Genomic DNA, 288,358 nt, shown 5'->3' with positions numbered 1-288,358 from the left:
TTTATATCAGAAACGTTACGAAATGAAGATGTAGTCGTTACATTTACGTATATTACCAGATATATCTATAGGGTGTCTCACAACTCGTGTAGGTCCCTGAAATGGGGGGTAGCTGACGTGATTCTAAGCAAGATTTCCTTTTGTAAAAATCGGGTTTGAAGCGTCGTTTTTGAGTTATTAACGAAAAACACGGACCAATCAGAGCGTCGGGATTACGCGCGCCGAGAAACGGGCGCGAAAGCTTCGAGTCGGTCGCCGGAGCGCGAGCGCGATCAACTGGGTTTCCCTCGAAACTATCCTAACGTCTAGTATGAAGTCTTTACATCGAAACTCAGTTAAATAACAAATAGAATAATTAAAAGTAATGTTCATTTATTCATTTCTCATGAAGCAGGATCGGAATTAGTTATGTGTAATTGACATAAAGTATGCAAATGGAATTTATTGAATACTGCAATTCGTTAACGACAAGGAATGTGACATTAAATATCGAAATTTTGTTGTTTTATTTCCGATAGTAATATTGGCAAACGAATTTACGCATTTTAATAGGAAATACTTATTCTGTTTGTGATAAAAAAGAGTTTCAACGTGAGATCTAACAAATGTATTAACGTCTCTACTAATTTACAGGAAATTTATTAAAATAAGACTCACCCATTCTTTGAAAATAATCCTGTTTGTTAATAATCCGGGAGTGAAAGTGATGGGGTAATTGCCATAAAGGAAGTTCGAATAATTCATCTTATTACGTAAGAGTATGTTTTTACATTCTGATTCGTAATATTTATCTTTTTGCACCATTTTGGCTGAACTTTTAACTTGTTCGGTAGATTTATGTAACATATAATTCTTATTATACTTACAAGTGGTTTAATTTTTTCATGCATATAAAAGATTTTTCAAGGTTTCTAGGTTATTTAAATGAAAATGAAATAATTATGAAGTAGTAATTTTTTTCTGCATTGATTGACCCTCTGAAAAATTCTGTTTTATTTTAGACAAAGAATTTTGTTTTATATACAAATTCTATTTTATATTTTATATAACTTGGAATTTCTTTGAAATTGTTGGTCTTTTTATTTACACTAATTTTTGTTACATATGCTACTACTTTTTTTTTATACATAGAATGATTAAAAAAATTGACTCATATAAAAAAGTAATGTATTTGCAATAAGAAAATAGATCTTGAAATTTTTGAGGATTCTTAACGTACATAAACTGCTTCATTGCTTTCACGTTTAACTGTCACTGCTATATTATAACTTCCGTATCGTCTAACTTTTACTTTTATTTTTTAAAATATTGGAATTAATTGTGGTGCTAAAATCTGATTATTTAGTGAACACTGTTTTCCTTCTGTTTATTTAAAATACTAGATAATACGAAATGACTAATACTTTAATTTGTTTCATTATTACATTCACGTGTCACAAAATATATTAATTGTCAGTTGCAATATTTAATGCCATGTTATTAAATATGTAAACGTGCTGGTTACATAATTATAGGTGCACCCTATACATTCATCTATATTAGCGACAAGGGCTGTCCCTACTTCGGATACAAGCCGCGATCCGTGTCGCGAGAGTTAATACTTACAAGGGACATCATTGTCGGAGAGTAAAATCGAAACCGCCGGGAAAACAACATCGAAACGCTCGGAGGAAAGGAACGCGATGTCCTTGCCTCAGTAACAGAAAAAGACAGTCGCTACGGGTCTACGGTCGCGATCGGTCGAGCAATCTCGCCGTGTACCGGGTGATAAAAGTTTCTATATTTTTTCTCGCGACGACGATAATCCGCGGTTCGCGTTACTACTATTCGCGGGGCCCTGCCGGCAACAAACACACAATAGACATCGTTTACGACGACGTCTGGACGTCTCCCCGAGCTGGAGACTCCAACGGAACCTGGTTTCCGCACGATCGCGATTCAAAATCGCCAAAGGGAACTGTTTCCCAAAAAACCCGGTGTCACGCGATGAACTGATCGCTGACGGGCGCCCAACCTTTGTGTACACATTATATCATCAAACGCGACACACTCACACATGCCTCAATCATACGACTTCAAGTATGTATTTTCAAATTCAAGGGTTTTTTATGCCTTCGGGCTTTTTCCCTTCATCAATTAACATCAAGGGTTTTTTATGCCTTCGGGCTTTTTCCCTTGCTCGATAATTCGAATAAACAATCAGTTCAACTCATCATAATCCAGAGTTTTTATTTAATCAACCGCATCCTTACTCTATCGTCCAGTCCATTGAAATTTAATAACGTAGTGATTCCTTCACTAATCGAATAGAATTGGAATTCTTCAAGTTGAAGAGTTTCGACCGTACAATCATCCAATTGATACACGCCGATTTTAATGAAATTTTTATGTTATAGGACTCGAAAAAATATTTGACACGTATTTCTTTTATCGGCGAATATTCACTTTGAAGTGGTGAAAATAACCCTTAAAGTTGGGGTTGGAAAAGCTATTTTCCTAAATATCTCGGGAACTATTAAGTTCAGACAAAGAATACAAAAAGAAAACTTTCCTGTTTGCGAAGGCCAATAAAATGGCCTAAGTGTATTATTTTGCAAATTTTTTTAATAAAACGTTAAACTATTTTGATCAAATTTTGCATATGCAAACTATGGATCCAAAGAAAAGGTAAGGATAAATTGGAATTTTGAATTTCTCTCATGCAAAAAATACTATGGTTCGAGTTATGCGTGACCATTTAGTATTTTGCTACATTAGGGGGCGGTGTCCCCTGGCCGCTTCGCGGTCCAACCTTCCGAGGCGCTTCGCGCCTATTTCGTGTGAATACGCTTCTAAAGTGACATCACAGTATAAGAAAGCACAGTAGGCTTACTCCGTGTCGGCACCTTTGATTTCATGACCAAAAGATCGCCATGTTGCTGGTTGTGCGCGGGCTCTAAGTTGAAAGACACAAACAGAAAGAAAGAATTTTACTAAATATTTTAAAAGAAAATAAGACTTTAGAGTAATAACTCACTTGATGGGAAGAAAGTTAGAGCTATTGTAATTATATGGTACATAAATTATTGTGTATATTTACAAATAATTAACACCTTTGTGTTTATTTTGTTGTACATATGTATTAATTTATTTCTAATTAAAATACAATTTCATCAAAATCATTGTATAAGAATACAATTATTATCTCTATATAATAATAAAGCCTAGAAGTTGTCTGGCTGCAGCGAACGTGGTGAAATCCCCTTCCTGACTTTTGTTTACCTTTTGTTTTATTAGATTCTTCTGCTTCACCACAACAACAATAACAATATTAACAAACAACTACATAATAATACTTACACCACCACACACATTTTTATATTCTTCCAAATCCAATATTATTGTTTAATAATTATTATCATCATCACCATCGCTCGCTACCTACCAGACCACCAAACTACACTACTGCTAAAGTAAGCAAGCACACACACTTACCAACAACAAACAAGAACAGAGAGTTGGCGGCAAATATTTTTATTTAAATTACATTGATAAATGATAAAGGAGTAATAGATGATTTTCAAAAATTTAAACCTAATCGTTGTTGACTTCAGTCAACGACTGATTGGCCTACTACATAGTATACAATAATTAATAAATACGTTATAAACGACGTTAGAAAAATATAATCTGATAATCATAATATTGACAAATGTAAGGTAAAGAGCGGCTTTTACCAACTGAACGACTCGTTTTGGAAAATAACTAAATCTAAAGATTGTGGGATTCGTGTGGTGTGCGGTTAAGGAGTGAAATCCACAGGTCAATATCTTTCAACAATAAGGTTTATTCAATAAAATAACGAAGATGATGAATTTAACAAATAACAAGTAACAAATAACAAAATATGAAAAGTATATTGGTTTGATCAAAAGAAACTAAATAGACTTTGATATAATATTGATAATAGAAATAATAAAACTTGGTAAATTAAACAATATGTAATAGATAATTGTGAATCTAACTAAATCTGATTCTCACTAGTTAATACTTTATATTATTTCGTACCTAAGTCTGATTTCGGATAAAGCTAACTTCGCTTTTATATAATTACTGAATTTGATATTCTATATTATTTAATTCTTGTTTCGAACACTATCGCAATGACAAAGTTTATATTGATTAATACGTTTGTAATTTATATAATGAATATTCTTTACGGAATTATTAATATTAGCGCGTGATAGTCTACCGCAGCGAGAAACACGACCTAAGTGTGATTCTCTAAGTGTACCTAAATACGCTTTCGCAAAGTTAGACAGATTAACGATTTTATCTATTATCTAACGCGGTGTAGTCGACTACGGAAATTACGCTGATGACAGAACAATATTCTTTTACTAATTCAAGTTCAAAATTTGTTTCAATCTAAATGAATTATTTCCTCGGAACAGTTACTCTTTTAATCTGGCTCGACAACTAATTGTCCATGACCCTTTTTGTCAAAACGAACACTGACAGCCAAAACCAGATCGCTTAATTGGGGAGCCTGTTGTTCACTGGCTACTAGAACGACCCAACGATACAGGAAAAGGGTGAACAGTATAAGTCTGACAGGGTAGCAAATCAATTGATTCTAATATAAAATCGTAATTGCTGAACTGCCACCCAAAAGACACGGGCTTCAGAGACCAAGCCGCTCAAATGGGGAGCCTGCGTTAGCTGGCTACGAAACTACCCAAAGCGAACTCCGAGAATCTGACGGCGCGTTAGCAATCCGACGAAAAATCAAATTTGAGTAGCTGAGAGCTATCGTTTCGATATCTTAGCCTTTCTTGGCGCTAAGTATAGCACTCTCCTAAAGGAGTTTCAGATACGAGACCGTTTGAATGGGGAGCCTGTTGTTCACTGGCTACTAGAACGACCCACGACCAAGTATCCAAATGGCGTATACCCGCTTTACCAGTCAAGTATTAAGAATCGTTTCGGCTCTTGACAGCGAAAACTGTTCCGGTTATACTTATCTGAAGACTTCTAGCTCGATCGACTTCGAAAACTGTTCTGCGATTTAGGCGAGTTTCGCTCGGCCTTTTATACTCGCCAGCCTGGCAAATTCTTGGAAAACCCCCATAACGTCGAAATATATAATTATCGTATAAATTCGCAATTAGGCAGTAATTATGAAAACGAACGATTTAATTACATTATCAATATCGCAATCTACATAATAGTTTATATTCCTGATATAAAAATAGTGATTTAATAGTGTTTTAACGAAAATCGAATTTTCTATCCTCCTCTATGTACTACGCACGACTTCTATACGGATCGGAGCTAAATGTATAAGCATACGATGCTTCTAGAACATTCCATTGAACAATATTATAATTTACAATATATACTGCAATAAACTAACATCTGACTCTATTTCCGGATAACATAATATTAGTACGCTTGATATGTATTGACTGATTTGTTTAACTAATGGTTTTTAATAACTAATAACGTCCTAATTGTAAAATATGTTTCTATCCTTCTCTAGAATAACGCGAGAATACCAGGAAATTCGGGGCAAGCATCGCGGCACGTAGGCATATAGCATTGCGGAATTTTCCATATAGACTCGATTTGTCTAATGTCGCGGTCGGTAAGGGAGAAATACAATCGATAATTGAAGAAATGACACTGCAATAAAAGTTTGAAAATTCTTCCGGGATGTTACAAATGTGTATCCATCCTTGATCCATCAGTCATAATGTGATCTAGATGCTGAATTCTTCTTTTTCTTTCTTAATTTCAGTTGATTGATGTATACCTAAAAATATTTAGGAATATTAATTAATTAATATAATGAATAAATAATAAATTCATGCACTCTCCCTTAAAAGCTATAATAAATACAAGATAAGTAACATAATAAACTAACCTTTCTACATCTTTCGGGAATCTAAACAAAGTTTCTTTTATTCCACGTTTTTCACTCGTTATACTTTAATAGCCTTTTATACAACACCATTTTGCTTCACACTTTATATATATATTTATTTATTTATTTAAAAAAGTAGGTGACAAAAATAACGAGCATATGTGCTATTACCAGTTATTCACAACCGCCATGTTGCTGGTTGTGCGATTCGGTCATGCGCGAGTGACAAATATTAGGCCACTTTTGGGCAGAGTGAGCCTACTGTGCTTTCTTATACTGTGGTGACATGGTGAATGGACCTTGGACTGTGGAGTAGAGAGGGTAGCGATCCGCGTTACCTTGTGATTTTATACTACAGAGAAGATAGAGAAGATAGAAGAAGAGAAGATAGAGTAAGATTATTTTGAAGTCTGAATAACTGTGAAGATATAAAGAAATATATCTGTTAGTGTTTATTATTGTATCAATCGTTTCCAACTTTCTTTAACGAGCAAACAGACCAGTTTGCTATTCAGTATATGGAGGCCAGAATTCCTCCGAATAATCCGTAGTCATGTTAACATAACTTTCATTTATACGTACGCGCCCTACCTGAGCATTAGATCTGTCAAAATACGACAAAAATATAATTATAACGTTTACAGAATTGGCGCCCAACGTGGGGCTTACCAAAAGTATATAAATAATGTTTACAAAATTGGCGCCCAACATGGGGCTCACACAAAGTATATAAATAACTGTGGGATTGAAATGAACCAAGACATGTTTAAAATAATTTTAATTTAATATAAATCTATAATATTGGCTCTTTCTCACTAATTTACAACACTTGCTCTGCTCTCGCTAACTTATTCGCTTTCTTTTCTCGCTAACTCAGAATTCTCACAATAGACTGTTCTGTCCTCATTTAGCCTTCGTAAATATACCAATTACTCACTCACATTCTCACATACACAGATTTTGGGGTTATCGTTCTTAATATTTCACTCGTACTCTCTTTTACTCGTTCTCTCGATTATTTACCTGTCGTTTATATCTTCGGTGATCGACAGCTAATTGGCGGCTTTAACAAGAGCTAGTATTTGTTTTTCTTATTCCGTTTCTTGATATGCTCCTAACTGTCGTATCGTTCGAATCCTAACGGCTTGACTTTCTACAAAACGTTTACACATATATGTAACATATATTGTAGTATAAGCGATGTACTAGGAAAGAATATAAGGCAAATATTGTAAAATATAATGCAATATAAGTTTCAACAGTGGTACATGTATATTAACCCTTAACAGAGCAGAAGTATTTCAAGTTTATTTTTTGTCAGGTCCGAGCTGTTTTTCATTGAAAGAGAAACTGTGTATTAAGCATTTTTATATCAAATATAGAAAAGAAAATATTTATTTTTTTCTAATAAAATAACACATACTAACTTCAACTGTACAGAATACTTGCAATAAATGAAAATATCATGTCCCATCAATGGTAGCATTGGTCTGTTAGCTTTCAGTTTGTTTACGAAAAATGTCTTTTTAGGAGTATAAATTTGATAGTATGATTTCAAGTAACATGCGTAGCTAAGCCAATAGTCAAAACAATCGAGACCCTAGCAAAATCAACAACAACAAACGTAGCTTAAAATGTAATCAGTTATCATATGCTATGTAAAAGGAGAAGGAATTCATTTCACTTAAATATTAATTATTATTTATGTATCGCATGAAACTTTTCCAATTACTCCGAAAAGCGAACTCAGGTGGAATGTAAATTAATAGTCTGAATATAATGTTTTCATTTATTTATTTAACAAGTCTAACCGAAGACCAAGTAATCTTTACAAATTGCAAAGATGAAATGAACTTACCACTCGTAATAACAGAAGTGAACTCTAAATATTGCAAACCAAAGTGCTCACTCTAACTTGTAGAATCAAAGTAACTACTTACTAAAAGTAGTACAAACACAAATGAAGGTTCCGAGGTCCTCCCTCTTTTTATATGTATTATAAATTCTCCTGAGACGTCTTCTAGCAACCACGCCAATTTCGGCTTGTCTACGACCGAACTGCCGTGTCGCGTGCCCAATACTGACGGCTCGTTGGCAACTTGTCGGTATCCGCCATCAGAAGGAGCGGTCCGCACTTTTGTATGTGTTTCTGGAAAATATAAAGAGACGTCGCCGAAGGATGTGGCTTTTTCTTATTCGCCGAAATATGTATACACTAAGGTTCGCCGACGTACAGCGGCCGCATAGATAGTTATTAATTTCCATTTTACTAGGAATCACAATCGTGTACATTTCATAGAAAATTAATTATTTACCATTTTCGAATGTTAGCGATCCCGTAGACAGCCTACCGGCCGCGGGACGCGTTAGCTCACCTCTGCCCGGATTCTTGTTCTCCCGAACAGTGGGGTTCTCGGTGCTATAGTAAGCCTCACTACTCCTGGACAGATTTTATAGCCCCGGTGTTACGGTGACATTTTTCATGTCGAAATGTTCATGGTGCTCGACGAATACGGCTATAGGTTTCCCGTTGCACGTAGAAGCTTCTAGGCGAACTTATACACTATTGCTTCTGATCAGTTGCCCCCGAAAACACCGTTAATTACACCCGATCGACTGTATGTTTTTTGATTACTACTTCATGATCTGAGTTTTCTTCATAAAGTCAATTCTATCCGTAACAAATTATTTCATCTAACGCAGTATCTTTAATTGAGTATTCAAAATAACTTCATTGAAGTTATTGATAGGCAATTTTCACTTTCCATGACTCTCTGGCAACTTCTTTTCTTGAACACAAACATGGTAATAATGTCGTAAAAGTTGTAATAAAATTAATTTATCATTTAGAAGGGATTATTTAAATTAAAAAGAGATTATTTAATTTTCCATTCCAAACTTTTAACAGTTTTTATGTTTCAATAACCTTTTTCACGTGATAAATTAATTTCACAGATGAAAATTATTTGAAAGTAAAAAATGGTGTACATACTCAAAAGATGTCTCGACTAAAAATGAAAATATTTTGAGGATAATGCAAATTAACGTTCATAGTTTTTCATGCAACTGAAAGACTAGATAACATAAAAATTAATTTTAATTTGTTTATATTTTTAACATATTAGTCGACTAAGTATATCGCTCCCTGCAAAAAATTGCTAATTTCTTTATATAAAGAAGAGGTCATTTAAAAAATATTTGAATTCTAATATGCTATTTTGTAATTGTTTGCACGAGTTTAAAAATAATTGTTTTTGTTATACGTTATGTAACTGTTATTGTGACAGTAACTGATTACTTGCAAACAAAATACGTAAAAATGTTCGTGCAGAATCTAACGAAACGTACGTAGTTCAATTTTGTGAGTATTATCTAATACTTTTGTGAGTATTATCTATAAATAGTTCACTTTTATGAATATGAAAGTTAATGATAAACTCTTAAGTTAATGATTTTTAATATAAATAAGTTAATGATCTTTTACAGAGAATGATGAGCTACATCGATTAGTATATTAAGAGTTATGTGATTCCATTCAACAAAATAAACTTGTCCTTCATATGATCTTCACGTATACACTTATAAATAACTTATAAACATCTGATTATGTCTCATTTGAAAATATTTAATTTGTTTGCGAATCATTTTGATATTATGAATAGATATATTCGAAGGGAGACATTGGAGATATTCGAAGGGATTTATCTTACTTTCGGTGAAAGTAGGTCAGTAGATACATTATAGGTCCAGGCTAAATTTCTAAGTTTGTATATGAATGTTAAAAGATAAACTAAGGATAGGTAATTAAATTAGATAGCTATTTTGAGAATTAATATCACCTTTACTGTTACTTCATAGCTACATAAATCCCAGCATACGTAAATGTCTGGTTAAAAAAAAAAAGAACAACTGACAACTTATAAATATCTTTTCAATAAACTGTTTCCGTATATAAAGAATGAGTATAATATCATGCAGAAATGACATACATACGTAACATATTCAGTAACGACAACTTAATATTACACAACAGATAAAAAAATTAAAAGAAAGTAAAAACTATAAAAATTCTTCTAACTTGAAGGAACTTTCTCGATTTTGGGTTGTCTTACTACTTACATGTATTTAAAATATTTTTATTTAAAATTGTGTATTTTACTTATGTTTTTTTTACTTGGTTTCATTACAAAATTATAAAATTCTATACGTTTTGATTTGCAGTTGAGTTTCGTACAAATTTCTGTTTTTACATTACATATATACATATTCGATATATCTACTTATGGGTAAACATTAACATTTTCATCATTTTTGGGAAATATAATCAAAATTTGGCTGAATAATGTGTTCCTTATGGAAAAGAAAAGAAAAAATTACAGAGTATAGTGTTTGAGAAAATCAAGTTTGAAGATTTGCTGCACCCCTTTGTTATCATCCACTTCAAAAAAAGACACGACACAAATTTTCGCAGACAAAATGTTAGTTTTTCAGTCGCAAAATCATTAAAATTGTCCTCGTTATAAAATGGATAGATATGTGCGTCTACTCAAAATATATTTTTTCATAAATGTATTCCCATACATAAAAGTCCTATAAATTTAATCGCATAAATGAGTGTAAAATCTTTATACTATGGAGGCTAGGTGGATGTTTCTGAATGCGTTATCTAACAATCTGTTGTTATTATCTGTTAACCCGTTGATTAGAATATAAAGCAATACATTAAAAATCTTTTTACATCTCGATTAAGATATCATGGAACACAATTGCCGAAAATAACATTACCGTAACAGTGCAGAAATGCGGTGAATTTTCAAACTTCAATCTCTTGAAAACTAAGTCTAAAATTAAAACATTTTTTTTTATATATTTTCCGTATTTTTCCACAAGAAATGAAGCAGCATTCGGTATTACTCGTCATTATGTCGGAATTAAAAAGAATACGAGCCTATTATAATTATAATGACACAAAGACTTTCGATTAAATTACTTATTTGTTAAAACGGTTAAATAACTACTAATTAGATCGTGTGATAGGAGATCGTTTAAAGGGACAATTGATTTCGCTCAAACTTCATACAATTATAAAGCATTTCATATCCTATTAAAAATAATAATTTTGGAAAATCATAGCACACAAAAGAAAGAAATAATATATTACGAATAAATATATATATTATGAATAAAAATTAAGTAAACAAAATTTTCTGTTTTCCTCTTATTTCTTTAAAAATAATGAAACGAAGAAAAATTATTCTCTTTTTATTTCATAAAAATATAAGCAAATACAAACATTTTTTCATTTGGTTTCTTCTATTAAGGCTTTTAAATATTTTCTTCTTTGATTAGTTTGAGAAGTTGAAGGCGATAAATAAAATATAAAAAAACTTATATAAATTGCGGGAGTCTCGAATTAATGGCCCCAGATTTAATAGATCGGCCACTTTTCTATTCCGCTGTCGTATATTCTTGATAAACTTTCAGATAAATCACCCTTTTATTTTAGAAAATAATCCGTTAAATTTTGCAAAATTATTACTTTTAATATTATTTATAATTATATGCAATTTTAATGAAATGCTACCGTATTTTTTGAACCATCATGCTGTAAACTCTAATGTTATCTGCAAAAGTAAAAAAGTTCAATCAAAACAGTTTTTCCAGTTTAAACATTTAAATTCAACAATAAGGTATACTAGTATTGCCTCGAAACAAGCAACAGCTTCGAAATTAGCAAATTTTTATTCCCACATCTTTGATTGAAATCCGACGCCGAGTGAGAGATTGGTGCGTAAAACAGAAGTTATGGAAAGAGTCGTGGAAAGAGGACAGAACATGTACTATATTGTTTTCTCACTCTATTATATAGCGATGTAATAAAAAAAACACAATAGTCGAATAGCAGACCACCTTCGAAATAAGCAACTCGTCGGTCTCATGCGTGTTCCTTATTTCGAGGCAATATTGTACTTACAAGTATAGCTGAATACTGTTTAAGGAATTCATTGCATATTACCGTTTTCCAGCTTTTATAAACAATGTGCAATAACATTGTCCGCTTAAATTATAGTTAGATTATAAAATCTATGATAAAAATTCAAGTACAATGAGAACGATTTTCATAAAATTAAATAATGTGATTTACTTATTTCTCTACACGTGCTATAAACTTTGGCTCCTTTTCTCCATTTGATGCGGTAGAATTTGCAATTTTAAGACTGGCCTGTGAAAACAATTAAGACAAATTTATATTGAATTTTAATTGCAGTTGTTTATATGATGAGAATGTAAGTTTTGTACTTACCTTTTTATAAATGGTCATTTTCATGTCATATGAAACAACTGTTTCCGTGATGCAGATCTGTGTAGGAAATATTTGTATAATCATAATATTTTCGAATTAATTCACAAAGATGTAATGAAAATAGGAGCATTCTACTTATTCTTTTGGATACATCGTGAATATTTCTATTTATATGTTTTTCCGGGTTATATAGGTAACTTCGTTTCTTTTGTGAGAAATGAATGACTAAGACTGCAAATGTAAACCAAGCTTTATCCTGAACTAAAATAGGGTTTATGACTTTAAAACTCTTTAATCGGTTAAGTTCTATGGAACTTACTGTGTACAATTCCTGTCAGCATGAACATTTCTTTTTTATCTTCATACATATAGATCATCTCTTTAGAACATTTGCCAGTAGCAGATGTAAGCTATTCATATCTTGCAATTTGCTTGATTGCGACTCCCCATTTCGATCTCGTATCCCATCGTTTAACATTTGTGGAGTGCTGCTATTTTTTTCTCATACTCGGGAGTGAAAACTATTTCTTCTATCTCAGGTTGTTCCGCACAAGGACCGTAATCCTTATCACACATTTGTCTTTTACGCCGCCTGGAAGATATATAATATCTTCTATTCTCGCTTTTACGTCGTTCTTCAATCTTCCTGACAAGGACTGGCGGTTCCTTATTTATTGCTCTACACATTCGGCTCACTGCCTCTTTTGTATTGTACTGAACGACAGCAGCGTAAACCCTACCCTGATACGAGCCTTTTAATCCAAAGTTTATTCGTTTGCCACCAATGTATTTCGCGATGATGGCATTAAAGACTTCTGCTGCATTATTATTCATACAGTACAGCAAACTTTGAATATTCTTGAAAAGCGGCTGCATGGCTTCCTCTATACGTTTATAAATACCTGCTTCCTTCAGTTGCGGAACATAGTTTATTACGTTGGGAGCAGAGTACTGGTTGCAGAAATATGCCAATCTTTCACAGTCCTTGTGTTCTCCGAAAACGTGGCTAGGCACGTTAGTTAAATCTGCTTTTAGTCTTTCAAGTTTTTCAACCAGTGGCAGGTTTTCGTTATAGCGGTATTGTGCAGCTTTCCTTATACAAGCGCGCAGACGGAGAGCGTTTTTTTTTACGACAGCTCTTAATTTTTGGCACCCACCTGTAGTGCCGATATTAGCAATTTTCTTACCGAAATTGCGTAGCATGTGATTGATACATTCAATTTTTTGTACACGCACCGAGTACTGTTTATACGGATCACGGTCCAATATCTTTTTGTAGACACTGCTATCACCATCGGCAATTAATATTGAATATATCAGGCCGTGCATTTTTATGCTGCATTCAAATCCCTCCAAAATAGCAACGCTTTCCATTGCAGTTGAACTCTGAGTTGTACCCCAATTTTTGAAGCAACGATGCTCGCTAGGTTTTTCTTTTTTCTTAGCCGCTACCCGGCAAGTTATGCAGACTTTATTCTTTACGCCAACATATAACACTTTCTTTGTATAATATCCAACAATAACTCCTACACCGGAAGGAGAATTATAATAACCACCTTTGTATGATCTTTTCATCCAGCTACCATCAGCGACAACTGGAATCCATGGTATGCCAGAGTCTGGACATACATCACCTCTTGCTATAGCTAGTTCTCTCTCTTTTTTACCAGCAGCTTCCATTTCCCACTGTGCAGCCAGTTCGAAGGCCTCTATTATTTTTGTTCTGTGTTTGTCGTATGATTGTTTGGACATACACGACACATTCAGACAAGCCAACATCTCCATCAGTTGAACATATCCGCCGCCTAATACCATTGTCGCGGAAACAGCGCTCTCATTGATATCTATAACGTCATTATTCTGTTGAATGCATGGTATATGTATTATCTGATTGCACATTTCACATTTTACAGAATATGTTATTTTCAGTCCATTCCGGTAACGTCCAATTATTTTAAAATGTCGAATGCTGCATCCGATGTTGGAATGATCGTCGAGTGTTAATAATTGATTAAAAACATATTTAAAATCGACAAAATCTATTCCTTCCAAAATTGGTTGTTCCTGCGTTTGCGGTTTTGCTTTTTCTACTATCCAATTGCATTCGAGGTCAGTATCATCCGAAATAGTTTCCTGACTCGAAGGTATAGTCTCTTGGCTTAAAGACATAATTTCTTGATTTAAAGCCTCGTAATCATTATTTAGATTTGATGTTTCTTGCGTTTCATCCAATATATCTTTTTCATTCTCTTTCGGTATTATAGCGTATACTTGCATAGTTCCGTTGATGCTGCTCATTTCACGTTGTTCCTCTTCATTGAAGTCGATTAGTTCCATACTTCCTTTAATAATTTTAAGCTCCTCGAGCTTTCCTTTATAGTCTTCATATATTTTACATAGAGGAAAACAGTTTAGACTGCACTTGCGAGAGCCTTTATTATTGAGTGGAAGACTTTGGTAGCAGATAATTCTACAATCATCTGCTTTTGTTTCGTTGCATTCAGCATCTGTTTTTATTTCGTTGCATTCGGCATTTGTTTTTATTTCGTTGTGTTCACCATCTGCTTTTATTTCGCCAACTTTAGTTTGGTCAGTTTGTTGATTTGCTTCATTATTTTGATCGTCGTTTGACATAGAGGCCGCTTTTTGGTTTCTTAACTTACGTCTGAAAAAATGTTTGACTAATGAGAAACATATATGTCCACAATAATTGAAGAAATATCTTGCAAAAAAGAGGGACAAGTATAGCAGAAGAAAGTAAGATCCCTCAGCATAAAATCATTGACACCCTTGTTTTTTTATATGATCTATTTAGTGTGAACTAAACATATTGTGTGCGAGAGAATGTAAAATAAACTTAAAAATATATTAGATTTTTGATGTACCGAAATTGGCCAATTCATAAGCAACAATTTAATAAGTAATAGATTTCATTTTACCATCGGTGTGTATTTATGTATCATATTTACACTCACATTTTTTAATCTTCCGATAGTTTAGGATCTCATTCTAACCTTTTTTTTATAATCGACCAAAATGGGGAGTCGGGATACTAATAACTAGAAGAGAAAGGGATATCTGCTTACGAAATCTGTATCTTAGAATACTCAAATATTCAAAGTTTAGGCGGCCCTCGACCTTCGCATATAATAATTCGTTCTGGAAATCGTGCGTGAATGTTGAATGTTTAAAAGTACAGGGAAGTAAAAAGAACTTCAAAAATTGTATGTTAAATACTTATTTATCAATATACATATATAATGAAGTTCACGAAATGTGTTTAGGTGCTTTTAGGTATTCTTTTTTATAAGGTTGTCAAGAGATAGTTGAATACCACCCTCTTTTCTTTTCTTGATAAAAAGTTAAGTTATCACATTAAGTTATCACATTTTTCCTTGTTAGTCAAAATACACAAAAGCTTCATTCATATTCTTGATTGTCAAAATCTTGGCGATTTTGACAGTTTTTTCTTCCTCAATTTCATTCTGTATTTCATTTAACTCTTGTTGCTTAATTAAGCATTCACTTGACAGAGGTACTCAGTGCGAATCAATGAATTCATTAACATTTTTTTAACTTCGTTGTCAAAGTTTAAGTTTAATTCATTCATGAAGTTAATTATTTCATCTATGATGGTGCTAGGAATTTTTTTCAGAATTTATAAAATCATTAGAAGTAGCAAATTGTGCGAAAGTAGAATGAAAATCAAGAGCTATTTGTATCCAAATATTCAAAACATTTGAATTTTTTGAAGTATTCGAATTTTAAATTCGAATTACGTTGATATATGAATACATATTCAAATTTCCGAATTTAGTTTACAACTTTACTACATATTCTGTAGTTCATAGTTTTAAAACAATTATACAGAGAATATTTCTATTTTACAAGACATTTTTCGCGAAAGCAATTAATCGTAAAGTAATTAGAACGGAATCCGGATTTATAAGGAACCGTACAGATAATCTTTCTCATTGTCAGTATATTTTCTTTCCTTGTTACACAATATTGAAGCTTAAACATAGTAAGGAAAAAGATAAAGAAATGCAAAGAATGATTTTTTATATGAAAAATCAGAACTTTTAAAAATTTCTAATTTTGTTAATATAATAACAATTTGATAGTATATTACAGGGGTCGGCAACCTGCGGCTCTTTGGAGAGGGGGGGGCTTCGGATAACCGAAGATTCGCGAATTGTTCGAATGCCGAAAATCGAGAATATCATCGCGTGAATATAAGGGTGTGTCCGCGGTGCGAGCGTTAGAAGCTAATAGAGAATAACGAGAGACGAGCGAGTGTGCAACGACGATTACGATCACGATTACGGTTACGGTTACGATTACGATTTCGATTACGGTTTTACGGCTTACGGTTTTACGAATCACGATTTTTGGACTTTTTGTACTTTTGTTGCTTGTGCGTGCGTGTGTGTATATTTTTGTAAGTTTTCGTGTACTTTTTGTTCGCTGTTTTATCGTGCTCTTTAATAAAGGCCTAGTTCTTAAAAATACTAATCCTACGTATGCAAATATTATTTATTTTATTAAAAAAAAAAAACATTTGAAAATCATTCTGAATCGATTAACGAAGGTTAGGCACCGATTCTATCTCTCAGCCACTTGTACTCGCTTTTCACCGCACCCCTCCCCTGAGACACGCGTCGTCACTGTCGTCAGTCCGTCGGAAGCTCTTGAATGACGCCATCGTCGGATGTTTTTCTTATGAATAAATAGATTAGTTCTTTTTATCAAAAAACTTTATGTTAGAAAATAGAAATTAACGAACGGTCGACACAGGCCATCCGCTTTTGTTATTGCACTTCCTCTTCCTCAGGGAACTTCGCTGGGCCCAAGTGCCCTAAACAGCCACGCTGACGGGGGTGTCTTCAAGACAGGATCGTGTCAATGAAAACACTCTTGTATTGGCATTTGCCGTGAAAAGTCGCAGTAAAACATTGCAGTATTCTTTTAAATTGCGCCCACTAGTTTATTTGGTAAACCTCACCCGTTACCAATAACATTCCTGATTATCTTACATTTATTTATGCGAGTACTATTTATTGTTGGTAAGAAAAAATTTTGAGGCTCTTTAAAAACTTTGAAATTTTGTAAATTGTAATTTTTGACTCTTCCAACTCAAAAGGTTGCCGACTCCTGGTATATTACAATGATATAACATGGTATTCTATAAAATAGATAATATAGTAATGCGTGTTTCAAAACTAAATATTTATTTTTACGTATAAGGAGTAACTTGGGAGGAAGAAAAGTATATTGAATAGTGAAAAAGAAGTGGGCTTATAAATTAAAACATTCATGAGGGTTATGTACATAGAGGGTGTGGTTCACTCCGAGTTTAATGACTATCTGTTCAACTGTTTCGATGTAACTGATGTCTTGTAGGCAACGTGTGTAGTTTCGTCATAATGGAGTGCTCTAAACTACTGTTAGATAACGGACTAAATTCAATTTTCAAATGTCATCATAAAGAATATTGAATCTATACTTTTGTTGGTGTGCCATTTATCTCCTATGTATAGTAAAGGCTAATATCCGTCTTTGGTTTAGCTTTTTATCCTATACATTATAAATATTTATAAAGACGACAGTCTAACAATAAGTCTAAATCGAATTATTTAACTATTTTTTATTCTTCGAAGATGTAAATTAGAGTAGTCTCCGCTAAAATTCAACTGCTTAAGTGTTGGCTCTAATTTTATATGCTAGATATTTTTTAGAAAAGAGAACCGTTCCCAATTAAGGTGCTGAGGTAAGTGCCGAAAGGTCAAACTCAATCCTTACCTCCGCACTCCGTGGCCAGAACCTCAAGGAACAACGTCCCTATTCGACTAAGTAATGCAATAACAAACTATTTATCCTTTTCTACAATCTCAGAAATTAACAAAACACACAGTCCTGCGACATCTAACGACCATACGACTCCAAGTTAATAGCCATCGTCTATCGTCTCACTTGGACTCTCATAAACAACCTTTCGTTCAGACCTTACGTAGTCTATCCCTATCATAAATTGTTCAAAGGCAAAATAGCACAGGCTAATTGCCCTCGATGACTCTCCAAAATACGTTGACGCTAACATATAATTTATAAATTGGAGGTTGAATTTTGGTTTCTATCATCTCCTGTGTAATTGGATATGATGAGAACATGTATTGTACAATTGACGAACGACTTTCCTGAAATATCAACGTTGCCAAGTCTTTACATTTTATTATGGATGTTTTCGTACTTAAGTTCATGTGTAAGCCAATGTGGAAGCCTTATGATGTCTTTATTAAAATTTTATAATATTCATATCATGTTTTGTCAATCAGTATAATTATACTGATACTAGATTACTATAATTTAAATTATGTTTATGTTATCTCTGTTACATGTTAATGTATGTATCAGAATCTTTGTACTTTCGAGAACTTGTTATCAATTTCATGTTACGATTATCCACACTTTTTGTTTAGATAGTGATAGCAAATGAAATTTACTTATAAAACTCTACTAAATCGTCACTTTTAAGATATGAAAAGAAATTCATAAAAATGTTATTGACAATATTAATACTTAAATTTTTCAGATAATTAGTCGTAATGAAATAGGACTGATTTAAGGAAAATTCTTGTTGTAATTAGTTACATAAATAATTTCTTTAACAATTCATATTTTATTCAATCAAAAAAAAATTTTTTTATATCAATGATTTAGTTGTATTCTTATATAAAAGAATGTAAAAGAATAAAATAATATTAACACCTCTAACAGAGAGCGAACTAACAGTAAAATAAATTTATAATCTTGGCCCACAATTTGTGCTTATCGCAGAGTAATATCGTTTATTCAACAATCGATGCGACAGTTCGATACAGTGGGAGGAAATAAATCACAACGATAAAAAATATTACGGTCTAAGTTTTCCGCATCAAGAATAATGGGCAATTCTTTCTACGTTTCTTATTCTTCGAATTTGCCGTTCGGACCGTAGTCCCGCGGCTATTGGTTTCGGCTGGTAGAGTCAAACATGCGGCACTTACTGCAGTAATAAGATCGTTTTTATGATTTACTACTCAAATCCAAATGTTTTTGCTAACAATCAGTATATTTCTATATGTATATTATATCTTGAAAATTAATAAAGATCGGGTAAATACATGAAAAAAATATTGTTCCATTTAAAAAACGAAACTTCATCATTAATAATATTAAAGGAATTTGTTTCTGCCAAAACATAGAGCTCCTTTTATCCTGCAATTCCTATACATATAAACGCTCTTTCGTGTCACCACTAATTCAAGAAATATCGCGTTGTTACACTTAGCCGTGGATATCCTGTATGTTTGATGAAAAAGAAAATGGCAGAAAATAGTTCATTTTTTATAGCTTAGGTATAAAAAATATTCATAGGATATAATCCTATAAATTCTAAGAATTATACAAACACAATTATTTACTGGCAATATTATGAGAAAATTATAAAAAACAAGACAGTTGATGTATGACGTGAACATGGCAACAAAATAATAATTGCTAATTTCAAATGATCATAATTTTGTAATAAATAAATGAAATTTAAAAATTAGAATTTTATTTTGTAGAAAATAGTCGGCATTTATATGTATTATACATAAATAATGATTGACAAAAATATTTCTTAGTATTCCCTGGAAATAAATTACTTACTATAATTTATCTAATAAAACAAAATTCAATCAATCACAATAAAAGAGAATACATTATGTTATTTTTTTATTTGATAGTTTTGTACGAAATCAACACTTAAGAGTTAAATATGAGATTTAAGCTTACGTTTGATTTGACACACAGACATTTGCACGCGAAAGGCATTTAATAACAGTTTAATAAGACAATTCAATTTCCATTCGTTGGTTCCTTTTTTAGTATAGTCTTATTACTGACGGAATATAAGTGAAGATGTAATACTGCAATAAATTTTTTATCATACGAATTAAGAAATATATTATGAGTCTATTTTAAGTAGTCCAAAAAATAACTATTTTCGATGTGGGAGTAAAAAAAAGAGAATATCGATTTTTTTTTACACAGTCTAATGGGTATACAAGCCGAATTATTAAAACAACTTTTATTTGATATAGAATTTATAAAATGTGACAGTTTCGTAATACTTTTGTGCAGTAACTAGGAATGTAAATATGATTGTTTATTACAACATATAATCTAATGTAATTTTCAATCTGTGTAATTTTTTTAATAACAGCTTGTGAACTTAATACAGTAATTTTTAGAATGTCAATTTTTTTAACTCCATAAGCGTTCTACATGGTTTGTCCGGAAAGTAATGCAATTAGGTACGTAAGAAAAATGTATTCTTGTTATTGAGATAAATCTTTAAAATTCTTTAAAGTACACGCTTTGGTTTTCAATACACTTTTAATGGGAACTAAAATAATGCTTTCGTCACAGCGGTTTGAATCGCTTCTATGGTTCCAAAATGCATTCCTTTGAGGGCAGAATTGATCCTCGGGAACAGGAAAAAATCTGCTGGAGCAATGTCAGGACTGTAAGGAGGCTGTGGTAACGTTACCAAGCTGTGTTTGGCTAAAAATTCTTGGACGCGCAAATCGGTATGACTGGGAGCTTTGCCGTAGTGCAGCTACCATGTAGCGGAGATCTCTTTTTGATCTGTGATCATTTGAACACTCATTCGTTGATCACTAATCAGAAGTTAATAGTGTCCTAGTAAATGTTGCATTTTCGTCAATTCTGGTACTTGTCCGCCGTCCAGAGCGAAAGTCATCTTTCATGTTTTCCCGACTGTTCTTGAACAAATTCAACCACTTGGAAATTTGAAAATAAGAAAGAGCAGAATTCCAGTATGACTTCTTAATCATTTGGTTGGTTTTGGCGAGGCTTTTATTCACTTTAACACAGAATTTAATCGCATAACGTTATTCGATAGCTTCCTCCATTACGCGTCATGACACGGGCACTAATAATAGGCTTACGTTTATAACGATTCTGCGAATTCGCGAACATATAAAGATAAGAGTCCTCTCCACATATCCCAACAAGTTCGAACACGTTCGGACTAGGAAAAATGCCGAAAATAAACAAATTGCATTACTTTCAGACCATGTACATATTCGTAACTACACAATTAAAGACAAAAACTTTGTGTACTGATTCAAACACTTGAAGTGGATAAAGAAAGTGCAATATGGTTTATTTTTATGCTTATTTGAAGTTTTTACTTTCGAATGTTTTGTAAAACTATTATGCATTCATCTCTACACTCGAATACAATGCAAAATATTCCAATCTGTAAAGTTTTATATTTTCAAATTTTGTAAATTTTAAAATTTTTAAGATTTCCGAAATTTAAAATCTTCAACTTTTCAAATCTCTTAACTCCAAAATTACTAGATCCAAAAAATTTATTACATTCTCGAATCCTTGAATTTCCAAGGTTCTAGACCGTCAAATCCGTTGATTTCCATTATTCTAAATCTCCAAATCCCAAATTTCTACATTTCCACATCAATAAAGCACTAAAGTCAGTACTCCAAATTTGGATCATTTGCGAGGTTTATTTCTTCTTGCCATAGTTTTTTGAACAAAGATGAATTTTCTCCTAACTGTAGTGATTAACATCATTGAAAGTGTTTTTATAAGTTATAACGAATTAATATGTAGCCCATGTAATTCTACGTTTTGGCGAATAAGAACAGTGTAAATTGCTATAAGGTAGCTGTATATTTTCTAGTGGTAAGCAATTTTTGCTTCGTTATTTTACACTGAATTACTTCTTTTGTATCTTCCATTTAAATATTTTTGTAATATTGGTTAAGTTTTTAAAACCTTTTACATGATGGTTGGGGATGAAGAACGATCTACAGTGGAGGACAAAAATATTCGTACATTTAAAATATAGAAATGAAAAGAACAATATGAAATATAGAAAATAAAAGGAAAGATGTTATTAAGTATATTTAATCATACATAGCTGTATATTAAACATTATACTTACAGCAAGAAATGACTCAAAACCGAAGGCAATAACATCATGTAGTAACTTGAAATGATTTGAAATTCACGAAATTATAAGAAATCACTGAGACAAAAGTATTCCTGCACTTAATTATTGCTACAATTATTTTAGCAGGAACTTTATAAATTAATATTTTGTGTGATAATCCTTCCGGCAAATCACTTCACGTAATATATCGGGCGTTGATAATACCAAATTTTTAACATTACAGTCTTCTTCACTCGCTAACCTCATAGACGCTACGAATACTTTTCCTCGGCAATTTCTTACGGTCTTGTGAATTTTATGTTATTTCAAGTTATTACATGATGCCATTGCCTTCGATTTTAGGTCATTTGTTGCTGTAAGTGTAATGTTTAATATACAGCTATATATGTTTAAATATACTTGATAACATAGAAAATATTGTTCTTTCTATTTCTATATTTCAAGTGCACGAATACTTTTGTCCTCCACTGTACATTTGATGTCATTGCCGTAACAGGAACCTTCAACACAAAACCGAGTGTACCCGAAGCTGGCCACCGAATACATCCGATGTGCCGTTGTCAAACATTTACCTTCCCCTCTCATTTTTCGTGACTTGCGCAAAACAGTAACTATATTCTGTCTACATATGTGTACGATTCGAGATGAGAGAACTCTGACCGCTAGCAGTGAAATTATGTTGAACAAAATAATGGACACACTATGCCCATTACAACCCAGCTGAATTAATTATTTGCACTCAAAAAAGTGTTTTATATAGCCCCTTCAGTTTAATGTAACAACTTGAAATAAGAATGTTTAAATAAAATTTACAGTGTCATACATGTAATGTTCAAAGTGTTCCAGTTTTATACCGCCAAACGTCAATATAGTCTACACGTAATATGAGATAAAGATGTTATATTAACATAAAGATTTAACCCTTTTACGGATGTTAAATCACCATTTAGATTTAAATTGAAAATGAAGTACAAAAATAAATGGATAATGCGTAAACTAGCTTATACAGTGATTCTTTATCTTAATAAAATGATTTTAAGAAAAAAAATACACCGACTTCGAAATGCACTAAAAAGTATAAAATGATTTCTATTTCCTAATGAAGTAATTTCTATTTCATTCAATCATACAATTACGTCACAGATATGAATGAAACCTATTTACTCGTTAGGTAGTGTATTAAATACATTTCAACCTTTTCGGAGGCCGCGCAAAATTAAAAATACCTCAGTAAACGTTGCTGCCAATAACCAGTTGATTGTGATATGGCGTATTGGAAATTAATAAATCCTGAGTATGAATACGAACCATTATAGATATATCTAGTAATATACGTAAATGTAACGACTGCATCTTCATTTCGCAACGTTTCTGATATAAATGAAATTGAATCGACTTCGTTCGCATGTAGAAGCCATGGATCTAAGAACCTATAAACGGAGCCCATGAAGCGAGAATTACCAAATTTGCGGCAGATCGGCTCTATCTTTATAGAATATGCGGCGATCGAGTCTTTCTGACGCATACTCTATGAATCTAGATAGACCATAGTTACATTCTATACGCACTAACATCTACTTCGCGGTGTGCTGTCGATTTATATGTATAGAAAAAAAAATAGCTATACAAGCTTTGCGTATGTTCGGCTGTCCAAAGGTTGACATGTTCAAGAAAATCTTTTAATTATGCGCCGCCTACGAAAAGGTTGAAATGTATTTAATATACTACCTAACGAGTAAATGGGTTTCATTCATATCTGTTACGTAATTGTATGATTGAATGAAATAGAAATTACTTCATTAGGAAATAGAAATTATTTTATACTTTTTAGTGCATTTCGAAGTCGGTGCATTTTTTTTCTTAAAATTATTTTATGTACTTTACTATAACGTACCTTTAATTATCAGTTTTAAGTAATGCATTCAAAAGAAATATTGTTTTCATTTTTATTTATAGAATATATTAATAAAATTATGCGGACAAAATGAAAACTGCCTGTATACAACATCGAACAACAAAACAGCGCGTTGTGATTTCGCTTTGTTATAATTTTTTAATAAAGTATTTAAAGTCTTATGTTGATATAACTTTATTTTCTTAATTTGACAGACAGAATATGTTAATAAAATTGAACGATAAAAAAATAGGAGATGTATAAGCGCAGTGAGAAAGGCAATAAAAAATGTCTCCAAAATATCTTCGAATGTAAACGATTAAATAAAACATCTGACAAATATCACGTTCAATTTTTTTCAATTGTTTTTCTGCATTATAAAAAACATCGATAACAAAATTCAGTGAAAAAATGACGAGGTTCAATTTTTTCAAAATAAATTATATTTTTGTAGCCTATTTTATTAAGAAAGTATTATAGTCAGTTTTGTATTGTAACGAAGACGATTGTAACTTTAAGTTCTATGTCAAACTATTTTGAAGATGTTAATTTTACAATAACATACCGACTAGATAGAATTCGATGTTCAAAGTCGAATGTTTACATTGTAGAATCTTTACTTTCACTTCTTATAAATCATGCACTGTATAGTTGAAACTTCTGGTTCTGAAATCGTCTTAATGACAGCGCTTTTTCATTTTTTATGAAAAATGGTATAACATTTTATAAAATATTGCTCATGATTTGTAATAATAATTTAATAAGACTTGGTAGCTTCATTCTCAAGAAAATTCAGGCTCTACGAAATTCCAATAATATACAATTTTAATAAAGAATTTTTTAAATTAATAAAGCGTTTTCTTATTTTGTCTATGTTAGCATTTTAATATGAGATAATTATTTTTAAAGCGGTTTGGCGTGTAGAGATGATCGTGGAATAAATATCTAGGTTGAAATTGTATTTTGAAATATAAATAACTTCATTACAATACGAAGCTAACAAATAATTTCGGTGATATTCATATGGAAAAAAGAAAAAATATTACCTTTACCTTTACCTAATCATTACCTTTTTCATTAATTTCTCATTATGTCTTTTATGATGCATAAAACAATATAAAAAATTAGATGCAGTATTTTTTGTCATTTTATTTAAATCTACTAGACTGTTATGTACGAAATATTTTATTCCTGTATGTGTATTTTTTTCGCAACATATCGACCGTAGTATAAATCTATGGTAGAGATAAGGAACTTCTTTACGTATATTTGCCAAATCGTAATGTGCCAGATAGTTATCAAACTAACAGAAATTTAATTATCATAAAATATTACGAAAGTTGTTTAAAAAGTAACGTAGAAATTCATAAAGATGGATTTGTAATGTGTAATTGTTGTATAGAATTTAGTATCAAGGCGTTATTAACAATATATAATGTACATATCATTTGAAATTTAAAAAATGTAGAAAAATAAATATAGAAGCTGTTAAATATAATTGAATATACACATTAATTCTTTATCTCGATAAAAATTAATACATATTTCAAAAAACTTATTTTAACAAATGTTGTATTGAAAAATAAGAAACTGTAAACCGGTAACATGATCGGCTTGTTAGTTTTACTCCTAATCATTTACTAATTTACATTAGGTAATAAATACTTTATATGAAGAATAATACTAATAAAACTTTACATATCTATTGTTGAAAAACATTTACCATGAAACTAATTAGAACCTTTTGAAAGCAGAAAAAACTCGAAACTGTCATCAAAATCAGTTATACTCAAGGGTCATTATCAAAAAATGTCACATATAAAAATTTATCATTAATATTTTAACTAATTGTTTAATTTTGTCTGTAATACCATGAGTTAAAGGCGCATCTATACCTAGTAAATATCGCAAAACAAAATTCGTGTTAAACAGTGTAATCACTAATTCATTTGATTCTCCCTATTTTCGAAAACTACGATGTATGTATACAAAAATTGTTCATGGTCTTTTTGCTGTAGGAAGTTTTGGACTTTTGATTCCAGACTTTTCACTGTAAGAAAATATTAATCTAGTCAAGATGTAAATGGGAAAGTGATGGGTGTAACAAGAGGAATGAATCAATGTGTTGTAACGCGCGTAACACAGAATATTCACGTGGAAAGTGTTAACATATATCAAAAATATAAGTAATTCTGTATATTGTAAAATATTGTACTATAACTGTAACACGAATTAGCGTTTTCATGCAAATCTGTAGTATAAAATGTAATTTACAAGTTTCTCAATAATCTTCTTTTGGACAAACGTTTTGAATAATAAGCCTTTTTTTTTTGCTTCATACGTAAAAGCAAATTCTTTGCCTGTGCTCTGCTTCGCTCCTTCGCTTCCGTGTCCATGGCACGATTATGCAATCAACACTATAGAAATCTAGCACAGAACTAACGTATCGTATTTCTAGTATAAACTCAGTCAGAAGTTCACACGTTATGAATGTTTCACGTAGATATGTATAATTATGAAGTAAGCGAAAGCTTTACACTTCTTCCATGCAGTGCGCGAAACAAAAAACTGATCTATCCACGGCACCGCGGCACTTGTTCTGGATAAGAGAGGCAGTGGGAGGGAAAATGGAGGAGTTCGAAGACCGTCAGCGCATGCGTCCCATTCCTAAACGAAGTTCACTGATTTAGATTACGATATTATATATAGATTGTATATACATGAATCCGGAGGTAGCGAAATATGTGCAGGGAAGAATGATTTACTATCCTTAGCATATACTTTTGGTGTACCATTGATTTAGTTACATATTTTAATAAAATAATTTTTAGAAAAAAAATACGCCGACTTCGAAATGCACTAAAAAGTATAAAATAATTTCTATTTCCTAATGAAGTAATTTCTATTTCATTCAATCATACAATTACGTAACGGATATGAATGAAACCTATTTACTCGTTAGGTATTATATTAAATACATTTCAACCTTTTCGGAGGCGGCGCAAAATTAAATAACATATTCAAAATAATCTTTTAATATATATATAATATATATATATATACTGATCGAATTAAGTAACCTCCTCCTTTTTCGAAGTCGGTTAAAAAAATATTCCATTTACTAATAAGGAAACCTAGTACTTTCCAAGGCAAAATCCAATTATAAAAAATCATTTTATTTCTAATCGTACATAATACAGCTCTTCAAATGTAAACTTGGTCTGTTTGATTAAGCGCTCCGCGCCTAACCTAACAATGTTGAGCGAGCGAGTAAATTTCACGCTAAAGTAAAAATAGTCAACCGTGTCATCCGGTTGAATTGGTTGAGTGGTGCAAGAGAAAAGCGTGGACAAAAAAGTTGAAAAGTCAAATACATAAACGCAAGCAAATACAATTTTGCATTAAAGTCTACGAGGATATGGTTTTTCGGTAATTATTCTTCCGTGGCATGCGCGGGCGGCGCGTAGGAGGAATATACACGACAATGAGTATGCAAAATCGTTAATTACTCACTTTCTGAGCACAGTTTATGAACTTTTACTATTTAAAGAATGGTCAGCATTGCATTATTTACATGGTTCGATCATAAAAGTTCATAAATAATGTTCGGGTAATGAGTACTTAATTGTTTTGTGTCAGCATTGCGATACGTACATGAGCCGCCTATGTCAATTCTACTGCACATGCAAAGCGCAATATTTTGAAACTTTGACGACGTAGTATGGTTCCTGGGGCATTTAGAAACAAATTTCTATCAGGGTTTGATGCGTTTTGATACCTAATAAAGCCAGGAAATCAATTTTTGTCGAATTCGGTCGAAAATGTGGGGACTGAGGTTCGTGAAGGAGAGCCCGGTGTAGGAAATGACGCACAACGACTTTTCTTGCTATGTGCAAGTATTGCACTTTTTATTAATTCGCGCACGTATAGACTCTTTCGCTTTCGTATAAGAAGCGGAAGAACGACGTTCTTCTTTTTCGCGCCGCGTTCCTTATAAACTAGTCTTACCAACTACTATTTACAGTTTAACCTAAGAAATAAAAAGTAACTAAAAATAGGAACTGTCCAGAGGGCACATGTGTCGCTGTCGGTACAGTCGCCAAAAAAATGTGGCGACACCTACTTCCGGCGTAAAAGCGCAGCGGAGAGTGCATTTCCGCGCGTAGACACATTCTCTCGTGAAACGCTCAGGCGACGTGACGTGTTTTATAATTATTGAGTTTTACGTAAACCTTGCGATTTTCATAGAAGTGCGCGCAATATATATATACGAACTATTTAACCCGCACAGTTTTTGTTGTAATTAGTTGTTGTTAAATATAACTGTTAAATATAGTTATCCAGTTTGAATTCAGTGGACTTATTTACCCCTTTTCTCACGTCGGTAAAGTAGAGTTTCCTATTTACTGAAGCAGAACTCTACAAAAATGTGACGTACTTGCTCAGTGGGAGAGAATAAATTAGACTGTTTTATGATTATCCAGAGACTTTTTATTCGACACCTCTGTACACGACGCGTGCTCGTTTTATTCTATTGTTTTTTCCCCACTTTCGAGAAGGTTGGGGGCGCACCGTCTTTTACCAAGCTTACCAACTACTATATACAAAACTTACAAACTAGTGACTATAAGGAAAACTTAATCTAACTAAAACTAGATGGCACGACTATACATTTCTGGGCGACTCTGGTCGCAAAAAAAAACCGGCACAGGTGGCGCCATCTAGCGGCGAGCAGCGGAACTACGAATAACTAAAATTTCTATTTTCTCGAAAACTAGCGAATTTTAAGAACTTCTGAGGGTCAGAAATCAATCTGTGACCCCTCTAGAACCTATATGATGCCACAAGAACCTCCTAAATGCGCTAGAAAAGAAAATAGAAAAATAGTCCAAAACATGGACTTGTGGCGACTGTACCGACAGCGACACATGCGCCCTCTGGACAGTTCCTATTTTTAGTTACTTTTTACTTCTTAGGTTAAGTTGTAAATAGTAGTTGGTAAGACTAGTTTATAAGGAACGCGGCGCGAAAAAGAAGAACGTCGTTCTTCCACTTCTTGTACGAAAGCGAAAGAGTCTACACGTGCGCGAATTAATAAAAAGTGCAATACTTGCAAATAGCAAAAAAGGTCGTTGTGCGTCATTTCCTACACCGGGCTCTCCTTCACGAACCTCAGCCCCACAGACTAAGAAAATGGCGTCCATCTAGCGGTGAAAGTTGGAACTACAAAAATATAAAAATGCGATTTTCTCGAATATTAGCGAGCTTTGAGTACTTCCCAGGCTCTGAAAGTGTTATGTGATCGCATTAGAAGCAAAATAAAGCAATAAAAGTTTCCTGAAAGCTTTAATAAGGAAAATAAAAAAAATGTCATTTTATGGGGAAAATTTGTGGCGCTATCTAGCGGCGAAACCGCGAACTAAACTGAAAACCGTATGTCCGAACTCGCATTAAGGGGTCAAATAAAAATTGATTTTCTGGACTTAAAGAATAACGGTAACATAATTTCCGGTTTTACGAAACTACGCATTTCTAAATATATACCCTCTCGAATATTAATACCCTGTCGAATCTTTTCTCTAGCTTTAAATTACTACTTTAATAAAACATCACGCCGATATCTCCATATTTTCGGTGCATCTCGGTATAGTCGTATCGCGTGTGGAACACTATTGTGTTGTCTGGTTAGTATAAGTTCCTTGAAACTTACATATGGATTTGGGGTAACACTTGAATGGTTGTGTTGGATTACATGTTTAACAAAAACCAATCGCGTGATCGATGATTAATAAGCAAATTCATTCATAGTATAAATAGTTAATATGACCTCTATGACCATACATATAATTATTGTGCGTTATGTACACTAGGTCGTGCTATCGCTGTAATACACACTTTAATTAAGTGTATTGTTGAAAATAGCAAAAATAAATATACATGTGTAACATCCCCGGGGAAACCTTTTTTCTCCTACCGGCATCATCACGGCAATCTTCTATCCACCGATTAGAATACCCAATTATCGACAGTAGTTGCCAATTATCGACAGTACATTAGGTATCTATTACCATAACTATCACATTTGACAGTCGGTAATCAGTATATATATATAATATCGTTTATATTAATTATCTTATAATTTTGATTTAGAGTAGGTAATGGCTTCCATAAAAATAATTGAACATTAAGTTTGAATCATTAAAACAAGATAATGTATTATTTTATTTTAATTCTAATAAATAGTTTTGTATGAGAAATTTCCGTTACGCTATGATGTGCCTACGTGCCGCGATGCTCGCCCGAAATCCTTGAGATCAGCGCTAATCCTAGAAAAGGATAGAGATACTATTTCTATTTTCGGCATTTTTGGACATTAAATTAATTAATTAATTAGATCAATTTATATACGTAAAATCAACCAGTACTAAACTACTCATGGCCGGAACAAAAATTATTTTCTTAAACTAGAAAACTGTAAATCGAAATAGACTCGCCTCTGATAGAAAAGGACAGAAAATGTATTTTTCGCTAAAACACCATTAGAATATCACTTTAGTATCGAAACGATAGCCATTAATTGAAGAGCGACATTTAAAATATAACTAAACCGTTCGATTTTATAATTAATGTATAATAACGAATTTATATGAAAATTTAGATATTCTGACGTCACAGAAATTCCAGGAATTCGGAATTAAAAGGGCGAGCGAAACCCGTCCAAAATCAGAACAGTCTTCGAAGTCGAGCACGATACACGTCTCTGTGATAAGAACAATTAGGAACAGTTTTCGCTGTCAAGAGCCGCAACGAATCTTGATACTTGATTGGTCAAGCGGGTATATGCCATTTGGACACTTGGTCGTGGGTTGTTTCAGCAGCTAGCTAACGCAGGCTCCCCGTTCAAACGATCTCGTGTCTGAAACTCCGTCAGCAGAGAGCTATACTTAGCGCCAAGAAAGGCAAAGATATCGAAACGATTGCTCTCAGCTACTCATATTTCATTTTTCGTCGGATTGTTAACGAGCCTACAGATTCTCGGAGCTCGGTCTGGGTCGTTTCGTAGCTAGCTAACGCAGGCTCCCCATTTGAGCGGCTTGGTCTCTGAAGCCCGTGTTTTTTGGGTGGCAGTTCAGTAATCACAACTTTACGTTAGAATCAATTGATTTGCTACCCTATCAGACTTATACTTTTCATCTGACTCTGGATCGTTGGGTTGTTAAGCAGCTAGCTAACGCAGGCTCCCCAATTAAGCGATCTGGTTTTGGTTGTCAGTGTTCGTTTTGGCTAAAAGGGTCATGAACAATTAGTTGTCGAGCCAAATTAATATAAAATAATTTTGAGAAAAAAAATACACCGACTTCGAAATGCACTAAAAAGTATAAAATAATTTCTATTTCATTCAATCATACAATTACTTCACAGATATGAATGAAACCTATTTACTCGTTAGGTAGTGTATTAAATACATTTCAACCTTTTCGGAGGCGGCGCAAAATTAAAAATACCTCAGTAAACGTTGCTGCCAATAACCAGTTGATTGTGGTATGGCGTATTGGAAATTAATAAAGCCTGAGAAAGAATACGAACCATTATAGATATATCTGGTAATATACGTAAATGTGACGACTGCATCTTCATTTCGCAACGTTTCTGATATAAATGAAATTGAATCGACTTCGTTCGCATGTGGAAGCCAGGGATCTAAGAACCTATAAACGGAGCCCACGACGCGGGAATTACCAAATTTGCGGCAGATCGGCTCTATCTTTATAGAATATGCGGCGATCGAGTCTTTCCGTCGCATACTCTATGAATCTAGATAGACCATAGTTCCATTCTATACGCACTAACACCTACTTCGCGGCGTGCTGTCGAGTTATATATATAGAAAAAAAAATAGCTATACAAGCTTTGCCTATGTTCGGCTGTCCAAAGGTTGACATGTTCAAGAAAATCTTTGAATTTTGCGCCGCCTCCGAAAAGGTTGAAATGTATTTAATACACTACCTAACGAGTAAATAGGTTTCATTCATATGTGTGACGTAATTGTATGATTGAATGAAATAGAAATTATTTTATACTTTTTAGTGCATTTCGAAGTCGGTGTATTTTTTTTCTGAAAATTATTTTATTCGCTAATAACTCGAAAACTAAAGCTTCCCCTTAATTGCGGATAAGGAAAAAGTTGTTCAGAATCGTGCCCCTGATAACATATTAAAAGGACATTAAAATCGTCCAAAGTTGATTTCAAAACTTTTCAACAATTTTTCGCTAATATCTCGAAAACTGAACCTTTCCGCGAAATTTGTATATGAACAAAATTGTTCAGAATCATGTCCGTGACAAGATATTAAAAGCGCACTAAAATCGAGAAAACTTTATTTCAAAAGTTGCCGGTTTTTTTGCAATAACAATACTTTGCAATTCTAAAATGAAGAATTTTTTGATAATGGTACCAATGGGGAGTCAGAACCTATCAGATGCAAAAGGTTTCGTTCCGATCGGTCCATCCAGCTAGGCACAATCGGCGGGCACACATAGGAAAAAAAAAAAAAAAAAAAATATACTGATCGAATTGTGTAACCTCCTTTTTCGAAGTCGGTTAAAAAGAATACTGTTCTCACTTTAGCGTAATTTACGTAGTTGACTACACCGCGTTAGATAGTAGATAAAATCTGTCTAATTTTTGCGAAAGCGTATTTAGGTGCGTTTAGAGAATGTCACTTAGGTCGAATTCCTCGCAGCGGTAGACTATAAAGCGCTATCATTATTAATTTTGTAAAATTTCATTTATATAAATCTATAAACCGAATTACACTTAGGTAGGATTCATTATAAATTATAAGCGTGTTAATCAAGTAAAATCTTGCCATTGCGATAGCTTCGAACACGAGAATCGAATATATATAAAGTATATCAAATCTAGTTAATATTACGAAAGCGAAGTTAACTTTATCAGAGATCAGAATTAGATACGGTCCAATATAAAATACTGACCAGCGAGTCATATCATTAAATTCACAATTATCTATTACATATTGTTTAATTTGTCAAATTCTATTATTTCTATTATTATTATTATATCAAGATCTATTTAGTTCTTTATTCTAATTAATCATTTATAATCTATATACTTTCCTTTATTTGTTATTGTTATTTGTTAGTTTCATTTTTATCGTTTTATGGAATAAATCTAATTGTTGAAAGATTTTGACCTGTGGATTTCACTCCTTAACCGCACACCACACGAATCTCACAATCTCTACTTGCGAAATCGAGTCGTTTAGGGGTAAAAGCCACTCTTTACCTTTTAGCGCTTGTAACTATCTGAACTTAGGTTCCAGGGTTGTTACACATGTACAAGTATGTCGGTAATTTGTCAATAAATCGGTAATAAAGTTTGTGATACCGCTCGTTTTAACGAAATCTTCAAATGTCAAAATAAAATAATATCTAAAATATTCATTGTTCTCTGTTCTCTTAGTGATTACAATATTGTACTCGCATATTAAAAGATCTTGCATAATATTTAAAACTTCCTTCCTAGTTACTGTTTCATATTTTAAAAATAAATTTGTTCAGTGTTTCAATGGTATTAGTTGTGTTGAATTATATTATATAATTTTCAATTTAAAAATTTATACTCCCATTTCCATCATGTATTAACCGAATTTTGTAGCTTATATAGAGTATTTATGCAGTTAATAAATTATAAGCAAAGTATGTTCCAAAAGTATGATGTTTGCCTGTTGTTTCTGTTTCAGTAATTAAGTCAAAATATTTTTTAAATATTTTAAATTTGAAACTGCAAAAGACTAACGAAGTCATTTCTCAATTAGTCATGTCGATTTTTTTTTGCAGAAAATTACAATTATTCAAATGTTAGTTAGAAAGTCACATTCTTTACTTTTTTCATCTTGCCTGATTCTCTATGAAAATACGGCAAATAAAATTGTAATTTTAAAAGGCATATACATGTAATTGATTCTTTAATAAGTCAATTTGATACGCGTTTTAATGACTTCAAAATGTTCAGAAACCTTTGAAAAATGATATTTCTTTAAAAGCACGGATAGAAAAAGCAGCTGAGTTCTTAAAAATTTTAAGTAATTCGTGTTATCCATTACTTCGAAATTTTGGGCTTCGAATTTTTTCTATGTTTGGGTGCGCATACGTATGCGAATGCTCATTCTCTTAAATGAAAAATATAAAAACAGAGAAACGTTCATGTTTAAGCGATACATGATTATCTATCCTCGATGTGAACTAATTCTTCTGAATTGCCTGTGGATATATCATCCCTTGTAGAATCGTGCAAACGATCCAAAAGATCGAATGAAAATTCAAATATTTTCGATTTCGGCTTTCGTGCCAAGTCACATATTTTATTATCGTTTTCTTAGCGTTGAGTGGAATAAGCCTATATGTATAGGAGAAACCACTTAAAAAAAACACATAATTGTATTGTTGAACACATCAATAATAGTATTTCCTGGGTGATGCGGAAAGCTATGGACAAAATTGTAATTATTATAAATGTATTATTATTATTATATGTATATATGAAACATGTTTATACACGTGAACATAGTATTAATAATTATGATCTGTAAAAATAAAAATTATTAACAGTACAAAGAAATTTTTAATCACGGATGGATTTCGACAAATTTATCGTAGGACGCCCCTGACACACAACGTCACGCGTGTAATCGTCGGCTCGGCCGTCGAGTCTAGACCGGGAGTGGGGGTACAGTAGGCGGTTGCTCAGGAATTTCTCCGAAATGTGCAACAAATTCCGAGTACTGGAATGATTAAGCTATTTCTTCTAAAGTGTCGAGATATTATAGACCTTGCCTGTTATTACGTCTTGTTACTCATTGTGTCATGCATGATAACCTGAAGTATCTCAAGACGATAAAAAGAGCTCTCATGATAATAACCAAAAATCGCGATAAGTACATCAGACACATGGTATATAATAGTGAACGGCTACATCTCGGGAACAGTGTAGATCAGTGCGTGACAAACGATGGATCGCTGGAACGGAAAAGTAGCAATTGTAACTGGTGTTAGCTCCGGAATCGGAGAGAAAATTGCAGTGGGTTTAGTAAAACATAGCGTTAAAGTTGTTGGCCTCGCAAGGAGAGAGGATCGACTTCAGAAATTAAGCGTGAAACTCGGCAAAGATCATTTCTATGGCATTCAGTGTGATATGTGCAAAGAAGAGGATATTCTACAAGCGTTCAAATGGGTTGAAAAGGAACTTGGAGGCGCTAATATTCTTGTAAACAACGCTGCATTCCTTTCTCTAAACTTACTCATGGGTGAGATATCTGTTTAATATTCTGTAGAGTTCACATTGTTTTGACTTTTATACTTTTCGCTGCGGAAGTAAATACAGCTTCAGTTTTTATGACGTCTTACAACATTTTATTATAAGTTAGGAATGCAGTATAATAAATGGGAATGACAAATATTTGATCTCATTTTACTCAATTTTTAAACATATAATTTACTTATTTCTTGATGGAAAGAACGGCACTTCGTTATTATACCTCTAACAAAAAATGAATTAGCTCAAGTAGATTGGCCTTGTTCACAACAAATGTTATCACTGTATCTTTTCTGCTTAATAAAAATATAGAAATATGTTTGAAAATAAAAATACGTTGGTAAATATACTATTATTTGTTCAAAATAATAAGTTAGCAATAAGTTAGCGAGTTAATTTGTCATGACAGCTTAAGTGGTAAGACACCAGATTTGATACTGTCGAAGTTGTATTCTTATTTTTTCTGCTTAAAATTAGTAAAATGTACTTTACGAAAAAAAATGTATTATTCTGCAATATAAAGTCTACCTTAAAACAACAGTAAAATTTAAACACCAACATAAAATACGACGATCTACTTACAGTTCCAAATTATTGTATTATAGTTAGGGATTAAAGATACGCAGTATTCGTACTCATTTTTTTTTTGTATTTGTTTTGTGATACTACAAATAACATTTTGAATGATAAAATTGCTATACTGTATTTTATACAAATTATCAACGTATCACATATAGAACTCTTTGAGGACCGCTGATTAAATACCTCTCTAAACAAATCATGTATTTCAGTAAATCAGATTCGTTTGAACATACTATGTGTTTTGCTATACATAGCAATTGGTTGAGTCATTGTTATTTTGTGTATAGTAGTGTAACGTCCCTGCGACTAGACTCAGGTATTTACAGCGCTTATGAAGCAAAGAGCGGCTTTTGCCTATTAAGCGACTCGTTTTTATTATTAGTCTATTACTAATTCTAAACGAATGTGGGACCGTGGTGGCGTGTGGTTAAAGAGTGAAATCTACAGGTTAATACTTTTCATTAATTAGGTTTATTCAAGTAATGATGAGAAAGAGAGTTATAATTAACAATTTCTTTAGTAAATATAAAAATTGTATGTATGACTGAATTTTATAAACAAATTGGAGTATAATAGACTTGTTGTCGCAAATCGTAGAACGGTAGCTAACTACTTCAATTACGCGGTTTTTATAATGATATACGCAACGCAAAAATATAACGGAATTTATAATGGATCAAGATCCTAACAAAACTGACAGAACAATATTTGGTTAATTACAAAAACTTTAAAATTTGTATTAGACGTGGAACAGTTACTCCTTGTTTGACTCTAAACTAATTAGATTTATGGCCCTTTTTGTCAGAGCACAAATCGACACCCAAAACCTGCTCGCTTAATTGGGGAGCTTGCGTTAGCTAGCTGCTAGAATTACCCAACGATGCAAGAATCAAGTGACCGACGTGTGACCAACAGGGTTGCAAATAAAAATGACTCGACTTTTAATTATTTATTGAAGTTACTAAAACGCCACCTAAAAGACACGGATTACAGAGACCAAGCCGCTCAAATGGGGAGCCTGCGTTAGCCAGCTACGAAACGACCCAGACCGAGCTCCGAGAATCTGTAGGCTCGTTAACAATCCGACGAAAAATGAAATATGAGTAGCTGAGAGCAATCGTTTCGATATCTTAGCCTTTCTTGGCGCTAAGTATAGCTCTCTCCTGACGGAGTTTCAGACACGAGATCGTTTGAACGGGGAGCCTGCGTTAGCTAGCTGCTGAAACAACCCACGACCAAGTGTCCAAATGGCATATACCCGCTTGACCAATCAAGTATCAAGATTCGTTGCGGCTCTTGACAGCGAAAACTGTTCCTAATTGTTCTTATCACAGAGACGTGTATCGTGCTCGACTTCGAAGACTGTTCTGATTTTGGACGGGTTTCGCTCGCCCTTTTAATTCCGAATTCCTGGAATTTCTGTGACGTCAGAATATCTAAATTTTCATATAAATTCGTTATTATACATTAATTATAAAATCGAACGGTTTAGTTATATTTTAAATGTCGCTCTTCAATTAATGGCTATCGTTTCGATACTAAAGTGATATTCTAATGGTGTTTTAGCGAAAAATACATTTTCTGTCCTTTTCTATCAGAGGCGAGTCTATTTCGATTTACAGTTTTCTAGTTTAAGAAAATAATTTTTGTTCCGGCCATGAGTAGTTTAGTACTGGTTGATTTTACGTATATAAATTGATCTAATTAATTAATTAATTTAATGTCCAAAAATGCCGAAAATAGAAATAGTATCTCTATCCTTTTCTAGGATTAGCGCTGATCTCAAGGATTTCGGGCGAGCATCGCGGCACGTAGGCACATCATAGCGTAACGGAAATTTCTCATACAAAACTACTTATTAGAATTAAAATAAAATAATACATTATCTTGTTTTAATGATTCAAACTTAATGTTCAATTATTTTTATGGAAGCCATTACCTACTCTAAATCAAAATTATAAGATAATTAATATAAACGATATTATATATGTTAGATAAAAAGGTCTTTGTGATAATTAGCGATCTGTATTCTTCGAAAGTTCTGGGTTAAGTGCCTTGCTGTCCCTCAAGGTCCGCTTAACGAAGGATGCAATATCCTCCCCACTCTGTGTCCAGATCCTACTAGAATACCCTAATCTCTGTGCACGTGCCACGCAGCACCATGACGTCGGGTCATCGGCCACGAGACACGACACCTTCGGTGATCCTCAAAGAAGAAGGCATCGACCTCTAACCATAACATTCGCGACTCTTAGAATTCGTCGCGGTCCTTAGCTATCGGTTACCACCGATCCTTAGCTCGATGACGGACATGAGTTTATATTATCGTCATCCCAAGACCCCTAAGAACCGGGTCAAAATCCGGGATACGATGACCCTGACACGTGTGCCACATTTGCACACGGCTTGACGCTAACACGGCCAACCTGACATGCTTCGCGCTCTCGAGAAGCATCCATCAACAGTTGTACTTGATATAATTCAACCAGATTATCTTTCAACAATCTCACACAACTTTCAATCGTAATTACTCTCAATCTTATAACAATGCTTTCAAACATTTTAAAGCAATCTCAGACAGCTTACCAAAGCTCATCTCACAATCTAACGCCCACAAGTGCGTTCTTCTACAAACAGTATTCTCACATACTCATATAACAGCAGCAGCGCTCGCAAGCACTCTACAACAACAGACAACACTTAACAGTGTTTCCACATATTTCCAGGCACACAGCCTTATCAAACACACGATAAAACAATCTACAGTTTTATCGAAATCATAACGTCCTCTATTCCGCGCAATTCGTGTACCTTTCAAACGTCGTCCTTCGCAAGGCAACTTATCAAGTCCGTGGCCTTATTGTCACCCATGATAGAGGTCACCTTCGAACCCATAACGTTACTCTATTCCGTACACGACATTGTCGCCTTTCATACGTTATTTCCACGATGACTACACCCGCAAGTGCGTCACCTCCAGATGACACCCACAGTGTCATCCGGCAGCCACGGTATTCACAAACAGGCGAATACCGCGCAAACAGGCGGTACCATTCGCAAATGCGTACCCCAAACACAGACCATACCCGCAAGTATGCTGCAACAGCGATACAAAAGTATCATCACAAATCACTGACATACATCAGACAGACATTTTAACAACACACTTTATGGCAGCCAATCTCAGCCATAAAACCATACACAAGGATCAACATCCATACAAAATCATTACTTCTTTTCCTCATCCTTTCATAATTATTTAAATTATTACCGCTAACACGGTTCATCCATGTCGTCACTCACATTTTCGGAAACATCGTCACCTGGCCATTCACCCTTCCACAATCGTAAACGATCCTTAGGAACTATTTGTGATTTCTTACTTTTCCCAATAATTTCGTACCTATCATTCTCTAAAACTTTTTCAATCCTAAATGGACCTACAAATTTCATGTCTAATTTCGCCCTACGTGTGTCCGATGGACTTACAAACACAGTATCTCCTTCTTTATATTCTACATTATTCCGACGAGTTTTGGTAAAACGTTTGTTTTGCGACTCGGCATTCTTTGTTAATCGATCTGCCGCAAGAGCTCTATCAGCACCTAGATCAATTCTATCTTCCGTATCTGGTAGTTCTCTCTCAGCAGCCTCTGCAATACTTGTACCGCGCTCTAAGCCAAATAATAATCTCATAGGCGAAAATCCAGTCGCACTTTGAACGGTAGTATTCAAAGTAAGCTGAATCTTCGGTAACTTGCTCGGCCATTCTGCACTATTCGATGCTTCAACCGTTAAAAGATTCGTTACTGTAGAAACGTACCGTTCTACCTGCCCATTTGCGCGTGGAGCCCCAGTAGCAATTAAGTGTACTTCGATGCCATGTGTCTGAAATAGTTTTTGTAACGGCTTGTAGGTGAAATTTGTACCCCGGTCTAACACCACCCTCTTAGGTGTCCCAAACAAAGTTAAACGGTCCCGAAATACTAGTAGCATCTCAGGCCCACTCAAGGACTTTAAGGGGATCAATTGTATATATTTCGTGAACGCATCTACCAGTAGTAAAGTATATTTGTAACCTTCACGAGATTCTATAAATGGACCCACACAGTCTCCATGAACTGTATCAAACGGAATAGGTTTCTTAGGTATCGAGTGTAAAAATCCCTGTTTCGGCCCAGTATGCTTTTTAGCAACAGTACAAGTAATGCAGTGCTCAATGTATTTTTTAACAAAATTTCTCATTCGCGGAAACCAATATTTTTGGGATATCCGATCATACGTTTTGTCAAAACCAACATGACAATTTTCGTCATGATATAATCGTAATAATCCAATGCGACTACCTTTCGGCACGTAACTACGATACACTACACGACCGGTATCTCTAACTAACTTCCTACATAAAACATTTTGCCGAATAATGTAATCACTACAAATAGAATCCCCATTGTTAACACGTTCCATTATAATTCGAGTTTCCTCATCGTTACTCTGAGCGATGTCTAGCCATGAATCTTTACAAATTGTGTTTACGCGATAATCTTTAGGCGGATTTCGACTCAAGTAATCTACGTGTTCTACATATTTGCCTTTTCGGTATTCTATTTCAAAATCATAGTCTTGCAAAAATATCCACCATCTTGCAACACGCGGTAGTAAATCTTTCTTGGTACTTGTAGCTTTAATAGCATTGCAATCAGTCACAATTTTGAATTTGATGCCTAATAAATATACACGGAAGTGTTTCAACGCATTGACAATTGCAAGCGTTTCCAATTCATAGGAGTGGTAACGGGACTCCTCCGGTGTGGTGCGTCGGCTAAAATATGCTACGACTCTAGAATCTCCGTCTACTTTCTGAAAAAGGATAGCCCCGAAACCGATTGCACTTGCATCCGTATGCAATTCAGTTTCTCTTTCGGGATTAAAAATTACGAGCAACGGATTCGAACTAAGTTTCTCGAGAACATAAGATCGAGCTTTCTCTTGCTCCTCACCCCAATGCCACTGTTCATTTTTCCTCGTCAATTTGCTTATACAGGCTGTCCGTACAGCGAATTCAGGCACAAATTTCCTAAAATAACTGGCTAAGCCCATGAATTGCCTAACCTGTTTTACATTTGCTGGAATTGGCGATTCTAATAAGGCTCGAATCTTGTCTTTCCCTGGTCTAATACCTTCCGCAGAGACCTCTCTTCCTAAATACTCAATAGTCTTTTGGAAAAATTTACATTTGTCGATATTCAAAGAAAATCCTGCAGTATCTAATGCTTGCAGTACTGTTTCCAAATGCTCTAGTCCCTCCTCTATGGTCTGCGATGGAATAAGAATATCATCGATATATACTAAAGCTATTTTATTACGTAACTTTCCCAAAGCGGTGTTTATAGCCCTTTGAAAAACAGCCGGTGCATTAGCCAACCCGAAAGGCATTCTTAAAAATTCATAATGCCCATCCGGGGTCACAAAGGCCGTCTTTTCTATGGACTCTTCGGCAATAGAGATCTGGTAAAACCCGGAAGCCATGTCTAATATCGTGTAGTATTTTCCCCGACCCAAGCGGTCAAGTTGGTCTTCTATCAAAGGTAGAGGGTAACGGTCTTTAACAGTAATTCTATTTAGGGCGCGAAAATCAACGCACATCCGATACTTGCCATTCTTTTTCTTGACCAGAATTATCGGACTAGCAAACGGCGAAACACTTTCGCGTATTATACCATTTTCTAACAAATCATCGACAATTTCACGTACCTTCTCGCGTTCAGAAATAGATAAACAATAAGGGTGGTAATTTATTACCTTGTCCTCCTTCAGTTTAATTTTCATATCTCCAGTACTCACGCATCGCACTTTATTGCCTTTCGTGATCATGTGCTTGAACCGGTCCATCAGATTTTCCACTCCGCTCTGTGCTCCCTCATCGCCGACGTCACAAGTATGGCACTGTGGTGCTGAATCCTCTGGAATTCCCGTCGGAGCTGGTGTGCATCTTTGTAGTTTCGTCTCCCCATCAGAGCCCGTCAAAATTTGGACGCCCTGCACCACTACATTTTTCCCAATTATGACGTCATACGCCATAGCGTTTTCGGGAACCACCAAAAGATCGAGCTCAGCGGTCACCTCTTCAGTCTGTATTACAGCAGTTGTAATACCGACGGTGGACATAACAGAGTCACACAATCCCCTAACGGTCGTTACATGTGGGTCTATTCTGCAGTGTGCACGTTTTGCTACCTGCTCTTTTACTAGTGAGCAGGTCGCCCCGCTGTCTATAAGGCAACTTCGCACTAACATATCTCCCAAAATAATAGGAGTAAACTTATGATCAAGCGCGAAGCAGGTGTTCGCCTCAGGCTCTCCATGACGTTTGTTGGTTTTCTTTCTGTCATTGTCTTCTCGAGGTGTTCGCCGCTTCACCCAGCACTCAGACTCTTCGTGTCCTCTTTTAGTGCAAAATGTGCACGTGGGCACATTGAACCTTTTCGTGGGAATTTTCGACGAAGCCTCTGCTTTCCGTTTCCTTGGAGAATCATTTTGGAGGTGTCCGGTCTCGTTGCACAAAAAACATCGTCTTCGCGGGGTTTGCTCGCGACGATTAAATGTTGCACTTTTATTCTCACTGCCCTTTTCCTTTGCTGGCACCTTAACAAAGTTTGCAATGCCAGTCAATAGGTCCGCGGTGGTGGTATAGCGCGCATTCATTAATGACTGGCGCACGCTAGGATCAGTTATGTGTCCTATCACTAGGCTGATTAACTCGTGCGGTTTAAAAGCAATCTGTGTTTGCCCGTAATATTTTAACTTATTTCGGGCGTACTCTGAGTATGACACGGCAGCATCACTACTGTAATTCACTGCACGCGATAATCTTTCACACAGTCTATCTTTCGACACGAACACCGAACATAAGTCCTCCCGAAACGTTGTCCACGTCCTCGGGTTTCCCTCCCATCCTTTATACCACTTTTTGGCAGCACCCGTCAATGCATGGGTGGCCAAAGAAAGTCTTTGCGACACGGGAAGTCTTTCCGTGATTTTTTCCACAATATTACACCACTGATTCGCGTCTTCGCCAAGGTCAGACCCGCCGAATTCTGGTATGGCATCCGCGACTGCCCTATCATTTACCACGGGCGTAACTGTCGGAACTACACCGGACGCGACCGTTTCCATAAAACGTCGAAAAAGTTCGTCAAACGACGGCGTACTAGATGTGCTCGGTGCACCCTCCATTGTGAACGTGAGTTTTAATATAACTTGCACGAATCCCGCTTCTGATGTTAGATAAAAAGGTCTTTGTGATAATTAGCGATCTGTATTCTTCGAAAGTTCTGGGTTAAGTGCCTTGCTGTCCCTCAAGGTCCGCTTAACGAAGGATGCAATATCCTCCCCACTCTGTGACCAGATCCTACTAGAAACCCTAATCTCTGTGCACGTGCCACGCAGCACCATGACGTCGGGTCATCGGCCACGAGACACGACACCTTCGGTGATCCTCAAAGAAGAAGGCATCGACCTCTAACCATAACATTCGCGACTCTTAGAATTCGTCGCGGTCCTTAGCTATCGGTTACCACCGATCCTTAGCTCGATGACGGACATGAGTTTATATTATCGTCATCCCAAGACCCCTAAGAACCGGGTCAAAATCCGGGATACGATGACCCTGACACGTGTGCCACCTTTGCACACGGCTTGACGCTAACATATATATATATACTGATTACCGACTGTCAAATTTGATAGTTATGGTAATAGATACCTAATGTACTGTCGATAATTGGCAACTACTGTCGATAATTGGGTATTTTAATCGGTGGATAGAAGATTGCCGTGATGATGCCGGTAGGAGAAAAAAGGTTTCCTCGGGGACGTTACACAATTTAAATGCGCAGATCAAAAGAATTGGGGGTGTGCATGTGCATAATGTGGAAGTATAGCGCTCGAAAAAGAATAGTTTAAACCCGCATATTCACCAGAAATTTATTTGTAATAAATATTTTGTCATATCTCTGTAACACATTCATATGTAATTTCTTGTGATATACAGTTTTTCATTTTCTTATAAGTAGTTTGTAATAATCATTTCCGCAATACATATTCTTTAAATGTAGATTAATCATTTTGGTATATTCTTTTCTTTTTCAACTTTTCAATAGCTTATAAAATAATTTTAAGAAAAAAAATACGCCGACTTCGAAATGCACTAAAAAGTATAAAATAATTTCTATTTCCTAATGAAATAATTTCTTTTTCATTCAATCATACAATTACGTCACAAATATAAATGAAACCTATTTACTCGTTAGGTAGTATATTAAATACACTTCAACCTTTTCGGAGGCGGCGCAAAATTAAAAGATTTTCTTAAACATGTCAACGTTTGGACAGCCGAACATAGACAAAGCTTGTATAGCTATTTTTTTTCTATACATATAAATCGACAGCACACCGCGAAGTAGGTGTTAGTGCGTATAGAATTTAATTATGGTCTATCTAGATTCATAGAGTATGCGTCGGAAAGACTCGATCGCCGCATATTCTATAAAGATAGAGCCTATTTGCCGCAAATTTGGTAATTCCCGCCAACCAATTTCATTTATATCGGAAACGTTGCGAAATGAAGATGTAGTCGTTATATTTACGTATATTACCAGATATATCTATAATGGTTCGTATTCCTTCTCAGGATTTATTAATTTCCAATACGCCACACCACAATCAACTGGTTATTGGCAGCAACGTTTACTGAGGTATTTTTAATTATGCGCCGCCTCCGAAAAGGTTGAAATGTATTTAACACACTACCTAACGAGTAAATAGGTTTCATTAATATCTGTGACGTAATTGTATGATTGAATGAAATAGAAATTACTTCATTAGGAAATAGAAATTATTTTATACTTTTTAGTGCATTTCGAAGTCGGCGTATTTTTTTTCTTAAAATTATTTCATTTCACGCTTTTTAGTGGAATGGGGAGAATTGTATAGGATACTGTGAGACAGTTCTTCCGGGCTTTTTTTTTGTCTGCGTAAATGCCATGAACATAATTAAGTAAAAGACAACATGGATATTCGTTTTTCAATTTTTTTGACACAACTAATGCAAGCAAAGGAAAAGATTGTAACTTTCTTATTTCTTACTATTTTTTCATGAAACTTTTACTGTTGTATTTGTCTAGATATCCTGATTAAAATGACACCAAACATGATACAATTACGTTAACAATTGTGTGTGTAACGAGTGATTGAAGTTTTTAACATAAAAGAGGACGGGGAATGGAAAAGGAAGAGAAGCAGAAGGTTGACGCGATCGGCAAACATGAAACACTCGTGCATCTTCTGTCTTTTAAATTCAAAAATCAAAATTCTTTATTTTTGGGGTTTCATCAATGAAGTTTTGATTATCGTATTTGTCACGTTTTTCTGATTAAAATGGTACCAAACACGGTATAATTAAAATCATAATTACTTGTATAGCAAGCCTTTAGAAGGAATTCGCACCTCTACCCTAAATGTTACATCCCAAACTTTCATGGCTTGTTACATAAGTAATTACGATCGTAATCATATCGTGTTTGGTGTCATTTTAATCAGAAAAACGAGACAAATACGATGGTAAAAGTTCCATTGACAAAAAACTAAAAATAAAGAATTGTAATTTTTAAATTTAAAAGACAGAACACGCACGAGTCTTTCATGTTTGCCGAACGCTCGAAACTCTATCCCTCTTTGTCTTTTGTATGGCTGTCTCTTTCTACGTTCGGCACATTACAAAGAATGTAGGACCTCTACCGTAAATGTTACAATCGAAACCGGCAAAAGTAACATTTACGGGGTGAATACTGTATTAGTAACAATAGTTTTTCGCTAATAACTCGAAAATTAAAGCTTCCCCTTGTTGAAGCTAAAGCCTTGACCATGCTTTAACCGTTTTTAGAAAACCCTACATCCTTGGAAGTCATTGTCTAATTAGGGTCTGGGGGCCTGCAAGCACTCCAGGTACAGGCATGTACTGTCGTTGCAGTTTCTTTTTAGTTTGAGTTCTAACCGTGCGTCCGTCTTGTATATACCGAATTCTAACATAGGTTCTTTCATCCTATATTTTTCCACTGATAAATATAGCTATCAATCTGATTAACTGTACAAGTGTGTTTTATTTTACATAACCCCAGAACAGGTTATGGGCTCAGATTTTTCTTAAAAGTTATCAGTGAAATAGTTCGTTTTTTGAAAAGTGCAGTGAGTTGTGTAACAAACTTTCTTAAAAATGGAGTCGATGAGTTTAAAAATTGAAAAGCTCCGTGACAATGAAAATTGGCTGCAATGGCGTTTCGTCATTCGTACGTTACTAGAAGAAGATGACGATATGCTTGCAGTGTGTGAAGGAAAATTCGAGCGTCCTGCTGAAAATTCAGCAAACTATCAAGTCAACCTACAAAAGTTTTTAAAAGCTGATAAAACAGCTCGCAGGTTGATCGTGACGTCTGTCGAAAGGAAACCCCTGGATTTACTCCTGAGTTGCACAACCGCGCGCGAAATGTGGAGGAAACTTAATGCAGTATATGACATGAAGTCCGACGAAAATTTATCGATAGTGTAAAAACAGTTTTTTGATTTTAAATGAGACTCAGATGAAAGTGTGAGCCATAATTTAGCGAAAGTTGAGCAGCTGACGACCAAAATGAAGAACCTCGGTGGTGCACTTCCGGAATCCATGATATTGACACGTATATTGTCAATATTACCAAAAAAGTTTAATCACTTTCACAGTGCGTGGGATTCCGTGGAAGACAAGAAGAAAACTCTCGATAATTTAACGGCGCGTTTGATGAGTGAGGAAGTTAGAACTCAAGAACAGGATAGCTCTGAGGATATGGCTGTGGCGTTATTAATGAAACGAAGGTCGTCAAATACATCGTTTTCGAAGAATAATTTTCACAGCAAACCAAGTCAAGATGAGCGTCGGAAGAAAGTTTACACTGGGTGTTACACGTGTGGCAAAACAGACCACATACGGAAAGATTGTGTTGGTTGCCATGTGTGTGGTTTAAAAGGACATCTCAGCAGGAACTGTTACAAGAAGAGTGGGAATTTCCGCACGAGAAACAACGGTGGCGTCTATACTGTACAGCAGACAGCAACTTCAACCCAGAAGCAGGCTTTTGTAGGAAGCAGTAAAGAATTTATCAACAATGACGTCCGGCTGATTGATTCGGGAGCTACCGATCATATGACGCATCGACGGGACTTCTTCAGCGTTTTTGAAGAATTTGAAGAGCCGATTACAATTCGATTAGGCAATGGTGAGCTTACTCCTGCGTATGGAAAAGGTAACATAGAGATTGAAACGCATGTAGATGGAAAATGGATTTCGGGTGTTATGTATAACGTTTTATTTGTACCGAAATTAAGTCAGAATCTGTTTTCGATTATAACAATTGCAAGGAAAGGTATTGATCACGCGATTACCGATTATGGAGAGAAATGTGTTTTTTCACGCGACGGAATAGTTATAGCGACTGGCTCGATTTGGGGTGACCTATTTAAAGTAAATTTGCGCGTGGTAACACCGAAAGAATGTAATTTAGCGGTAAATGCAAATAGTTTACAGTTATGGCACGAGAGACTATGTCATCAGAATTTTAGACATGTGAAACAATTTTTGAAAAGTAGGGAAATTCAAGTAATAGATGATAGTGTTGTTTGCGAAGGGTGTGCCTATGGAAAACATCATAGGTCGAGTTTTCATGAAAGAAGCGATCGTGCTACGAAATGTTGCGAAATTATACATACTGACGTACGTGGGCCGATGGAGCATGAATCAATTAGTAGAAAACGATATTTTGTAATTTTCAAAGACGATTATTCCGGGTTTCGACAAATTTATTTTATGCGACAAAAGTCCGAAGTAATAGATAAAATACAAATATTTTGTAATGAGGTTGAGAATTTGTTCGGGGAAAACATAAAGGAAATTCATAGTGACGGCGGAAAGGAATTTAAAAATAGGGAAGTTGAGCGTTATTTATCTGGTAAGGGTATTAAACATAGTTTTAGTGTTCCGTACACACCCGAACAGAATGGTGTCGCAGAACGGGAAAACCGAATTATTGTTGAAGCCGCGCGGTCAATGTTATATTCGAAGTCCTTTTTACCTTTGTCCTTATGGGCTGAAGCGACGAATACAGCTGCGTACGTCATTAACAGGTCAGGACCGTCAAAACAGCCAGGTCAGACCCCTTATGGGCTATGGTACAATAAAGAGGCGAACATAGATAATTTTAAAATTTTCGGGACAGAATGTTTTGTTCATGTACCGTACGAAAAAAGGAAAAAGCTCGACAGAAAAGCTGTAAAAGGGTACTTAGTAGGATGCATTGAAAATTGTAAGGGGTATCGTGTTTATGTGCCGAGTTTACGAGATGTAGTTTTGAGTCGCGACGTATTATTTAAACCGGAAAGGCTAGCTGCTAATAACATTGAATTAGGTACAATTCAAAAAGGCGATAAAATTGAAGATAATGTAGTTATTGATGTAGGTACGGGTAGTTCTGAAAATACTGAAGTTAATCTTGAAATCAGTAATAGTAGAGATCAAATGCAACCTTTGCAATCTTCAGTCGACAATAGCAACGTAAAACAGCTCCGCGATAGACGAACGATTAAACGTACGGAATTTTACGGTTGTCCGATTACTTTTCATACCGAAAAATTACCTTCCGATTATAACGAAGCGATTAATTGTAATGAGAGAGATTTTTGGATTAATGCTATGGAGGAAGAGATGAATGCCTTACGCGAAAATCAAACATGGTTGTTAGTCGAAAAACTTGAAAATCGTAAAGTTATTAATAACCGCTGGGCTTATACAAAGAAAAAGAATCCTGATGATACAGAACGTTTTAAAGCGCGATTAGTCATAAAAGGGTGTTCGCAGGTACCAGGAGTTGATTATAAAGAAACATTTAGTCCGGTAGCCCGTTATGATACTGTAAGATTTTTGTTAAGTATCGCTGCGAATAATGGTTTGTTTTTGGGTCAGTTTAACATAAAGACCGCGTTTCTGTATGGAAATTTAGACGAGGATATATTGTCTAGTTGAGCATTCATGGCCTTTTGCCGCTCCGCCGCTCCTGAGCTTTCGCTTATATCGGCAGGTGTTCTAGTCTTAGACCCACCACCGCACAAGAGTCGGAGCCCAGTCCAATCTGCGGGTTCCAAAGACATCACCTGACTCCATTGCCTGCTGTCAGGAATTTTTCTCTAGGCCCCCGGCTTCCCTGAGACTGGCTTTGAGACACCAGCCTCCCGAGTCCTGTGGTCGGATTCCGGGACGCGACACGAAGCCGCCAACCGTTCACCTCGCCCAGGCCCGGCACGTCAGCCTGGCCAATAGACGAGGATATATACATGAAACAACCCGAAGGGTTCAGTGGCGGAACAGCGAATGTTTGTAAGTTGTTGAAAAGTTTGTATGGGTTGAAACAAGCTCCGCGATGCTGGACTGAACATTTTATTAGAAAATTTGGGTTTAGTAAAAGTTCAGCCGATTCTTGTTTTTATAGCTATGATGAAAATGATGGTAAAATGTTTCTAGCTGTTTATGTTGATGATGGGCTTATAGCAGCGTCAGACGAGGGTTTAATAGATACATTTTTTCTTGAATTAGGTAAGAATTTTAAAATAACGACCACAAAAGATGTTAGTAATTATCTTGGAATAGAAATTTTCAGACTGAGAAACGGTTCAATTTTTATTAGTCAAAGTAAATATATTGAGGGTATAATCGAAAAATTTAATTTCACAGATGCGAATTATGTATCAACACCAATAGAGGTCGGTTGGGATGCGAGCGATTTTATTAAAGATAGTTGTCATGGTGTACCGTACCGCGAAGTTGTGGATAGTTTAATGTTTTTACAGACAGTAAGCGGACCGGATATAAGTTTTGCAGTGAATATAGCATCGAGAGTTTTAGATAAACCAACTAAGGCGCATTGGTTACTCGTGAAACGGATAATTAGATATTTGAAAGGTACGATAGACATAGGTTTATTTTATAGTAAGAATGGTAATTTCGAGGTCTATAGTGATGTTGATTTTGGGGGGGACAAGGAAAGCCGAAAATCAACATCTGGTTTGACTTGTAATTTTGCGAATGCATCGATTGTGTGGCAAAGTAAGCGACAACAATGCGTATCGTTACCGACGACTGAGGCCGAATATGTAAGCGCAGCGTCAGCGGCAAAAGAAATTGTATGGTTGAAAAAATTGTTTAAGGACTGTAAAATGGGTGTTAACTGTGTGTTGCATGTAGATAATATGAGTGCTTTGAAATTGCTTAAGAATCCTGAATTTCATCAGAGAAGCAAGCATATAGACATTAAATATCATTTTGTTCGTGACCTATATGAAAGAGGCGAGATTGATGTTACATATATTGAAAGTAAGGAACAAGTTGCCGACATATTTACGAAAGCATTAGCAAAACCAAGGTTTATATATTTAAGTAAGAAATTAGGTCTCATAAATAAGAGAGAAATAACCGAGTAAATTTCTTGTTTTTTGTCTTGTTCTGGAAAATAAGGATGTAGAGTTTTAGGGGGAATGTTGAAGCTAAAGCCTTGACCATGCTTTAACCGTTTTTAGAAAACCCTACATCCTTGGAAGTCATTGTCTAATTAGGGTCTGGGGGCCTGCAAGCACTCCAGGTACAGACATGTACTGTCGTTGTAGTTTCTTTTTAGTTTTAGTTCTAACCATGCGTCCGTCTTGTATACACCGAATTCTAACATAGGTTTTTTCATCGTATATTTTTCCACTGATAAATATAGCTATCAATCTGATTAACTGTACAAGTGTGTTTTATTTTACATAACCCCAGAACACCCCTTCATTGCGGATAAGGAAAAAGTTGTCCAGAATTATGCACCTGACAACATATTAAAAGGACATTAAAATCGTCCAAAGTTGATTTCAAAACTTTTCAACAATTTTTCGCTAATATCTCGAAAACAAAAGCTTTCCGCAAAATTTGTATATGAACAAAATTGTTCAGAATCATGTCCGTGATAAGATATTAAAAGCGCACTAAAATCGAGGAAAGTTTATTTCAAAAGTTGCCGGTTGTTTTGCAATAACAACACTGCAATTAAAAAATGAAAAATTTTTTGATAATGGTACCAATGGGGAGTCAGAACCTACCAGATGCAAAAGGTTTCGTTCCGATCGGTCTATCCAGCTAAGCGTAACCGGCGTAATTTAAAAAAAAAAATATATATACTAATCGAATTGAGTAACCTCCTCCTTTTTCGAAGTCGGTTAAAAATCATACTCTTCTGTAGCATAAAATCATACCGTAACAGTGTCACACGTAACGCTGTCACGCTTGACGTTACCATCTCCACTCCAAAGTCCAAGGTCGACCCATTATGTCACTTTAAAAGCGTATTTATACGAAATAGGCACTTCCCGCTTTGGGAGGATTGGGTTGTAAAGCGAACAGGGGGCCCTAGTTGATAAAAATATCTCGAAAGACAATATTGAGAAAATTTATTACAAATATATTTAAAATTATTGGAGATTGACATGAGAGTAGATTTGCTCGATTTAAATTTCCTGCTCATTTGTACAACCAATTTAAAGAGACAGCGTTTTTGAGAGATCAAAGGTGTGGGCAGAGAATGTCGCTTCTGGTTTATTCTGTGGTAGGAAGTGAGTTTTCTTTGTCTAGTGTCGCCTCTTGTTACATCCCTACTCTTTGTCCAAGCAATCCTCGATTCTTTTTTGTTTTTCATATTCACACAAACCGAAAAAACATCTCAACCGTATCAACTTCACTAACTCAACGCTCTTATCAATCTCATTCATACAACACTCTTACCAATCCATCTTATTGTAAAAGCAACCTTACATTGGAAAGTATTTTGTTTGTTTGCTAGTGTACAAATAGTATACAAATTTTATCTGAACAGTCTCTTCCCTAAAAATGATTTAATCTCAATAAAGTTCAGTAGTTGAATCAACTATAAATATTGTGTTGTAGATACACCTACTGCGGAATATTATAAAACAATAGAGACGAACGTCATCGCACCTACGATTTGCGCCCGAGAATTTCTACAATCCATAAAAAAGAGAAACACGTGTGGCCACATAGTCAATATCAACAGGTAAATAATTAACGATAATATTTTTTATATTCGCTTTATAGTAACACATTTTATACGAACCTCTGAAATAAGGATGAACTAATTGGTCAATTCTATAATTTTTATAGTATTGCCGGTCATTTTGCTGAGGCTATACATGTACCGGTCGGAATGTATGCTGCTAGTAAATACGCTGTGACCGCTTTGTGTTCAGAACTTCGTCACGAAATCATTGCAGCTAATTTAAATGTCAAAGTTACCGTAAGTACTACTTGCTGTTAATAATTCAACATTCACACGATCCACAAGGATCGTAGAAGAGAAACAAACAAATGTACACGTTGCGCAGCTTCTGTCAAGTCATCATTTGAGTCAGAGTCATAACGAATGCATCATTCGATCTTTCGATTACATGTGACAATTGAAATGCGTACATCGTCATGAACGGTAATCAAACTTTGAGACATTACTGAATGTTTATATTTTTATAGAGTATTAGTCCCGGTTTGGTTCGAACAGAGATGGTACAAGATTTTATCGCAAATTTAGATGTGCGAACTTTGGAACCAGAAGATATCGCAGATTCTGCAATTTATGCGATAGGAACACCAGAAAGGGTAGAGGTAGGTGAAAGTACAATTTTATTAGTTACATATAGTTCAAAAAGGATATAACAGAATTTGTGAATATTTGCAAGATCAAAATTTTGTGTGATAATATTCTCTCCGGTTTTTCAAAACATTATAAACTGTTTTTTTTATTAAAAACGCGATTTGTGTAAAAAAATTGAAATTTTGCAGAGAACTTTCGTTATATTGACATCATTGCAAAGATTGTCACATATATTAGTGGCGTTTCGCCGTTACCATGCACGCTACCATCTTCAAAACCATTATAATATCAAACAACAGAATTTGTTCCCAACATGATTATCAACTCCATACATTTTATTCTTCTACTGTATCGTCGGTGGTATTATAATCAGAGTCTACTGTTTATTGCTTGCGTGGTCCAATAAACAATATTAATAATATTTATATAACTATTAATAATATTAGTATCGCTAAACATTCACAACTTTGAATTTGATAATAATTTTTACAACAATGGCTTTCTAGATAACATAATACTTATACCTTTAATGATCGTCGCAATGGTTTCAGATTCATGAAATTACGATTATACCGCATGGTACTCCGATAGTTGACTTAAACTCTTCCTTGCAAGTAAGTAATTTTTAAATAAATGTTATATTAAAATGCTTAGTACATGAATCAACGACTTAATTTTATTGATTTGTTTTTTTGCAGACTAAGCAGTAAGGAAGATGATGTCAAGTTGCTTGAATTTTTCTATATAAAGAATAACATCTTCCATTTTTAATTTTACATATAAGCAACTGAAAATGTTTGGATAAATAAAAAAATCATTATAGATTAATATTACTTCTACATGGTTGTTGCAAATTATTTACATGTGTAGAGTACACTGTAGAGTTTTTCTGTAGCTCTATGTGGTACCATATTCCCAAAGGGTATATCTAAATAAAGTTGTCAAATATGTCCTTGAACCAAATGAATCATACCATGCATCATTCAAATTACATCGTAGCGTAACATTGAATACTTTGTGTTCGAGGGTCAAAATAAATATACGTATAAATTATAACAAAATACAAAAGTTATTAATCAAAAGAATTATCAGCCACACATGCACTAAATTCGTAATAAACAATAAAAACAAATAAGCAGTAATAATAAACAATAATAAAATTTAACATAGTAAAATCATTAGCATTTAGAACATCCTTCAAGTTGCCAAGAGACTTTGTTACAAGTACAATATCATAAGCAATCCCAGCATTCTCAGTAAAACTGCACAAATTATCTATATTCAAATGTATTTGATACTTACCGTATTTAGTCATCGATAAAATAATTTTCAGAAAAAAAATACACCGACTTCGAAATGCACTAAAAAATATAAAATAAAATCGTTCGAAGTTGGTTTCAAAAGTTAACAACAATTTTCGCTAATATCTCGAAAACAAAAGCTTTCCGTCAATTATGCGAGAGGAAAAAGTTGTCCAGAACCACGCCCCTACCAAGATATTCGAAGGACATTAAAATCGTTCGAAGTTGATTTTAAAAGTTAATAACAATTTTTCGCTAATATCTCGAAAACAAAAGGTTTTCGTGAAATTTGTATATGACCAAAATTGTTCAGAATCATGTCCGTGATAAGATATTAAAAGCGCACTAAAATCAAGAAAAGTTTATTTCAAAAGTTGCCGGTTTTTTTGCAATAACAATACTTTGCAATGAAAAAATGAAAAATTTTTTGATAATGGTACCAATGGGGAGTCAGAGCCTACCCGATGCAAAAGGTTTTGTTCCGATCGGTCCACCCAGTTAGGCGTAATCGGCGAACATATGTAGAAAAAAAAAAATATACTGATCGAATTCAGTAACCTCCTCCTTTTTCGAAGTCGGTTAAAAATATTATATTACGATTTGATTTTTTTAAATAATTTGAGACGTATAAGCTTTAGTATTTACAGAACAACATTTTTTTCCGAAGATCTTGATAGACCTTGCTTAGCATTCTCTTCGGATCTTGATAGATCTGATAAAAAATGTTCATATAGAATAATTCCCAGGATTCATAAACAATCGACGTTGTTGAGTACCAAAGGGACGAAGACCGGTACACCCTTATCAAAAAGCTGGAGTTCAAGGATTTTGTAGAAATTTACTTACAAGGAAAGGCACGCAAGTGTCCCCCTCCGATTTTGATGAAACTTCGTAGGTTTGTTAAACAGGCAAAAATAAGGGACACGAATTTTTTTTTATCGGCTGTGACGCGGGTCTAAGGGGTGAAACGAGCCCTTAAAGTTTCGAGCCCTTTTGGCTATCTCGACAACCATACGAGATACATTAAAACTTCTAATAGAAAAGTTGTATGGTTTCTTGCGTATAATAACAGGATGTTAACAAATTTTGCAAAATACAATTTGTTTATAACAACAAAATTTTTCATAACCTTATTTTACAATTTATTCAAATTTGTATAATGACAAAAAGTGTAGAGAATTTTATTACAAATCCATTGATATATATATATACGATATTGCCTCCTACAATTCCTCAGATTTTTATCATAAAGGTTCGCGCGCGCGCCCGCATGATCCTAAACCGCATCATATCGGACGATATTACACTACCAGTCAACGTCATTTTTAAGCATAAATAAAAAACAATTATATTTGCGTTATACATAACTGTTAATTTTATTAAATTTATATTACAAAACATTTATTGTTAAAGTACATAAGTATTCTATGTACATATACAGGGTGTCCGCGCCAAAGTGTTACACCTTAATATCTCATGAACTATTGATGTCACGAAAAAGTGCTTATATGGAAATTGCAGGGTAAAAGAGGCCCTATGTTTTGGCAGAAGCAAAATTTTTTTATTGTTATTAATGTAAAAGATATGATGGTGAAGTTTCGTTTTTTTAAATGGAACTATAATTTTTTCTCGATCAGGCGATAGTGCTTTTCAAGACGAATTCATCAAGGTTTTATGTACTTACCCGATTTTTATTAGTTTTCGAGATATAACGCTTAGAAATTTACTGATTTTCAGCAGTGACATCTCGGTTTGACGAGTAAGTCATAAAAACGTTCTTATTGTTACGGTAAGTGCCGCTGGTTTGACTCTGCCTGCCGAAACAGATAGGCGGGGTGTATGGTCAAAATGGCAGGTCCGAAGAGTAAGAAACGTGAAAAGTATTGTCCATTACGGTTTAAGTTTTCCGTATCGAAGATGATATTAATTGTAATTTGGAAGGTTGGGACATTTATTTAAATGTTTCAGTACAAGGTAGGTATAAAGACAATTTAACAATATAACTGACTTGAAAAATAGAATACACAATGCATGCGTAAATATCCCGTGCGAAATTATGGAAAACGTCGAGAACGAATTTGTAAAACGTATACAAACTTGTATTTCAAATAGCGGAAAGCACGTGGAATAAATTTTTTGCATATTATTTTTTGTTAAATTGTCTTTATACCTACTTTGTACTGAAACATTTAAATAAATGTCCCAACCTTCCAAATTACAATTAATATCATCTTCGATACGGAAAACTTAAACCGTAATGGACAATACTTTTCACGTTTCTTACTCTTCGGACCTGCCATTTTGACCATACACCCCGCCTATCTGTTTCGGCAGGCAGAGTCAAACCAGCGGCACTTACCGTAACAATAAGAACGTTTTTATGACTTACTCGTCAAACCGAGATGTCACTGCTGAAAATCAGTAAATTTCTAAGCGTTATATCTCGAAAACTAATAAAAATCGGGTAAGTACATAAAACCTTGATGAATTCGTCTTGAAAAGCACTATCGCCTGATCGAGAAAAAATTATAGTTCCATTTAAAAAAACGAAACTTCACCATCATATCTTTTACATTAATAACAATAAAAAAATTTTGCTTCTGCCAAAACATAGGGCCTCTTTTACCCTGCAATTTCCATATAAGCACTTTTTCGTGACATCAATAGTTCATGAGATATTAAGGTGTAACACTTTGGCGCGGACACCCTGTATGTACAATTTTATAGGTAACGAATAGTTTGACTAAGTTAGGGAACATAATCGTGGCAATAATGGTATTCTTCGAAAAAATGTTTCAAACACAACGGTTTCCAACATTAAGTATATGTAATAATTGGTACGTCACGGCATATGTATATGGCATAGTTGTTCATTATGTGATGCATAGCAAAATTCTACTGTATTTGGAAAATGAGGTGGTTTTGACGATATGAATCCACTTTTATATCATAAAATGAAATTTTCAAATCGTGGTGAAGAAAACTGATTATGAACAAGTCATTGTAGTTTTAGAAAGCTATCTTGTGTGTGGAGATTAATGTCATATTGCAATATAACAATTATGTCCGAAAAGCGACAAACAAAATTTTTCCATACGCGAAATCCGTACACGTATAATAGTTGTAAATATTTTGTAGTTCCAGTTAGAATCATAAATAACATTATTTCTTTATTTGTCGGAATAGCTTCGTCAATCCTACGACAGCAATGCGCCCTCCAAGAATCTAATAATAGAGCTGTTTTGTTGTTTGTATTTGGAGAATAAACTTCTGTTAACCAAGTTTTAAAATTTTCTTTTGTAAGTTTTCCGGATGTCGATGCCATAACAAAAATATTCATCGCCTTGAACATGGTCTGCTGTAATCAAGGTTCAAATACTCCATGGTATAAAGTAGATACATATCGTCAAGACCTCATTTTCAAAATCCCGTATTTTGCTATGCATCACATAATGAACCACTATGCCACATATGTAGTGACGCAGCAATTATTTCATGTGCATGGTGCATCGAAAACCGTTTGAATCATTTCTAATAAAATTAACATATAGAATACCTCTGTACTTTAACGATAAATGTTAATTATAACGCAAGTGTAATTGTTTCTCATTTATGCTTATAAATAATGTTGACTGTCAGTGTAATATCGTTCGACTTCATCCAATTTAGTATAGTGTGGAGCGTCAGCGGACGCGCGCGCGAACCTTTATGATAAAAATCTGAAGAATTGTAGGAGGCAATATCGTATATATATATATCAATGGATTTGTAATAAAATTCTCTACACTTTTTGTCATTATACAAATTTGAATAAATTGTAAAATAAGGTTATGAAAAATTTTGTTGTTATAAACAAATTGTATTTTGCAAAATTTGTTAACATCCTGTTATTATACGCAAGAAACCATACAACTTTTCTATTAGAAGTTTTAATGTATCTCGTATGGTTGTCGAGATAGCCAAAATGGGTCGAAACTTTAAGGGCTCGTTTCACCCCTTAAACCCGCGTCTCAGTCGATAAAAAAAAATACGTGTCCCTTATTTTTGCCTACTTTACAAACCTACGAAATTTCATCAAAATCGGAGAGGGACACTTGCGTGCCTTTCCTTGTAAGTAAATTACACCGCAGTTGCAATATATACTATAGTCGCATAAAAGAAAAATATTATCACTCTTTTTCATTCTAATTACACCGCGAAACGCACGCGTCTACTCTCTTTGGTTTTAACAGACTTTAATGCTTCGAGACAAACCTCAGTCTTATAAGCGGGCTTAACCCTATCTATTGCTACTTTAACGTTCCTGCCATTCACTTGAATGGTGAAATGCTTACTACTTCGCTCGATTACTCTGTGCGGACCTGCGTAAGGCGGCTGCAACAGTTTTCTTACACCATCTTGCCTTAGGAACACATGCGTTGCTTTTTCTAAGTCTTTGAAAACGAATATTTTACCCGGCCCGTGCCTCATCGGCTCGACTGGCCTCATTCTGCTGATCTTTTCCTTCAATTGATGCACGAACTGGGATGCCTCCGTCTCAGCACCCCGAACCAAAAATTCCCCGGGTAAACGGATTGTTTCGCCATACACCAACTCTGCAACCGACGCCTTCAGGTCATCTTTAAACGCTGCTCTGATTCCCAGCAGAACCAATGGCAGTGTCTCAGCCCACTGGTCATTCTCCCAACACTTAATTGCGGCTTTTAGCTGCCGGTGAAATCTCTCTACCATCCCGTTGGCTTCCGGGTGGTATGCCACGGTTTTAAGGTGCTGGGCTCCTAATAGGCGTGTCAACGCGCTGAATAGGTACGATTCAAATTGTCTTCCTCTATCCGTGGTAATGCGCAGTGGAATTCCAAACCTCGCAATCCATCCCTCGAAAAAAGCCTGCGCTACCGCCTCCGCTGTAATATCCGCCAGCGGAATCACCTCCGGCCATCGTGTAAATCTGCCCACGCAAGTCAGGCAGTACGTGTAACCCTTTGAACGAGGTAAATGTCCCACCAAATCAATGTGGACATGCTCGAACCTCCTCGAAGGCGTTGGGAAACTTCCTACTTCCGGCTTGCAATGTCTTCCCACTTTCGCCTTTTGACATGCTATACACTGCTTCGCCCAGCTTTTCACATCCTTCTTGATATTGGGCCAAACGAACCTGTCCGTAATCAATTTTACCGTTGCCTTGTCACCCGGATGATTTAAGTTGTGTATCGCCATGAAAGCCTGTCTTCTGTACTTCTCTGGAAGAAACGGCCTCGCTTTTCCCGTCGATATATCGCAATACACTTCTACTCCTGCGTCAGGCAAAACTATTTTTCTAATAATGAGGATTCTCTCACCCTCTGCATTTCGTCATCCGTCACTTGGTCTTGGGCCAAAGTCTCGTAGTTAATGGTCGCCGTCACCTCCTCTATCCTTGACAGGGTATCGGCTACCGTATTATCCTTTCCTGCCACGTGCTGAATGTCCGTGGTAAACTGCGAAATGTAGGACAGATGTCTATACTGTAACGGCGTACACTTCTCCAGTTTCTGTCTGAAAGCGTAGATCAATGGTTTATGGTCCGTGAATAATGTAAAATTTCGACCTTCTAACATATGCTTGAAATATTTGACAGCCTGATAGGCTGCCAACAACTCCCTGTCATAAGCGCTGTACAACGTCTGCGCTTTGTTAAACTTTTTACTGAAAAAGGCCAATGGTTGCCATCTCCCATCTACACGCTGCTGGAGTGAAGCCCCTGCCGCTATATCCGATGTATCCACAAAAACGGCCATCTCCGCCTCCAGAGATGGGTACGCTAACAACGCTGCATCAGCTAGGGCCTCTTTAGACTGGTCAAAGGCTTGCTCTGATTCCCGAGTCCAAAAAACCGGCTGTTTTCCGCTTCCCAGGCCGTTTATCAAGTCTTCCAAAGGCGCCAGTACATCCGCGATCCTTGGCAGGAATCTTCTATAGAAATTTACCATTCCTAAATAGCGCCTTAATTCCGTAACCGTCCTCGGGCGTTGCACATTCCTAATAGCCGCTACTTTCTCTTCTGGCGGCTTAATTCCTTCCTGATCCACAGTGTATCCCAAGAATGTAACTCTCTTCTGGAAAAATTCGCTCTTGTCTAAATTAATTACAATGCCGTACTGCTGGAGCCGGGTGAAAAACTGCTCCAGATAGTATATCATCGATAAAAACAAAACAGAACTCCAAGCCCCTCACCACCTCGTCCATGAATCGTTGGAACGACTGCGCGGCATTTCTTAATCCAAAAGTCATGTATAAAAATTCGTACAAACCAAATGGGGTTATAATCGCTGTTTTTGGCACGTCCTGTTCCGCCACAGGAATCTGGTAATAAGCCTTTACCAGATCGACCTTCGAAAATATCTTCTTCCCTTGTAAATTCTGCGAAAAACTCTCTATATGCGGAACAGGGTACCTGTCGGGAACTGTCCTGCTGTTCAGGGCTCTATAGTCGCCGCAGGGTCTCCACTGTTTATCCTTTTTGGGCACGAGGTGGAGAGGAGATGCCCAACTGCTCCTTGATGGCCTTATTATTCCATGTTGCAGCATCGACTGGAACTCTCTCTTTGCAATAGCCAACCGATCCGGTGCCAATCTTTTTGCTTTGGCAGGCAGAGGAGGACCCGGTGTGGTCGTGATATGGTGAACCGTTGTGTGCCTCGGTAGATGGACATGCTGCGCTGGCCTAGTGACACTAACAAACCTCTGTAGCAATTCGGCAACTAGCGGGCTTACATTCGCATGAGAGATAGATTTGATTGAATCTGAGGTGTATTGCCAACCACCCTTTGCCGTTAGCTTGGTTTCCTGATCTACTAATCGTGCGCCCTTCAGATCTACCAGTAAGCCATAATGCGTGAGAAAATCTGCCCCAATAATGGGCTTGGCCACGTCAGCTACCACCATTTTCCATGGAAAGCTTCTTCTTAACCCGAAGTTTATATCCATCATCATATTGCCATATGTCTTAATCGGTGTACCATTTGCCGCGTACAAAATGTATTCGCCGCTTCTGCGACGTTCCCTACAGCGCTTTGCGGGGTACACGCTCACATCCGAGCCTGTGTCTATCATTTCGTATTTCGATCAGTTAAGAAAAGGCGGCACGATTTCTCTGTCGGCCCGACTGCCGCTACATTGGCCCGACCTTCTAGTTTTCCTGCCTCGGGGGTGCATATTTACACGGCGGTACGCATTTATGCGCGTTCTTGCCCCATTTGTAATGATACCAACAATCATCATACCTTTTCTTGTCGCTTTGGTATCGAACGCGGTTCCCGCTTGCGCTCCTGTCGCGGGAACTACCGCGCCATCTTTTTCGCCATGGGCCACGCGACCTGGTCGTCAACTGCTCCACCATCTTGGTTAGTTCTTCCACCTTCCGTTCAATGGCGGAAATTCCGGATGGCTTCTCCACCGCCGCCATGTTACTTTGAGGACCTTGTGGCGCCAATTCGTATACTTTATCCGCTAAAATCGTGGCGTCTTCTAATGGTGCTTTTTCCTGCGTTGGCAATATCGTCTGCACAGACTGCGGCAGTCTACCGGACCAAATGCTCCTTAATCATTTTTCAGGTACCGCTTCTCCTACCAGACTCTTGAGATGCCTTAGAAATTGGCTGGGAGTGCGATCCCCCAGTTCTTCTCTTTCCAGTAGCTGACGCAGCTTCCTGTCCTCTGATTGGGACAATCTTGCCACAAGTTGCCTTTTCAAGGTGTCGTATTTGTCCACTATCGGCGGGTTTTTTATAATGTCTGCTACTTCTCTGGCGTACCGACCCTCCAGATTGCCGACCACGTATGCGAACTTTGTCGCGTCCACAGTTATTCCGGCCACGAGGAATTGTCCCTCTAACTGAGCGAACCACATCTCGGGTTCTTCTACCCAGAAAGGAGGCACTTTCACGCTCACTGCCGCGACCGACGCGTTCCCGGAACCCTCGTGTGCCATTGTCTCAAACTTCGATAAGAAAAACGCTTCACCAATTGTGGGAGCGTTTAGAGTAAATACACGAGGTTCTATAACTCAACAACTATTTATTCAGGATTGGATATACATATAATGCGTACTCAGCGTATGGCTAATGACGAACGGCGTCGTTGTCTCCCGCGCTCAACTACTTCCTACACGCTACGCTAGGTAGCGTCGCTAGCGTGCTACTGTTGCGATTCTTCTTGTTGAATTTAGGGATTTTGTTGGCGAGGTTCAATTCTCAAGAAGCGCTTGGACGCTTGGTTTAATTCCGCGATTTAATCAAACAACAAAAAGGAAAAATAAATAAACTATTTGAAACTTTGAAATGAATTTGTTATAAGTATTGAGCTTCCTTCGCACAAATGCCGGATGCTTATAAAGAATAAGGATTAGGTTCGATTTTATTATACGTGAGAAAACATGCTTCCACTGCGTAAAAAAAATTTTATTCGAATACAAAAGAAAACTCCTTTGTTCGAGCGAGAGCTCTCCTTTTTTTTTTCATACAGGGTTGCCAACTGGCTAAGTTCGAACTTTTAGTTAAATTGTTTTCTCTCAATTTCAACAGAATTAAATAAACTAAACAACTAAATTAAACTTTTGAACTTCTTTGTCGCGAGATAGGTTAGGTGTGAAATGAATAAATATTGCTCGCAACAGTGTGTTTGCAAGAGGTAAGGTGTTTAATGTGAACTATGGAGACTATGTGTGATATTACAGAAATGCTATTGAATACAATGTTACGGAATCAGTATAGAATGTTCGATGATGCAGAATTGGAGGCTCGACCGTTTATATCTGTTTTGACGCCCTTCCGCAGTATATATAAACTTTTCGGAGAAGGCGTAACTCCTTACACAGTTGAGGGTGGAGTTATTTTTCTCGCAGAGTCCTCCCATTTTCGACGGGGGAAAGAGTATTGTAAATTAGAACTTGAGAGTCGAAAATGTCCTTCCGGACCGCGCTGACCATGTGGCCTAATGAACCGTAACGGGACATGGCTGGCAGCGTTTATGGTAGGGTAGTCTATTGAGCTACGCACGTCCAAAAAACATAAAATAATTTCGCCGACTTACAGACTTTAGGGTAGATTTAACTGCCTACACCTAAACATCTGTAAACGGTCAATGCTAATTTCTACCAACGCTGCGAACCATGTGCCGCTACATTCTTTAATGAACTTTAACAAAGATTAACTTTTAAACTAATTTAAATGAAACTGAATTAACAGAACGAATTTTAATATATTGCTCTACTAAGTGAAGAATACGTGCGTTACTTTCTAGCTCTGAGAATTGAATCTAATAGAATGACGAAATCAGATTTCCAATTAAAAATCAAGGATAATTATGAATTTGTTTTACAATTTGTTTCATTTCCTCCAATAAAATTAATATTTATAATTAAAGTGTCGTTAATTGGCTGCCTTATCATACTTCACTTATTAGATACGAGTATTTACAAGTAGTCTTTGATTTTAGCTTACAATTTATCAAATATACCCTGTGTTCATCTTCAACTGAACCTTTTACAATCTAAATTTTGCGCGTTTTAAAAGTTACATATTTTGTCGCTAGATGGAGCCGCTTTTACATTATGTGTGGCGACCCCACATTCAACCCGCAAGAAGCGAGTACGCTTCTCAGACTTCGCGTAATCTATGGTGTGCGACACTAGCGCCACACAGCGTTAGCGTCCTAGCGCGCGTATGCGTCTTTCAGTTGATTGTAAGAAAGCTAAAGAAAAAGACCGCTGTGATATTGTTGAAAATATATATATACCTCTTGTTAAAAGAAGCGTCTAATTAATTCCCCACGTAGAGTACCTACAATTGGTGACCCCGATAACAGAAAGTGCGTACCAAAAAAGAGAAAAAAATGCCAATAGAGCGTTCACCGCCGAAATTAGACGCAGACGTCGCGGTTATCGATTCTATCGGAAAGCGACGCACATAAAATGGCGTCCCACGCTTCGAGTTCGCACGTGGTCAGGGAATTAGCAGTGGAGGCGAATGAATTCCTCAACCTTAGAATGTCCACCTTCTGGACAGAAGCACCCAAATTGTGGTTTCGACAATTAGAAGGGGAATTTCAACTACATCGAATCCGTTCCGAGGATATTAAATATAGCGCAGTGCTGCGGCATTTGGACCAGCAGAGAATGAAGATGGTGGCGGATGTTATTGAACCCCCGCCCGAAAAAGATAAGTACAATACACTTAAAAACGCACTCATAAACAGATTTACAAATTTTATGGCTACAAAGACTACCACAGCGGGTGCAGGAGCTTCTGTCGGTGGTAGAGAGCGGTACGGAGTTGGGTAAACTAGCGGATTTGGCCGATAAGGCCGTAGAAAAAAGCGAGCCAATGTACGCGTCCGCGATTGAGCACCCATCGCAGAATTCATTTCAAACAGCAATAGATGCAATTCTGTCATTGGTTAAACAAACAGCTGAATTATCACTACAGACACAGAAATCAACACACGCTATGATAGAAGCGATGGCTAAGAACCAAGGTGTACAGCAAACCCATTTTCGACGAAAATTTAGAAGCAGGTCTAGGTCAAGGTCACAAGAAAGATCACACAACCTGTGTTACTACCATGAAAGATTTAGAGCCAAGTCATGGAAATGTCAACCGCCATGTGCATGGAAAGGCGAACTCTGTAGACAGCCGGAAAACTAAACCCCTCAACCTGCATAGCGGCTGCAGTGTCAGAGGAAGAGTGCAGAAGCTGCTTATTAGTTACAGATAAGAGAAGTGCTCTTCGCTTCCTGATCGATACTGGAGCAGATATTTCAGTTCTGCCCAAAACTCTCTCAGATAACCGTAGGGCATCCGATTTCAGATTATTTGTAGCCAACGGTACGGAAATAAACACATTTGGAACAAAAACACTCACGTTGGACCTGGGACTGAGGCGCCCCTTCAAATGGGAGTTCATTGTGGCACAGGTAAAAAACCCAATTTTAGGAGCCGATTTTTTGAAGCACTATTCACTGCTAGTGGACATTAGGAATAGGCGATTGCTGGACCACACAACAAATCTACAGGCTAATGCCGTGGTCACAAAAGAATCTGCTTCAGCCATATCCACAATTAATGCAGACAACCCCTACTAGGAATTATTGCGTGAGTATGTGGATATCACAAAACCACGCAGTTCCCAAGGATGCCCACATGATGTTCAGCACCACATCGAGGTTAAAGGTCCACCGGTTTCAGAGCCGCCCAGGAGATTACCCCCTGATAAATTAAAAGCGGCACGAAAAGAATTCGAACACATGATGCAGCAGGGGATATGCCGCCCGTCTAATAGTCCGTGGGCAAGCCCACTACATTTGGTCAAAAAAAAATCCGGAGAATGGCGCCCATGCGGCGATTATCGACGTCTCAACAAAGTAACCGTTCCAGATAAATACCCGATATCGCACATTCACGATTTCACATATAAGTTGCAGGGTTGCACCATATTTTCGAAATTAGATTTAACACGAGCGTACCATCAGATACCCATAGCGCCGCAAGATAGAAAAAAGACTGCTGTAATTACACCGTTTGGTCTCTTCGAATTTGACGTCATGACGTTCGGTTTGTGCAATGCAGCACAGACGTTTCAGAGATTTATGGATACCGTGCTGAGAGGATTAGATTTCGTACATTGTTACATAGACGATATTTTCATAGCATCAAGGGACGAAAAGCAGCATAAGGATCATTTAAGACAGGTATTCGACAGACTTCTTAAATACGGACTCCAAATCAATGTCGCAAAATGCGTTTTTGGAAAAAAAGAGATTGAATACCTCGGATACCATATTAGCAGTAAGGGAATTAAACCATTAACAGAACGCATAAAAGCCATACAGCAGTTTCCAAAACCAAAGACCATAGAAGATTTAAGACGATTTCTAGGACTTATAAATTTTTATAGACACTTTATTAAAGATGCAGCAAAAGTGCAGGCACCGCTATACGTTTACCTAGTAGGTGCTAAAAAAAGGGACAAACGTCTAGTTAAATGGACCGACGAAGCGGAAAGAGCTTTCGAGGCAAGTAAAGAACAAGTTGCAGAAGCAACATTGCTAGTTCACCCCATAGAAGGTGCTCCGTTGGCACTTAAGACCGATGCGTCCGACAACGCCATAGGAGCTACACTGGAACAGTGGAATGGAACAGAGTGGCAGCCACTCGGATTTTTCTCGAAGAAATTCTCGGAAAGTGAAAAAAACTATAGCACATATGACAGAGAGCTCACAGCCATATACAGAAGCATTCAATTTTTTAAAAATCAAATAGAAGGACAAGAATTATAAAAACAGATCACAAACCGTTGATCTACGCGTTTTGTCAAAAATCCAGCAAGGCGACTCCAAGACGCATCCGACAGCTAGATTATGTTAGTCAGTTCTCGACTAACATAATTCATATTGTAGGTCGTGACAACATAGTTCCAGATGCACTGTCTAGAATAGAGGAATTATCATCGCAGACAATAGTATCCACAGCAGAATTAGTACAAGAACAAATGAAAGACCAAGAATTACAAGATCTGCTACAAAGCGATTCAGTCACCCTCAACCTAAAGAAATTGAGAGTTGATAACACAGACAATGTAGTTTACTGTGATATATCTACAGCGGAAATTCGACCATACATACCACAATCGCTGCGGAAACGCATTTTTAATTCAGTGCATAATTTAGCACACCCAGGAAGTCGCCCAACAAAAAAACTGATCTGTGGGAAATTCGTTTGGCCAGGTATGAAAAAAGATATAGCACATTGGGTTCGTACATGTTTACAGTGCCAGAGAAATAAAATAAGCAGGCATATTAGAAACGCTCCGGAACACATTCCTATACCCGATCAGCGATTTCAACATGTACATATGGATTTAATTGGACCATTACCTCCATCGAAAGGTTACAGGTATTGCCTAACAATAATAGATAGATTTTCACGATGGCCAGAAGCAATACCCTTACGAGATGTCACAGCAGAAACAATAGTAACAGAATTTTATAATACATGGATTGCAAGATATGGATCCCCAACAACAGTTACTACAGATAGAGGTTCACAATTCGAATCTTATCAGTTCCAATCTCTCATGAAATTAGCTGGTTGTAAAAGAATACATACAACGGCATATCATCCGGCATCAAACGGAATTATAGAAAGATGGCACAGGTCTCTAAAAACAGCCATTGCATGTCATCAAGCCGACGATTGGACAGAGGTGCTACCAACAGTACTCCTTGGTTTACGCACTAGTTTTAAGCCCGACATACAAGCTTCGGCAGCGGAAATGCTATTTGGAAACCCGTTAAGGCTGCCAGGTGAATTTTTTGCAGACGAGGAACCGCCGGCAGATCCACAGTTATTTTTACAAAAATTCAGAGAGTATATCAGGCGAGTCAGACCAATTCCTACAGCGCATCACCACAAAAGAAAAACATTCATTTTTAAAGATCTGTATACGTGCACACACGTGTTTGTACGTGTCGACGCTGCGCAAAGACCTCTTGAACCTGTCTATGAAGGACCATACAAAATTTTAAAAAGAGTGACTGATAAGGTATTTACAGTAAATGTAAAAAATAATCCTGTTAACATTTCCACAGAAAGATTAAAACCAGCATTCATGGAGACGAATTCTGCGGACGAGCAAGCGCCTCAAAACATTCCATTACGCACCTATTCAAGACCTATTCCAAGGAATGTGGAATATTTGGAAGGGGGTGGTGTGGCGACCCCACATTCAACCCGCAAGAAGCGAGTACGCTTCTCAGACTTCGCGTAGTCTATGGTGTGCGACACTAGCGCCACACAGCGTTAGCGTCCCAGCGCGCGTATGCGTCTTTCAGTTGATTGTAAGAAAGCTAAAGAAAGAGACCTCTGTGATATTGTTGAAAATATATATATACCTCTTGTTAAAAGAAGCGTCTAATTAATTCCCCACGTAGAGTACCTACACATGTTTCGCTTCTTCTATGTTCATACAGAGTTAAGTTGGTAACAAATGCCAGCACACAACACTACCAACTCCCCTATAGGGAATTCGCGCTTGCACGCCACAAAGTATTTTCGAGAGTGTAACGCAAGCGTACTTGTTATCATCCTGAATATAGTCAGTGAAGTATGGCGACACGACCGTGAGAATATTTACAGAGCGCATCTGTACTTTGTTATATCGATGACCATAAATTAAGAGAGAAATTTAAACTATCTGAGTGTGCGATCATGTACTATAGACAAAGCTTATATTGTTAAAGCCACTCGACGTGGGTGTTTGTGCTAGGAAAAGTTTGGGAATCCAGAGAATAAACATAGCTTCATTCTGAATGTTTGTAGAGATTAATTTATTAGGGACCGTATCGAATTCGTTGTTTTTGACTAAGTCGCGTTCGGTTCTGGAAAGCTTCGAGATCTCCTACGAATGTCTTTTCATGCACTCGAAGAGGGTCGTAAATTTTCGCCCAGTACAAGGACTTTGTTTTCGCGTTTCTCTGGGTCCCACGCTTTCTCTAAGCACATGTTCAATGTTACGTTCCCGCGTCTTGGCGGAGCCTCCACCACCACGCGGCTGAGGGTGGACCACAGCCAGGAGAAGGGGCCCACATCGGACGGCGGAGAACTCCTCCACCATTGGACAAGGGATGATCCTGAGGGAGGATCCAGGATCCAGCGAGGAAGGGGCATCGATCCGCATCACCCGAAGATCTCCTCCGCCAAGCGCAGAACGATCAGACTAATTTTGTATTTCATACGCTCCAGTTCGCTCTTGTAAAAAGTACTTTGACAATTATCGGAATAAATAGTTGGAATTAGTCGTTTTCCATCTTAAATCTGTTTCGAATCATTTCTACACACCGCGAGCAGAGCCCTCAGCGCTCCACGGGTTAACTTACCCACATCCCAAAATCCCTAGACCGCGAACGGTAAACGCAACATTTTTGGTGACAGCGGTGGGATAGTTTCAAAAAGGGATAGTTTAAAAGAGACAGTTAGTAGAAGCGATAAACTTTAAAGGGTGTTAGTTGGAAGGTGATTGTGACAAACTTATCGTATATTTAAATAACTTAACCGGCTCGCGGGTGTATTTTAAATAAATTAACTGAACGCTTTATAAACTGTTTTATTGAACTTTGTGTAAAAGTGGACATAAATCAAGGAAGTGCAACTTCTCTCTCTTGGGTTTTGGCGCGGTTTCCCCAAGAACGAAGGGTGAATACCAGAGATAGGTGATTTCGGCTGCCGCGCAAGCCATCCACCGGAATCACACGCACATTGTCCACATCGCTATCGGGCCACTGAGAGGACTTTTCACGGAGCCAAGGCCACCTGGAAGCAGCGGATTGCAGTCGGACCAGAGTACCTTTTTCTGAGCTGAGGACCATCGAGTTGGAGTACCTGTGGACCGTCCCATAAACCGAGGTCATCCCTGTTCAACGGGTCATCGACGGAGCAGTACATCTGTGGAAGCAAGAACTACGTAAAGAACTCCGTGCGATTTTGGGCAGAATATTATTCAGTTGAAACAACAAACTGTAAGTTTAGATTGTAAGCAATCAGATTCAAGAGTTCTGGGCATAGTTGTAATTGTTAGATTTTTAAAATGCCGCCATTCCTAAAGAAATTAGTAAGAATCAAAAGAAGTCGTAGAAATAGACTGCGTGGTAGTAGTGTCGTTCTAGTAGAGGACGTTGTATCTGAAACATCTAGCATTGAATCTTCTACTTCGTTCGGAAGGGTTGAGACACGGGTACACGAATCCTCTGTAATTCCTGTCCAGCCTGCGATTCAGGGTTGGGGTGCGTCGGACGGTGCGACAATCCCTGCCAGTAGTACTATTAATAATAATGTTTTCATGACTCCGGCTGGGCCAACTCCTTCTAATTTGTCACATATTTCTTCGCAAATTGATGAGCACCGAGTAAGTAATCCGAATGTAGGTTTGTTGCAACCTACCTGAACTTAGCACCCGACTTTCAAAAATTTTATTTCTTCCAATTGCATCGTACTTAGCATCGTTTGTACCCGTTTGTACCACCTTTGTTTTCGTTTGTACCCCAAGGGGTGAAAAGTTACTAGGGGGTGAAAAATACCCCAGCACCCCACTTTAACATTTTTTAATTCTTTCAAAGCCATCATAAAAAGGGACGTCCGTAGAGGTTTGTACCACCCTCACTTTCGTTTGTACCCCAAGGGGTGCGTTTGTACCGCGTTTTGAAAGTACGTCCAAGGGGTAATTTCGCCATTTCTTGAGATATTCCAAATCTTCTTGCGGGTGCTGATTCCTAGTCGTTTGTACCCGTTTGTACCACCCTCACATTCGTTTGTACCTCAAAGGGTTCGTTTGTACCGCGTTTTGAAAAAAATCCCCTAGAGGTAACTTCGTCAATTTTGGGAATTTTTTAAATCTTCTTGGGGGTGCTGTTTCCTATTCGTCTCTAGAGATTTGTACCACCTTTACTTTCGTTTGTACCGCGTTTTGAAAAAAATTCCCCTAGAGGTAACTTCTTCAATTTTGCGAATTTTTCAAATCTTCTTGGGGGTGCTGTTTCGTCTTCGCCTGCAGAGGTTTGTACCACTTTTACTATCATATATTTATTTGTAATTTCGATTGTTGAACGTACATCGATGACTTTACTACAATATGATATTGCAAGTAAATATAACTCAAATTACATCCTGTTTGGTGTCATTTTCATCAAAGATACGAGGCAAATACGATGGTAAAAGTTCCATTGACGAAAAACCAAAAATAAAGAATTTTGAGTTTTGAATTTAATTGGCAGAACACGCGTGAGTCTTTTAATTTTTGCCGGATGCTTCAACCGTCTGCCTCTCTTTCTTTTCCATTCGCTTTTCGTTTTTATGTTAAAAATTTTATTCACTCGTTACACATACAATTGTTAACGTAATTATATCATGTTTGGTGTCATGTTAATCAGGAAAGCTAGATAAATATGACAGTAAAAATTTTATGAAAAATTAGTAAGAAATAAGAAAATTGCGATCTTTTCCTTTTCTTGCATTAGTATGTGTCACCGATATTTGATTCTCGTTGTTTCGGCGACTGAATGTGATTTATTCTTGACTGATTCCGAGGAGGATCCCACCAGTAGTGGGGATAAAATTTTTACTCTTACGTTAGAGATCTTTTTCACATTTACGGAGAGAATAGTGTACAGTATTAATTCGTAATAAGCAATTCGCTCGGGTCTGGCGAGTTGCTTGTTACGAATCACGTATACTATTGGGCTTGCCTTTGTTCCCAAGCGCGACGACGCGACGGTAGCGGTAAACTATAAAGTAATCGGTCGAGCAGAGATGTTATTCTTTAGACAAGGACAGAACATAACATTCTTTCCCTTTTTAATACAAGTAAGATTTTGTGAATGGAACATGTCTATGTATAATATACCGGATTCGTAACAAACAAATGGTCAGACCCGAGCAAGTGGCTTATTACGAATCAATGTAGAATTAGTTGAATGGACGACAGAATCGCTATGCATCAGAGTGAGAAAACAATATACAGTAAAGACTGGATAACTGCGACAAACGATGGACTGGATAACTGCAACGTTACTATCCCCACCACATAGGGGGATCCCCCTTGAATTTTGACACTTGACGAGCGAGCAGCGTATGTAATGTAATCCGAACCGGCGTATCGATGTGACAACACTAATGCAACAGTAAAACTTTTTTATTTTTTGGTTTTACTAAATATTACTTTTACCAATGTAATTGTGAAATTCTCCTGATCAAAATAAGACCAAACACGGCATAATTTGAACAACATGTTATAGAAAAATTTGATTTGCTCTCGTCAATGGTTCTGGGGTAAGTGCCAAGAGGTCAAACTTAGTCCTCTTACCAGAAGGCATCCTCGCCTTCCCCACTCCGTGGCCAGATCCTTGAGGAACAATGTCCTATTCATTCCGGCAACGCAACGTCGGGCTGCTTGCCTTTCCCAATTTTCCTCATTCAAACAAATAAGTCTGCAACATCCGATTGCCATGTGACTTCAAGTCACTGGCAATCGTCTGTCGCCCTAGCTGTCCGTTTACAACCATTCACTCGTCCAGACCTCGCACAGTTCATCCCGATCATAAATCGTACGAAAGCAAAATAGCGGCGGGCTAATTGCCTTTGACGACCCTCAAAAATACGTTGGCGCTAACACGGCCAACCTGACATGCTTCACGCTCTCGGGAAGCATCAATTCATAAGAACAGCCATATGTATCATAACATCAAACAAACATTTTGTTACCATATTCCCTCGGGATTGATAACGTCCTCTATTCCGCGCAATTCGTGTAGTTTTCAAACGTCGTCCTTCGAAGAATATTCTATCAAGTCCGTGGCCTTATTGTCACCCCTTAAAAATCTCTTTCGAAGTCTTAACGTTCTATTCCATACACGACATTGACGCCTTTCATACGTTATTCCCGGACACCAATAATCTTAATACCCTTCCGACGGCTCTGCGCTTTACGGAGTATACAACTGACTGCACATATTACACCTCCGACGACAATGCGCTTTACGGAGTATACAAATATCTTCCCATCATCAGTTATAAAAACACACTTGACCACAGGGCATACAGTTAAAATGCCACAAAACCACTCATTTATTCAAGTCTCCAATGATTTTATTATAAAAATGTACGGATAAGAACAAAAACTAAAATGTTTCGTTAAACAATTATTCTCAAAACTATCGAATATCGCTATTATAATATTGCATAAACCCAATAGCACACAAAAGATAAAAGAAAGAAAAATGTTCATTTGTATAGTAAAAAGATTAATCCACATGCAATACAATAGAAATTAATAAAACAATTAACAAACAGTGCTAAATATTCTAACGCTAACACGGTCCATCAGTAGATTCCGTATCGTCATCGCTTAACTGCGTATCATTCCATTCTCCTTCCCACATTCTAAGACGATCCTTGGGCACCGTTTGTGGTCTGCCGGACTTTCCTATGATTTCGAAACGATCGTTTGTTATAAGTTTTGAAATCGTAAAAGGTCCCGTATACTTAACATCTAATTTTGACCTTCTATTATCTGCTGGCTTTACAAAAACAGTGTCACCTTCCTTATAAAAAATACTATCTCTACGCGTTCTATTAAATCTGTTTTCTTGCAAGACCGCGTTTTCTTTTAACCTATTGGCAGCTACACCTCTGTCACGGACAATGTCTATCTCCTCATTTGTAGCCGGCAATGTTTCTTCGGCACGCATTGCATTACCTGGGCCTTGTTCTAGGCCAAATAGCAACCTACTGGGGGAAAATCCAGTCGATTTTTGTATAGTGGTATTAAGGGCCAGCATTAGCTTTGCTAGTTTGCTCGGCCATTCTGTTCCTTTTTTTGTTTCCGCGGTAAGAAGGTTTGTTACGGTCCCTACGTATCGCTCGGCTTGACCGTTAGCTCGAGGTGCGCCTGTAGCAATAAAATGTACCTGACTTCCGTGTTTTTCTATGAATTGTTTCAGAGGTTTGTATGTGAAATTAGTCGCTCTGTCTAAGACTATAATTCGCGGTGTCCCAAACAATGTAAGTCGTTCTCTAAAAACTTGTAGTGTTTCAGGGCCGCTTAAGGTTCTCAACGGTATCAACTGAATGTATTTTGTAAATGCATCAACTATTATTAGGATGTGCTGGAAACCTTCTTTAGACTGTTGAAATGGGCCGACACAGTCACAGTGTATTGTGTCGAACGGTATGGATTTTTTTGGAATTGAATGCAAATATCCCTGTCTCGGTCCTGTATGTCGTTTTGATACAACACAGGTAATGCAATGTTTAATGTACTTTCTTACAAACGCGTGCATTTTCGGAAACCAATATTTTTGCGATATACGATCGTATGTTTTGTCATACCCAACATGACAGTTCTCGTCATGATAGAGACGTAGCAAACCAAGCCTACTGCCTTTCGGAACGAAACTACGATATACTACACGTCCTGTGTCTCTTTTTATTTTCCTACAAAGGATCGTATCCCTTAATTCGAAGTCTGACGTTAAACTATGATTAGAAGCTAATTTCGCTATTATTTCTTTTGTTTCCTCGTCATTTCGCTGAGCCACTTCTAACCAACTACCTTCACAAATAAAATTGACGCGATAATCTTTCGGGGGGTTTCGGCTAAAATAATCCGCATATTCTATCTGTTTACCTTTACGATATTCTAACTCAAAATTAAAATCTTGTAAAAGGATCCACCATCGAGCTACCCTAGGTACTAAGTCCTTTTTGTTGTTGGTTGCCTTTATCGCATTACAATCGGTAACAATTTTAAATTTAATGCCAAGAAGATAGACGCGGAAATACTTTAATGCATTTACAATTGCCAATGTCTCGAGTTCATAAGAATGATAACGCGACTCTTCAGGGGTCGTACGTCTACTAAAATAAGACACCACCCTTAGATCTCCGCCTACTCTCTGAAATAAAACGGCACCGTAACCTAATGAACTAGCATCTGTGTGCAATTCGGTTTCTCGTTGCGGGTCGAAAATAATTAATAACGGCTTTGAAGTAAGTTGATTTAAAATATACTTCCGTGCCTCTTCTTGGTGTTCTCCCCAGTTCCAGGGTTCTCCTTGTTTTGTTAATCTCGTAATGCAAGCCGTACGAGCCGAAAATTCCGGAATAAACTTGCGAAAATAACTTGCAAGGCCCATAAACTGTCGTACCTGTTTTACATCAGCAGGTATAGGTGCTTCAAGTAACGCTTTCACTTTACTAGCGCCGGGTCTAATACCTTCGGCCGAAATTTCTCTACCTAAATATTCGATTTGAGTTTTAAAGAAAAAGCATTTCTTAATGTTTAAGGAAAACCCTGCTTTATCGAGTGCTATTAAAACCTGTTCCAGACGTTCAAGCCCTTCTCTTATAGTCTCTGACGGAATCAATATATCATCTAAATACACTAATGCAATATTATGTTTTAAATTTCCCAACGCGGTGTTAATCGCACGCTGAAATACGGCAGGCGCGTTGCATAACCCAAATGGCATGCGCAAAAATTCGTAATGCCCGTCAGGTGTCACGAACGCGGTTTTCTCTATTGAACACTCTGCTATCGGAATTTGATAAAATCCGGATGCCATGTCAAGAGTGGTAAAGAACTTTCCCTTGCCTAAACGATCTAACTGATCCTCAATCAGAGGTAAGGGATAACGATCTTTTACAGTGATTTTATTTAATGCCCGAAAATCTACGCACATCCGATCTTCCCCATTTTTCTTCTTTACTAGGATGATGGGACTCGCGTAAGGAGATGTACTTTCCCGGATAATATTATTTTTTTGTAGCTCAGAGATAATCGCACGCACCTTTTCGCGCTCCGTAATCGATAACCGATAAGGGTGATAACTTACCACACGATCCTCCTTTGTTACGATTTTCATGTCTCCCGTACTTACTCTCCGAACCTGACTCCCTACTGCCACCATATGTTTGTACCGGTCCAGTAAATTTGATAATTCCCTCCTTGTTTCGTCACTGACATTTTCGATGTTGAAGCAGACGGGGTCTTCGTTCGATGTTCCCTTTTCTCGACCGCTTGAAGTCCGTTGGAGGGTGGTCGATCCGTCCGTTTCGGTAACGATGCGAACACCACCGTTGGATAAAACATTTTTCCCTACGATGAGTCCGTACGGGATGGAGGAATCCGGAACAACAAATAGATCTAATTCTACCGACAGCCCTTCTGACCGAATAATTGCTGTGGTGCTGCCGATGGTAGTGGTAGATGAATCAGACAAGCCTTTAATCGTTGTGGCGAAAGGATCAATTTTACAATTTGCTCGTTTCGCCACCGTTTCTTTTACCAAGGAACACGTTGCTCCACTGTCAATAAGGCTCTCCCTTACAAGTGTGTCGCGTAACAGAATTGGGGTCAGTTTATGGTCTACAGAGAAACATACGTTCGTCTGTAGCTGACCCATATTTAAATTTGGTTTTTTGTGCTCGCTTTCGTCACGTCGCGCTCTTTTGGCCCAACAATTGTCTTCACTGTGACCCTGCTTAAGACAATAGGAGCAGGTAATACTCCTCGGTGGGCTGCGTTTTCTGCCCATCCGTGATCGTTTGGAACAGTAATTTGCTGTATGTCCCCATTCACCGCAATTGTAGCACTGCTTTTTAAAAGGAACCCGTCCCTTTTCTTCATGCATTTCCCGAATTGGTTCTTTATTACTTTTTACTTTCACGAATTGTGACACTCCCGACAATAGTTCCACCGTAGAAGTATACCGCGCGTTCAAAAGCGATTGCCGCACAGATGCATCAGTAATGTGTCCGATCACTAAACTAATAAGTTCATGTTGTTTAAACTCAATTTGAGTTTGTCCAAAATACTTTAATTTATTCCGCGCGTACTCAGAGTACGATTCAGCGGCATCACTCGTATAGGCTACAGCACGAGCCAACCGTTCACATAGTCTATCTTCACTGACAAACACGGAACACAGGTCTTCAGAAAATTTTTCCCATGATCTCGGATTACCTTCCCACGATTGGTACCACTTTTTCGCTGGTCCAGTTAATGCATGTGTCGCAAGGCTCAATCGTTGCGGAAGAGGTAACTTTTCCATGATGCGTTCCACTGTCTGGCACCATTTTTTCGCGTCCTCACCAAGGTCAGCACCCCCAAATTCCGGAATGGCATCAATTAATGCATTCGGCGCTACACCGGAAACACTCGGCATTGCATTCGACGTGAATGTTTCCATGAATTTACGGAAAAGAGTTTCGAATGAAGGAGTGCTGGATTCGCCAGATTCTGCCATTTTAATTGCACACAAGCGTTTTATAAAAACTGAACACACACAAAACACAACACGGTTGAATACCGAAAACTATATGGGGCGATTGGATTAACGTATCCCACTTCTGATGTTATAGAAAAATTTGATTTGCTCTCGTCAATGGTTCTGGGGTAAGTGCCAAGAGGTCAAACTTAGTCCTCTTACCAGAAGGCATCCTCGCCTTCCCCACTCCGTGGCCAGATCCTTGAGGAACAATGTCCTATTCATTCCGGCAACGCAACGTCGGGCTGCTTGCCTTTCCCAATTTTCCTCATTCAAACAAATAAGTCTGCAACATCCGATTGCCATGTGACTTCAAGTCACTGGCAATCGTCTGTCGCCCTAGCTGTCCGTTTACAACCATTCACTCGTCCAGACCTCGCACAGTTCATCCCGATCATAAATCGTACGAAAGCAAAATAGCGGCGGGCTAATTGCCTTTGACGACCCTCAAAAATACGTTGGCGCTAACAAACATTTGTTTATGTAGTAATATTGTTTGTTTTTTCGAGTGTATGGAGGCGCGATTTTGTATGGAACCAAAAGACTATTACTCGTCAGACTTCTCTAAAAATTTAATTTTAAACAGCCTCACTCGTTCGCTCTCTGTCCTTTCCTACGTTTAGCGGTCGACGCGAGCCAAATGTAAACAAGGAATCGACACCTCGACTCGATAACTGCAACGCTTGTTCCCGATTTTGTTGCAGTTATCAAGTCGAGGTGTCGATTCTTTGTTTACATTTGACTCGCGGCGACTGCTAAACGTAGGAAAGGACAGAGAGCGAACGAGAGAGGCTATTTAAAAGTTAAGAATCGACACCTCGACTCGATAACTGCAACAAAATCGGGAACAAGCGTTGCAGTTATCGAGTCGAGGTGTCGATTCTTTGTTTACATTTGGCTCGCGTCGATCGCTAAATGTAGGAAAGGACAGAGAGCGAACGTGAGAGGCTATTAAAAATTAAATTTTTAGTAAAGTCGGGTGAATAATGGTCTTTTGGTTCCATATAAAATCGCACCTCAATACACTCGAAAAAACAAACAATATTGCTACATAAACAAATGTTGTTCAAATTATGCCGTGTTTGGTCTTATTTTGATCAGGAGAATCTCACAATTACATTGGTAAAAGTAATATTTAGCAAAACCAAAAAATAAAAAAATTTTACTGTTGCATTAGTGTTGTCACATCGATACGTCTCTGCCGATTGTTTTCTTTCCTCGGACCTCTCTCTCTTTCAGTCTCTGTCCTTTTCTACGTTCGGCGCTCGGCTCGAGTCAAATGTAAACACAAAATCGACACCTCGACTCTATAACTGCAACGCTTGGGTCCCGATTTTGTTGCAGTTATCCAGTCTTTACTGTATATATTCTGTCCTCTTTCCACTAAACTGTTCGGTTGACCGTGAAAATTTATGACTTCTTCGGTTTCGCGGACCTCTCACTCTTTCTCGGATCTCTCACTCAGCAGCCGACTTTAAACAAACAAGAGGGGATAGAAATTTGCTTGTTACGAATCACAAAACTGTTGCTTGTTACGAATCAATACTGTATAATGATTAGAGGTCGATGCACTTTTTTTGAAAATCGTCAAAGTGCAGATCCATAAGATAATTATTGTAAAGTTAAGAAGGTTTGAAATATTGAACATTTTTTAAATAGTTTTTACTCGGGTGGTTTGCACGTTGAGCCCAAGGTTAACGTAGTTGTTATTTTCTGATTCCGAATGTAATTTAAGAAAACCGAGGCGATTCTCAGATTTATTACTGCTACGGTAATTTATAGAAGGCCGAGTGCCGAACGGTCAACCCTGTAACGGTTTGGGCCTGATGACCGTTGGCGGAGATATTGAGGAATTCCCAGTTTCAGAAAGTCACCCCCTTTTCCATTCTTCGTTTTCTTCCCACTTTTTCGTTGTACCGAGAGAATATATATTTTGCATTCTATTCAATGACATTTGTTTTGCAAGACTTCGCTTGTGAATAAAATATTGAACTTTATTATTTATTATTAAAAATTAGACACTGCCTCGCTCTCCACTTCACTACCTCCTATAGTTTTGAATGATTTAGTTTACAGAAAGTATTGTGCTTCGTAATCAATGACTTGTCATGGTGCTGCGTAGCGCGTGAAAAGCGGTTAGGATATTCTAGAAGGATCTGGTCACAGAGTGGGGAGAATAAAGAGACCGCATGGCGCCTAACCCAGAACCTTCACCGAATACCCATCGCTGATAATTAAAAAAATAGTATATCTAACATGCATACGTCCCGCTTTGGTCGTTGCATTTATACAAACTTTAAATTTTCTAACAGTATAGCAGATTGAAAAAACAGCCATATAAAATTGAATTAGACGAACAATAACAGGAATATTCTATACAGAAGATAAGTTATAAATTTTGTCCACAATGCCCACATATGCAAAGTACTGTGCAGCGCGTTGATGCGTCATAAACAAAAGGTACCACTCATCGCAATAAAGATGTTATTTCACTTTTTAACCGACTTCGAAAAAGGGGGAGGTTACTCAATTCGATTAGTATATTTTTTTTTTTGTTTAAGTTAATGTAGTCAATGAAGAAGTATACATAATGTAAACGAAACGTGATGTGATTAGAAACGTTTTAATATTTTTAATTCGTTGTTAAATTAATAATATAATTTACGCGTTAATTTAATTGCTATATTTTATTGATTTATATGAACGGAGCGATCATGACCATCGCGCTAGCCACCTCTTTAATCTTCTTTATACAGTAATTTAATTCTCAGTGTAATGTAGGTCGGAACCTAAACCTTACACTGTGTAAACAGCAGACATGAAAATCGAAATTCGACAGCTCTTCATTACCCGCCGCGGCTTGTCTTTGCCGGCGTTAACAAAAGCGAGCCGCCGCGCCACCGACTCGCCAAACTAACAGAAAAAGCCGGCGAGACATTTAAATGCTTGTCGATGTTTTAACAGACTTTCCAGAAGCAATACAGGAATTGATTCGGAAAGACGTCGGGGGAAAGGGACACATTGCGAAGTGAAAATTCATTCGCTGTTTTCAAGCCGGTCTGTGGGGAATTTGTATTCTTCGTTGCAAAGTCAAAAATCACTTACGGATCCTGAATCGACATGTTAGAGCAATCCGTTTTTTAATGAATGATAAATACTATCCAAATTATGCCATGTGTTACGATGGCAACTCGACAATGATCGTTGCCGGCGCGCGTTCACCAACGCGGATTTCTTCCTCGGAGGAATTTGTAGGGTTCCTCTTACCGATTAGGCTCGTCGGTGTTCGCGGCCGATGTTGTCAAAATTTCAAATGGCAACACCTTTTTTTGACGTGGGTCTCCGCACGATTGAGACCCAAGAAAACTCGATGATGCGGATTCGAGATATGGAAGATAAGTGACGATCCGTTGTCGTCCTGTCGTCCGCGAAACGTTCGGACGTCCGGAAAGCCACACTGATTGGTTTTCCGAAATTTGTTAATTTCCCAATCAGCGTGGTTGTTAGATTCTAAATCCCACCCTCTATTTCGGTCTTAGCCAGGTCGCTAAGAGAGGGTGGGGTGCAAGCGCGCGTGTGTGTGAGAAGACCCAAAGTCCTACGACACCGGGGTTTTTCCCTCCAGGTAGGCCCTCGAAGGCCAGGAAAACCGTTACATCGTTTGCTCGCGAAATTACCCTTCGGGAAGGACCGAGTTTATGACATGAGCTGAGCTGTCGAGAACAAAACGAAACTAAAAATTTGGAATCTATTATCTGAAAAAAGGTAAACGACTATTACTAGCAATCTAAAATATTCAAACTCAAAAACAGCTGTTCGTAGAGGCCCTATCATAAACTCCCTTTGGAAATCCTCACCTCATGTTCCGTTAGCGACGGAACACCATGTTTGGTCTCAATTTAATTGAAAAACCCTCACAAAAATGTTACACAAGTTAGCAGTCAAAAAATGTAAAAATTAAAAAATTCTATTTCTATATTACGAACATTTATTTATATCAGAAACATTTATAATTTTTCTATACATTAGAAAAAATTATATTGCTATATCAGATTGCGTCAAAGGCAAAGCGCTGAATACAGTGTTGCATTTGATTGACTCGAGCGAGACTAACATAGGCGCAGCAATAACGCAAGGCATAGGCGCAGAAAGAGATGTCTTGCGTACTGTGAGAGGGAAACAAGAGCAGCACTCTGAGACGAATTACTGTATGTAGTACACTATTTTCTCCATAGGTATGAAAATTTCGAGTCTGAAATTTCACAATTATAGAATAGGTATTGCATTTTTTATAGTGTACTGAACGTAGAAAAGATTAGCGATACAAAAAATGTGTGCAGCCTTCTAAATTAAAAAGTTATAATTCTATGTCTTCGGTTTTTCGTAAATGACACTTTTACTATCGTATTTGTTTCGTTTCTCTCATGAAATAATACCACACACGATATAATTACAATCATAATTACTTGAGTAGCGAGTCGTTAGGAGCAATTCATAACTCTGTCGTATACGCGAATTTAGTCTTAAGTATAAAAGTCCGATTCATAGTTTACTAGAGAAGTAATTATGATTAGAATTTATTGTGTTTGGTGCCATTTCAAACAAGAAAGTTCCATAAAATTCCTATAAAATTTATAAAAATAAAAGTTCTATAATAAAATAATAAGAAATAAAATTGCGATATTTTCCCTTGCTTGCATTATTATGTGTCTCACCGATACTCGATGTTCGTCGGCTTTGTAAACGATCGGATATAGCCTTTGACTGTTTACTAATTTTTACTCTTACGACAAAGATGTTTTTCACATTTACGAACACCATACTGTATATGTACAATGTCGCAGTTAACACTGTGGTATTTTTTGAACAGTGGGTATAGACGAACCCTTTGAGGTACAAACGAAAGTAAAGGTGGTACAAACCTCCACAGGTGAAGAGGAAACAGCACCCCCAACAAGATTTGAAAAATTCCCAAAATTGACGAAGTTACCTCTAGGGGATTTTTTTCAAAACGCGGTACAAACGAACCCTTTGAGGTACAAACGAAAGTAAAGGTGGTACAAACTTCTAGAGACGAATAGGAAACAGCACCCGCAAGAAGATTTGGAATATCTCAAAAAATGGCGAAGTTACCCCTTGGACGTACTTTCAAAACGCGGTACAAACGCACCCCTTGGGATACAAACGAAAGTGAGGGTGGTACAAACCTCTACGGACGTCCCTTTTTATGATGGCTTTGAAAGAATTAAAAAATGTTAAAGTGGGGTGCTGGGGTATTTTTCACCCCCTAGTAACTTTTCACCCCCTAGTAACTTTTCACCCCTTGGGGTACAAACGAAAACAAAGGTGGTATAAACGGGTACAAACGATGCTAAGTACGATGCAATTGGAAGAAATAAAATTTTTGAAAGTCGGGTGCCAGATTCAGGTAGGTTTTGTTGCAACCTTCTAATAATGTTGTTAAGGACTCGATTACACCTGAATTTTCAAGACCTATTTCTCGGATGGAATATGATATTATTAAGAGTTTTATCCCTCATTTTGATGGGAAACCGTCCCGAGTTAATGATTTTATTGCACAATGTAGGCGCGCAGATGCATTAGTTAAAACGGAGGACAAAACCCTTCTATTAGAAATAATTCGTAATCGTATGGAACACCGGGTTTATAGGAGTGTAGTGGGGGACAATATTTTAAAGACTGTAGAAGAATTAATTTCATTGATAAAATCTGCGTTTGCCCAAAGCTTTGATGTGAATAATATCCATAACGAATTAAAAGCAGTATATCGCCGCGAACATGAAACGACTGAGGAGTTCGGATTCCGGGTTAGTGATATTTTAGATCGCGGGGAGCAGGCAGCGAAAGAGGAGTTAAGTTCGGAAGAGCTTGGAGGGGTTAGGAAATTGCTTATGAAGAGCGCGGTAACCGGGTTTTTAAGGGGACTAAGAAATAATATTATCGCGAGTAGCATCTCCAAGGATGGAGTCAAGGAATTAAAGGTAGCTATAAGGTTAGCCTCTCAAGTTGAAGAACAATTAGATTTTCCTAAATCATCAGGGAATCTTAATGTTTTTGGGGACAATTCAAAAGTTTTAGTCACCACGGAAACGCGCAAATGTAAGTGTTTTAATTGCGGTAGGACGGGTCATATTAGCGCAGATTGTTGGTCGCGAGGGGGCCGTCGCTTTGTAAATCCGAATCGCGATACGACATTTAGATGTCGGAAGTGTGGTAAATCGGGTCATAGAGAGCAATCGTGTTACAGAAAGAACACTTACCACACACTGATAGAAAATCCACCGTCTGCACGTTCTTCGACTCTCGAAAACCGGGAAAATTCTTTAAACTCAAAAGGGGCCGCTGCAACGGGCGCGATAGCGAGGGAACCCCTGATTTCCCGCGCCGGATCCACCGCGTCTGCCGCGAAACCGATTTAGGTCGTAAAACGCAGTCTCCGGTAATTTCGTTAGTACACGAACACTTTCGGGATGGATCAGCTAGGTTCCTAGTGGATACAGGGTCTCAATTAAATTTGATTAAACAAAAGGAATTGAAATTTGATTTACCCGTTAACGTACTGTCCAGAGCACGAGAGAAAAGTAGCGGGACGGGAACGGGGCTAGAGGGACGAAAAGAGCATCGCAGTGGTCGGATTGTAACGTTGCCGCCTATTGTCACACGTATTTTCGGCAATAACACGCTATTTGTCGAGGCGCACACATACACTAATCGGTCGCGTGACGGGGAGAGTGGGTCAGATATATGTAGAACAAGAGAGACAGAACGAGCGATACGTTGAGCGGCATTCCATTGTCGTAGTGTCCAAAAGTTTTACGCATCGCGTAAGAGGAAAAAGGTAGAGTTTTTTAACATATAGTAGCAATATCTGTTTCTATACCTATGTAAAACCACACTATTACGGATGAACGGTGGAAGCTACGCGTGAGTCGAAAAGTGGGGATTAGGTGGTCCTAGCGGCCTACCCTCTTTGCCCCGTTACCGTCCCGCTACTTTTCTCTCGTGCTCTGAACAGTAGATAGGATTTATCATCTTACCGGTATTGGCTCGGGAACAGTTCAAACTTCAGGTGAAATCGTCGTTCTTTTATACAACATTCCAGTCCATTTCCAAGTAGTTAACGATGACTTTCCAATTAGTGAGGCCGGAATATTAGGAGTTTCATTTCTGGAGGGACAGCGAGCTACCCTCCGATTTAGGGAAAATTTTCCATGTCTTGTGGAGTTAGGCGGGGAGAGTTCGTGTGCTCCTGTCTTTTCTTCATTTGATTTGCCTCCGCGAAACAAGGTGTTAATTTCGGTCCCAACGAGGGGTAGTAATACGTCAGGTTACGTTAGGAGGATTGATGTTGGTCCTGGTGTATTCTTGGGGGAAGTCCTGGCAACCCAGCAAAATGGTTTTGTTAAATTGTTCGTCATTAACACTACAAGTGATTATATTACACTTACTGTACCCCAAATTGAGTTAGAAGAATTTATTTCTAAACCTCTCGCATTTCGTTTTTCAAAAACAGCGAATCCCACGGCGGATAAATCGACAGATGAGGCTCAGCGATCCAGTGAATTGCTGAAACATTTAAATCTCAGTCATCTGCAGGAGGAGGAAAAAACCAGTATTCTAGAAATTATTAACAAGTTGCCGTACCAATTTCATCTTCCGTCGGATAAGCTGAAAATGGCCAATGTCCCTCATCATATTATTATCACAACGGACAATACTCCTATAAATACAAAGCAGTATAGATTCCCACCGATTCATAAAGATGAAATAAATACTCAGGTAAATTCTCTTCTTAGGGATGGAATTATTCAGCCATCTGCATCCCCTTATAACTCACCCTTATGGATCGTTCCTAAAAAACCCGATTCCTCCGGCAAACCGCGCTGGAGGATGGTCATCGATTATCGGAAGCTAAATGAAAAAATTGTAGCGGATGCCTACCCCCTTCCGAATATCACCGATATACTGGATCAGTTAGGAGGAGCTAGGTACTTTAGCACGTTGGATTTGGCTTCTGGCTTTCATCAGATTCCTATGGATCCCGCATCTAAATCGAAAACGGCCTTTTCTACTCCCTATGGCCAATATGAATTTAATAGGATGCCATTCGGCTTGAAAAATGCTCCAGCCACCTTCCAAAGGGTTATGGATCTCGTGTTATCTGGATTACAAGGCATCGAAGTCTTAGTGTATATGGACGACATTGTAATTTATGCAGCCTCGCTCGAGGAGCATGCGCGAAAGTTGAAAACCTTTTTAGCACGATTACAGAGTGCTGGGTTGACCCTTCAACCTGAAAAGTGTCGATTTCTACAGAAGAAGATAGCGTATCTAGGGCATAAGATTTCTAGTGAGGGCGTAAAACCGGATCCAGGGAAAGTTCGGGCAGTGAAACAGTTTCCTATACCTAGGACTAGGAAGAACGTTAAACAATTTTTAGGACTAGTAGGGTACTATAGGCGATTTATTCCCAATATGGCCAAGATTGCCAAGCCTTTAACAAGACTTTTAAAAAAGGACATTCCATTTCATTGGTCTTCTGACGCACAAAGTTCCTTCGAAACTGTTAATATAGTACATCTGTATTCCTTTATTCCTTTGTTCCTTGTGTGATGGTGGGGGAACAGGATCGCGTGAGGACGAGAGCGAGCGATTCGCATTTCTCTCTGCTGGGTACATGCGTAAGGATTGCGCGTAAAAGTAATTGGGTTATCTTGAGTTTTGTGTTTAAATATATATTCTTGTCTATATATTGCATCCGCCTTTTTATTACCTTTTCATGGTAGCAGTCCGTGGTTCGCATTATTTTCGTTATTTTTGTGAGATAAAAAAAAAGGCCACGTGGTGTGGAAAAGTTCAAAGTGAAAAATCAAAGTGCTTGATTAACAACGAAAGAAAAATACAAGTAAGACTCGAAGATAAAATAAACGGACTTTTGAATAGACGGAAAAGTTTTGCAAAAAAAGTGTGAATAAGTGGTGATGTGCATAGATTACGAATTGAACTGAAAACACGTGGCGGGTGCATGGACAAAGAAGAGACGCCGGAAACAAAGGAAGAGATAATATTTGAAAAACAGGATTACGAACACGAAGGAAAGTTCGAGATTCTTGTAGACGAAATGGAAAAAAAAGAGATTTCAATACCGGTGTTCGATGGAGAGGATTATAGTATGTGGAAGAAAAGGATAACAATGTTTCTAAAGTTGAAAAAGTGTAATGTTGTAATAGAAAGAGAGAAGTCCCCAACAGAGACAAGTGCAGTATGGGATGAGAACGATCTGAAAGCAATAAATATTATTTATGGTGCAATATCTAATAAACAATTGGAATTTGTGTGTGATGAAACAACTGCTTTTGGGATTATAAGAAAATTAGACAGCATGTACCTGAAGGAGTCAACGGCGTTACAAATTGTGTGCAGGAACATACTGGAAAAAATGCGATTAAATAGTTATAGTGATTCAGAGACATTTTTCAGTGATTTCGAAAAAACAGTTAATGAGTTAAAAGGTGCCGGTGCTAAAATAAGTGAAAAAGAAAAATTAAACTATATGCTAAACACATTGCCAGAGTCATACAGTTACATTGGAGATTTGATTGATACATTAAACAAGGAAGATCAAACGGCAGACTACGTTAGAAATAAAATTAAGTTGGCTGAAATGAAGGGTCATAGTGGACAGAGTGAAAAAAGGACAAATGTGTTTGCGGCAAAGAAAAGTCAAAGAGAAAGCTGTTTCAGGTGTGGAAAATTTGGGCATTTTGCAAGACAGTGTCAAGATGGCGGCCAAGTAGGACGAACCGGTTCAACATGGCGAGGCTCAACACGTGGTCGCGGTCGAGGCAGGCTCGGTAGAGGCAGCTTCGGCAGAGGGCGCGGCAACTTCCGTGGCGCGCAGTAGGAAACAAGCACGAGAGACGAAAGCGGCTCAGGAGCGAGCGCATGGATAGCATCGGCACACGTGGCGCATAGTAGCGAAGCGAACAGGTTATGTAGTGGTGAAATTGAATGGTTGCTAGATAGTGGATGCACCGATCACATTATAAACAATGAACATTTTTTCAGAGACTATATAAAGCTCAAAGAACCTGTAAATATTTATTTAGGAGACAATAGGTCGATAAAGGCAACGAGCATTGGAACTGTAGTAAACTATTTTGATGCGTTTGGTAAGCAGAATGAAGTGGAAATGAAAAATGTATTTTACGCGAAAGATATGAATGCAAATTTGATTAGTTATGGGAAGTTAACTGATAAGAATACTATTATTTCGAAAGGAAACATAACAAAGATTATTAATGAGAATAACAGAGTTGTAGCGGTAGCATTTAAAGAGGGTGGAACGTTTAAAATGAAAGGTCAGCTTAAATGTGATACGATTTCTGTAAGTAGCGCTGAACGAAACAATAACATGAGTCAAAAAGAAAAGTGGCATAGAATTTTAGGTCACGTGAACTTTAGTTATTTGAATACCTTGAGTAGGCAACAGTTATTAATGGGCATTCCAAAAGAACTCGAATCAGAATTTATGAAATGTAAGACCTGTATAGAGAATAAGATGCATAACTTACCGTTTAATAATAATAGAACTAGAGCAAGAGATATTTTAGAGATTGTTCACACTGATGTATGTGGTAGTTTTAAAACAGCGGGTTTAAATGACGAAAGATATTTTGTCTCTTTCATTGATGATTATAGCAAAATAGCTAAGGTTTACTGCATAAAGTCCAAAGATGAGGTTTTTGACTGTTTTATTCAATTCATAAATGTAAGCGAAAATTTAACTGGAAAAAGAGTAAAAATTTTGAGATGTGATAATGGGAAAGAGTATGTAAATAGTCGTTTCTATGAATTTGCCAAAGAGAAGGGTATAATAATAAATAATTGTCCAGTGTATGTACATGAGCTGAATGGTACAGCAGAGCGATTTAACAGAACAATAATGGATATGGCACGTTGTTTGTTAGCGGAAGCGCAGGTGCATAAATGTTTTTGGCCTGAAATAGTATGCGCAGCAACATATTTGAGAAACCGTACTCTTGCAAATACAATTGAAAAGAAAACACCGTATGAAATATTTTTTAAAAAGAAACCAAATGTAGAACATTTACGTTTGTATGGCAGTAGAGTTTTTATTAGAAAACCAGAGCAAAAAAGACTTTCGAAATGGGATAAAAAGGCAGACATGGGAATTCTACTGGGTTATAGTGATGTAGGCTATAGAGTACTTGTGAATAGAAAAATAGTTGTTGCAAGACATGTAGACATAATAGAAAGGGATGTAAAGTGTACAAATCTAAATGAGTGATTATAATGATAGAAGTGTAGCTGGTACAGATGATGACCTATCGGATGACAGTTTTGAAAGCGCAGATGAAATGGAAGAAAACCAAGATGAAGCGAAAGTGACAAATATTGTAAAAGAAGAATGTAAACTTCCACGTAGGTCTGTACGAGATAAAAAAAGTCCCATTAGATATCCAAAAAATGAGAGTTATAACATTTGTGTAAGATACTGTAGAGTAGATACTCCTTGTACTTTTGAGGAGGCGCTAGGTGATAAAGATAGTAAACATTGGAAGAAAGCAATGAATAAAGAAATAGAATGCATAAATAAAAATAAAACATGGAAATTAGTTGAGAGAGAAGAAGGAAAAAAAGTCCTAGATGTAAAATGGGTCTATACAAGAAAGACTGACAATAGATATAAAGCTAGGCTAGTCGTGAAAGGTTTCCAACAAACAGATGTTATTGATGACATATACGCTCCAGTTGCAAAAAATCAGACGTTAAAAATTTTGTTTTCTTATTGTTGTCAAAATGATTTGCAAATAAAACAAATGGATGTAGAAACTGCTTTCTTGAATGGAAAGATTAACACGGAGGTATATGTCAATCAACCTAAAGGCTTTGAAGATGGTACAAAACGGGTGTATAAATTAATGAAAACATTATATGGTTTAAAGGAAAGTCCTAGAGACTGGTATGAGTGTTTCGATGAGTGCATGATTAAGTTAGGGTTTGAAAGAAGTAAAGTAGATCTTTGTTTATATAAAAAGGGAGTAGGGGACGAAATAATATATTTACTAATTTACGTTGATGACTTATTAATTTGCAGTAAAAGTGAAGGGAAAATACAAAGTGTTAAAAAACTCCTGTCAGATAGATTTAAAATGAAGGACCTAGGTAGAATAAGTGAATATCTTGGTATTGAGATAGAATATGATTACCACAAAAGTGAAATGAATCTAAGTCAAACAAAATATATTGAGGCGTTAGCAGAGAAATATAGAATACAAGACAGTAAACTATATAATACACCTATGGAAATAAATCTAAAGATTGAAAAGGCTGAATTATGTGAAGTAAACATTAAGTATAGAAATTTGATTGGTGCTTTGTTGTATATAAGTGCGAGTACGAGACCTGATGTAAGTTATAGCGTTAATTATTTGAGTAGATTTCAGAACTGTTATAGCGAGTCACATTTTAGATATGCGTTACGAATATTGAAATACCTGTATTTAACTAGAAATTTGAAGTTGCGTTATGGAAAGAATGAAAACTGTGAAATTTTGGACTGTTATGTAGATGCTGACTGGGTGGGAGATATTTTGGATAGAAAGTCTACGTCCGGATATGTTATAAAAATGTATGGAAATGTAATTGACTGGAAATCGAGGAAACAGAAATGCGTGACAAAAGCATCTACATATGCAGAATACGTAGCGCTATCAGAGGTCGTAAGCGAGTTAAAATATATTAAAGAGTTGATAAATATTTTCGGTATAAGTATAAAAGAACCGGTGAAGATTTATGAGGACAATTCAAGTGCGATAAATATAGCAAAGTTTGGAAATTATACAAAGAATTCAAAGCATATCGAAATTCATTATCATTTTGTGCATGAGTGTGTAAAAGATGGAATGATTGAGATAATTAAAATAGATTCTACCGATAATATTGCGGATGTGTTTACTAAGGCGATTTGTAAAGAAAAATTTGAAAAGTTTAGGAACTTGTTGAACATAAAGTAAATTTGACGAGAGTATGCAAAATAATTCCAATATTGTAAAAGTATGTTTATAGAATTAGAGTGCGAAATACAGATGTAAGGAGGCGTGTTAATATAGTACATCTGTATTCCTTTATTCCTTTGTTCCTTGTGTGATGGTGGGGGAACAGGATCGCGTGAGGACGAGAGCGAGCGATTCGCACTTCTCTCTGCTGGGTACATGCGTAAGGATTGCGCGTAAAAGTAATTGGGTTATCTTGAGTTTTGTGTTTAAATATATATTCTTGTCTATATATTGCATCCGCCTTTTTATTACCTTTTCAGAAACTCTGAGGGATATCATCTGCTCAGAGCCTTTGCTGCAATTTCCGAGCTTTTCGCAACCGTTTCTCGTCACTACCGACGCCTCTGATTTTGCCGTAGATGCCATTCTTAGTCAAGGACCAATTGGGAAAGATCTTCCAGTCGCGTATGCTTCGAGGGTTCTAAATGATGCAGAGATTAATTATTCAACTATAGAGAAGGAATTATTAGCAATTCTATTTGTGGTCGAACATTTTAGACCTTACTTGTATGGTCGGCAGTTTATGTTGATTACGGATCATAGACCTTTAGTGTGGTTACACAATGTTAAGAATCCTGCATCTAAAATAATGAGGTGGCGCATTAGATTAAATGAATATGATTACACTGTGGTTTACAAACCTGGAAGGGTTGATGCCAACGCGGACGCTCTCTCACGAAATCCGGTCAACGCTAATCCCAGTCCTAATCCTCAATCACAAACCGTAAGGTCTAGCACGGATTCTAATTCCGGTTCACGGGGTCTGGAAGGGGTGCTCATTTGCGCAGATGAGATACCAATTGCAGATTCTGAAACGGCCGGAATGGATGAAATGCTGTTTGTCGAAAATGAGTTACTTGTGGCTACTGCATTCCTAGCGCGCGGGAAGGCAGCAGCTGAGCAAAACGAGGTCACTAGTAGAGTGCAAAAGAATTTGAATTTGGAAACGTTGTCATCAGGAAGTTCATGTAAAACTAGTATAGGATTACCCACTGAAGAAACCTTCGGGCTTGAGGTGCAGCTTGTGCCATCGCAGGGGTATGATCCCCGTGGAAGTGAAATGTTGTTGTCACCTCGAACGGTAGATTCGGGTGAGTGTTGTGTTACCACCCCCACCTCGATCGGTAGAATCGGGTGGGTGAGTGATGAGGTCACAGCTGAGTATGCTGGGCCGGCCGTGAAATTCCACCCCAGAAGTTACATGCGGGTGCGGCGCGGTTTTGTGGATTTGGAAAGAACATGGAATTGCCCAGTGTGGCGTGGTTTTGAGGATATAAAGGCAGCGGTAACTTGCCCAGTGCGCCACAATTCGCGCTATGCCGAGTTGACTAGCGTGGATTTACGCGCTTCTCCCGAGCAAAGTCCAGCGTGCGTGGGTACGCGCTTACACGATGCTTGTTTTGTGGAGTCAGATGAGCTATTAAATTGCTCAGTGCGCCACGATTCGCGCTATGTCGGATTGTCTCGTGTGCATTTACGCACTTCTTCCGAGCAATGCCTAGCGTGCGTGGATACGTGCTTACACGTTACCTGTTTCAAGGAGTATGCTGTCTCACAAATAAGACCGGTAGAGTCGGGCAAGGTAGTTGCAATTGAGCGTGGGCAAGCTTGCACAGGGGATCCTAGGGGGGTAGTGACCTCGGTAGAAATCTCTGGAAAGAAACAAGGAGCAGTGGTAAATTCTAATAATGTAAATAGTAAGACTGATAGTCAAAGTAAAGTTTTGATCGGTAATGTGGATAATGAAATAGATAGACCTACGGTATCCAATTCCTCCTTACCTGCTATATTTAATGTAGAAGATAATCTTTTTATGCGTCAAGACAACCTTGTTCATTTTATTCCCTTAAGTTGTAATGATACTTCTCAGACCACTGTGGGATTACTAAGTCGAATTGGGTTTTCGTCGGATCAGATGCAGCAATATCACATTGAGCTTGGCGATGCCATGGTTTTCCCGCATGATAAATATTCTGTCTATCTATTGTTTTACAAAATCGAATCTCAGGATGAATTAGATTTTAGCCATGTCGAATCATCTTTAAAATCGTTAAAAACACTTCTCGACACTTTGGGTTCTAAAACCTTCAGTCTTTTAGTAGATTCAGATAGGTTTAATGCTTCTGAGCGGAATGATATCACGGGATTACTCAAGCAAATTTTCAATAACTCAGAATATGTAATTACTTTGTGTGCTGGTGAGGTTGAAGTCCCGCTAAGGTCAAGACGATCGCAGATTATCCAAGAATATCATGATTCGGTAGTAGGAGGCCATAGAGGAAGTTACAAATTGTATCAGCTTATTCGTGAACGTTTTTATTGGCCGGGCATGGCGAAGGAAATAGCAGAGTTCGTTCGATCCTGTCCAAGTTGCCAAAAGAATAAGAATTATTCCACAAAAATCAAACAGCCGATGTTAATTACGGATACTCCTCGAAAGGCTTTTGAAAAGGTTCAAATGGACATAGTTGGACCACTTCCTGTAATTAATAAAGGCAATCAGTATTTACTCACTATACAGGATAATCTTACAAAGTATTCTGATGCAATACCCATAGGAACTATAGACACGGTAACAGTTGCTCATGCACTTGCCGAGCAATTCATCAGTAGGTTCGGTTGCCCACGAGTAATTCACACTGACCAGGGGAGGAATTTTACCAGTCAAGTGATGAAGAATTTTTGTAGGATTTTCAAGATACAAAGAATAACTTCTACAGCTTTCCATCCACAGTCGCTAGGTTCTCTAGAAAGGGCACACCGAAGTTTCATTAATTACCTTAAGCATTATTGCACCGAAAGGAATTGGGATGATTGGATAAGATTTTGTATCTTCTCATATAATACCTCTGTACATGAGGCTACAGGCTTTACTCCTCATGAATTGGTTTTTGGCGTTAAGGCCAACATACCTTCTGAATTTGCCAAGGGGCAAGCACCTAGAACCTTTATACAGCATTTTGATGAACTCTTTACTAAAATTACCACCACACAGTCTACTGCAGCTTGTAATCTGGAAAAAGCAAAGCAAAGGAGCAAAAATTATTATGATAGAACGCTTAATCCGTGTAAATTTAATGTAGATGATGTTGTATATCTGCTTAAAGAGCCCAGAATTTCGAAATTTGATTGTGATTGGATAGGCCCTTATAGAATAAATAGAATGTTTAATGATTTAACAGCGGAATTGGAATTATGAAAAAATAAATTTAAAATAGTACATACCAATAAACTTAAGTTAGCGCATATTAGATTAGACGATCCTGTTGAGAGCGATTAGGAAGCGAGTAAATTTTTGTGTGCTGTATGTCATATTGTTATTAACTGTTAATTATTGGAATTTGTATCTCAAATTTATGGTGTTACTGTTATATATTTAGTTTGTGTGGTTATGTTTGTTGTCTGAACCATGTTACGGATTTTTGTGCAAGATTATTGTATTTATATGGAGTAAGAGCGTAAGATGAATTGTTATAAATACTCACTTTTGTTTGGCGCGTTGATCTGAGCGAAAAGCTGTTTTATGAAAACACCTTTTTAAATAAGAGGGGAGGTGTAACGCGAGCGTACTTGTTATCATCCTGAATATAGTCAGTGTAGTATGGCGACACGACCGTGAGAATATTTACAGAGCGCATCTGTACTTTGTTATATCGATGACCATAAATTAAGAGCGAAATTTAAACTATCTGAGCGTGCGATCATGTACAATAGACAAAGCTTATATTGTTAAAGCCACTCGACGTGGGTGTTCGTGCTAGGAAAAGTTTGGGAATCCAGAGAATAAACATAGCTTCATTCTGAATGTTTGTAGAGATTAATTTATTAGGGACCGTATCGAATTCGTTGTTTTTGACTAACAAGTAAACCTACCCAAGTGTCACTCTCCGATTTTCATGAAATTTGGATATGTTATAGTACATGGAAAATTAGGGGACACGTATTTTTTTTTAGCTGCGGTAAAACATATTTAGGGTATGAAACAATCCCCCAAAGTGTGAGGGTAAAATAGAAAAATTGCGATATTTTCGAGATCAGTGAAGCAATTTTGATGATTTTTGGTATGAAAGTATCTTTCGATAGAAGACAAAAATTGGCCTAGGTATGTTGGAAGGGGAGTGAAAATTAGGGGGTGAAATACCCTAAAGCGACCAATTTCTTGCTGTAAAAAAATCGGTTTTGATCTGATCGAAATAAAATCTATTAAAACTTCAAGAGGAAAGTTAATTAGGGAACACGTATTTTTTTTTTTTTTTGTTACATAAATATTTGGGACGTAAATAACTCCTAAATTACCGCGCTCGTTTGGCACTACGCATGAAACACCTTGCAAAACTGTATCTCTTAACTGTTCGATCTTTTTAATATATCGGTTTTTTACGTTACTGAATGGAAATCTGAAATTTGAACAATATAGCTTAAAAATGAAATTTTTTAAAATCTGATGACAGCATTCATTGTATGCAAAAAATGTCTATGGAAACATCGATCACATATTTTATTAATTCCTTTGTTCAAACAATTTTGTTATAAACAATATACAATATGTTCTTAACACGCTTGATTCACCTTACACACCTAACAATGAATGTCAGAAATTGTATTATATTTTGAAAATCGCATGTTACAGATACAGTCTATTTAAGTAGGTTTTCGAGTTTTCGTCCGCCATAATGGATCCGTTATATTGAATTTTGATTTCAGATTTCCATTCAGTAACGTAAAAAACCGATATATTAAAAAGATCGAACAGTTAAGAGATACAGTTTTGCAAGGTGTTTCATGCGTAGTGCCAAACGAGCGCGGTAATTTAGGAGTTATTTACGTCCCAAATATTTATGTAACAAAAAAAAAAAAAAATACGTGTTCCCTAATTAACTTTCCTCTTGAAGTTTTAATAGATTTTATTTCGATCAGATCAAAACTGATTTTTTTACAGCAAGAAATTGGTCGCTTTAGGGTATTTCACCCCCTAATTTTCACTCCCCTTCCAACATACCTAGGCCAATTTTTGTCTTCTATCGAAAGATACTTTCATACCAAAAATCATCAAAATTGCTTCACTGATCTCGAAAATATCGCAATTTTTCTATTTTACCCTCACACTTTGGGGGATTGTTTCATACCCTAAATATGTTTTACCGCAGCTAAAAAAAAATACGTGTCCCCTAATTTTCCATGTACTATAACATATCCAAATTTCATGAAAATCGGAGAGTGACACTTGGGTAGGTTTACTTGTAAGTCGCGTTCGGTTCTGGAAAGCTTCGAGTTCTCCTACGAATGTCTTTTCATGCACTCGAAGAGGGTCGTAAATTTTCGCCCAGTACAAGGACTTTGTTTTCGCGTTTCTCTGGGTCCCACGCTTTCTCTAAGCACATGTGCGATGTTACGTTCCCGCGTCTTGGCGGAGCCTCCACCACCACGCGGCTGAGGGTGGACCACAGCCAGGAGAAGGGGCCTACATCGGACGGGGGTGGACTCCTCCACCATTGGACAAGGGATGATCCTGAGGGAGGATCCAGGATCCAGCGAGGAAAGGGCATCGATCTGCATCACCCGAAGATCTCCTCCGCCAAGCGCAGAACGATCAGACTAATTTTGTATTTCATACGCTCCAGTTCGCTCTTATAAAAAGTACTTTGACAATTATCTGAATAAATAGTTGGACTTAGTCGTTTTCCATCTTAAATCTGTTTCGAATCATTTCTACACACCGCGAGCAGAGCGCTCAGCGCTCCACGGGTTAACTTACCCACATCCCAAAATCCCTAGACCGCGGACGGTAAACGCAACAAGATCAAAGGTGCAGACTCTATGGCACTCTGTGACGAAGGCATGTCCACTCTTGTTATATCTATAGTCACTGTCAGATTAGGTTTGCGGTGTTGTTTTCTTTAATTTCTGTGGATATTCGAACTGTTATATACATATACAATAAAAATAAAAGGTATTGCAATATATCTGCATCAATGTGTTCATTAATTTTAATTATGAGCATAAGAAATTATTGAATTATTTATATTCGGTTTCTAAAAAATATTTAACCTCTAAATGTAGTAATGTTTAATTGCGTTGTTCATTAAATACAGATATAAAGTAGAACCTATAGAAATATGCTTTAACCTCTCGCACTGGAAGAATGTGCTACGCCAATCGCTTGTTATCTACTTCTAAAATTGCAATGACATGCTAAGCACATCTACTGAATTTATTGTTTATAATAAGTAAGTAGACATTATAATGTCGAAATATTTGAGCGCACAATTAGTACATTTTCTAAGAAAAATTCCACCTATACTTCATAAAGAAAGGTCTTCGTAAACCTGCAAGATATGCGCGAAACAATGTAGTGAAATTATCTGGAAGTGTCTTGTTGCATTACATATTCGTCATTGTTTCGAAATATATCAATTATACTAATTAATTTCCAGTGTAAGAGGTTAATGTACTTTAAATAATAATTATTTATTGTTATGTCGTTTTCAGTATTTGAATAATTTAATATAACGTTGTAGTTTTATGATTCATATAGCACACAGTACAATCATAGTAAATTAAATACAAAATTATTTGTCTTACAAAAATGTGATAATAGTGTAGTAAATAATACAATAATAGCAGATTCCTCATCATATTTTCTTAATTTAATTAAATAATAATTAAATTAAATTAAATAATATTTAAATAATTAATAAAATTGCCTTAATTTAAAACAATGAATTAAAAGTCATACTTATCTGGATATTTTGTTTCAGATGGGTATAGCACGACATGCTCAATTTTGGTCCAGGACAATTCTGGTCCATGACAACAATATTGAGAAAGCAAGTCGAGTATTGAGTTACATATTGGGACAAGAAGGAATTTTTACACAGTATAGGCGTACTAGGTATTATGAAAAACCAACACAAACAAGACGAAGAGTTAACTATGAAAAGTGTAAAGCTATTTATAATGAAGATATGGAAAGAAAAATTAAGTTTATTTTGAGAAAGAACAGAGTAGATCCATATCCCGGTTGCTCATAATGTTATTTTTCAACATTCTCAATATTTACAAAATCTGTAAATAGCACTGTGTAGTTAATATTCATGTATTTTATATACTAATGTCAACTGGTGGAAGTAAATTGTGTTGTAATAATATTAATATTTCATTAATATGTATTTTTTAATATTTATTTCGTAATATTAATACTGATTTCTTAATATTTATATTTTAAACGAATGGAGATATAAATACGAAAATTGGTTATAATATAACATAATTTTTATACAGCTTCATAAAATGGGATTTTACATTATTTGTAAGAAGTTATGACAAATGGTTTAAGTGCAATGGTAAGTTGCTGGAATTTTATTTTTAAATACATCTATTGATTATGTAATTTGTAATTTAATATAGTAAGACATTAAAAGACTTCTGCTTATAAGGATAAAATAAGTATTATTTCTTGTTCAGATATATTAATTTTGGCTATTCTTAAACATCCCCCCCACGCCCGATCTTGATCAAACTTGACATATTAATCGGGGGATGGGTGTTGAATATGATGATGCAATACCAATCTGCGGAAACGCCCCCTAGCGAAGATATGAAAAATCGAAAGCTGCCATTGCCGGTCTCACGCAATGCCTATATAGTACTGTATCAATGCTGTCCCCATCACGATCGAATATTCCATACCTCGAGAATCTTCATCAGCCCTCAAATCTCTAACATCTAAGGGTGAATATCGGTTTCATGCTGTTCCTGGCTCGTAACGCCGTCACTTGCTTACACAATTGCTCCTCACTCGCTCACTCGCTTGCTCACTCACTTGCTCACTCACTCGCTCACTCACTTTCTCATAGCCTCATCATTCACCTACTAGCATTCATTCTGTTCACTTCATCATACAATGGTTAGGTTAGGTTAGGTTAGGTTAAGTTCTTCAATGTTAAATGATTTCATCAGTCTCTTTTTGCGATTCCTGGAAGATCATCTCGCTGATCGAGCTGCAAGGCCATTCCGAGCAAAAGAAACTACTTTTCTTGAAAAATCCCCCTCAACTCGGGGCCCAATGTGTCCTTTCCCCATCAAAAGACTAGTCCAAAGCATAGAAATGGTTTCTTCAATATCTTCGCTCTGACTACGTTTCCATCGAGGGTCCAAATCGGGTCAGAGTCGGGTTAGAGTCGGGTTGGGGTCAGCGCTTGTACGGTGGAAACGCCAAAGGTTTAGTTGAACTCTACCCTACAAAATTTTAGGGTAGCGTTCAGTTGAGGTTCGGTGGAAACGACAAGAGTCGAGTTCGTGTTGCCAACATAACAAATCCAAATTGCATTGTGTATCACGTGCTGTATTAATCGGTGTAGAAAAGGTTACTATTACTTTTTGTCGGTGATCTTGTAATCTGAGAAATAATTTTTGTATGTTATTTTGATATTCTAAAATTAATATTGCTCAGCTTTACATGTCAGAATATGGTAGTTGACTTTGTGCAGTTGGTAATATTCAACCCAACTCCAACCCCAACGTAACTCTGATCCCATGGAAACAGGCAAGGCAACTTAACTCTAACCCGACTCTAACCCGACTCTGACCCGATTCTGACCCGATTTGGACCCTCGATGGAAACGTAGTCTCTGGTGCGTTTCCGCAGATTGGTATTGCATCATCATATCCAATACTCCCCCCACTACTGATCTGTGAAGTTTCATCAAGATCGGGCGTGGGGGGGATGTTTAAGTCTTACCTTAATTTTACCAAGAAAACTTATATTTTCGAACTTCATGCATTAATAAATCAAGAATTAATACATCAATAATTTGCTCATTACTCTAAAAATAATCTATTTTCTGTGCTAAATGGAAATAAAGGTGTTTCCTAAATTTTTTATGCCACTGTTGTTTATTATATATTGACTTATAGATGCATAAAATAAGTAATAACTTTTTTATTTGCGTATATGTAAAATACAAAATTAACTTGTTAAAAATTTAATCTAGTATAAATTTGTCTTAATTGTGTATAACATATTTTTCATGCGTTAAAGCATAACTTTAACTAAAATTTCAATTGAGATTTTTTTTATTAAAGCTGTGGATGCGAAATTTATCTCATAATTGCACAATGGATTGTGAACTTAGGTAATAACTACACAAATACATTTTTAATTAATTTATATATTACTTTCATTAATAAAGATCAGTCCAAATTTTAACTTTGATTATATTCCAAATTAAAGGTGCATTCCACAAACGTTCATATATGGTTTGGTATGGTCGTTTTGTTACTTTAGCGAGCCATTCAAATATCAGCACTAAAAAGTGATGGTGGCAACCAAAGTAGTGTTTGTGTATAATGTGAGAAATTATAATTCTATTTATTTTAAGTTTGTATGATAAAAAATCATGTTGTATTCTGACAGTATTCTGACCCTTGCAGAAAAAAAAATCGATTTTAATTACTGTTGCAGATAATTAAATAACCTTTATGCAACGCGAATACGTATTTCGCTCGTGGCCGGATACTTATGAACAGTAGTGTATATGTATATGTCACCGATATTACGTTTTCTTTTTTCATATCGCCCGTTCTTCGTTCGAATTCGATAATGAGGTACATTCCACTGTCCTACTGGTATATGGTAATAATTGCACTTAATCACGAATTTTTCATCAGTCCTCATCTTTAGAATTATAGGAATTATTGTGTAATGTAGTCGTGCTAATTACAATGTACAATAGTCAAATAATTTCGTAACCGCCACTATGAAATTCTAATAGATTTTTACGAGCTAAATCCGAATCTGAAATCCGTATTTCTTGAAGTCGTACAATTAGGTTGAAAATTAATGCTAAAAAAATTACAAATTTTCAACTTTGGACATGTATTGTGCTTTTACCATAACAGCTCTTCAGTGGTTTATTACACAAGAAAAATCTGGGAACCTTCCCAAATAAAACGATATAAATTGTTATCATATTATAAACACTTAAAAGGCATCAAGTTACGCCAAGGCAGTAAGCAGGACAATCAATACGGGTGCGCCAACATTGAGTACCGCTGGCAGCGACGTGTTTTGCTAAATTGTTTCTCTTGTAAAATAAAACAAAACTGACAATAATTTCAGTTGTGATTTTGTAAATTTATTCGATGCTGTTTGTAGCAGAAATGTCTGCTGTATCACGTACGATTGATAGATTTTCGCCTAGACTTATAGTTTTTTAAATAAATTAAAAAATATCAGCAAAAATTGGTGCCTTTTTAGTGTCTTTCTTATTTTGATCATCATTTAAACATATTCAAATGTTTATAATGTTACAAAATTTATATTGTTTTATTTGGGAAAATTCACAAATTTTTCTCCTGTAATAAGCCACTGAATTTCAAAGTTGAAAATTTTCAATTTTCCTCAACGTTAATTTTCTCAAAAACTATACGACCTACGACGAATTTTATACTAGCAGTTATGGAAAAAAAAATAGTCCAAATTTGTTGTACAATGTTATTAAAGGAATTAGTGCAATTTATAAACATAATACTAGAAAAATAGCTACGTTTCTATATCCAAATATTCCACAAAAACGATTATGTCATAGATCTGATAGATAACTATTGGTTTTTCTACAATTTAAGTGAAAATGTATTATTGAGAACGCTGTGTGAATGCATAATTTCTATCCTAAACTGTAGGTCGTTAAATCGTACTGTTGGAGTCCAGGAGAATTTACAACACACTTTATTATAATAAAACTCGAACAACTTTATTAGGTTGACTAACGCGTAGATCGATGACTTTACTCTAATAAGATATCGCAAGTAAATAAAACTCAAATTACGTCGTGTTTGGTCTCATTTTTAATGAGCAAAATATTACAAATATGATGGAAAAAATTTCAAAAAAAAAATTGAAAATAAAAAAGTTTTATTCTTGCATTAGGAGTGTCCTTCTAGTAGGTCACTGTTTGTTTACGTTCGATCTCCTTCGCTCGCGATGTACAGTGGATATTCTATATAAGCAAATCTTTCGGGAATGAAGTTTTGCGTATATCGTACAGGTCCTACATTGATTGATGTCTTGCCGAACGTAGAAAAGGACAGAAGAGAAAAATATCACGGTCGCCGTTTGCGTATATCGTAAAGGTGCTACATTTCGAGCGAAGGAGACTGAACGTAAACAAACAGTGACCTACTAGAAGGACACTCCTAATACAAGAATAAAACTTTTTTATTTTTGACTTTTTCGTTACTAAACTTTTACCAATTAATTCTTGACATTTTTCCGATTAAAATGAGACCAAACACGACATACTTCGGGACATATTTACTTGTAATTTCAAGTGTTGCGCGTACATCGATGATTTTACTCTAATAAGATATTGCAAGTAAATATAACTCAAATTACGTCGTGTTTGGTCTCATTTTAATCTGGAAAACGTTGCGAATATGATGGAAAAAGTTATATAAAAAAATGGATGAAAAATAAAAAAATTAGCAATGGTCAAGTATTGCAAACAATCGAGCAGACTTTTGATCTTTGCCGACTGCCACGATCGCAGCGTCTCTTTCTTTTCGACTCGCTATCCTCCTCTGCGTTAGAAACTTTTATCGTCAATTAAACCAGTAAATAAAGTCCAAATTATACCGTGTTTGATCTCATTTTAATTGGAAAAATGTCAAGAATTAATTGGTAAAAGTTTGATAACGAAAAAGTCAAAAATAAAAAAGTTTTATATTTGCATTGGTATTGTCTCACGGATACACTAATACCCGGATCACGTTACATTTCCCGGCGAGCGAACCTCGGGCGTCTCGAGGGGTCTTCCCCCCAGTGGTGGGGATAACATTTTTGCTTATATCGGAAAGGGCATTTTTGCTTATATGGAATGAACACTGTAGTACCTTTACGATATTCGCAAACGGCGACCGTGTTATTTTTTTTAATCGACTTCGAAAAAGGAGGAGGTTACTCAATTCGATCAGTATATTTTTTTTTTTTATTATTACTATTTTTATTTTTATTTTCTATGTGTGCCCGCCGATTACGCCTAGCTGGTTGCACCGATCGGAACGAAACCTTTTGCATCTGGTAGGTTCTGACTCCCCATTAGTAGCATTATCAAAAAATTTTTCATTTTTTAATTGCAAAGAGTTGTTATTGCAAAAAAACCGGCAACTTTTGAAATAAACTTTTCTCGATTTTAGTGCGCTTTTAATATCTTATCACGGACATGATTCTGAACAATTTTGTTCATATAAAAATTTCGCGGAAAGCTTTAGTTTTCGAGATATTAGCGAAAAATTGTTGAAAAGTTTTGAAATCAACTTTGGACGATTTTAATGTCCTTTTAATATGTTATCAGGGGCACGATTCTGAACCATTTTTTCCTTATCCGCAATTAAAGGGAAGCTTTAGTTTTCGAGTTATTAGCGAAAACCTACTGTTACTAATATATTGAATTCTGCGTATGCTTCGTGTCTCTGATGGTGTATGAGTCAACATGCAGTCGCCGATTTTCTTCTGTTTCTACAAACACGTCTTGTCGGCCGAAAATCAATATACATGTATAACTATTGTTATTGCAAAATTCTATTCTTTGGTATTGTTATGTAAGAAATAACATAACACAGTATCCTATACAATTCTCCCCATTCCACTAAAAAACGTGAAATAAAATAATTTTAAGAAAAAAAATACGCCGACTTCGAAATGCACTAAAAAGTATAAAATAATTTCTATTTCCTAATGAAGTAATTTCTATTTCATTCAATCATACAATTACGTAACAGATATGAATGAAACCTATTTACTCGTTAGGTAGCATATTAAATGCATTTCAACCTTTTCGGAGGCGGCGCAAAATTAAAAATACCTCAGTATTTTCGCCTCCGAACCTTGATTACAGCAGACCATGTTCAAGGCAATGAATATTTTTGTTATGGCATCGACATCCGGAAAACTTACAAAAGAAAATTTTAAAACCTGGTTAACAGAAGTTTATTCTCCAAATACAAACAACAAAACAGCTCTATTATTAGATTCTTGGAGGGCGCATTGCTGTCGTAGGATTGACGAAGCTATTCCGATAAATAAAGAAATAATGTTATTTATGATTCTAACTGGAACTACAAAATATTTACAACTATTATACGTGTACGGATTTCGCGTATGGAAAAATTTTGTTTGTCGCTTTTCGGACATAGTTGTTATATTGCAATATGAAATTAATCTCCACACACGAGATAGCATTCTAAAACTACAATGACTTGTTCATAATCAGTTTTCTTCACCATGATTTGAAAATTTCATTTTATAATATAAAAGTGGATTCATATCGTCAAAACCACCTCATTTTCCAAATACAGTAGAATTTTGCTATGCATCACATAATGAACAACTATGCCATATACAGGTGCCGTGACGTACCAATTATTACATATACTTAATGTCGGAAACCGTTGTGTTTGAAACATTTTTTCGGAGAATACCATTATTGCCACGATTATGTTCCCTAACTTATTCGAACTATTCGTTACCTATAAAATTGGCATATACATAGAATACCTATGTACTTTAACAATAAATGTTTTGTAATACAAATTTAATAAAATTAACAGTTATGTATAACGCAAATATAATTGTTTCTCTCATTTATGCTTAAAAATGACGTTGACTGGTAGTGTAATATCGTCCGATATGATCCGGTTTAGTATCATGCGGGCGCGCGCGCGAACCTTTATGATAAAAATCTGAGGAATTGTAGGAGGCAATATCGTATATATATATACCAATGGATTTGTAATAAAATTCTCTACACTTTTTGTCATTATACAAATTTGAATAAATTGTAAAATAAGGTTATGAAAAATTTTTTTGTTATAAACAAATTGTATTTTGCAAAATTGGTTAACATCCTGTTATTATACGCAAGAAACCATACAACTTTTCTATTAGAAGTTTTAATGTATCTCGTATGGTTTTCGAGATAGCCAAAATGGGTCGAAACTTTAAGGGCTCGTTTCACCCCTTAAACCCGCGTCTCAGCCGATAAAAAAAAATACGTGTCCCTTATTTTTGCCTGCTTAACAAACCTACGAAGTTTCATCAAAATCGGTGGGGGACACTTGCGTGCCTTTCCTTGTAAGACCAATTCTTTAAATTTGAATGAAAGTTATCTTGCAGTCAAATTATTTTATATATCGTGCCACGAGTAGAGTGCTTTAAAATTCTTAAGTTTTTATTCCCGCCCGTCTCACACGCAACAGTACCTATGGGCAAAATAAGTGGTGTGGCAACTGTAGCGACAGCGACACACACGCCCTTTGGAACAGTTCCCTTACTAGTTACTTTTTATTTCTTAGGTTAAGCTGTATATAATTAGTTGGTAAGATTAGTTTGTAAAGAACACGCGCCAAAAAAGAACCACAACGCGCGTCACTGGGTGTAAGAAAGCGAAAGAGTCAACACGTGCGCGAATTAATAAAAAGTGCAATACTTGCAAATAGCAAGAATAAGTTGTTATGCGTCATTTACTACACCGGGCTCTCCTTCACCTCAGTCCCCACAGTGGAAACCACTCAGATGCCCTCTTTTTTAACAATAGAACAATAAATTGAACTGAACTGAACTACAAAGTAAACCAGAGGCGATACTCTCTGCCGGTACCTTTGATCTCTCGAAAACGCTGTTTTTTTAAATTGGTTATATAAACGAGCGGGAAATTTAAATCAAACAAATCTACTTTCATGTCAATCTCTAATAATTTGGAATATATTTGTAATATATATTCTGTATATTACTAATATTGACTTTTGAAGTATTTTTATCAATTTTACGACGTTGAAAAGTTGAAAAAGAATAGAATATACCAAAATGATTGCTCTACAAAATATATTTGAAGAATATGCATTACGAAAATGATTATTGCAATTAACTTATAAAAAAATTACAAAACTATATATCACAAGAAATTACAGATGAATGTGTTACCAAGATATTACAAAATATTTATTACAAATAAATTACTGATGAATATGCATGCTTAAATTATTCTTTTTCGAGCGCCATATTTTTACACTGTGCACATGCGCTCCCCTTATTCTTTCGATTTAAGCATTTAAATTGGTTGTGTCCTCTGTCTCTTAGTTTAGTTAGTTTTTTATTTTCTCCACAAAGGAAGAGGGCGCTTGAGCCCCGTAGGGGCTCAATTTGCCCATCCTCTATCTCTTTCTAGGAGGTAAGTTTCCTTGTTTAGTGTTGCCTCTTGATGTATTCCTACTCTTTGACTGAACTACAATCGTCATCTAGTTACTATATTCCCTCTTACTCGAAAGATGGCGTTTAAGCCCCATTGGCGCTCATTTATTCACACTATATTGTTTCATGGAATAGAATATATGTTTCTCCTCTTGGTAAACTATGTATATATTATATTAGATTGTTTTACTGATTTATACACTATGGTAAACGCATATCAATACATTATTTACAGTTTTGTATCAATGATTAATTAGTATTTTAGTTTTCTAGGAATCTAAAGGTACGTAATAATCTTTATAAAAATAATATACAATATTTTGTGACTGAAAATAAAAATATTTTAAATTTAATGGACAGAATAACAAGTTCTTTAGCGATGTAATATTCTCTGCAATTTAATGTGATATAATTTCATGATTTTATTATGTAATATTATTTTTAATTACTATATTTTGGAAATAAATATATGTATTTTTATAGTTTTATGTATAATATTAAAAGAATGATTTCGAAGTTTAACAATAATTAATATCCATTTAACTAAATCAAATATAAAAACAATACTTTGATCTAATATATTAGAGTGATTTTGATAAATATCTAAAATTTTGTTTAATTTTTTTGAAGCTGCAGACAGTGAAAATAATATGATCGTCTATTATGGATTACTGGAAGTATAAACTTTACTATGTATAGGTTAGACAACGATGGTCAATTATTTGTTTTTCATTGCAATTAATTGTGTATAAATTTTCAGTGTTACAACTTATTTACTTCTCACTATTCTGTATAAAAAATAAATTGTTTTGCATTTTTTATATATCTTTTTTTCATTGTTCCATTTGTATTACATCTTTGTGCTATATAAATGTAATAAAATATTCCTGAAAGCAATAATTGAATCATTTAATAGGCTTTCTGTTTATTTGAGTAATTTTTATTACATTGTCCAATGCAAATATGTTTAGGTTATTAGATATTACTTTTAAGAAAGAATTAAGTTAATTTAAATGAATCAGAATATTCACATAATTATTGTAAACCATACAATTATTTGTGTATATTGTCATTTATAAGTTAGAATTACAAATTACTTGTAGTATGTGTCAGACTTGTGTTCAGAATTTCCTAATTTTTTAACTGCAACTTAATTTTAGTTCTTAACATAAAATATAACATAAAAAATATAATAATGATAACTAAAAAGGACCTAAATTAATATTAAAATATATAAATATATAAAGGCTGCTGCATCTATAATTGTTTTTATCTGATTGGTAAAGAGAATTGCAACTATTAATGAAAGCAGTTGTTAAGTTTTTTATCTGTATTTAATTTTCACAATTATTATATAGCTTCTGAAGTATCAAACAAAATATTAACCAATATAAGTATATTTGATTTTTATCTTCAAAATTTTTTTCGAGTATTTTCTGTTTTATAAATGTAAAGTTAATGTAATTAAATAAATAATATCTTCACTGTGTTCATTTGTTATGAGTTCTAAAGATTTAGAGAAATAAGTATATTTTCTTTGATTTTTGGTTTGATTAACATGTATAATTGTTGTAAACAATTTTATGTATATCAAACTTTATATAGAAAGTATTTACAAAACACACATTTTCCAATTGAATCACTTACATACGTTCAGTTTATTATCATATTAAAGTCCATCTTGTGATGATTAAAGAATATTTATATCTATATTTATAAGTAATATATTTTATAGATATACAACATAACAGTAATAAACTATTATTTAACTATTTTTTATTATATATTAAAGGGGATTAAATATCCATAATCGACAGAAATAATGGAGCCTGACTACAGTGATGACCATAGTGGTTGGACAGATGAAATAACAAGAACAGCTGAAGATGGCGGAGGGGAAGATAGTTTTGACAATCCTCAAGAAATATTAAATGAGTGCTTGAACAAATTTAAGACACCAGATTATATTATGGAACCTGGTATTTTTACACAACTCAAAAGGTAATCTTTATAAATACATTTCCTTTTATTGATTAAATTAATATAATACTTTTATAATAATACCTACATGATTCTATTAAAATATGAATTTTTGGGAAGCTTTACTTTTTAACACTTAAATATATCGAACTGTGTTATATATTTATTACAGTAAAAGTTAATAGGTATAACTATATAAACAAAAAATGAAGAATTACTAATCAGATTAATTTGTATCCAAAATTCAGCTGTTATTCATAAACTTTTAAATCTTTTTATATGTCATTTTTAAGTTTGTAAATAACGAAGCTATATACTTTTCTAAAATAATATAATCTTAAATACTTTACATGATATGTTCTTACTGGTCAACTGGATATGTGCACATCTGTGCAGTTGTTGCATCTTTCGCTTTATCTATACATAAATCAACAAACTTATCTTTTATTTTAACAGTTACAAATTTGAAATTTATAATTTATGAGTATGCTATGAATTTTGAGTTATCTACAAACACTACCTTATTCGACTAGACCCTTTATGTTTTTATTCCATTCAATTAGCTTTTGTTGACAAAAAGGCTTGATACCTTTGTCACTGGATTTATGTTTGTAGCTTTCTGTCTATGTAATTATTAATAAAAAAATATTATTCATGGTACTGACAAGATCATTAATAAGTATAAAATGAAACTAGTGTACATTCTATGTTTTATAGTTTTGCTATGATTGTTTAAAAAACACAACAAATTATAATAACAGGAACATGACAAATCTAGTAAACTCCAGAACATTATATTTCAAAATCTTATTATTTAATGTGACATGCATATATGTACTTTTAACAAACAGTAATTTGTATGAAAATTTCCTAGAGTGATTAATGTATAGCTAGAACATAAATTCCGTTTTATTTTAGGAAAAATTCTAATAAAATTATTATATTTAAACTTTTTTTCCTGTATTATTAGTTGCAAAAGGAGTATCCTTTAAATGATACATTTTTAAATTAATTTTATGGTTAATTTTTTAGGCACTAAAATGAGTTAGAGTATCAGCATTTTATCTATCCATTTACTTATCCTGTCATTGGTTAAAATCATTCGTGGAGATATAAAAAATTGTATTCTATGGCATGTGATGATATCTGAATATTATCGCTGATTTGTTTCTAGGTTAACAGTATGTAAATTGATTAGAGAAAGTAAATCCAAATATTGTTGTAATTCTTGCCAATATAGTGATGTTCAGTTAAATTTTACAAAGTGAGATACTTTCAATACTTAAGTTATTAATAAAATGTTATTGTACAGATTGTAAGGAAAATGTTGATGAAGTATATGTAAAGTGAAATATTGGCATTTGTTAACTTTAAATGATCATATCATTGAAAGGAAAATATTTAATGCAAAAATTCCAACACTATTTTATAATTAAAACTCATATTGTCTCCAAAAAGGATTTTTCAAAAATCTTAATTTGCAGTAATAGAAAACAATAAATTAATTTGTACTTTATTCTATTATGATTCATATGACAAAATATAGCTGAATACAAAAAGTAATTATTATGTAAAATGTAACCATTAGTAGCATGGCATCAAAGTAAAATACATATATCTCTGAACTTCTCAAAGATTATTTTAACAAAAAGTCATTATTAAAAGGAGGCGATGAATCAATAATTAATATTTTTGTTAAATGGGTTTTACTTTGATCTAGTAGAAGGTGATATGGCTAATATTTGATTATCAATATAAAATTATTTCAATGATGTTTCAATATGTTAGTATAATCTCTTGTTATTGTGATTGTAAAGAATTTTTTCCCTACATGTAATTGACAGGAAGTTCTAAGTAGGTTCAAGAATATTCATAAAAAAATGTTTATATTGTTACTATGTATTTTGTTATAGATTGAATTTTATTGTTGTTTTCCCCTTTCCTCCCTAAGCTATTTATGTATTGTGCACATAATATTAGTTGTATTAATGTACTGAACACAAATATCACATTCGTTTTTAGCATAAATAACGGAATTAACATAATGAACAATTTCTTTCTCTCTTAATTTTCAAGATATTCATAAAGATTGTTACTGTTACCTCAAGCAAGAAAAAAGTTGTTCATAATCATATTTTTGACAATATATTAAAAAATTATTGAAATTACTATATGATGGTATATGAAATATTATATTATATATAAAATTAAATTTTCTCTAAAAATGTATAGTATATATTCTATATTCTATACTATTCTTTTTGGCTGCTATAATTGCTAATTAATAATTTTAACAATCTTTTTTTACCTAAAATATAAATATAAACTTCTGGTCACAAAATAATGTTGGAATTTTTTGAAGTTATAGTCATTTACAGTCAACAATTGTGAATTTCAATACTTTACACTACCATGCGTTAGTTTATCTGTATTTTTCACAATTTTCTCATGATATGCCATGTGTATAATTGTACTCTCACAGTTCTTCAGCATCTATAGAATAATAATTTGAGTTCCACAGCTATCTAAATTTTGGCGATTTCGTATTATTTTCTATTGCGACCTATCCCTATTTTTTTCTACCACTACTGTAGTTATATATCACGTACTGCCATACTCAGCGTAATCTTAATTCGGTAGACGAAAAATGAGTATAACTTTATTTAGAGTAAAGTAAATAGGCACATTTAAAAACGATGTTGCAAACGTAAAAAACAAACATCGCGACAGTAGCCGATCTATTTGGCAGTCTGAGAGAGAGGACCATCGGCCACTCTCGGACTAGCCTAGGGACTCCGGCAGGAGAGTTCGACAATGATACCTGGACATCTGTCTGGAGAAGGACTTAGCTGTTAGGAACTCCGGCGGGAGAGTACGGCGAAAATTTCTGAACGCCCGCCTGGAGGTAACGGTTTAAAACTCCAGTAGGAGAGTACGGCTAAACCTTCCTGGACACCTGTCGATTAAGAGAGGGCAGAGCATCTCCTGGACGCCCCGAGTAGAGTACAGGAGAGTGCGGGAGGATACCCCTGATCGCCCATTCGTTATGGAGAGTTCGGAGAAAATAGCTGGACGCCATTCGAACGGTAGAGAACAGAGTCACTCCTGGACGTCTGACTGACTAGAGCTATAGAGTAAAATTTGAAATAGTCAGGATGTTGCGTTGCGTAAAGAAAGAAAGAGAAAAAAATTATCCTGTTTCCTATACAATTTCCTTAACTGCGCAATAAATTCCTATTTTTCCAGAATACCTTATTTCCTGGGATTTCCTGACAATCTATCCTTACATCCATAAATAATGACTACAAAACTAAATTGTTTAATAACTTTTGCAAAAAGTAGAAGGCAAAATTATGAAAAACGTGATATTTTCAAAGTTGTCCAACCTAAGAATATATATTTTACAATCGTGAGGTACTTCTTAATCAGCAGATGCAATTCCTTTAATTGCATGTGCTCTAAATTATCACGAAGAGATTACACTTCACAGAAATACAATTTACGCGTTTAGATCTTCCGTGCGCCGAATACTGTCACTAGTACGAAGTCAGTCGCGAACCGAACGGAAGGTATAAAATGTACATACTTATAACTTCAAGGACAGTAATATTTTTTCCGCAAGCGAAATTAAAAATTCCAATTTATCCGTATTTTTTCTTTGGACACATAGTTTATGTATGTGAAATTTGATCAAAATGGTACAACGTTTTATTAAAAAAATTTGCAAAATAATGTTAATTTTTAACATATTTTTGAAATAAATATATTTGTCAAAACTCCACTTACGCCATATTATTGGCCTTCTAAAACAGAAAAATTTGCATTTTGAATTTTTTGTCTAGGCCTAATAGTTCCCGAGATATTTGCGAAAATAGTTTTTTCAACCCCAACTTTAAGAGTTATTTTCACCACTTCAGAGTGGATGTTTGCCGATAAAAAAAATACGTGTCAAATATTTTTTCGAGTTCTATAATATATAAAAATTTCATCAAAATCGACGAGTATTACCACCACGGTTATTAATTACATCTTGCAAACGTTCGCGCATATTAATGCATCGTCGTATCATGGCTTGGGGAACTTGGTTCCAAATTCGAAGAAGCGTATTTTCCAGCGCACGTAAATTCCGTAACTTTGCGACCGATCGTCGAAACGAACTTCATGGACGTGCAAATTATAGGGGAAGGAACAAGGAACAGCAATCTGGAAGTGGCATTAATCAAAAAAATTTGTCCATGTCTTCACAAGCCTTAAAAAAAAGAAAAAAAATTCAAAAATTTTTTCATCGCGATTTTTTGTATATTTTGTTAATGATAATGGGCTCGAAAAATTGTTGAGATAAAGGGTCGAAAACTAGAGACCTGAAGCTTCAAAATGACTCTTCTAGATGTCTTCTGTGATGAATTTCAACGGAGGCAGAGCAATTTGAAAATGATCTAAAAATTTTAGGAATTTTTCTGTTCCCTTAATTTTTTTGACGAGTGTATGTGGCTTCAGGCAATTATAGTGTGATACATTCGGAAATATATACTGCAATTTAATTTTTAGAAAACACGAATCTTATTATTTTATTAATCAGTTCTGTTTAACGTCATTACGTCTTTTAAATTGTATAAATACGAATTTTTTATCTCTAATTAAAAATATCATTTTTTGGAGGCATTCTAATATGTTTCTACATTGTAGTTTATCAAAATATCAACATAGTTAATGTAGTATGTAAAAAATTTGTTGAATATAAGTTAAATTAATCTGGATTTTGAGATTAATGTAGAATTGCTAAATAGGTAAATTTCAATAAAGGACATTTTTTCTATTACATATGATATCATACCCTGATTCATATAAAGAAAGCTATTAAAATCATAATTTGATTGATTTCACGTTGTAACAATCTTGATATTTGATGTTAGGTCTATTAAGTCCATCTACATTTGCATTATAAGTACCTAAAGTATAATTGACCTCATATTAATGAGGGATTGGTTAGTTCGAGTGTCATCGAATACGATCGGGCGCGATCGGGCGAGCGGGAAACGTGGATGGTTGGCGCCAAGATAATTCGGCGGTATTACATTTTGGCGCGAAAATTAGCAAGGGAACGAAGAATTAGACTGCATTTGTTTCCTTTTACGCGGGAACCCAAGGCAAACGAGGAAAACGGCGTGACATCGCGGGTCAGTCTCGTTGTAACGTTGAAAGTAGGAAGTCGTTCGAAAAGTTGTATCCGTGTCCGTATTTAATTTTTATATTTCGTTGATTATTATACTCTTGTTAAATTATTAAAATTATTATTCTGTTATTATTATTCCCAAAAAAAAAACTAGTAATCCGTCAACCTCGATTATTTCCGATCCTACATTAATGACCTCCTAATCAAAGTTGCTAACTAGCCAATTTGGAGAAATTTGCAAGTGCAAAACTGTTCGAATGAATGGTGATCTATGTAAATGATAAACGGCGTACCTGTAATATTCATTCTTACCAATTTACCGGGATTCTTCGTCACGTTTACAAGTCTACCAGAATATTTTACAACGTTTCCATCTACAGTTTACTGGAATTATTCATCAGATACACACAGTATGTCGGAAATATAACGGAACTTTTTAAATATAAATATTATTTTTATTCAAAATACATCCTTTCCGTATCAATACACCGCTGGCTACACTCACGCAACGTTAACATAGAGTTTTTTATGTCGTTCTGTTGAATCGTTTCAAACACCCTTGTTACAGCTGCTTGGATTTATACATATAACAGTGTCATAAAACATTCCTTTTATAGATAATTTCAGTTTTGGAAAAAGGAAGTAAATGTAGAGATAAGTAAGGCAAATTTGGAGGATGTTGAAACAAACAGACTTGTTTTTTCGCCAAATATTCACGAACAGAAGCAGTTCTGTGACATGGTGCGTTATCATGCAACAGAAACCAACTTCCCGGTACTTGATATTCAGGCCTCATACGAACGATCCTCTTTCATAAATGTTCCATAACACCCAGATAATATTCGCCATTAACATTTTGTCCAAACATTTTGAATGTATTCCCGAAATATAATTCTTTTAGAATCGTAAAAGTAAATTAACGTTGTCTTCTCTCGACTCTTCTCGAATCGCAGTTTTTTTTATTTTGGAGAGCCTGGAGATTTCCACGTAGCACTTTGGTGTTTCGTCTAGCTGTTTTAATAAAATCCTCGCAATATTCAACGTGAGCAATTTGTTGCGCTTATCCGTGATTTTGTGACACGGTGTCGAAAGGTTCTGTCGCATAAAACGTTATAAGTTCACAATTCGTTGCTCGATTCCAATAATGATCGTTGTGTTTTGTAGAGTAGGTATATTGTTTTTAGATAACATTGTTTTAATAGATGGCGCTAGTAGTTTTCCTTGAATTTAAAAAGTTCCGTTATTTTTCCACCGTACTGTATACATAGAAGCTTAAAAAGAAAGTCAGTCTACCGGAATCATTTGCTACGCGGACATTGAGTCAATAAATCTACCGGCATTATTCGTTATGATCATATCAGTCTACCGCCAAATATTTATTGAAGTGATTACAAGTTACTATCTACGTGCATTAAACATCAAGTCAATTTACCTCTGAACATCATTACGTATACATTACAACAGCTAGTTAGTGAATGATTAACGACAGTTAACAACACGCGTTAATATTTGTAAAGTTCATTATAAGAACATAGTACGAGCGTAGTTTAATCTGTCATCTGTAGTCTACGTGACTACCTTTTTGTATTTTTAACCGACTTCGAAAAAGGAAGGTTACTCAATTCGATCAGTATATATATACAGTGGCGGCCATATACTTACGTACACCTCATATTTTAACTTTAAAATTTGATATATTTCTACAAAGCTCAGATAGTGGTATGAACAATTAATTTCTAAGAATCTTGAACCCTGATGTTCATATTTACAGTAGAGCTTTAGCTTATTTAAAAAAAATGAGTACTTCGTAAATGTTTTCTTTTGTTCTGTCGGTTTTGCAGCGGACAATTACTTACGTACGCTCTTGTTTCGCACAGCTACGCCAATTGTAAACAATATTTACCAGTATTTAGTGGGCAGTGTTTGCAGTTAGACGTATTATAATAGTGCTGCAATGAGTAAAGGAAAAAATATCACGCCAGAACAACGGCGATTAGTGCAACAGCTTCGGAAGGATGGAATGTCGTACCGAAAGATTTCCAAGAAATTAGAGATTTCTGTTATGGCTTGCCATCAAGCTATACAACATATTACCCTTCATGGAACACCAAATAACGTTCCTCGTAAAGCGAGACCTCGAAAAACTGATCAAAGAACAGCAAGTTCGCAAGATTCACCGATTATCTGAAGCGGACAGATTCAAAACTGCAGTTGCTATCCACAAAGAAATAGCAGCAGATCTCCATAAAAAAATAAGTTTTAGAACTGTCCAGCGAAGACTTAATGAGTTTCAACTATACGGACGCGTTGCCAGAAAGAAACCGCTCATTTCAGAAAAAAATCGTCGGGCTAGGATTGCTTTTGCGAAAGACCATTTAAACTGGACACGTCAGCAGTGGTCCAGAGTAATTTTTACAGATGAATCGAAATTTAATCGATTTGGATCTGATGGCAAAGTATACGTGAGACGTCGCAAAGGAGAAGAATTTCATAAAAATTGTATTAAACCGACTGTAAAAGGTGGTGGTGGGTCGGTACTCGTTTGGGGAGCTATGACAGTAAGAGGTACTGATCCTATTCATCGCATAACTGGAATCATGGACAGATACGCATATTTGGATATTGTAAAAAACGTATTATGTACTACCATTCGCCGAATAATATATGCCACAGGAATGGGTCTACCAAGCAGATAATGATCCAAAACATTCCGCTAAAGTCGTCAAGACATTTTTGAGTGACAATAATATTCGCGTAATGAACTGGCCAGCACAATCTCCGGATCTAAATCCAATCGAGATGCTGTGGATTGATGTCGACAAACATGTACAAAAGCAGAAACTCAAAAATATTGATGAATTGTACACTATTGTACAGGAAGCATGGAATTTGATACCCGCCAGCAGATGTGTTCGACTTATCGAATCCATGCCGCGAAGGTGTGCCGCAGTTATAAAAAATAAGGGTCTACATACGAAATATTAATGTATTATAATTATAAATTAAATAAACATGCGAAAATATAGGTGTTTCGATGTGTACTTAAGTATGTGTCCGCAGAAAACTTGACACTTCGTCATAAAAATACGAAAAACTTTTTAATTATAGCAAATTAAAGAAAGCTATTTTGAAATCTTATTAGGCATATTGTAAACCTATAAAAAATATAATTGATTTTCATATATTCGTGTAACGTATAAGTGTAGAGGAAATAATATTTAATTCTAGTAAGTGTACGTAAGTATATGGCCGCCACTGTATATATATATTTTTTTCCCTTTCTATGTATGTTCGCCGATTACGCCTGCTGGGTGGACCGATCAGAACGAAACCTTTTGTATCTCGTAGGTTCTGACTCCCCAATGGTACCATTATCAAAACATTTTTCATTTTTTAATTGCAAAGTATTGTTATTGCAAAAAAACCGGCAACTTTTTGTTTTTTCTATGTATGTTCGCCGATTACGCCTAGCTGGATGGACCGATCGGAACGAAACCTTTTGCATCTCGTAGGTTCTGACTCCCCATTGGTACCATTATCAAAAAATTTTTCATTTTTTAATTGCAAAGTATTGTTATTGCAAAATAAAATAATTTTAAGAAAAAAAAATACGCCGACTTCGAAATGCACTAATAAAATAATTTTCAGAAAAAAAATACACCGACTTCGGAATGCACTAAAAAGTATAAAATAATTTCTATTTCCTAATGAAGTAATTTCTATTTCTTTGAATCATACAATTACGTCACAGATATGAATTAAACCTATTTACTCGTTAGGTAGTATATTAAATACATTTCAACTTTTTCGGAGGCGGCGCAAAATTAAAAATACCTCACTAAGCGTTGCTGCCAATAACCAGTTGATTGTGGTATGGCGTATTGGAAATTAATAAATCCTGAGAAAGAACATGAACCATTATAGATATATCTGGTAATATACGTAAATGTAACGACTGCATCTTCATTTCGCAACATTTCTGATATAAATGAAATTGAATCGACTTCGTTCGCATGTGGAAGCCATGGATCTAAGAACCTATAAACGGAGCCCACGAAGCGGGAATTACCAAATTTGCGGCAGATCGGCTCTATCTTTATAGAATATGTGGCGATCCGTCGCATACTCTATGAATCTAGATAGACCATAGTTCCATTCTATACGCACTAACACCTACTTCGCGGCGTGCTGTCGAGTTATATATATAGAAAAAAAATAGCTATACACGCTTTGCGTATGTTCGGCTGTCCAAAGGTTGACATGTTCAAGAAAATCTTTTAATTATGCGCCGCCTACGAAAAGGTTGAAATGTATTTAATATACTACCTAACGAGTAAATGGGTTTCATTCATATCTGTTACGTAATTGTATGATTGAATGAAATAGAAATTACTTCATTAGGAAATAGAAATTATTTTATACTTTTTAGTGCATTTCGAAGTCGGTGTATTTTTTTTTCTGAAAATTATTATATACACAGTACGAATATAATCCGGAGTAATTTCAACTAGCTGCAGAACAATGAGCTGAAAAGGAAAAGGAACTTAAAAATTGGAAAATTGGAATTTTCTTTTCAGCTGTGTAGGCGAGTTGCGTTCTCAGCTTGCTTGCGAACCGGTGGTATAAAACAACCGATCATAGCTAAGTGTGCGACACGTCTACGTAAATTGGAGATACACCACGTAATTCCAGCTTGTAGTGATGTCAATTTTCAAATATCTATCGTTTGGAAGGGCTCATTTTAACGGGAAAGCTTCAAAGAATATGACCATATTCTTTTGAAATTTAAACCCTTTACGCCCCTCATTCAAAAAAACGCAAAAGCAGAATTTGTTTAAATTTTCCATTTTATAACAAATGGGTGGAGTTAAAAAAAATATTAAAAAATTTTAAATCGTTTTAAAAGTCCAATCCTTTGTGAATAAAACAAAAAAGAATTTAGCTAAATCGATTGAGTAGTTTTTGAGAAAAAAATTCGTAAGTGGATCCTATTTTCGCCAAAATGGGCAAAAATTGCAAACTTTGAAGGCTTGTCATTCACTAACGGATTCGAAACCGGCAAAATGATGACTTAAACACCCTCTAATTTCACATGGACTTCAACATATTTCGATTAGAACAAAATCGGAGATGGTGACTTTCAAAAGTGATCGATTTGGTGTGGAATGACCAGCGTTTGAGTGTCAATGATGTCATCAAGGTATATTGGCGGTGGTTGTGGTTCTTTTTGTGATAACTGATTTTCAGGCTTATTGTTATCAACGCATGAATTTAAAATTGAAAATCTATTTTATATTGTTACAGAACTCCTTGATGGACCCAATATGGCGTTATCGTTTCCGTTTGTGGTCTCGATTCTTCTTCTTTTTTTGTTCTGGTCAATTTGAATCAGCGGAGGTATCCTTTTGCCACGGAGGGGTCCTAGTGCTTGTCTGCGAATTCTGGTCAAAGATTTGACCAATTTTTAACGCCATCTCAAGCTAGATATAACCGATTAGAATCGGTATCTAGTCGAACGGCTGTTGTTTGTCCTTATCTAGAATATGATATTCGTTGGTCCGGTTATTGAATTTGTGATTGCCTTTCCTTGTCAGCTGTTCCGTAAACACTTTGAGCTCCATTGAACACGTCCGAACGCTTTGACAGCTAGCACGTGACTGTATGATTGCTATTTCATGGCCGTAATTTTTAAAATGCATTGAAAAGACACTGTTCTCTATTATGAGCATAATTATTTTGTTCCGGTTGATTAAAACTGGAATACCTTAAGGACAGAGTTTATTGTTTTATTACAGTCGTGGTAAGAGTATCATCAATATTTACTAAAATGCCGGAACTTCAACATTTGAGATATTTGAGGGAACGTGCAATGAATAAAACAGTTTGATATTAATTCATTCATTGTAACTATTCATTTTTCTGGTGCTTTATCATTCTTATTTTATGTGTGAAGAGTACCAAGAATGCGAAATTAGATATTCTGTGACCACTTGCAGAATTGTGAAATACATTACCTTCATGTTTAATGGAGTCCAGTATATTCGTTTTCTGTCTTAATCGAAATTTGTTAGGAGTTGGACACGAGGATACTTCAGGCTGTACGTAACGAAAAAAAAGACAGCGTAGAATCATTTCCGCAAGCCATTTCATTACTTCGTTAGAATCATTACCTCTATAGAATAATTATTACATTAAACAGTAAAAATCACAATAATATTTATCGAAATCTACTAAACAAACACCAAACGTAAGCATCGCAAAACGTTTTTAAACGTATAGTTAGTGACTTTTGTTATATTGTACTTTAAAATTGTATTATCAAATTATTAAATAATCCTTCCAATAGTTCTTCTAATAACATTCATTTCATTTTCACATTCATTTAGTTTTCTCAAATTATATTATTATTTATATATGACTAATTCTTCAAACAATGTAATATGTTTGTAATAATCCGTACATTAATACTATTTTCCCTTTGTTGTTTAGATACTTTCAAGCTGGTGGAAATCCTGAGCAAGTAATAGAACTATTATCAAAAAATTATACCGCTTGTGCTCAGTTGGCAAACCTTCTTGCTGAATGGCTTATTCTTGCCGGAGTGAAAGTTTCAGACGTTCAAGCAATGGTGGAAAATAACTTAAAAGACATGATATTGAAAACATTTGATCCGAAAAAGGCAGATAAAATTTTTACAGAGGAGGGTGAAGTATGTATTTGAAGTTTTTGGAAATGCTAAGTACAAAGTTATAATTTAATTGTTATTAAAATATAATACTATTTATATTAGACTCCCGCTTGGTTAACGGAAATGATTCAGCATCCTACTTGGAGATCTCTTATTTATAGACTTGCAGAAGAATATCCTGATTGTTTGATGTTGAATTTCACAATAAAGGTACAAACATATTTTATACTTAAAATGCATGATATTCCTAAAATATTTAATTTATTGGTTTAACTACCACATAATTATTTATAATTTTAATATCTAAATATGTAAAGATTAATTGATTTCATTTACTATTATACTAAAATATCATCAATAACTAATAAAACTCTTCGTATTGCAACATTTTAGTTACAACGTTATAAAAATCTGTATTGAAAAATACAGTTTTTATCACAAGAGAACAATTATTCAACTACTTAGAAATGTTACTGAGCTAGTACACTTAAATTCTGATGAAATATTATTATATACAGTGAGGGACAATAGTATTCGTACACTTGAAATATAAAAACAGAAAAGAACAATATTTTCTATATTATTAAGTACATTTAAAATCATACATAGCTGCATGTTAAACATTACACTTGCAGCAACAAATGATCCAAAACCAAAAGCAATAACATTATGTAGTAACTTGAAATGACTTGAAATTCACGAGACAGTAAAAAATCGCCGGAACACAAGTATTCGTACGCTTAATTATTGCTACAATTATTTTAGCAGGAATTTTATAAATCAATATTTTGTATGGTAACCCTTGCGGCAAGTCATTTCAAGTAATATTTCGGGCATTGGCAACACCAAATTTTTAACGAAGTCAGGTTTTACATTACACTACTCTCTTTTTAATATTTCTTTCAAGTATTATATCATGTTTTCGCACATTTTTTTCAAGTTTCGCCCATACATGTTCGATAGGATTTAAGTCAAGCAATTGTGGATGAGTTGATAACCTGTGGGGAATATTGGTATTAACAACCACTGACGTACTATATATATTGGCTGTATGTTTTGCGTCAGTCTTGCTGAAAATAAAATTCATCTAATTCATACATTTAATTCATTCTAATTATCTGCACTATTTTGTAAATTTTCTTTTAAAATATTTAAATATAAATGTTTACCCATTATTTCATCTATTATTACTAAATTATTGCCTCCAGAAGCAGCAAAATTTGAAATCCAATGCAGTATTAGCTTTTCGCCCTACTTTTTTACTATCGTCCGACTTAAAAATATTAAATTTTGACGTGTTATGTTCGCCGATAATTTTTTTATTTTTTGGAGTTGGATGTTCGAGAATAGTCAAAGACTACCGCAAAGAGGGAATTTAGTCTTACCTAGCTTTCCCAGATACCCGGGTTTCCTTATTAGGCTTCGCTCGAGAATATCTAACGTCTCCGGATGCGTTGATCCGTTCCCACCGTTTTCACCACTACTCGTTTTGCACCCATTTTTTGGGTATGAAAAGGGTTGTGGAGAAGACGCATAGGACCCAGTTAATTCTCGAACGCTGTCTAACGAGGAACCTCTGTCAGAGTACAGTTAGAGTCATTGCGTTGAATTAAAGAAGTAATTTCGAGCAAGATCGGATTAGAATTCCTTTCGAGCATAATCACCATACAGTATGTATAGTCTACTGTTAGGCATTTTTCTAAAGTACTTTTGGATCCCCATTTCACTTGTTTTCCGTCGAAACTAGGCAGGATTAGATTCTCGCTTTGTCGGAATCGAAACTATTCAAACTCAAGTAAAAATAAAATCAAGTTCGACTTTTGTATAAAATAATTTTCAGAAAAAAAATATACCGACTTCGAAATGCACTAAAAAGTATCAAATAATTTCTATTTCCTAATGAAGTAATTTCTATTTCATTCAATCATACAATTACGTAACAGATATGAATGAAACATATTTATTCGTTAGGTAGTATTAGGTATACAAATGAATAATCCAATTTTTCTGCTTCATTCAAGGTTTATTTTAAAAGTTACTAAATTGAATTGTTCAATCAAAGTAGTCGCCATTTCTTTCTATAACTTTAAGCCATCTTTCTGGTAACTGATGAATTCCATCTCGGAAGAATGTTACGTCTTTAGACGCGATGAAGTCGTCAAGGCATTTTCGGATCTCGTCCACTGATTGGAAGTGCATATCAGATAAGGCGTGTTGCATCGACCGGAATAGGTGATAATCTGACGGAGCAGTGTCCGGTGAATATGCCGGGTACTGCAAAACATCCCATCCAAGACTCATTATGACATCTTTTGTATTGGAAGCAATGTGTGGCCTCGCGCTGTCGTGCAACAGTTTCACTGGCCGTTCTCCTTTGCCAGTATACGGTCGTTTTCTTTCCAATGCTTGACTCAAGCAGATTAATTGTCGCTGGTAGCAATCTGCAGTAACTGTTTCACCTGGTTCTAACAACTCATAGTAAAGCACGCCCTTGATATCCCACCAAATGCATTAATTTTATAACAGCTTAAAATAATTTGGATTATTCATTTGTACACCTAATATATTAAATACATTTCAACTTTTTCGGAGGCGGCGCAAAATTAAAAGATTTTCTTGAACATGTCAACCTTTGGACAGCCGAACATAGGCAAAGCTTGTATAGCTATTTTTTTTTCTATACATATAACTCGATAGCACGCCGCGAAGTAGGTGTTAGTGCGTATAGAATGTAACTATGGTCTATCTAGCCCTTTGCGAACGGGACGGTTCGAAGTGAACCGTACCGTGGGGCCGAGCTCCTGCCGCGATAGTCATTAAAAATTGCCAGCGCATATTTCTGCTTAAACGCGGTTTTCGTTCATAGCATTCCAAGTCAAATTCTGGACATATTATATGTACATGTACAGATTTACGCGCATGCACACATGTACGCGTTTCTCGGCTCTATCAGTTGTTTTCACGGAACGCATAGTTTTAAGTTTCTCGGCCATAGCCACGCATTTACGTGGGACACATATGTACATATATGCGTTTCTCGGCTCAATCAACTGTTTTCGCCAAACGCGTATATGTGGTTCTTCGGCCAATTTGATGATTTACGCAGAACGCATATATGCTAGATTCATAGAGAATGCGACGGAAGGACTCGATCGCCGCATATACTATAAAGATAGAGCCCATCTGCCGCAAATTTGGTAATTCCCGCGTCGTGGGCTCCGTTTATAGGTTCTTAGAGCCATGGCTTCCACATGCGAACGAAGTCAATTCAATTTCATTTATATCAGAAACGTTGCGAAATGAAGATGCAGTCGTTACATTTACGTATATTACCAGATATATCTATAATGGTACGTATTCTTTCTCAGGATTTATTAATTTCCAATACGCCATACCACAATCAACTGGTTATTGGCGGCAACGTTTACTGAGGTATTTTTAATTTTGCGCCGCCTCCGAAAAAGTTGAAATGTATTTAATATACTACCTAACGAGTAAATATGTTTCATTCATATCTGTTACGTAATTGTATGATTGAATGAAATAGAAATTACTTCATTAGGAAATAGAAATTATTTTATACTTTTTAGTGCATTTCGAAGTCGGTATATTTTTTTTCTGAAAATTATTTTATTTCACGCTTTTTAGTGGAATGGGGAGAATTGTATAGGATACTGTGAGACAGTTCTTCCGGGCTTTTTTTTGTCTGCGTAAATGCCATGAGCATAATTAAGTAAAAGACAACATGGATATTCGTTTTCCAATTTCTTTTTTCGCTAATATCTTGAAAACTAAAGCTTTCTGTCAATTATGCATAAGGAAAAGGTTGTCCAGAACCATGCCCCTGACAACATATTAAAAGGACATTAAAATCATTCGAAGTTGATTTCAAAAGTTAATAACAATTTTTTTCGCTAATATCTCGAAAACTAAACATTTCCGCGAAATTTGTATATGAACAAAATTGTTCAGAATCATGTCCGTGATAAGATATTGAAAGCGCACTAAAATCGAGAAAAGTTTATTTCAAAAGTTGCCGATTTTTTTGCAATAACAACACTTTGTAATTAAAAAATGAAAAATTTTTTGATAGTGGTACCAATGGGCAGTCAGAACCTACCAGATGCAAAAGGTTTCATTCCGATCGGTCCATCCAGCTAGGCGTAATGCGCGAACATACATAGAAAAAAAAAAAAAAAAAAAAAATATACTGATCGAATTGAGTAACCTCCTCCTTTTTCGAAGTCGGTTAAAAATCACCTTAACCGACAAATACACTACAACGTTTGTAACTCCGGTTTTGAGAAGAATATATTTTTAATCATTTATTTCTTTAAATTTTGGCTTTAGTAATCAAAGTACCAACAACCCACTAGTCGGTATATCTTAGCCGCTCGAGGTATACCGGCATATCTTTGTTACGAGTTCAAACACTAACATTTTCTGTGACACTCGACGTTAGCCATACGTCGACTCATCCCCGCGTCTACTTTCCTTTGGCGCTCAGATTGATTAACAAACCTGAGTTAGCCTACTAACACTACCATAACCTAATACAGCCCCCAGCCACGCGGCTGTGACCCCTCCGGTTCGTAACAGACGTGTTGGAAAATACTACGTTTTCCAGAAGTTGTCGCTATCATTTATTTATTGTTCTGAAAATTCTGATTTCTTTTTTTCATTTTCTTTGTTTATGAGTGGTTTCTTCCTCGCAACTCTACTGTTATATCCGACCCGACGCAGCACTTTTCGTCGTGTAATGCAATTCCAAATACACTGATATCTAGTTTTTCTTTAATAGTTCGGACGATTTTACACTTTTCTCTCATAGATAATTTTTGGAGTTTACCGTTTTTTTTTTCTTTCTGCAATATTCCTTCTTTTTTATACTTGTTTATAATACTTTGTATAGTCGATCGACTTCTCCATAGTATTTTCGATATATTTCTATATGATTTATCTTCTTCATGTAACCATATAGCAATTTTTCTTCCTTTTAATCTTGTTTCATTGCATTTTTTCCCCATTTTGCAAATATTAGTGTTAAAGTGTGCTTCCCACGATTACTACTGTATACGCTAACAGAACATCATCTACTGTAATGATTACATTGATCAAAATGTCCTGATACCATTGCAATTGTTGAATTTATCAACATAAATGATAACGTACGAATACTTTTGTCCCGGCGATTTCTTACAATCTCGTCAATTTCAAGTCATATGAAGTTACTACTTTTGGGTTATTTGTTGCTATAAGTGTAATGTTTAATATGCAGCTATATATGATTAAATATACTTAACAATATAGAACATATCGTTCTTTTTATTTCTATATTGCAAATGTACGAATACTTTTGTCCTCCACTGTTTGTCTGGATCCATTCGTGATTATCAATTTCCTTTCACTGTCAATAATGGTAATTTTTTTATAAACATCTTTTATATGTAGATGTTACCGTGAAACACCGAAATCTGGAGAATGTCGACTTTCGCTGGTGAATGTCAACATTCACATAGTCGCTTGGTGTATGTCCGAAATATTTGCCGAATACCCTTATTTCTGACTTACACCGGTAAATGTCGACATTCATCATGCACTAATGGTGAATGTTGAACATGTCGGAGATTTATATTTTCTTCTCCGTAAATCAGTCGCTATAAAACGTCATAAGTGTGACGTAACTTTTGCGCCTTTCTTTCTGAGAGGAGAGACCAAGAATTTAAAACACATAGTACATTCTAAGCATACGTGTTCTTCCTCCGTGGCCTATTTTGGCGTGAGTTTCATATAGTATACTGAACAATTCTTCATTGGTAACATAATACCGTATATTCGTTTCCCCTGATTTTAATGGCACAATTAATTTCCTTTCATCATTCATTTTTAAAACGTTAAAACTTTTTAATCGTCTGTAATCCAAAGGTGTGCTGCACTTAGTTTTAGCACAAACGACTTCAGACAGTATTTTAGAGTACTTTTCTTGGGAAAAATAAAAACAATTGTCTTCTCGTTTACGCGCAATTAATGCATTTAACTTTTCAAAAAAAAGATCACGATTTACTGCAGTATCCATTCAGTATAAATTACGGTATTGAAAAAAAAAATTAAGAAAATGTTGCTCGCATCATCAAAGCTTGCATAAGATTGACAAAGCTGACAGACTCCCAGCAAAACACAGGATTTGGCGGGAGAGAGCCAGTCGCTTCTTTGTCGGTTCCTCTCTTTTGGACCTCCACCAGAGTATATCTGTGATTCTCGATACACCGGTGAGGGTCCGAATGTACAAGAATGTAATGAAATATTCGATCTTTCACCGACGTATTTGGTCTATGTTGACATTCACCGGTGAAAGTCGACATTCTCCAATTTCGGTCTTTCACGGTAACATAGATATAATAACAATAATATATGATATAATAATTACAATTTTGTCAATAGCTTATCACATCACCCCGAAGGTAGTATTGTTGATTCGTTCTTTTGTTTAAGTGGTTTTACCTACAGATATAATCCACAAATAGCTAATAAAGTCTAATAAAGATAATAAGCTATGTGACGGGGCAAGAAAACTGAAATCGAGACCATAAGCGTTTTAATTTTCAATTGATCTTCTGGGTTATTTGTACGATTCCCAGGCGCGTTGAATTTGTTCAAGAGTAGCCGGAAAGTCGCTCTGGTCGACGGACAAGCACTAGAATTGATGAAAATGATTCCCGTGCCCGGGAAACATTTACTAGGACACTATTAACTTCTTAATAGTGATCAATGAATGAATGTTGGAATAATCGGAAATCGAAAAGAGATCGCTGCTACGTGATAGCTGCGTCATGGCGGCAACGCTTTCAGTCACACCGCTTTGCGCGTACAAGAATTCTTACAAGGGATATTACCCAATCGACACACGCCGATTTTGATGCGCTTTGAGTATGATACAGAACGCATAAAAATATTTCACACGTATTTTTTTTTATCGGCCATCGTTCACATTGAAGGGGTGAAAATAGCCTTCAAAGTTAAGGGCTGAAATCATATTTTTGGGAATATCTCCGGAATGAATGAAGATAATTGGAAACTTTTTTTCTTAAATTATTGGTCTTTAAATATGAAATTTTTTTGCGTAAAAAAATTTAATAAACTTTATTTGTTTAAATAATATTTTGAAAATTAATAATTTTTGTTTAAATTTTTATACTAAATGTTGATTTATTTTTTGCAATTTTGTGTATGTAAACTATGGACTAAAATAGAGGATACGTGTTTTTGGAATTTGTTATTTGTATCAATTAGATATATAATTTAAAGTCGCCTCTTGCAAAAAGGGACAATCAGCATTTTTATTAAAAATATTATTATTTTTACAATCTTTTACAATATTCTTAACATTTCATACCTTTTCATATACCGTTCATTGATTTCTCAAAAATTATTGTAAGCATCGCAGGTATGAGTGTGACGCGGTTTGAATCACCATAGGTTTTTATGGCCAATACTGATTTTATACTTTTACAGCTATAAAGTCTTCAATCTAAATAAAATATTTAAGATTTTTAGAAACATTGAATTTTTTAAAAAACTAATTAAATTAAATTATTTTTTAACAATATTGGCAATAATATACAGATGAAAACATAAATATTATGTTTCGTGAGACAGATAAAATGATAGTACAATTCACAAACTTATAGGTCATAATCGCAGTAGAGTTACTAAATGAATAATACTGATGGTAAAAGAATGTTGTTTAAACTAACATACGATAACAGGATAACATAAATTTAATCAGAAAGTGATATAAATTATGATATAAATATAATAAGTCGCAAAAAAAGTAAATACAAATGAATTATGTATTATATGAATTATATGAAAATTAATGGAATAACAATGCTCAATTATAAGAATCGGTAAAGTACCTAATAGGAGTTGAAAAGTGAGCATGAATTTCCTCTAAAATCTTAAAAAGCATTTAAAAAATGAGTTCTGGACAAATGCGAGGTTCCACACCCCGACAAAAATGTGCAATAAAATTGCAAAAAATATTAAATTAACAACTAATATTACGAATAATTTCTATCAAGCTTTAAAAAAATGTGAACACGTGAAGCCAAAGAAATTATGTTATTTCCTCTGTTTTACTGTTATAAGGGCCTCAAAATCAATTCGGAGATGATCCTTTATTTCGCTAGACCTTTAAAAACATTTTGAATAATCCAAATTTAGTATTCATTTATGATTTTAATATTCGTCGATAAAACAAATAAAAAATATAAAATACAGTGTTTAGATATTCTTTTAATGGAAGTATATTTAGTTTTTATAATTATTGAATTATTCCTTATTAAAAATAAAAAACTAATGTACTATGGAATATTAGAACAATCAGCACATAAAAATTGGAATATATGTAAAAGAAAACGGACAAATTAATCTTGTTTTTTATGGGGAATATAGTATTTGTAGAACTCATATTAATATAACTTTTAAATAACAAATTAGATTAATTAAAGTTGGTTATTTTAAATGATAAATTACTATGAGGTATTTTCTACTGTTTTTACAGTAGATATAGTATATTATTTATTTTAAGCTTGATGTATCCTTACTACTATAATACCATAAATGTGAGGACGTGTTTACTATATTGAAAATTACAAAGTTTCATGAAATGCATGGGCTTGCTACATTTTTTTCGGAGATACTGTTTGCAGAGGCATTAAGTATGAATCTTCATCTTTAAGGGGGGATCTCTATGTAGGAAGCCGAAATTCAGCTGATTTTCAGAAATTATTTTGAAGGATACGGAATGAATAATTATTTGTAAGGTTTGGAGGACTATTTAATAAGTACTTCAACTTCATTTCTAAATTTTTTTTGTTTAAATAAAATACAAAATGGCGGAGGTACAGTATAACATGTTAGATGCGTCGCGAAGTGACTTCGAAAACGGTGTACACTCTAGCTTCTTTTCTTATTATCTGAAACAGCCAAGCAAAGAAATCTGATTGGTATATAGCTGTGATAAATGGATGCACCTAAAAAATTGAAAAAAAAAAAAAAAAAAAAAAACAAAAAAAAAATTAAAAATTGGAAAAATGACAAACCTCAGAATAAAATGTTTAAAATTTTTCCATAAAATTTTACTCTTTTTTGCAATAAAAAAATTGTTTATATTAATGATTTTAACTTATATTTAGGTTCATCCAGGAGACAGTACTTCTATGAAAATGTGTACAAAATTTCAGGCCGATTAGTTGAGTAGTTTTTGAGTAATCGTGTACACCGATATTGAATTTACCGAAAAAAAAAAGTTTCGAGATAATTGCGTTTCAAGTTTCGGTATGAAAAAAATGTATGATTTCGTGACTTACTGGCTAATCTGCTATTCCAGCACCGTATAATAATCCTTCAGCTTCCTCCAAATACTCATTTTGCTCAGCCAGCTGCTCTCTACGTGCTTTACAGACCTCTTCTGTGGACAAGGAGCTGCGCCTCCCTTGCCTCTGAATCCGGCGTTGATCGGTTTTCTCAGCATAGTTCACCGCTTGTTTTCCAATAGTTAGCTGGAGTTCTTGCATTATTCGTAGGACTGAACGATGACCTTCATTAAAGACAGAGCCTGCCATATATGCTGCAATTTCGAATATTTTCTATCCGGAATGCAAATGTTTTGGAGTTATACGCCAGACGGTCAAGTTGAAACTTTCGTTTGCGTTTTGCGTATGACCGTCTAAACATTTGTGCAGCAAATTTTCGTTTGATAATTCTTCGAAAATAGGAAGAATGTGCTGCTGTACGTCGGGCGAAGAGGTGGAGGGAGATTCAAATTTTGTGATGTTGTTCCGTGTACTTCGGCTTTCTTTCATTTGCACTTACTTTCTTTTGCTGTCGGACAATACTCGTGCCTCGGATTTTTGTCCGTTGAGCACAAATGATAATGCGTAGCCAATATTCCATTTTTCATGTCCGGAACACTGTTTACATTCCTCCTAATGGCTAATCCATAGTGAGATTGCAGCTTCTTTATTAGGGCATCTGTTAACTTTCCTTTCCTTTAAAAATTTCATGTAAATACTTCTTCCAAAACATCTGACTAAACTTTATTACAGCTATAGAAGCATTTCAAACAGGGATAGAAAATAAACAGCTCCCCGGTCATTATACGACCGAACGCCTCTCGGAGCGTCGCGAAGGCGGGTGACGGGTATAGGCTCTCACAGCAATAGTTTTATGGTTCACCCAAAATACCAATGCATTTCGTATTCTATAGGCTTCAAAGTAACTTTTTAAGCAATAAAAAAAAATGCATTTTTTGAGCCCACCTACATAGAGGTCCCCCCTTAACTTCCAGTAAGTGAAAAGTCGCTGCTATTTTTTTTTTAGTAAAAATGCAGCAGTTTAAAGTAACTTTGCTTTTATGACATATATATCACCGATATTGGTATTGTCTGATATGTATCGCGCAGAGGTTGCCAGACGAATTTTGCACATGATATAGGTCTGAAAAGAGCCGTTTTTCTGTGCGTGTGTTTAAATTCTAGTAACACGTGTTTCCTCAACGTTGTTCAATTACCTCTTGCTACCGATTACTCATGTTAATGCAAGTCCTAATTTCTTCATTTGGAATGTCATTTCATATTTTAATTGCGACTGTATCGTCGAAACTTTCCAACATGGGGAAATTTCGTGTTTCAAAATAATATCTAAAGTTGATTAAGGAAGAGGATAAATAAAACATTAGGTAGACAGAATTAAGCCTAAAAAATCATAATAATTTATTAGCTCGAATGATACGATTTAGGAGAAAAGGCTTTACGGCATAAAAACGCCTTGAAATATATATTTGATCGTGATTAAACGGTGAAAGTGTACAGTGATTGTGTATACGATGTGTATGTTGTTGAGTATGAGAGGTAATTGATTCGAGAAGTGTATAGTCCCACTCGAATTGTGTTACGATGTGTATTTGATACCCCCTTTACACTGGCATTTTTTTTTTACTCCGCACTAGGGTGGCCCTTAGCTATAGAGGTCGATTTTTTTTTCGATTTTTTCATCGTCTCACCCCCTAAAATTTTGACACTTGATGAAAAAATGATAATGTCAAAAGTGGTAAACGATACCGCTGAACGTGATGTTAAACTTATATCTGAATATAATAATCTGTTGACCAAAAATGAAGAAGAAAAACAATACATTTTACAAGTAATTGAGAATTAGAAAAGCTTTTATCCTAACGTAAGCAAATCTACATTAACACAGAATATATATTAAAGGCTACGTACAATTTAATAATGGGCTAATTTATAAGACATAACTGAAATTCCATTAAAGAATATTTTGCTTATAAGTATTTAAAAAAAATTCGTTTATAAGAGCTAATACAATCGAGATTACTGGAAAATTGATCAACTTTTGTACAAATTATATACAGCTCCCAACCATCACATTCTTTGGTAACTTAAAAGCTACGTTACATTCGTGTGTAAATGTATTGTATGTAAATATGTAAATATGTATGTGTTGTAATTGTATGTAAATGCTAGTATTACACGTGTAAAAAATTATAATTTCATTATAAAATATTCACTGATACTTTTACAATAAAATGTCACTAATATATTCGACGATAACCTGAAATTGTACAAGTTTCAAAACTTCAACTCGATTGCGGCACGGGTTCCTGTTATCCAATCATGCTGAAACTTTGACATTATCATTTTTTCATCAAGTGTCAAAATTTTGGGGGGTGAGACGATGAAAAATTCGAAAAAAAAAAAAAAAAAATCGAGCTTTATAGCTAAGGGCCACCCTAGTATACACGTCGAACGCAGGGCAAATGGTACTATTATACAGTTTACGAAAAACCAGGAAGGATTACATTTTTATTCGTCAAAAAAACTAACAATTCGTTTCTGAATATGTTATTCTTATTAAAAGCTTGAAAATTGTCAAGACATAATACTATACATAAACAAGTCTTGTGTAAAAATGTATAAGACTTTACCTCACAAAGCAGCGTGCCATTATTAGCCCTGCTAACTGCTGACGCAGTTTCTCAGCAAATCAACGCTGGTCGTCCAACTCGCGGGTTAGGTATGTAATTAGTTTTGATACGCGAGCCCCATATTCCAGTATATGGAATATTTCCATATGAAATATTAGGTCTACCGGAAAGTTCTGTCCGTTTTTAGAATTAACCTAACCATTCTAAAACGGACAGAACTTTCCGCTAGACCTAATACGTAGCGGTCGTATTGGTAACGTAAAGGGAACATACCACCAAATAATATTCTTATTACATTTTATTGAGATTTCGAATTTTTATAGTGAATGGTAATTTTTTATTTTGCACGACGGGTATACGAGGTGTGACACAAAAGTAACGAGATTAGGTCTGTAGCTTGAAAAAACAATGGAATTGGCAGCAATTGTTTTTTGTGGCATCATCCCATATACCTCCTCTATCCATGTTGCCAATTTCGATTGAATCGGTCATAGCATTTGGAAGTATTGCGTTATTTAGTGAACACGTGCAACTGCATTCTGCCGGAAAAATATCTAACGTAAAAATCGAACAGCATATAAACATCAAGTTTCTTGTAAAATTTGTTAAACTCTTTTGTAATATGTGATGAGACATGGATTTTTACCTATAACCCAGAAAGTAAGCACCAGTTAATGGAGTGGAAGTCTCCAAGATGCCCAAAACCCAAAAAAGCACGCATGTCAAAATAAAAATTCGACATTAATGGAATTGTAATGATTGAGTGGTTTCCCAGTGGTCAGACTGTTAACTAGTACTAATACATTGAAATACTAAAAAAACTTCGTGAAAAAATGAGGAAAAAAAGGCCATAGTTATGAAGCGATGGATGGTCGTTGCACCAGAACAATGCATCCGCTCACACGGCACTGTCTGCCAAGTAGTTTCTGACCAGTAAAAATATTACTGTGATGGGGCATTCTCCTTATTCACCTAATTTGGCTCCATGAGACTTTTTTTTATTTCCTAAAGTTAAATTTTGCTTAATGGGAACCCATTTCACCTCAATTAAAGAGGTTCAGGCAGAAACGGAGAATCTCCTAAAGGGACTTCCAAAAACCTCGTTCCAGAATTGTTACCAGCAATAGCAGCACCAAATGCAAAAGTGTGTGAATGCTGAAGGGGACTACTTTGAAGGTGATAATGTCACGGAGAACTGATTCTGCAGGTACAATGATTTATTGGACTAGTCTCGTTACTTTTGTGTCACACCTCGTACACGTCAAACGCACCGCAGTAGAGATTTGGTTCGACGTGTATACACGTCGAACACAGTCAACTGGTTAAAGTAGAGATTCCAAGCTTCAATTTAAAAATAAAAAACATAATTTTGCGATGATTTTTGACAGAATTACCGTCAGTTTTAGCCAATTTCTACATACAATTTTTCTATGCCATATTTCTTTTGAGCAGTGTATAAGTAACAACTTCATGTAACAATGAAAATGAAAATATCATTATTACATTTAGTTTATTTTATATCATACTTTATTTTATGATTATCTTGCTTATATTTTTAATCAGTTTCTGTTTTTCAATGTTTTTCTACTTTTTTGCAGCTTATATCTGATGCTGGTTTCCAAGGTGAAATTACAAGTATCTCAACAGCTGCGCAACAAATTGAAGTGTTTTCACGTGTTTTGAAAACTGCTATTGCTGGCTTTCTACAGAATACCGAAGATTGGCAGTCGAGTATACAAGAATGTGCGGTTAGTGATATTAATTGTAAAAATATTTATATATGTGTGTGTGTACACATATAAATATTGTTGTATATATATTTATTTTTATTTACCATTTTCAGTTCCAATATTCGATATTTAATTAGTAGTCCAGTTAACTTAATTTTTAGGGCCGTCCCAAAGTAGCAATTATACACTGGAAACAGTTTGTTGGATTTCAAGTTTGGCATATCTATAAATAATGAATAATCCGTTATTCACGGATAACAAATAATTCTTTATGTGCGTAACTGACTTATTTAAAGTTACATGATAAATCTGTATATCGATCGTACACAATGTCGGAATAAGATCTTTAATGCCTTTAAGCATTTATATTAAGCTTCCTTACGCATACACCGGTTGTACATTCTAACGCAACAAACGATATTTTATACTGTTCCGAAGAACTTACAAAAAGGTGTTTTCCCAGTTTACCACAAAAAATTTATTTTTTATGACATTACTTTTTATTAATCATTATATCTTATTCGTATTATTAATTATTTATATTGTTTGCAGTATTCTTAATTCATAATGATTTCATTTTACGTCAGCAAATTCAATTGGCACCAATAGCATTTAAAAAATAGTTCAGTAACAAAATTCTTCACATATACTATATTACCATTATTACTGGCTTTATTATTACCTTTTAATATTTTTAGTAAAAGTATATTATCACAAAGTTTTCTTTAGTTTTATAATTGAACAATTCCGGTGTTACTTTCTCTCAAGAATTAGTTGGAAATTTTGCCCTTTAACGCGTTAAAAACTATATCAGTCACTAAGAACTGCCTTTTCGTTTCAATGACGCCCAAACCGGCAATATTAGGGTCAATAAATAAATTTTATAATTATAATAGCATTTGTTAAAATATTCTAAGCAATACGTGGTATTGACTTTCCATGTGTTACGAAAAGTGACGATCTATTTAATTAACTTTCTGACAGTAATGCGATCAAATGTTCTTACATTTGTAATGTTTCTGAAGTTAGGCTGAGAAGTTAATAGCGCTCATGAGATAAAGAGGGGTTTTTATCCATTCAACGACTCGATTTTATAATAACTATATCTAAAGAAATGTTGGTTTCGTGTTGTGGGCTGTTAAGGAGTGAAATCCATAGGTCAATACCTTTCCATAATTAGGTTTATTCAATTAGCTAACGAGAATAATGAATATTACAATTAACATTTATTACTGCAAAAGTATAAAAAGTATATGTATTTGATATTATAATTTCCTGTAATGAATGAATTTAGCAAAAGAACAAGATAAACTTTTATAGCGTAATATTAAATTAATGTACGAGGTCTGTCCCAAAAGTATCCGACCTTCCTTCATATTTCCTTGCTGGTGTTATCCTGCGTCATCAGGCTGGTGGCATCCTTCGAAGTAGTCCCCATTTGATTGTAGAATACTCTGCCAACGACTTTTCTACTTATGGAAACAGTCCTGGAACTCGTTTTTCGGAATAGCCTTTAGAGCTTTCGTCGTATTAGTTTCGACCGTTTCTTTATCGTCGAATCGGTGTCTTTTGAGTGGCATTTTCAATCTTCGAAACAATAAAAAATCGCAGGAAGCTACATCAGAACTGTAGGGAGGCTGATAGAGCTGTATGACTTTGTGCTTCGTCAAATATTGTTGCACAAGATTCGATGCATGCGCTGGTGCGTTATCGTGATGAAGAAACCAATCACCGCTTGACCAAAACTGAGGCCAAAACTAGTTTTCGGTATTGGAAGATCACATTCTAGTTCTCGCACAGTCAATCGACGATTTTTGTTGATCGCAAGTCGCACACGTTCAATATTATTAAGTCTTGTTGTCGTGGAAGGCCGCCCGCCCAGAGCGTGGGTTACTATCAACAGATGTGCGGCCATCTTTGAACCGCTTATACCACTCTTTGATTTGTGTGTTGCTCATATACTCATCCCCAAATGCCTTGTTCATCATATCGATGGTTTCCGCACAACTCTTTTCGAGTTTTAAGAAAAATTTGATGCAAATTCGTTGCTCTGATCCTTCCCTCATTTTTCACAACAGCAGAATGCGACGAACGTAAAAAACGCTTCGTACAGAAATGCACGTTGCACATGAACTAAGGCGTCCCGACGAAAACTACGATATCGTGGGAGTTCGTAAAGCTTTGCAGTTGATACTCATACCCGGCAAATGACGCTAAAATTGTCAGGTGCGAAGAAATTAAAGAAGGTCGGATACTTTTGGGACAGACCTCGTATAATCTGTGAATGTTAAATGAATCCACTTGAACATAAACGCAATTCGCCAGTTAATTATCTCGGAATCTAGCCTCTAGAATGTTGCAATGAGTCCTACGCGGCTTCTGATTTCGTTTCTAAACTGAATTTGCTACAAAATTAGAAATTTTAATCGAATAACTAAAGCGCTTATAGTCGACTACAAGGACGATACGCAAGATACGCTATTTTACAAAGGTTTATTGAAATCCTAACTTGTGTCAGAACAATAATTTTTAATTTAAAAATTATTAATTGAAGTTTCAATCGATTATTAATTCCATACAGTACAGTTACTCTTTAGTCGCCCTTAAATTGCCCTTTTCGTCAGAACATGAATTGACACTCAATTCAGATCACTTAACTGGGGAGCACGCTTTCACCAGCTGTTATAACCCAACGATACTGGAAATAGATGAACAACCAAGCTACCCAAAACACACAGGCTACAGAAACCAAGTCGCGCAAATAAGAAGCCTGAGAAGTTAGAAATTCGATAAAAATATTTAACACGTTCCCTGCCGGACCGTTTTTTGAACACTTTCCGTTTTTTGAACTGTGGCGCATACGCCCCACGCTTTAGACTTGTGTTTTTTTTATTTGGCATATACTTTACTATGATTAAAATAATGCAAAAATCATAATCATCAAGGGAAGGATATACATTTTAAGATGCATAATACACAAAAGCAATAAATTTATTTTTCTAGGAATTAGTTTAACAAATACCTGGCTAAACATTACTCTACTAAGCGGCTTGCCCGGCCTGAACGGAAAGTTCAGCGTGGGGCGCATACGCCCCACGCGGCACGGAACGTGTTAATAGAGTGGCTGTACCGCTTTCGATTTGATGTCTCAGACTTTCCTGTTGCTGAGCATAGCACTCTCCAGTTGGTGTTTCAGATACAAGATCTCTCAAATGGGGAGCTCGTTTTTGTTAGCTGCTATAACCCAGCGATCAAATATCCAGATGGCTTACATATGCTGTCCAGTCTAGACATAAAAATAATTTTCGGAAAAAAAATACACCGACTTCGAAATGCACTAAAAAGTATAAAATAATTTCTATTTCCTAATGAAGTAATTTCTATTTCTCTGAATCATACAATTACGTCACAGATATGAATTAAACCTATTTACTCGTTAGGTAGTATATTAAATACATTTCAACCTTTTCGAAGGCGGCGCAAAAATAAAAGATTTTCTTGAACATGTTAACCTTTGGACAGCCGAACATAGGCAAAGCTTGTATAGCTATTTTTTTTTCTGTACATATAATTCGACAGCACGCCGCGAAGTAGGTGTTAGTGCGTATAGAATGTAACTATGGTCTATCTAGCCCTTTGCGGACGGGACGGTTCGAAGTGAACCGTGGGGCCGAGCTCCTGCCGCGATAGTCATTAAAAATTGCCGGCGTATATTTCTGCCTAAACGCGGTTTTCGTTCATAGCATTCCAAGTCATATTCTGGACATATTATATATACATGCACAGATTTACGTGCATGAACACATGTACGCGTTTCTCGGCTCAATCAACTGTTTTCGCCAAACGCAAGTATGAGTTCTTCGGCCAATTTGATGATTTACGCAGAACGCATATATGCGGCGGTAGTCCGCAAAGGGCTATATTCATAGAGTATGCGACGGAAAGACTCGACCGCCGCATATACTATAAAGCTAGAGCGCATCTGTCGCAAATTTGGTAATTCCCGCGTCGTGGGCTCCGTTTATAGGTTCTTAGATCCATGGCTTCTACACGCGAACGAAGTCGATTCAATTTCATTTATATCAGAAACGTTGATCAAATGAAGATGCAGACATTACATTTACGTATATTACCAGGTATATCTATAATGGTTCGTATTCTTCCTCGGGATTTATTAATTTCCAATACGCCATACCACAATCAACTGGTTATTGGCAGCAACGTTTACTGAGGTATTTTTAATTTTGCGCCGCCTCCGAAAAGGTAGAAATGTATTTAATATACTACCTAACGAGTAAATAGGTTTAATTCATATCTGTGACGTAATTGTATGATTGAATGAAATAGAAATTACTTCATTAGGAAATAGAAATTATTTTATACTTTTTAGTGCATTTCGAAGTCGGTGTATTTTTTTTCCGAAAATTATTTTATTTAACGCTTTTTAGTGGAATGGGGAGAATTGTATAGGATACTGTGAGACAGTTCTTCCAGGCTTTTTTTGACTGCGTAAATGCCATGAGCATAATTAAGTAAAAGACAACATGGATATTCGTTTTTCAACTTTTTTGCAACAATAATCCTTTGCAACTAAAAAATGAAAAAATTTTTGATAATGGTATCAATGGGGAGTTAGACTCCACAAGATGCGAAAAGCTTTGTTCCGATCGGACCACCCACCTAGCAAAAACCGCCGAACATGCATAGAAAAAATAATCCTTTGCAACTAAAAAATAAAAAAAATGTTTGTTAGAACGGTAGGGAGACTTTACCAAGCAATGGGAATAATACACCAACGTCAACGTGAACTCATCTTGCTGCATAAGTTGCGTGTCAAAGCGGCAAAGCTTAGTTAGTGTTTTGGTACAGTGCATTGTAATTGCCCTTTCTTGTCTTTCCCGTGCATAGCACGGGGCGTTCCACTAATAATAATAACAATAGTTATTCGCTAATACCACGAAAACTAGAGCTTACCGCCAATTATGCATAAGGAAAAACTCGTTTAGAATCATGCTACTAATAACGTATTAGAAGGACATAAAAATCGTTCGAAGTTGGCTTCAAAAGTTAACAACAATTTCTGTAATATCTCGAAAGCAAAAGCTTTCCGTCAATTTCGCAAGAGGAAAAAGTTGTCCAGAACCACGCCCCTAACAACATATTCAAAGCACATTAAAATAATTCGACGTTGATTTCAAAAGTTAATACCAATTTTTTTCGCTAATATCTCGAAAACTAAACATTTCCGCGAAATTTGTATATGAATAAAATTGCACAGAATCATGTCCGCGATAAGATATTGAAAGCGCACTAAAATCGAGAAAAGTTTATTTTAAAAGTTGCCGGTTTTTCTGCAATAACAACACTTTGCAATTAAAAAATGAAAAATTTTTTGATAATGGTACCAATGGGGAGTCAGCACCTACCATATGCAAAAGGTTTCATTCCGATCGGTCCATCCAGCTAGGCGCAATGCTCGAACATACATAGAGAAAAGAAAGAAGTTGCCGATTTTTTTGCAATAACAACACTTTGCAATTAAAAAATGAAAAATTTTTTGATAATGGTACCAATGGGGAGTCAGCTCCTACCATATGCAAAACGTTTCATTCCGATCGGTCCATCCAGTTAGGCGTAATCGGCGAACATACATAGGAAAAAAAAAAAAAAAAAAAATATACTGGTCGAATTGAGTAACCTCCTCCTTTTTCGAAGTCGGTTAAAAAATCTTTTTCGTTTTTAGCAGCAAAAACTGTTTCGTGTTATACTGCTCTTAGGAGGTCCAGTTTGTGCTACTTTGAAAATAGTTCTGCACCCTATGAGTATTCCGCTTGCTCCTTTATACCCCAAAAATTCGCAGTTTGCCTTTCACTTTTCAAAGCTACGCAAGTTACCTCTATACTAAATGCATATAATTTTTACATATATGTAATTAGAAAGGGGCAAAGAATATATCGAATTACAATATTATTAAATTATAATATTATGTTAAAATCGTTAAATATTAATCAGAATATTTGCTTCATTAATTAATATCTACATAAATAATTACAAATTACAGTTATTACAGTTATTACAGTAAATTACAGTTACAAATCACAGAGTGATCGCGCATATATTACAATATCGTCTAGGTAGACGAACAATTCATGACCTTGTAAACCTGTTAGCACAGCGTCCATCAAACGCTGGAAAGTCGCGGGGGCGTTTCGCAGTCCGAAGGGCATTCTATTATACTGATAGTGTCCAAAAGGTGTGGAAAAGGCGGTTTTCTCGGCGTCGTTTTTGTCCATACCGATTTGGTGAAAACCACTCTTGAGATCGAATACACTAAAGTATTTGGCGTTGCCTAATTGGTCAAGTATTTCTAAAATACTGGGGAGCGGATAAGCGTCTGGGATGGATTTTTCGTTGAGTGCGCGAAAATCAATGACCATCCTCCAGTGTTTGTTCCCTTGCTCGTCGGGTTTTTTTGGAACTATCCATAAAGGGCTGTTGTAAGGTGAGGTAGATGGTTCAACGATACCATTGTCTAAAAGCTCTTTCATCTGCTTATCTATTTCGCTTTTGTGGATAGGTGGATATCTATACTGCTTAACATTAATTGGAACTGTATCAGTAGTGGGAATTTTATGTTCGACGACAGTGGTCTTCCCAAGCCTGTCGCCTTCGAGGTGGAAGAGATCATAGTTGTCTGTCACTAAATTTTGGACATGCTCGGTCTCTTCGGAATTTAAATGATCGGTCGCGATGCTACTATATATTTCTTTGATACGTTGCGTTGGGCTTCGTTGGCCTATAAGATTAATCTTTTGGTTCGCGAGATTTGAATTTTTCGTCGCCTCGGCGTACGATCTAGAGTTTGCGTCGTCGTTAGTGGAAGTAGAAAAATTGTCCGTCGGGTCTACGTTACTGGAGATTATCTCGACCTCTTCCAATTCGAAGATCGGCATGGAAAATTGAGCATCAGATTCGGATGTATTTATACATCTTAGGACTGATTTACCGTTCTGGCTCCGTATGAGACTGTCGAAAACGTGAACACCCGGGGCTATTTCCTGGCGGGGGACGTATCCGATGCACGGGCCTTTGGTGAGTATAGGAATTGTAGTTACTGACCTCTTTGTAACGTAAACTTGGTTAGCACGGTTGCAAAAGGGAATAATACCACCCTTCCATGTGACATGATTTTTTGTATACGAGATTTCAGCGCCCTGGCTGAGGAAAGTGTTCCCTAAAATGCCATCCATGGGTACTGGAAAATCGTCCGACACGACTTGGAAATTGGAGCTTACTCCGAAAAATGAAATGTTTGTCGAACCGATAGTCGGTACGCGAGTGCTAGTTATTCCAGCGATATTTATTTTTCCGTTAGTATTGATAAGAGTGTCCTTGTTTAACGAGCCAATTTTTATAAGACTGGGTTCTGCACCAGTATCAATCATGAATTTACATTCATGCAACAATTCGGGGGCTGAAAGTTTGACCTGCGGAATTACGTCCTCGTTGACTCCGATGACGGAGATTCTAGGATTTCGTTCGATATCGGGCGGACCGGTTTCGCGTTTACTGCTTCCTCCCGGTGACGATCCGTGTTTCTCGGGAGGAACTGTTCGTTTCCCGAACGGTTCTGATTCGCGAAAGCGCGTTTACGACATTGATGGATGTCGTGTCCTAAAAATCCGCAATAAAAGCACGTCGGTGCGGGGCCTTTCGGGCGCGCGTTTTCGAGCTGACGCGGTCCGGTGTCGCGGTTATCACTGCGGTATGCTGATCTGTTGTCAACACGTTGGGGTGGTTCGGCGCGGTGTGTATCTTCGCGGCGTTCTGGAATATAATCCGTGCGATAAGGGGGACCGGAGCGGTATCTCGGCTCGACTTTGTAGCGCGGTGGTTCTTCACGTGCGTAACGTTGCGGAGTGGAGGAACGATATGTATCGCGTGCCGGAGTGATTGGTCTACGCGGTGGTGATGTGTATCGACGCTCTGGAATTTTATCTCGCGCCTCCGAAAATTGCACACGGCGAGTTTCAACGTGCAGTTTATCATAACGTTGCTTATCTAACTGTAACTGTTTGTAGGCTCGGATTGCCTCATCAAACACGCGGGATACGGGGTGATCGCGTAGTGGTCTTATCTCCGGCCGAATGCTCGGGATTAATCCATCGATAAAACTATTCACTACCAATGTCTCGAGTTCGGCTATGGGCATCGTGTGAAAGTCTTCGATTGCGTCGCGTAAATCTTTTACTCGGCTTGTATAATCAAGGATATGTTCGTCAATACCCATGTAAATGTTCGCGATTTCTCCGCGATAATGGTCGACTGTTCGGTTCGGGCCGAAAACTTCCTTTAAGCGGTTACATAGCGTGGTTACATCGTCTATGCATTCGTCTTCTGTAGCGATGGCGGCACGTTCACGTAATCGCGTAGAAATTAATTTTACGAGGGCTCGTTCACCCTGAGTTGGTACAATATCGCGGGCGCGTCGACATGCGCGTGTGAATTGTAAGACGGAAATGTTACTTCCGTCGAATATGGGGATAGTATTTACCGCTTCGCGGAGCGTATATTCCCAAGGCTCGGTAGCCATTGGTGGTGACGGGGGTGTCGCGAGGGTGGAAGGTACCGCGGGACTCGGTTGTACGTTATCCTTGTTTCGTACGTGGGTTAACAAAATATGATGCGGGATATACTCGTGATCTCGCACTTTAATCGCAACTTCCGTGTCGATTTCCTCGATCGGTGAGGAGACGCGGAAGGGTACGGTATCTGTATCGCTTTCGTCGTCGCTAACTAAATCTATGACCTCAATTTCAGGGTCCACAGCATTGCTTACGATATTTCCTACAGTCTCTTTATTAAAATTATCGTTCGCGTCGTTTAAAACTTCTGTTCTTGACTCTTCTTGGACTTGATCGTCAAAGGTCGGCACTGCGTCAATTAGTTCTGGAGCAGCGCATGTGTTCGAACTTGCGGCGAATTCACGCGCAGGGTCTAATAACAGCGACCGTTCCAAAATTTTTCGACGTTTCGCCTGGACTCTTTTACCGGCACGACAGCCTCGTGTTCTCTTCTGTTTAGTCTGACTCGAATGAAATAAACTTAAAAGTTAGATAATTGAAATGCAAAAGAAAAAATAACTGAATTTATTGTATTAAAGGTTGAACTGTAGCCGTACCTGCATTATGCAGCAATCGACTTAGTCGCAGCTGTTAAGCGCAAGGCTAGTCGTTCGCGCTAGTCACTGATGCGAAGACCGGAGGAAAATATGACAATCTAAATTGCGGTTTGAAAACTTCAACTAAAGGTTCCGAGTGACGACACTGTACTGGAGCGTGCCCTGGGGCTAGCTGTTGTCCTGTCGAGTGCGGGAGGTAGACTGAGATATATTTTGACGCGCGATTAGTCACTTTAACTCGTGAACACAATAAGAAAAATCACTTTGTCACTTGGAAGGTAACACCATGCCACATTCGCCGGGGTGATTGTAAATATACGAGGTCTGTCCCAAAAGTATCCGACCTTCTTTAATTTCTTCGCACCTGACAATTTTAGCGTCATTTGCCGGGTATGAGTATCAACTGCAAAGCTTTACGAACTCCCACGATATCATAGTTTTCGTCGGGACGCCTTAGTTCATGTGCAACGTGCATTTCTGTACGAAGCGTTTTTTACGTTCGTCGCATTCTGCTGTTGTGAAAAATGAGGGAAAGATCAGAGCAACGAATTTGCATCAAATTTTCCTTAAAACTCGAAAAGAGTTGTGCGGAAACCATCGATATGATGAACAAGGCATTTGGGGATGAGTATATGAGCAACACACAAATCAAAGAGTGGTATAAGCGGTTCAAAGATGGCCGCACATCTGTTGATAGTAACCCACGCTCTGGGCGGGCGGCCTTCCACGACAACAAGACTTAATAATATTGAACGTGTGCGACTTGCGATCAACAAAAATCGTCGATTGACTGTGCGAGAACTAGAATGTGATCTTCCAATACCGAAAACTAGTTTTGGCCTCAGTTTTGGTCAAGCGGTGATTGGTTTCTTCATCACGATAACGCACCAGCGCATGCATCGAATCTTGTGCAACAATATTTGACGAAGCACAAAGTCATACAGCTCTATCAGCCTCCCTACAGTTCTGATGTAGCTTCCTGCGATTTTTTATTGTTTCGAAGATTGAAAATGCCACTCAAAAGACACCGATTCGACGATAAAGAAACGGTCGAAACTAATACGACGAAAGCTCTAAAGGCTATTCCGAAAAACGAGTTCCAGGACTGTTTCCATAAGTGGAAAGGTCGTTGGCAGAGTATTCTACAATCAATAGGGGACTACTTCGAAGGATGCCACCAGCCTGATGACGCAGGATAACACTAGCAGAGAAATATGAAGGAAGGTCGGATACTTTTGGGACAGACCTCGTATCCCACCGCTGCCACCAATTTGTTACGACCCGGATCGCGGTTCACGTAAAATAGGAGAGGAACTCACCGGTATTGACGCTAATTGTACAATCTTTTTGGCCATGCGGTACGTACGCCCGTCATCTGCCAGGGATCCCGGGTGTTTTAACGTAGCACAGTGACTTACTCTCGATACTTCCCGTTGATTGTTGATTTGGTACGTTGATTGGTATTAGTTTCCACTCTATGTTCGCGACGCGGTTATGAGTAAGCGGCGCGACTTGTACTGGGGTTGGGAGATGGAAGGATCTTACTAGCTTGCGTAATTGGTATCTACGCCCTCCTCGTCGCTTTCTTTCCATGAGCCAAAGTAAATGCAAAGACGTCAAACACACTATTGATACCGTGCGGCTGATTCTCGCACCACCGGTCTCGACTAAATCAAGGTAACTGCTCTAGAATATAATGCTCGTAGGGATTGTACGAATAGGAGGGTTTCTTGAGGCACAAATAACTGTATGATAAAGATAAAATGAAATAAAGGTATATTCTTGAAAACAAAATATGACCAATTTTACAGAGATATACTTAATGGTTAGCGCGACGTAATAATGTAGAGTTGGAGGTGAGTAGGGACAGGAGTAACAGTTAGAGAATCTAACTTGTCGGGGCTTGAACCCGTGGTTTGGAATATCGGGGCTGGGACCCGTGACAGAGTAGTGCACTGGAATGATCCAGGCACCGGAAAGGATCGGAATGGAAGCGCTACCGTGCGATCTCCAGGCCCTTTTATATTGCCTACTGATCACGGAGGGGGAAAGAATTTTGTCAGTCGTTATCTGTTGTTTTGTCTTTTGAAAAGGATGTTTATGTCAGAGATATTGATTCGGCGAAAGTTGAGATGTGGGAATAAGGTTTATAGGATGTTATCTGGGTAGTTCTAATGTTACTTATGATTACATTGCTGATTTGGCGGTAGATTATATGCGTAACGCAAAGCGAGAGAAGCTCGAAGTAGCGAAAGTATATGAGTATAACGTTATTACGTTAGTTATTACTAACTCCAACGTTGGATGACGTCACATGACTAACTCTAACGTCGGACGACGTCACAGTAGGAAGTGTACGATATCTGCACCAGTTCGGTCCCGAGAATGGTGCATATATCGAGCATGTACTATACATAGTCTAAATTATTTAGTGTTTAGTCTTATTTTAATCAGAAAAATATGAAGAATCTATTAGTAAAAGTTGGATAACGAAAAAATGGAAAATAAAGAAGTTTTACTCTTGCATTAGTATTATCCCTCGCTATGTTTCCGTTTATTTACATTCGGTATCCTTCGCTCGCAGTCCTTTTCTACGTTCGGCAAAACATCAATCAATGTAGGAACTGTACGATATCTGCACCAGTTCAGACCCGAGAATGGTGCACATATCGAATATTTACTGTATTACGCATGCATCCTACAGTGGCTTAGTTTTTTCAATTTTTTAGATCGACAAAAAAATACATTAATTTTCTTATTAATAATTTATTTCGATCTATAATTAACTAATTTCATATGTTTTGATGTAAACATAAAAATATAAAATAAAAATTTAATAACTTAAATATTTCATGCACTGTCGACTAATTAACTAATACCTAGGGCAGTGACATTTATTCTATAACATTTATTCTATTCTCTGAAATGCGGTCGATAACTAAAAAGAAAAATTTTACAAATGAAAGAAATAAAAAATAATTTTCAGAAAAAAAATACACCGACTTCGAAATGCACTAAAAAGTATAAAATAATTTCTATTTCCTAATGAAGTAATTTCTATTTCATTCAATCATACAATTACGTAACAAATATGACTGAAACCTATTTACTCGTTAGGTAGTATATTAAATACATTTCAACCTTTTTGGAGACGGCGCAAAATTAAAAGATTTTCTTGAACATGTCAACCTTTGGACAGCCGAACATAGGCAAAGCTTGTATAGCTATTTTTTTTCTACACATATAACTCGACAGCACGGCGTGAAGTAGGTGTTAGTGCGTATAGAATGTAACTATGGTCTATCTAGATTCATAGAGTATGGGACGGAAAGACTCGATCGCCGCATATACTACAAAGATAGAGCCCATCTGCCGCAAATTTGGTAATTCCCGCGTCGTGGGCTCCGTTTATAGGTTCTTAGATCCATGGCTTCCACATACGAACGAAGTCGATTCAATTTCATTTATATCAGAAACGTTGCGAAATGAAAATGCACTCGTTACATTTACGTATATTACCAGATATATCTATAATGCTTCGTATTCTTCCTCAGGATTTATTAATTTCCAATACGCCATACCACAATTGTATCGTCGAAATCTGTCCAACATGGAGAAATTTCGTGTTTCAAGGAATCTATGAATTCGATTGAGGAAGAGGGTAAATAAAAATTGTTTAGACACAATTGAGCCTGAAAAGTCGTGATCGTTTATTGGCTCTAGCGATTCGAATTAGGGGAAAAAGCCTTGCGGCATAAAAAACCCCTTACAAAAATATGTGTTCGTTAATGATTCTACGGTGAAAATGTGTACGAGTATGTGTACGTTGTGTTGATTGCGTATTGAATGAGAATCGTTTTGAGGAGAACAAGGTCTCGCTCACTGTCGTTCGATTTGAGGAGAACAGAGTCTCGCTCAGCGTTGTTCGTTTTGAGTGATAATTCACGTTGCGTGAGATTATTCACAATGATCGAGTTGAGAATGTAGGACTCACTCGGATCATGTTGATGTGTACGTTTAACCACCCTACCGTGGCCTGTTCGAGGGTGTAGGGCTCGCCCGAACAGTGTACAGTGTATGTACGTTAACCACCCTACCGTGGCCCGTTGGAGGGTGTAGGACTCGCACGAACAGTATACAGTGTGTGACTTAACCATCCTACCGTGGCCCATTCGAGGAGTGCAGGGTCTCACTCGAATGGCGTCGTGAATGATTTCCGAACCACCCTGCATTGGCTATGCTACGTCGCGTTACGCGGAAACTTCTAAGTCACGATTGACGTCTTCGACTCTCGATCCGAACCGTGTAAGCTTCAACGTTCGACTGACTTTTTTATAAAAGAAATCGCCTGAACACCCTCGCGTTTCCGAAAGTAACGGTCAAGAAAAATTCTATGCTTTTTGTTCGTCAAAAACTGTTTAAGCGAGAGGTACAGCTGTAGCTGGTTTATGACACGTGCATGTCTACGGTAAGATTCGTTCGGGCCGGATGTGATAGACAATAGGGTCCCCGATGACCCGTATTCCGAAGTAAAAACTATTGATGATGGCTTACGCGCCGAACCGCTTGGGCCCTGCAATAAATCGTTTAACCGCGGCAAAGGTTTCGGTTCGCGACCGAACAACAATCAACTGATTATTGGCAGCAACGTTTACTAAAGTATTTTTAATTTCGCTCCGCCTCCGAAAAGGTTGAAATGTATTTAATATACTACCTAACGAGTAAATAGGTTTCATTCATATCTGTTACGTAATTGTATGATTGAATGAAATAGAAATTACTTCATTAGGAAATAGAAATTATTTTATACTTTTTAGTGCATTTCGAAGTCGGTGTATTTTTTTTCTGAAAATTATTTTATTTCACGCTTTTTAGTGGAATGGGGAGAATTGTATAGGATACTGTGAGACAGTTCTTCTGGGCTTTTTTTGTCTGCGTAAATGCCATGAGCATAATTAAGTAAAGGACAACATGGATATTAGTTTTTCAATTTTGTTTGCAACAATAATTCTTTGCAACTAAAAAATGAAAAAATTTTTGGTAATGGTACCAATGAGGAGTCAGACTCTACAAGATGCGAAAGGCTTTGTTCCGATCGGATCACCCATCTAGGAAAAAACCGGCGAACATGCATAGAAAAAATAATCCTTTGCAACTAAAAAATGAAAATATTTTTGGTAATGATACCAATGGGGAGTCAGCACCTACCAGATGCAAAAGGTTTCATTCCGATCGGTCCATCCAGCTAGGCGTAATCGGCGAACATACATAAAAAAAATATATATATATACTGATCGAATTAAGTAACCTCCTCCTTTTTCGAAGTCGGTTAAAAAATAAGAAAAATGTATGAGTGACTGGAGAGATGTCTTAATCCTTTGTGGGGCTGAGCATAGCACTCTACTTACGGAGTTTCAGAGACAAGACCGTTTGAACAGGGAGTCTGCGTTAGCTGGATACTAGAACTACCCAACGATCACGTATCCAAATGGTTGATACCCGCTGTCTAGTCAAAACTAAGAATCTTGTAGGCTCTTACCAGTTAAAACTGCTCCAGTTCGTCGCTTTCTAAGAGGTCCGGCACGTAGTACTTCAAAGATCGTTCTGCGCTCGCAGCCTTTGCTGCACGCCCTTTTATACCCAGTGAATCATGGGTTTTTCCCGCTCAAAAAGTATTATTATTTTATTACGCTTTATTTAGTGGCAAATATATATTAGTTTGATTAATAAAAATACGCTTTGATTTATTGTTAATTAGTTTTTCACAAGTTTTCCCGTTAAATCGCAGTTTTAATGATTTTTAAATACGAAAATTATAAGTGTTTCAATAGAAGAAATAATTAATTACAAACAATACATAAAATAATAGCTAGAAATATAACGCAATTTGTAATAGATTAATAATTAATAATATATATAATATAAATATTTAAATGATAATTTATGATAACTTTGTTTCGAAGTATATCTACTGTCTCTTTCTAACTAACGCGCGCGTCATCGATCGGTGATCTACTCTAAAAAATGTTGCACGCGTGAGCTACCCCATTCCATTACTGTGCGAATTTTTATGGTGAAGTCGGTAATTTGCAGTCGGTAATAGAATAGAAAAAGATATACGCATTAGCATGTTTCTTTATTTATCGACAGGATCCGTTTGATTTACGTCGGTGAAAGATCGAATATTTTATTACATTCTTGTACACTCGGACCCTCACCGGTGTATGTCGACAATCACAGATATACTCTGGTGGAGGTCCAAAAGAGAGGAACCGACAAAGAAGCGACTGGCTCTCTCCCGCCAAATCCTGTGTTTTGCTGGGAGTCTGTCAGCTTTGTCAATCTTATGCAAGCTTTGATGATGCGAGCAACGTTTTCTTAAGGGGTAACGCCACTCTAGAAGTCAGAAAAAAAGGTGATTTTCGGGAATTTTTAAAGTAATAATCGTACAAGTTATAAGGTCAGAATAAAAAAAGCCTTATTATATATGTTTTGAAGATGGTTTGTAAATTTTTAGAAACAATTTGGATTAAAAATGGCGGCTGTAGGTGCTGGCAAGCAACAACACCATTTTTTGAAAGGGCTTCATGGCCGGACTGTTTTTCCATTAACGCATGGTCCTAAATCAAAAAATCCAAAAATTTCTCATATTATATACCAAAATCTATGGAACATCGTACGGAAATTAAAAAATATTAATAATTGTTAATTTAGTGTAGATGTGAACAAAAAGTTTCGAAAAACGGCAGAAAATTCAGCATTAAATTGTTAATAAAAAGTTAAGTAGTTAATTAATCAAAAAATCCGTACGATGTTCACTGCGTTATACAATTTTGCACTTCTCCACGAAATTTCAAATCGATTAGTTAAAAACTTTTCGAGTTATTTGTCCGGGCAGTTCAAATAAAGTGATTTCGAGAAAAACGCGTTTAAAGTTTTGATTGCCATTCATCATAAGAAATTTGTTATATAACTTAAACAGCGATGCTTGCACCATATATTTGGACTTCTATATTAACATACTCCACGTTCTTTTCCTTCTTATTGGATCTAAGATTCAATCTCGACATTTTTGAAGCTTCATTCAAAGATCGTTCTGTAAACTATGCATCGGGCGTCGGCTTGTTGGCAAAAATTGTAACAATTTTCTCCGACAGACATATCCAAGGCTTTCGTTAGTTCTATTATAGTGGATAGTCCATCGTGCAATATGTAAATAACGATATTTGCGGATATGTCAAGTACATTTTTGCCACTGGATTCATGGTGTCGACGGATGGCTAAACCATAATAACTACTCAACTCATTAATGAGTTTTCCCGCCAAATTTCCTTTTCCATCAAGACACTTTGTCTATTTTTTCAAATTGGGGGTCATTGTTTATTAACCTAACTGAATCAGGCCTTTTGCCTTTACCCAGGTACCGTTCTCAACGTTGATTATTGCGCGCGTATCCGCAAGTTACGCTGAGCCTACCACAGAGTGGTTGCTGTCCACTTAAAAAAATTCGCGTTTCCGACCTGTCCCACACTTAAAACTTTTTTCTCATATTCTACACATAATAAAGCATCATTTAAGCAAAAAAAAAAAAAATCGATTTTTTCAAAATTCTAGTGGCGTTACCCCTTAATTTTTTTTTTCAATACCGTAATTTATACTGAATGGATACTGCAGTAAATCGTGATCTTTTTCTTGAAAAGTTAAATGCATTCATTGCGGGTAAACGAGAAGACAATTGTTTTTATTTTTCCCAAGAAAAGTACTCTAAAATACTTTCTGAAGTGGTTTGTGCTAAAACTAAGTGCAGCACACCTTTGGATTACAGACGATTAAAAAGTTTTAACGTTTTAAAAATGAATGATGAAAGGAAATTAATTGTGCCATTAAAATCAGGGGAAACGAATATACGGTATTATGTTACCAATGAAGAATTGTTCAGTATACTATATGAAACTCACGCCAGAATAGGCCACGGAGGAAGAACACGTATGCTTAGTATGTACTATGTGTTTTAAATTCTTGGTCTCTCCTCTCAGAAGGAGAGGCGCAAAAGTTACGTCACCCTGATGACGTTTTATAGCGACTGATTTACGGAGAATAAAATATGGTTGGGTTCAAGAAAATGGGGTACCCTCCGATTCAACTGATTTATATATCAAAAGAAAGCCCTTGACTTGGCGATTTCAACGGTGGTCATCCCACCCCTTAACTCCCACCCCTCTGCCCCCTAGAAGCCAAAAACTGAAACGGTCCAAAAAGTGATTTTTCCACATATCTCAGCGAATTTATCATTTCCATCCCTTTTTTTTTTCGATACGTTAGGTGAATCTAACCGTAAAAAACCTAACCTAACCTAACCTAATTGAAAGTTTATATTGCACGTCTTCGACGCTTTGGCCCGCTTGGCAGGTTCGGCTGCGGTGGAACGCAGACCAAGCATCCACACTCACCGGGTCTCCTCACACGTCTGCCATAGTCATTTACCCCGGCATATACTCGCCGAATATCCTTTAGAAGGCAGACCAGCTTGTCGCCAAGCGTAGGCAAATACCGGAGGATATTTCGGCGATATAAAAATTCCCCGGCGATATAAAAAAAAGATTATTCGGCGAGTATATCCCGGGTATATGGTTTCTTGAACTTAATCGAAAATATAAATCTCCGACATGTTCAACATTCACCATTAGTGCATGATGAATGTCGACATTTACCGGTGTAAGTCAGAAATAAGGGTATTCGGCAAATATTTCGGACATACACCAAGCGACTATGTGAATGCTGACATTTATCGGTGAAAGTCGATATTCTCCAGATTTCGGTCTATCACGGTAACATACACATACATATGTATATAAGATTGCCTCCTACAGGTCCTCACATTTTAATTATACGTACGTAACGCTTGCGCAAAGTATTTTTGATTAATTGTTATGCATTTCTATATCCACAGGGTACAAAACATCTGTATTCAATAGTATACATATACAATAGTATTTAATACATATAATAATACATATAGATATTACTATCACTATCACTTCTACCATTTTTACAGAAATTTATAACAATTATTTAAAAATACTTTGAATCTATTATATTATGTAACGAGGCATATTTTCATTTAGTTGATTACTTTTTTTTTGGTTGTTATGCCTCGTTACTAGGATCCCCCCGAATTACCGGCACCCCAGACGCAGTATTTACGCAGACAAATTGTCGGCTTGACGAATCTATCAGGTCGGTTTGACCTCGCAATCGCGTACCGTGTTTCGCAGAATAGATTTTTCTTGAACCGACTCGATTCGCTTTCAGACGTAGAGTGACGAATTTGATCCTCGCATCGACCTCCTTCGATCGCTATCGAGTGGGGATCGATGCGCACGCATAATTAGTGAAAGTGGGGTAAATACTCTACCGGTAACCCCATGAAATAATGATCACGACGTATGCGCGGAGTAGGGATACCCCATACCGCGGCAATACATGAACTGATATATAAGGTGTTCTTATATTATGTAACCAGCACGGTTACAGCGTAGTTCTGGACAACTTTTTCCTCTTGCATAATTAACGGAAAGCTTTTGTTTTCGAGATATTAGCGAAAATTGTTGTTAACTTTTGAAACCAACTTCGAACGATTTTAATGTCCTTCTAATACGTTATTAGTGGCATGATTTTGAACGAGTTTTTCCTTATGCATAATTGACGGAAAACTCTAGTTTCCGTGATATTAGCGAAAAAACTATTGTTATTAATATTAGTGGAACGCCCCGTGCTATGCACGGGAAAGACAAGAAAGGGCAATTACAATGCACTGTACCAAAACACTAACTAAGCTTTACTGCTCTGACACGCGACTTATACAGCAAGATGAGTTTATGTTGACGTTGGTGTATTATTTCCATTGCTTGGTACAGTCTCCGTATCGTTCTAAAAATGCATCAATTTGATTTGTTAGAAAATTTGTTGCGCAGGATCTGCTATTATTTTACGGATACTTTAACCCTTGCGCAGTCCTAAACCGTAAGAGATACACATGCGCAGTAAATTTTTGTAAAGAAAGTTAACAAAGAACAAATGGATGAAGCACCCTCAATCATGACGTAATTAGTTTGTACTTGTCCCTGAAAGAGAGTCCCTTATTTTTTTTTCTATGCATGTTCGCCGGTTTTTTCCTAGGTGGGTGGTCCGATCGGAACAAAGCCTTTCGCATCTTGTAGAGTCTGCCTCCCCATTGGTACCATTACCAACAATTTTTTCATTTTTTAGTTGCAAAGGATTATTGTTGCAAAAAAAATTGAAAAACGAATATCCATGTTGTCTTTTACTTAATTATGCTCATGTCATTTACGCAGACAAAAAAAAGCCCGGAAGAACTGTCTCACAGTATCCTATACAATTCTCCCCATTCCACTAAAAAGCGTGAAATAAAATAATTTTCGGAAAAAAAATACACCGACTTCGAAATGCACTAAAAAGTATAAAATAATTTCTATTTCATTCAATTATACAATTACGTCACAGATATGAATGAAACCTATTTACGTGTTAGGTAGTATATTAAATACATTTCTACCTTTTCGGAGGCGGCGCAAAATTAAAAATACCTCCGTAAACGTTGCTGTCAATAACCAGTTGATTGTGGTATGGCGTATTGGAAATTAATAAATCCTGAGAAAGAATACGAACCATTATAGATATATCTGGTAATATACGTAAATGTAACGACTGCATCTTCATTTCACAACGTTTCTGATATAAATGAAATTGAATCGACTTCGTTCGCATGTGGAAGCCAGGGATCTAAGAACCTATAAACGGAGCCCACGACGCGGGAATTACCAAATTTGCGGCAGATGGGCTCTATCTTTATAGCATATGCGGCGATCGAGTCTTTCCGTCGCATACTCTATGAATCTATCCCTTTGCGGACTACCGCCGCATATATGCGTTCTGCGTAAATCATCAAATTGGCCGAAGAACTCATATATGCGTTCCGCGAAAACAACTGATAGAGCCGAGAAACGCGTACATGTGTGCATGCACGTAAATCTGTGCATGTACATACAATATGTCCAGAATTTGACTTGGAATGCTATGAACGAAAACCGCGATTAAGCAGAAATATGCGCTGGCAATTTTTAATGACCATCGCGGCAGGAGTTCGGCCCCACGGTACGGTTCACTTCGAACCGTCCCGTTCGCAAAGGGCTAGATAGACCATAGTTACATTCTATACGCATTAACACCTACTTCGCGGCGTGCTGTCGAGTTATATGTATAGAAAAAGAAATAGCTATACAAGCATTGCCTATGTTCGGCTGTCCAAAGGTTGACATGTTCAAGAAAATCTTTTATTTTTGCGCCGCCTTCGAAAAGGTTGAAATGTATTTAATATACTACCTAACGAGTAAATAGGTTTAATTCATATCTGTGACGTAATTGTATGATTCAAAGAAATAGAAATTACTTCATTAGGAAATAGAAATTATTTTATACTTTTTAGTGCATTTCGAAGTCGGTGTATTTTTTTTCTGAAAATTATTTTATTCCATCTCTCAAGAAGCCTCATCTTGCCCTTTTTCCAAATTTGTTGTGTTTTGAACGAGAAATAATTCTCGGGGTGTACTTTTATTTCGCTGATGGGTTTAAAGCGCTTATCGCGAAAAGAATTTTTTAACGACAAAAGTAGGTAGTAGTCTGATGGCGCGATATCTGGAGAATATGCGGGATGCGGTAAAACATCCCAATCAAATTGTAAGGCCTTTTCTCTTACCGGTAATGCAATATGTGGTCTCGGTCAGTAAGCGCGGAATCCAAATTTCGCAGCTATTAACATAATCCATCCTGGTTAGGTGATTATGCACAGTTGTTTTGGGAATTCTAGTGACATTCATTATCTCCCGTACACTATATCGGAGATTTTCATCAAGCATGATCTTGATAAAGTCGATATCTGTCGTTTTTGTGCGACCGCTGCGGTTCTCATCTTCGAGATTAAAATTTCCTTCTTTAAATCGCTTAAACCAATTGCGAACGGTTGTAACAGTAATAGCACCATCCCCGTATACAGTATAAATCTCGTTAACAGTATTTTTTACACTATCACCTTTTTTAAAACAATGCAGGATGACATGCCGTAAATATCGCCTTTCGCTGCCCATGTTTAAAAACGTGATTGAAGGTTTTAAAAGGTACTGTAGCGCAAACCAAACGTACTGAAAAAGAGCTCTGGGATCACTGAAAACAATGACATACACGTCTAATAGATGAACCTGCATGTTTACACAAGCAGAACCAGACGAAACCACTTATAGCGCGAAGAGAAAGAAACTTATGGGACACCCTACCAGAAAAGACCTAGGTACAACTTACGTGGTGGTACTACTTAACCAACCTTCCCCTATATGTCCTGCGAGCGCAAGTCAATCGTGTGATCCGTTTGGTCATAGCAGACACAATCCCGGAATTGAATGATCGCACCTCGTATTTATGTGGCCTATGTTTTAGAATCTCAAGAATCAATTTAATTTCTGTATCAAATAACGTACTATAAAACTAATTAATTAAGTTAATCTCATTATTGTAATCCATAAATCAATTGTGTGCACGTGAATCCTCTTAAATTTACTTAATGCATCTTTTATGGGAAAATGATGTAAAAATTCAAAGCAGTTTGTTTTTCGCGTGAAAAATTCGGTTTTTGATGTTTTTAACTACGCGTACCTCACCGAAAAATCTGAAAAAATTAGAGAATAATAGTTGTACTAATATCTAACTACCACATTAATATAAAAGTAGTGCGCCGACATCTTCACTAAAAAATCGCATTTTTTTGGATTTTTTTTTCGCTTTTTGATTTTTCACGACTATAATTTGCGATCAAAAAATCTGAAAAAATTCTATAATATGCGCTATTTGGACCTCAATGTTTTAGAATTTTTTCAGAATTTTTGTACGAAATTAAATAGGCAAAAAGGGCCAAAAACCGGAATTTCGTTTTTTCCCTTTTACTACCCTCACGGATGAGATAAGGGGTTGAAACTTGGTGTGAGATGTTATTTTTGGATATGCTACCGACTGACGAATTGGGTTTCTGATTCGACTCAAGGGCACATTTGACTACTTTATCCGGCTATACCCTTTGAAAGGTTTGTCTTTTCTCAACATGTTAGTCTAAGGCATCGCGACGATTGAATAATGGGGAAAATATCCTGGTAAGCACAAAAAGCTCTGTAGCTCTTTTATGCTTTTTGGTTATGAAAAATGAACAATGGCTTTCACCTTTTCTTCAACGGATTTTTCTCATTTGCAATATGATGACCGAAGAATTCGATACGCGTGTGAATCCATTTACATTCTTTTAAATTTAGATTTAAACCATATTCGCTTGCAGTCTATACTAAACTAATTTTAATTGCATCTGCATTCTTCTTCGTCCATCGCGAGAACTATTATGCTAAATAAAACGTCCATCTGGACTCCGAATAAATTGTCCGGTCTAAAACGGACAAAGAGTAGTAGCCGTAAATACTTCCCTTTTCTCGTCATGGCTTTTGCTTTTGCCGTTAATCGTTTGATCCCTGGTTCTCGTCAGAGTTGCTAAATTGCAACTCCTTGCTGATAATTCTGGTATTCCGCTGCCTTTTGTTGCTTGATGAATCAGATGTCTTCGTCATGACAGTCTGCAGCATCTGCTCTCTGTCATGACACTTTCGCGAATCACGCAATAAGAACTATTGCCGTGACCGCTCATCATAATCCAGTAATGGTGCACCACCACTACTGGCCTCCGGCTAAAAGGACGTTATCGAACAATGGCGAACACTTTACACCGTTGACAATCAGTACCTTTTTCTCAACATTCAGTAGCAACCCTGCTCACTGACATGTCGGCTTCGCAAATCAGGCAATAAGAACTATCACCATGATATGCTCATCGGTCTCCAGTAATACACTGCGGTGCATAACTATAGCATCATCTACATTTTTAGTATATTTTGACTTTGGAATAACAATACATAAAAATCATCCATATAAAATCGAAGTGTATATTAAACAATGAACTTTAATGAAAATTTGTTAATATTAGTTTATTGTATAAGAAAATATAATATGAAAATTGATTTTTCATCGTTGCATAACAATAACACCACACGAATGAATGTCAAATATATGTACATAAATGTGATTTTAATAACTTGTAGGGCCCCCTTGCTTTGTAATAAGTTCGAAAAGTCTATTTGGCATGCTCTCGATGTGTTTCTGAAAAATTTGTTGCCCAATTTCACTACATGCCCTTAGTATTGCGTTTTTTAGTTCTACAATATTTTCATATTGCCGACTTTCGGCATAAACTTTTCGGACAATAATGGCCCAAATATTTTCCATTGGATTTTAGTCTGGAAAACATGTTGGCCATTTAATTGTATTAATTTTGTTTTTTTCCAACCATGTTACAGCTTTCCGGCTGGTGTGTACAGCCGCGTTGTCTTGTTGGAATGTCCAATTTGTATCATTTTCATTTATGAAAGGTAGCAAGTTGTTGCCCAAAATTGTGATGTACTCATCACTATCCTTTTTTTTTATGGAAAAGCCAGTTGCAACATGCCATCAATGCAAAAGGCACCCCAAACCATAATACTTCCTCCGCCAAAATTTTTTTTCGAAAAGTATTGCGGTTCTTTTCGGAGATCTCACCAATACAAATTGTAGCCGTCTGGACCATCAAGATTAAATTTTTTTTCATCCAAAAATATAACCTGATTATCAATGATAGAAGTTGAAGTAAATTGGTGTAAAAAGATTTTGACATCTAAAGTTAACTTACGCTTTTCCAATCTCGGTGCATGTTCGCTCGAACGAATTCAAGCCTCGCAACAGTACGTCGTGGTAGAAGTTTTTGTGCCGATTTTAATTTCTGCCTCACGATATTAGGATTATTTTTCAAAACTTGACGTACTGTCCAGCGTGAAATATTTAAGTTAAGTTCACTTTTAATTTGGTTACAGCTTTTCAGGCTGTTACTGGCTGCTTTTACAATTGCCCGTTCGGTACGGGGACTCAATTTTTTCTTGGGATCACCTTTTTTATTCTTGTCATAATTAACGGGATCATTTAAAACATTCAAAATGACATTATGTGATCGCCCTAGCCTGCGGGCAGTATCCCGAACACTAGCTTTATCTTCGTTAAACGCCAAAATTCTACCTTTCTCCTCTTCGGTCAAATATTTACCACGTGGCATTGTTTAACAAAGAGTTTTGTGAAATTTGACTTTGTATTTTAATAAAAAATGTAATTATTTAGCTTGTGTGAATTCGTTGTTAAACTAGATCGAGAAAAGTTAACTTAATAACAGTGGTGCTATAGTTACGCACCACGCGAAAATCACATTTTCGATTATATCGTTTCTAATAGAAAAGCAACTTCAATGAGACTTAATGTAAAATTTATTGCGACTCGTACCATTTCAACGCCTGCAATTCATTTTTTGCATTCTAACTCTGAATTACAGAACAAGTAAAAAAATAGCTGGTGCTATAGTTATGCACCGCAGTGTAGTTGTGCACCACCACTGCTAGAATTCGGCGAAGAGGTGGTAACCAAACAACAGCGAACACATTTCACCGTTGACAATTAGGACCTCTTTCCATCATTCAGCAGCAACCTTGCTCACTGACATGACAGCTTCAATATGATCTTGCAAGTGGCCACGCCACCTCTGCAAACATCACACCAGCAGCATCGACCGGAGCCGATCTCTATCGCCTCGACACGATGTAACACAACATCTTTTTTTCAGCGATGACTTCTTTCATGCTGCTGAAGATGATGATATCCACAAGGAACAGCTGTAACCGGTGACCTGCAACCGCTGCTGTTGCCTTGTACCAATTACCTACAATTTATGTACTCTCAGTACCTCTCGCTGAATTAATCCGTTTAACTCTTATAGACAAAATTTGTCTAAATGACCGGGCGTCTTACACAACGTGCAACGACTCCGCTCTTTGTTGCACCGTGCAGATGAATTTCCAACTTCCCCGCAGTTGAAACAATCGATCACAAACCGCTGGACCGGTTCCATAGCCTTCGAAGGTCCGGGTTCTGGCGCCAACGTAGACGGAACGTTTCCTTTCTTATCTCTAGCCCCGCGATGAAATGTCCGCGGTATTGGTGGCATGTTCGTTGATTGCGGCATTGACCCCATCTCGTTCAAAGCCGCATACAGTTTTAGGAGTGGGTTGCGTGTTTTAAAATTAATCACAAGTGATTGCGTTTTTCTGCTAGTTTTATTAAAGACGCGTATATTACGATGCGAACTCTTAACTAGTTTCTTTGCGAACGTTTTTTTAATTATCCATTTCTGCGCCAGAGTTACTCGTTTTTAAAAACTATGCCTTACGCTAGGCCAACCCCCGAATAGGTGGGGTTAACCAATTAGAGAACCTAAATCCCGCCAAATCGTACGACCTCCCTCTTACGCCCGAAGCGCGCTTCCTTGAAGCGGGGGCACGATTTGACGGGAGTGCGTTTGCTGGTAAAGGTGGCAACGCAGCGGAATTTCCCCGGGCCCTAGGTCAGCTACACGGCCAGCTGATGGTCGCTTGACCTCTAGTTGCAGGCCCACGGGGAAACCCAGGGTTTATGACACTTAAGCGTTTTACTGTTGAGACCGTTGGCAAAATTCTAAGTACGGTCATGCTTTCACTAAAAATTCTAAAACGGTTTCCTCAAAAACAGTTCCGCTGTCGTCCCTGTCATAAACCGTGCTAGCCGTTTGCACGTTAACAAGCTATTTACAAAATTTACAAATTTATAGCTAGCCGCTACACAGTTCATCCGCGTCTTTATAACGTTTAGACCGGATGGTCCTAGCTATGTTATCATTCTGGATACCGCCGATTACCGCATCCTCGAGATAGGCGTCCGGGATGTCTAATATAAGCGCACGTAATTTCGACAATTTCTCGAAACAATAATCTCCTAAGCGCTGTCCGGGACTGGCAGTATAAGTGGCTGCCTCCAATAGCAATCACGCAAACGACAATGCCTTTTTGAAAAGTCGTAACAAAATCGTTTTTAACGACCTCCAGGTATGATCGTTTATCAGCTCCTCGTCATATACACGTCGTGCATGACCCTTTAGGCTGCGAGCAACGACCAACAATGTGTTGTTGTCACTCCAACTGTATCGCCTCGCTATACGATCCACCTGCCGTATCCACTGCTCCACGTCCGCATTGTCCTTTGCAGTGTCAAACTTGGGTATAACAAACTCCTCATTCCCTGGCCGATAACGCACCGCTTGCAGTTCTTGCTTCAACCGCTTCACCGTCGCACGCAAATCTTCCGAATTGGAACTGTCCACCGAACGATTCCGACGGCGTGAACGATCACGCGGCAATTTTCGTTCGCGATCCCATGACCGCTTTCGCTCCTCGCGTGTATCAACGTATGACAATTCTCGGTGATTTTTGACCGAGCTGTCCCGTGAGCGACGGCGTCGACGATCCCGTGACCCGTCACGCCTGTGACTTCGCGAAATATCGCCCCTTCGACCCAGCGATTCCTCACGTTCCCGATCACGAGACTCAACCCAGTCTCTATCCCTTGACCGATCACTATCGTTTTTTAACGAATCGCTTCTTCGCTTTCGCGAACGATCCTCCTGTTCGCACCTCACACGTTTTCACGAATCACCTCGTGAGCTGCTTCGCGAACGGTCTCGCGAACGTTAACGTACACCATCACGCGATTTTCTGCGAACGAGATCCTCTGATTGTTCACGCTCGCGCGAACGTCCCCGCGAACAATCTCGAGAGGACCTCCGCGATTTTCCACTTGGACGGCCCATTTTGTCGACATACACTACAACTCGTCTCACCACTCACAGGCACAACCGCGTAAAAACGTCTAAAATTGACACTGGATAACACGAGCGGATTTACACGAAGTTAAATCCCACTTCTGACTTGTAAGACGAGGTAGTAAATGAAACGACAAAGGCTAAGTCCGATTACGAAAAATATGCTATATTCTATGAACTGATGTGGGGGGAGAAGCGACGGCTCCGGACGTTCTCTCCAGAATGACCGCTTCTCGGTCCGCGAGGTGTCCCAGCCCCGCGAAACTTGGGCCTCGTTGCAGGGGCGGTCAGGGTTAAAACGGCCATGTGTCCCTTATCCCTGATTTATTGGGGGTGTCGTTGGGAATTTCCCAACACGATCTAACAATTCTTCGATTAAGGGGAGTAGAAATCTATCTTTCTCTACAATTTTATTTAACTGTCTGTAACCGACACAGACGGAGATCCGTCTTTCTTTTTCACTATTACTACCGGACTTGCATATTCGGATGCACAAGGCTCAATAATATGATTTTCTAACCATTCCTTTATTTGTTTTTGTAAAATGTCTCTCTTGATCATAAGCAATCTGCATGGTCTTTGATATACAGTAAATATTCGATATGTGCACCATTCTCGAGTCCGAACTGGTGTAGATATCGTACAGCTCCTACATTTCGAGCGAAGGAGACTGAACGTAAACAAGCAGTGACCTATCGATAGGACAGTCCTAATGCAAAAATAAAATTCTTTTATTTTTGATTTTTTTTTTGAAATTTTTTCCATCATATTTGTAACATTTTTCTCATTAAAATAAGATCAAACACGACATACTTCGGGACATATTTACTTGTAATTTCAAATGTTACGCGTACATCGATGACTTTATTCCAATAAGATATAGCAAGTAAATATAACTCGAATTACGTCGTGTTTGGTCTCGTTTTAGTCAGGAAAATGTCACGAATATGATGGAGAAAGTTATATAAAAAAATGGATGAAAAATAAAAAAATTAGCAATGCTCAAGTATTGCAAACAATCGAACAGACTTTTGATCTTTGCCGACTGCCACGATCGCAGTGTCTCTTTCTTTTCGACTCGCTATCCTCCTCTGCGTTAGAAACTTTTATCGTCAATTAAACCAGTAAATAAAGTCCAAATTATACCGTGTTTGGTCTCATTTTAATCGGAAAAATGTCAAGAATTAATTGGTAAAAGTTTGATAACGAAAAAGTCAAAAATAAAAAAGTTTTATATTTGCATTGGTATTGTCTCACGGATACACTAAACCCGGGTCACGTTACATTTCCCGGCGAGCGAACCTCGGGCGTCTCGAGGGGTCTTCCCCCCAGTGGTGGGGATAACATTTTTGCTTATATCGGAAAGGACATTTTTGCTTATATGGAATGAACACTGTAGTATGTATCTGTACTACTTTATATGTATACTATCTTTACGCATCTCGTGTCTCATCAATGTTGATATAGTATTTACAGGGGATGTGACCTGAGGAATTGCGGGCGGCTTACCCCCTCCTCTATTTTTCTCTACCAGTTTGCGAGCACAGTCTCTAAACTTTACAGTTTAAAAAGATGTCCTTTCTCACCACAATTCTAGCATCGTGGTTCGAACCTCGGTGTCGTTGTATTCTCACTCTTCGGGAACGGACTTTTCCTTGAATACTTGTCTCTTCCTCCGAAGAGACAAAATTAGAGAAAATTAAATAACATATTCAAAATAATCTTTTAATTTTGCGCCGCCTCCGAAAAGGTTGAAATGTATTTAATATAATACTGTTAGAAAATCCCAGTGACCCACCCTAACAAAGCAGGGACGACGGGCACATGGCCGTCCTACGACGACCATCGCGGGGTAGAGGCCTGACGTCCGGGCCATAAAACAACCCTAGGGCCTCAAGTTTCGCGGGGACTAGGAAACCTCGCGGAACGGGAAGAAGGCATTCGTTTAGAGACCTTTGGAAAAGGCGTTCGTCCACAGACCTTGGAAAGGCATCCTTCTCTCGAGGACGCTATTTCGCCCACAGATTCGGCATATATTTAAAATATATAGTATTTTGAAACCGAACTCAGTTAGCGTTTCAAGCATTTTTCTACCTCGTCTTACAATACCTAACGAGTAAATAGGTTTCATTCATATCTGTTACGTAATTGTATGATTCAATGAAATAGGAATTACTTCATTAGGAAATAGAAATTATTTTATACTTTTTAGTGCATTTCCAAGTCGGCGTATTCTTTTTCTTAAAATTATTTTATTTCACGCTTTTTATCGGCCGACAAGACGTGTTTGTAGAAACAGTAGAAAATCGGCGACTGCATTGTAAGACGTGGTGGAATTTTCCTGCGACGAAACCGGCAGGATTGCAGGCAGGGCATGGACAGCGTCAATTGTCACCCCCACCCCCGTCTGTAGGACTGACAAGTAAACCTACCCAAGTGTCACTCTCCGATTTTCATGAAATTTGGATATGTTGTAGTACATGGAAAATTAGGGGACACGTATTTTTTTTTAGCTGCGGTAAAACATATTTAGGGTATGAAACAACCCCCCAAAGTGTGAGGATAAAATGGAAAAATTGCGATACTTTCGAGATCAGTGAAGCAATTTTGATGATTTTTGGTATGAAAGTATCTTTCGATAGAAGATAAAAATTGGCCTAGGTATGTTGGAAGGGGAGTGAAAATTAGGGGGTGAAATACCCCAAAGCGACCAATTTCTTGCTGTAAAAAAATAGGTTTTGATCTGATCGAAATAAAATCTATTAAAACTTCAAGAGGAACGTTAATTAGGGAACACGTATTTTTTTTTTTTTTACATAAATATTTGGGACGTAAGTAACTCCTAAATTACCGCTCTCGTTCGGCACTACGCATGAAACACCTTGCAAAACTGTATCTCTTAACTGTTCGATCGTTTTAATATATCGGTTTTTTAGGTTACAGAATGGAAATCTGAAATCAAAATTCAATATAAAGGATCCTTTATGGCGGACAAAAACTCGAAAACCTACTTAAATAGACTGTATCTGTGACATGCGATTTTCTAAATATAATACAATTTCTGACATTCATTGTTAGGTATGTAAGGTGAATCAAGCGTGTTAAGAACATATTGTATATTGTTTATAACAAAATTATTTGAACAAAGGAATTAATAAAATATGTGATCGATGTTTCCATAGACATTTTTTGCATACAATGAATGCTGTCATCAGATTTTAAAAAATTTCATTTTTAAGCTATATTGTTCAAACCATTTTGTTATAAACAATATACAATATGTTCTTAACACGCTTGATTCACCTTACACACCTAACAATGAATGTCAGAAATTATATTATATTTTGAAAATCGCATGTTACAGATACAGTCTATTTAAGTAGGTTTTCGAGTTTTCGTCCGCCATAAAGGATCCTTTATATTGAATTTTGATTTCAGATTTCCATTCAGTAACCTAAAAAACCGATATATTAAAACGATCGAACAGTTAAGAGATACAGTTTTGCAAGGTGTTTCATGTGTAGTGCCGAACGAGCGCGGTAATTTAGGAGTTACTTACGTCCCAAATATTTATGTAAAAAAAAAAAAAAAAAAATACGTGTTCTCTAATTAACTTTCCTCTTGAAGTTTTAATAGATTTTATTTCGATCAGATCAAAACCGATTTTTTTATAGCAAGAAATTGGTCGCTTTGGGGTATTTCACCCCCTAATTTTCACTCCCCTTCCAACATACCTAGGCCAATTTTTGTCTTCTATCGAAAGATACTTTCATACCAAAAATCATCAAAATTGCTTCACTGATCTCGAAAATATCGCAATTTTTCCATTTTACTCTCACACTTTAGGGGGTTGTTTCATACCCTAAGTATGTTTTACCGCAGCTAAAAAAAAATACGTGTCCCCTAATTTTCCATGTACTACAACATATCCAAATTTCATGGAAATCGGAGAGTGACACTTGGGTAGGTTTACTTGTGAGACGTACGCTGCAGGGCTAGCGGGACAGGACAGGCCCGCAGAGTTGTTAAAACGTTCAGAACGGCCACACGTTTTTAATAAATTGCATTTTCCATCAGGAATAGACTGCGTACCGCTTATTCAAACCTCAGTGCATTCATTCCTTAGCGCATCCTTTTGATTCGTGTTTCTCGTGTTTTAACAGCATGTTGACTCATACACCACCAGAGACACGGAGGCATATGTAGATGTAAGAAAATCAGGAAAGTACGAGCGGGTTAGAAAGAAATAATAAAATAGATACAATTTAACTGTTAGATGTCTCGTTTATTTCTGTGATGTGTTGCCACGATCACAGACTGCACAAGAATGCCTTCTCGGCAAAACCTTGGCTGTGAGGACACCAACGTCACCATGGCCCTTAAAACTATACATTGTATACTAGCCTCATAAACTTTCCCTTGCGACCGGGACAGCTCTCTGACGAAGCGCACATGGCTTACTCTCGTCCAATGCATCTACCTAAACTCTAAATTTCTAACATAGAATTCAATATATTAGTAACAATAGTTTTTCGCTAATAACTCGAAAACTAAAGCTTCCCCTTAATTGCGGATAAGGAAGAAGTTGTTCAGAATCGTGCCCCTGATAACATATTAAAAGGACATTAAAATCGCCCAAAGTTGATTTCAAAACTTTTCAACAATTTTTCGCTAATATCTCGAAAACTAAAGTTTTCCGCGAAATTTGTATATGAACAAAATTGTTCAGAATCATGTTCGTGATAAGTTATTAAAAGCGCACTAAAATCGAGAAAAGTTTATTTCAAGAGTTGCCGGTTTTTTGCAATAACAATACTTTGCAATTAAAAAATGAAAAATTTTTTGATAATGCTACCAATGGGGAGTCAGAACCTACCAGATGCAAAAGGTTGCGTTCCGATCGGTCCACCCAGTTAGGCGTAATCGGCGGGCACACATAGGAAAAAAAAAAAAAAAAAATATATATATATATATATATATATGTACAGTATTCACTCCGTAAATGTTACTTTTGCCGGTCTCGATTGTAACATTTACGGTAGAGGTCTGTTACATCCTACTCCCCCCGTCGTTATTAACGTCATTATAATCATTATTATTATTATTATTATTATTATCATCATCATCATCATCATCATTATTATTACTATTATTATTATCATCGTCATTATTATTATTATTATTATTATTATTATTATTATTATTATTATGCGTATTACTGTAACCATTTCATTATAAGCAAGTAGCATAAGAGTAACTTCATGATAGGTCCTACATTCTTTGTTGTGTGCCGAACGTAGAAAGAGACAGCGATACAAAAGACAAGGAGGGATAGAGTTTCGAGCGTTCGGCAAACATGAAAGACTCGTGCGTGTTCTGTTTTTTAAATTTAAAAATTAAAATTCTTTATTTTTTGTTTTTCGTCAATGGAACTTTTACCATCGTATTTGTCTCGTTTTTCTGATTAAAATGACACCAAACACGATAGGATTACGATCGTAATTACTTATGTAACAAGTCATAAAAGTTTGGGATGTAACATTTACGGTAGAGGTGCGAATTTCTCCTAAAGGCTTGCTATACAAGTAATTATGATTTTAATTATACCGTGTTTGGTACCATTTTAATCAGAAAAACGAGACGAGTACGATAATCGAAGCTTCATTGATGAAACCCTAAAAATAAAGAATTTTGATTTTTGAATTTAAAAGACAGAAGACGTACGAGTCTTTCATGTTTGCCAAACGCGTCAACTTTCTGCTTCTCTTTCTTTTCCATTCGCCGTCCTCTTTTATATTAAAAACTTTAATTACTTGTTACACACGCAATTGTTAATGTTCCGTAATGTCCGCATATAGCTGAGAGTCTCCGTGGAAACATTAAATATCGCGCTAACGGCCATATCGAGAAGAATTCGCGAATCACAAATCTCATCGCGAACGAGGCAACGCGCATTACCGATCCTTTTCATGCGTAATTGTAGTTACTATTCGCGGTCCTTGTTCTCCTGCGTACCTGCGCTCTATATCGATTAGGGTCTGTCGCGCATCCCCGTTTTCGCTGATCGATGCCGATAGATCGCCCCGTCGTTCTTGTTGTTCTGGCTCTTGGAGAAGTCACACGCACCCGAGTTATTTTCCAATTCGAATTCCGCAAAATTGTGATAATCCGCCGAGCTATTACCATTATTTAGAGATACCGAATATCGATAAAATTAACGGAACGTCGTGCCCGCGATATTTTCCGTGTTGTGCCGTTAATTCGCGTAAATCACCGTTGCCGTCGCCATAACACGTGGCGAGACTCTCAGCCTTTATTTCGACCGGTATCTCGTGCTTCCGCGGTCGGACCTTGATCGCTACGAAATTTCGTTAATATCGTCGCGTCAAGATTTCCGTCGCGTTCGGAGCTAACGCAGAGTTCCGCCCAAGATTTCCGACGCGTTTGCGCGCAGCGACCCGATCAAGGGCAAGATCTCCGTGCGTTCCATCGAACTTTCGTCTACCGGTCGATGTGTGACCTTTTGTACTCTTAGTTCAAAATTTAAACTGTGAAATCGTAAATAAAGTGACTGTGACTGTTTCCTGTGTAAAAAGTGTTAACAGTTAATTCTCGTCCTCCATTCCCGAGTCGAAAAACCTATATAGAATAAAATCCAGCCCATTACCCAACAGTTAACGTAATTATATCATGTTTTGTGCCATTTTAATCAGAAAACCTAGACAAATAGAACAGTAAAAGTTTCATGAAAAAATAGTAAGAAATAAGAAAGTTACAATCTTTTCCTTTGCTTGCATTAGTATGTATCTCACCGATATTCGATTTTCATCGTTTCGGCGACTGATCGTTTCATTCTTGACTGATTTCGAGGGGGATCCCCCTAGTACTAGGGATAGAATTTTAACATTTACGGTAGAGATCATTTTAATATTTACGGAGAGAATATTGTACCTATTCCGTAAATGTTACAATCAAGACCTGCAGAAGTAACACTTACGGAGAGAATACCGTATCCAAATCTTGGATGTCTTTGTTTCAGTTTTGATTTTACGCTCCCCTGTCGCGATTCGTTTAAAATTTTCTTTTTTTTTTCAAATTAACGTCTAAAAAAAACAGAAATTACTTTGTCTGAACACGTCACTTTACAATAATCACACGTCGTCTTTTCGCGAACTTGATTCGTCAACTTCACAGTTTCAGGCAATTCGTCTTTCACACCGTCACTCATGATGGTAATATAACTATTTGATTGGACGAGTCCCCAAATTGGATATACTACCTAATGACTCCCATCTAATTTAGTGTGGAAATTTCGTGTGTATACATACAACTTTTCATGAGAATTCCATATCCGTTTTCAAGATCAACGGGTCTCTTATATACATATATTTACATATTTTCTCTAGTACTCTGGAATAAAACTTGTTTTGTTATATCAAAAAATATACGTTAAAGTCTTTTAAAGATATGCATAAGTCTATTTTATAAATTTCATTCAGAACATAGATAATATCGTAACATTCTTAAATAATTTTTTATTAACAGAAAATGGTATGTCACGGACAACACACGTACGTCTACAGTCAAGTGTTGTTACAAATACTTGCTCAAGAATCTCGGGGTGGATTTATGATGAAGAGACTTTCTCAAGAAATTACGAAATGTGCTCAGCAAAAGTAAGGAAAAATACTTAAATATTGTGACCAATTTCGTGCGATAATTTTTTATCATTTGTATTTTTACATATAGTCACCACGATGTTACACCAATAACAATGGCTCTTAATGGAGCTTCAAATAGTCCTACTGCATGTCAGGCATTGGCATCTATGTTATCACGAAACACTTTAAATCCTGCTGATATTAGTGTATTATTTAGAAATTATTCTACTGCAGAACCGCCACCTATTGAATTGCTACGTAATCCTCAATTTTTGGGTAATATATATTTATTTCATTTATTATTTTTGAGTATGTTTTCTACTATAAGATTACTCTTTATAATTAATTACAGAACTGCTTGTTGATGCTCTTTTTAAGCCAGGCGTAAAAATTAATCCTGAACACAAATCCAAATATATATATTTATTAGCTTATGCAGCTAGCGTATGTGATATTCCAGCAAAAAAAGGACATTCGCGGAAACTAAATAAAGATGAATTGAAGACAACTATTCAAGCTATAGAAAAGGTTCATAACATTTGTAACATTAATAAAGGTTCTACTGAATTGATAGCTGAATTACATACTTTGTATCAATGTATAAGGTATGATATGTTTTAATTGATAATATTATTGCTTTACTATTTATAATGAATGAATTACCTTATGAATGAATCTTATTTAGGTTTCCTGTTGTGAGTGTAGGTGTAATTAGATGGGTAGAGTGTACTGTAACAGAGCCATCATACTTTAAATTATGTACAGAACATTGCCCTGTACATCTTGCACTCCTTGATGAGGTTGTTGTTTGCCATTCCTTATTACATCCGAAAATATTACAACTTCTTGTGCAGTTATTTGAAAGTAAACAAGATGAACTGGAGATACTTGTGCAGGTAGGAAATCTTAACAATTTTAAATTTATTAGAAAAGAGAGCATGTTCGGTTATTTGATTATAATAATGCTCATTGTTTAATAATTTTAATATACAATCAAAGATTATAAAATTTCATGTCTACGTACACTGCATTAAATTATATTTTATTTTTCTATCGTGAAAGCCAAAAACTAATAAATAAATTTCATGATAATGAACGAAGAGTACAAGAGAAAACGATCATAGCCCATTTTAAATTGAAACTGAGATTTTATTGCTAAAACTGTATTGGAGCTTAAAATAAACTATCAGCAAAAAAGTAGACCTAGTTTTGAAGAATAGAGGGTCAAAAAATTCCAGCGTCAAAGGGAAGAAGTTCTTCTTTCACTTGTTATGAGCCGGAAGAGTACAGCCGCGTGGCTGGGGGCTGTATTGGGTTATGGTAGTTATTATTAGGCTAACTCAGGTTTTGTTAATTAACCTGAGCGCCAAAGGAATTAGACGTGGGAATGAGTCGACGTATGGCTAATGCCGGCGTCAAGAAGACGTTAGTATAAGGTCTCGTAACATAGATGTGCCGGTATACCTCGAGCGACTAAGACACACTGACTGGTGGAATTTTTGGACTTGGATTATAATCAATTCAGGCAGAATTAAATATAAAAATGAATAATACAACATATTCTTTGTCAAAACCGGGTTCTACAAAGTGGTTTAGTGTACTTGTCGCTTAAGGTTAGTACGTCACAAAAGTTATAATGTACTTTGAATTGAACGTTTAAGAATTAAAGGAAGTTTCGACTCTGACAAAGCGAGAATCTAGTCCTCCTCAGTTTTAACGGAAAACGAATGAAACAGAGACCCAAGAGTAAGTCCGTAAAAATGCCTAACAGTAAATTTACGTACTGTATAATAAAAATAATTCTCTACTGAGATTCTAATCCGATCTCGATTAACAAAGAAACTACTCTAATCTTGACGTAATAATTTTTAAATGAATTCGGACAGAGGTTCCCCGTTAGTCTGCGTTTAAGAGTGAACTGGGTCCGCGTCTTCTCCACAAGCCTTTTTATATCCAAAAAATGGATGGAAAATGAGTGGTGGTGGAAACGCTGGGAACGGTTCAACGCGACGCTTTCGTCTAACGAATTTTTGTCTGAGGAGTTTAATAAGGAAACTCTGGTAGATGGGAAAACTAGGCAAGACTAAATTCTTTCTTCGCGGTGGTCTTTAACTATGCTGGAACAGCCAATCCCAAAATAGAAAACGTTCGGCGTACGTAACACACTCACTCTTGTTCTTTATCATTTTATCTATCTATTTCCAATCTGAAATAGGAAAATTATGATAATTACTTCAATCGAACTGAAAAAAAAAAATATTATATCGTTACAAGAAATATTAAATTTTAATTTTTTATAAGCAAGTCGATATGCTAGTCTAATAAAGACCACCTTGTTAGAATTTAAGATATTATACTTTAATACTCTAAACAGGAATTTAGAACATTTAGGAAAAAGATTTAAATGCATCTGTTTTATTTTTGTGGAGTACTCGATTCACCTGAATTTGTTTTACGTTAAGGACACACACACGCGCGCGCAGTACGAAGCAGTATATTTGAAAATTCGACATCATTTAAAAGAAATTAATATTAATTGTTTATTCTCAATCTTTTCTTGTATTAAGTTTTCATATATTCGCTATAATACTATTGTGTTTTTAGCATCGCGGAGGAAATTACTCTATACACTTGTTACTTTTATAACTTTAAGGAAAACACATATCCTAGCGGTGTAAATTAAGATGGAGCGTCAAAACTACCACAGACATACCGATATAATTTACCGTATCAGAAAAGAGTTCGTGCAGAAAAAAGTGCTGTGCAAATTGAGGGACGGGTATATATTATTATAGTAGATTAAACTTATTTTTCACCGACATCAAGCAATAGAATAGTATGTAAATATGTAACCCCTGTGAAGAGGGGTAATCATCATTTTTATTAAAAATATCATTATTTTTACAATCTTTTACATTATTTTAGCGATTTTATACCTCTTCATATGCCGTCAATTGATTTCTGAACAATTATTGTAAGCGTCACAGGTATGAGCGTGACGCGGTTACAATCATCGCCGTAAGGAACATAGACTTTTATGGCCAATATTGTTAAAAAATAATTTAATTTATTTTTATTTTCTGAGTTTCTTAAAAAATCCCAATGTTTCCAAAAGTTCTAAATATTTTATTTAGAATGAAGTCTTTACGCCTGTAAAAGTATAAAAGCAGTATTGGCCATAAAAGCCTATGTTCCTTATGACGCGGCGTTAATCATAACCGCGACACGCTCATACCTGTGACACTCGCAATAATTATTCAGAAATCAATTAACGGCATATATAGAGGTATAAAATCTCTAAAATAATGTAAAGGATTGTAAAAATAATGATATCTTTAATAAAAATGCTGATTACCCCTCTTCACAGGAGGTGATGTTAAATTATATATCTAATAAACATTGCAACAAACAACAAATTCCAAAAACACGTATCCTCTATTTTTGTCCATAGTTTACGTACACGAGGTTGCAAAAAAATAGATCAACATTTAGTGCAAAAATTTAAACAAAAATGATAAATTTTCAAAATATTATTTAAACAAATAAAGTTTATTGAAACTTTTTTACGCACAAAAATTTCCTATCTAAAGACGAACAATTTACAAAAAAAAGAATTCAATTATCTTCTTTTGTTCCGGAGATATTCCCAAAAACATGGTTTCAACCCCCAACTTCGAGGGCTATTTTCACCCCTTCAATGTGAACGATTGCCGATAAAAAAAAATACGTGTCAAATATTTTTTTGAGAACTATCTTTCACATAAGTTTCATTAAAATCGGTGTGTCGCGGTTCGATATGTTTCCTTGTAAGATGCTTTTAACTCTTAATTTTACAAATGTTTGAAGAAAATAATAAATTGTGGTATTGACAAGAAATGAGAATTTAAAGATAATCAGAAAATAACTTGAAAGTAGAATTTCACAATCGAATAGGCGCTTATATGTGGAATTTATGACTGAACAAATAGATTAGTTTATAACACTTATAGAAAGGGAAACGGTTGTCATTTGATAGACAATAATATAGCTGCTTACACATTTTTTCAGTTTTGTATTTGTACAATATTTCACTATTAACCGCTGATAATCTATCGTTTCTTGTTGATAATCTGTCAAATCATGCATATTGCTTAGTATAAAGTAACATATTTAGTACACATGCAAAAGGATGTAAGACAAAGGAAATAAGATTCACAAATGGAAGTTTCGTTACACAAGAAAGGGAATTTTGATATTTTGGACTTTTCTTGGTTAAACAGTATAATCTTGACAGTTTTCAAACAATGTGCTCATGGAACTGTTCCATTAGATTGGATTAATCAAGTTTTCAAATTTCAAAGTATTTAAGGTATTTGTAAAGTTATCGCACATCAATGATTCGTATGTACTGTGACGGATCGGTGGGGGAAAACCCGAAGGGGGTTCCCTGGAGTGGGGGCAGTTAGGGAAAACGGCCCTCCACGCACCGATGCTCACACCCACGGACGATTTCTTTAATGGGGCGCCAGTGCTAATGCACTCGTCCGTAGTAATCGCCCTTCCGGCTGCTCTGTCGGGAGCGGGAATCAGAGGGGGTCAGAAAAAACTAGTAAAAGACCCGCGAGTTCGTATCCAATAGAAAATGCTTTTATTCGGGCCTCCAAGTAGGCCACTTAAGCAAAACAGAAAAAATGAATTCGCGTGGGCCCCACGCGTTACAAGCAACGGTCGAGGAAAAGGGGTCGACTCGCCAGTTGCGAGGGAGGCTTTCGCGGCGCGGGGGCTCACGGTACGCGCGAGTACGAAGATCGAAAAATACAAAGAGAACGCTGTGGTATTCGCCCGCGAAGGAACACGCCCTCTTAGGGGTCGTGGACAATGAGGGGACGTTGGTCCTAAATACCAAAATACAGCGTACAAAAAAAAACTAAATGAGAGGGGACGGTGTCGTATGAACCGTCCGCGGCCTCTAGGGTCCTCGTCACTGGGGCCAGGGGTCCTATCGCCCTCGCCCACGCGCCAATAAATATCGGAAAAGAAAAGTGGGTAAGGAGATGACTCCTACCTTTTCGGCGCTGGCGTACTCCAACCACTCTGGGGCGGCGGTGACAATTACTCCTCGCAGGCTCACACACACGGTACAGCAAAAAAAAACGGAACGCACTACAGCTCACAACACAACACAAAAAAGAACAAACTGGAAACGCGAAGTGCACGGGGGGCTGTGGGAGAAGAACAAACAACTCGGGTTTCGGCGGAACTCTTTCGAAAAACCGACTCCGTTGCGCGGCAGCTCGCTAGCTTCTCTCGATCTTCTTCCCCGGTTCACGGTATTCCCCCACCCCGAGGATTTCGGCGTCGAGGATGGGCCATTCCACGGTGGTGTTTGGTGGCCAGGTCCTGGGGCCCTCTCGAGGTGGCAGTTGGGGGTGGCTTGTCCCCAGGCCTGGCGTTTCCCGGTGGTCGGCTGCCGGTCGCCCCCGCGGAGGATGACGGGGTGGCGCCGCGACCGGACAGCCGGTGTCTCCTTCGGTGGACCCATCCCGCGCCTCCGTCGCTCAGGGAGAGGTTCCTCCGCGACCGGGGACGACGACGGCTCCTTCGGTGGCGGTTGGAGGCAGCAAAAAAAAAGGGGGGAAAAGGGTGGCGTCCGATATGATTTAAAAAAAAGAAAAACACACACGCTCGCTCATTCATACTTGCCCCAGCGGCGAGGGGGTCCGCTTGGGCGGAGGAGTGGGGCTGGCAATTCGGGAGGATCCTCGTAACGAGGCATAACCAAAAAAAGAAGGTAATCAACCAAATGAAAATATGCCTCGTTACAGTACCAAAAGATTTAAAAAACGCAAGAAACGATGAAAAGCAAGAAGTAAATATAGTAGATTTCGGTTATTTGAGATACATTGGTTCTAATCATTAACACCGTCCCTGCCGCGTGGAGCATATACACCGCACGCTGAACTTTCCGTTCAGGCCATGCAACTCGCTTAATAGAGTAATGTTCAGACAGATATTTGTTAAACTGATTCCTCAAAAAATAAATTTATAGCTTTGTTGTGTTATGCATCTTAAACTATACACCCTTTTCTTGATAATTATAATTTTTGCACTATTTTAATCTTTGTAAGACATACGGCAGAAACAAAACAATAAATTGTAAAGCGTGGGGCGCATGCGCCCCATCCCTTTCCGTGCGGCCTGCACGGAAAGTCTTCAAAAAATGGTCTCGCAGGGAATGTTAAGCGACTACCTCAATTATACAAAGTTTTATATAAATATTGTTGTTAATGATAAAACACAGTTAAAATAATAGTATACACAAACTAAAACTTAAATGAGAATTTAATTAATAGTGAGCGCAATTTATATTGTTATGTGATAAATCAGAAGCTAATGTCTAATATGTACATAAATATGTATACAAATATTCTTTATATGGAATGGTCCTTTTTATTTTTTGCTGATGAGTATCGACATTATTAATTGTCCACAGGTACGTACGTTGTGTTTAATATCCACATAGAAAATCCGATTACACTAATGATTTAATTCATATGAGTACCATATTTGTACTTGATACCAAACTTTTAATTAGTCGTTGACGATGAATTTATCCAATATACTTTATCTCATTCATTTGTGCATGAACAAATTCAACATACGAGGTGTGACACAAAAGTAACGAGACTAGGTCTGTAGCTTGAAAAAACAATGGAATTGGCAGCAATTGTTTTTGTGGCATCATCCCACATACCTCCTCTATCCATGTTGTGTTATGCATCTTAAACTATACACCCTTTCCTTGACAATTATAATTTTTGCACTATTTTAATCTTTGTAAGACATACGGCAGAAACAAAACAATAAATTGTAAAGCGTGGGGCGCATGTTGTGTTATGCATCTTAAACTATACACCCTTTCCTTGACAATTATAATTTTTGCACTATTTTAATCTTTGTAAGACATACGGCAGAAACAAAACAATAAATTGTAAAGCGTGGGGCGCATGCGCCCCATCCCTTTCCGTGCGGCCTGCACGGAAAGTCTTCAAAAAATGGTCTCGCAGGGAATGTTAAGCGACTACCTCAATTATACAAAGTTTTATATAAATATTGTTGTTAATGATAAAACACAGTTAAAATAATAGTATACACAAACTAAAGCCGAACAGCGAATAAACATCAAGTTTCTTGTAAAATTTGTTAAACTCTTTTGTAATATGTGATGAGACATGGATTTTTACCTATAACCCAGAAAGTAAGCACCAGTTAATGGAGTGGAAGTCTCCAAGATGCCCAAAACCCAAAAAAGCACGCATGTCAAAATAAAAATTCGACATTAATGGAATTGTAATGATTGAGTGGTTTCCCAGTGGTCAGACTGTTAACTAGTACTAATACATTGAAATACTAAAAAAACTTCGTGAAAAAATGAGGAAAAAAAGGCCACAGTTGTGAAGCGATGAATGGCTGTTGCACCAGGACAATGCATCCGCTCACACCACACTGTCTGCCAAACAGTTTCTGACCAGTAAAAATATCACTGTGATGGAGCATCCTCCTTATTCACCTGATTTGGCTTCATGCGCCTTTTTTTTATTTCCTAAAGTTAAATTTTGCTTAATGAGAACCCATTTCACCTCAGTTAAAGAGGTTCAGGCAGAAACGGAGAATCTCCTGAAGGGACTTTCAAAAACCTCGTTCCAGAACTGTTACCAGCAATAGCAGCACCGAATGCAAAAGTGTGTGAATGCTGAAGGGGACTACATTGAAGGTGATAACTTTTGTGTCACACCTCGTATGTGTCCACTGGTGATAGCGGACTATTTTTGTTGCCTTTCTGCACGAATCATCATGATCTCAGCTATGTCATCTTTATCACTTTCTTCACATTTAAAAATCTCATATAAAAAGTTTTTAAAGTATTGTAACATTTTTACAATATTCTTGACTTCCGCTGTAATTCGAAATCGCACCGGGTTAATCGTTGCTTAAAAATATGAGGGGTCATCTGCGCATATCTATTAATACAGTATTCGATAGATTAATATGATTTTTAATCATTTAAAATTTAAAGTATCAAGCCGTTACACTTCCTTCTATAACTAGTATACTATTACAAAATTCCGTCACCTATTTCGTCAGTATTGTAAATATCATTCACATTAAACTCTTGAAGCAAGACAAGTTTATTAGATTACGATTCTGTTGCACTCACAGTATCGCCACTATTTTTTTCACCATGTTTTCATTTGAACTTAATATTATTTTTGCATTTCTATCGGAGCATCTAATTATCAATTAATTTAAAATTATAGTGATCCAACTTCTTAGCTAGCTCTTCAGTCTTGTTTTTAACGTTGAATCACTGTAGTATATCCCTCGTGCAATTAAAAACCATTGATTTAAGGCATCTTCAATATCAAAATCCTTATCTCGACGGTTACGTTCCGGAAATGATCCCTGTTTTCCATTGCATGCCTATTTTTCACGCACATTATTTTGTAGATTTGTCAGATATACAGCTGTAAATTTTTCCGACAGATAACGATGACTTTTATGAGTAGTCTAGTATTTAGTTTATTATAATATGGGAATCACGTCAGTTAATAATGAGTCTTTACATGGCATTTTATCGATAGGGAAAGTAACTTTGAACATTTATAATATTAAAACGAATCTTAGACTTGGCACTACAGTGTAAGTATGTAATCTAATTAACGAACGAAATGCGGGAAACTAAAGATTAACGAAACATCACGCGAACGTCAGGAAGTATTAATACCCATCATTTCAAATTTTTTTCAATCATATCTAATGCATACGCATCGTACACAAATAGGAAATTTCGAATCTTTACAAATACAAAATCACTGCGTGATTTTTTTTCTTTAAATTGTTAATATTTTTAATTCTAATTATAGAACAATGGATATTACTTATTTAAAAACATTTCTAACGCACTTTAGAAATATTTCAAGGTTTGTTTTTTTTTTTTCATTGGGGAAAGGGATTTATTTACGCACAGCAATGTGAAGACATGAAGACAGCAATGTCGACGGATACATTTGTCATACTATTTCTTCAACAATGGAAAGTGATAAGTTACGGAAAATAAAATGTTTAAAAATAAAAATATATAAAATCGTAGCACAATTAAGACATGTAATCAAAATACTTAAAATTATTTTTATTTCAACAGGTAGTTGGGGCTTTACTGGGTAGCTGCGATTAACGTAGGAGTCCCACACTAGTCTAAGAACGTATAGACTGTGCGTAAATAAATCCCTTTCCCCAATGAAAAAAAAAACAAACCTTGAAATATTTCTAAAGTGCGTTAGAAATGTTTTTAAATAAGTAATATCCATTGTTCTATAATTAGAATTAAAAATATTAACAATTTAAAGAAAAAAAAATGTAAGTTCGGGTGGGATCGAACCCGCGTCAAAAAAAGTATGCAGCGATTTACGAGTCAGACGCCATAACCGTTGCGCCACCGATGTTGTTGAAAGACCTTCAAACATTTAGGCATATATAGAATGTACCATAAAACTAATTAATTAAGTTAAGTGCATTGTTGTAATCCATAGATCAATTGTGTGAACGTGAATCCTCTTAAAATTACTTAATGCATCTTTTATGGGAAAATGGCATAAAAATTCAAAGCAGAAGTTAGTTTTTCGCGCGAAAAAATCGGTTTTTGATTTTTTTAACTACGGCGCACCTCACCGAAAAATCTGAAAAAATTAGAGAATAATAGTTGTACTAATACCTAACTACCACATTAATATAAAAGTAGTGCTCCGACATCTTCACTAAAAAATCGCATTTTTTCGGATTTTTTTTCGGTTTTTGATTTTTCACAACTACAGTTTGCGATCAAAAAATCTGAAAAAATTCTGTAAGATGCGCTATCTGGACCTCAATGTTTCAGAATTTTTTCAGAATTTTTGTACGAAATTAAATAGGCAAAAAGGGCCAAAAACCGGAATTTCGTTTTTTCCCTTTTACTACCCCCACGGATGAGATAGGGGGTTGAAACTTGATGTGAGATGTTTTTTTGGGATATGCTACCGACTGACGAGTTGGGTCTCAAATTCGACTCAAGGGCACATTTGACCACCTTATCCGGCTATACCCTTTGCGACATTACTTACACATATATACTACTAATAATTGATGAAGTTGTTCTAAAAAGGTCAAGTACATACATACCATGGAACATACGAAAAGGGTGTTTCGTATTGTAACCGGCGAGCGCAGGTGGTCCTGAATTCACCTCAAGACGAACACAAACCATTTCATCTCCCCGCATCCCTGCCGTATTTAAAACCCAACTGCAATGTTTTTCTTCCGTCGCGTTACAGTTAGCATTGTCGTTAATCCGGTTATTGACTCCTATCGCATGGTGCGCTGGATTAGCGACAGCTGATTGGTTCGTGACGTCACGGAGCCGTTTCCGAATTCAGGTGATCGTCTAGCTCTCGCCGGTTACAAGACAACGGAACCTCGAGTAATAGATATCCTCGCGATTACCGACCTGATAGTGAATGTAGTCACTCCCCAGTTAAATTTAATTAACTTTCATTTCTCTCTTTTCCGAGCGTGAGTCGTCTTGTTTATTACGTGTGCGTGTTAATAGTCAGTGTGTCGTTAAGTGTTAGAATTAAAGATCGTGAAAAGGAATTAACCTGTGCTCAGCTCATTTAAGGAACCTCTACCATTCCTGCATTCCCACGCAAATGGGAAATACAAATATAAGATACAAACACCTTTCTCTAATAAACAAAATGATATCCTAATTAACCCTTTCGCTACGGCGGTTTAGTTCGCCGTAGCACCACTCCTGAATGGGACCTCCCGCCCGTGCACATTGCGTGTGGATAGAGTATTTTGGAAGAAAAGGGATTTTTCTTTAAAACTTATAATATCTACTTATAATATCTACGTAAGATATAAATTTATTTAACGGGTAAAAAAGTCTCATTAATAATTGAAAAAAATGAAGAAATAATATATAATATAGAATAGAGAGGGATCATATGAATGTCGGATATATCCGGCGTTCGGCTCCGCGAGTTTTCATGTGGATGACGAATATATCCGTCGTTCGGAGCAAAAGGGTTAAGCGAAAAAACTAAGATTATTTATTCGATTCTGATATTTAAACTTTGTCCCAAATAAACGCCTGTCCCGATTTTAACAGATTCCGCTAAATAAGTGGAATCAACTATATAGAAGGACAAGAGAAAATTACCATATAGAAACAGATCATGCATTCTACAATACATATGAGAGGATAAGGCTGAACTCATCGATGTTTCTAAGAACAGAAAAATGTATAATTCATTATACATATAATAAAATATAGAAATTAAAATAGTATAAATGCATACATGAAAAACTCTTAACCCTAAACTGTTAAAGGTAACCCTAAGATTTCGGCTATATTATTAAGTCAACGAAAATAAAAGTATGAAAATTTAAACGAATTTTTAAACTCGCAACATAACATATTTTGCAATTGATAAATAAAATGTCGATGTATCAAAGGATTAATGTAAAAACAAATTATACTAACATGAAATTTATCAATAAACACAGAAAATACTATAAAAAGGGATATTACTGAATTCCAAATTGTGTAGAAGAGAAGAATTTATATGTATAGTTTGTTCTTCAAATGCTAGAAATATCACATAGTCCGACTACAATGCTTCTTCCTTTGTTTTCAAATGTTTAATGTTTTCAGTTTATTTTAGTATATAGTATAGCGATGAAGTATGGCAGATAGAAACGATACTAAGTACATCTTCGCTCTAATTGTCAATGCAGTGACTTTATACAAATATTTACCGTTAGCCTTTGTTCTAAAGTAATGCAATTCATTACTTATAATGTTACATTATTGATATAGTTTTATTTATTTAACAGAATTATTACATAGTTCGCTTCGTTTATATTATTGTCTTAACATAAGATCAAAATACGTATTTTGAATATTCCAATGTTTATTAAAGTATTTAATAATTATTAGGGAATAAATAAGAACTAATTATAAGTTTGTTTTAATGTGCAGCTGGAAATGAAAAAAATGTTAATTGACAGAATGGTTAATTTATTGAGTAAAGGTTGTGTGGTCCCCGTAGTATGTTATATAAAACAATGTTGGCAACGCGGAGATACCGATGTGTCTTTGATCAGATACTTCGTTACAGAGGTACTGTAAAATTATTTTTTCTCTTGATAACAATGTAACGTTTATCGTATTTATATACTAATAATATATTTATATTGCTAGGTTTTGGAAGCAATCGCTCCACCATATACTGCAGAATTTGTACATTTATTCTTACCTATGGTGGAAGACGAGGAAATTACAGGGTCAATGCGTGGTGATAGCGATAACGATCTTGTTTCGGAATTTATAAGTAAGTTTACTAAACTTTTTATAAAAGAATTATATATAATATTTAAATTGTATCATTTTTAGTACATTGTAAAGCACATTGTTCTACGATTAGATGATGTATAATTGTGGAAAATGGATCAAAACGAAGGAAAATACAAGGTTTGCAAGAAATGTATTCATTTTCTATTTCCATATAATACTAATTTATTTGGCTTCCGTTCTTCTTGTTACATACAATGTAAATGCAAGTGCATATGTATGTTTAAAAAATAACGACTCCATTGCTCATCTGTGATACCATAACTTATGGATTTTCTGTAACAAAAGCAGTTATTATCAACAGTATGTAACTATTGTAAATTGCATAGTCTTTTGAATCTTTTAATAAAAATGATTGCTTAATAGTATGACAAAACTGTTAAATTTCATCATGCAATATAATTGTTAGTAAATGTTATATTATACGTATCTTTAGAAGTTTGCTGGTTTAAAAAACTGCTAAATGAAAAGGGATACGATGTATTTTAATATATCCTACGCACGAAACAAAATATATAAATAAATAGAACTATCTTTTACCTACTACCATATTGTGCCAAAATAAATATATATCATTGTTTAAAAAATGTAAGTACAGCTTAATATTTTGGAACATAATAAAAAGAATGTTGTCATTACATGTGCCCTTTGAATAAATTTTATAGAACATATTTTTCCTATAAAACTAAATTAATGTTGGCAATAGTTCTGCACATAATATATTACGTACCGTTGTCAACCCACGAGTTGACGCGTGAAGAGGTCGACCCGAGTGTTTAGAACAGCTACGGTGGCTCCAATTGGTTAGAATAAAAAAATGAATGTCTAGATTTACATGTATTTTCAGCGGTAGGAATAATTAGCTCAAGTGGTCAATTAGGCCAAAAACAATGACAGTCTCAAATATCTCAAGAGTGAGTGAAATAGCGTGAATTGCATGATACAATTCTTATTGACATTATTATTACTTTCATTTACCAAAATGTAACGCTAGAAGTGTTGACAGTGGGGATAGGCTTTGCTTCTTTTACTTTAAGTTGACCTCCTCACGCGTCAACTCGTAGATTGACGTTGTGTTACACACATTTTTTATTGTATAATAATACAAATAATATGATACACAGAAAAATTCAAGTGCCAACATGTGTAATTTTCTATCCTTCCTTTCCAAATTTCCATCAATATCAAATAAAATTTTAACATCAATATGAATAACAATAGCAGCTCCTCTGTGTTTAATGATCGTTTATATAAGGTTAAATATTCAGAATGTATAAACAACAGATATTGTTGTATTCAGGAAAGTCCATAGAATCTTTTGTAGTTACATCACAAAATTTTGTTGAATTTGAAAAATGTGCTATTTGTTTTTAAATAGAACTTCGTAGTTTCGCAAGAAATGCTGTAATAATCATTGCACTTCAATATTTTAAATAATTAAGGGATGCGCCAATTTAAAAAAAACAGTAAATATCCCTCTTCGTTCATTAAAAAATACACTTTTCGAAAATACATTCAATACAAATTCGAAAATAATCACAATATTTCGTCAATAAAATGCATAAACAATATATTTCTGTTAACTGGACTTTCTAGAATTACTTCCTACTTGTTTTGAAGTGAATTAAAAGCAGGTATAGTGAAGTAGGCGCTCAGGACGCGCTGCACGCTGCCTCAGGGGGACGACTCACAAAATGCCGGACCACCGAGGCACTGCCGTAAAGATTAGTTTTAGTTTTATGGGGGGATGTCTTTTCCAACCTCTCTCGGGATTCCTGTGCCGCCGCCCCCCCCCCCCCCCCCCCCCCCCCCGCCCCTCATGCACCGGGAAAGGACCACCGTGGGGGTTTTAGTGGGTAAGAATCTCAATGACCCCGCGAGATTTCTTCCACGTAAAAAAAAAGAAAAAGGAAACGTAAAAAAAAAGGTATAGTCAAACAATTTATAAAATACCCGTTAAATGACGCGGCGTACCACTGAATATGCGTCTATTAACAAGATAACATTACTTTTTACTGATTAAATATGCTAAGAAATATTAAAGTCAAGTTATTGTTTTTTAAACAAAATGCTGCAATATTAGAGTCCTAACTGTACAGCTTTATTTAACATGTAAAGTGATCAAAAGCCACAAATGCTTTTAAAATTAAATTCATACAGCAACTGCAAAATAGAGAACATATTGAAGGAATATCTAAAAGAAAACAATAAATCATTGTAAATTAAAAAGATTAATAAGTGTAATTCAAAATAACTCAATTTATAATATCTCAGGTCTTTGCCTATCTAATAAATATTTATTAATGTCTACCAATTATTAGTAACTACATCATAGGAAAAGAATTTTTCCAATAATTGAGGAATTTATTTGGTATCAGTAACTGAGCCAAATATTAATTAATTCATCAGAAGTAAATATTAGGTCAAGTTGTCTAGTTTCTCTTCTTTAACTCCTCATTGTTTTACAACTTAACAAATTTTGTACTACCTAGTTGAATTTATGTCGAAAGTTATAAGATTATAAACAAGGAAATATTCTATTAAAAAGAGTACCTTAAGCTTGAAATATCTACCAGCAACTTGACAAAAACAAATTATTTATATCATGTTACATTCCTGTACATCTTATATAACTCTTATGAAAACAGTTCCTCCAGAATATTTCAAACAGTCTAATTAAAATGGATACACTATATATAAATATAAATATCGTTTCAATTGTTTATAATGATTTTGTAGCATCTAAGATTTAATTTCAAATGAAACTTCAAATCCACACATGTATGCATACATAAAATATAATCATGCAATCTTACAAAAATAATTAATTCCACATAAACTTCAAATATAATTTCACACATCATTGTAAACTTACAAAGTGTCATCATTACTATTTTTCAGCTGCAAAACAAATACTTTTATGTAATATTTGTTTATAATTTATAATAAAACTAAAATTACATATTATATATAAGATTTTGTTAAAATTGAATCAAAGATTTCATTCATTACACAATATTAGTATGTCCAATTTTATATAAAAATATTAAGTATCAATAAAAAATCAAATAAAACTAAACAAAGATAATTACATTAACCTTCTCATATTAACTTCTTTCATCATGTTGATGTAATAATACAGAGATTTTCTTAAAAAAGTTGTCTTTCAATGAATTTATTTATATTTTAGTAAGGCACATGACTTTAACAAACAAAATATTGTAATCTTTGAATGAAAATTAAATAACTGATGTATAAAATATATACAAGAGAAAGAATTGTACATCGGAGTCATGCTATTTAACCCTCAAGAAGACTATCGAAGCAAAGAAAGTAAAAAGGGTCTTATTTCAATTTGTTCGTGTAAATCTAAATCTGTCTAAATATTGTGATAAGAGGGAAAATCACTAATGTGCATGAAAGTCGATATGAAAAAGAATTAACATAAAGGCATATAGTAAGCAATTACATGGTAAAATTGCATACTGTATAATAATTACATTTTTCATATTAAACTTAATCTAACAGATAATATTTATAAAAAATATTTATATAATTATTATTATTTAAATGTACTTACTAATAGGTTTACCATCTTTCCACTGTGTGAATTTCACATTTGCCTCATCACGCTTTAGAGCTTCTGTTCTTAATTCAGGTTTTAATGCTTGCCTTACAAGCCTGGCAGCTATCTGCGAGTAATTTATATAACTGAAATGTAAAATATTTTTTTTAAATATAGAAACATTATTAATGCAGTAATTAGAAGTTATATAATGTTCTGCTATTATTAAAATATAATGTTAATAGAAGTATTTTAGATTTATATTAATAGAAATATTTACTTTAATCCAGCTTGTCTCCACGCAGACATTTCTACTGTTTTCTTTAAAACAAATATTTTCTACGTAATTACAACGTTATAAAATTATCAAATTCCTTCAGATCACCTCGAACGCACCTACAAAATCTAAAGCCAATGTCACATACTTCACATAGATGTTCCAACTGTAAGATAAATATTACCCTGAAGTCAGCTTCAATTACAACCTTAAAATTTAAGTTGTAAAATTAAATTCATTGTTGCCGAATCATACGGAAATAGCAAAACATGATTCATATTAAATTTATAGAAAAGTTAAATGCTTTTTTGATATATTTATCTTCGAAAAATATTTTTCCTTTTTCTTAAATATTCAAAATCTATACATATAACATTAATTATATAGATATAAATATATTATTTTGAATAGAAATTTAAAAATTGCGCTAGGAACATTTTTTTTGTGTAATTATTGTAGTATTTTTAAAATAATTAGGTGACTTTAATCAAATTATTTTGTTTAATATATGAATTTTAACGTTACAGCCAATAAATTATTATTAAATGTTATAAAGATATTACTTATGTACCTATTTTGCACACGTATGATGAGCGTTGAGTACTAGGAAAATTTTATGTATGAATTAAACTATACATATAAATGTAATAATGAAATATCCGTAGCAGCTGATCATTGTCTTCTAGGAAGTTTCTCGCAAGATGTCGGGGGGTATTTTACGTGACAAGCCGCTAGTATGCTTTTGGACGATATGACTTGCTCTCTACGATGCATGTCTACAAAATTCCGGCCTATATTAAATCCCAGAGGGCTGTAATATTGTTGAAATAAAAATTGTTAATTTTAACTATTCCTACAACATTGAAAAATAGAAAAACTAGGACTATTTGTAAGAACTGTGTCAGTGCGTGTATCACTGCCAAGACCAATTATTTGGAATATTAATTTTTGATGTGATTACGAAATAGAATTTTTATATTGGACAAAACTACTTTTACTACAATTGAAAACAACATTACCATTATTTAAAGTTGGGATGGGAGCTAAAGCAAGTACGGTGGCACAATCTGCTGGAGGCAATGGACAATCCTCTACTGGAGCAAATGAGGCTGCAATGCAAGGATTTTCTATGCTTCGCTCTCTTCCTGGAGGTGTTAGCATGTTACAACATCAACATCAGCAAGGAAATCAATCACAAACCTCTCGAGTATCTGGAGATAGCAGACAGCGTGCTCGTTCCTTAAGTTCAGTACCAGACCTCTCTTCTGGTGAACAAAGCAGTCTTGCTTCTTCAGTTGGAGTTGGAGTTGGTCAAACATTAGGTCTACCCCAACTTGACTCGGATGAACCTGAGGAAGATAGTGGTCGAGTATATGCAGCCCATAGCTTACCTTCTCATATTTGGTCTCTTAATGGTATGTTTATGAATTTAAAATATTTACATTATATAATTCAAAATAATTGTACTTTAGTCTATTCAATATATTTTATTATTGTCTTTTACATACACATACACACGTGCACATGTAAACTCTTATATGTATCTATGCAAAAACTTTAACCCATTTGTAGACGTACTAATTTATAGCCAACCAAATATTATAATAAAATTAGTGATTATAATATTTTATAAACAACCTATTATCAATGTTATTTAATATGACTAAAGATTCTTCACTCCTTAACAATAAAAATTAGTTGTATTTCTTTTTACTTTTGTCAAATTATATTACCTACCAGATTTGATGAGTGGGTTAAATAGTTTTTAAAATTTATAATGAAATGTTAATCATCTTTTATAGTTTATACATTTCTAGTACATTAAATCTTGAATAATTTTTAATATGAAAACATGAACTCTTATGTTAATTGTACGATTATCAATATAAATTAAAAACATATGACTAATTCAAAGTACCATATAGTGTCTGTTAGTTATTTAATTTCTGGAAGGTAAATAATCAATATTTTATTTTTTAACGAAAGTATAAAAAATATAATTAAAAGTAAAAAATGTATAGGTGTTTATAATACTATTATAATATTAAAATGATTAAAACATAATGGGCAGCTGCATCATTTATATCATATTATTTATTATAAAAAGAATAAATGCTTTTAAAATTATGTGTTTGAATTTATAATTTGATAACTGATTTTGAAAATTGAATTATGACATTACAAATCATTGAATGTGGTTCAAATAATTCTCATACATTTTAAAAATATATAATATTTCATTAGAATACAATAAAAATCTTCTTTGTGTTACAGACTTTATTACAAATTTTGAATTAATTTTGTATTTCTGTACTCTTAGTAAAAATACTGAAATATTTTCTGATTAGTTAAGAGAAAAATTTAAAAAAAAATAGAAATATTTTACATATATAGGAATGTAAAAATCAGGTGTTCGTATGTCTTTTATATTTAGACATAAATATAAAATGTTATAAAAGTAAATATCACAATTATTGAAAATGTGCAGATGAATTGTTACAGTTTTTGTAGAATTTTAATGTTTTTCAGATATCAGATTACTCTATTTCAGACCTTCAATATTTTAGATCAAAGATTACCATCTGTAGTTAAGTCTAATTCTAGCTTGCCTACATTCTGTGTTTATTTTCTTTATATACATTGTGCTTTGTGTATGATGTTAGAAACATTGATAATTATGAGTAAGTACAATTTTTTAAGTAGCCTTTACATAATAATTATGATATTGATATTAGTTTTATTCATATATGTAAATTCAGTAGATACCATATATTAGGTATAACTTTAAAAGTCAGCCTATATCTTTTGACAAATTTTATTATGTACATAAATATATAACAAATCCATTTAATTCTTATTATAATTTCTTTGTATTTTTTTTTATTTCAATTGGTTTTAAGCAAAAAAAACGTAAAACATTCTTCTCTTTCAGAATATCCACTACAGAATTTTGAAAATTAATGCTAATAGATATTTGCTTTTAATACATGTTTATACAATTTATTAATATCTTTAGTGATCTGATTTGCATTTATGCCTTTGTTGTATTCGTTCATCTGCATTCCTTATTGTGGACTAAAAATTTGGTATAGGAATTGGGTAATAATACATTGGAAGGGTTTAAGTGAAAACAAACACTGAAAGTGTATTTGATACCTCTATAAAATATGAGAAAACATTTTAAATGACCTGATTGATTCACTTATTAGGATACAATAATATCTGGTTAGTGATAGAGGACTACAAACTTAGGTAGGTAGGTATTTTAGGAATTACTTGATTTTATTCTCTCTAGTTTGTTCACCTTTGATATATACAGAATATGTATTAATTTAGATAGAATGAAATACTATTTACAATTCTTCTGTTTAAAAATTGATTATATATAATAATGCTTTGCATCATTTGTAGTAATACAATTAGAGCAATCTCATAATTGCAAAGAAAAGCATAAAACTTAGTTGCATTTTCCTTTGGTGGGTCATTATCATTTGTGTTAGTATTATAATTTTAGGAATTGATGTGGATAACTCTATGATTATTAGACCAGGAAATTTATGTCTACTAACTGTATATTACTATATAGAAAAAGGAATTATTCTTATTATATGATTCTAATCCAAGAAATAGTACTTACTAATGATTACTGATATTTCTGATGTTCGCAACATCATGCACAGATCATAATATGTATAAACTCAATAATCATGGCTGGGGGTAATAAAATTTGGATTGAAATTTTGATAGTGGAAAACTAGGCTACACATTTATTTTAATATTCTGAATTTTATTTGTATGACCCGTTACAGAAATGATTCTACTGGAAATCATTTCTAGGCAATTAATTCCATTCCGTTTTATAAAATAACTCATTAACAATTTAGGTAGTTAATCCATGTTGATAATATATGATATTTTCAATCTTTAGTTATATATGTGCTTATATCTATGAAAGAAAATTGCAAAAGCAAACTAATAACTTAAAGCAAAAGCAAACTTAACTAATTTTTTTTAAATTTGTTAGAATATTATATTGCTATTGAACTATTCTTTCATTAAATATATGTTTTAAAGAGGCAAGAAAACATGCTGAAAATTGTGATAGTGAAAATTTTCACTATTGTAAGAATCCATTTTAAAGATTTTTGTAGTGCTAAATTTTATATACTTTCAAACATCAAAAGGAAGAAAACTTCTTGAAAAGTCTCATCGATTTGTTTTGAAATAAATCTAATGTATAAACTTGATTACATTGAAAGCGCAGTTCTTTTAATAAGTATATTTATGTTCATTAATACGTTTGTGTTTATACTATTGTTTTATTTAAATTGTAACATATTATATATGATACATTTATTTGTCATTATTCAAATATTCGACAGAATCATCCAGATAGTTTAGATAAAAGTTTGTAATTGTTTTGATTTTAAAAAATCATATTACAACTCTACTGTAAAAAGCTTATAAAGCTTGGGTTACATTGAGACAGGCAATAAAATATTCTGTAATATATAGCACTAATATTTAAATAGTAAAAAAAGGTTGCTCATACTTATTTTATCACAGACTTATATCATTAAACTTCATTGGTGATTGATAAAATTGTTCATATACATTAATGTAATTCACATTTTTCTTTATTAATGTAACCTTGGTTACATTACATTAAAAATCTTGACGATAAAAAATTTAGGTATAGTAGGAATACTATAGTACTGATATAAATATTATTGTTTGAATATCATGTATATTCATATAATATAGGTGCATATGTGCATATAATTATTTATTTATTTAATTACTGCAATAAATACATAAACGTCATGATTTAATAACATATAAATTTATGAAATTATGAACTATGTAGTATATGTTACATGCATTGATAACAAAGTAATAATTGAATATGCACTTTTTGATTTCTGTGCGTATAATATGTGCATATAAAAAATTTAAATTTGATAGTTTTTGATATTTACTAAAAAGAGATTCAAAATGTTACAAGGTTTAGAAAAATTAAAAAAACTGAATATCCGAAAACTTTTAAAAATATATTATGACATTTTGTAGATTTAAATTTTTGCTTTTTCATTAAATGTATTTCGTAAACATTATTTTGCAATCTTATTTCTATTTGACTTTAAAAATACAAAACAGAAGGTTATGTAACAGTATTTTATGATGATATTGTGGGTGAAATAAAGGGCGTTTGTGTAGTGCATGTTGTTGAAGTAGTTGGCCCGGTAACCACATATAAATCAATTGTGATCTAATGTAGTTCAATAAATTTTAAATTACGACAGTAAAAAGTAGTCAATTTAAAAAATGGTCTTTTAGTTAATTATATGTGATGGGTAAATTAAGGTTATGTAGGATTTATTATGGGAATTATAATAAGTTCATGTTTAAATGAGGCTGAGGCTGAGGTTGTTCCAGTAAATCAAGTGAGAAGAATTTTATATGGTATAGTTCTTCCTAGTTTAACAGCAATTCATTTCTGCTCCTAAAACTGTAAATAATATATTTACTTTATATTTAAGGTCTAAAATGTCCCGTTTGTTCCAAATTTATTCTGCCAGATGATATAGAATGTCACCTGGTCATGTGTTTAACCAAGCCACGTCTTAGTTATAATGGTAAGTTTCTGATTTATGTTTTAGTTCTATAACTAATATACAGATTTCGTTATAAATGTATGAAAAGAGTCACTTCTTTACATTTATTTACTGTTTATTTTCACTCTTTATTATCTGCATTATAAATATATAATAGTGACAAATCATCTAAGTCTTTGTTTTTGTCTATTTAACTAAATTAGAGTCGAAGAATACAACATAGCATATTGTTTTTTTTTTTCATTTGAAACATATAAACAAAATTAGCTTAAAATTAAAAAACAGAGAATAAAATCATTATAGTACAATGTATTGGTAATTATGTTTTTAAATAAAATATGGGGAATGGAAAATTAATTATGTAATTTTTGAAGAAAAAATGTATAGATAGTTGGATAGTTGGTAACTTGTAATTTTTATCATTTTTTACCATAGAAGACATATTATCCGATGAGAAAGGTGAATGTGTTATTTGCCTTGAAGAATTGCAACCTGGTGATGTTATAGCCCGCTTACCTTGCCTTTGTATATATCACAAAAAGTAAGTTTGTATTTTAAAATTAAGATTAAAATATTTTTATTATATGTATTAAAAATACATGAAATTTGATAGCAATATAACATGTAATTATTATTTTTCAGTTGTATTGATAGATGGTTTCAAGTGAATCGTAGTTGCCCTGAACATCCTGGGGATTGATTTATACCCTTTGAACTTAGAAAAGCACAATGTAACTTGTTAATTCTGAAGACTCTCATCTTATTGGGAACGAAGTCGGAAGAAATGGAAAAAAAATAAAAAGCTAGTCAAGATGACTGCTAGTCATCATGGTGGTTGGTGTACGCGACTGACTGAATGAGACATACTCAATTTGAACGTGAAAGCAAACATTTAATTAAATCCTTGATTATATTATCTGTAAGCAGGGGACTTAAAAAATCGCCATAAGATTCAACGACACTCAGTGCTAATATGTATGTGTATCTATAATTAATCTATTACTGCTTTATAGCTTACTATCAATTGTACCATATTTATAAATTTTACTTAGTTTTATATTTTGGAATAGCATTAAGCAAGATGGTATATTTGTTATTATTACATATTCTTTTTGGAAAAGGGAGTATAAAATGAATATTATAATTCCAGAATAATGATTAGGAAAGTTCAGTGTTAAAAAGCGTTATTTGTATTTTTATGATTTCATAATGATGTTTCATTTTTGTTGTTTGTTGGGGAATGTATATCAGAAAGGATATTTTTGATACTTTCATAAAGGGAAGAGTTGGTATATATCAAAGTTTTAAGAAACAGATTTTTATTAGTAATGATGTTAATGTAGTAATAACGGTAAAAGTTTAGATTTAAATTTATCTTTACGAAAATTACAACTATGTGATAAATTTCTTTTACGTTTTTAGAAGCTAGAAGGTCTCTAAGGATGGAATGTAATTTAGTATCAATTACAAGTTAGTTATTTCATAATTAATATCTTTTTTATATGATAAGTGTTAATATAACTCATAGTAGTTTTTATAACAGAAATAAATATGGTCTGTCAATTTTCCAGTAATATACGCATTGTATACATCTGGATTGAACTTGTATCATACAAGATAAAAAGTCTAATAAAGTGAAAATTTCAAACCAAATTAATATGTAAATTTAAGAATTCAATATAATAATTCTAGTAATATGAGAGCAAAAATATTATATCAATGGGAAAGTAAAATTCACTACTCGTTTGAAAATTACAAATGGTGAATAATATTGTTATGTTCTTGTTTACAAATTTCTTTATCTAAACAGTTTATACAATTAGGTGTTACAATATATTTTGTAGCTTCTATTTTTAAGTGGTACAAATAGAATAAATTAATTCTTTTATGAAACAATGATACATGAAATATTTTATTGTTCAAACTAATTTGTGTATAAACAATTTTATTCGTTTCTTATATTTGTTTATAGACTACGTTTAAATGATATAATATACTTCATATGTTTTAAAACTATAAAAAACATATGTAATTTGTACATATATTTTAAAAATGAAAATTTCGTATTTTGTGGAACATTTCTTTTGTGTTATGACATATCCCAAATATAGACATGTGTGAACTCATTTTGTCAATTAGAATATTAATTATTTTAATATTCTTAGGTTTTATTGCAATCTTAATATTTTGTGTTTTTGTGTTTTTATTAAAGTGTGAAACACTGGTTTTAAAGGTTGATTATTTAGTAGTATAGAAGAAATCACAGAAAACTGAAATGTCATTTTATTTATAATGTTACGTAACAAAGACTAGTAAGTACATAAGGAATATATTACTTCTAGTTGTTTATTAAGGAAGCGTATTTGCAGTTTTTACAAAAATTTTGTTAATTTTTTATGAAAAACTAATTTTTAAGGGGTAACGCCACTTTAGAAGTCAGAAAAATAGGTGATTTTCGGGAATTTTTAAAGTAATAATCGTACAAGTTATAAGGTCAGAATAAAAAAGGCCTTATTATATATGTTTTGAAGATGGTTTGTAAATTGTTAGAAACAATTTGGATCAAAAATGGCGGCTGTAGGTGCTGGCAAGCAACAACACCATTTGTTTGAAAGGGCTACACGGGCGGACTGTTTTTTCATTAACGCATGGTCCTAAGACAAAAAATCAAAAAGTTTCTCATATTATATATCAAAATCTATGGAACATCGTACGGAAATTAAAAAATATTAACAATTGTTAATTTGGTGTAGATATGAACAAAAAGTTTCGAAAAACGGCAGAACATTCAGCATTGAATTGTTAATAAAAAGTTAAGTAGTTAATTAATCAAAAAATCCGTACGATGTTCACTGCGTTATATTATTTTGCACCTCTACACGAAATTTCAAGTCGATTAGTTCAAAACTTTCCGAGTTATTTGTCCGCCCAGTTCAAATAAAGTGATTTCGAGAAAAACGCGTTTAAAGTTTTGATTGCCATTCATCATAAGAAATTTGTTATATAACTTTAATCAGCGATGCCTGCACCATATATTTGGACTTCTATATTAACATACTCCACGTTCTTTTCCTTCTTATTGGATCTAAGATTCAATCTCGACATTTTTGAAGCTTCATTCAAAGATCGTTCTGTAAACTATGCATCGGGCGTCGGCTTGTAGGCAAAAATTGTAACAATTTTCTCCGACAGACATATCTAAGGCTTTCGTTAATTCTATTATAGTGGATGGTCCATCATGCAATATGTAAATAACGATATTTGCGGATATGTCAAGTACATTTTTGCCACTGGATTCATGGTGTCGACGGATGGCTAAACCATAATAACTACTCAACTTATTAATGAGTTTTCCCGCCAAATTTCCTTTTCCATCAAGACCCGTTGTCTATTTTTTCAAATTGGGGGTCATTGTTTATTAACCTAACTGAATCAGGCGTTTTGCCTTTACCCAGGTACCGTTCTCAACGCTGATTATTACGCGCGTATCCGCAAGTTACGCTAAGCCTACCACAGAGTGGTTGCTGTCCACTTAAAAAAATTCGTGTTTCCGACCTGCTCCACATTTAAAACTTTTTTCTCATATTCTGCACATAATAAAGCATCATTTAAGCAAAAAAAAAAAAAAAAAATCGATTTTTTCAAAATTCTAGAGTGGCGTTACCCCTTAATGACTACGTTTCCATCGACTAAGTTTCTATCGAGGGTTCAAATCGGGTCAGAGTCGGGTTAGATTCGGGTTTGAGTCGCGGGTTGGAGTTGCGGCAGGGTTGAACATTACCAACTGCACAAAGTCAACTACCATATTCTGACATGTAAAGGAGAGCAATATTAATTAACCGACTTCGAAAAAGGAGGAGGTTACTCAATTCGACCAGTATTTTTTTTTTTTTTTTTTTTTTTTTTTTTTTTTTTTTTTTTTTTTTTCTATGTATGTTCGCGCATTGCGCCTAGCTGGATGGACCGATCGGAATGAAACCTTTTGCATATGGTAGGTGCTGACTCCCTATTGGTACTATTATCAAAGAATTTTTCATTTTTTAATTGCAAAGTGTTGTTATTGCAAAACAACCGGCAACTTTTTTCTTTTTCTATATATGTTCACCGATTACGCCTAACTGAGTTGACCGATCGGAACGAAGCCTTTTGCATCTGATGGGTTCAGACTCCCCATTGGTACCATAATAAAAAAATTTTTCATTTTTTAATTGCAAAGTGTTGTTATTGCAAAAAAACCGGCAACATTTTTCTTTTTTCTATGTATGTTCGCGCATTGCGCCTAGCTGGATGGACCGATCGGAATGAAACCTTTTGCATATGGTAGGTGCTGACTCCCTATTGGTACTATTATCAAAGAATTTTTCATTTTTTAATTGCAAAGTGTTGTTATTGCAAAACAACCGGCAACTTTTTTCTTTTTCTATATATGTTCACCGATTACGCCTAACTGAGTTGACCGATCGGAACGAAGCCTTTTGCATCTGATGGGTTCAGACTCCCCATTGGTACCATAATAAAAAAATTTTTCATTTTTTAATTGCAAAGTGTTGTTATTGCAGAAAAACCGGCAACTTTTAAAATAAACTTTTCTCGATTTTAGTGCGCTTTCAATATCTTATCGCGGACATGATTCTGTACAATTTTGTTCATATACAAATTTCGCGGAAATGTTTAGTTTTCGAGATATTAGCGAAAAAAATTGTTATTAACTTTTGAAATCAACTTCGAACGATTTTAATGTCCTTTTAATATGTTGTCAGGGGCATGGTTCTGAACAATTTTGTTCATATACAAATTTCGCGGAAATGTTTAGTTTTCGAGATATTAGCGAAAAAAATTGTTATTAACTTTTGAAATCAACTTCGAACGATTTTAATGTCCTTTTAATATGTTGTCAGGGGCATAGTTCTGAACAATTTTGTTCATATACAAATTTCGCCGAAATGTTTAGTTTTCGAGATATTAGCAAGAATTGTTGTTAACTTTTGAAATCAACTTCGAACGATTTTAATGTCCTTTGAATATGTTTTTAGGGGCGTGGTTCTGGACAACTTTTTCCTCTTGCAAAATTGACGGAAAGCTTTTGTTTTCGAGATATTACAGAAATTGTTGTTAACTTTTGAAGCCAACTTCGAACGATTTTTATGTCCTTCTAATACGTTATTAGTAGCATGATTCTAAACGAGTTTTTCCTTATGCATAATTGACGGAAAACTTTAGTTTTCGTGATATTAGCGAATAACTATTATTATTATGATTAGTGGAACGCCCCGTGCTATGCACGGGAAAGACAAGAAAGTGCAATTACAATGCACTGTACCAAAACACTAACTAAGCTTTGCCGCTTTGACACACAACTTATGCAGCAAGATGAGTTCACGTTGACGTTGGTGTATTATTCCCATTGCTTGGTACAGTCTCCCTACCGTTCTAACAAACATTTTTTTTATTTTTTAGTTGCAAGGATTACTTTTTCTATGCATGTTCGGCGGTTTTTCCTAGGTGGGTGGTCCGATCGGAACAAAGCCTTTCGCATCTTGTGGAGTCAAACTCCCCATTGATACGATTATTAAAAATTTTTTCATTTTTTAGTTGCAAAGGATTATTGTTGCAAAAAAAGTTGAAAAACGAATATCCATGTTGTCTTTTACTTAATTATGTTCATGGCATTTACGCAGACAAAAAAAAAGCCCGGAAGAACTGCCTCACAGTATCCTATACAATTCTTCCCATTCCACTAAAAAGCGTGAAATAAAATAATTTTCAGAAAAAAAATACACCGACTTCGAAATGCACTAAAAAGTATAAAATAATTTCTATTTCCTAATGAAGTAATTTCTATTTCTTTGAATCATACAATTACGTCACAGATATGAATTAAACCTATTTACTCGTTAGGCAGTATATTAAATACATTTCAACTTTTTCGGAGGCGGCGCAAAATTAAAAATACCTCAGTAAACGTTGCTGCCAATAACCAGTTGATTGTGGTATGGCGTATTGGAAATTAATAAATCCCGAGAAAGAATACGAACCATTATAGATATATCTGGTAATATACGTAAATGTAATGACTGCATCTCCATTTGATCAACGTTTCTGATATAAATGAAATTGAATCGACTTCGTTCGCGTGTAGAAGCCATGGATCTAAGAACCTATAAACGGAGCCCACGACGCGGGACTTACCAAATTTGCGACAGATGGGCTCTAGCTTTATAGTATATGCGGCGATCAAGTCTTTCCGTCGCATACTCTATGAATATAGCCCTTTGCGGACTACCGCCGCATATATGCGTTCTACGTAAATCATCAAATTGGCCGAAGAACTCATATATGCGTTTGGCGAAAACAGTTGATTGAGCCGAGAAACGCGTACATGTGTTCATGCACGTAAATCTGTGCATGTACATATAATATGTCCAGAATTTGACTTGGAATGCTATGAACGAAAACCGCGTTTAGGCAGAAATATACGCCGGCAATTTTTAATGACTATCGCGGCAGGAGCTCGGCCCCACGGTTCACTTCGAACCGTCCCGTCCGCAAAGGGCTAGATAGACCATAGTTACATTTTATACGCATTAACACCTACTTCGCGGCGTGCTGTCGAGTTATATGTATAGAAAAAAAAATGGCTATACAAGCTTTGCCTATGTTCGGCTGTCCAAAGGTTGACATGCTCAAAAAAATCTTTTAATTTTGCGCCGCCTCCGAAAAGGTTGAAATGTATTTAATATACTGCCTAACGAGTAAATAGGTTTAATTCATATCTGTGACGTAATTGTATGATTGAATGAAATAGAAATTACTTCATTAGGAAATAGAAATTATTTTATACTTTTTAGTGCATTTCGAAGTCGGTGTATTTTTTTTCTGAAAATTATTTTATTTTACAATATCAAAATAACATACAAAAATTATTTCTCAGATTACAAGATCACCGACAAAAAGTAATAATAACCTCTTCTACACCGATTAATACAACACGTGATACACAATGCAATTTGGATTTGTTATGTTGGCAACACGAACTCGACTCTTGTCGTTTCCACCGAACCCAATTGAACGCTACCCTAAAATTTTGTAGGGTAGAGTTCAACTAAACCTTTGGTGTTTCCACCGTAAAAGCGCTCACCCCAACCCGACTCTAACCCGACTCTGACCCGATTTGAACCCTCGATGGAAACGTAGTCATAGAAATGTATAACGCTAATTTAAAAAGAAATTGATTCTATATTAAATTTATTACAAATCAAGCATCCAAGTGGCCAAGGCAGGAACGTGAAAATTATTACAAAAAAAAGTTGCAGTTGAAACTTGGTATGAGATGTTTATTTAGATATGTTGTAGATATTTGAATATGTTTGGATATGATCGACTGACGTATTGGGTGTTTCATTTGGTTCAAGGGCATTTTTATCCATCTTACTCATCTAGATTCTTCGAAAGTTTAAAGTTTTTAACCGACTTCGAAAAAGGACGAGGTTACTCAATTCGATCAGTATATTTTTTTTTCTATGTATGTTCGCCGATTACGCCTAACTGGGTGGACCGATCGGAATGAAACCTTTTGCATATGGAAGGTGCTGACTCCCCATTGGTACCATTATCAAAAAATTTTTCATTTTTTAATTGCAAAGTGTTGTTATTGCAAAACAACCGGGAACTTTTTTCTTTTTCTATGTATGTTCACCGATTACGCCTAACTGGGTTGACCGATCGGAACGAAGCCTTTTGCATCTGGTGGGTTCAGACTCCCCATTGGTACCATAATTAAAAAGTTTTTCATTTTTTAATTGCAAAGTGTTGTTATTGCAGAAAAACCGGCAACTTTTAAAATAAACTTTTCTCGATTTTAGTGCGCTTTCAATATCTTATCGCGGACTTGATTCTGTACAATTTTGTTCATATACAAATTTCGCGGAAATGTTTAGTTTCCGAGATATTAACGAAAAGAATTGTTATTAACTTTTGAAATCAACTTCGAACGATTTTAATGTCCTTTGAATATGTTGTTAGGGGCGTGGTTCTGGACAACTTTTTCCTCTTGCAAAATTGACGGAAAGCTTTTGTTTTGGAGATATTACAGAAACTGTTGTTAGCTTTTGAAGCCAACTTCGAACGATTTTTATGTCCTTCTAATACGTTATTAGTAGCATGATTCTAAACGAGTTTTTCCTTATGCATAATTGACGGAAAACTTTAGTTTTCGTGATATTAGCGAATAACTATTGTTATTATTATTAGTGGAACGCCCCGTGCTATACACGGGAAAGACAAGAAAGGGCAATTACAATGCACTGTACCAAAACATTAACTAAGCTTTGCCGCTTTGACACGCAACTTATGCAGCAAGATGAGTTCACGTTGACGTTCGTGTATTATTCCCATTGCTTGGTACAGTCTCCCTACCGTTCTAAGAAACATTTTTTTTATTTTTTAGTTGCAAGGATTATTTTTTCTATGCATGTTCGGCGGTTTTTCCTAGGTGGGTGGTCCGATCGGAACAAAACCTTTCGCATCTTGTGGAGTCTAACTCCCCATTGATACGATTATCAAAAATTTTTTCATTTTTTAGTTGCAAAGGATTATTGTTGCAAAAAAAGTTGAAAGACGAATATCCATGTTGTCTTTTACTTAATTATATTCATGGCATTTACGCAGACAAAAAAAAGCCCGGAAGAACTGTCTCACAGTATCCTATACAATTCTCCCCATTCCACTAAAAAGCGTGAAATAAAATAATTTTCAGAAAAAAAATACACCGACTTCGAAATGCACTAAAAAGTATAAAATAATTTCTATTTCCTAATGAAGTAATTTCTATTGCTTTCAATCATACAATTACGTAACAGATATGAATGAAACCTATTTACTCGTTAGGTAGTATATTAAATACATTTCAACCTTTTCGAAGGCGGCGCAAAATTAAAAATACCTCAGTAAACGTTGTTGCCAATAACCAGTTGATTGTGGTATGGCGTATTGAAAATTAATAAATCCTGAGAAAGAATACGAACCGTTATAGATATATCTGGTAATATACGTAAATGTAACGACTGCATCTTCATTTCGCAACGTTTCTGATATAAATGAAATTGAATCGACTTCGTTCGCATGTGGAAGCCAGGGATCTAAGAACCTATAAACGGAGCCCACGACGCGGGAATTACCAAATTTGCGGCAGATAGGCTCTATCTTTATAGCATATGCGGCGATCGAGTCTTTCCGTCGCATATTCTATGAATCTATCCCTTGGCGGACTACCGCCGCATATATGCGTTCTGCGTAAATCATCAATTTCGCCGAAGAACTCATATATGCGTTTGGCGAAATCAATTGATTGAGCCGAGAAACGCATATATGTGTCCCACGTAAATGCGTGGCTATGGCCGAGAAACTTAACTATGCGTTCCGCGAAAACAACTGATAGAGCCGAGAAACGCGCACATGTGTGCATGCACGTAAATCTGTGCATGTACATACAATATGTCCAGAATTTGACTTGGAATGCTATGAACGAAAGCCGCGATTAAGCAGAAATATGCGCTGGCAATTTTTAATGACCATCGCGGCAGGAGTTCGGCCCCACGGTACGGTTCACTTCGAACCGTCCCGTCCGCAAAGGGCTAGATAGACCATAGTTACATTCTATACGCATTAACACCTACTTCGCGGCGTGCTGTCGAGTTATATGTATAGAAAAAGAAATACCTATACAATTATTGCCTATGTTCGGCTGCCCAAAGGTTGACATGTTCAAGAAAATGTTTTATTTTTGCGCCGCCTCCGAAAAGGTTGAAATGTATTTAATATACTACCTAACGAGTAAATAGGTTTAATTCATATCTGTGACGTAATTGTATGATTCAAAGCAATAGAAATTACTTCATTAGGAAATAGAAATTATTTTATACTTTTTAGTGCATTTCGAAGTCGGTGTATTTTTTTTCTGAAAATTATTTTTTCTATGTATGTTCGCCGATTACGCCTAACTGGGTGGACCGATCGGAACGAAGCCTTTGGCATTTGGTGGGTTCAGACTCCCCATTGGTACCATAATCAAAAAATTTTGCATTTTTTAATTGCAAAGTGTTGTTATTGCAAAAAATCGGCAACTTTTAAAATAAACTTTTCTCGATTTTAGTGCGCTCTTAATATCTTATCACGGACATGATTCTGAACAATTTTATTCATATACAAATTTCGCGGAAAGCTTTTGTTTTCGAGATATTAGCGAAAAATTGTTATTAACTTTTGAAATCAACTTCGAACGATTTTAATGTCCTTCGAATATGTTGTTAGGGGCGTGGTTCTGGACAACTTTTTCCTCTTGCACAGTTGACGGAAAGCTTTTGTTTTCGAGATATTAGCGAAAATTGTTGTTAACTTTTGAAACTAACTTCAAACGATTTTAATGTCCTTCTAGTACGTTATTAGTGGCATGATTCTGAACGAGTTTTTCCTTATGCATAATTGACGGAAAACTCTAGTTTTCGTGATATTAGCGAAAAACTATTGTTATTAATATTAGTGGAACGCCCCGTGCTATGCACGGAAAAGACAAGAAAGGGCAATTACAATGCACTGTACCAAAACGCTAACTAAGCTTTATCGCTCTGACACGCGACCTATACAGCAAGATGAGTTCACGTTGACGTTGGTTTATTATTCCCATTGCTTGGTACAGTCTCCGTATCGTTCTAAAAATGCATCAATTTGATTTGTTAGAAAATTTGTTGCGCAGGATCTGCTATTATTTTACGGATACTTTCACCCTTGCGCAGTCCTAAACCGTAAGAGATACACATGCGCAGTAAATTTTTGCAAAGAAAGTTAACAAAGAACAAATAGATGAAGCACCCTCAATCATCATGTAATTAGTTTGTACTTGTCCCTGAAAGAGTGTCCCTGATTTTTTTATCTATGTATGTTCGCCGGTTTTTTCCTAGGTGGGTCATCCGATCGGAACAAAGCCTTTCGCATCTTGTAGAGTCTGACTCCCCATTGGTACCATTACCAAAAATTTTTTCATTTTTTAGTTGAAAAGGATTATTGTTGCAAAAAAAATTGAAAAACGAACATCCATGTTGTCTTTTACTTAATTATGCTCATGGCATTTACGCAGACAAAAAAAAAGCCCAGAAGAACTGTCTCACAGTATCCCATACAATTCTCCCCATTCCACTAAAAAGCGTGAAATAAAATAATTTTCAGAAAAAAAATACACCGACTTCGAAATGCACTAAAAAGTATAAAATAATTTCTATTTCCTAATGAAGTAATTTCTATTTCATTCAATCATGCAATTACGCAACAGATATGAATGAAACCTATTTACTCGTTAGGTAGTATATTAAATACATTTCAACCTTTTCGGAGGCGGAGCAAAATTAAAAATACTTTAGTAAACGTTGCTGCCAATAACCAGTTGATTGTGGTATGGCGTATTGGAAATTAATAAATCCTGAGGAAGAATACGAAGCATTATAGATATATCTGGTAATATACGTAAATGTAACGAGTGCATTTTCATTTCGCAACGTTTCTGATATAAATGAAATTGAATCGACTTCGTTCGTATGCGGAAGCCATGGATCTAAGAATCTATAAACGGAGCCCACGACGCGGGAATTACCAAATTTGCGGCAGATGGGCTCTATCTTTGTAGTATATGCGGCGATCGAGTCTTTCCGTCCCATACTCTATGAATCTAGATAGACCATAGTTACATTCTATACGCACTAACACCTACTTCGCGCCGTGCTGTCGAGTTATATGTATAGAAAAAAAAATAGCTATACAAGCTCTGCCTATGTTCGGCTGTCCAAAGGTTGACATGTTCAAGAAAATTTTTTAATTTTGCGCCGCCTCCGAAAAGGTTGAAATGTATTTAATATACTACCTAACGAGTAAATAGGTTTAATTCATATCTGTTACGTAATTGCATGATTGAATGAAATAGAAATTACTTCATTAGGAAATAGAAATTATTTTATACTTTTTAGTGCATTTCGAAGTCGGTGTATTTTTTTTCTGAAAATTATTTTATTTACATAAATCTTTGGTACGCTATTTCTTTCAGTCTCGGTAGTTTCACAAAACGCAGGTTTCAATCTATTGACCGATACATTGATTTCGCTTCCTTTATAATCAATTTTAAATATTCGATCGGTAACCCTCTGCACTACTCTAAATGGACCTTCGTAAGGCGGTTCTAAAGGTTTTCGAACTGCGTCTACTCGCAAAAATACGTGCGAACATGTATATAAATTTTTATGAGTAAATGTCTTTTGAGCGCTATGGTGTGATATTGGACTTGGTTTAATTTGTCTGATATGTTGCCTAAATTTCTCTAAAAATATTTGCGGATTTGTAGTTTCGTCTTGAGCCATGAAAAACTCTCCCGGCAATTTTGTGGGAGTGCCGTATACCATTTCCGCCGCAGATGCTCCAATATCGTCTTTAAAACTAGTTCGGAGACCCAGTAGGACCGTGGGAAGTATCTCGACCCAATTTCGTGTCTCGTGACACATTATCGCTGCCTTAAGTGACCTATGCCACCTCTCGATCGTACCGTTTGATTGGGGATGGTACGCAGTGGTCCTTGTCTTATTACATCCGATCAGTTTGGCCAGGGACTGGAACAGCTGGGACTCGAATTGCGTTCCCTGATCGGACGTAATGGTGGCTGGGGCTCCGAATCTTGTTATCCACGCCGAGTACAAAGCCGTTGCTATTTTATCGGCTGAACAGTCGGTAATTGGCACTGCTTCTGGCCATCTGGTAAATCTATCTATAATCGTAAGGCAATATTTATAATTATTAATTACAGGTAAAGGTCCGACTAGATCTACGTGGATATGTTCAAAGCGACCCTTTGGTACCTTTATCTTCTCGGGTGCCAGCCTGTTGTGACGATGGATCTTACTTATCTGGCAAGGCACGCATGTACGGGACCACTCGGTTACGTCTCTGTTCATTAAAGGCCACATAAAATTTCTAGAGATTAATTTTTTGGTGGCTCGCCCACTCGGGTGCGACAAATTATGAACATTATCAAAAATTTTTCTTCTAAGTACTTTTGGCACGTAAGGTCTGATATTATTTTTTACCACGTCTCCATACAAACATCTATCTGAACCTTCTACAAGTATTTTCTGAAGATTCCATTTGTCGGAGTTGGCGGATATTATATCTTTTAATTCGTCGTCTTGCGACTGTGCTAGTATTAATTCTTCCGTCGAGATGACAACTGGTAACTCTATTGTTTGTATTCTAGAAAACGCGTCGGCTACAATATTTTTGTCGCCTTCTACGTACACGATCTTTGTCGTGAATTGGCTTATGAAATCCAATTGTCTTAATTGTCGCGGGCTAGCTTTATCGGCTTTTTGCTGAAATGCATATACCAACGGCTTGTGATCCGTTTGTATATGCATCTCTCTGCCTTCTACAAAGTGTCTAAAAAACTTTATGCTTTTGTAAATGGCCAAAAGTTCTCTGTCATATACACTGTACTTTACTTGTGTCTTATCTAATTTCCTAGAGAAAAAACCGAGTGGCTCCCATTTACCGTCACTAAATTGCTCCAACACTGCCCCTACTGCGACGTCGGATGCGTCTGTGCGCAGCGCCAACGCTGCATTCTCCTTCGGATAATGCAGCAGGGAAGCGCTAGCCAGATGATTCTTTGTCTCCTCGAACGCCTTTTCGGATCCATCGTCCCAACAAACTGGCCTCCTGTCCCTTTTCTTAGCTTCTTTCAGGAGCTTGTGCAGAGGGTCCAGCCATTCCGCGGCGTGAGGAAGGAACCTACGGTAGAATCCGATTACGCCTATGTACCTACGGAGATCCGCTAGCGTCTCCGGTTTCGGGTAATTTTTGATCGCTTGGATCCGCTCGTCCAGCGGAGCGATTCCCTTATTACTAACCTTATCATCCTAAGTACTCTACACTAGTTTCCGCGAATTTACATTTTGAAATATTTATTACTAAACCGTTTTCCCGGAGCTTGTCGAACAACGCGCGCAGATGTTTCTCGTGTGTCTCTAAATCGGGAGACGCTACGATTATATCGTCGATATAACATTGACAAAAATCAAGACCACGCAATATCGTGTCCATCAGTCTTTGAAAAGTTTGGGCGGCGTTACACAATCCGAATGGCATTACCGTGAACTCGTACAAACCGAATGGGGTGATTACCGTGGTCTTTTCTATGTCCTCAGGTGCTATAGGTACCTGGAAATAAGCTCGCGATAAATCAATTTTTGAAAATATCTTACTTCCGTCGAATCTATGCGCCACATTATGTATATGTGGCAACGGATATTTATTCGGTTTTGTAATGCCGTTCAGACGACGGTAGTCCCCACAAGGTCGCCAACCGCCGGTCTTTTTCGTAACCATGTGCAACGGACTCGCCCATTGACTCGTTGAAGGGCGGCAAATGCCTTTTCTAATCATTTGCTCGAACTCTGCTCGAGCTATTTTCAATTTCTCGGGAGGCAGGCGTCGCGCTCGCTCAGCGAACAGGGGTCCGGACGTGACTATTTCATGACACACCTTATGTTTTATATTTTTGTGTACAGTAGGTTTAGTGATATCTACGTATTCTTTTAACAACGAATTAAATGTATTGCCCCTGTCTACTGTAGATACTGATGGGACATCGGTTCTACGGAGTGTCATATTTCTATGTATTTGAGTATTGCTGTCTAATAGTCTTTTATTTCTAAGATCTACCAATAAGTTGAAAAAGTGTAAAAAATCCGCCCCTATTATCGGCTTAGAAACATCGGCCATTATAAATCGCCAGGGGAACTCTCGGCAAAGGCCTAAGTTTAGAGATAATAATTTTTCGTCGTATGTATTGATGACTGCCCCGTTTGCCGCGTATAATTTAAATGAGCCTACCTTCCGATCCTTACCTCCTAATGCTCGCGGAATTACTGAAACATCTGCGCCCGTGTCGATCAGAAACTCTATCCTGCTCCTGGTATCTCGGATGCTGAGGCGATATTTCTGCTGCACGTCGCCAACTGCCTCGACTTGGGACGTCGCCTTTAGTTTTTTTCTGGTCCACGTTTGTCCGGGCCTGTCCAGCTGCACGGCTTCCTGCATTTCCAGGACTGCTCGGCAAATTTATGGTGGAACTAGCACAACCCGTTCCGTTTCGTGCTGTCGTCCCGGCTGGCGCTCCTCCTCATGTAGAAACGCTGTTTGCTGCGATTGCGGTTTCTCCTGGTCAGCTCGATCTCCACGCGAGACAATCGCCTCGCGATTGCCGCCAATTCGCCATCTTGGTGTCCGGGCCTGTCGTCCCGCGTTGCGTCCGCCATTGTGTCCCGCTTGGCGTGGGTGAAATCGGCAATGGCCGACACCTCGACTGCCGAACGCTCCATTGTTTTATCGGCGACTTTCGCCAATCTTTGCAGGTCCGCATCATCAACTATAGACAGGATCTCCTGCACCCTGCCCGGAAGCCGCTGGATCCACAGCGCGCGGAGTGCGCTCTCCCCAACGTTCGCCCCCGCGAGCTGGCTCATCTCCCTTAGGAGCTCGGACGGTCTTCTGTTGCCCACTTCAAGGCCAGATAGGAGATGTCTTAAGTTGGCTTCGTCCGACCTGGCTAGCCTTTCTATCAATGCGCGTTTTATATCATTATATGTACTTTTATCCGGCGGGGCCTATATTACATCTAGTACGATCATCGTGTCCTGATCTAAACTTCGGACAACCGCGGAGCTTTTTACGGCATCGGCTCGCACGCCGTATGCTGCAAACTCTCTTTCTAGCATGATAAACCACAAGCGCGGTTCTTCTTTCCAGAACGCAGGAAGCTTTACGTTCCGAAATTCACTTGCCTGTATCTCATGCCGCGTGGCGTCCGCCGGTGCGTCGGTTGCACTTTCTTCCGTACTCATTTTTCTCTCCTTTTATAAAATTTCACCAGTTTCGGCACCAATTATGTGGGGACTGAGGTTCGTGAAGGAGAGCCCGATGTAGGAAATGACGCACGACGACTTTTCTTGCTATTTGCAAGTATTGCACTTTTTATTAATTCGCGCACGTGTAGACTCTTTCGCTTTCGTACAAGAAGTGGAAGAACGATGTTCTTCTTTTTCGCGCCGCGTTCCTTATAAACTAGTCTTACCAACTACTATTTACAGCTTAACCTAAGAAATAAAAAGTAACTAAAAATAGGAACTGTCCAGAGGGCGCATATGTCGCTGTCGGTACAGTCGCCACAAGAGTTTGGCCAAAGTCGCCATCTTCCGAGAAAGAAAATAAAAAACTATCTAGTTAGTTTTGTAGGAGTATAAGCCGTTACTATTTAAACCAGCGACAGTTAAGATGTAAACAACGGCAATAAGAAATGCAGATACCAGCTGTCGTTAGGGCCACCGATGAACTGTCAAAATACCATCAACAAGCGACAGGTGAATGACCGAGAGAGAGTGAAAGAGAGTGCGAATGATAATAAAAGTGAGAAAGAGATATTGAGTGCGATAACCTGAGAGTCTGTGTATTTGAGAATGTGGGTGAACGAGGAGTATATTTGCGAAGGATGCATGAGGACAAAGTGAGTAGCGAGAACAGAGAGTGAAAGTAATTTTCGGCGCAACGTGTGAAATTGTAAAATAGCGAGAAAGACTGTATTATATTAAAGTTATTTAAAACATCTATTCGAGTTAATTCCAATCTTACTTTTTTATTTTTCTAAATTTATTTTTTAATTTTTTTAATTTTTCTTCCAGAGAAGAGGACGCTTGAGCCCCGATGGGGCTCATTCTGCCCAATACAATAACCTTACATTTCCCTAGTACGGGTTAGCAGCGCCACTCTCACACATCCATACCTTATACTATTGTAACGTGAACGTACATGGTTATCATCCTGAATATAGTGTGGGGAAGGATAGTAACTACGCGTGCCGTTGTGTACGAGATCTTCATTACGACTGGGGAGAAGCAAAGATGGCGGCATACAAGTAGGACGCTTTTAGAACGGACTCGGTTTTTGTTGTGTTTTTTGGTTTGATTTTCGGTGTTTATATCTGCTTTGAGGTGAGGAAGAAGACATAGAGGTGATTGGAAGAGATGGAAAGTTTAGGTTTGGCGGATAGATAAGAATTAGACTTTTGGTGAGTGTATGAAGACAAGTCGCTCCCCTGGTTGTGCATTAACCAGGGGAACAATAGAGAGGAGGGAAGAAGGTGAAAGAAGCAGGAGGGAAAGGAGAGAGGATAGAAGAATTCAGAAAATGGGAAAAGGCGATGAGCAGTGAAGAAAGTTGGAAGAAAGAGGAGAAGAGGCATGAGAAGTGAAAGAATTTACGCAACGATGAGGAAAAGTGTTCGAGAGAAACAAACAGCACACGTTTCGATTTACAGTTTAATGGACAACAATAATTACGACGAACAAGGAACTTCACGGTTTAAACAAATTACAATTGTACGAACGCTAAATTAACAAAACAATAAAGAATACAGAAAAATACTTATTTAAACGTTTACGCTCGCTCTTTGTCTTGTCGCACTTAACGAGAATGGTTTTCTGCCTAGCGCGACCCGTTATCCGCGGTTTTGTCCTACGTCCAGGTGACGTAGGGCCCTACGTCACCTGGGAGGGGGATCGTTGGTATATGGTAAGGAAGTTGCCTACCTTTACGCGGGTAGGCCGTAACATTCTCCCCCCCGTTGCTGAACGATGTTCGCAACACGGAAACGATACAGCAGCACAGTAAACGTTAGTTTCGCGTTTTATCGCCGGGTGTACAATAACTTTCATTGAGGAGCGGACAGAGCTTGACTATAGGTCTAACAAGATTGGCGTTCGCTGTGCGCACAGTGACCACACGTATTATTCCGTCCTGCCCGGGATTTAATTGAGTAACGCGTCCGAGTGGCCATTTTGTTGGAGGAGTGCGTTCGTCCTTGACTAATACGAGAGTGCCAAGCTGAATAGCTTCTCGATTTTGCTGCCATTTTTTTGCAGGTAACAGAGATATGAGATAGTCTCGAGACCAGAGCTTCCAAATTTGTTCTGTAAATTTTCGCAAAAGCTGCCACCGAGACAGGCGCGATGTCGGAAGTTGACAAAGTGTAGGTTCCGGGACAACTGTGAGCGCACTTCCTACCAAAAAATGACCGGGAGTTAACGCCGATAAGTCAGACGGGTCATCGCTAAGAGGGCACAGCGGACGCGAATTCAAGACCGCTTCAATTTGAATGAGAAGAGTGGAAAATTCTTCGAAAGTCAGCGACGTGTCCCCCACCACACGGCGGAGATGGAATTTCACAGATTTGACTGCGGCTTCCCATTTGCCGCCGAAATGGAGAGCTGAAGGTGGGTTGAATTTCCATTCTGTGCCGTCGTTAGCGAGATCGTCTGAAATTTTGTCATCGCGCGACGCTTCTATAAACATTCGGCGTAATTCTTTATCCGCCCCGACTAGTGTTGTTCCGCAGTCGCTAGTGATAGTGACAGGTATACCACGGCGGCTACTAAATCGCTTGTGCGCCGCAATAAACGCGTTGGACGTGTAGTCGGAAACGAGTTCTAAATGAACAGCGCCGGTCGCGAAACAAACAAAAAGGGCGATGTATCGAGCCGAAGTGCGAGCTCGGTGTCGTATACAGACTACGCAACGGTTTATAAACATACGGACGGGGCTACGACCACCAACAATCTAGTAGTTTTGACGAAGTGTCGCGAGTGTTAATTGTGGCCCCGCGTGTAATGCTGACTTGTGTGCGTGATCAATGACGAGCGTAGTGAATGGAGAGGCACGCGGAAGAATGATTGGATTTTTTTGATCATGAAGCAGAAGAGAGTGCTGTAAACGACCGCCTACTCGCAGAATACCGGTTTCATCAATATACGGCAAGAGATTTTTAATGCAGCTCGATTTTGCAACAGGAGACCCGGACTGTAACAATTTGATCTCTTCAGGAAAGACTTCGTGTTGGGTTTCTTTAACCCAATGAAGACGCGCGTTGTGGATTTCACCGACACTTAACCTGGGAGCTACAGGAGCGCGCGAAGATTTTGAACGAAATTGTGATATCGCTCTAAAGCACCATGCGGTGATTCGGCACAATTTTGTGAGAGACGAATAGCGCGTAATTAGACTAGTAGACGGTTCCTGATTCGCGAGTACCGACGTAACGATTTGTTTCCCCGATCGTACCTCTTCATTAATCCGATCGTCGGGTTCGAGAATTTCCGTCGGCCACGCGGGAGACGGACGCTTGAGCCACTCGGGACCTGGCCACCACAGGTCGGAATGAAGCAATTGGTCGGGAGTGGTGCCGCGTGACGCTGTCTGCCGGATTTTCGCTTCCTGGGACATGATGCCACGACGCGTCCGGAATTAAAGTTTGAATTTCGGCAACGCGGTTCTGTACGTATTCTTTCCAACGCGATGGATGACTACGAATCCAAGCGAGGGTAACCGTGGAATCTGTCCATAAGTGCACAGGAACATGTTGGAGTTTTAAAACGGTACGTACACGTTTAATGTGACGAGCGAGCAATACGGCAGAGGTTAACTCGAGTCGCGGAATAGTGACGCGTTTGATCGGTGCTACTTTTGTTTTTGCAACTAATAACGAAATCCGTACCTCATTTTCGCTAGTGACCGTACGTAAATAGATCGCGACTTCCATGGCCAACGACGACGCATCCGAAAACCCGTGAAGCTCAACGGTTAGTAGTGAAGGTGAGAATCCGCTCCACCGTGGGATTGATATTGAACGTAAATCACTGAGACTAATACAAAAATTTTTCCATTGCTTAGCAAGTTCTGAAGGAAGGCGATCATCCCACCCTATTTTCATGGTCCACAACTCCTGCATCATGATCTTGCCCCTTACGATTATTGGTGCTATCAAACCAAGAAGATCAAACAGTTGCGAGCTTGTCGATAACACGCTACGCTTCGAAACAGGATGAGAACCGTCGTAACAAAAGGTAAATAGAAATGCATCGTTGTTTACATTCCACGCAAGGCCTAACGCTCGATGCGAAGTGTCGATGTTTATGTCGCGCTTGCCATTCGAACGGAAAAGTTCGACAGATAGTTTTAAGAGATCGTCACAGCTAACTATCCATTTGTGAAGGTGGAAACAACCCTTGCTAAGGAGTTCGTTAAGTTGACGAATTTTCTCTTGCCCTTCCGTAACGCTGTGAGCTCCTGATAATATGTCGTCAACGTAAGTTTCTTCTAATAAAATCGAACTCGCGAGAAGTAGAACTTTTCCGTTGTCTTCCACGAGTTGACGCAAGCATCTAAGAGCTAGGAACGGGGCGCACGCGAGTCCGTAAGTTACTGTTGTTAACGCGTAGTTGCACGGGAGCTGACGTGTCGTGTCGCCAAAGAATGCACTGCATTCGTCTTCATGCACCCGTATTTGACGATACATTTTCTCTATGTCGGCAGAAAATGCGTAGGCCTATTGACGCCATCTTAACAAAACGTCTGCTAAATCATTTTGAATTTTTGGACCTGTGTGCAGGCAGTCGTTTAGCGACACGCCGGTCGAAGTAGGATGCGACCCATTGAAGACAACGCGAATTTTTGTAGTCGTACTAGATTCACGCAAAACGCAGTGTTGAGGCAAAAATACTGAGAGAGAAGATTGATTATTAGTTGACGTAACGCGACGCATGTGCTCGAGCTTTTCATATTCGTTGAGAAAAAGAGAATACGCTTGACGCAGTGCAGTGTTTGCGGCGAGCCGTTCTTCGGTTTTACGGAGTAGGAAATACGCAGAATTTCGAGAGTTACCGAGAGTGTTTACATCGCAAGCAAAAGGTAAACGAACTACGAATCGTCCGGTGTTGTCGCGAGTATGCGTGGCTACGAAATGATTCTCGCACTCTAAATTTTTTTCGGAAATGTGTAGCTTACAATCCGCATATTCTTCTTGTTGCCAGAAGAGCTGCATAAGGTCGACTAACTCACGATCCACGCAGCATTGTAGGCTCGTTGTTTTAGCGGACTGGAAGTCACTGTCGTTGGACGGAGTTGGACCTGTGACGATCCAGCCTAGCTGTGTGCGTTGCGCAATGGGCGTGAATGGCGGCCCCCGGATGACCTCGGAGAGAAGGATTTGGCTATATATTTCCACTCCTATTACCAGATCGACTTGGAGGGGTACGGAGAAGTCGGGATCCGCCAATGTCAGCCCTTGCAAGTGAGGCAGGTCCACAATGTTGCATGTTTGATTTGGAACGTAGGTAGTTAGTTTCGGTAATATAAACGCTCTTACCTTGCAGCTAAAGGCAGAGTTTGTAAGCGACGTGATGTTGATTGTTGTGTAGCCTCGCGTTACGACAGTTGTGCCAGCTCCGATGCCGCGAACTGGAACAGTGGCGTGGCGACGTGGAAGCTGCAGGCGCTGAACGAGGCTTTCAGTCACGAAGGACACCTCGGAGCCTTGATCTAGGAGGACCCGGATGACGCTGGATTCACCGCAGAATGAAGACGCCTTGACGAGCGCGGTGGCCAGCAGAATTCGGACGTTTTGCCCTCGAGGAGTGCCATTCTTCGCAACGTGGAGGACGGTTGCTGGTTCCGAAGATTGTGCTTGGGTAGGCGTCTTTCCATTACTTGAAACCGTTGGCGACGAGGTGGTAGCGTTCGGAGTATCGTGTAGCGACGTATGATGGCGAGCTCTGCAAACGTTGCAACGACCTTTTGAGCGACAAGCTTTTCTTGGATGGTTACCTAGGCAATTGAAGCACAGCAGAAGTTGAGTGACGAAGGCCTTGCGCTGCTCTGCTGATTTTGCGAGGTAGCTCGGACATGATGCTAATGCGTGCGACGATTTGCAGGCCGGACATGGGTTTCCAGAAACCGTGACCTGATGCGCTTGAGGCTTGAAGAGTCGCGGTTTGGCCGGCGCTTGCACCACGTAGGCTCGTTCCATCGATTCCAGTGCACGAATATGCCGCACCAGGAATTCATTTAGCTGAGCAATAGTCGGCAGGTCAGTCGAGTTGCAGATGTGCAATTCCCACTCACGTAAGGTGTCGGAGTCGAATTTACGAGACACCCAATAGACAATAAAAGGAACCCAGTTACTTGTGTCGCATTTTAAACCCTTGAGTGCGCCAAGGACTTCTGTTGTTGTGCCGTGTAACCGTTTTAGCTCGGCGGTAGATTCGCGCGACGACCTTTTGAGCGAAAACAACAATTCTAATTGTGCGTCGACAAGGACGCGGCGGTTTTCATAACGGTCTGAAATGAGTTGCCACGCAAGTTTAAAATTGTCTCCGGTAACGACTAAATTATTTATTAGTTGAGTGGCTTCACCGGTAACACTTAGTTTCAAATAATGAAACTTTTCAACTTCTGGTATTGTAGCGTTGTTAACTACCATAGACTCAAAAAGATCACGAAATGGAGTCCACTCCTTGGTAATTCCAGAGAATTTAGGTAGCGATAATTGAGGTAAAAAACGCGTTTGTTGTTAGTATTGTCATTAGGTGCTAATTTCGATTTAACTTCGAATTTTGCCAAATACTCACGCAGAGTCGCCTGATTGTTGATCACCATTTCCTCGCATTGCGAAAGAAGATCTTCGGAAAAGTACGATGAGGTTTTTACGGCTTCCGTTTTTAGGTCGGTGATTTTTGAATGATTAATTTGAAACAAGTTCCAGTTATTTTGTAGAGCTGCTAAGCGGGATTTGACGTACTTCTCAGTGATGTTGGCTTCTCCTTTCTTTTTTAAGTTGACGATTGTACGACTTATCGATGAGAAAAGCTCGATTTGGCGATCTATCAGGCTGTTAATCGTCGACATTTTGAACTGGTAACGGTTTTATGTTTTACGCACCAATAGAGTTGTTCGGTTGAAAGGTCACTGTTCACAGAGGTCGAGCACGCTCAAGTTTTAAACTGCAACCGTTAACGCAACGCGGTGTACCGGTAACGAAACACTTTCACTAAGAATTTTCTTTCACTTCCTTCGTAGACAGAAGAGAGACGCGGTTTATCCGGCTCGAAGGACCAAAAAATGTTTCGGCAAGAAGTGAAAGAATTTACGCAACGATGAGGAAAAGTGTTCGAGAGAAACAAACAGCACACGTTTCGATTTACAGTTTAATGGACAACAATAATTACGACGAACAAGGAACTTCACGGTTTAAACAAATTACAATTGTACGAACGCTAAATTAACAAAACAATAAAGAATACAGAAAAATACTTATTTAAACGTTTACGCTCGCTCTTTGTCTTGTCGCACTTAACGAGAATGGTTTTCTGCCTAGCGCGACCCGTTATCCGCGGTTTTGTCCTACGTCCAGGTGACGTAGGGCCCTACGTCACCTGGGAGGGGGATCGTTGGTATATGGTAAGGAAGTTGCCTACCTTTACGCGGGTAGGCCGTAACAAGGCAGTTAAAGAGGAGACGGTGTTGTTTGGAAGGCGATAGAAAGGAAAGGAGAGAAGAGGAGGAAAATGAGGTTTTGAGGAGTTTGAGGAAGGACTGGGCGCTGGAGTTTCTAGCGGAGGAGAAAGAAGTAGTACTAGCAGTGGCGGTAAAGGAGAGGAAAAAGCTAGAGAAGGAGGAAGAAAGAGAAGAAGAGAAAGAAGGAGAGAGAATGGAGACGGAGGAATGTAAGAAAAGGATGAGAGAAGCGGAAACGGAAGAAGAACAGCACGAGGATGAGAGGAAGAGAAGAGGGGCAGAAAGGGTAGGAAAGGTTAGGATAGTGGAAAATAGGGAACTGACCAACCAGGAGCGAGAACGACTGGTGATTGGAGAGGGTACCACGGTTAAGTTGGTAAGCGTGGAAGCGCCAACGCTGGTGGCGCTGAACGGTAAGAAGCGGGAGCGTGGGGAACTGCGCGACGACGCCACAGAAATCGGCCATTGTGATACAGAGTGCGTTGTAGAAAGGTCGATCGAAACAAAGGAAGGCGAAACAGTGAAAGACGTTTATACGAAGGAAGTGCGAGAGGACGCTTTAGGTAGTACAGTATTGATTCGTAATAAGCAACTCGCTCGGGTTTGGCGAGTTGCTTGTTACGAATCAGGTATATTTTCGGCTTGTCTTTGTTCCCGAGCGCGACGACGGTAGCGGTAAACTATAAAGTAATCGGTCGAGCAGCGATGTTATTCTTTAGACAAGGACAGAACATAGCATGCTTTTTCTTTTTAATAGTAGTAAATTTTCGTGAATGGAATGATATACCAGATTCGTAACAAGCAACTGCCCAAACACGAGCCAGTGGCTTATTACGAATCGATGTAGAATTAGATGAATGAACGACAGAATCGCTATGCATCAGAGTGAGAAAAGAATATATATGTTCTGTCCTCTTTCCATTAAACTGTTCGGTCATCCGTGAAAATTTATGACTTCTTCGGTTTCACGGACCTCTCACTCTTTCTCAGATCTCTCACTCGGCGGTCGACTTCAAACAAAGAAGAGGGGATAGAAATTTGCTTGTTACGAATCACAAAACTGTTGCTTGTTACGAATCAATACTGTATAAATAGTTATAAGAGGGATAGTAAAGACAATGTTAGTAGTATAGAAAATAAGAAACAAGTAGATAATAGTAATAGGATAATAGAGGACAAAAGGGATGGGGAAGAACACATGGCAAACACAAAGACGGCGGGTAAAGAAGAGATTAATAGGAGAATAGTAAATGGTAGGGAGTGGAAGTTAGAGTTATATGGAGACGAAGTAAAATGGGACGAATACGTGGTATGCGTTGCGTTAAAAAATAAGATAAGTAGATCCAAAAGAAACAATCTTATAAAGATTTATAGATTGGTTCAAGGGGCTGGGGTTAAAATACACACTATCAGGATGGTTGGTTGTAACAGGGCAGAAATATCTACGAAGAAGAGGGAGGAGGCAAACGGCTTGTTGAAGAAGTATAGCAAGAAAGAAGGACCGGTGACGACTTTTTTGCCGAGAAGAATGGCGTACCGAAGGGGTATAATATACGAGTGGGAAGACTCGGTCGAGGAGCTACAGGAGGAGGCGATGCCGGGACAGGGAGTTTTCACGTTAGAAAGGATGAAGAAAAGGAGAGTGGTGGATGGAAAGGTGACATATCAGGTGATGAAAACAATAATGATCACTTTTAAAGGTAGCATATTGCCGACAAGACTATTGATAGGACAGGGACACATAGACATAAAAATTGAACCATATGTGGAACCGGTTAAACAATGCTATAAGTGCCTTAAATTCGGACATTACCAGGCGGCATGTAGGGAGGAAGATAATAGGTGTGCGATATATGGGGACAAGTATCATAGGGCGTGTGATAAAAAACTAAAGTGTGTTAACTGTGGAGGGGATCACGGTTCGCTTGCCAGGATGTGCTGGGTGTGGCAGCGCGAAGCTGCTATAAGGAAGGTAATAGCGTCCAAGAATGTCGAATTTGAGACTGCAAGGGGAATAGTGGCGAGATCAGCGGGAGAGAGAGAGACGGATATAGTGGGAGGAGTAGAAGAAGTGGCTGGAAGTAGCGGAGATTTTCCAGCACTGATTGTGAAGGAAAAGAGGGAGTTCTGGGAGAAAAAAGAAGTTCCGATCCAGAGAGAGTTAGAATTGATGAGAAGATTAAGATATGGGAACGGGAGAGAAAACGAAAGATTTAGGGGCCAGAGAGGGCAAGGGGCATCGTTTAGTGAAGTAGCGAGAAGGGGACTAAACGAGCAGGAAGGAGAAGGAGGGAAAGAAAGAAGAGGAAATGAAGAGGAAGGATCAGGAGGAGAAGCACAGGCAGGAGAGAAGGATGGTGAAGGAGATTGGAGACTGGTGAAGAGGGGAGAAAAACCCCCACCCCCGTGTTTCAAAGAGAAAATTGACAAAGTCTTGTCAAAAAACAGGTATTTATGCCTGGAATGTAAAGAAAAGACAGAGAAAGCGAAGAAGGAAGGGGAAGGGGGAATACAAATTCTGAAAAGAATACCGCTCCCTCATCTGTTGGCGGGGGAGGAACCCGAAGGTGAATGCGAATATGAAAAACTGAATTTTGCACTGAATAAGAACGAGATGGAAAAGGAGAGGCGGAGGATAAGGAGGGAGAAGGAGATGAATAGGGAGTGGTTAGCAGAGCTTGAGAAGAGGAAAGAGGATGAAATCTTGGAGGAGGTTATAAAGATGTTAAACGAGAAGAACTTGGGAGGAAAATTCCATGAAATAATTAGGACAAGGAAATACAGAGCAAAGAGGACAGTGATGTTTGATCCGAATGAGGATTGGGATGCAGTAACTACCCCCCCTTTTGAGATGTATGTGGATTCAAGAACGAGGGAAAAAATGGAAAGAAAGGCGGAAAAAGAGAGGGAGAAGTTAAGAGAGAAGAGAGAGATAGAGGAAAAGGTAGAAAGAATGAGGGAAGAGGATATAGAAAGGAGGAATAGAATACGGGAGAGAAGAAGAGAGGAAGAACAAGAGAGAGAAAGAGAAAGGAGGAGGGTGGAAGAAGGTGCAGATAATGGAAGGAAGGAAGAAGACGAAGAGAGATGAAGGTGTTGAACAGGAGAAGAAGAGAGAAGAGGAGGAGAAATGGTAGAAGCGTTGGAAGAAGTGAGGAGTTGTGAAAATGGAGGAAATATGAGAGTGGGGAGGTCAGAAATTGTGATAAGGAAGGAAGTGAAAGTAAGAGTGATTTGCAAAGAAGGGAATAAAAAAGACAATAGAGTAAGGGCGAGCGTAAGATACGGAAACGATATAAAGCTTAAAAACTATAAGACGATGCGAAATTTAGGTTTAAGTTTTTTTACTTTAGTATGTAAGTTTAGTTGTAAGGATAGGATTAGGATTGTGACCAAAGAAAAGAGATTTATGAGAATTAGTTTTAAGTACAAGCGTGAAGTATATGAGAACGTTAGGGATAGAGTTAAGGAAAATAGGATGTAAGGAAATATGTTGAGTAAGAGACAAACTCTTTATAGGGTGCATTATAAAATACAAATATTAGTTCCTAAGTATGAAATATGAAAAGTTTATGCGGAGATTAGGAAAGGGAAGTGGGTTTTTTGTTTTCTTCCACTGTAGTAAGGAATCAAGAGGAATAGCGTATGCTTATGTTCAGTTTTAGTTCTTTTTTATTAATTTTGTTTTGTGTTATGATTGTCGATAGGAACAAAGACAGTTTCAGTTTAAGTTTTTCTTTAATTTTCTTTTGTTTTATGTTGTTTCTTTTTTATGATTGGGAAAGGAGAAATGGTGTCTGTGGGGAATTGAGTGGGAAGTGGAGAATGAATAGTATTACGTTGAAGGGGGAAAAATGAAGTGTGGCGTATGGAATGCGAGAAGTGTCAGAAATAAGAGGGAGGAAGTTAGAAGGTTGACAGAAGGTTTGGATGTGCTAGCGATAGTAGAAACCTGGTTGAGGCCGGAGGAGATGTTTAGAATACCAGGATGGCATGTAATCAGGAAGGATAGTGAGACGGAGAATAGAAGTGGGGGTATGTGCGTGATGGTTAGGGAAAATATTAAGGTGTTAAACACAGGAGTGTACCTTAGAAATAATAGTAAGTGGAAAAACATGTGTGTAGAAATAAAAACGATGAGAGGGAAATTAGAAATAGTACTGGTGTATAGGAGACCGGGAACGGGGTTAAGTAAGGAGGAATGTAGGAGACTTTTTAGGAATGCGAGGGCAGGAAATAAGAGGATTTTTATAGGAGATTTTAATGCAAAGAGTAGGAGTTGGAATTGTGAGAGTAGCGATGTTGCGGGGGAGGTCCTGGAAGAGGTGTTGGACGAGGAAAACATGGTGGTGGTGAATTTTGGAACACTGTCCAGAATAGGAAGGCCGGACCAGGTAGCGTCCAATATAGATCTCGTCATTACCACGGCAGAGGAAGCATTGAATGTCAGGATAAGAGAGACAGGGGAGACCGGGGGATCGGATCATCAGGTGATTGAATTTGGGTGGGAAGATGAAGCGCGAACGATAGGAGAAAGGAGGGGGGGGGGGGGGGGGGAAGATACAAGAAGGAAAAATTGGATAAGGTAGAATTTTTAAAATGTATGATTAGGAGTGAAGATGAGGTAAAGGAGATAGTCAGAGGGGAAAAATGGTGGAGGATAAGTGTAGAGACATAATGAATTTGATGAAGAGAGGAATTGAGGAAAATTATTGTAGCGGCTGGCTTCGTGATTTTCAAGCGATCATTGTAAGTGCAAAAGGCCAGCACGGTTTACGACGTATACGGTCAAAACGGCTATTTTTGAGGATACCGTTAGATTTTCTCGAGGCATGTTTTGTAGTTTTTCGTCAATGGTCTCAATAGCTACGTACGGCATCATAAACCGGGGATTTCCGAAGGGACCACGGTTCCGGGCCTGGCGGTCCCTGACCGTGCAGGGGAGCGGTAAGTGGTCACCGGGAAATCCCGCTGCATTGCCAAATTTGTCGTTTGGAAGACACCCCCACCAAGGGATGTAAGAGGTGTCGAGAAAACGCATCAAGGGTGCAGAGAGCAGTTCTTAACAAACCTTCGCGCTTAGCACCTCATCCTTTAAAATAAAGATTCGCTCCGTCTTGATCAGTAAAGACTTAGACATTTTTTATTCACCCACCAACTTCTAAATTATAAAGGAGGGAACAGGGGGAGAGAACGGGAAAACAGGGGAAATGTAAATGGGAATGTAAGTAGGAATAGGGATAGGAATGGAGGGGAGAGAAGGAAAGAGAAAAGACAGCCGTGGTTGGATGAGGAGTGTGAGGAACTGAAGGAGGAAAGAAGGAAAGCGGTGAAGGAAATGGGGAAGAGGCCAACGGAAGAGAATTGGAATAAACTCAAAGAAGCAAGAAAAAAGATGGAGGAAGCGGTTAAAAGAAAGAAGAAGAAGGCATGGGAGGATTTTGCCAAAAGTATAAAATACAAAGGCAATGTAGGAGAAATGTGGAAGAAGGTTAGGAGCTTGGCGAAAGGAGTGGCGGCAGAAGATCAAAGAAATATCGGAATATGGGAAATCCAGAAGCTGGAGGAGGAGGAGGTAAGGAAATTAGAAGAATCAGAATATTGTTGTAGATGCGAAGAAGGGGAGAGAGAGGAGGAGGATGCGGAAAGAGAAGAGGAGGGGACTATGGAGGCTGAAAGGAATGATGGAGAAGAAACTGCAGGAATAGAGGAGGAGGAAGAGGAGTGGATTGTAAGAGATTTCGAGATGGAAGAATTGGAGGAGGCGTTATCCAGAGTTAAGGGCAAGGCAGCGCCGGGAGAGGATGGTATTGGGTATGATATTATAAAACTATGGACTATGGGATGGAAGGAAGCGATGCTGGAGCTGTATAATGAGATATGAAGAAAAGGAAGTATACCGGGGATATGGAAAAAAGCCATAGTGAAGTTCATTCCGAAACCACAAAAAAGAGCTTTAAGACCAATTTCATTAATGAATTGTCTAGGGAAGCTGCTAGAAAGGATGGTGAACGAGAGAATGAGAATTTGGGCGGAAGAGGAGGACAAAATGGATAGAAATCAGAACGGGTTCAGAAAGGGAAGATTAACGATGGATAATATTGGAATACTAATTAACAATATTAAGGAGAGCTGGGGGAAGGGGAAGATAGTGATGGTTGCGTTCGTTGATGTAAAATCAGCGTATGACAATGTGAATCATGAAGAAATAATTAGGAGATTGAGAGAGATGGGTTGTCCGAGGAGACTGGGAAAGTATATAGATGCTTGGTTGAGGGAAAGGAAGGTGGAAATTAGAAATGTAGACGGTAGGGCTATCCTGATGAGATTGTTGAAGGGATTACCGTAGGGGTCAGTCCTTAGCCCGTTGTTGTATAATTTGTATACGACAGGGATAGTGGAAGGGATGAGAGAAATGGAGGTTCGCATATTACAGTATGCGGATGACATAGTTATATATGTAGAGATACAAGATAGAAGGGAAGGCAAGAGGAAAATAGAGATGGCAATGAGTAAGTTAAAAGGAAATTTGGAAAACTTAGGGTTGGGTATTGCAACAGAGAAGACACAAATTGTAACATACGTGGGCAAGAGAAAGAGAGGTAGGGGTGGGAATGAAGAGTTTAACATCGAGGGAGAGAGAATTAAGGGAGTGGGAGCGGCGAAATTTCTGGGGATGTGGCTGGATGAGGCACTAGACTTTAGGAGGCATACAGAGTACGTAGTATCAAAATTGAAGAAAAGAATGAACATTCTAAAATGCATTGGGGGCATTAGGAAGGGAACGGAGCCGGAAACGATTATTAAGATATTCAAAGCGTTGATTAGGTCGGTAGTCGAATATGGGGGGCAGTTCTGTATTAAGGATAAGAGGAATAGGGAGAAGGTACAAAAGATACACAATGCGGGTATTAGAATAGCGATGGGATATAGACTGTCGATACCGATTAACGTTATGGAAACAGAAGCGGGAATAATGGACCTGGAGACGAGGTTAGAGACACTGGTGGAAGGATATGTAGCAGGGAAGTTTTGGATGAGGGATAATGAGGTGATAGAGGCGATAGAGAATAGAATAAAGTATGGGGTTCCGGAGGAAATAGAGGAGGGAAGGGATATGGTGGTGGATGCATGGAGAAGATTGGAAGAGAGGAGGGTAGGAATGTATAGGAGAAACAAGGAGGAGTACGCTGGTAGGTGGAGAAATTATAGGATGGAGAAATGTATAGAATTGGAACTGGGCAAGGGGTATGCAAATTCAGGAATGAAGGAAGAGGCACTGGTAGGGGAGTTAAAGCTGAAGCTGTTCGCAGAGACGGAAGGGGTGATAGAAATATATACAGATGGATCTAAGATAGAGGGTAGAAGGAATGGGGGGGGGGGGGGGGTGCGATTGTTATGAGGAGAGAAGACGGGGGATGGGAAGAGGAGATGTTTACAGCGCCGAGAGAGTGCTCTGTATACATGATTGAGATGATTGCAATAGGAAGAGCGATAGAAGTTGCGAATAGAAAGTATGGAGAAAAGAAGGTGCTGATATTGTCAGACTCAATGAGTGCAGTAGGAAAATTGGCTGTGGATAGGAGAGGATATGATGAGGGAGATATGATAGGCGGAATAAGGAATAGTATAAAGAAAAGGAATTTCAGGGAAGAGGGAGAGGTGGAGAATGATAGGAAGGTTGCGATAACATGGATTCCGGCACATGTGGGAATTGAAGGGAATGAGAGAGCAGACAGGGCAGCGAAGGAAGCAACGGGGGGCGATGCGGATTTTTGGGGGAAGTATACGTTGAAGGATTATAAGAGAACGATGAGAGAGAGAGGATGGATGAGATCTAGGGAGAAACACCTTAGACAGGGTGAATATAAAGGTAGGAAATATTATGAGGCGGAATGGAATAATGTGGGAAAGGAGTTCCCATGGTTCAAGGGTATAGGGGCAGCTAGAAAGAAGTACTGTATGTAGTATAAATAGGATCAGGGCAAATCACTATAACCTAAAGTGGTCACTCTTTAGGAAATATATGGTGGAAGACCCTTATTGTAATACATGCGATAGAGTAGAGGATTTAGACCACGTTATGTGGGAGTGTGAGAAGTATGAGAGTGAGAGAGGAGGGTTTGTGAGGAGAATGAGAGCGTGTAAAGTGGATGAAGGGAAGGAGTTTTTTCAAACCAAAGAGATGGGAGATTTTAGGGTGATAAGACTGATAGGTGCATTCATAAAAAAATGCGGCCTGAAACTGTGATAATAAAGAATCATAATGAAAGCTTAGGAGGTTTTATAATAGAAAAGAGAAATAGATATGTATATTTTTGTAAGAATTATATACTCGCTAAAAAAGTATTAATAGTGTTTAAGGATATTTGGAAAAGTTATGAGGAAGATAAAAAAGACTGTAGATGTAAGAATAGAGATATATTTATATGTATATTTATATTTATGTACAGGCATATGCCAAGGGTTAAAGAAATAGATATGAGAGTGAGTTGTATGAAGGAGCGAGAGAGTGGGATGAAGAGCGAGGAGGAGTGGGAAAGAGAGTGTGCAATGAAGTTGGCTGTGGGAGAGCTCGGGGCGAGAACAGAGATGGCGCTGATATGTAATAGTATGTGGGGACTGAGGTTCGCGAAGGAGAACCTGGTGTAGGAAATGACGTACGACGACTTTTTTCGCTATTTGCAAGGATTGTACTTTTTATTAAGACGCGCACGTGCTGACTCTTTTTCTTTCGTACAAGAAGTGGAAGAACGACGTTCTTCTTTTTCGCGCCGCGTTCCTTATAAACTAGTCTTACCAACTACTATTTACAACTTAACCTAAGAAATAAAAAGTAACTAAAAATAGGAACTGTCCAGAGGGCGCATGTGACGCTGTCGGTACAGTCGCCACAAGTATGTAATGATATATGTAGGCGCAATGAGCCGTAGTACGGCCAAAGACGCCATCTTCAGTGGAAGAGAATAAAAAACCTTAAACCTTAAACCTTCATTACGACTGAAACTCCATGGCGTCTCCCGCCGTTGGCGTCATACCAACCTGCGAGAAGCATGAGTACAAGCCCTAAGGTTTAGGCTTGCGATACCAGCGCCACACTAGGAACTATGTGTCGTAGTAGTAAGGTTTAAGGTATTTTGGCCACAAACTGGCTCATTACGCCTCTACATCGATCCTACATTACATCAGTCTTCTTGTGGCGCCTCCACTGATCACATTTCACAACTACTCCATTTTCGCTCTCTCTCATCTCCCGAATCTGCACTCGGTCTCTTTCTCGACCCCCCCTCCAATTACTTGTCGACTTCACGTCATACATATATCACATACTATATTATATATCCTCGCTGTATACAATATACGAGGTCTGTCCCAAAAGTATCCGACCTTCCTTCATATTTCTCTGCTGGTGTTATCCTGCGTCATCAGGCTGGTGGCATCCTTCGAAGTAGTCCCCTATTGATTGTAGAATACTCTGCCAACGACCTTTCCACTTATGGAAACAATCGTGGAACTCGTTTTTCGGAATAGCCTTTAGAGCTTTCGTCGTATTAGTTTCGACCGTTTCTTTATCGTCGAATCGGTGTCTTTTGAGTGGCATTTTCAATCTTCGAAACAACCAAAAATCGTAGGAAGCTACATCAGAACTGTACGGAGGCTGATGGAGCTGTATGACTTTGTGCTTCGTCAAATATTGTTGCACAAGATTCGATGCATGCGCTGATGCGTTATCGTGATGAAGAAGCCAATCACCGCTTGACCAAAACTGAGGCCAAAACTAGTTTTCGGTATTGCAAGATCACATTCTAGTTCTCGCACAGTCAATCGACGATTTTTGTTGATCGCAAGTCGCACACGTTCGATATTATTAGGTCTTGTTGTCGTGGAAGGCCGCCCAGAGCGTAGGTTATTATCAACAGATGTGCGGCCATCTTTGAACCGCTTATACCACTCTTTGATTTGTGTGTTCCTCATATACTCATCCCCAAATGCCTTCTTCATCATATCGATGGTTTCCGCACAAATTTTTTCGAGTTTTAAGGAAAATTTGATGCAAATTCGTTGCTCCGATCTTTCCCTCATTTTTCACAACAGCGGAATGTGACGAACGTAAAAAACGCTCCGTAAAGAAATGCACGTTGCACATGAACTAAGGCGTCCCGACGAAAACTGCGATATCGTGGGAGTTCGTAAAGCTTTGCAGTTGATAGTCATACCCGGCAAATGACGCTAAAATTGTCAGGTGCGAAGAAATTAAAGAAGGTCGGATACTTTTGGGACTGACCTCGTATAAACTCCGTACAATATATATAACATATATAAAAAACATAATAAATATATATCTCTACTTCTATAAACTACTCGCAAACCATACATTGCATACCGTCCACAGCATACATTTACATATACTATTTGTCATAACTTCACTCCGCATTTTTTAATGAAGGCACCCATCAGTCTTAAGGGGGGAAATACCTTTAGAATCTTAAAAAATAAAAAATTTTTTTTTTCCATAAAATGTTAGTGTAGGACAGTGATAATGGTCGTGCCGCAAACGTACCGCGAAGTTTCGAGAACGAAAACATAAACCGCCGTCGAACAAATTCGTTGCCGGCGAGCGTGTCGTTCCGGGTATGGGTGCGAGTGCGAGAAAGAGTGTGAGAGAGAGAGAGAGAATGAAAACGCGGCGAACGTTGAGAAACGATCGCGAGGCTTCGAGCAATCGAAGACTCGCGAAACGTTCGAATGCCGAAATTCGGGAATGTTCGATCGACAAGTAAATATAAGGGTGTGTCCGCGGTGCGAGAAGCTAGAAGCTAAGAGAGAACAACGAGTGACGAGCGAGTGTGCGACGATTACGAATACGATCTTTGTTACGGTTACGATTACGGATTACGATTTACGGCTTACGATTTTACGAATTACGGATTTTTGGACTTTTTGTACTTTTGTTGTTTGTGCGTGCGTGCGTGTATATTTTTGTAATTTTTCGTGTACTTTTCACTACTGTTTAATCGTGTACTTCAATAAAGGTTTAGTTCTTGTAAATACTAATCCTACATTAGTGTAACATCTTAAGAATATTGTCTCAAAATTTTAAAGTGAAATACGAAGCCCTTTTGAAGTTATAGCCGATTAGCGCCGCGGGTATACACGCGTTCAGCGCGGAGAACTGAAACTTTAAACGCGTTTTTCTCAAAACTACATTTTTACAATTGGTGTGGCTGATAACTCAAAAACTAGTTTATCAATCGCGCTCAAATTTTTTGCACATATCCATGACAATAGTATCTAACATATGAACCTAAATGTATGAAATAAATTGAACATTAAAGTCCTTTTTATTGTAAAATAGTGCAAAAATTTTCAATAAAATTCAAAGTTTTTCTTTAAAAGCGCACCATTTCTTTAATTTTACACATTTTGCACATTTCTGAGGTTCATCTACTAACTGTGAATGTTAGTTTTCGAAACATTGTCTGCAAACTTGTTTCAGACCAATGGATCTAAGGCTAGAACCCACACCGGTTCACGGGACGCGCCAAACACTTCCAGAAAGGACTGTTATAATTCCGCCATTGTTAAATGTATTTTGTAACAACACCGAACATTCTCGACCGCTTAGAACAATCGAGAAGACCGGCTCGCGAAACGGAGCAGCGTGCGTCGAGAATCGAGCCGAACATTCACGAACTCCGAAACGAGCTCGCTTCGAGAACCGAGCCGAACATTCGCAAACTCTGAAACGAGCGCGTGGCTCGTCAACCGCGGAGCCGCCGAACGTTCGCGAAGCCACGAGAGTAGGCCGAGTATAGTAACGCGGCGTTGTTGATTGTCCGCGGACTCTAGCAACGCGGTAATATAAATATGGGTTTCGGAGCCGCGATCGCGGCAGATTCCTGCTGTGCTCTTTTGGGAGAGAACGAGGTAATTACCACGGTCGCCCTTTAGAGTCACGGGAGAGTACGAGTGCTCTTAATTGGCCGCCCTGGTATGGAGAGAATGGCAGGAACTCGCCGCCGGTCGCCTACCAGGGAATGGACGGTGGAACCACCCGGACGCCCGAGGGAATCCAGAGAGCATCTTCTGCTCTTCTCCTGGGTTGGAGAGAACGGCTGGAACCTACCGCCGGTCGCCATCCAGGGGGATCAAGCGGAAGAATACTCTCTGGCTCGCGTTAAATAGGAGAGAACGGCTGGAACTCGCCGCCGGTCGCCCAGTCTATTGTAATTTTGGGAGAGAACGGCTGGAACTTGCCGCCGGTCGCCTGCTAATGAGGAGAGTACGGGAATTCTATCCTGGCCGCCCTTGGAATGGAGAGAACGGCTGGATTATCCGCCGGTCGCCTTCTAGGGAATGGCCGGAAGAATCTCCCGGACGCCTCTAGTAGTAATTGTTCAAAATTATTGTAAAACTCCGTAAACGACGTTTCCGCCCGAACTGTTCTCCGTTGTCTTGATTTTGTACTTGTATAATTGTTTAATTAACAGATTTTGGAATTTTATGTTGTGTTGTATGAAAGCAAAGATGAATAAATATTGTTATTTGTTATTTCCACAGATTCCTTTGAGAGTATTCCTTTGCAATTATCCAAGCAAAAAAAAAATCCATCCTACAATTTAAAAACAAAAAATATTGTGTAATAGGCAATAGTTATAATAAATTATACCTGAAATTTCAAAAACGCAAAACAAAGATATCCTATACAAAAAAATTCACAAAAATCAGCCTATTTTCATCGGTCTAAAGGTATTTCCCCCCTTAAGGGTTTCGCCCCCCCCCCCCATTCTTTGGTCTCATAAAAATCACAACCTTCAACAATCCCACACCCTCTTATCCTCCCTATCATTTCCCTCCTTTCCTTCCTGTATTTCTCACATTCCCAAAGAAATTGTTGCACGTCCTCCATCCTATCACATACTTCACAGTATGGATCATTTACCATGTATTTCCTAAATAACGACCACCTCAAATTGTAGTGGTTCGCCCTGATTCTATTAAGGCTACAAATGGTATCTCTCCTCAGATCTCCCATTCCCCTAAACCATGGAAAATCCTTTCCAACATTATTCCACCTAGCCTCGAAGTACTTTCTACCCTTAAATTCACCCTGTCTCAACTGTCTCTCTCTTGATCTCTTCCAACCTTTCTCCCTCACCACCCTTCTAAAGTCCTTCAATGTAAACTTAAGCCAATAATCCGGGTCCCCTATAGTTGCCTCTTTCGCAACCCTGTCTGCCCTCTCATTCCCTTCTATTCCCATGTGTGCTGGGATCCACGCCACAGCGATTTTCCCTGCACCCTCCCCTCTCTTTTTTACCTCAAAATTTCTCTTTTTGATGTTGTTCCGAATACCATCCACCACATCACCCTCATCCTGTCCTCTCTCATCCTTTGCCAACTTACTAATAGTACTGAGGGAGTCCGATAGAACTAATACATTTTCCCCCTCATACCTATCATTCGCCCTTTCTATTGCTTTCCCTATTGCTGTCATTTCAATCGTGTACACCGAGCATTGCCCCGGTGCAGTGAACATCTCCTCTTCCCATTCTTCTCACCCTTTCCTTATCACTATCGCGCCCCCCCCCCCCACTCTTCCTACTCTCCAGCCTTGATCCATCCGTATACATCTCAACTATATTTTCCACCCCCCTAAACATTTTCATCTTTATTTCCCCTAACAAATTTATCTCACTCATTCCTCCACTCTCGAAACCCCTACCAGTCTCCATCTCCAGACATTTCTCTATCTTATATCCTCTCCATTCTCCTTCGTATTCCCCCCCCCCCCCCCCCCCCCAAACTCTCCTACTCATGCCCACTCTAACCCCTTCAAACCTTCTCCACGCATCCACCACCATGTCTCTACCCTCCTCTATCTCCTCCACCCTGTCATTCTTTATTCTGTTCTCAATTGCCCCCAACACCTCCATATCCTTCATCCAATACTTCCTTGCAATATACCACTCTGTTAATGTCTCCAATCTCGCCTTCAATTCCATTATTCCCGCCTCCGTCTCCATAACATTAAGTGGGGTCGACATCCTATACCTCATAGCAATTCTTATCCCCGCATTATGTATCTTTTGAACTCTCTCCCAGTTTTTCCTATTATTCATATAAAACTGGGCCCCATACTCAATCACAGATCTTATCAGGGCACAAAAAACTTTTAAAACCGTCTCCGGCCCTGCCCCCTTTCTAATACCTCCAATACACTTTAGTATATTCATTCTCTTTCTTAATTTCGTGACTATATAATCCGTATGTTTTCTAAAATCTAACCCTCCATCTATCCACATTCCTAGAAACTTTGTAGCTTCTACATTCTCTATCTTTTCTCCCTCCACACAAAATTCTTCCCTTCCCAACCTACCTTGACCTTTTTTCCCGTTAAATCTAACTATTTGCGTCTTTTCCATCGCAATGGATAAGCCTATTTCTTCCAGGTTCCTCTTTAATCTGCTTAAAGCTTCCTCTATTCTCTCTTTCCCTTCCCTTCTACCCTCACATTCCACAAATATAACTATGTCATCCGCATATTGCAATATTCTAACTCTCATCTCTCTTAAACCTTCTACTATTCCCACCGTGTACAGATTGTACAACAGTGGGCTAAGCACCGATCCCTGTGGTAACCCTTTCAACAATTCCATTTCCACCGATCTCCCACCCAAAGTTCTGATTACTATCCTCCTCTTCTCCAACCACGCCCCAATATATTTTCTCATTTTCCCTGGACAATTCAACTCCTCCAGCCTCCTTATCATCCCCTCATGTCTAACGTTGTCATATGCTGATTTTACGTCCACAAATGCTGCCACCACTTTTCTTCCCTTACCCCAGCTCTCCCTGATTCCGTTGACCAATATACTGATGTTGTCCATCGTTGATCTGCCTTTCCTAAAATCATTCTGATTACTGTCCATTCTCTCTTCCTCCTCTGCCCAAATCCTTATCCTTTCATTTACCATCTTTTCCATTATTTTACCTGAACAATTCATCAGCGATATGGGACGCAAAGCTCTCTTCTGTGGCTTCGGTATAAACTTTACTATCGCCTTCTTCCAACTTTTGGGTATTACCCCCCTATTCCATACCTCGTTATATATCCTCAAAATCGTCTCCTTCCATCCACCCGTGCACCATTTCAGTATGTCATATCCAAATCCGTCTTCTCCCGGGGCTGACCTTCCCTTTGCACTCCTCAGCGCCCATTCCAACTCCTCCATTTCCAGGTCCCTCGTGATCCATCTCTCTCCTTCCTCTCCTCCTCCATCCTCCTCTTCCTCTATTTCCCTTGCCGTTGTAGAATTCACCCCATTCGTTTCTTCCACAACCTCCTCTCCATCTTCTTCCCTCTCTTCATACCTACGAAAATATTCAGACTCCACGAATTTCCTTACCTCCTCGTCCTCCAATTTCTGAATCTCCCACATTCCCATGCTGCATTGTTCCTCTGTCGTGACTGCTTAAGTTAAACTTCTTATCTTCTTCCACATCTCTCCTATATTTCCTTTATGCCTGATACTCCTAATAAACTCATCCCATGCCTCTTTCTTTTTCCTTTTGATGGTATTCTTCATTCTTCCCCTCACCTCTATAAGCCTACTCCAATTCTACTCCGTCGGCTTCTTTCCCATTTCCCTAGTCGCCCTCCTTCTATCCTCTCTTAATTCCTCACATTCGCTATCCCACCACGGCTGTCTTCTAACTTTCCTTTTCCCGCTGTTTCCCACTGTTTTCCTGTTTCCTCCTGTTCCATTCCTCCCATTCCCCGACTCATTGTTCCCTCTTCCTCTTTTATAACTCCTCTCTATCCTCTCCCCAATCATCTTCACCACTTCATCACACTTAACTTCTACTCCCCTATCCGACCTTACAATACCCAAAACTTCTTCCTCACTCCTAATCATCCATTTCAGGAATTTCATTCTATCAATCTTCTCTATCCTATACCTCCTATTACCCATTCTCTCCTCTACTAAGCCTATCTCTTCATCCAATCTGAATTCGATCACCTGATGATCCGAACCCAGGGTCTCTCCCGTTTCTCTCGCCTGTATATTCAAAGCAAAATCCGAGGGAGCAATTATCAAATCCAAATTTGAAGCAACCTTGTTCGGCCTACCCATTCTCGACAAGGTCCCAAAATTCACCACTACCATTTCTTCCTCATCTAACACCTCCTCCAATACCTCACCCGTCACATCCCCATTTTCGCAATTCCAACTTCTACTTTTCGCATTGAAATCTCCCACAAAAATCCTCCTTATACTCCCCCTTCCGTTTCTCAACAACCTTCTACAATCCTCCCTACTCACTCCTATTCTCGGCCTCCTACACACCAAAACTATAAAACTGTAACCCCCCCTCCTCTGTTTCTACCTCAACAAACATGTTTTCCCATTTATTGTCATTTTCTAAGTATATCCCCGTCTTTTTGACTTTAATATTTTCTTTCACCATTATACACAAACCACCACCCCTATTATCCTCCTCCCCATCCTTCCTAATCAAATGCCACCCCGGTATTTTAAAAATATCTTCCGCTCTCAGCCACGTCTCCGTCACTGCCAGCAGGTCAAAATTCCCAAATACCCTCCTAATCTCCTCTCTCTTATTCCTCACACTTCTAGCATTCCAGACTCCACACTTCATTTCTCTTGTACTTTTCTTTTAATTGTAATCCTTTTTTAACCGACTTCGAAAAAGGAGAAGGTTACTCAATTCGATCAGTATTTTTTTTTTTTTTTTTTTTTCTCTATATGTGCCCGCCGATTACACCTAGCTGGATGGACCGATCGGAACGAAACCTTTTGCATCTGGTAGGTGCTGACTCCCCATTGGTACCATTATCAAAAAATTTTTCATTTTTTAATTGCAAAGTATTGTTATTGCAAAAAAACCGGCAACTTTTGAAATAAACTTTTCTCGATTTTAGTGCGCTTTTAATATCTTATCACGGACATGATTCTGAACAATTTTGTTCATATACAAATTTCGCGGAAAGGTTTAGTTTTCGAGATATTAGCGAAAAATTGTTGAAAAGTTTTGAAATCAACTTTGGACGATTTTCATGTCCTTTTAATATGTTATCAGGGGCACGATTCTGAAAAACCTTTTTCCTTATCCGCAATTAAGGGGAAGCTTTAGTTTTCGAGTTATTAGCGAAAAACTATTGTTACTAATATATGTATTGAATTCCGCGTATGCCTTCGTGTCTCTGCTGGTGTATGAGTCAACATGCAGTCGCCGATTTTCTACTGTTTCTACAAACACGTCTTGTCGGCCGAAAATCAGTATATATGTATAATAACTATTGTTATTGCAAAATCCTATTCTTTGGTGTTGTTATGTAAGAAATGTCTCACAGTATCCTATACAATTCTCCCCATTCCACTAAAAAGCGTGAAATAAAATAATTTTAAGAAAAAAAATACGCCGACTTCGAAATGCACTAAAAAGTATAAAATAATTTCTATTTCATAATGAAGTAATTTCTATTTCATTCAATCATGCAATTACGTAACAGATATGAATGAAACCTATTTACTCGTTAGGTAGCATATTAAATGCTTTTCAACCTTTTCGGAGGCGGCGCAAAATTAAAAATACCTCAGTATTTTCGCCTCCGAAAAGGTTGAAATGCATTTAATATGCTACGTAACGAGTAAATAGGTTTCATTCATATCTGTTACGTAATTGTATGATTGAATGAAATAGAAATTACTTCATTATGAAATAGAAATTATTTTATACTTTTTAGTGCATTTCGAAGTCGGCGTATTTTTTTTCTTAAAATTATTTTATTCTTACCCTTCCTATCCCAACTTCCCCTTTTCCCCACGCCTTCCTCGCTGACCGAGTGCAGATATTCCCCAAAGAAAAGCGCCCTCATCCCCCTCTCCGTTGCATCCCCTCCCCTCCAATCCATCCATCCCTCACATCCATCACATGCATATCTTACTTCTTCATTATCATACCTCTCACATCCATACCATTCCATAATACTGTCTGTTATTCATTGTACTTTCGTATCGCTTTCCCTTTCTAACCTCTACTCTATAATAACCAAAAATATAAAAATATATAAAGCGTATCATATATAACATATATAGAGACAATAAAATATATGAAATCTAGAAAAATACTGAAAAATAAACCATATAATAAACCATAAAAAACAAAATAAACCATATAAACCATATTCGACATGATCTGTTCCTTTATTACGTCTAATAAAATAAACACAAAAAAAAAAAAACTCTGCCTATCTGCAGTCTTATCATCACTAGCTCCCCTTTCCTCCCTATTTCTACTAAATACTAGATTGCACTCTAATTTGAGCTCGTCTATCTTACGTCTAACGCACTTTGTACATACTATATTTACAGTCCGCATTTTTTTTTCTTTTTCTTTTTCTTTTAAATATTTTAAACTTATTCCATAAACTGTTCTTGTCGTTAACTTACAGTCAAATTTATAATTTACCTCGTGTCCTTCACTCACTTTACAACACCACTTATCCATCTCTACACACCTCCCTATTCGATTCCTCTTTTCCCCAATCCACAACCACTATCACTATATTTCCTGTTTCGCACCCTAGTGCTCTCTCTCCTCTTCCTCTTCCTTCTCGTCCATATTCTTCCTCTGCTGTTCCTCTTCACTCCTCATCTCCCCTTCCTCCATCTCCTCTCCTTCCTTGTCCTTGGTATTTTGTGTGGTTTTCACGGATTCTCCTCCAGACTCCCTCTCTTGTCTCCTCCTTTTTTCTTCTGCCTTCCTCCCACTCTCTCTCACCTTATTCCAATCAATTATCGACAAACTCCTTTCCTTCTCTTCTCTTTCCTTCCTAATTTTTAACTCTTCCCTTTCTCTCTCCGCCTTTCTTTGCAGCCTTTTCCTCGTTTTTTCATCTACCGTCATCTCAAAAGGAGCGGTCGTCACCGCGTTCCAGTCCTCTTCCGGATCAGGTAAAACAGTCCTCTTCGCCCTATATTTCCCTGCCCTCATTATCTCCTCTAATTTCCCCTCTAAATGCTTCTCTTTCAGCATCTTAATCACATCCTCCAATATTTCCTCCTCTTTCCTCTTTTCCAACTCAACCAACCACTCTCTATTAATTTGTTTTTCCCTCCTTATCCTCCGTCTCTCCCTCTCCATCTCATTCTGATTCAGTGCCAGTTCCAGCTTCTCGTACTCGCACTCCCCCTCTGGTTCTTCCCCAACCATGTAGCGAGGTAACGGAATCCTTTCCAACAATTGGATCCTACCTTCCCTTTTCTGTTTCTCTGTTTTCTCCTTGCATTCCAAACAGAGGTATCTATTACCCAGTACCACACCATCCACATCTTCTCTATAACATGACGGCTTCACTCCCCCTCTCACCTGCTTCCATCCCTCTTCCTCCTTCTTTCTCTTATCCTTCTCCTCCATACCTCCAACCGCTCCTTGTCCCCAATCCTCCTCATCTCTCTTCTCCTCCCTCCTTTCTGGCGATCTTCTTTTGGTAACTTCGCTGAACGTAGCCCTGTTCCCTTCTCCCTGTATTCGCCTGCCACCTCTTTCACCATTCCTTTCTTGTCTCAATCTTCTTATCAATTCTACCTCTCTCTGTATGGGCACCTCCTTCTTTTCCCATGTCTCTCTCCTCTCCTTCAATGCCAAGGCCGGGAAATCCCCATTACTCCCTACAAAATCCTCCAATCCTCCTGTTCTATCTCTCTCTATATTCCCCGTCGACCTAGCCACCATCCCCCTTGCCGTTTCGAATTCCACATTCTTATAAGCCATCACCTTTTTGATGGCTGCCTCCCTCTGCCAGATCCAGCACATCCTCGCCAGCGACCCATGATCACCCCCGCAATTCACGCATCTTGGTTTCTTATCGCACTGTCCATGATTGTCCTCCCCACAAATCACACACTTCTTCACCTCCTCCTTACACTGGGCCTGGTAATGCCCATACTTTAGACATTTAAAACATTGTCTTACCGGTTCTACGTAGGGTTCAATTTTAATCCCCACATGCCCCTGCCCTATTAAAAGTCTCGTTGGCAGCACACTGCCCTTAAAAGTGATCATGATTGTCCTTAAAGGGCTGAACACAACCTTTCCATCCGTAACTCTCCTCTTCGTCATTCTCTCCAAAGTGTATTGCCCCTGCCCTGGCATCGCCTCCTCCCTGAGTTCCTCAACGGAGTCCTCCCACTCATAGATGATGCCCTTTCTAAACGCCATCCTCCTTGGAAGAAATGTCTTCACCTTTCCCTCACCTTTTCCGTATTTTTGTAGTAACTTATTCGCCTCCTCCTTCCGCTTTGTCGTAACCTCCGCCTTGTTGAAACCCACCATTCGAATCGTATGAATTTTAATTCCTTCCCCCTGAATCAGTCTGTATATTTTTATCAGATTGTTCCTTTTCGTCGTCCTAGCATCTGCCCTTCCCTTATTACCACTATTATCGTGGTTCCTATTCCTCAGAATAACGCACACCACGTATTCTTCCCATTTAACATCCTCCTCATAAATTCCCACATCCCATTCTCTGCCTTTCTCCCTAAAACTATCCTTATTCCTATCCTTAACTGACCCGTCGATCTTTTCCGCCACGTGGTCCTCCTCTCTTCCATTGTCTTTGTCCCTACTTCCATCTATATCCCCGTCCTTATTTACTACCTTATTCCTATCAGTCTTACTAATTATCTTATTACTATAATTATTGTTAGTGTTTCTTATACCTATAGCACCTTCACACACTTCTTTGTCCTTATTGTCCTTGTCCGTACTCCCCTTGCTTACACTTTCACTCCTGTCTCTACTACGCTCACGCTCGAAATGGCCGTCTAACTGCGCGTCTTTTCCTACCTCCCCACGCCACCGTTCCAATCTCTCCGGCACCACCATCGCCGGTTCGTTCAGTCCTACCAACTTATCCCCAGTCACTTCGGTCATCTCTCCACGTTCTTCCTTCTCATTGGCCAACTGCCCCGACACCTTACTAACTTCACTCCTCTTCACTTCCCTAATCCTCTTCTTCTCCTTCCCCCTAAGTTCGTCCTGTTGTTCCTCTTCTGCCTCCCTGTCTCTACTCCTCTTCCTACATTCCTGTGTCTCCATCCTTTCTTCTCTAATCTCTCCCTTTCTCTTCCCCCAGTGCTTTTCCTCCTTCTGTTCCTTTATTGACGCATTTATCACTGCGTCTTCTTCTTCCGCTAGATATTCCAGCGCCCAGTTTCTCCTCAATTCCTCTATTACCACCTTCTCTTTTCCTCCTTCTATCCTCCTCTCCAACGCCTTGCTCTCTACCTTCCTCACATCACCTCCATCTTCCTCCTCCAAGTCTTCCACTCTATTGCTCATTCCTCTTATACATTTCTTTCTTCTCTCTCTTTTCCCTTCACTCTTCTCCTCTCCTCCTTCCTTCGTCTCTCCCCCTTCTTCTACCTTTCCCCTGGTTATTGCCCAGCCAGGGGAAATTTTCACTTTCATATACCCTTTATACGTCTATTTGTTGTCTCCTCGTCCCTTATTATTATTCAATACACTCACTTATCCTTCTCCCTCTCTCCTTCCACACCTTATTCTACTACAAACTAAATAAAACCACAACAAAACAGAAAAAAATCAGGTAGGTCAAACAGAACGCTGCTCACTCAATCGCCGCCATCTTCCTCCCAACCGTCGTAGTAGTAGTAGTAGTAGTAGGTTATAGGTTATAGGTTATAGGTTTTTATTTTCTTCACATGAAGATGGCGTTTTGGCCATATACTGGCTCATTCCACCCTTATATCGATCTTACATCACATCAAGCGTCTTGTGGTGCCCCCAGCGTTTACATTTCATAACCATTTCAACCTGGCTCTCACTCATGCCCTCGCGTCTCCACTCAAACTCCCACCATATCCTAGTAATCCTAGGCTCAGTCACTATTCTACCTACACATCTACTCCTATCCCCGACACGCGTCACAATATCTATTTCATACCAACTATGGTATAGCCTCGCTTCATAAATCATACAAAAAGTATAAAACATATAAAACATATATATACTATAAAAATATACAATATAATATATATAAAATAGATAACTGTCCTTATTTATACAAACTACTCGCAACCTATACTCTACATATATTCTATCAAAATTATACCCGCTATCACACCTATTGCACACCATACTACACGAATTCACCTTATGTCCTATAATACTGTACCACTCTCCCTTTTCCCTTTTAACGCTTTTCCCTTTATTCTCCCCTGTCTCCCCCTCCATAAGTCACAACTTTACTTCGCATTTCTTAATGAAGGCACCTATCAGTCTTATCGGTTTCGCTTCCCCCAATTCTTTGGTTTCATGAAATTCATACCCCTCCCTAATCCTACACCCTCTCATCCTCTCTATTAATCCCTTCCTTTCCTCCTTGTATTTTTCGCACTCCCACAACAAATGTTTAAATCCTGCACTCTATCACATACTTCACAGTATGGATCATTTACCATGTATTTCCTAAAAAGCGACCGCTTAAGATTATAGTGGTTCGCCCTAATCCTATTTAGGCTACAAATGGTATCCCTTCCCAAATTTCCTATCCCCTTGAACCATGGGAAATCCTTCCCAACGTTATTCCATCTTGTCTCAAAATATTTCCTGCCTTTGAATTCCCCCTGCTTCAAATGCCTCTCCCTCGATCTCTCCCATCCCTTCTTCCTAACCACCCTTCTAAAATCCTTCAATGTAAACTTAGCCCAGAAATCAGGATCCCCCACGGTTGCTTCCTTCGCCGCTCTATCCGCTCTCTCATTCCCTTCTATTCCCATATGTGCCGGGATCCATGCCAAAGCAATTTTCCCTGCATCCCCCCCTCTCTTTTCTACCTCAAAATTTCTCTTCTTTATATCATTCCTAATCACATCCACCACATCCCCAGCATCCTGCCCTCTATCATCCTTTCCCAGTTTACTGATTGTACTAAGGGAATCCGACAGAATCAGGACATTTTTCCCCTCATACCTCTCATTTGCCCCCTCTATTGCCCTACCTATTGCCGTCATTTCAATCGTATACGAGGTGTGACACAAAAGTAACGAGACTATTCCAATGAATCATTGTATCTGCAGAATCAGTTCTCCGTGACGTTATTACCTTCAAAGTAGTCCCCTTCAGCATTCACACACTTTTGCATTCGGTGCTGCTATTGCTGGTAACAGTTCTGGAACGAGGTTTTTGAAAGTCCCTTCAGGAGATTCTCCGTTTCTGCCTGAACCTCTTTAACTGAGGTAAAATGGGTTCTCATTAAGCAAAATTTAACTTTAGGAAATAAAAAAAAGGCGCATGAAGCCAAATCAGGTGAATAAGCAGTATGCCCTATCACAGTAATATTTTTACTGGTCAGCAACTGCTTGGCAGACAGTGCCGTATGAGCGGGTGCATTATTTTGGTGCAACAGTCATCTATCGCTTCACAACTGTGGCCGTTTTTTCCTAATTTTTTCACGAAGTCTTTTTAGTAGTTCAATTTAATAGGGTTAATTAACAGTCTGACCATTGGGAAACCACTCAATCATTACAATTCCATTAATGTCGAATTTCGATCTGGACATGCGTGCTTTTTTGGGTTTTGAGGATCCTGGAGACTTCCACTCCATTGACTGGCACTTACTTTCTGGGTTATAGGTAAAAATCCATGTCTCATCTCATATTACAAAAGAGTTCAACAAATTTTACCAGAAACTTGATGTTTATTCGCTGTTCAGTTTTTACATTAGACATTTTTCCGGCAGAATGCAGTTGCACGTGTTTACTAAATAACGCAATACTTCCAAATGGTATGACCGATTCAATCGAAATTGGCATCATGGATAGAGGAGATATGTGGGATGATGCCACAAAAACAATTGCTGTCAATTCCATTGTTTTTTCAAGCTACAGACCTAGTCTCGTTACTTTTGTGTCACACCTCGTATACTGAACACATCCCCGGTGCCGTGAACATCTCCTCCTCCCACTCCTCCAATCCTCTTCTTATCACTAGCGCTCCTCCCCCACTCTTTCTACCTTCTTTTCTAGACCCATCTGTATGTATTTCTACTATATCCTCCCTCCCTCCAAACAATTTCAACTTTATTTCCCCTAATAGATCCCCCTCGCTTATTCCCGGATTCTCAAAACTCCTACCCACCTACATCTCCAAACACCTCTCCATCCTGTATCCTCTCCATTCCCCTTCATACTCCCCCTTCACTCTTCTACTCATACCCACTCTTACCCCCTCAAACCTTTTCCATGCATCCACCGTCATATCCTTACCGTCTTCTATCTCCTCCTCTCTATCATTCTTTATTCTATTTTCAACCGCACCTAACACTTCCCCATCCTTCATCCAATACTTCTTTGCAATATACCACTCCGCTAATGTCTCTAACCGTGCTTTCAATTCCATAACTCCCGCCTCTGTCTCCATAACATTGATTGGAGTTGACATCCTGTAACCCATCGCGATTCTTATCCCTGCATTGTGTATTTTTTGAATTCTCTCCCAATTTTTCTTACTGTTCATATAGAACTGTGCTTCGTATTCAATCACCGACCTAATCAGCGCACAAAATACTTTCAACACCATTTCCGGTTCTGCCCCCTTCCTTATTCCCCCAATGCACTTTAAAATATTCATCCTCTTTTTCAATTTCGCCACCAAATAGTCCGTATGCTTCTTAAACTCCAACCCCTCATCTATCCAAATCCCCGGAAATTTTGCTGCTCCTACCTCTTCTATTTTTTCTCCCTCCACCCAGAATACTTCTCTTCCTGCCCTACCTCGACCCTTCTTACCATTGAATCTGACTATTTGTGTCTTTTTCATTGCTATTGTTAAGCCAATTCCCTCCAGATTTACCTTCAATCTATTCAAGGCCTCCTCCATTCTCTTTTTCCCTTCCCTTCTACCCTCAAATTCTGCAAAGATAACTATGTCATCCGCATACTGCAATATCCTAACTCCCATCTCTCTTAACCCTTCCACAATTCCCACCGTATATAGATTATACAATAGCGGGCTGAGAATCGATCCCTGTGGTAAGTCTTTCAATAATTCCATCTCCACTGATTTCCCTCCTAAAGTTCTGATCACTATCCTCCTCTTTCTCAACCAAGCTTCTATGTATTTCCTCATTTTCCCTGGACAATTCAATTCCTCCAATCTACTTATCATCCCTTCATGCCTTACATTGTCGTACGCCGACTTAACATTTACGAAAGCTGCTACCACTCTTTTCCCCCTTCCCCAACTCTCCCTGATTCCGTTGACCAATATGCTAATTTTGTCCATCGTCGATCTTCCCTTCCTGAAACCGTTCTGATTAACATCCATCCTTTCTTCCTCCTCCGCCCAAATCCTAATCCTTTCATTTACTATCTTTTCCATTATCTTACCCAAACAGCACATTAACGATATTGGCCCTAACGCTCTCTTCTGTGGCTTGAGTATAAACTTTACTATTGCTTTTTTCCAACTCTTGGGGATTACCCCCCCATTCCATACCTCGTTATATATCCTTAACATCGCCTCCTTCCATCCTCCCGTCCACCATTTCATCACGTCGTAACCGATTCCATCTTCTCCCGGGGCTGACTTTCCCTTCACATTTGAGAGCGCCCATTCCAGCTCCTCCATCTCCAAGTCTCTTGTGATCCATCTCTCTGCCTCTTCCCTTCTTCCTTCCTCTTCTTCATTCAATCTCCGCTCCACCCTACTGTCCTCCTCGTTCATCTCCTCTCTATTTTCCTCCTCCTCTTCATACCTACGACAATACTCCGCTTCCACTAATTTTCTTACCTCCTCTTCCTCCAGAACCTCCTGAACCTCCCACATTCCCATGTTACACTGCTCCTCCGTCGTAACTCCTTTAGTTAAGCTTCTAATCTTCTTCCACATTTCTGCAACATTTCCTTTGTGTCTGATGCTCCTAATGAACTCCTCCCACGCTTCCTTCTTTTTCCTTTTAATTGTCGCTTTCATCCTTCCTCTCACCTCCAGTAGCTTGTTCCAGTTCTCCTCCGTCGGTCTCTTTCCCATCTCCTTCGTTGCTTTCCTCCTTTCTTTCTTCAACTCTTCACACTCATTATCCCACCACGGCTGTCTTTTCACTTTTTTTTCCTACCCCCCCTTCCCCTACTACCGCTTACTTCATTCCTCCCATTCCTCGTTCCGTTGCTCCCCCCTCCCTTCTTATAGCTTCTCTCTCTACCTTGCCCGATCATCTTTACCACCTCATTGCATTTTACCTCTATATCCTTATCTGATCTTGTAATCTCCCACACCTCTTCCTCCTTCCTAATCATCTATTTCAAAAATTCCATTTTATCAATCCTCTCTATCTTGTATCTCCTATTCCTTAATCTTTCCTCCACTATCCCTATCTCTTCGTTCCATTTGAACTCTATGACCTGGTGGTCCGACCCCAATGTCTCTCCCGTCTCCCTTGCTTTTATGTCCAAGGCCCACTCTGAAGGTACAATTATCAGGTCGAGGTTCGAAGCAACCTGGTCCGGTCTACCTATTCTCGACAAAGTTCCAAAATTTACCACTCCCATCTCCTCCTCATCCAACACCTCCTCCAATATCTCCCCCGCTGCATCCCCATTCTCACAATTTCAACTCCCACTCTTCGCGTTGAAATCTCCTACAAATATCCTTCTTACCCCTGCCCTCCCGTTTCTAAACAATCTCCTACAATCCTCTTTATTAACCCCTATTCCCGGTCTCCTATATACTAACACTATTTCTAAACTCTCCCCTCCCGTTTCTAACTCTACGCACATATTTTCCCACTTATTGTCGTTCCTCAAATATACATCAGTCTTCTTAATTTTAACATTTTCCTTAACCATTATACACAAACCCCCCTCCCCCCGTTCTCCTCCTTTCCATCTGTCCTGATTAAATGCCATCCCGGTATCCTGAACACATCCTCCTCTCTCAACCACGTCTCCGTTATCGCTAGCAAGTCAAGATTTTCCACCACCCTCCTAATCTCCTCTCTCTTATTTCTAACACTTCTAGCGTTCCAAACCCCACACCTCATCCCTTTTCGCCTTTATCTTTATTCCCATCACCCCTTTCTTCAAATCTTAAAAATCTTAAACCCTTCATTCCTCCTCCTCTTATCATTTCCCTCCCCCCCCCCCCCCCCCCTATATCTACCACACACATCCTTCACACTCTTTTCACCATATCTCATCCCTCCACACTTCGCCTTCCCACAATCTACATAATACTGTTCGTTACTACTTGTACAATGCCGCCGTTTCGGGCTCTTGACAACTAACCTCTCATACAAACAAAAATAAAACAAGTTCAAAATGAACCGTTTTCCTTCTGCACCGAAGGATACCAACAAAACCAAAAATATAAAACAAAAATAAAAATACACCCAGAAAAATAGAACTACAAATGATAATACAAACATACAACAATATACGCTTCTGTACCTCTTATCACCTAAATTGCACTCTAAATTGAGCTTGTCCGAATTACCTTTAACATCCTTACATACTAACCAATCAAAACAAACAAAACACATCTTACCCCCCCCCCCCCCCCCTGTTACTATACTTTACATTGTTATTAATTGTTTTTTTTCCCCCTTTCTCTTTTTTTTTTCTATTTTTCTTTTTCTTTCTAAAACGCCTATCTCTATATCTATCCTCACCCTTATCACTAACTTACTATCTATCTCCTGTCCTTTAGTCTTTTCTCTACGCCACTTATCTGTCCCTACATCCCTCTCTCCCCCACTCCTTCGCCTCATCACCTCACACACTTTGTCACTGTACTTTCGCATCTCCGTCCACTGATATCTCACTACATTTTTCCCTTCTCACCCTTCCCCACTTTCCGTTCCTCTCTTTTCTTGTCCCCATTAAACTTCTTCCTCTTCTGTTTCCCCAATCCTCTTCTGAAGCTCCTCATCCTCTCTCCTCTCCCTTCCTTCTGTCCGTTCTTCGTCTTCCCCGGTCCTCTGTTTTGTTCCCAAGGTTACCTCTTTTTCTTCGTTTTCTCTCCCTTCCCTTTCCTTCTCTGCTCTCCTGCAACTCTCTCTCACCTCCTTCCAATCAATAATTGACAGCTTTCTCTCCCTTTCCTCTCTTTCCTTCCTTAACCTTATCTCCTCCCTTTCTCTCTCTGCCTTCCTCCGCAGCCTTTCCTTTGTTCTTTGGTCCAATACCATCTCAAAAGGAGGCGTCGTCACCACGTCCCAGTCCTCCTCTGGGTCTGGCAAAACCGTCCTCTTCGCCCTGTATTTTCCTGCCCTCATTATTTCCTGTAGCTTCCCTTCCAAATTCTTTTTTCTTCAACATTTTGATTACTTCCTCCAAAATCTCGTCCTCTTTCCTCTTCTCTAACTTTACCAGCCACTCCCTGTTGATTTGTTTTTCCCTCCTCACCCTTCTTCTCTCCCTCTCCATCTCATTCTTATTCAAAGCTAACTCCAGCTTCTCATACTCACACTCTCCCTCCGGTTCCTCACCAACCATGTACCTCGGCAGGGGAATCCTCTCCAATAATTGTATTTTCCCTTCTCTCTTTTTTTTTCGGTTTTCTCCTTACACTCCAGACAGAGAAACCCGTTTCCTAATACTACCCCATCCACGCTTTCCTTGTAGCAGGAAGGCTTTAAACCTCCTTTTGCCTGTCTCCATTCCCCTCCTTCCTTCTCCGCCCTATCCTTTTCCTCGACTCCTCCAGCTGCTCCAATTGCCCCCTGCCCCCAATCCTCCTCATTCACTGTTTCTTCTCTTCTGTCCTCCGCTTTTCTTTTAGTGACCTCACTAAAAGTCGCTCTCTTTCCCTCTTCCTGCCTTGTTCCCTCATTCCTTACCCCCCTTCTTTCTTGTCTCAGCCTCCTTATCAGCTCCACCTCTCTATGTATGGGAACCTCTTTTTGCTCCCACTTTTCTGTCCTCTCTCTTACAGTCAGCGCCGGAAAGTCACCGTTGCTCCCTACAAATTCATCGATCCCTCCTGTTCTGTCCCGCTCAACATCTCCTGTCGATCTCGCCATCATACCTCTGGCTGTTTCAAACTCCACGTTTTTATATGCCATCACTTTTTTGATGGCCGCCTCTCTCTGCCAAACCCAACACTGTCTTGCGAGTGACCCATGTTCTCCCCCACAGTTTACACACCTAGGCCTTCTATCGCATTGCCCGTGATTCTCATCCCCACATACCAGACACCTTCTTTTTTCCTCCTTGCACTGCGCCTGATAGTGTCCATATTTCAAGCACTTGAAACACTGTCTCACCGCCTCCACGTAGGGTTCAATTCTAATGCCCACGTGGCCCTGCCCTATTAGTAACCTCGTAGGCAGCACGCCACCTCTGAAAGTAATCATGATTGTCCTTAACGGACTATAGACAACTTTGCCGTCCATTATCCTCCTCTTCGTCATCCTCTCCAGGGTATTATCCCCCTGGCCCGGCATAGCTTCCTCCCTTAACTCTTCAACGGAATCTTTCCACTCATAAATTATGCCTCGCCGGAATGCCACCCCCTTCGGCACAAAAGTCTTCACGTTCCCTTCACCTTTTCCGTACTTCTGCAGCAGTTTATTCGCCTCCTCCTTCCTTTTCGTTGAGATCTCCGCTTTACTGAAACTATTCATTCGAATCGTGTGAATTTTCACCCCTGCACCTTGTACCAATCTGTAGATTTTAATTAGATTATTCGTGTTTGCCCTTCCCCTATTATTCAACTGGTTTCTATTTCTCAAGACCACACAAACCACGTATTCCTCCCAATTAACGTCTTCATCATAAATTCCTACCTCCCATTCCCTACTTTTCCCCCTTGTATTGCCCCTATCCCTTTCATTAACTGTCCTTGCCGTTTCTTCCACCACGTGGTCCTCCTTTCCGGCATTGTCTCTGTCCTTATTTTCATTTATATTGCTTATATCACTATTCTTATTTACAATCTTGTTTTTATTTATCCTACTTATCACTTTATTACTATGGCTATCAATGTTTTTTATACCTACATCACTCTCGCACACTTCCTTGTCTTTATTGTCCCTGATCTTACTCTCCTCACTTGCTCTCTCACACCTGTCCTTTGCACGGTCACGCTCGAAATGGCCGTTCAAGTCTGCTTCTTTTCCTACCTCCCCACGCCACCGTTCCGTCCTCTCCGGCGCCACCATCGCCGCTGTGTTCACTCCTACCAACCTATCTTCTCTAGAATCACTCAGCACTCCTTGTTCCCTCTTCCCATTGGCTGAAAGTTCCGATTCTACACTAACTTCACTTCCCTTTACTTCTCTAATCCTCTTCTTCTCCTTCCCCCCACGTTCTTCCTGTTGTTCCTCTTCTGCCTCCCTGTCTCTGCCTCTTTTCCTACATTCTTCCGTTTCCATCTTCTCTTCCCTCCTTTCTCCATCCCTCTTCTCTCTCTGTTTTTCCTCCTCCTGTTCCTTTATAGACGCGCTTATCACCACGTCTTCTTCTTCCGCCAGATACTGTAGCGCCCAACCTTTTCTCAACTCTTCTATTATCACCTTCTCACTTCCTCCCTCTGTCTTTCCTTCTGCCACCTTAATCTCTTCCCTATTCATATCACATCCACCATCCTCCTCAGTTTCCCGATCTCTACTGCTCATTCTTCTTGCACATCTCTTTATTCTCTCTTTTCTCCTTTCCCTCCTCTCTACTCCTCCTTCCTCCTTCCTCTCCTCTCCTTCTATATTTCCCCTGGTTCTCACCAAACTAGGGGAAGTCTTTGTTCTCATACACCACCTATTCGTCTATTTACCGTCCTCTCGACCTCCTTTATTATTCACTTTAACTATTTACCTATTCCCCTCCTTCCTTCTACTCCTCATTCTCTTAAAACCAAAATAAAACTACGAAAACAACAAAAAAACTCAGGTAGGTCGACGCTAACGCTCCTCACTCTATCGCCGCTATCTTCCTTCTCCCGTAATAGTAGTAGTAGTTTATTTTTCTTCACAGGAAGAGGGCGTCTGGTCTCCACTGAGACTCAATTTGCCCATACATAAGCCTATAGTATACTACAGACGAAGTGTAGCGCCATCACACTTTACTTTCTCACACCAAACCATGCATTCATACCGCCATTTACAAATAAAACTAACTTTGCTTACATCTAAATTGTCGTTTGTCTCGTATATTACACCTTTATTCCACATTTCTTTAAAAAACCACTGATCAATCTCAGCGGCTTCGCTCCTCCCATCTCTTTGCTTGTAAAAAATTCGCTCTTCTCACACACTTTGCACGCCTTCATCCTTCTTACAAAAGCCTCTCTTTCTCTTCTGTATTTCTCACATAACCACAAAACATGGTCAATATCTTCAATCCTATTACACTCCTCGCAGTATGGATCATCTATCATAAACTTTCTGAACAAGGACCATCCCAAGTTATAATGGTTAGCCCTTATCCTATTTAACGCGCATATTGTACTTCTCTCTACATCCCCCAGAACTCTGAACCAGGGAAAATCATTCCCCACATTGTTCCATCTCGCTGCAAAATATTGCCTTCTCTTAAACTCCCCCTGTCTCAAATGGCTCTCAACCGATCTCATCCATCCCCTATCTCTGACCACTCTTTTATAATCCTTCAATGTGAACTTTACCCAGTAATCCGCATCCCCGCTAGTAACCTCTTTTGCCACCCTGTCAGCTCTCTCGTTTCCCTCAATCTCCACATGGACCGGGATCCATGATACCGCCAGCCTTCCAGCATCTCTCCCTTCCCTAGTTGCATGGTAATTCCTTATTTTAATCTTATTTCTTATTCTGTCCACTACATCTCCAACGTCCCAGCCCCCGTTATCCACCATCAATTTTTTAACTGTGTTCAAGGAGTCCGTTAGGATCAGCACATCTTCCACGAATCTATCCCCAGCCATCTCCACCGCTTTTCCAATTGCTAACATCTCTATCGTATAAATCGAGCATTGATTCGGCGCTGTAAAGCTCTCCTCCTCCCACTCTCCATTTCCCATCCTAACTATAATAGCCCCTCCTCTGCTCTTTCTACTCTCTATTCTTGATCCATCCGTATATATTTCTCTGATCCCTTCCACCTTCCCAAACATCTTTAATTTAATCTCCCCAGACAACTCGACGTCTAACATCCCTCCTCCCGCAAACTCCATACCCATATCTACCTCTAAGTATTTTTTTATCTTAACTGTTTTCCAATCCCCTTCCTCCCTCGTTTCCTCTTTTCTGCTCATCCCCATCTTCAATTCCTCAAACCTTCTACACGCATCAATCATTATATCCTTGCCATCCTCCACCTCTTTTGGTGTACTGTTTCTTATTCTCCCCTCCAGTGATTTCAACACCTCTTCCTCCCTCATCCAAAACTTTTTTGCCACGTACCATTCCGTGAGCATATCCACCCTAACCTTCATGTCCATTATCCCCGCCTCAGTTTCCATCACATTTATCGGGGTTGATAATCGATACCCCATAGCGATTCTCACTCCCGCGTTATGTATTTTCTGAATCCTCTGCTTATTCTTATTATTATTTAAATACAAATGTGCCCCGTATTCAATCACAGATCTTATTAAAGCTTTAAACTCCTAACTCCCCCTATACATCTCAAAATGTTCATCCTCTTCGTTGCCTTCACTGCCACATAGTCTGTATACTTTCTAAAACTCAAAGCCCTATCAATCCATACACCCAGAAATTTGGTCGCTTCTACTTCCTCTATCCTTTCGTTTTCCAGGGTTAATTCTACCCTTCCTGACCATCCTCCTCTACTCATGTGCGGGAAAGTGACCACTTGTGTCTTATCCACCGCTATTCTCAGTCCTAATCTCCTCAGATTCCTATTAAGCGTTTTCAATGCTTCCTCCAGGATTTTTTCCCTTCCCTCCTGTCCTTAAAAGAGACAAAGATAACTATATCATCTGCATATTGTAGAATACGTACCCCAGCCTCCCTCAATCCTTCCGCTACCCCCACCGTGTACAAATTGTACAGAAGTGGGCTCAGCACCGAACCCTGAGGTAGTCCTTTCAGCAATTTCATCCGTGTACATTCACCTCCCAAATTGGCGATCTCGATCACCCTTCCCTTCAACCATGCCTTTAGATATGTCCTGATCCTTCCCGGGCATCCCATTCCTTCCAGTATCTTTCTCAATTTTCCATGTCTCACATTGTCGTAAGCAGCCTTCACATCTACAAATGCCGCAATAACAGACTCACCTCTCCCCCAGCTCTCTTTAATCGAGTTGACTAGAATATTTATATTATCCATTGTTGACTTTCCTTTTCTAAAACCGGTCTGGTTCGGGTCCATTTTTCCTTCCTCCTCCGCCCAGATCCTTAGTCTTTCATTTATCATTTTTTCCAACAACTTTCCTATGCAGTTCATCAACGATATTGGTCTAAGTGCCCTCTTTTTCGGCTTAGGTATGAACTTCACGATCGCTTTTCTCCATTTTGCCGGGATTATCCCTTTCTTCCATATTTCATTATATAATTTCAGAATAGCTTCTTTCCATACCTTAGTCCATAATTTCATTAAATCGTAACCTATCCCGTCTTCTCCCGGGGCTGATTTCTTCCTGGTTCCTGTCTTCTTACCTCATCCTCCTCCAACTTTTGTATCTCCCATTTTCTCATGCTCTTCTGCTCTTCCGTTGATATCCCTTTAGCCAAACTCCTCACCTTTCTCCACATCTCACCTGTGTTACTCTTATGTTTAATGCTTCTTATAAATTCCTCCCACGCCTCCTTTTTTTCTTTTTTATTGCTTTCTCCATATTCAATTTGGCTTCCCTCAGCCTATTCCAATTCTCTTCCGTTGGTCTCCTACCTACCAATACTGTCGCCTTTTTCCTTTCCTCCTTCAATCTTTCACATTCCTCGTCCCACCACGGTTGCCTCCTAATTTTCCTTCTCCCCTGTTTGTTATTCCTGCCTCTTCCTGCCCTCCCCTTTTCAGCTCTAATCCTTCTTCCAGACTCCTCCCTATAACTTACTTCTATCCCTCTCTCCATCAAACTTATAATTTCTTCACTCTTCATATCAACATTTTGTTCCCCTTCTACTATTTCCTTTACCTCATTCTCACTCTTTATGAGCCGTTTCAAAAATTCTCCCTTATCTATCTTTTCCATCTTGTATTTCCTATACCCCCTCCTTTCCCCAATCACACTCAACTCCTCCCTCCATATGACCTCAATTATTTGATGATCAGACCCCAGAGTCTCTCCCGATTCTCTAGCCCCAAGCTCGAAAACCATCTCAGCCGGGGCAATCACCAAGTCTAAATTTGACGCCGCCTTATCCGGTCTTCCCACCCTCGACAATGTGCTATGATTGACCACCACCAAATCCTCTTCCTCTAGTACCTCTCCCAACAACTCTCCCCCCTGATCCTCACTATCACAATTCCATATTCTGTTTTTTGCATTAAAATCCCCTACATAAATCCTTTTCCCCCCTCCTCTAGCGAGTAAATAGGTTTAATTCATATCTGTGACGTAATTGTATGATTCAAAGCAATAGAAATTACTTCATTAGGAAGTAGAAATTATTTTATACTTTTTAGTGCATTTCGAAGTCGGTGTATTTTTTTTCTGAAAATTATTTTATTTTACGCTTTTTAGTGGAATGGGGAGAATTGTTTAGGATACTGTGAGACAGTTCTTCCGGGCTTTTTTTTGTCTGCGTAAATGCCATGAACATAATTAAGTAAAAGACAACATGGATATTCGTTTTTCAACTTTTTTTGCAACAATAATCTTTTGTAACTAAAAAATGAAAAAATTTTTGATAATCGTATCAATGGGGAGTTAGACTCCACAAGATGCGAAAGGCTTTGTTCCGATCGGACCACCCACCTAGGAAAAACCGCCGAACATGCATAGAAAAAATAATCCTTGCAACTAAAAAATAAAAAAAATGTTTATTAGAACGGTAGGGAGACTGTACCAAGCAATGGGAATAATACACCAACGTCAACGTGAACTCATCTTGCTGCATAAGTTGCGTGTCAAAGCGGCAAAGCTTAGTTAGTGTTTTGGTACAGTGCATTGTAATTGCCCTTTCTTGTCTTTCCCGTGCATAGCACGGGGCGTTCCACTAATAATAATAACAATAGTTATTCGCTAATATCACGAAAACTAAAGTTTTCCGTCAATTATGCATAAGGAAAAACTCGTTTAGAATCATGCTACTAATAACGTATTAGAAGGACATAAAAATCGTTCGAAGCTGGCTTCAAAAGTTAACAACAATTTCTGTAATATCTCGAAAACAAAAGCTTTCCGTCAATTTCGCAAGAGGAAAAAGTTGTCCAGAACTACGCCCCTAACAACATATTCAAAGGACATTAAAATCGTTCGAAGTTGATTTCAAAAGTTAATAACAATTTTTTTCGCTAATATCTCGAAAACTAAACATTTCCGCGAAATTTGTATATGAACAAAATTGTACAGAATCATGTCCGCGATAAGATATTGAAAGCGCACTAAAATCGAGAAAAGTTTATTTTAAAAGTTGCCGGTTTTTCTGCAATAACAACACTTTGCAATTAAAAAATGAAAAATTTTTTGATAATGGTACCAATGGGGAGTCAGCACCTACCATATGCAAAAGGTTTCATTCCGATCGGTCCACCCAGTTAGGCGCAATCGGCGAACATACATAGGAAAAAAAAAAAAAAAAAAAATATACTGATCGAATTGAGTAACTTCCTCCTTTTTCGAAGTCGGTTAAAAATATCTTTCCGCATAGGAATTCGTTATCCCTAACACAGCCCCTGGGGCTACTATAATCTTATCTATTTTTCCCTTATTAACACTACCAACATACATGTAAACGCGTACCCGTAATACTAATAACATCAGTCTTCTTTGGTCAAAATTAAACATAAACAAGTTTCCTTATATCTACACTTCTTACCTACTAAACTTATTGTCTCTATACAGTCTTTCATTGATCAGTTTAGATTCTCCTTTAATAGAGTTTTTCCTTATATCAAAGATTATATAACAAAAAACAACAAAATACTGGCATTCCAAATAGCCTAATCTCAAACACAAAAGTAATTTATCTATGATTATCATTGCCAAGGCACCCAGTGTATTACTTAACTTTACTTTCCTGTCACTATTCCTCACGTACGCCCGCATTTTCGTCTTACTTTTGTTTATTATCACAATCAGTCCAATTTCTTTGGTCCCATAAGGAGGTCTTGGTAACTCCTCCACCTCCCTTCTCCCTCTATCACAAGAGACTCCGACCAAGTCTCCTCGCATTCCTCTTCCTTCTTCTCTTCTTCTCTCATGTCACCTCCCTTTTCTTCTCTTCCCCTTCCCCTCCATTCCTTTGGGCTAGCGCCTCTGGATATCCTTCCTGCCCCTCTATCCTCTTGTCTGACTACCTCGTCTTTTCTATTAGGTTTCTCCAAAGTTCTCGGAAGTTTTCCTGTTTCTTTATTTTCTTCTTTTCCTCTCTCCTTTTCCTGTTGGGCACCTTCCTCACCCTCTTCATCCAACTTTTCTTTCCTTCGAGCTAACTCCTCTCGCTCTCTTTCCGCTTTCCTCCTAAGTTTATCTCTGGTCCTCTCATCTATATGTATTTGGGTCCGGGTGGACTGTCCGCTTAGCCTTGCATTTTCTTGTTGTAATTATTTCATGGAACTTTCCTTCTATTTTCTTTTCCTGTAACACCTTTATCATTTCGTCAATGATCTCGTCATCCGTCCTTTCTCTGAGTTCCACTAACCATTCCCTGTTTAATTGTTTTTCCTTCCTCGCCCTCCTTCTCTCTTTCTCCATCTCATCTTTGTTAAGGGCAAATTTTAATTTCTCATATTCGCATTCTCCTTCGGGTTGTTCTCTCATATCGTGCGGTAGAGGGATTCTTCTAAGGATCTCAATCCCCTCCTTCTCTGTCTGACTCTGCTTCTTCGTCTTCTCTTTACATTCTAGACAGATATATCTATTGTTCGATAAGAACAAGTCAGCACTCTCACTATAACAACTAGGTTTCAAGCCTTTGTACTTTTTCTTCTGCTTGGTCCAACCCGCTGCCTCTTCGCCATCTTCCTTCTCATCTGCATCTCTTCTTTCCCTTACTTCTTTCCCTTCTCACCATTTCACTATAAGACCCCTGACTTCTTGCTCCCCTCCTACTCTTTTCCGTTTCTTCTCTGCCCCTCCTAATCGTTTCGAATTCTCTTCCAATCGGAACCTCTTTATCGTCCCATATTTCTCCTCTTTCTTTTCGCGGCAGCCTTGGGAAATCTCTACTTCCCTCTTCTCTTAAATCGTCTAGTCCTCCCACTCTATCTGACTCTCCTTCGCCCATGTTCCTGGACACGATTCCTCTAGCCGTCTCAAACTCTACATTACGAAAAGCCATCACCTTCCGTATTGCTGCTTCTTTCTGCCACATCCAGCAAGACCTCGCCAAGGATCCATGATCACCCCCACAGTTTACGCATCTCGGATTTTTCTCGCACTTGCCATGCTCATTGTCCGCACGCATTATGCACTTTCTCATCTGTTCTGTACAAGTAGCCTGTAAATGACCGAACTTAAAGCACCTAAAGCATTGTCTAACTGGTTCCACAAAAGGTTCAATTTTTATGCCTACGTGGCCTTGGCCTATAAGTAACCTAGTGGGCAACACACTGCCCTTAAAAGTAATCATAATCGAACGTAAAAGTTCAAACACTATCTTCCCATCCGCTACTCTTTTCTTCCTCATTCTTTCAAGCACGAATTCACCTTGTCCAGGCATTGCCTCCTCCTCCAATTCCTTAATGGAATCCTCCCACTCAAAAATAATCCCTCTTCTGTACTTCATCCTTTTGGGTAGGAACACCAACAATTGACCTTCTCTCCCGTTGTATCTTTTCAATAGGTTATTTGCTTCTTCTTTCCTCTTGGTTGTTACTTTTGCCTTGTTCCAACCAATCATACGAATGCTTTATATATAAACACCCGCCCCCTGCACAAACCTATAAATTTTAATTAGATTATTTCTTTTTGTCTTATTTCTATTTCCTGCTTTTAGTACACAGCACACCACATATTCCTCCCGTGAATACCCTTCCTCATACAAGTCCACTGTCCTTTCCCTTTTTTTCCTAATGTCCCCTTCATTATCACCCACGTGTTGCGCAGTATTTTCATCACTGCCACGTGTTGCTTCAATCTTACTTTCCCCATTTCTATTATTTAAGACTGTCTATTCCTATAACATAATTCTCTTTGTTACCTCCGTCACTGTTCTTATTTTCCTCCGCACAAAATTCTCTGTTCTCCTTATACACCTCTATAAACCTTACTTTTACGCGTTCGCACTCAGAATGGCCGATTTTTACTTCTTTCCCACTCATTTCCCCACGCCTCCGCAGCGCTTCACTTGGCGCCACCGTCGGCATGGTTGCCAATTCTTGTCGCATATCCCCTGACAAATCCCCACTTAAAAATGTCTCATTGGTCACTTCATTCTCCTTATTTCTTGCGTCACTTCCGGCGTCTTTTCCGTCCTTTCTTTTCTCCTTTCTACTTCTTCCCTCCTGGCTCTCTTCCTCCTCTTCCATTTCTCTCGATCTCTTCTTGCTTTCTTCTATCTCCATCCTTTCCTCTCTTCCTCACTCTCCCTTCCCTTGCACTCTCTCTTTATCGCATCCCGCACTGCCTTTTCTTCTTCCGCTAAATACTCTAAAACCCAATCTTTTCTCAGACTTTTCAGCAAGCTGCGATCTTCCTTTTCCACCTCTATCCTTTCTCCTTTTGGCTCCTCACCTCCTTCTCTCATTCCCTCTTCTTTCTCTCCTTCCTCAGAGCTCATTTCTTCCCCCCATTTCTCTTCTCCTTTATTTTCCTCCAACTTGGCTCTTCTATTCCTTTCCCTTATTTCCCCCTCCGTTCTTGTCTCCCTGGTTTTAGGCCAACCAGGGGGCCACTTCACTTTAATAAACCTTTTCTCCTCCTTTCCCAAAAGTTTTCGCTTAACACTACAAATTAACTAATATATCTAATTACTAATAAGGTATATCTAACACTTTTGTCCACAAATCCGCCAATCACAAGCAACAACAATCGATAATTCAGGAGCCCATACAAAACCCTGCTACTCTCTTGCCGCCATCTTTTCTGCCGGAACTATGTGTCCCCTACAATAGTTAATGTAGTGTAACATGGTTATCATCCTGAATATATAATAGTTAATGTAGTATGGCGACCAGGCCGTGAGAATATTTACAGAGCGTGTCTGTATTTTGTTATATCGATGGCCATAAATTAAGAGCGAAATTTAAACCATCTGAGCGTGCGGTTCATGTACAATAGATAAAGCTTATATTGTTAAAGCCACTCCACGTGGGTGTTCATGCTAGGAAAAGTTTGGGAGCCCACAGAATAAACATAGCTTCACTTCGAATGTTTTTGAGGATTAATTTATTAGGGACCGTATCAAATTAGCTGTTTTCAACTAACAAGGGACATCACCAAGGTGTCACACGCGGATTTTAATGAAATTTACATATGTGGTAGCTTTTCAAAAATCATTTGACACGTATTTTTTTATATCTGCGGACATGCATGTTAAGGGGGTGAAAATAGCCCTCAAAGTTCGGGGTGGAAAACACATTTTCTTTAATATCTCGGAAAGTAGAGGGTGTAGGAAGGTGAATTTTTTTTAAATTGTGTAGTTTTTAGTCAGGAATTTAGTTAGTGACAAAAATTTCGGGAGAAATTATTTATTTAAATAATTGTAACGAGGCATATTTCCATTATGTTGATTAACCTTCTTTTTCTTTGGTTGTTATGCCTCGTTACGAGGATCCTCCCGAATTGCCGGCCCCACTCCTCCGCCCAAGCGGACCCCCTCGCCGCTGGGGCAAGTATGAGTGAGAGTGTGCCGTGTGAATGTGTTTTTTCTTTTCTTCCCTTTTTTTTTTCTTTCGAGCGCTCTTTTTTTTGTATTTTGCGAGCCCCATTTTTCTCCCCCCCCCCCCCCTCCTTCTGCCTCCATCCACCAAGAAGGAGCCACCGTTGTCCCCGGTCGCGGAGGAACCTCTCCCTGAGCGATGGAGGCGCGGGATGGGCCCACCGAAGAAGACACCAGCTGTCCGGTCGCGGCGCCACCCCGTCATCCTCTGCGGGGGCGATCGGCAGCCGACCACCGGGAAACGCCAGGCCTGGGGACAAGCCACCCCCAACTGCCACCTCAAGAGGGCCCCAGGACCTGGCCACCAAACATCACCGTGGGATGGCCCATCCTCGACGCCGAAATCCTCGAGGTGGGGGAATACCGCGAACCGGGGAAGAAGATCGAGAGAAGCAAGCGAGCTGCCGCGATATAGAGCCGCTTTTCGTAATACTCCCCGCCGAAATTTGAAACTTTTTCTTTTTGTTATGCCTCATGTTTTTAGTTTTGCATTTTTCTTTCCTTTGCTATTTGTAGTGCGTTCCGTTCTTTTATTGCTTATTTCTACTGTTTGTGTGTGTGCCTGCGTGTGGATTTGTCGCCGCCGCCCCAGTGTGGACACGTCGGACCACAGCGCCAAAAAGGTAGGAGTCTTCTCCTTACCCTTTTTCTTTTTTTTGGTATTATTCATTTCCGCGTGGGCGAGGGCGGTAGGACCCCTGGCCCCAGTGACGAGGACCCTAGAGGCCGCGAACGGTCTACAACGACACCGTCCCCCCCCCCCCCCTGCTTTATCTCTTTGCTTTTTCGCTGTATTTGGTATTTAGGACCAACGTCCCCTTGTTGTCCACGACCGCTAAGAGGGCGTGTTCCTTCGCGGACGAATACCTCGGCGTTTTTTTTTTGTACTTCTCTATCTTTCTATCTTTGTACTCGCGCGTGCCGTGTGCCCCCGCGCCGCGAAAGCCTCCCTCGCAATTGGCGAGTCGACCCCCTTATTCCTCGACCGTTGCTTGTAACGCGTGGGGCCCACGCGAATTCATTTTCTGTTCTGCTTACGTGGCCCACTTGGAGGCCTGAATAAAAGTATTTGTCTTTGTTGGATACAAACTCGCGGGTCTTTTACTAATTTTTTTCTAACCCCCTCTGATTCCCGCTCCCGACAGAGTAGCCGGAAGGGCGATTACTACGGACGAGTGTATTAGCACTGGCGCCCCGTTAAATAAATCGGCCGTGGGTGTGAGCATCGGTGCGTGGAGGGCCGTTTTCCCTAACTGCCCCCACTCCAGGGAACCCCCTTCGGGCTTTCCCCCACCGATCCGTCACATAATATATTCAAAAATTGGACTTTTTTTTCAATTTTTCACCCAAAACGCAGTTCGATTTTTTTGCAGATTTGTATACGAAAAATATGAATCAAAATAGGGGATACGTGTTTTTGGAATTTTTTGTTTATTGCAATTTAGTAATAATTATTACACATACAATTTTCTCCTACTTTTTGCGGAGAAATGAGTTGAGACTTGTTTTCGAAAAGGACGAGCCCTTTTTATACGATAATTTGTCATGTTTTTAACAATTGGACAATATCAGATGTTTATTGTTCCATCGGTAGATCGGAAAGTTCCAGCGGGCAGGTATAAATCCGCTACGGTACCAGTCGTCGCTATACGGAATATTGATTTCTATGGCCAATGAAACTTTCAGCCGAAGGTATAAGTTTATTTATTTGACATTAATAATGAATTTCTCAAATAAACTTATAAATAAATAAATAAATAAACTTATACCTTCGGCTGAAAGTTTCATTGGCCAAAGAAATCTATGTTCCGTATAGCGACGACAGGTACCGCGGCGGATTTATACCTGTTCGCTGGACCTTCCCTGGCTACCGATGAAACAATAAACATCTGATATTGTTCAATTGTTAAGAAGGTGACAAATTATCGTATAAAAAGGGCTCACCCTCTTCGAAAACAAATCTCAAATCATTTCTCCGTAAAAAGTAGAAGAAAATTGTATATGTAATAATTATTGTGTGACGTATCGTTGGCGGAAAGGCCGAAGAGGGTTCCCTAGGGTGGGGGCAGTCCGGGAAAACAGCCCTCCACGTGCCGATGCTCACACTCACGGCCGATTTATTTCACAGGGCGCCAGTGCCCATGCACACGTCCGCGGTAATCGCCCTTCTGGCTGCTCTGTCGGGAGCGGGAATCAGAGGGGGTCAGAAAAAAAATGAGTAAAAGACCCACGAGTTCGTATCCAACAGAAAAAAGGCTTTTATTCGGGCCCCAAGTAGGCCACGTAAGCGGAACAGAAAGAAAAACTTTAGTGGGCCCCACGCGTTACAAGCAACGGTCGAGGAAAAAGGATCAACTCGCCACTTGCGAGGGTGGCTTTCGTGGCGCGGGGGCTCATGGTACGCGCAAGTACAAAAGAAAGACAGAAACTAAAGAAAAGCTGAAGTATTCGTCCGCATGGAGCATAACTTCTTAGGGGTCGTGGACAACAAGGGGACGTTGGTCCTAAATGCCAAATATAGAAGCAAAAGAGTGAAATGGAACAGTATCAACGTAGACCGTTCGCGGCCTCTAGGGTCCTTGTCACTGGGGCCAGGGGTCCTATCGCCCTCGCCCACGCGCAAATGAAGAACAAAAAAAAAAAGATGGGTAAGGAGATGACTCGTACCTTTTTGGCGCAGTGGTCCGAAATTTCCACACAGGGGCGGCGGCGACAAATTCTCCACAGGCATACTCACACACAGTACAAAAGAACGCGAAAGAAGAAAAAAAAAAAACAAACTAAATTTTAAGAAAAAAAATACGCCGACTTCGAAATGCACTAAAAAGTATAAAATAATTTCTATTTGCTAATGAAGTAATTTCTATTTCATTCAATCATACAATTACGTAACAGATATGAATGAAACCTATTTACTCGTTAGGTAGTATATTAAATACATTTCAACTTTTTTGGAGGCGGCGCAAAATTAAAAATACCTCACTAAACGTTCCTGCCAATAACCAGTGGTTATTGGCCAATATTGTTAAAAAATAATTTAATTTATTTTTATTTTCTGAGTTTCTTAAAAAATCTCAATGTTTCCAAAAGTTCTAAATATTTTATTTAGTATGAAGTCTTTACGCCTGTAAAAGTATAAAAGCAGTATTGGCCATAAAAGCCTATGTTCCTTACGGCGCGGCGCGGCGTTGATCATAACCGCGTCACGCTCATACCTGCAGCGCTTACAATAATTATTGAGTAATCAATTAATTGCATATGAAGAAGTATAAAATTGCTAAAATAATGTAAAAGATTGTAAAAATAATGATATTTTTAATAAAAATACTGATTGCCCCTCTTCACAGGAGGTGATTTTAAATGATATATCTAATAAACATTGCAATAAACAACAAATTCCAAAAATACGTTGTAACGAGGCATATTTTTATGCCTCGTTACGAGTGGCCACCAGACCCGCCGACCTCACTCCTCCGCCCTGACAAACCCCTCGCCGCGAGGTGTATGGAAGGTGTGAGAGTTTTCTACTCTTTATTTTGTATACTTGCGCGTCCCTCCCCCTCAGCCCCTTTGCGTGCGGCCGCCGGCGCAGGAAGAAACGGAAGAAGAGGAGTCCGCGGCCCTCGGTCGCGGGGAAAAACCTCAACCCGAGCGACGGAGGCGCGGGATGGAGCCAGAAGTTCACAGCCGCCTGCTGACCGGTCGCCGAGCCACCCGTCCACCTCCGCGGGGGCGACCGGCAGCCAACACCGAGGGACGCCAGGCCTGGGGACGAGCCACCCCAGCTGCCACCCGAAGGGGCCCCAGGACCTGGCCAACACACGCCACTTGGCCCATACCTGACGCCGAAATCCTCGGGGAGGGGGAACTCCGCGCACCGAGGACCCGAGCCGCGGATACGGAGGTAGAAGTTAGCGAGCCGCGACGTGAGCGCCTTAAATTCCGCCGTGTCCCAAGTTACATCGAGTTTTCTTCTTGCTGTACCCTGCCACTTCCGTTTTTCTTTTTATTCTCTTCTTTTTTTTCGTGTGTGTGTCAAAGACTGTGTAGGCCCGCCCGACGGAGGATAACGACGCCCGTCCGAACGCGAATTGGAAAGGTAGGGTCTTTGCCTTTTGTAAGATCTTTGAGCGTGTGTGAGAGCGTGTGTGCGTGTGGGTGGTTCCTAGCGATAGGACCACCAAACCCCGGCGTTGAGGACCCTAGGGACCGTCTTCGCGGAATATCTCGCGTATTTGTTTGCGTCACCCTTTTTTCGCGATTCTGGGCCGCTGACCCCAGTTCGGGTTATCTTTTTCTTTGCATTTTACATTTAGGCCCAGCGTCCCCTGTGCTGTCCACGACCTCCAAGAGGGCGTGCTCCCAAAACGTACCGCGTTTTCTTTTCGTTTCCGATCTTGTATCTTTCGCGTGTACCGTGAGCCCTCGTGTCGCGATATCTTTGCCGCAATTAGCGATCGTGACCCAGTTCCCTTACCGAACTTTGTACCACGAGGGGCTCGTTCGCGTTCTTCTCGAAGGGCTAGCTTCGGCCCTTAATAAAGCTAAAGTTATCTTAGATACTCGAGGATTCTCTACTTATTTTCTGTCCCCCCTTGAGTACCGCTCCCGGAAGAGCTGCCGGAAGGGCGATTCCCCCGGACGCGTGCGTTGCACTGGCGCCCCTTTAAAGATATCGTCCGTGGGTGTGCGTATCGGGACGTGGAGGACCATTTTCCCTGGCTGCCCTCCACCTCCAGGACTTTTCCTTTCGTCCCTCCCACCGATCCGTCACAACGTATCCCCTATTTTTGTCTATAGTTTACGTACACGGAGTTGCAAAAAAATAAATCAACATTTAGTGCAAAAGTTTAAACAAAAATTGTAAATTTTCAAAATATTATTTAAACAAATAAAGTTTATTGAAAATTTTTTCCGCACAAAAACTGCCTATTAAAAGACCAACAATTTACAAAAAAAAGAATCCAATTATCTTCTTTAATTCCGGAGATATTCCCAAAAATATGATTTCCACCCCCAACTTCGAGGGCTATTTTCACCCCTTCAATATGCACGATTGCCGATAAAAAAAAATACGTGTCAAATATTTTTTTGAGAACTATATTTCACATAAGTTTCATCAAAATCGGCGTGTCGGAGTAGGATATGTTCCCCTGTTAGTCTTTTTCCATCTTAAATCTGTTCGAGTTATTTCTACATACCGCGAGCAGAGCGCCTCAGCGCTCCACGGGTTAAGGGGGTGGTCCCGTTTGAGTCTTTCTCGGAATCGATCGAAGCGACAATGTCTATGAGCGGTGACTACTGGAAATAAACTAGACAACTTGCGTTGCGTCCTCTATCGACTAGATCTACAAATATACCTAAATTCTATTACCCACCTATTCCTATTCCTACTACCCCCAACGTTTCGCAGAAAAAGGACGCGAAGGCAACGTTGCCGGATTGTTACGCTGTTGCCATATCTATCAATCTATTTCTAGACGTCGAGCAACTTGTAGGAATACGGGCTCGAGCTAAGTTTCCTATTCCTAGCGAGGGCAAGTCGAGGTAAGAGGGAGGGGATGATCGAAAATGCACTTGAGCCAAATGAAATATCCAATACGGCAGTCGATAGCATAAAAAAAAAGACGTCTTACACCAAATTTCAACCCCCTATCTCAACCATGGAAGCAGTAAAAAGGGAAAAACAATATTTCGGTTTTTAGCCTATTTTGCCTATTTAATCTCGTATAAAAATTCTGAAAAAGTTCTAAAACATTGAGATTCATATAGCGTATATTATAGAATTTTTTCAGATTTTTATATTGTAAACTGTAGTTATAAAAAATGAAAAACCGCATTTATTAATTCCAGCATTAATAGTATATACATATAATAGTTCCAGTATTATATTAAATACTATTGCATATACTATTATATATATAATCATATTATTTTCTGTTATATAAATTCGGTGCAATGTGATTACTGCATTACGACTGTTGGAAAACAAATTTCCAAGAAATTGTATGGGTAAATGCGTAGAGTCGGCGACTACGATTCTTGAGGTTTCGGGTTCGATTCCCGGTAACGGAGATCGCACTTCTTTTTCTCTTTGAGAAATAAGATCCGACGATACTGATGAAATTGAGATTTTATTTTGCTTTGGTATATACACTATATGGTATTAACTTTTATTTAGTCTAGCTGTAAGAATTTCGGTGCCTATGAAATGAGATATTGAGTTGCGTTTGCGAGAGGATGTTTAGATGATCGGTTCGAATGTCGCGTTGGGTGTCCGAGTTCGAGGAACGCCTGATAAGAATAATCTCGGGCGAGAATGCGTCAGCGTGCGTGGAGATGAGTAACTGTTCGTGCGAGTCAGTTCATCACTGTTAGCGGGAGCGAATGGTCGAAGATCATCTCTGTTAATAAAGCACGGAAAAGTTAAAGGTGGAAAATTGAATTGAATATGTGACGTGCGCAGTGGAATGCGCAGTGTCATACCTAGTCCAGAAAACTGTATGCAGTTACCGACATTTTCCTGTTTTCATCGAGGTTGTAGGTAACTTGACCGAAACCAGGAAAATCCACGACAAATACTACAAGCGCTCCAAGTGGAAAATCGTGAAACTATAATTGTATGGCGGAACACCGTTGACAGGCGCAAGTGCACAAAATCGTATTTTTCATCTTATTTCTTCTAGAAGTGATAAATTAACAAAAAATGGACCAAGCCGACATCGTACCATTATAGTAATGCTGCGCTGATATCGTTTTTCGTGATTAAATGCCTATATTTTCTGTAAAACCGAAAATACGGCGCAACGTGGGTAGGGGCCGCCATCTTGACTGCTCTGATCTATGTCTGTCTCACACTTACCTGTCACGAATATTCGTTTTATTCAATTTGTGATGTTTGTTGGCGAAAACCCGACATCAGCGCAACATTGCGCATATCTACCGGTGCTAAAACTATCCACAGAAAGTGAATTTATGCAATTTTCGAGACGTAAAATGAAAACTACGAAATCGGACCTCTCTCTCGCACATCGCCTATACGTGCATGCGCCGCCATGTGTTAGTGTACACGCACAGTTACTGCGAGACCACCCCCTTAACTTACCCACATCCTAAAATCCCTAGACCGCGAACGGTAAACGCAACACTATAAATACATAAGTATTTCAACTAAAACCTATTTTGACTAATCTTTCTTCGGTCCATTTTCTCTACTAGTTCTAACAAATAAATATCTCTCTCACTTTTAACAGTATCATTACAGGTACTTTTGTAATTGCCAGTCTTATCGCACTCCTTCATACTGCATCCTCTCCTCTCTTCACCTTTCCACCCTGTTTTCCCTTTTAATATCACATTGCACTGTACCATTATGGTACTCTTGAACATTTTACCCGTACTTATCTTAACATTAATTACATTGCTTTTTATTTCTTCCCTTACCCCTTTATGGATCATTTCTCCCCTGTCTATACTTTTATTCCGCATTTTTTTAAAAACGCTCCAATTAATCTCAGAGGCTTTGCCTCCCCCAGCTTCTTATTTTCGAAGAAGTCTTTCTCCCCATCTAAATCGCACACTCGCATCAACCTTTTAAAATTCACCCTCTCCCTCTCATACTTCTCGCATTCCCATAAAGCGTGATCAATATCTTTTATCCTATCACAAGTATCACTGTAAGGATTCTCAACCATGTATTTTCTAAAAAGTGACCACTTTAAATTATAATGATTGACCCTCAACCTACCCAGTCCACATACCGTTTTCCTATCCAGCTCCCCCAAATTCCTAAACCACGGAAAGTCCGTCCCCACATTATTCCATTCCGCCTCAAAGTACCTCCTCCCATTGTATTCCCTCTGCCTCAAATGCTTTTCCACCGACCTCGTCCATACTCTCTCCCTAACTGTTCTCTTAAAGACCCTCAGGGTAAACTTCACCCAAAAGTTCTCCTTCCCTATCCTTCCCTGTTGCTTCCTTCGCCACCCTATCCGCTCTCTCATTTCTTCCTTCGACTCCCACATGCGCGGGTATCCACGTCACTCCTATCCTTCCCCTTTCCTCTCCTTCCTCTCCCATTCTATAATTCCTTTTCCTAATCTTATTCCTAATTCTATCCACTTCATCTCTCACCTCCTGACCGTCAATATTCACCGCTATCCTCCTAATTGTGCTAAGGGAATCCGATAGGATTAATACATCCTTTCCCTCAAACCTCTCCCCCGCTATGTCCACTGCCCTACCTATAGCCAGCATCTCGATGGTATACACTGAACATTGGCTTGGAGCAGTGAAACTTTCCTCCTCCCATTCCTCCGTTCCTCTCCTAATAACTATCGCTCCCCCTCCGCTCTTCCTACACTCTAATTTTGAACCGTCGGTGTATATTTCTATCACCCCTTTTATCCTCTCAAAGAGTTTCAACTTAATTTCTCTTACCAGTATAACTTCTTCTTCTCCCATAAATGGGTACTCGACCCCAATTTCCCAATCTAGGCTATTTTCTAACTTGTACCCTCTCTATCCTCCTACCTCTCTTTCCCTTTCTCTTCTACTCATACCTACTTTAACCTCCTCAAACCTCCTCCAAGCGTCCATTAGTATATCTCTTCCCTTCTCTATGTCCTCCGGATCGCTATTCTTTATCCTCCTTTCCAGCGATCCCATTACTTCTTTCCTATGTACCACTCAGCCAGCACTCCTATTCTTATCCCCATGTTCATTACCCCCGCCTCCGTCTCCATTACATTTATCGGTGTCGACATTCTGTATTCCATTGCGATCCTTATTCCCGAGTTGTGTATGTAAGCGTGTGCTATGCGAGATATATATATATATAAATATATATTAGGAATTATTGCCAATCGTCGCTTGTTTTAACGGACGAGAGAGCCGATGACCGGGAGCCAGTCGTCAGTCGTTAACGGTTGCCCGAATAAATACGTTTACACGGATTCTTGAATTTTTATTTAAGCCATCCTTACAGTTTAGAAGTGGGATAAATCGAATTTTTTTTTTGAGGAACAAGTCGCGAAGTTTGCCGCGATTGTTCGAGTTATTTCGATATTCCGGGTTTTGTGGACATTATGTGAAATACCTGTGGTTTTTAAGACTTTTGTGCGTTTGAGAAGATCGGTGATTGATAAACGGTGTTTTATATTACGATAATTTACGGTGTTGAAGAAAGACAGTACGATGTCGAAGAAAATCGAAGAACTCAACGATTTCGCGGTTGCAGAGTTGAAGTGTCTTTTGCGGGTGAGAAATTTTAAATCCTCGGGTGCAAAGGCCAAGCTGTTAACGCGGTTACAAACAGCGATACCGGACTGGAAGGACCTAATTCCGGCTTTTGTGGAAGAATTGCGCGTGCAACTAGACGTTCCGTAGGAACGGAATACAACCTTGGAACAAGATAAAGCAATTCTTGACCAAGACGATTGCCCAGGTGGTGATGTAGTAGAAGACTCTCGTCTCAGTGCCCGCGAATGAGATCTGCTTCGTCGCGAGAAGGAACTATTAGAACGCGAACTAAGACTTTTACGTTCCGAAAGGGAAGTGCATACACCGCGGTCCGACGCTAGCGAATTTTCCGCGCGCGGAGTTAATGTTCGACATGTGGCCGAGATGTTGAATGAATTTTCTGGTGACGGGGACAGTTTTGCGAATTGGCAACAACAAGCCACACTGTTACGGGAAACATACAACCTTGACGAGAATTCGATGAGGTTAGTGATTCACCAATGTTTAAAGGGAAAAGCGTTGAATTGGTTCCGTGCGCGTGCAAGCAACATTTCTTTGAGTGTATCAGAAATTTTCGAAAGGTTGCGAAATTTATTTGATCATCGGCCAAATAAACTAGAATTACGACGAAAATTAGAGGATCGCGTGTGGAAGAAAAACGAATCATTTGCTGACTATTTTTATGATAAATTAACTTTGGCCGAGGATGTGCAAGTTGACGAGGAAGAACTGATCGACGTGATCATTGATGCGGTGTCAGACGTCGAATTACGGAACCAGGCGAGGATGCACTGTTTCTCGTCGACCGACCAAATACTGAAGGCATTTTCAAAGTTGACGTTGGATCCTTCTAAAGTAGATCGAGAAAAGAAGGAGGTAAAAAGAAATACATCAGCAAGGGCGGACGAAAGTTCAGGGCATCGGCGGGCAGAGTTAAGGTGTTATAATTGCAATACGGTGGGTCACCGAAGGATAGATTGCCAGCAGCCGTTGCGGGATTGGGGCTCACGCTTTAGGTGTGGGAGTCGGACATACGGGATCGGCAATTGTCCAAGGAATCAGCAGACATCGGTAGCAACGCACACTTTTCCGGCCGCTGCATCTTCGACCCGTGGCTCTTCGTCAACGGCAGCACGGGGCTCCTCAGCATCCGCAATGACGAACCTGGTGCAACCGACGTCGCCGTTGTCACGTGGAACGAACACGATATTTTTTCAAACGACGCGAAACTAAGTCCGTAGACGCGAGATTTCGGTCATAGGTATTATATATTACACTTTTACTGTTAGAATGAACCTCTATTCATGGCCCACAGGCCCTTATATATGGATGGGAGTTTTTGTGGAGGGGTCTTATCGGTTTCGGGGTTTGCTTGTTGACTTGAAACTAGTGGCCGCTGAGTAATGGTTGTTGATGATGCTGTTGGTGACTCAGGCTGTAACAAAGTTCGGGGTGACTCGATGTTTGAGTGAGTGCGTCACATTCCCCTCTTCTTAGACTTTTTGGGTCTCTCAAAACGTACATATTTCCGGGCTGGTTGAACTTGAACAATGTTGTCTTCTAGGACTGGTAGATTTCTGGCTGTGATGTCGGCATATTCGCTGTATCCAGGAGCTGATACAGTTGATGATGTGGAATGCAATTCCTGTGTTGCATTGGCGGTAGGGCAACATATGTTGAGTGTAAAATATGTAGGTAACACGCTTGATTCACCTTACACACCTAACAATGAATGTCAGAAATTATATTATATTTTGAAAATCGCATGTTACAGATACAGTCTATTTAAGTAGGTTTTCGAGTTTTCGTCCGCCATAAAGGATCCTTTATATTGAATTTTGATTTCAGATTTCCATTCAGTAACCTAAAAAACCGATATATTAAAACGATCGAACAGTTAAGAGATACAGTTTTGCAAGGTGTTTCATGTGTAGTGCCGAACGAGCGCGGTAATTTAGGAGTTACTTACGTCCCAAATATTTATGTAAAAAAAAAAAAAAAAAATACGTGTTCTCTAATTAACTTTCCTCTTGAAGTTTTAATAGATTTTATTTCGATCAGATCAAAACCGATTTTTTTATAGCAAGAAATTGGTCGCTTTGGGGTATTTCACCCCCTAATTTTCACTCCCCTTCCAACATACCTAGGCCAATTTTTGTCTTCTATCGAAAGATACTTTCATACCAAAAATCATCAAAATTGCTTCACTGATCTCGAAAATATCGCAATTTTTCCATTTTACTCTCACACTTTAGGGGGTTGTTTCATACCCTAAGTATGTTTTACCGCAGCTAAAAAAAAATACGTGTCCCCTAATTTTCCATGTACTACAACATATCCAAATTTCATGGAAATCGGAGAGTGACACTTGGGTAAGTTTACTTGTTAGTCGCCATCTCATAAGTCTCGAGGAGGGATCTTTAATATTTTTAAGCCATTTAAGAGCTTGATAGTCCGTTTGAATGGTGAATTTTCGTCCTAACAAATATTGTCTGAGGCGTTTGATAGCCCATACAACCGTTCTTTCTCGGTTGTACTGTAGTTTTTTTCAGGTGGATTAAGTGTTCGGGATATGTAACAACAAGGATGTCCGTCTTGCGATAAAATTGCTCCTAGTCCTTCGTTCGATGCGTCGGTTGTTAATGTGAAAGGTTTGTCATAGTCTGAATATTGTAGTACAGGGGATTCACAAAGTTTTTGTTTTAAAGTGTTGAATGCTAATTGTTGTTTGTCAGTCCAATGAAACGGCGTATCTTTCTTTGTCAAATCTATTAGTGGTTTTGCAATTTTGGAGAAGTTACGAATAAATTTGCGGTAGTATCCCGTCAGTCCTAGGAAAGATTTAACGTGGGTGGGTGTTTTAGGAATTTTGAAGTTTTCTATTGCTTCTAGTTTTTTCGGATTAGGTTTTACTCCGTCTGCGGTCACTATATGCCCTAGACATTCTAGTTCGGGTTTAAGGAATTCGCATTTATCTGGTTGTAATTTAAGCTTCAAGTCTTGGAGTTTATGGAGTACGATTGCAAGGTTTTGATTGTGTTCTTGAATAGTTGAACCAAAAATAATAATGTCATCGTGGTATACGAAACAGTGTTTTCCAATTAATCCGCGTAAGGCTATATCTATCATTCTTTGGAAGGTTGCAGGGGCATTCTTTAGCCCGAAAGGCATTCTGTTGTAGTGAAAATGACTTTGGGGTGTTGAGAATGCAGTATATTTTTTTGAATTTGGATTCATGGGAATCTGATGGAACCCTGAGGAAAGATCTAATGCACTGAAAAATTTGGCTTTACCTAAATGGTCTAAAATTTCGTTCGAGGTTGGTAGTGGATAAGCGTCTTGGTCAGTCAGTTGGTTCAGTTTCCTAAAGTCAATGACTATTCGCCATTTACGCTTGCCTGAGGCGTCTGGTTTTTTAGGTACTACCCATACTGGTGCATTGTAAGGGGAGTCTGATGGTTCAATAATGGATTTTTCTAGCATTTTATTAATTTGACGTTCTATTTCTTGTTTATGGTACTCAGGAGGTTTATAGCTTTTAATATTAATGGGTTTATCGGATTAATCAATTAACATTGATTAATATTTTTTCAAGGGATTCTCGTAGATTTGGATCAATATGTTTAGTTCGAATAGCATTAGCGAATTTGTTAATTTTCTCAATTTTGTTGGTGGATTCTACTTCGTTTGAAATCTGATGGTTTTGCTTACCAGTATTGATGAAGCATATTTGAACAGGCTTCCCGTCTAGATACTGAATTTGTTTTCTTGCAGTTTTTGGTGGTAGTGTTGGTTCTATTGTTCTCTGAAATGGTATAATTTTTTCATTAATTGTCAATGTATCGTTAGTTATTTCGTATTTGTATTTTTCAAGAAACGGTAAACCAATAATACCGACTTCTATCAAGGGAAAATCGTCAGGAATTACGTAAAAGGTATGAGAAACATTTTGTGCGTGTATAGTGGTCGTTAGGTTACTAGTGTGTTTGTCGTTACCCATAAAGAATATTTTGGTACTGGTCTGATTAGTCTGATTTACGATTGATCGCTTAATGATGTTGATTCTTGCTCCGGTGTCGACAAGTAATTTTCCGTTTCTTGACATGCCTGGTAGTTTGCATCCAATTCGTAGCAATCTTCCGGTGGTGCAGTTAATTCGTATGTCTCCACTTCTGTCACTGTATTGTGGATTTGTAGAGATGGAATTTTGCCTTGGTTGCCCATTTGAAAATTTCGCACATAACACTTGTCACTAGTATGTCCAATTTTATTACACTTGGTGCACTTAAGGCTTGTACGGTCGGCAGGAGGGTTTACATGGTAGGCAGGGAGAGTAGGACGTTGGGTTGTTGGGCGTAGTGGAGAATGTTTAGTATTAATTTGTCTTCTTTCCATGGTATGATTGGCGTCGCGAGTCCAAAGTTCCATGTCAGCCGCCATTGTTTGCGCTTCGATTAAGTGTCGAGGTTTGCTAGGAATTACAAGTATACCTATCTCTCGCCTCAAGTTAAGTATATAAGTGCGGGTTGCTTCTAGAGATTGGGCTTTGATGTTTATTCTGGACGGCGTAAATTAATTCATTTAATTGTTGCCTGAAGCGTAGGTTATATGATTGAATTGTCTCTGTTGCACCTTGTCGTATTTGCTGTAGTTTATTTCTACAACTACTAACGGTGTTGGGAATTGATACGTTCTGGCGGAGGCAGTCGTATAATTCTTCATACGTTTCGATTGATGTGTAGCGAATACTGCGTTTCGCGTTTTCAATAATTTTTTCAACAAAAATTAATTTTAATAAGAGTGTTTTCTCTGAGCAATGGCTCCGAGCATACCTGACCGACTTGATAAAATCTTCGACTCCAACATCATCACGCTCTCGTAAGGTTTCAATGGTGCGGATGGCTTCGGTTGCTTTCATCATTTCGTTTGGTTCGATGGAAACTTGAGCAGCATGCATTTCTTTTTCTCCCAGGTCATCGGGAAGGTGTCCGCTGCCTACTTCTGTTAAAGCTACCATCTTGAGTTGTTCGCCTAGGTTTTGAATTTCTTTAGCGCGATTTTTATTTTCTTCACTTAAAATAGGTAATTGTTGATTAATCCCGTCTTCCAATCGTTGAATTTTGTCCAGGAGTTGTCGTAACAGGTTCTCTTGTCCAGTAGAAGTCATTTTGATGGAAGTTTGGGAATTGTTTGAGGAATCTGAGTCTTGGGAAGAGTAGCTGGAGGATTTTTCTCGATACGTAGAAAAAGCCAGTGTTACCTCTTTTTTTGTTCGTTGAATCCTTTGTTTTTCACAATAGGATGGCACCCGTAGTCCCTTCGTTGGAGAATTTCGTAAAATTCTTCGCGTGAAGTTTTCCTTTGTGAAGCACAAATGGATCCTGGCAGGATCGCCAAATTGTCACGTGGAACGAACACGATATTTAAGTTCGGGGTGACTCGATGTTTGAGTGAGTGCGTCACACCGCACTCGGCATTCATGGTCCCCATGCAGTTTACACTGGATCGCCAGGACGGTAACACATGTACAGAGATTGTTTGTGTTTGTTTAACGTGCAGTTCCCGCCATCACAGCTCTACTACACGGCCCCCATGGGCGCGGAATTGGGATACGTCCAATTAGCACGTCCCCGCCGAAGCAAAGACTACCAAAAACGGCACCAGGCTCTTACGGGTCCCGGTACCAGACCTCTGGTGGGGCCGAGTGACTTTCCAACACTCTACCAGCTAAGACAGGCTGGTACCCGAGCTGTTGGGACGCAGCTCACCCGCTGAGGGCCCGACTAGGCCCTCTAGCCAGCATGCGGCTCTAAACTACTGCCCCCGCGATGGTCCAACCCATGACCGAGCCATGGTTGCCCCTGTAGGCGCCTCGGTCCCCGCGGTACCAGTCAAGATCACTGGTGGGATCTGCGCGACCAAGGCCGCTTCCATTTTGGGAGTCCCGTAACCCCCGGCAATGGTCAGCCGGCGCTTCGGGTACGTGGAGACGCCAACCTCCAACGGCCACGAGTAGGAATCGACCCTAAGGTCTTTGACCTCCTCGCGGCCACCCTGCGTCATCCCCATACACCCACACACACACTACGCATTCACACACCTTCTTCTCCTCACAAACACACTTCTCGCATACGCACAAAATTGTTCATACTTCTCCTTGCATTCTAACACACCACTCACATCCACACTACCATCCTCTCTCCTTATCACTCCACATTCATTCAGATCTCGGAGATCATCATACATTCTACATTCAGCTAACACGTGTTTCCAGTCCTCACATATAGCACCACACATACATTGCTCAGTCTCACTTCGACCACATTTATACAAATATGCATTCATACTTCCATGCCCGGTCAGCAAGAAACACGCAAACACACACGGTTCAAAATTCACGCAACTCTCAGCAAACCTTACATTCTTAATATACTCATGAGTCACACGACCTTTCTCACTCTGATCCCATCTACACTGCCAACAATCATACGCTCTTCCATCCACAATTTCCAAACGTTCATCCACTACACGTCCATCCAGTTCACTCAAGGCTACAATTTCATTCGCACACAGACTCACACCATTCTTTATTCTAGCACTCATCCCTCTTCTCACGCATTCTAGGTCCCAAGGTAGGACACCCATCAAAACTTGCATACTCTCCGTCGAAACGGTTCTACATACATTCAAACACGCATGCAATACAACACGCTGACATCTATTCATCAAGTCCCTCGCATACCCAAATTGCATCACATCATACCACACACTCGCACCATACATCACACACGCAACAAACAAACCTTTATACAGCACTCTCACAGATTTCCTTCTCATACCCCATTCTCTCCTCATCACCCTCCTCATAGCACCCACAACATTCGTAACTTTCTTTCTGAGATGATCGAGGTGTACCTTAAAATTCATTCTCTCACTCACCCAAATTCCCAAATACTTCACTTTCTCTACATATTTCAAGGGCATTCCATTCATACGCACGATCGGTCGCCTACTCTCAGCCATACTACCTTTCATCAACATTGTCACAGTCTTACTCACAGACACGCTAACACCAACTTCCGCTCCCCATTCGCACACAATTGCCATCCACTCAGTTCCGATTCGCTCAATTTCCCTTCGGCTCTGTCCTTCAACCATTAGGTACAGGTCATCCGCAAAGGCCACACACTTACATCCACGCTCTCTCAATCGCCGCAGGAGCCCATCCATCCGTCCAATCCGTAGGAAAGGACCAGAGACGGACCCCTGCAGGCACCCATGAACAACATCCCTCCACACGACCTCATTCACACCACACATGCACGCTGCTCGGCCCTGGAAGTAACTCCTCCACAGTGGCATCTCTGCGCAGCCTGTCTCATTCAACCATCCAATCACACTACTCCATTCCAAATTATCAAACGCTCCTTTAAAGTCCACAAATATATCAAGCACATACTTCTTTTCACTTTCACTCACATACTCTCTCACTTTTACCCATGCACTCTCCGTCGAACGTCCCCTGCGAAAACCATGCTGCGCATTATCCATACTATCACACACTCTTCGTTCATGCCTCTTAACCATCATTCGCTCCAAAGTTGTCCCAAACACCGACAGCAGGCTAATTGGTCTGTACGACGCAGGGCCCGTTCGCGGCTTTTCAGGAGACTTCAACAAAACAACCACGCAAGCTTTTTTCCACTCACTCGGGAAACATCCAGTCTTCAGACATGCATTAAACAACTTCAACAAGCATCCAGGAATCGCATACCAAATCATTCGCAACATCTTCGCTGTTATTCCATCCAAGCCAGGTGCCTTGCCCAACATCGCTGCCATTACAGCATCATTTACCTCGTCCCAATCAAACTCTTCCATCTCATTCACACTCTTATCCATCCCACTTACTCCTTCTGAAACACTCGAGACTGGGAAGAAACACTCCAACAACATTTGTGCACATTCTTTCCATGTGGAATAATTCACACCACCAACTTTCAACGAACTCATTCTCTCCCTCGCATTCTTATCCCTACACACCCTGTACACAGGGCCCCATGGATCCAGGTTCGACGACTCGCTGACAAATTTTCGCCAACTCTCTTCTTTCACTCTCCACAACTCACGCTTATATTCTCTCATCAAACATTTATACCTGCTAAAACATACATCAACATCCTCGCTTCGTCTTCTTCTCGCTGTCTGCCATAACTTTCTGCTCCTTCGCATTTTCGCTTTCATTCTCTTCAAATCATCCGTCCACCACACTATCTTCCTGTCATTCAATCTTATTTTCCGTTTCATTCTATTGTCGTTCGAACCCTGGATCCACTCCATCAGACGCTCAACCATTCTATCCACATTTGTTTCGTTACATACATCCTGTCCATGCATCAATGCTAACTCCATCAAATCATTCTTATACTCTTCCCAGTCCACATCCTTGCATATCCATCCCTTTCGTACGTCCAAGGCATTCTGCTCTCTCTCATCATACATCATCTTAATCAAAATCACATTATGGTCACTTATTCCCCAGTCATTCTTCACCTTCCATTCAAGGCGGCACCTGGCTAACGAGTCATTCACCAGAGTGACATCAATGTCACTCTGCCCAGTCACCCCCGAGAAAGTATAATACTCACTCGGCTCATTCAACACAATCATTCCACTCGTTAACACCCATTCTTTTAAAATCCTTCCACGCATCTCGTTCTCTCTACTGCGCCCCCCGCCCTTGCTGTACCACAAGGGCGAGGTCGCATTCGCGTCCATACCAAATAACACGCGCTTATCCCTCACATACTCTCTCACACTTTCCATGTATTCCAAGTAGGGCCCAATGTCGGAGCCCCACCTACAATACACTGACACATCGTACAATTCGCCGAAGTCCCCTTTAAGCCATACACACACACCAAATTCATTCGTACATTCACGCACACACATAACTTCTACATTCACATCGCGAACAACCACTGCCGCTTTGGCAGGATCATTCGCGCAACCATACATCTGCCATCCACTCGGTAAACCTCTCACACATCCATGCGACACGCACACCTCTTGCAGCAAAGCAACACTCACATCCTTCTCATTCATCACATTGCCCAAATCACACAACACACTATACGATTTCTGACAGTTACACTGCAGAATTCTCAAGCACGCATCAGTCATCACTTATTCTAGATTTTTCACGCTCCAACATTCGCACATACTCCGGACATTCACAGGACAGAACCGAATGATCAGACGTTCTTCCTTTCATTTTACAATTCCTACACACACATGCATTCTTGCACTTGTCCTTCAAGTGCCCACTTTCACCACACTTTTCGCACAATCTCTTCTTCACGCTGCACTCACGCATCATATGCCCAAAGGCAAAGCATTTGTAATATCTCATTACATTCAAAAAGTCTCTCACCTTGCATGCTCTCCATTTCACATACACTCGTTCCTCACTCATTAATATATCACGCATTCTTTTAGACACCTTGATTATTACGTTTCCTACATCCGCACCTTTCTTATTCATTCTACTCACTATACGCACTCTATCCTTAAACTCCATCTCAGTCACTCCAGCAGATTTTAAATTCTTAACATACAACTCATTAATCAGCTCATCATTCGTCATTTCATTCATAACATCGAACACAATCATCTTCGGACCCACTCTCTTGGGTGTCTCTACCTTGAGACCTATCTCTTCAAACTTTTTGTGTTGCTTCAGCATTTCCATTTCCCTCGCACTCGCAGCTTCAATTACCAATCCTCCACTCCTGGTCTTCCTCACCGCTCTCACACGCACATTCAAACCACCACTCACACCAGTCATCACTTTCTCTTTCATCTGTTCACTCGTCATTTTCATACTCTCATCTTTTGCTTTCACTACAACAGCAAACGTCCTCGCTTTCGGTTTCTCACTTACACTCACACTCTTCAAACGATTATCTGCACTTATTCCACTCCTTCCAGTCACAGTCGCATAACTCGCTGACACAGGCACATTCACACGCTCATTCATAATCTTCCTGCTTTCTTCTAACCTTCCAATCAACCTTTCATTCCTTCCAGCCATTCCTGTCATACATCCCTCATACTCACTCACACAATTTAATATCAACTCAGTCGCCGCTTTCGAAACACGGTTAGCCTCAGTTAATAGAAACTTCCTCAGCTTTTCGCTAACTTTCCTCATGGCCCGCAGTTCTTTTTCATCTCCCTCACATCCTTCCTCCTCCATCTCCACTTCCTCTGCCGCCTTCTCCTGCCTAACTCGCTTACGCGGACTTAAGCTTCGTGAGCCAAGCTTTTTGCCCTTGGCTCCAAGCGCGCGGCCACGCGTACTTGCCGACGGACCGCCTCCTTTTTCCTCACCCCCCCCCCCCCCCCCCCCCCTCAAATCCCCAAGTTTCACATAATCCATAAGATTCCCACGCATCGGGACGAAAATCGGTCACTCCCCGGGTGACGCCCTTCCCGGGGAGAAGGCTCATACGCTCAGGAGGTCGCCAGGTGTCCTGAGGAGGCCGCTAATGGCTGGTGCTCCCACCAGCCCACCCCCCAGTGCAAGACTGGGAGGTGCCCCATCGACGCGCACCATAGCTTAGGGTTAGGGTATTTTTTATAGAGGTTTACATCCTCGCGGCCCGGCCGGTTAAGGCAAGGCCCCCGTTCCTGTGAAACATGACCACAGACTTACGGTGTGAGCATAAACCCCACTAGGGGGTCCGCCGTTCTCCCGTTAGCATAGAGGCACTTACCCTTGGGTAGCAACGAAGTACTACCGAAGGGCATAGAGTGCCTCTATCCCAGCGGACACCACGTGGAGGTGGGAGATCCGACTTGTGCCACACTGGCACCATTCGCCCGCAGGTAACACATGTACAGTGAATATTCGATATGTGCACAAATGATCTGTACGATATGTGCACCAAAGTTATCCCCACCACTGGGGGGAAGACCCCTTCAGACGCCAAGAAGCTCGATCGCCGAGAAATGTAATATGATCCGGGGTCGGATATATCCGTGAAGTAGTACATATGCAAATATAAAACTTTTTTATTTTTGATTTTTTCGAGAACCAACTTTTACCAATAGATTCTTTACATTTTTCTGATTAAAATGAGACCAAACACGACATAATTTGGGCTATATTTACTGGTTTAATTGACGATGAAAGTTTTTCACGTCGAAGAGGATAGCGAGTCAAAAAGAAAGAGACGCTACGATCGTGGCAGTCAGCAAACATCAAAAGTCTATTCAATTGTTCACAATCCTAATACGTTGCTAACTTTTTTATTTTTTATCAAATTTTTATAAAACTTTCTCTATCATGTTCGTGACATTTTCCTGATTAAAATGAGACCAAACACGACGTAATTCGAGTTATATTTACTTGCAATATCTTATTAGAGTAGTCATCGATGTACGCGTAACATTTGAAATTACAAGTAAATATGGCTCGAAGTACGTCGTGTTTGGTCTCATTTTAATGAGAAAAATGTTACAAATATGATGGAAAAAGTTTAAAAAAAAAAAAATCAAAAATAAAAAAGTTTTATTCTTGCCTTAGGAGTGTCCTTCTGGTAGGTCACTGTTTGTTTACGTTCAGTCTCCTTCGCTCGAAATGTAGGAACTGTACGATATCTGCACCAGTTCGACGTTCGGCAAAACATCAATCAATGTAGGAACTGTACGATATCTGCACCAGTTCGACGTTCGGCAAAACATCAATCAATGTAGGAACTGTACGATATCTGCACCAGTTCGGTCCCGAGAATGGTGCACATATCGAACATGTACTACACATAGTCTAAATTATTTAGTGTTTAGTCTTATTTTAATCAGAAAAATATGAAGAATCTATTAGTAAAAGTTGGATAACGAAAAAATGGAAAATAAAGAACTGTTACTCTTGCATTAGTATTATCCCTTACTATGTTTCCGTTTGTTTACATTCGGTATCCTTCGCTCGCTGTCCTTTTCTACGTTCGGCAAAATATCAATCAATGTAGGAACTGTACGATATCTGCACCAGTTCAGATCCGAGAATGGTGCACATATCGAATATTTACTGTAATTATAATATATTCGCGATGATAGATTCTGGTTCTCCAGTAAGTTTAATTAAGTCGTCCTTGATTCCCGCCGAATTTCGTAATTTTTATAATAACGCCGAATCGCTTAGCGGTATTAACGGCTCACCGTTGAGAGTTGAAGCTATTTTTGAAAGTAGAGTTAAAATCGAAAATTCTACCTTTGTATTAAGATTTTTAGTAGTACCAGACGATGCAATGTTTTACGCAGCCATTCTGGGGCGTGATTATTTACTGAATCCCTCGATAACAGTAACTTTAGGTAAAAAATTCGAAATACAAAAAACAAACCGGGAAGAACGTGATAATCATATCGAACAAATTTTGCAGATCAATTACCTGGATCACCCGACCACGACTGTAGAGAATATTAATGTAAATCCAGAGCTACCGCATCTTTCGTCATCTATTGAAAAACTTTGTATCGAAGCGTCGCAAAATATCGTTCGCGACGGTGAAGAAACCTCTCCGGTCGAAATGACCATCGAATTAAAATCAACGTGTTAGGGTTATTCATTTTTCGCGCTTTCTTTCTTATATGAACATTACGTTTTTTCTTTTTTATTTCAACGCTCTTTTGTTTTTGTACAACCACGCTCTGCTACCAGTCGCCATTAGCACGTGAACGTGAACACAATAAAGTTTTCTTGTAGTATTTTTGCCAGTTCGCTTTAGTTTCTTTTGCCTGAATCTCTCATCCCTATCAGATACCAGACATTCGCACATCAACAGGTTATGGGCCCAGTCTCGCAGTAGACTGCACGAATCGTCTGAAGGAGAGAATCGGAAGTCTCGTAAAGAAACGGACGCGCGCGATATTCGGCCATCTTGGCGACCGGACTGTTTTTCGTTTTCCCAATTTTTTGTGTACCGTGTGTGATAGTGAGAGTTAATAATGGCCGAAGAACTCATCACAACGAAGAGCGTTTCGAAGCTAGTGGGAAATAACTACCAAACTTGGAAATTTCAAGTGAGTGCGTTGCTCATGGCAAACGGCGTGTTCGATATTGTATCAGGAGACAGCGTCATGCCGGGAGAGGGCCTAGAAAATGAAGGGGCGCGCAAACGATGGGTTAAAGACAATGCGAAGGCGATGGTAATAATCTCTACGTCTATCGGAGATTCGCAACTTGAGTGTTTGCTGACGTGTGTGACGGCGAAACAAATGTGGGAACAGCTTAGCTCGATTCATGAGCAGAAAACCGCGTCGAATAAGCTGGTCCTCACGCAACGGTTTCATGAGTACCGCATGTCCGCTTGCGATTCTGTGGTTCAACACGTTGCAAAGATACGGAACATGGCCAGTGCCCTGCGCGATTTGATCCCCTTCAGGGACAGTGTCCCTGAGAACAATCAGACAATCGTTAATTTACAGGAAAGACTGATTAAAGAAGAAAGCCGGCTTACGGCCGAGGACGACCACGCCACTGCTCTTGCCGTCACAAGCAGAAATGAAAGTCAAAAATCAAGGGATTCAAGAAACGACAGGGGTCAGAAGAACAATAAAAAAAAGGATTTTGAGTGCTTTTATTGTCATAAAAAGGGGCACTTTGAGCGACACTGTCGAAAGAAGAAAGGAGACATGAACAAAGGACAAAAGAAGGACGCGCAAGAGAGTGCATTTCTCACCGCATGTTTCTCGGTCGAGAATGATCGACAGCGCAGCGGTCGATGCAGTGATCGATACAGTGAGCCAACCAGTGAACAGATCAAGACGCTATTGGACAGTGACGCAACAGAGATCTGGATTACCGACAGTGGTGCGTCGAGGCACATCACTTATCGACGTGAATGGCTTACCGATTTTCGACCGATAAACAATGTCTCTGTCTCGCTCGGTGACGACGGCACATACCGAGCTCTAGGTTCGGGAACAGTTTTTATCGAAAGACTAATTGATGGAAATTGGCAAAACGGACGCATTGACGATGTCTTGTATGTGCCGCAGTTAAAGAAAAATCTCCTTTCAGTGGGTGTGTGCACGACGAAGGGTCTTAACGTTTTCTTTTTGGATAGACAGGTCGTTTTTCTCAGGAACGGAGAGACAATTGCGCAAGGCATTAAACAAAATAATGAAATTTATAGAATGTTTTTCAGGGTAGTTTCCAAGGCGGAAGCCAATGTGTCAACTGTGAGCTTGCAGACGTGGCATGAGCGCCTCGGACATGTCAGCAAGAGGACATTATGCGAGATGGCTAAGAAAGGGCTCATTAAAGGAGTGAAATCGTCGGATGCCAATGATTTCTTCTGCGAATCATGCCAGATTGGAAAATCGCATAGATTTCCGTTTCATCAACGGGAATCAAGAAAGCCACTACAGCCTGGCGAGATGTTCCATTCTGATGTCTGTGGTCCGATGTCTGTTGAGTCTGTTGGCGGTGCGAGATTCTATGTGATCTTCAAGGATGATGCCACGGGTTTCAGGAAAGTATATTTTATTAAACACAAAAGTGATGTACTTCAATGTTTTAAGGAATTGGACAGTTTTGTACGCAATCAATTTGGACGAACAATAAAGAGGCTCCGTACAGATAATGGCCGTGAATACTGTTCCGGAGAATTCAAGCGATATTTAGCAGAACGTGGCATCCAATCAGAATACACGGCTCCGTATACACCGGAACAAAACGGGAGGGCTGAGCGCGACAACCGAACGATCGTCGAGAGCGCTCGAACGATGCTACATTCAAGAAACCTCCCGTTGGCACTGTGGGCAGAAGCAGTTAACACTGCAGTATACACCCTGAATCGAACACCATGTGTGCAGGCTCCAGAAACGCCATACGAAAAGTGGACAGGTAAAGTACCTAATTTGTCCCATATCAGGATTTTTGGGTCAGGCGCGTATGCCCACATACCCAAGCAATTTAGGACAAAGCTGGACCCAAAAGCAAAGAAGGTCCTTCTCGTGGGCTACCAAGAAGGGACCACGAATTATCGTCTCTACGAACCAAGCACGAGACGCGTGTTCACGGCGAGAGACGTTACGTTCAACGAGAGAGTCGAGCATGGGACACCTCGGGTTGATGAGTCAGGGGGTTTCACACCTCTGCTTCTGAGGGATCGGCCAGGTTCGGATGGGGAGGATGAGACCAGGACGAGGAGGCGGGCGGATGAAGGAGGTGCGGCGGATGAGACTCCCGCCGGCCACGCCACGGATGAAGAACATCCGCTGTCTCCCGTCCGGCATCGGCATGAGGTTCCTGCTGACCGCGAAGGTGAACAACATCCGCTGTCTGCGACCGGGCGACAGCTTCGGGATCGGTCGAGCCTCAAGCCTCCAACGCGATTCGAGATCAACGTTGCTGAGGTCGATGCGCCCTCAACGTATCAAGAGGCCATGACTGGCCCTGATGCACCGAAGTGGGCTGAGGCGATCAAGGCCGAATTACGTGCACACCAGGACAACAACACCTGGACTGTGGTGCAGAGAACCCAGGACCGACGGCCGATTGATTCAAAATGGGTCTTCAAGATCCAGCGAACGACAGCGGGAGACGTCCTGCGATACAAGGCGCGTCTATGCGCACGAGGATTCAGACAGAAAGAGGGGCTGGACTATACGGAAACGTTTTCCCCTGTCGTACGGTACGACTCTCTGCGTGTCCTACTGGCCGTTGTTGCGGAAAGGGACCTCGAACTGGTCCAGTTTGACGTGAAGACGGCTTTCCTGTATGGAGAGCTCACTGAGGAATTGTTCATGGAAGTACCTGAAGGGCTGAACATTGATAACGCTGAGGGCCAGGTATGCAAACTAAATAAATCAATTTATGGTCTGAAACAATCTTCCAGGTGCTGGAACCATAGGTTCTCTAGTTTTCTCAAGAAATTCAACCTAACAGAGAGTACTGCCGACCCCTGCGTCTTTCACGGGCACATTGGAGGAGTTGTAGTATACTTGGCACTATACGTCGACGATGGACTGATAGCTGCCGAGTCCCAGAATGTGCTTGATACGATAGTCTGTTCTTTGCGAGAGACTTTTAATATTACGCTAGGAGACGCAAGCTCCTTTATTGGACTGCAGGTCAAACGAAACAGGGAAGATCGTGCCGTTTTTATTTATCAAGAGGTTTATGTTAACAGATTAATTGATAAGTTCTCCATGACTAACGCTGAAAGCATATGTATACCGGCCGATCCACATGCGCCGCTAACTCCGGCGGAAAATAGTGAGTTTTGCGATAAAGTACCGTTTCGCGAAGCGGTTGGATCGCTTATGTTTCTGGCCACTGTTTCTCGCCCGGATATCATGTTTTCAGTGAGCGCAGTAAGTCGACATTTGAATCGTTATAATAATGCCCATTGGCAGGCCGTTAAAAGAATTTTTAGGTACCTGCGAGGCACGGCTGATCTGGGTATAGTGTACAAAGGCGGCGAGAGTGGATTTAGACTCGAAGGATACTCTGATGCGGATTATGCCAGCGACCTCGCAACTAGGAGATCAACCACAGGGTACACTTTCATTCTGGCTGGAGGGCCAGTGTCTTGGGCGTCCAATCGGCAAAAATTGGTCACCCTAAGCACGACTGAAGCAGAATATGTCGCTGCTGCGGCAGCTACGAGGGAAGCCATGTGGCTCCGAAGATTGCTGGGCGACCTCGGATGCCGATGTCAAAGTGCTACTACGCTGTATGTAGACAATCAAAGCGCTATTCGCCTGGCAAAGAACCCAGAATTTCACCGAAGGACCAAACATATTGACATCCGATACCATTACATTCGGGAGAGAGTTCAAGACTCAGAGATTTATGTCAACTACATTCCGACTGCTTCCCAACGAGCAGATGTTTTTACCAAGGCTTTGCCAAGGGAGCGTTTTCAAACCCTTATTTCATATTTAGGACTGGTACACTCTCACGAAGCGCTCAAACGGCGAGAGTGTTAGGGTTATTCATTTTTCGCGCTTTCTTTCTTATATGAACATTACGTTTTTCTTTTTTATTTCAACGCTCTTTTGTTTTTGTACAACCACGCTCTGCTACCAGTCGCCATTAGCACGTGAACGTGAACACAATAAAGTTTTCTTGTAGTATTTTTGCCAGTTCGCTTTAGTTTCTTTTGCCTGAATCTCTCATCCCTATCAGATACCAGACATTCGCACATCAACACAACGCAACCCGTCAGTTATAGACCGAGAAGCCTCTCGTTTGCGGATAAAGAAAAATTGCGAGAGCTACTGGACACGCTTTTGAAGGAAAAGATTATTCGGCCAAGTAACTCACCATACGCAAGTCCTATAGTATTAGTTCGGAAAAAGACAGGTGATGTTAGGCTATGTATCGACTATCGCGAGCTAAATAAGATTACGATAAAAAATAATTATCCGACCCCATTAATCGATGATCATTTGGATCGATTGAATAATAAGAAATATTTTTCGAAATTAGATTTACGTAATGGCTTCCATCATGTAAAAATGGCTGAAAACTCGATCAAGTACATATCTTTCGTCACACCCTTGGGACAGTTCGAATATTTGAGAATGCCTTTTGGTCTTACCAATGCACCACGCGTTTTTCAAAAATATTTAAACGACATTTTTCAAACCCTGATTTTCAATAACGAAATATTATTATACCTGGACGATATATTGATTGCTACATCCACTATCGAGGAACACTTAGACATTTTACAAAAAGTATTTTGCTTTGCCAGTAAATATAAATTACAATTCCGATGGGATAACTGTTCATTTTTATATACCCGGATCACGTATTTAGGCTATTTAATTGACAATTACGGAATTCGTCCTAGCAAAGAAAATATAGAATCAGTTTTATGTTATCCTATTCCGAAATCTACAAGAGATGTACATTTTGTTTCTCTAGCTAGCTACTTTCGCCGTTTCAGACGTAATTTTTCAATAATCGCAAAACCATTATATGATATGTTAAGGAAAAATTCAAAATTTTGTTTTGGAACCGAAGAATTGCAAGCTTTCGAAACATTAAAAGAACGATTAGCTAGTGAACCGGTCTTAGCCATTTACGCGCCTAACTTAGAAACAGAATTACATTAGGACACCAGTGCAAATGGTTATGGAGCTATTTTATCTCAAAAACAATCCGACGGTATATTTAGGCCAGTATTTTATTTTAGCAAACGAACATCCGTCCCAGAATCCAAATACCACAGTTTCGAACTAGAGTGTTTGGCAGTAGTCTACGCCATAAAAAGATTTCACATTTATTTATACGGAATTCTATTTACAATAATTACCGATTGTGATAGTTTTCGATTAACTCTAAGTAAACAGAGCGTTAACCCGCGAATTTATCGTTGGGCCCTATTTTTAGAAAATTACGAATACAAAATAGTACACAGAGCGAGCAGTAAAATGGGCCACGTCGACGCATTAAGCAGGTGTCATGGCATACATATTTTAGAAGCGAATAACTTTGATCGTATACTGTCTCTTAAACAAATGCAAGACCCAAAAATTCTCGAGATTCGGCGAAGGTTGGAAGATAGCGAAGACAAATTTTTCAAATTAAGAGACGGACTAGTTTATAGAAAAGTAAAAATGAACAAACTATTATTTTATGTACCGGAGTGTATGGAAGCAAACGTAATTAGATCTGGGCATGACGAGTTGGGTCATATTGGTGCGGATAAGGTTTTCGAATATGTCGGAAGGGTCTATTGGTTCCCGAAAATGCGTGATAAAATTAAAAATCATATTCAAAACTGCTTGCGCTGTATCGAGTTTTCACCTATTGAAGGAAAGTCTGAAGGTTACTTGCATAGTGTCCCCAAAGAAAATGTTCCGTTTCACACACTTCACATAGACCATTTTAGGCTCAACGAGAAAAGTGGTCGAGGATACAAATTTATATTATCCATAATTGATAGCTTCACGAAATTGATTAAACTATACGCGTCAAAGTCTACCAAAAGCGAAGAAGCCATTAGATATTTGCGTGAGTACTTTAGAAATTACAGCAAGCCGCGGCGAATAATTAGCGACAGAGGAACATGTTTTACGTCCGGTATTTTTAAAGAATTCTTGGATAGTGAGGGAGTAGACCACATATTGATAGCAGTCGGAACACCGCGAGCTAACGGACAGATAGAAAGATATAATCGAGTGATAGCCCCGATGATAGCAAAATTAGCAACCGCTCCGAATAAGTGGTGTCTCACTCTCGAGTCTGTCGAATACACCCTAAACAACACTCTATGCAAATCAACTGGATCAACTCCGAGCAAGCTACTCTTTGGACTCAATCAAACCGGTCAGGTCAGTAATAATGTGCGGGCGATTTTGGAAACGTACTCGGAAGATAATCGGAATTTAGAGGAAGCCAGAAACGTTGCGTGGAGAAATATTGAAAACAATCAAAAAGAAAACGAACGCAGATATAACTTGCGGCGCAAGAAACCTACGCATTATAACATAGGCGACTACGTAATGATTAGGCACCACGATACTACCCCTGACGTTTACAAAAAACTCATTCCAAAATTTAAGGGACCGTATGAGATCGTAAAAATTTTAGACCATGATAGGTACGTAGTAAGTGACATAGACGGTTTCCAGTTAACTCGCACGCACTTTTCAACGGTTGTAGGACCAGACCAAATGAAACCGTGGACTCGCTCAGACGAAAATTAAAAATTAGCAATGTTTCATATTTATTGTACACAACAGTTTAATACATGTATTTTATCATTTGCGTTTACTACAAAAACTATTCAGACGTTTTATAAATTAGAGATATTTCATCGTTCTTTTGTATGTATTTATTAGGTTAATAATAGTCGTAGCTTTCAATTATTTTTCTTTCTTTTCTCGCAATTCAATCGTCTGTATGACTAAGGACAGTCACAAGGTCAGAATGACCGAACTGTAAGCGTGCACTATGCGAGATATATATATATATATGTATATTGTAGGAATTATTGCCGATAGTCGCTTGTTTTAAGGGGGGAGACCAGTATGACGCAACCTAAAACGGGCCTATCTTTAAAAGATCGTCAGAGTTTTGTCACTTAAGAAAAATCAAATCTTTTGATGAATTCGGTTAAAATGGACCTTGATTTAAATATTTGAAAAAGAAAATCAGTACAAATAAGGACGGTATAGTTAAAAACAAAAAAAGATATATGGTCTACACTTCAGCACACTTCCTCACTGTAACCAGGGTACAGATCAAACGAGTCGTCAGAAATGCATAAAATAAAATTATAAGTAAAGGAAATCGATGCTGTTTTCGGCCTAATCTCCGACCTGATTTGATTATTCAACTCAATGGTATATAAAAATTATCAAAGTGGCAAAACACATAATTACGCAAATTTTTCCAACATTTTATTTTTTTTCTCCAAAATTAGATTTGTTTTCTGGGATGTTTTAGGTTAGGCCGATAGCCACTGATTTGAAATACTACCACAAAAAATTTCAAGGTAATCTGAACCTCCGTTTAGGCTGTAGGCTGGTTGCAAGGTGCAAAAATGGTGTTCCAAGAAAAACGAGGTTAAAGTTATATGTGCATACGCGGGATAGTGCTATGTGCGATACGGAAACAGGTCTAGCGACGGGAGTTTTTCGAACTTTTAAACCCGGTTTTCGGCATTATACGCAGGAAAGAAGGGAGAATTTTTCAAGATGATACAAAAAAAAATCGATTTTTTTAAGGTGTCATACTGGTCTCCCCCCTTAACGGACGAGAGAGCCGACGACCGGGAGCCGGTCGTCAGTCGTTAACGGTTGCCCGAATAAATACGTTTACACGGATTCTTGAATTTTTATTTAAGCCATCCTTACATGTATTTTTTGTATCCTTTCTCTGTTTTTTTTTGCTATTAAGGTCCAGACGTGCTCCATACTCTATTACCGATCTTCTTAAGGCCTTGAATATTTTAACAATCGTCTCTGGGCCGGTGCTCTTTCTAATTCCCCCCACACATCTAAGGATGTTCATTCTTTTCCTTAATTTAACTATTACGCAATCCGTATGTTTTTTAAAATCCAAATTTCTGTTTATCCACACCCCCAGAAACTTGGCCGCCTCTACTTCCTTTATCTTCTCATCGCCTATCTTGAAATCTTCTTTTCTCAACCATACCCCCTTTCTGCTATACGGAAAGGTCACAATCTGCGTTTTCTCGGCCGCTATATTTAGTCCCAACTCTCTCATGTTCTTTCCCAATTTCTTCATTGCCTCCTCCAATCTTCTCTTCCCCTCTCTTCTATCCTTAAAAGTTACAAATATTACGATATCGTCCGCGTATTATAAAATCTTCACTCCCATTTCTCTCAGGCCCTCTACAATGCCTGCCGTATATATGTATATTATATAGCAATGGGCTCAAAACAGAACCCTGAGGAAGACCTTTCTCTAGCCTCATTTTTGTACATTCTCCTCCTAGGCACATAATCTCTATTTCTCTCTTTTCCAACCACGTTTTCAAATATCTTCTCATTTTCTCTGGGCATTCCTTTCTCGCTAGTATTTCTATTAACTTGTCATGCCTCACGTTGTCATAGGCCGATTTTATATCTATGAAAGCTGCAGTCACCATTTCTCCTTTTCCCCAGCTTTCCTTTATGGAATTAACCAGAATATTGATGTTATCCATGGTCGATCTCCCTTTCCTGAAACCGTTTTGATTAGTGTCTAGTTTATTTTCCTTTTCCGCCCACATTCTCACTCTCTCATTCATCATTTTCTCCAAGACCTTTCCCATACAGTTTATTAGGGAAATAAGTCTCAGCGCTTTCTTTTGAGGTTTTGGGATGAACTTAATTATCGTCCTTTTCCACCTTTCCGGTACCTTACCTCTTCTCCACACCTCATTATATAATTTTAGGACCGCCTCTTTCCATGTCCTCGTCCATGCTTTCATTATATCGTTTTTTTTTTTTCTTTAACGAGGGGAAATCTTCGAAAAAAAAACCCCACTCCCCGGGGGGGGGGGGGGGGGGGGGAGCGGGAAGAGTGTGGGATTTGTACCGACTAAAACCCCTCGGTGGTGACCACCCTCGACGGGTAGGTGAGTCACGGGATCCTCCTTCGGCTCCGCGACTCACCCCCGTTATGCGCAGAAGGCGTTCTCCTCGTGAGGGGGAGAGAAGCTCCCCATCGAAGAATAAAACCCACCCCCTTTTGAGCCGACCACGCCACTACGGTCGCCGTCGCCTCACCCCTCGGCCGCGTGCAATGGTGCCTCGGGTCCCCCGACCCGAGACACCTGCGGCCATGGCGGACCCCGTCAAACGGGGTATTCGGGACCCCGGACGGAAGTCCGCCAAATCCCGAAAAATATTGGGGCGGCTGCTGTCGCCGGGGAGGACGACAGCCCCGTCACCACACCTCTCGCACGCATACTATAAAATAGAACTCACCACTCGCATACTACAATAATAATACAATAACAATATGTCACACATCTCACCAATCCATTCACACACGCACACATTCATACCTCACACACACACACAACACAATCACTCCTACACATGTTCTCCCACACATACAGACAATGCGGTCTGAAGGACCGCGGGCGACGCGGGGAGGCCGCGCCGCCCCACTACCCTCAGGATGGTGGCCGGGAAGCCAGACCCGAATTTCCCGGCCTGCGTCTCCTTCTAACCGCGACCTCCCCGCACCGCTCCTTCTCACGCTCCGCTTTCTCCTTGTGAGACATTACTGTCTCACAGAAAGAGGCCACAGCATCCATTATATCGTACCCTATCCCGTCCTATCCTGGGGACGACTTCCTTTTCGTCTTGATTAAAGCACAGTCCATTTCATTCAGGTAAAAATCCCTAACCAACCATCCTTCCTCCTGCATCTCTTCCTCTTCCGTCTCCTCTCCTTCTCCCCCCTCACTCTGCTCATCCCTTTCTTCTCTTTCATTTCTCGTAATCCTGCAACAATATTCCATTTTTTGCAACTTTCTTACCTCTTCTTTCTCCAGCTTCTGTATCTCCCACATTTCTAACATTCTCTCTTCCTCCGCCGCCACACACTTAGTTAAACTCCTTACCTTACTCCACATTTCTCCAATGTTACCGTTGTGCTTAATACTTCTCACAAATTCATCCCACGCCTCTCTCTTCTTTTTCTTTATTGCTTTCTCCATATTTGACCTAGCTTCCTTCAGCTTATCCCAGCTATCACTGCTAGGTCTCTTACCCATTTGGATCGTTGCTTTCCTTCTTTCCTCTTTCAACCTTCCACATTCATCGCCCCACCACGGCTGTCTTTTCACCTTCCTCTTCCTCTGCGTATTTTTCCTCCTTCCCTCCTGAGTCGCATCCACTACTTCTCTCCTTAATCCTCCCCTTCTTCTACTCTCCCTGTAGCTGTTCTCAATTACTTTCTCTAAAAGCTCAGTTACCTCTTCGCATCTTCCATCCACTACTTTCTCCGACTCCACTATTCTTCTCACTTCTTCCTCACGTCTTATCAATCCCTTCAAGAGCTTTGCCTTGTCAATCTTTTCGTTTTGTAACCAACTTCGAAAAAGGAGGAGGTTACTCAATTCGATCAGTATATTTTTTTTTTTTTTATGTATGTTCGTCGATTACGCCTAACTGCGTGGACCGATCGGAACGAAACCTTTTGCATCTGGTAGGTTCTGACTCCCCATTGGTACCATTATCAAAAAATTTTTCATTTTTTAATTGCAAAGTATTGTTATTGCAAAAAAACCGGCAACTTTTGAAATAAACTTTTCTCGATTTTAGTGCGCTTTTAATATCTTATCACGGACATGATTCTGAACAATTTTGTTCATATACAAATTTCGCGGAAACCTTTAATTTTCGAGATATTAGCGAAAAATTGTTGTTAACTTTTGAAATCAACTTCGGACGATTTTAATGTCCTTCGAATATGTTGTTAGGGGCGTGGTTCTGGACAACTTTTTCCTCTTGCACAATTGACGGAAAGCTTTTGTTTTCGAGATGTTAGCGAAAATTGTTGTTAACTTTTGAAACTAACTTCGAACGATTTTAATGTCCTTCTAATACGTTATTAGTGGCATGATTCTGAACGAGTTTTTCCTTATGCATAATTGACGGAAAACTTTAGTTTTCGTAATATTAGCGAAAAACTATTGTTATTAATATTGGTGGAACGCCCCGTGCTATGCACGGGAAAGACAAGAAAGGGCAATTATAATGCACTGTACCAAAATGCTAACTAAGCTTTACCGCTTTGACACGCGACTTATGCAGCAAGACGAGTTCACGTTGACGTTGGTGTATTATTCCCATTGCTTGGTACAGTCTCCGTATCGTTCTAAAAATGCACCAATTTGATTTGTTAGAAAATTTGTTGCGCAGGATCTGCTATTATTTTACGAATACTTTGACCCTTGCGCAGTCCTAAACCGTAAGAGATACACATGAGGAGTAAATTTTTGTAAAGAAAGTTAACAAAGAACAAATGGACGAAGCACCCTCAATCATGATGTAATTAGTTTGTACTTGTCCCTGAAAGAGTGTCCCTGATTTTTTTTTCTCTGCATGTTCGCCGGTTTTTTCCTAGGTGGGTGGTCCGATCGGAACAAAGCCTTTCGCATCTTGTAGAGTCTGACTCCCCATTGGTACCATTACCAAAAATTTTTTCATTTTTTAGTTGCAAAGGATTATTGTTGCAAAAAAAATTGAAAAACGAATTATCCATGTTGTCTTTTACTTAATTATGCTCATGGCATTTACACAGACAAAAAAAAGCCCAGAAGAACTGTCTCACAGTATACCATACAATTCTCCGCATTCCACTAAAAGGCGTGAAATAAAATAATTTTTAGAAAAAAAATACACCGACTTCGAAATGCACTAAAAAGTATAAAATAATTTCTATTTCCTAATGAAGTCATTTCTATTTCATTCAATCATACAATTACGTAACAGATATGAATGAAACCTATTTACTCGTTAGGTAGTATATTAAATACATTTCAACTTTTTCGAAGGCGGCGCAAAATTCCACCGAGTACGGGTGGCTGGCGTGGCCAGCGCACCTGTTCGGAGGTCGTTCCTTGTTAAAGTCCAGTTTTGGTGGAAAAAAAGTGGTAAAAGTGTGGTAAATAATGTTGTGAAGTGAGGGGAAACCACGGGGAAGTGAGTGGTGAAATTTTTGTGAAAATCGGAAGTGGAATAGCGAAGTTATAAATAAAAAACGAAATTTCGGTAATGGCGACCTCCACGCGATGCGAGGGAAAGCATGGGGTGCAATCCCATGAGAAGTCGAGAGCGAGGAAACGAGTGTTCGGGCCGACCGTGGAATAGAATAAATAAGTGCGCGATGTAAACATGATTATTTTAATATATCGCGAGTGAAATTAGTGCAATTTAAGTTCGAAATATGCCCTCAAAGAAGGACTTGCGTGAACATGTGGTCATGTGATATGTCGAAGTTGAGAGAGAAAGTCGCAAAATTAAATAAACTAAATAATGTAAATGTCAGAAGGGAATTAGAGTGCTAGGAAAGGGCGAATAAGGCATATTGCATGCACGCGGTAGTTAGCCTGTGAGTTTTCTTTTTGTGATTTGATGGTGAATAGATTGGGTAAACTTCAATGTATCGAACGAACACGTGGGCATCTCCGCGCGAGGGACAGCGCAGAGCGAAAAGGCCGGTTCGTAATATCCAACATGGTGGAGGAAGGGTCGCTGCAGGCGCATGGAGAGTGGCCCTTAAGGACAAAGTCTAAGGGCGAAGCGGAGGCACGCGGTAACAAGCAAGATGGCGGAGACACAGCGCGCTTTTCAAGTGGCAAGCGGAGAGGATGGCACGCAGCAACAAGCAAGATGGCGAAGACAGGGCGCACTTTTCAAATGGCAACCGGAGAGGTTGAAGCAAGAAGACAGTGAGAAGAAGAAGAGGAAGAGGCGAGGCGACACGGAATGAAGTGAAGGGAGGAATTAATTAACTAATAAATAAATAAATGAAGTGCACGAGATTAATAATAATAATATTAATTAATTAATTATTTAAAATTAGCCAATGAATTAATTAATAAATAGTGAAGTGATTAATATTTGTAGGGTTAGTATTTTTAAGAACTAAGCCTTTATTTAAGCACACGATAAAACAGCGACGAAAAGTACACGACAGTTTACAAAAATATACACGCACGCA

General features: G+C 38.0%; 13 protein-coding genes and 1 long non-coding RNA gene across 48 annotated transcripts; 7 read left to right on the top strand and 7 right to left on the bottom strand.

The window, feature by feature from the left end:
• Window positions 1-3,806: 3,806 nt before the first annotated feature.
• LOC105663106 (uncharacterized) lies at window positions 3,807-27,803 on the bottom strand. Of its 15 annotated transcripts, none has more exons than XM_076532993.1 (6): window positions 26,405-26,742; window positions 12,210-14,874; window positions 7,764-12,128; window positions 6,929-7,058; window positions 5,906-6,257; window positions 3,807-5,794 (listed from the first exon to the last, which is right to left on the bottom strand). In XM_076532993.1, exons 1-2 carry the CDS (start codon window positions 26,524-26,526, stop codon window positions 12,681-12,683), a joined length of 2,316 nt encoding a protein of 771 aa, XP_076389108.1. In that variant the 5' UTR covers window positions 26,527-26,742; the 3' UTR covers window positions 3,807-5,794; window positions 5,906-6,257; window positions 6,929-7,058; window positions 7,764-12,128; window positions 12,210-12,680. The 15 variants fall into 15 exon arrangements, with proteins under 15 accessions (XP_076389108.1, XP_076389107.1, XP_076389112.1 ...); XM_076532992.1 differs by having other exon boundaries at window positions 7,846-12,128; XM_076532997.1 differs by lacking the exons at window positions 3,807-5,794; window positions 5,906-6,257; window positions 6,929-7,058 and having other exon boundaries at window positions 7,683-12,128; window positions 12,210-12,266; window positions 12,345-12,470; window positions 12,529-14,874.
• A 7,107-nt stretch (window positions 27,804-34,910) lies between these two features.
• On the top strand, window positions 34,911-53,655 carry LOC105664123 (farnesol dehydrogenase). 8 transcript variants are annotated; one of them, XM_012297314.2, is made up of 8 exons: window positions 47,225-47,356; window positions 49,220-49,506; window positions 49,651-50,088; window positions 52,099-52,225; window positions 52,333-52,465; window positions 52,696-52,827; window positions 53,368-53,430; window positions 53,515-53,655. In XM_012297314.2, exons 2-8 carry the CDS (start codon window positions 49,464-49,466, stop codon window positions 53,524-53,526), a joined length of 948 nt encoding a protein of 315 aa, XP_012152704.1. In that variant the 5' UTR covers window positions 47,225-47,356; window positions 49,220-49,463; the 3' UTR covers window positions 53,527-53,655. The 8 variants fall into 8 exon arrangements, with proteins under 8 accessions (XP_076388788.1, XP_076388792.1, XP_076388791.1 ...); XM_076532672.1 differs by lacking the exon at window positions 47,225-47,356 and having other exon boundaries at window positions 49,327-49,506; window positions 49,651-49,722; window positions 49,861-50,088; XM_076532674.1 differs by lacking the exon at window positions 47,225-47,356 and having other exon boundaries at window positions 49,327-49,506; window positions 49,861-50,088.
• Window positions 53,656-61,285: 7,630 nt separating this feature from the next.
• Window positions 61,286-62,086, bottom strand: LOC105664124 (uncharacterized). Its single transcript, XM_012297319.2, has 2 exons — window positions 61,715-62,086; window positions 61,286-61,666 (listed from the first exon to the last, which is right to left on the bottom strand). The coding sequence occupies exons 1-2, from the start codon at window positions 62,084-62,086 to the stop codon at window positions 61,286-61,288; spliced, it is 753 nt and encodes a 250-aa protein (XP_012152709.2).
• Window positions 62,087-69,735: 7,649 nt separating this feature from the next.
• On the top strand, window positions 69,736-84,184 carry LOC105664199 (uncharacterized). The gene is made up of 2 exons (XM_076532671.1): window positions 69,736-70,084; window positions 82,415-84,184. The coding sequence occupies exons 1-2, from the start codon at window positions 69,736-69,738 to the stop codon at window positions 83,407-83,409; spliced, it is 1,344 nt and encodes a 447-aa protein (XP_076388786.1). The 3' UTR covers window positions 83,410-84,184.
• An 11,698-nt stretch (window positions 84,185-95,882) lies between these two features.
• mRpS21 (mitochondrial ribosomal protein S21) lies at window positions 95,883-97,235 on the top strand. Of its 3 annotated transcripts, none has more exons than XM_003707774.3 (2): window positions 95,883-96,022; window positions 96,831-97,235. In XM_003707774.3, the coding sequence occupies exon 2, from the start codon at window positions 96,831-96,833 to the stop codon at window positions 97,101-97,103; it is 273 nt and encodes a 90-aa protein (XP_003707822.1). In that variant the 5' UTR covers window positions 95,883-96,022; the 3' UTR covers window positions 97,104-97,235. The 3 variants fall into 3 exon arrangements, with proteins under 3 accessions (XP_003707822.1, XP_012151320.1, XP_012151321.1); XM_012295930.2 differs by lacking the exon at window positions 95,883-96,022 and adding an exon at window positions 96,152-96,299; XM_012295931.2 differs by lacking the exon at window positions 95,883-96,022 and adding an exon at window positions 96,486-96,507.
• An 8,196-nt stretch (window positions 97,236-105,431) lies between these two features.
• TH1 (negative elongation factor complex member TH1) lies at window positions 105,432-180,679 on the top strand. Of its 4 annotated transcripts, none has more exons than XM_076532667.1 (12): window positions 105,434-105,602; window positions 107,112-107,320; window positions 118,962-119,181; window positions 119,263-119,370; window positions 132,766-132,915; window positions 167,496-167,626; window positions 167,700-167,887; window positions 167,964-168,216; window positions 168,297-168,507; window positions 179,670-179,810; window positions 179,892-180,021; window positions 180,115-180,679. In XM_076532667.1, the coding sequence occupies exons 2-12, from the start codon at window positions 107,142-107,144 to the stop codon at window positions 180,123-180,125; spliced, it is 1,722 nt and encodes a 573-aa protein (XP_076388782.1). In that variant the 5' UTR covers window positions 105,434-105,602; window positions 107,112-107,141; the 3' UTR covers window positions 180,126-180,679. The 4 variants fall into 4 exon arrangements, with proteins under 4 accessions (XP_076388784.1, XP_076388783.1, XP_076388782.1 ...); XM_076532666.1 differs by having other exon boundaries at window positions 105,437-105,602; window positions 180,084-180,679; XM_076532668.1 differs by lacking the exon at window positions 132,766-132,915 and having other exon boundaries at window positions 105,433-105,602; window positions 180,084-180,679.
• On the bottom strand, window positions 107,338-110,985 carry LOC143264614 (uncharacterized). The gene is made up of 3 exons (XR_013038415.1): window positions 110,121-110,985; window positions 107,650-107,922; window positions 107,338-107,490 (listed from the first exon to the last, which is right to left on the bottom strand). It is a non-coding gene; the product is annotated as an uncharacterized LOC143264614 (long non-coding RNA).
• On the bottom strand, window positions 180,264-184,046 carry LOC100880438 (protein stunted). Of its 3 annotated transcripts, XM_012297321.2 has the most exons (4): window positions 183,887-184,046; window positions 183,622-183,752; window positions 182,917-182,942; window positions 180,264-180,317 (listed from the first exon to the last, which is right to left on the bottom strand). In XM_012297321.2, the coding sequence occupies exons 1-3, from the start codon at window positions 183,913-183,915 to the stop codon at window positions 182,932-182,934; spliced, it is 171 nt and encodes a 56-aa protein (XP_012152711.1). In that variant the 5' UTR covers window positions 183,916-184,046; the 3' UTR covers window positions 180,264-180,317; window positions 182,917-182,931. The 3 variants fall into 3 exon arrangements, with proteins under 3 accessions (XP_012152711.1, XP_003708372.1, XP_076388795.1); XM_003708324.3 differs by lacking the exon at window positions 182,917-182,942; XM_076532680.1 differs by lacking the exon at window positions 180,264-180,317 and having other exon boundaries at window positions 182,917-183,752.
• Window positions 184,047-184,541: 495 nt separating this feature from the next.
• Window positions 184,542-191,151, top strand: LOC100880548 (E3 ubiquitin-protein ligase ZNRF2). Of its 7 annotated transcripts, none has more exons than XR_001097404.2 (5): window positions 184,546-185,298; window positions 189,424-189,519; window positions 189,934-190,039; window positions 190,141-190,473; window positions 190,921-191,151. XR_001097404.2 is itself a non-coding variant. In XM_012297328.2 (5 exons), the coding sequence occupies exons 2-5, from the start codon at window positions 184,920-184,922 to the stop codon at window positions 190,196-190,198; spliced, it is 639 nt and encodes a 212-aa protein (XP_012152718.1). In that variant the 5' UTR covers window positions 184,546-184,772; window positions 184,915-184,919; the 3' UTR covers window positions 190,199-191,151. The 7 variants fall into 7 exon arrangements, 6 of the variants coding, with proteins under 6 accessions (XP_012152720.1, XP_012152719.1, XP_012152718.1 ...); XM_012297328.2 differs by having other exon boundaries at window positions 184,546-184,772; window positions 184,915-185,298; window positions 190,141-191,151; XM_012297327.2 differs by having other exon boundaries at window positions 184,546-184,836; window positions 184,915-185,298; window positions 190,141-191,151.
• An 18,811-nt stretch (window positions 191,152-209,962) lies between these two features.
• Window positions 209,963-211,894, bottom strand: LOC105664169 (uncharacterized). Its single transcript, XM_012297569.1, has one exon. It carries the CDS (start codon window positions 211,892-211,894, stop codon window positions 209,963-209,965), a length of 1,932 nt encoding a protein of 643 aa, XP_012152959.1.
• Window positions 211,895-213,401: 1,507 nt separating this feature from the next.
• LOC105664168 (uncharacterized) lies at window positions 213,402-216,019 on the top strand. Its single transcript, XM_076532296.1, has 2 exons — window positions 213,402-213,491; window positions 214,360-216,019. The coding sequence occupies exon 2, from the start codon at window positions 214,457-214,459 to the stop codon at window positions 216,017-216,019; it is 1,563 nt and encodes a 520-aa protein (XP_076388411.1). The 5' UTR covers window positions 213,402-213,491; window positions 214,360-214,456.
• A 2,913-nt stretch (window positions 216,020-218,932) lies between these two features.
• On the top strand, window positions 218,933-221,580 carry LOC105664166 (uncharacterized). Its single transcript, XM_012297566.2, has 4 exons — window positions 218,933-219,236; window positions 219,321-220,289; window positions 220,415-220,883; window positions 221,382-221,580. Exons 1-4 carry the CDS (start codon window positions 218,933-218,935, stop codon window positions 221,578-221,580), a joined length of 1,941 nt encoding a protein of 646 aa, XP_012152956.2.
• Window positions 221,581-225,664: 4,084 nt separating this feature from the next.
• LOC143264658 (uncharacterized) lies at window positions 225,665-226,426 on the bottom strand. The gene has a single exon (XM_076532833.1). It carries the CDS (start codon window positions 226,424-226,426, stop codon window positions 225,665-225,667), a length of 762 nt encoding a protein of 253 aa, XP_076388948.1.
• Window positions 226,427-242,152: 15,726 nt separating this feature from the next.
• LOC143264590 (uncharacterized) lies at window positions 242,153-243,401 on the bottom strand. The gene is made up of 2 exons (XM_076532498.1): window positions 242,981-243,401; window positions 242,153-242,597 (listed from the first exon to the last, which is right to left on the bottom strand). The coding sequence occupies exons 1-2, from the start codon at window positions 243,353-243,355 to the stop codon at window positions 242,589-242,591; spliced, it is 384 nt and encodes a 127-aa protein (XP_076388613.1). The 5' UTR covers window positions 243,356-243,401; the 3' UTR covers window positions 242,153-242,588.
• Window positions 243,402-288,358: the final 44,957 nt, after the last annotated feature.

Source organism: Megachile rotundata, chromosome 6 (assembly GCF_050947335.1).
Source record: "Megachile rotundata isolate GNS110a chromosome 6, iyMegRotu1, whole genome shotgun sequence".
NCBI classification, from domain to species: Eukaryota; Metazoa; Arthropoda; class Insecta; order Hymenoptera; family Megachilidae; genus Megachile; species Megachile rotundata.
Note: the sequence above shows the minus strand (reverse complement) of the source record. Positions and strands in the feature narration are given on the sequence as shown.

Excerpts from the sequence above, each read along its gene's own strand:
- LOC105664199 (XM_076532671.1), top strand. The coding sequence starts at position 69,736 with ATGCCGCCATTCCTAAAGAAATTAGTAAGAATCAAAAGAAGTCGTAGA. Across the intron at positions 70,085-82,414 it reads GAATGTAGGTTTGTTGCAAC|CTTCTAATAATGTTGTTAAG; the intron begins CTACCTGAACTT and ends TTTTGTTGCAAC.
- LOC105664168 (XM_076532296.1), top strand. The coding sequence starts at position 214,457 with ATGGCGTACCGAAGGGGTATAATATACGAGTGGGAAGACTCGGTCGAG.
- TH1 (XM_076532666.1), top strand. The coding sequence starts at position 107,142 with ATGGAGCCTGACTACAGTGATGACCATAGTGGTTGGACAGATGAAATA. Across the intron at positions 107,321-118,961 it reads ATTTTTACACAACTCAAAAG|ATACTTTCAAGCTGGTGGAA; the intron begins GTAATCTTTATA and ends TTTGTTGTTTAG. Across the intron at positions 132,916-167,495 it reads CGAGTATACAAGAATGTGCG|AAAATGGTATGTCACGGACA; the intron begins GTTAGTGATATT and ends TTTTATTAACAG.
- LOC105664166 (XM_012297566.2), top strand. The coding sequence starts at position 218,933 with ATGGTGAACGAGAGAATGAGAATTTGGGCGGAAGAGGAGGACAAAATG. Across the intron at positions 219,237-219,320 it reads GGAAATTAGAAATGTAGACG|GGATAGTGGAAGGGATGAGA; the intron begins GTAGGGCTATCC and ends TGTATACGACAG. Across the intron at positions 220,290-220,414 it reads AGATGGATCTAAGATAGAGG|GAAGAGCGATAGAAGTTGCG; the intron begins GTAGAAGGAATG and ends TGATTGCAATAG.
- LOC105664124 (XM_012297319.2), bottom strand. The coding sequence starts at position 62,086 with ATGGCACACGAGGGTTCCGGGAACGCGTCGGTCGCGGCAGTGAGCGTG. Across the intron at positions 61,667-61,714 it reads AGAGTCTGGTAGGAGAAGCG|TCTGTGCAGACGATATTGCC; the intron begins GTACCTGAAAAA and ends AGACTGCCGCAG.
- LOC143264658 (XM_076532833.1), bottom strand. The coding sequence starts at position 226,426 with ATGACAGCAATAGGGAAAGCAATAGAAAGGGCGAATGATAGGTATGAG.
- LOC105664169 (XM_012297569.1), bottom strand. The coding sequence starts at position 211,894 with ATGGTAGTTAACAACGCTACAATACCAGAAGTTGAAAAGTTTCATTAT.
- LOC143264590 (XM_076532498.1), bottom strand. The coding sequence starts at position 243,355 with ATGGAAACGGAAGAATGTAGGAAAAGAGGCAGAGACAGGGAGGCAGAA.
- LOC105664123 (XM_012297317.2), top strand. The coding sequence starts at position 46,735 with ATGAAGAACCTCGGTGGTGCACTTCCGGAATCCATGATATTGACACGT. Across the intron at positions 52,226-52,332 it reads CACATAGTCAATATCAACAG|TATTGCCGGTCATTTTGCTG; the intron begins GTAAATAATTAA and ends TAATTTTTATAG. Across the intron at positions 52,828-53,367 it reads GAACACCAGAAAGGGTAGAG|ATTCATGAAATTACGATTAT; the intron begins GTAGGTGAAAGT and ends CAATGGTTTCAG.
- LOC100880438 (XM_076532680.1), bottom strand. The coding sequence starts at position 183,915 with ATGTCTGCGTGGAGACAAGCTGGATTAAA. Across the intron at positions 183,753-183,886 it reads TGGAGACAAGCTGGATTAAA|TTATATAAATTACTCGCAGA; the intron begins GTAAATATTTCT and ends TTTACATTTCAG.
- mRpS21 (XM_003707774.3), top strand. The coding sequence starts at position 96,831 with ATGGGTATAGCACGACATGCTCAATTTTGGTCCAGGACAATTCTGGTC.
- LOC100880548 (XM_012297328.2), top strand. The coding sequence starts at position 184,920 with ATGGGAGCTAAAGCAAGTACGGTGGCACAATCTGCTGGAGGCAATGGA. Across the intron at positions 185,299-189,423 it reads TCATATTTGGTCTCTTAATG|GTCTAAAATGTCCCGTTTGT; the intron begins GTATGTTTATGA and ends TTTATATTTAAG. Across the intron at positions 190,040-190,140 it reads CTTTGTATATATCACAAAAA|TTGTATTGATAGATGGTTTC; the intron begins GTAAGTTTGTAT and ends ATTATTTTTCAG.
- LOC105663106 (XM_076532993.1), bottom strand. The coding sequence starts at position 26,526 with ATGGACACGGAAGCGAAGGAGCGAAGCAGAGCACAGGCAAAGAATTTG. Across the intron at positions 14,875-26,404 it reads AGAAGATTATTGAGAAACTT|ACGTAAGTTAAGAAACCAAA; the intron begins GTAAATTACATT and ends ACATTTTTTCAG.